This window comes from Zootoca vivipara, chromosome 14, assembly GCF_963506605.1.
Source record: "Zootoca vivipara chromosome 14, rZooViv1.1, whole genome shotgun sequence".
Lineage (NCBI taxonomy): Eukaryota > Metazoa > Chordata > Lepidosauria > Squamata > Lacertidae > Zootoca > Zootoca vivipara.
Window position 1 is genome coordinate 467,211 of NC_083289.1, and position 288,358 is coordinate 755,568.

Consider the following 288,358-nt stretch of genomic DNA (forward strand, 5'->3'; position numbering starts at 1 on the left):
GAAATTTATAGGCTAAAGGGATTAAAAAATATGAAGTTAGGTATAAGAATAAATGTAAAATAGAAAGTCAAGGAAGGAGAGATATAGTATAAATATAATAAGAAATATGTTGAAGTAAGATAATTGTGAGATTAATAGATAGGGATTTAAAAATTAAATATTGTGAAAGCTGTATAAGTTTGGTTTAAATTAGACTCGGGGGAGGGAGGGACGGGGAAGTCGAAGTTATTAATAAGTGATAATAGAAAGATATGTTTTTTCTTTTCTTTTCTTTTTTCTTTTTGCCTTGCTTACTGGGCTCTAGTAAGGTCGTGCATGGGCTCTGGAAGCCTTATTGAATTTTCACAAAGATCCTACAAGACCTCACATGACCTTCCCAGAGCCCAGAGCTTTAAGCTCTTTGCATTGTATGCATTTAATTTGGGCAATTGCAGCTGGCCAGCCACCAAAGTTGTGATCATCCAAGTTAAAAGTGCACAAGTTGCATTATGATGAAGGTGCAAGTTCAGTTGCAAACACAAATCTTCCTGGTTGGATCATGGCAAATGCTTTTCATTAAGAGATGTGCTTGTATTTGAAAACTGATCATTGAAAGCTCCAAGACTCCTTCCAGCAGCTCAAGATAGCACAGGCCCAGTTGAAATTCCACAGAAGAAGTTCCCAGGTTGCCTGCTTTCCTCATAAAAGGAAAATCAGTCAAGCATGGTAGAGAGCTCAGCTGAGAGTGACTGAGCAGTCTTAGCTGGCTGTAGCTCGCTGCTGAAGAAGCCACAAGAACAGCCACCAAGTGGAGCTTGGGGAAGGTGGGAAAGCATCTTGAACACTTGTGCATGAATTGCTGCTCATTTCCTTCCTTGGCAGCACTGTTTTAAATGAAATAATAAGCAATGCATCAAATGTTCTTCAACTATGTTGAGAGTTTAGACTGGACCTCACAGAAATTCTATTTAATGATCTTCAATGTCACTCAAAAAGGGGAGAATGAGAAACAGGAGATGGCCTTGTAACATTGTGTATATGCCACACTGTTATGGCTAGCTTTCAACCAATAAGCATGAGGCATAGGGTTGAGGAGGGGGGGGGAATTGTGTATAGACAAGGGTGTGAATGAAACAGATGTTGATGTCTGTAGGCGTAAGGGAGGAAAAACACCCATGGAATGCCAGTCTAAAGTATTTGGGAGAATGTCTGAAAGCATTTCACGGAGCAAACAAAAAAAACCTACCCCCCTGGATGACTGAATCAATGTTCAGGGGTGGCAAAACTATTTTTAAAAAATATATTTATTAAGATTTTCTGATACATATAAGGATCACAGTTAACATTCACAAGAAAATACCATACAAATGATAAAAATTGAAAAAGAAAAAGCATTAAAAAACAGAAAAAAGCAAAAAAGCAAAAACAAAACAAAAACAAAAAAACAAATCTTATGACTTATTAATAACTTCAACTTCCCCGACCCGGGGTGGCAAAACTATATCCAAGAATGTAAGACCCACCAAAACTAAGGAACCCAAGTTAATCATGCATGTTCAGTCAGTCTACTCTGAACAGGACTATGCAACTATAAGTTCTTTTCTTGAGGTGGGGGGAGGAAGATGCAGCAAACTTAGAATCATATAATCATAGAATTGTAGAGTTGGAAATGACACAAGTGTCATCTAGTCTAAACCCCTGCAATGCAGGAAGCTCAACTAAATCATACATGACAGATGGTCATCCAAGCTCTGCTTAAAAACCTCCAACCTGATCTCTTCTGGGGTGCCAGTCGCACCCTGAAAAGTACGTATCGCGCAAAGCACCAATAGAGCGCTTCCGCGCGCATGCAAGGCACGCAGGACGCTTCTGTGCATGCATGCGCGGTGGAACCCAGAAGTAAACACTTATGGGGCCGCCGCGTACTTAACCTGACCAACCCCACCTACCAACCCAGCACCCTGGCACACCGCGCCACCGGGGCTCTACCTAGAGCCGGTCCTGCTTCTCAGCACCCATAGTGATGACACATGAAAGGAGAGAGGAAGGGGGTGGAGATTCACTCGGGACAATGCCATTATTCCAAGAGGCTGCCTTTCCAAGCCTCTCTCTGTGAATATTGAATAAAAGCAGTTGGTAAGAACTGTCTTCTCCGTTCCTGCCGACCTGCTATGGGGGTTGGATCCACTGCTTCCTGACACATGATTGAACAGCTCTATTCCTGATGCTTACTTGGAATCTATTCAATTCAATTTTATTTTATTTACGGTCACAGACCAGCTCACATACAGAATCAAAAATCATAAAACTAAATGATGTAGCATTAATATTTACATGGCAGGGACAGTACACGTGTATATGTTACAGCATTTAGAATAAAACTGGGTCGCTAAAATATAGCCTAAAATTGCTGTTGGGGGCCTTACTCATTGTGGTGACACCGCTTGTTCCCTTGAGTTTTATGGCAGTCGCACAAAATTTGGCTACTTTTATCATAATCTCAGGGTCCTTATCTTCTACGAGGAATTTTAGACATTGGGATGCGGATTCATTTGAAAAAAATTGCGTAACAGGGGAAATGAAAACCCGGTGTATGTCACTGTAGAAATGGCAGCGTAATAAAACGCGGGAGGCAGTTTCTACCTCCGACATCCCGCAGGGTCACACTCGTTCCACATATGGTTTACCTGCAAATCTTCCCTGCAGTAAAGCAGATGGCAGTACATTAAATCGATCAAGGGTAAATGCCCATCTGTATTTAGGTATTTGTAATTTTGACAAATACTTTGCTAGGGAAAATCCTCTCCCATTATCTTTTATGGCTGGATGTTTATTCATCTCGCTCACATTGCGTTGCAGTTCCACATCCCAAACTCGTTGGCAGACTATTGCTCTTGCTTTCTCGTAGCCTGCAGCTATCAAGGCCTGTGGGGAGAATCCCAAGTCTCTTAGCTTTTTGTACAGTGTGGCTTTCCATTTGGATTGGTAGGGATCCAGAAGGGTTAAGGGTGCCAACCCAACAGGGGAAAAAATAAGTTTTAACCAATAATGGATCTTTAGAATCCATATCCGGGCGCTGACCGAGATTTGCCCGACCTCCAGGCGGACCGCTATGTTGGACACACAGGAGGGGATCCCCAACAGGCTACAATAGAACTTTGTACTTGGAATCTTATAACTTAAAGCCTACCTTCCAGAGCAAGAAAAAACAAGCTTGCTCCCTCTTCCATGTAACATCCCTTGAAATATTTGAAGATGGCTATCATATCTTTTCTATCTCCTTATTTTCATACTAAACATACCCAGCTCCTTCAACCATTCCTCATAAGGCTTGGTTTCCTGACCCTTGATTATCTTGCCCTCCTCTGCACATGTTCCAGCTTCCAACATCCTTCTCAAATTGCATAGCTGTCAAGTATCCCGTTTTTTCACGGGAAACCCCCCCCCCCCCGTATTTAAATCTGTTTTCCACTGTTATCCTGAATGGCAAAATATCCTGTAATTCCTCCGGATTTATAAGGAAGCAGCTCCCAGGGCGCAAAAGGGGCGCCGAACAGCTCATGAATGACTATGCAGTCACTGCTGAGGGCAGCTAGCTCCATGTGCCTGCATCATGCCGCAAGCGCCCAGCAGGGGTGCGCCGTGGAACAGCTGATTATGTCTTTGAAGAGTTGCTGGCAGCAAGAGGGAAGGCTATGAGCCAGGAGGCAGCCAGCTCCAGCACCAGCCAATCCGGCTGGTGGGAGCATGGTTTGCTGTGTTCAAACGGCAGAGGGATCCTCTTTCCTGATCATTCTCTTGTGACTGCGTGGCTGCTTCAAGTGACAGGGAGGTCTTCAGCGCTCCTTCACTGACCACCCCTCAGTGCTTATTCAAATGCACGTTCCACAGCCTGCCAGCCAGAACGTGACGACCTTCCTGAATCCTGCCCCTCAGGACGCTGCCTGGATCTCCTCACAGAAGCGGTCAGCTGGGATCCCTTCCCAAAACCTACTGTAAGGGTTTGTGTGTGTGTGTGTGCCAGGAATTGTTTACTGGATCAGGTGTTTACCCTCCCCCTCCCCCTCGCTGCATCCTGTTCTTCTTGTGGTTTAATTTTCCTGCCCCCCCTTTGTGTGGTGTGTGTGTGTGTCTGTGTGTGCGTGTCTGTGTGTTGGGGGGGGTTGTTATTCATAATTCTGCCGCTGAGATTTGTTTCCCAGCCTTTGCGCTCTGCCTGAGTGCACTTTCGGGAGTGTGTTTGGGGTGTGGGTGTGGGGGTCATTGGCTAACACTCCAGGGAGGCTTGCATCGGGTGCAGTCTGCCTTGGTTCCTTAGATCCTAGCCCCTTCCAAAGAACCACCAGCTTTAGAAAGACTTTTTTTAAAAAATAATGTATTTATTAAGGTTTTTTTTAAAAAAGAGAAATATAAAAAGAAGAAACAAAAATGACATACAGCAAAAAGAAAAAAGAATACAAAAACACACAAAAAGAAGAAAATTTTACAAAAACAAAAATTCATATTTGATATCCTTATTACTAATCTAATCTGTTGACTTCCTCTCCCTCCTCCCGCTACGCTTCTTTACATATCTAGCTTAGTAAATTCTTAATCTTACATACTTCTAAATTTGCTTAAATATGATCATAATACCATATCTAGTGATTCTAAACAATTAAACTCTTAATCTATTACTTTCGTCTTTATATTAATATCTCTATCTTCTAAGATTGGTTATTCTAAAACCCTTTTGTAATCTGCAACCTCCTTGTATCTCCCTCACTATCATTAAATCAGTCTATGATATGTTTGTTTTCCAGATATCTTTTGAATTTCTTCCAGTCTTCTTCCGCCGCTTCTTCGCTCCGATCCCGGAGTCTCCCCGTCAGCTCAGACAGTTCCATAAATTCTATCAATTTCTTCTGCCATTCATCCACCGTTGGTAGTTCTTCATTTTTCCAATTCTTTGCCAATAATATTCTTGCAGCAGTTGTGGCATACAAAAAGAAAACAATATCTTTCTTGGGAATATCATCCCCTGTGATCCCAAGTAGAAAGGCCTCTGGTTTCTTAACAAATGTGCATTTCAGCACTTTTTTCAATTCATTATAAATCTTTTCCCAGAAGTCTCTCACTTGCGGGCACGTCCACCACATGTGGAAGAAAGTACCTTCCTGCTTCTTACATTTCCAGCACTTATTATCTTTTTTGTGATAAATCTTAGCTAACTTTACCGGAGTCAGATACCATCTGTACATCATTTTCTTTAAATTTTCTTTTAGCACTGTACTCGTGGTAAATTTCATATTGTGCTTCCATAGCCTTTCCCAATCTTCCACCATGATGTCGTGCCCCACATCATTTGCCCATTTTATCATAACACTTTTTGTTTGCTCATCTTTTGTATGCCATTCCAACAATACATTATACATTTTTGACAAATTTTTACTTTTGGAATCTATCAATTCTGATTCTATTTTGGACTTTTGCATTTGAAAACCAACTTTTTTATCCATTTTAAACAGTTCATTTATCTGGTGGTATTGAAACCAATCATTTACTTTACTCTTCAACTCCTCATACGGTTTAAATTTTATCTGATCACCTTCTTGCACTAATATATCTACATATCTTAACCAATTTGTTGACATGTTCAATCTTTTTCGCGCTTTAGCTTCTGCAGGTGAAATCCATCTGGGTGTTTTGGTTTCTAACAAATTTTTGTACCTATTCCATACATTAAGAAGAGTTTTCCTGATAATGTGATTTTTAAAACCACTATGTGCTTTAACCTTGCCATACCATAAATATGCATGCCATCCAAAAATATTATCATGACCTTCCAAGTCGAGTACATTCTCATTTTCTAAAGTGAACCAATCTCTTAACCAGCAAAAGGCTGCTGCTTCGAAGTATAGCTTCAAATCTGGAAGGGCAAAACCCCCTCTTTCTTTCACGTCTGTTAAAAGTTTATATTTAATTCTAGGTTTTTTCCCTTGCCAGATGAATTTTGATAAAGCCTTTTGCCATTCTTTAAAACATACAACATTATCGACAATAGGTAATACTTGGAACAAAAATAGCATTCTTGGTAAAACATTCATCTTTATCACAGAAATACGGCCCATCATAGACAACTTTAAATTTGACCATCCTTCTAAATCATTTTTTATCTCTTTCCAAACTTTTTCATAATTATTCTTAAACAAATTAATATTCTTGGCTGTCATATTCACCCCTAGGTATTTCACCTTTTTCACAAAAGTCAGTCCCGTACTCTCTTGCAAGTTATTAATTTCGTCTATAGTTAAATTTTTAGCTAAAACCTTCGTTTTTGTTTTATTTAATTTAAATCCTGCCAGCTGGCCGAACTCCTGAATCAACTCCAGCGCTTTTATAACGCTTGTCTCAGGCTCCTGTAATGTCAATACTAAGTCATCAGCAAAGGCTTTTAGTTTGTATTATCTTGCACCTACTGTGATTCCTTTCACCTCCTCATTCTTTCTAATCATGTTCAATAAGACCTCCAGGACTGAAATGAATAAGAGAGGGGAAAGTGGGCACCCTTGCCTGGTACCCTTTTCAATCCCAATTTCCTCTGAGATTATATTGTTAATTATAATCTTTGCTTTCTGGTCAGAATAAATTGCTTTTATACCATTAATAAATCCTAGACCCATCTCCATATTTTCCAAATTCTGTATCATAAAACTCCAAGAAATGTTATCAAAGGCTTTTTCTGCATCTATAAACATTAAGACAGCTTTAGTATTGATCTTTAGTTCCAAAATATCGATAATATTTCTAATATTATCTTTCATATGTCTTGCAGGCAGAAAGCCTGCTTGATCTTGGTGAATCTGATCTTTCAATACTTTCTTCAATCTTTTAGCCATAATATTTGCAAAAAATTTGTAATCCACATTTAACAAGGAGATGGGACGGTAGTTCTTCATTTGTGTTCTGTCCATATCTGGTTTTGGTATCAGAGTTATGTAAGCGTCTTTCCAGGTATCGGGTGCTTTGTCCCCTCTCAAAATGTTGTTACACACATCTTTCAGCGGTTCTACCAACCAATCCTTTAGTACTTTATAATATTTTGCTGAAAGTCCATCAGGTCCTGGTGTTTTACCTATCTTCATTTGACCTATTGCGTATTCTATTTCCTGTGTTGTTATATTGAAATTAAGTAAATTTTTCATTTCTGGTGGAATCTTTTGCAGTCCATTCTTCTCCAAAAATTGTTTAATCTTATCCATCTTGTCTTTTTCTTTCTTATAAAGTCGTTTGTAGTAGTTCTGAAAGCAACGCCTTATTTCTACAGGATTCTGTATTATTTCCTCGTCATTCCTTAAAGTTGTAATCGTATTCATCTTCTGTCTTCTCTTCAGCTGCCAAGCGAGCAATTTCCCACATTTATTAGCTGATTCAAAAGTTTTTTGATTCATCATTTTGATCTTCCATTCTATTTCTTGGTTTAACAACTGTGAATACTGGACTTGTAATAATTTTATGCTTTTCTGACATTGTTGATTTTTTGGATCTTTTCTTAATTTCTTTTCCTTTTCTCTTAATTGTTCCAATATTTTTTCTTTTTTCTCATTTTGTTGCTTTTTCCTTATTGCGTTTTGTTGTATCAGAAATCCTCGCATGACAGCTTTACTTACGTCCCAGATCACCCTTTTATCTGTTTCAGTTCTCAAATTTATCTCAAAATAGTCTTTCAGGGTTTTTTTGGGCCGGGGGGGCACCCTTTCGGAGCAAATTGCCGCGGTATTCTCAAGTCCACTTTTTCCAAATTTTAGGGGTCTCAAGTAGACAGTCCACTCTCCCTTTCCCCTAAATTTGGGAGAGTTTCGAATTGTAGTTTAGGAGATATTAATTTTTAAAAATCAATGTCCGATTGCAGCTGCTTGTCTTTACTTTCGATTTCAACGCAGCGCTGGGGGGGGGGGAGACTTCCGAGTCCTTTTAACCCCTCTCCGCTTGTCCAATTCTTTTCAAATTTTTAAATAATCTTACTTACAGAGTCCAATTGTAATTCCACACCAATTTTGGAAGGATTTGCCGCTCATTTGGTGCCGTCTCCAGGCTGCACCTGGATGGAGTAGCGTCGTTCCGAGAGCCTGCCTACAACCCGCTCTCTCTCGCTGCCTCCAGGGGCTAGCGGGAAGCGGGGAGACTCTTCCTGGCTCTGCCGGACCCATGTCCCCAGCCAGCCCAGGCTGGGGTTTCTTCTGGGTTTTTTTTTCAGCTTCCGCCCCCCCACCCATCTCCTCCAGGCAGGGGTCTTCAAACTCGGAGACCCCTTTGGGACGACTTTGCCAATGGCGACGAAACCGGAAGTCTGTAGAAAGACTTTTTTTTAAAAGGGACTTCCGGTCTGCCGCCATTGCTGATTGGCGAGAGAATCCCGAGCTCCAGAATTCCCTAGCGTTGCGAGGGAGGGGGGAGCCGTGAGAGCGACGTGGACCCCCAAAAGAGCCCCAGATCGAATGTTCTGGGGATGTGGGGACTCAGCTGCACTGTTTTCGGTCTCCTCCGCTCCCCAGTAGCCCTAATAAGGGCGCTGAGAGCGAGTGGAGTGGACATGGGGTGCCTTGAGTTAAACTGCTACCCCCACAATGCAAAGCTCTGTGCCAGCAGCCTGGAGTGGTGGATTCTTCTAAATTAGTTGGATTTGAGAACATTGGACACCATAAGTAAAGAAAAGGACTTTGAAATAATTTTAAATTTGATATGGGAGGAGATTTAAAGAGGAAGTCGATCTCCCCCATTGAGTGAATCGAGACGCAGTTAATTTGCCTGAAGCCGGAAAGTCTACAGGAAGCATTCAATTATCAAAAATTGGAGCTAAAACCTTCCCCCTAAGGCAGGGTAAAGGGGAGAAGGATTGAACCTAGCAAAATCCCTGTAAAGATCTTTATTCTGGACTAGGGGAAAGTCCCCCTGAAAGCTGGAGTCGGGGCCCTGGAGGGATCAGCGAGCCGCCATTATGACATCATAATAGAAAGGAATTTGCTTGCCACTTCGAGGCTGGAAACTGTCAGCAATGAAGAGAGCACAAAATATAAGGCTGTGTAGATGAAATTGGACAATGCTCTTTTCATAAATGGACACAAGATTTTTAAGATATGAAGAAGAATTAAAAATGAGAGTTTGTAACCAGATCAAACATAACTTTTGTTTCTGAACTTTGAAAATAAGAACTACACCTTTTCCTGTCTAGTACTCTCTGCTTTCCCAGGAAATTTGAAATGAGCAGGATGTCAGTAGACACAACATCATCTGACTTGGACTTTCAAAAACAACTTCTGGAACTTATTGAAGACTTAAGGTGTGACAAGTATCAGAACACAATACAGATTGCAAAAATGAAAAAAATAATTCAGAACTGGGGGGGGGGGGGGGGAATGAAGAAGGATTATTCCCAACTGAGAATTTAGACAAGAAAGACCTACAACCACCAGTCCTGTAGAATTAAAAGAAGAAAAGGCAGGCAGAGGGAATATTGTTCCCCCAGTGAGGGGGGGGGCACACAAGATTCATGTTTGATTCCAAGAACTTTTAAAGAAGAACCAGAATGGAATAATGCCCTCCCAGTGAGAGAGGGAGGGCAGAATCCATACTGGGGCCAGAGTTTAAGGGAAAGAAAAATTGTGAAAGGGCTAAAAAGTGGGAAAGCAGTCGGATGGTGTTTTGCAACATTTAAAGAATTGGGGAGGCAGCAGGGGATGATCAAGGAAGAAGGGTGGATAGGAAGGGACAGGGTTGGAGTGGGGGGAGGAGCAATAAGGGATGTTAGTTTTTGATTGCTTTAGATGGTCTGAAACTGGAATGACCTATGGAACTCGCTGAAACATCTGGGAGACCCTGCAGCCAGGGGAAGGGGGGCTGATTTAGTCTTAAGCGATTAAATGTTATTATGTTAGAAAAATTAATATTTGAATTCATGGAAAGCTTTTGGTAATAAATTTTGGACTAAGGGGAGAAATAAAAGATAGAGGATGGGAAAATAATTTTTGTTTTGGATTAATTGATTAATTATTGGTGGAGGATAGTGGACGTTTTTCAGAATAGAATAGTTGAGGATAATGATAAAATGTGTTAGAATGATTTAAGATATAAAATGAAAATTGCTTAATTGAGATTTTAAAATGGACCCAGTGTGGGGGAAATTGAGGAAGTCAACAATGTTAAGAAAAAAATGTAAGAACTGTTATGTTTTTCTTTTTCATGTTATATTTTTTATTTGTTTTTGTTTTATGTCTTTTGTGATTTTATTTTTGTGAATATTGGAAAATGAATAAAAAATATTTGAAAAAAATAGAAAGATTTTTTTTAAAAAAAAAAAAAAAAACCTAGGGCTTCATTTGGAAGCAGTATCTGCCTTTGGACGAGTGCCTGGGGTTTGGGGCTTATTGTGTGTGAGCCAGGGGATTTTTTTGCCTTGGTTATGCCCCTTCCCCTTGAACTGATGCGCTTCCTCCCCTACTTCCCTTCACAAATGCAAAACGTTTTCTATGGCTCAAGATTCATTCAGGAAGGGTGCGGGGCTTATTCCTGGCTCTTTCACATGGCCAGGGAGAGGGCGGTAGTGGTTTCTTATGGGTGTTTTGGGGCTTTTGTCGAGTGGTGGGGGAAGGGTAAAATACTGTGCTGTTTCCGCTCTCTGACCCTGACATTATATTCATTTATATTACTTAAATATGTGCAACTGATGAAGCCCAGGAGTCAACTCTGTGAAACTGTAGCAGGCAGTTTCCGTCTATATCATTGCACAGGGCCGGCTCTAGGGGTAGGCTGGGTGGCGCGGGGCACCAGGGCACGGGGCCGGCAGGGGTGCACCGCGCGCTGCGCCCGCCCACCAGCCGCGGCAAGAAACGGGGCGGGGGTGCCGGAGCGATCTCTGCACCACGGCGCCCGGGCGCCCGACATGCTTAAGACAGCCCTGTCATTGCACTTCATGTGTTGTTTATGTGCAAGATAAATATTTGATATTGTGATAAGAATATATAGAAGAGTATTGTTTATGTGAATGCACAGCCAGTTATGTCTTGTGTGTTTGTGGAATTTAAAATAAGCATAAGTGACATTCCCTGCATTTTGAGAGCTGGCTTGATGTGATGGATTTGAAATTTTAAAATATGTTTAAAGTATGTTTGCACATTGTTTTAAGGTCTCCCTTATTAAAGCAAAGGATTAAGGTGTTAGGAGAACCTTAGAAGTGTGAGTTATTTTTGGGGGGGGTGTCTGGGTACCTCAACACTCTCCCTGAGAATCATAGACTGTTCCCGGGACAGGTGAGGGTGCTGATCTCTTCTTTTCAAATCCAAAACTTGACAGCTATGCTCAAATTGTGGCACATGCCCAGAATTGGACACAGCATTCCAGATGTGGTCTGACCAAGGCAGAATAGTAGTACTATTACTTCCTTTGATCTGGACACTAGGCTTCTGTTGATGCAGCCTAGAATAGCATTAGCTTTTTTTGTTGCTGTTGCATCAAACTGTTGACATGTTCAGTTTGTGGTCCACCAAGATCGCTAGATCCTTTTCGTATATATTGTTAGTAAGCCAGGTGTCCCCCATCTTTTATTTGTGCATCTGGTTCTTCCTGGCTACCGGTAAGTGCAGAACTTTACATTTGTCCCTATTGAAATTCATTTTGTTAGCTTGGACCCAGTTCTCTAATTGGTTAAGGTCATTTTGGATTCTGATTTTGTCTTCTGCAGCATTAGCTACCCTTCCCCCCATCTGCAAATTTGATGAATACCCCCTCAATTCCTTCAAGTGGTTTATAAAGACGAGTAAAAACAACAGGCCCAGGACAGAACCTTATGGCACCCCACTTGTCTTCCATGAACACGGTCTTACAGTGAGTCCATAAGTGACTGTGGAGGCCAATTCTGGAACCACATGTCCTTCCACAGTGGGGACATAGGTTTCTGGGCAGGAGTTGATCACAATGAGGGTTTGCCAAACGTGCCTTCCTCTTGGCATGTTTCTCCCTTTTGTCCTGAGTTTGAGCATCTTCGAAGTCCATGACACCTTTGGTAAAGGCTGTTATCCAATTGGAGCACTCGCAGGCCAGTATTTCCCAGTTGCTCAGGCGATGCTGGATTTCAGCATCATGTCGGCCCTTGTGGAAAGATAACTGCCCAGGTAGGAGAAGTGATTGACACATTCCAACATTAAATTTAGTTGGATTTGTGCTGCTGCAGAGGAGTTGTTTTGTGCTTGTTGGTGAAGCACTTGGGTTTTTGAATGTTAAGCGACAGGCCAAGCTTTTCGTAAGCTTCTGCGAAGATATTTAGGATAGTTTGGAGGTCATCCTCTGAGCATGCACACTACGTTGTGATCAGCATACTGGAGCTCTATGACGGAAGTTATGGTAATCTTACTCTTTGCTTTCAGCCTACACAGATTAAACAATTTTCCATCTGTTCGATATATCAGAGTTACCTCATTCAGTCCACATTTTACCAGCTTCCTTGCAAGCATACCATGGGGGACTTTGTCAAAGCTCTTACTAAAATCAAGAGACACTATGTCCACACCATTTCCCTGATCTCCCAAGCTTGTAACTCCATAAAAAGAAAAGAAAGAAAAAAGAAATGAGATTCATCTGACAATGACTTATTTTTGAGAAACCCATGCTGGGTCAAAGTAGTCACAGCATCCTTTTCTAAGTGCTCACAGACCAACTGTTGAATTATCTGTTCTAGGACTTTTCCTGGTTTCAATGTCAGGCTCATAGGTCGGTAGTTACTGGGTTTTCTCCGCCGCCCCCCTTTTGAAGATGGGGAAAACATTTGCCTGCCTCCAGTTTGCAGGGACCTCACCTGTTCTCCAAGAATTCTCAAAAATCATAGATGAAGGCTCTGAGTATGGGTGTAGTCAGAACTTTTGTTGGGGGGGGGGGCAGAACCAACATGATTGGTCAGTTAAGTATTTATATTGTTTTACTTGATTCCTGCCCCCCCTGCCCCCCGCTACACCCTTGCAGAGATTACATCCTCAAGCTCATCAGGCCCTGGAGTAGCTAGGTGTTCCCTTACTACCTCTTTTCCTATCTTAGGCTGCAGCTCCCTCCTTTTGTACCAAAGCCCCATGGCCCAGTTACTCCCTATGTTATGAAATAACCATACAAGGCAGCAGAATATAGATGTTGGGTTCAAATAGGCCACAACTTTATTGGATACAGATGTGAAAGGTTTGGCAGGGGCATTGGGTGAAGCCATTAAATTAACTCCAACCCATCTGCTGGGAATGTATCTAAGGGGAAACCACAACATGGGGGGGGGTCCTATGACCTACATAAAATAGGGGTACCCCCTGATGGGTCCCCAGTGGAGTTCTATGGCCCTAGCCCGTCTAGGCGTGGGACACAAGCAACACCTCACAGATCCCTTTAACAGAGGAGGGAGAGGCAAAGGTTACAACCTCCCCTCCAACCAATTGGAGGTTACTCAATGCCTAACCTCACAAAGTTGTGACAATTGCTATGAGGTAGGTGAAAACCAAATGGCTGGTGCCAATTTGCCAAGTGGAAAAATCCCTGCCCAGCAGCCGACAATGTCCATAGTAAGGTCTTAAAAGGTAAAGGGACCCCTGAATTCGGTCCAGTTGTGACCGACTCTGGGGTTGCGGCGCTCATCTCGCGTTATTGGCCTAGGGAGCTGGCATACAGCTTCCAGGTCATGTGGCCAGCATGACAAAGCCGCTTCTGGCGGACCAGAGCAGCACTCGGAAACGTCGTTTACCTTCCCGCTGTTGTTGTTGTTGTTTAGTCGTTTAGTCATGTCCGACTCTTCGTGACCCCATGGACCATAGCACGCCAGGCACTCCTGTCTTCCACTGCCTCCCGCAGTTTGGTCAAACTCATGTTTGTAGCTTCAAGAACACTGTCCAACATGGTACCTATTTATCTACTTGCACTTTGATGTGCTTTCAAACTGCTAGATTGGCACGAGCTGGGATTGAGCAATGGGAGCTCACCCCGTTGCGGGGTTTCGAACCACCGACCTTCTGATCAGCAAGCCTTAGGCTCTGTGGTTTAACCCACAGCGCCACCTGTGTCCCACATCCCTAAGTAAGGTCTTAGCATGAAAGAAAAACATATGAAAATGGTGAGGGTGGGAGATCTAATAGAAAAAATTGAGGAGTGCTGTGCTCATCTCAATTTATTCCCCAGGGAGTGGATCCTAGCAAGACCCATGGGCTGGTTGGGCCTGCTCCCTGGGAAATCCCCAGGCCCAAGCTTGCTTGCCAAAGGTCAGTCTGCAGGCAGGCCTGCAGTCCTCCCCAGTTGGCTGCTGGATCACTGACCAGGCCCGTGGCCACGCTGCCATGCCTCCTGACCATTTTAGGTAAGCAGACTTACCTCATGTATTCTGTTATCACCAGGTTGGGCATCACTTTCCTATTGGGTGTAGCCAGAGGCAAAATAAGTGCAGAGTAGTCCCCCAAGACCGTTTCTCCATGCAGAGGACCTACCACTTGCTTGTTCTTCCTCTTGCTTTAGACATAGACAAAGAAGCCTTAAAAAAATATTTTTAACCTCTCTTGCAAGCCTGAGCTCATTCTGAGCTTTAGCCAGTCTGACTTCCCCCTTGCAACTGTTGGCTACTTGTGTATACTCCTCCTTTGTAATTTCCTCTTTCTTCCATTTCTTATACAGCCACATCTGTTTCTTAGATGCCTTCCCCTTTTATTTCTTGTTGGAATGTTATCCATTTGGGCCTTCAATATTTCACTTTAAGAAACTTGCATCCATCTTGGACTCCCTTCTCTTTGATCTCTCCCAGTAGTTTCTTAATTTTTTTGAAATCTGCCTTCTTCCTGGTGTTTAGTTTGTTTATGACTGCAGAGCAATGCCTCTTGATTGCCTGGGTGGAGGATGGAGAACTGTATGAATGTGTGTAGAAGCTAGCCTGCTGCATAAAAGAAAAATCTGCATATATTATTCCACCCCTTTTTGCCTCTGCCCCACCCACCACTGCCTTGTTGCAGTAGGATCGCACCCACAGGTCTGTCAGAAGCGTCAGTCTCGACACGCAGGGGTGCATCCTGCACCACGTGGAACAAGTTCTGGTCGGAGGCGAACACTCTCTTGAGGCCCTCGAACGCTGCTTGCGCCTCCGGTGTCCACCTGAACTTCTGTTTGCCTCTCAGGCAGTCCGTGATGGGAGCCGTGACGCGGGAGAAGTTTTTGATGAACTTCCTGTAGAAGTTGGCAAAGCCCAGTAGGCGTTGGGCATCCTTGCGAGTCCTGGGGCTGTGCCAGTCCAGGATGGCCTGCACCTTGTCCTTCTCCATCGCTAGCCCCTTGTGGACAGCTTGTAGACCAGGAAGTCTACCTCCTTGGTGTGAAATCTGCACTTTTCCAGCTTCACATATAGGTGGTGCTCCTTCAGGCGCTGCAAGACCTCCCTGACATCCTTCACATGCTGCACGGGGTCATTGGAATAAATAAGGATGTCATCTAAAAAGACCAAGCAGTTCTTGAAGAGGAGGGACCCCAGGACGTGGTGCATGAAGGCCTGGAAGCAAGCTGAGCCTCCTTGCAATCCAAAGGGCATAACCAGATATTCAAAAGAACCGAGCGGCGTGAACATCGTGGTTTTCTACTCATTGCCTTCCCGGATCCTGATCAAGTTGTACGCCCCCCGCAGGTCGAGCTTGGTGAAGATCTTGCCCCTGCATGCCGCTGTCAGCAGATCGTCCACTCTGGGCATTGGGAAGGCCACCGGTTCTGTCATGCTGTTCAGCCTTCTGAAGTCCACCACCAGGCGGCGCTGTGACGTGCCCTTTTTGTCCACCCAGAAGACTGGGCTGCCCCCTGCTGCCTTGCTTTCTCGAATGAACCCCCACTTGAGGTTCTTGTCGATGAACGCATGCAGATCCTCCAGTTCCTGATCCGACATGGAGTACAGCTTCGCTGGGGGTAGCGTGGCCCCTGGCACCAGGTTGATCTGACAGTCAAACGACCTGTGCGGTGGCAGGTGGTCGGACTCCGCTTCACTAAAGACCTCCTGCAGGTCCCAATACGGTTTGGGGATTGCCTCCCCCCCTTGACGTGCATGGTGGCCACCGTGGCTATTGGTGGCCCCTCCCCTTGTTGGCGCTGCATGCAGTGTTCCAGACAAAAGTCCGACCCAAACGTGATGCATCTCTGGTGCCAACTGATGGACGGGTCGTGGCGTGCCAGCCAGCTCATTCCCAGCACGATGGGGGGGTCTGAGATGGTGGTGACATTGAATGCTAGCGTCTCCGAGTGCCTTCCCACCATCATTCTCATGGGGGGGGGGGTTGGTGGGTGATGGCCCCTCCCAGCAACTCCCTGCCGTCAATGGTGGAGACGTGCAGGGGAAAGTCCAGCTGCAGAAGTTGGATCTGGTGTGCTTCTGCAAATTCCCTCGAAAAAAAGTTGGCAGATGCTCCGCTGTCAATTAGACCCAAAACTGTCAGTGGGTACCCATTTGGGAGTGTAAGAGTCACTTCTAGAACCACCCCTGCTCTGGGGTGTGTGTGGGTGGGCTGGCGTTGCTCTGTTGTGCACGGGTGGGTGGGTTGGGGCTGTCGTTCGTTGCCTGCGCCTGGCTGCTGCCCCTTATCTCCTGCAGCCAGGCTGTCTCGTTTCCCTGCGTCTGCGCGGACTCAGTTGGGGAGGGAACAACCGTTCCTGCCCTCCCTTGCCATTCCCTGCGGTGGGGGCAGCGTCTGACCAGGTGGCTAGGGGAGTTGCAGAGGAAGCAGTTCCCGCCCCTTCCTTCCTTTGCGTTTTCCCGCCGCTGGGGGTTTGAAAAGCCCGTGCGCGCTCCATCAATTTGCATGGGTTCCGGATCTGGGACGGCCCTGGGCGGGGCTTGGGGTGGGGCCTGGGGTGGGGGCTGGTGATGCGGTCTCTCCTGCGAGCGTGAGAACCAAGGTCGAGCTGCGCGCGTCGCCTGTTTGTCGTTCCACCGGGATTCTTGTCTCACCCCCACCGCTAATGCTGCTTTACTCAATTCGTCCATGCTCCGTGGCTTTGCCCCCCCTTGAGAGTTCATCCTTCATGTCCGCGTGCAACCCCAGGTAGAACGCAGACTGCACTGGGTCACTCTGCAGATCCCACCCCAGTTTGTGCACCAGCATGGTAAACTTTGCCCAGTATTCTCGGACCGTCATTTCCCCCTGCGTCAAATTGTGAAGCTCCTCCTTAGTAGCCTCCATCTCACTGTCGCTAGCATACATGACTTTTAATGCTTCTAAGAATTGTTTTACCTTCTTCATGCATGGATTTTTTGACGCGATTAACGGCCTGACCCATTCTCTTGCGCCTCCTGTCAAATGTTCCACGATATAAGAGACTCTGTGCGCATCATCCAGAAACTCCGCGTCATGCAGTTCCAGTGCATAATTAATCTCAGTCTCAAATCCTAGATACTCTTTGGGGTCTCCATTAAACTTTGTCACTAGGGCTTGCCCCCTCCTAACTGGTAGCATCTGTGGCTGGGGCATCCCCCCACCTCTCGCTGCTTTCTCCGCATCCAATTTGTTTTGCAGTTCTGCCACCATGACCCTCAGCTGCCTCTCGGTTTCGTCTTTCACTCTCACCTGCTCCACTAGTTTCTGTAGCTCCTCCTGCGTTCTGCGCGATTCCTCTTTGACGGCATTCAACTGCTGCTGGGCCTGCGCTGCCAGGTTCTGCAACTCCTGCTGCGCTTTCTCAGCCTCCTGCCGCCATCGTTCCGTCTCTTGCGCGCTCATCGTGGCAACTCCAAAGTAGCCAGAGAGATTTGGAGGTTGCTGTCACAGACGCGGTAGCGGCTACTCTAGAGTAACGACTCCTCAAAGCGTTGTCTTTTCATCCTTTTATTTAGTGCTGATTATTTACAGTGCAGAACAGTACTATGTACATGTTGTCAGTTAGGGCTCAGAACCTCCAAATGGAGATTCACGCGTTTTCTTCCAGCAAAGTAGTCTAGGCATACTGAATCTCCGCCCCCGTCGTTTCCTACGCAATTCCGGGGTCGGCGGGGTCGGCCTTCTTCCCTTGCCTCCCACTTCCACACTGGGCATGGGCTCCGCTACCTTGCCAGAGCCTCGGTCACCACTTCCTGAGTCTCCGCTGGAGACCTCTCCCTCTCCACTAGCACTCGCACTGGGAGACGAGCTGCTACTTAAGATGGGAGGGACCTGCCTGTAACTTCTGTCCCTCACATCCAGTGTATTTGATACCGCCTGGATCCTTTATGTGCTATGGTCAACCAGCTAATGCAATACAATTTTGTTGTTGTTGTTCCTATTTTAGCATTGATCAACACTCTTTTATGTTCTCTGGTTACATGTGTTTCCTGCAAACACACAATATCATTCCTTTGTTTACTTAATATGTGTTCTACTTTATTCCTTTTATTTTTGTCATTTAATCCATGTCAAAAAAATTAAAATCATCTTAATTTGCTTAAATTGTTAAAACATATAAATTTGAATATATTGCCTTGCCGTGTATTTGCTTTATTTATTTTTTGTTTCCTTCTGCTTTTAGTCGCTTTCCTCACTCTCTTCCTGATTTGTTTTGGTCTTAGCAATCACAAGCTTCAGTACGGCCGTCCTGGCTCTGAATTGTACCTTGACGGAGCACATTCCCCAAATTGAAATGCGGCCTGCCGTGTATGACTGCAGCGTGACTGGAAAAGTCTCCAATAAGGGAAACTTACCTCCCGGAAAGAAGGCGCGGTCGGTTCGGTTGGAGACCATGGAAAATCCTGACCCGGAGTCCACTTCCATGTTGCAGGGATGCCCTTTAATCTGGACCTGGATGGTTGTCTTCTCCTGTGCGGGGAAGGGTTGTCTTCCCATTTATTACGGTGAGGTAGTTGCAGTCATCGACGAGGTGAGTGCTGGATGCAGATTTGCGGTGTGAAGATCTCGGGGACACTGCAGAATCAGAGGTGGCAGAACGACAGACCCTTGCAAGGTGGCCCAACCGGCCACATGCCCGGCACGTGACGTCACGAAAACGGCAATTTTTCCTGTCGTGGTTTCCCCCACAGCCAGCACAAGCGGGGCGGCGGCTTTTGGATGCCGTGGTACTCTGGCGGACCAACTCAACCCCTCGCACAGGACTCTGGTCTGGACTGGCTACAGGGTCTCCCGTGAAATGGGTGGTGTTCAACAGTGATTTTGCTGGCTTGAGTACATCGACAGACTCTTCCTTCTCCGTGGCTTCTGTGGCAATGGCTTCCTGCAGAGCGGAGGCAAGGGTGACCTCTTCTTTCTCAATGATGCGGCGGCGGGCCTTGCTGCTACTGAGGCCACAGACAAAATGGTCTCTCAGGCTTTCCTCAAGGTTGGAGAACCCACAATGCTGTGCAAGCTTCTGGAGCTCAGCTAGGAACGTCGCTGTGGGCTCCCCTGCTTGCTGCTGCCATTTGTAGAAATCAACCCACCTGGACATCTTGGTCGCGGTCAGAGCCAGATGACTAGCCATTTTGGCTATGATGTCTGTCAAAGGGGCATCCTGTAGTTTAACCGGCGACAGCAGTGCCTTTGCTAGCTCGAAGGTCTCTGGGCCACAACAACTGAGAAACATGGCCCGCTTATTGGCAGCGTCCGTAATACCCCTTGCTGTTGCATAGAACTCGAACCGCTCTGCATAATCCTCCCATTTGTGTGGAGAGCTGAGCTGGAAGGGTTCCAACACTCTGGCAGCCTCCATTCCGCGGCTGGTCAGGTTGACTGATGCTAGTCAGTGAGGGCTTGAGCGTGAACAGCAGTTTGCGTTACTCAACCCTCGAACTCGGAACCTGGGCCAAGGGAATGTCTCCTTGCAGCCTCAGAATTCCGATCCCACCTTCGTCGCCAGTTGTTATGTTGTGAGTGTGATTTCAGCTCTTCGTGAAGTCAGCTCAGAATAGTGATTCAGCATACTAGCAAGGAACTGCTAGGAGTCAATTATAACAAGAACAGTCTTCTTTATTGCAGTAGGAATCTTGACTGGCTGGAGGGAAAGGGTGAGCTCCTTTTATACTCTCAGGAGCAGGGCTTGGGGAAAGGATACATTTAGATTTTGGCGGGACCCTATCAGAGTGAGGATCCAAATTGTGCCAACAAGTTAACCAATAGCAACTGTCACCGCACCCATTTGAATCGCCCTGGAGCGGGAAAGGTAGTTACAGGACTAGCAGAGGAACTCATGTACACAAATTAAACCAATACATAACACTTCTCGTGTTATTTTGAACTCCTCATTTTCCTTTCTAACCTTTTCACTCTCTTTTTTGTGTTCTCTATAATCTTTTGTTGATTTTGTTGAGGCTTCTTCCAAATATTGCACTTTTAATTTTAAATCATTTACCTCTCTCTTTATCTCCTCATTTTCCTTTAACACTTCCTTCATTTGGGATTTCAATTCTGTAATTGATTTGGCATTATCTTCCATTTTTGTTCCCATTTTGTCCAATTTTTCCTCTAAACTCTTAACTTTATCATTCATATCATTTTTCATCTTATTTAATTCTTTTCTCATTTCTCCTATATCCCCCTTCAAACTTAGTATAAGTTCTCTCAGGTCAATCTCTTGTTCTTATCCCAAGCTTTTCCTTCCCTGGTGGTTATAAAGGCCTAGGTTGTGTGTTTTTGTTTTGCGACATGTAATTTGTCTTATAGGCTCTCCAATATCCGTATAAATGTTATGCTATATGTAGCCAACACAATTCCCCCCTTCAATATGATTCAAGATTGCTGATACCTTATTATTTGATAAATACTCTAGTACTAATATTCCCTTAAATGGCCTGCCATATATTCCCTTAAATTAATGATGTGTAGCCCAATGTCTTTCATTGTTATCCAATTTTTAGTCTTTCTTGGTAGAATATTAATCTCATTTTTTTTAAAGGCAAGTTGCAAATCTACCCAAATAACCAATTGGAGGAAATTGCTATTCCCAAGTTATTACAATTACAACTCCCAAATTTTAATCTCCCTCAGTGAAAAATTGCTCCCAATATTGAGAAAAGAAAACCACAAAAAAAATTCCAGAAAAGAAAACCCCAAACCCCCTGAGAACCAAATGGCGGAGATTGCAATTCCACTTTAATTCCTCCCCCTGTAAGTCACAACTCTCGACTCTCTATACTCCGGAGCAGTTCTTTCTACAAAGCACTGTAATGTAATATCATATACAGTGGTACCTCGGTTTATGAACACAATTGGTTCCGGAAGTCTGTTCATAAACTGAAGCGTTCATAAACTGAAGCGAACTTTCCCATTGAAAGTAATGGAAAGTGGATTAATCCGTTCCAGATGGGTCCGCGGTGTTCATAAACCGAAAATTCATAAACCGAGGTGTTCATAAACCGAGGTTCCACTGTAGATCTTTTAAATATTTTAACTAGACTACACGACCCCCTAAAGAGAGAAAAAAAGAATAAAAAGAAAACCAGAGTCACTGTCTTTCTGTATTTCTTCTTTACCACCAGGTGTCACTGTTTTCTTCTTTTGGTAGCGTCTAATTATAATCTCCCTGCTGCTATCGATCTATTTCCTCTATCTCCGCCCCTCCTTGTGTCGTTGTCTGCTCTTTCTTCTTGTCTCTTAATTGGCCCAGCCCATCTCAGGCACACGTTACTCCATTTTCCTGCTTTTATCCATTAGCCACATGAAATATCAAAGAGGTAGTTCGCGTTTTTCTTTTAATGTCTCTTTATCTCCCCCCCTTTCCCTTTTCCCGTTTCTCCTATTCCCTTCTTTTCCCTTAAGCTGGCGATCTTGACTGCTCAGTTCTTTTCCCTTTTGATTTAATGTCCATTGTATTGAAAACAAACGGCTGCAGTTCTCCTTCTATCTTTCTTCCTTCTCTCACTGATGTTTGTAAGGCAATCCCGTGGTATTATTTGTACAATCAGAAGGGCTTCCTTTGTCTATCTCATTCCGTCTCTCCCGACATTAACTCCATGCATCTCTCGCCTTTTGGGGATAATAAAGTTTTAAAACCGACCGTTGCCGCAGCTGGTTGTATCCACACTTTTTTCCACTGTTCCCCTTCTCTCTCTCTCTCTCTCTTTCTCTTGTGGACTTTCCCCTTATTTGGGGGGATTATTGCAATGGATATTCCCCCGCCTTGCTCCCTTGGATCTCAGGGCTTGCTTGCCTAGGGTTGTTCTCTGCCTAGTGCCTTGGGTCCCTCCATTGTCTCACCTCGTTGAAGATGCAGGCTCCGGTGGTTCCCTTTTTGGCGCAGCAGGCAGTTTTTTCATCCTGGTTCACCCCAGGATTTTCCCAAAGACCCCTCAGGCAGCCGCTTTTTGTGGAGCTTCTTTCGGAGCTCCAACAAGGCACGTCCGGCACGGAGTGTGAGGAAACCACAATCCAGTAATGTTGAAGTTAAACCAAAATGGGTTACAGGGCTAAGAAGATGGAAATTATTAAAAAATGAAAAATATTAGAAGGAGCAAGAAAAGAACTGGAAGGATACTTTGAGCTAAATAGGAAAGGGAATAGTAACATAAATATGATCTGGGATGCAAGTAAGGCTGTGATACGGGGGTATTTCATAAAGTGGAGAGGAAGAAAAAGGAAAAGGAAAAAGAAAGATTATTGGAGGAAATAAGGAAAAAAGAAAAAGAGGTAACAAAGTGACCAGACAGTGACAACATAAGAAAAGAAATAAAGCTCCTGCAAACTGAATATGAATGTAAAATAGGACAAGAAATAGAAAAGAACCTGATTGCTTAAACAAAATAATTTTGAATTTGCGAACAAACCTGGAAAATATCTAGCATGGCAACTAAAAAAGAGAGAAGCCGAAAAACAAATAAATAGAATTAAAGTAGGAGAGAAACTAATAGATGATCCCGACGATAACCAAGAAATTTGTAAAATATTATGAAAAATTATATTAAAAAGACATTGAAATAAAAGAACAAACGGAAAAGTACCGTATTTATAACAACAAAAAAATCCCAAAGGAAGTGGAACTACAAAAATTAAATGTCCTATTTCAGAAATAGAAATTATAAAAGCAATAAAAAAATCAAAACCAGCAAAACATCAGGTCCAGATGGCCTCCCATCAGAATACTACAAGAAATTGGCAGGAACACTGATAACATCCTTAAAAGAAATAATGAACAGTGCCCTAGAGGAAGGGGAAATACATAACTCTTATCCCCAAGCAAGGAGGCGACCCAGAGACAATGTCGAACTACAGACCAATCTTGCTTTTAAACAGTGATCATAAGATATTTGCTAACACCCTAGCGAATAGACTAAAAGAGGCCATACAGGAAATTATACATCCTAACCAAGCAGGATTCCTTCCAGGAAGACAGATATCAGATAACACGAGAAATTTTGTGGATATAATAGAATTCGTAGAAGTAAACAATGAGAGGAAGGTGGCCCTATTACTCCTAGATGCGGAAAAGGCATTCAACACTGTCTCTTGGCAATATATATAAAAAAATTAGAAATAATGAGAATGGAGGAAAGATTCAGAAAGGAAATAGGAGTTATATATTATAAACAATCAGCAAGAATATTAATAAATGGTAATGTAACAGACAAAATTGACATCTGTAAAGGAACAAGACAGGGGTGTCCTATATCCCTCCTCCTTTTCATTCTGGCGCTAGAACCCCTTTTGCACGAAATCAGGAATAAGGAAAGCATAAAAGGAATAAGAATAGGAGAGAAGGCGTATAAAATAAGAGCTTTCACCGACGACCTGATTGTAACAACCCAGGATCCTAAACAATGTATTTCAGCTGCCATAGAAACCATTAAAGAATTTGGAAAAATAATGGGAATGAAAATAAAATATCAAAAAACCAAAATGATAACTAAGAATCTGACACAAAAGGAGAAAAATGAGTTACAAGAGGAGACAGGATTGGAAATTGAGAATAAATGGAAATATTTTGGAATTTGGATTTCAAATAACAATTTAAATTTATATGAAGACAATTATAGTAGAACATGGAAAGAGATAAAAAGAAATTTGGAAGTCTGGAATAAATTACAACTTTCTCTATGGGGGAGAATTTCAGTAATAAAAATGAACATCCTGCCCAAAATGATTGTTCTCTTCCAAACAATTCCAATCCTGGGAGGGTCAAACTGTTTTAAAGAATGGAGGAGGGAGATAGCAAAGTTTTTTTTTTCCCATATATTTTTATTGAAGTTTTTTAACAGGCACAAAAATCCAAAAAGAAAAAAGAAAAGAAAAAAGACTTCCCCGTCCCTCCCTACCCGGGTCCATTTCATATCTTATCTTCACAGCTTTCTTTATATTAAACATAATAATTATAATACTCACAATGTCTTATTTTTTAACTATTTCTTTAAATTTCCCTTAGCCTTTAGTTTTCTCCTAAAAAGAAATACCCTTTCCTACTTTCAAATTCTAATAAACCCCTTCTCTTATTAATCTCACTTCCCACCCCCTCCCCTCCCCTGGTAACAGTTTCCCTAATTCCCCGACCAGCATCCTTATACTATCCAAATTCAAACCTTTTATCCATCCATTTAATCTATTTATGCACCTTTCTTACCCCACACCCTCTCTTAACCATTCCAGACCACCCCGATCTTCCTTCCTCCCATTCTGTTGTTTTAACATTTCAGCCAGTCTCTCACTCCTGTCTTCATTTTCACTGTCCCCTATAGTATCCAGTCTCTCTTCTGGCTTGCATCCCCTCTCTCTCACTGGGGGGGTACAAACCAAGATTTTCCCTCCCACGACATTTTGGCTGTCCTTTTCTGGGGTCTGGTCCCCCTCTCTCCCAAATCCCCAGGTCTCTCTTGAGCATATTCTTCTGGTGTCAGGTGGTTATTCAATGTTTCCTCTCTCACAGGTTGCGTTGATTTCTCAGTCTGTTGCTCCTTATTCTCGATCTGTTGTGTTGATTTTCTTTCTTCTTCCAATTCCAGAACTTCCGTAGGAGGTGGCTGTTGTTGGTCTTCCTTTGGAGACTGGAAAATTCTTTTGCCATAACGTATTTCTTCTGACATTTCTCGAATAAAATCCAAAATGTCCTGTAGACAAACTTCCTCTATTTGCGTCATAGTTATTTTGGCTGGCTGCCTTCTTTGTCCTCTCGTATTACCGTGGGAAATGTCTCTCAATCCACCAGAGGTGGTGTTGTGTTACATAGGCTAATTCCTTTGTTTAATCCAAAATAATTCAAAAGTCAACTTTTTTCCAAATCAATTTCGATGTGGTGTCTTAAATTCGACAATTAACAGTACTTTCTCTTTATAAGTCCTTATATTTAACGGCTGGTCGTGGTTTCAGGCTCCTGCCCCTGGGTTTCAGAGGGGGCTTATTATTTCAATTATAAATTTTGCAGATTGTCCAAAATAATACTTTTCCCTCCCCCTTGGTTCTGCCACCTGAGGGGGGGGTTGCAAGTTCAATTTTTTAGAAGGATCCACACCTCTTCGTTTTTAGCAGCTGCGGGGGTGTTTGCTGTAGCATAACCTTCCCAGTGGTGGGGGGGAACAACCTCCGTTTCTTTTAAATTCCCCTCCCAGGTCCGAATTCTTTTTCCAATCAATAAATTTCTTACTTACAGTCCAGATCTAGTTTTTGGAGGTATCTGTCGCTCCTCCGTCTCCGGCTCGGAGCTTCTCACCGCCGAGGTAGCAAAGGACCCAAGGCTTTCGGGGCTCTAAAAAAAGAGCTCTCCGGACCGTGCATCAGGCTATTTGGAGCGCCGCTGGGTTTCCCATGGCCCCAGAACGCACAATCTGGGGGTTCTCCGGGGGGGCGTGGCGCCCACGTGACCCCCCCTCCTCGGTGGCGATGGGTGCCTCGGAGCCCGAAGCAAACCTCGCTGGCGGCAAATGGCGGCAGACCGGAAGTTTGTATGGAATGGCAAGAAACTCAGGATTAAACACCAATTATTACAGATATACTGGACTTGGAGGGCCACGATAATAGATTCGGGTGGCATGTGTACTTAATGTACGAGAAAATAAAAGCACATAAGGGGTTCCTGAACCATGTAATAAGAAAATCATTGTTTAAAATTTGGATGAAATATAAGGGGATATTAGAGCCTAAAATACCACTATGGACCTCTCCAATAGAAGCGATAGCTGTGAAAAGAAAAAATATGAGAAGCAAATGGCCCACATACAGATTAGTATCTATACTAATATATATAAATGTAGGCATTGTGCACGCAGATGTAACAGCCTTTCTCCGTAACCACTGAACTGTAATTTAACAAATTTGGCCACAACGTTTCATGCCCATCAGTGAGGGATCTGGCATAATTTTTTTCCAAAAAAGCAAACCTTTCATACCTAAAATAATGATTAAACACAAAAAAGTGGAGCCCAAATTAGACGTCACCAGAAGAAGCTCTGAAGACTCCAGCAGCATCCAATAGAAAGGCAAATCGCCCACTGCTGCCTGCAGAGCCGCGCCACCAGATGCCATCACAAAATTCCACAGCAACCAACTGAAAACAGGCCTTTTGCAGCAACAAGGCCCAACATCGCCAAGTGGAGACTGCTTTGCAGACTAGGCTGAGTGGATTTAGGGGCCTGCCTGGGGATGGGGGGTGGGGGGGGGCGAATAGGCCGCAGCATAGAATCAACTGAATATGGGCCTTTTACAGGGCCATGCCTTTGGGTAGAATAAATGTTATTTCACATAACACACGTGGGTAGGGGAGTCAGGGTTGGGACAGGGCAAAATTTTACAGAACACGCGCATTGGGGGAATGATTGTGTGCAAAATGAACGGGTCACTGGGGGGGGGGTTGGACGGAGGAGAGGAGGGGAATCACAGGGATAAGCCAGGGGGGGGGAAGAAGGGGCATAATAGGTCATGGATCAGGACAGAGTTGGGGGATTCACAGGGATGAGGGGGGAATCACAGGGATATGCTGGGGGGTGAGGGGAGGAGTGGGGGAATCACAGGGATGCACCATGGATCGGCACAGGGTAGGGGAAATCACACAAATAACCCACAGCAACGTGTGGCAGGGCCAGCTGGTTAGAAATAAAAGAAGGGAAACCATTACTTTAAAAGTATTAAGAAATCAAAAAATATTTGACAGATTGGCTACAATATTTTCAATTAAATCAAAAGTTCGGTATTGATTCGAAACAGGGGCTAGCAATAGAAACATCTAGATTTGAAAGGAATTTAATTATGGTAAAAAAGAAAAACATCTCATTAATGTATGACTATCTATTGGAGTGGGAGATGAAAGAAGAACAGACAAAAGCAGTCATGATAAAGTGGGCTCAAGATTTTGGCTATAACATCCAGATGGAGCAATGGGAGAGGCTATGGGCAGAGGACATAAAATTTACAACGTGTTATAATTTACGAGAAAACAACATGAAAAGGATTTATTGTTGGCACCACACCCCCCAAAACTGGCAAAAATATATTGGGGGGGGGGTAAGCCCTAGATGCTGGAGGTGCAAAAATGAAGAGGGGACATGCAACCATATGTGATGGACCTGCCAAAAAATCAAAGAGTATTGGAATAACATCTATGAGGAGTTAAAAAAACTATTTAAAATAATGTTTAAAAAAAGGCCGGAAATGTTTCTATTAAGTATATTACCACTTGAGATAAAAAAAGAAATAAGAACTCTATTAATGGATTAATTGGTGGCCGCTAGAATTTTAGTGGCAAGATACTGGAAAAACGAAAACATACCAACAAGATCAGATTAGCAAATACTAATGCTGGAATATCTGCAACTGGCAAAACTGACTGATTCACAACACAACACAAAAGGTATCAAGAGAATGGGTTATATACAAAAGTTACTTAAAATTATACTATCCAAACAACTCTTTGCTAGCAGAAATTGAATGATGTTTGCAAAAGATAAGCTTAATAAGAACAAAAAATAGAAAGAAAGAAAAGACAATAAAAATATAAACCTGTGGAACAAAGGGAGTAAAATATTGTATAATGGGAAGGACAGGAAGTATTTAAGTAAAGTTAAAGTAATATGAGATATATGTATTCACTATGGTTTATTCACATTGCGATTGTTTATTTTTGCATTTGTTTGTTTGTGTTTGTTTAATTGTAATTTTAAATAATAAAGAATCATTTAAAAAAGAAAAGAAAAGAAAGTAGCCCCTGAATAGTCACTGGTTGGAATGTCTCATCACTTTTAAAGGAAACCAGCAGGGCTGTAGCACTGAAATCCTAGCAAGCCACTGCCAGTCAACAGACAGTACTGAGCTAGGTGGACTGTTGGTCTGACTGGGTATAAGGGAGCTTCCTGTGTTCCCATAGTTTGCAATCTGGCCACCCAAGTCTTTAAGCAAGGTCAGCTCTACTGTTAAACAAGGTGGCAGGGGCAGTAGGTCTTGGCAGTCCATCCTAAGCTATCTGGCTATTCCCATCTGTTGGAGGACAGAGCTGTCCATGCTGCATGGCCTCTCCTGGCTCCCACAATTGTTGACTCTGGTGAAGTAGAGGGTGCTCTCCCATCACCAGCGTTCATGTAAGATTCAGCTGCCAGTCCCATGGTATCACGTACAAGCAATGCAAACATCTCACCATATCCTTTGACTTCGGGAGCAAAATGTATTGGGCCAGCCCTATCTTTATGTATAGACAAACACCATCTCTCTGTAGCCTCAAATGACCTCCCCAGGTCCCTTCACACAGCCATCTCAGAAATAACCATACAGAAAAACAAAGAGCTGAAAGCCTGGCCAGTTCCCAAAAAGTTATGACAGAGAAGGAAGGAGGGGAATGAGGAGATATTCAAAGAGCTTCTAAAAGGGGAAATGGGGAGGGGAAAGAGCTAGCCCTTTAAGAAGGGGAACTGACTTGTAACATGAGAGGCATCTGTTTTAACCCAGCCCGATTTCTGACTGGTGGGGAACTTCAGAACATCCCTCCCTCAGCTGCAAGCTTCTTAAATATAGTAGTAGCTGAACCTTCAATTGAAAACAGACAGGCTGTGTCTGTAGCTTGTGCCGCCTTTGTGTGCTTGTTGCTCAGTGTCCAGGGAATGGTCTGAGTGCTGCTCTCTGGTCCATTCCAGCCAATACCATGAGGTCCAGCTTTCCTTCAGTGGTGCCTGTGCTTCTGCCCCTGTTCCAGCTTCTGCTACATACACTGCCACTCCATGCAAACCCAGAGTCTGGAGGTAAGCCCCAATCTCTTCTCCTTCCGAAGTTTCAGCCACTTTTTCTGGAGAGAATGTTTGTTTGTCAGGGGGGGGGGGGTATATGGAGCATTTGCCACTGAGACACATGGATAACAAGGATGCATGCAAAAGGGCTCTCAGTGGATTGCTGCAGTGTGTAGTTTTGTACTAAAGCCACAGGATCAGTGAAGGGATGTGTTTAGGAGTTTAGGAGTGGTGTTAGGAAAGCAGACGGAGAGGTCATTGACAGGTCTCAGTCACAACTTCCAGAGCCTCTACTATTCAAGCACTTGGATCAGGGTTTTGTTTTGGAGAAGATCTAAATAAGATATGACACATGCTTCAATGTGGGGTTTCAGAGTGAGAGAGAGTAGGCACTGTCCTTGACGGTGCAGCTTCTTTTGATGGATGAGCTGAGTTATCTGCTGGAGCCATATCCTTTGGTACACCTGTTTGTGTCTGTTGAATTGGCTATGTTTGATCCTGAAGATGCCCTAAGAAATTTTACAATAATAGCAAGTTGATTGCATGTGAAGCTGTGCAAGAGCCTCACTGGTTGAACACATTAGGTTGGGCTGTACCTGGGTGTACTGATCTGTCTGCTCATGAGATAGGAAGGAAAAGTCAACCTCAAAGGCAGGATATGCCTACCAAGAGATGGGACTAGATGGAGCAGCAACACCTTTTTGAGATCTTCCTACAGAGGGACCAATCAGAGTGCAAAACTCCCAAGCATATTTTCCTGCTGGTGGTCAGCTTGGAGCATTACCCTTTTTTTGCAGACTAAAAGCCACCAGAGCCACCCATAAATGGTTGGTGGTAGCAAATGAACAGTGCCAGCAATGTGCATTTTGAGTAGGGCTTTCACACACAGGAGCCTTGCTTATGAATGACTTGATGTTTGGAGCTGATTATGGCTTGCAGGCTTCTGTGAAAAACTCTTACACTGGTTACCCAGAAATCTGAATTGTGCTATGAGCTACAGAACCTAGTTCTCCAGTGTGGATCCAGTGCAGGACTCCTAATGGATGTTGAGACTTACTTTAAAAGGAGCATGTTTGTGCACATTGTGGGTGTGCAGAGGAAAGTTAAAGGGTGTGGCCAGTACCTAAAGGCTGTGTGGGATTTCCGATGGTTGTGGCACTATGAATTCCCTTTCTTATCTTTTATAGAAGTAGCGACTCTTTGGCAATGACCCATATGCATCTTTTGCATCTGAGGAATCAAATAAATCTATCTGCATCACTGGTCTTCAACTGGTGGGTCGGGATGGACTAGTGGGTCGTGGCCTGATCCATGCTGGGTCACAGCAGAGGCACCACTGGTAAAAGATTAAGAAATGGTTCCCCAGATGCATGTGTGGGTTAAAAGTGGGTCTTGGGTTTTTCTGTGTATAAGACGATGGTTTTTGCTAAATATTGTTAGAAAAAAATGTGGGGGGTGTCGTCTTTCTACTTACATTCCCACGGCTGCGGTGAAGAAGCTGCCTGAACCGCCAAGCCACTTCCATAAACCAGTGTGCGGACTACAGCCAACCATTACAGGGTGACTGCAGCTGATGTTCTAATATATGGTAGGGGGCTGCAGGGTAACGATCTCCCCCAAAAATTCAATGACTTTGGACAATCTCGGGGTTGCTATTTCAAAGTCATTATGTTTGGTGTTTAAAATATTGATTTCTTAATTTGAGGTTCAAGAAAAAATAGGGGTTGTCTTATACATGGGGGCATCTTATACATGGAAAAATATCATACATTCTTACCACCACATTGTACTAGTGGCAGTGAAATGTTTGATATTAATTGACTGAGTAGGGAACTAGAGATTCCAATCCAAATTATCAGCACTCACACCAAACTATGGGTCCCTTGATACTTTGATTCCCATCAAGGCATATAAACTGATGTGTGTGTATTTTTATGTACACACACACACATCAATATAAGTTTGGGGTACAGATATGCCATATCCCTACTGTTTTACTGTGATATCAGCTTTCATGGGCAATATTATTTTTATTATCATTTAAAATTTATTAGTTTTAATAGAAAAAAAAATTATTAATAAAAAATAAAAAAATTTTTAATTTACCATGGCAACTCAAAGCGACTCACAAAAAGACTTACAAAAAAACCTCCACATACGTATATTAAAATCAGGGTGTGGATACATTAAAACATCCCACCTACTCTAAAAGGCTCTAGTTAAGACCCAAAGGTCTTACTTATAGGTTAAAGTTTTTGACTGGTCTATATAATGCAGGGAGAGTATTCCACAAGTAAGGAGTCACCAATAAAAAGGCCCCACCCTCCAGACCTCCCGGGGCTAAAAAAAGAAAGGCCTCGGCTGACGATCGCAGGGTCCAGGGCACTCTCTCTCCATATGGGGAGAGGCAGTTCTTGAGGTACAGTATTGGGGTCCTGAGCTGCCATAGACGTTACTGCCTCATCTCCTATACAGCAGCCAGGGGCGTACCCAGGATCAAAACTAGGGGGGGGGGCAAGCCATGGTCGTTCAGGGGCGGGGCCAAGGCACGGGAGGGGAGGGGCCACAAAGTGGGAACGTGGGCGGGGCTACAGGGCCAACGGGCCCGAAGACTCTGCGGCGGCGGTTGCAGCCTCTAAATGAACCCCCTAAACTCTCTCACACGAAATTCCCCTGCTCTGAAGCAGGGCCATCTCTAGGCCCGGGTCCGGTGGCGCGGAGCGCCAGGGCGCCAGGCCACCAGGGGCGCCACTGCGCCCGCTGAGAGGCGTGGTGGAGGCCGCCCCAGGCGCACCTCTCAGCTGTTCAGCGGCTTCAGGCTGCTTTCCGGAGAGGCGCGGGCCTGGGGCCACCTCCGTCACGCGCAGGGGCGTCACAACAGAGGGCGGGCAGCACCCCCTGGCCCAGGGCCGGCCCTACGCCCAGGCTGGGTTGTGCAGGGCTCCGGCCCTCCAGGCAGTAGCCGCGCAGTGAGCTGCGCCCGCCGCACCGGGAAACGGGGCGGGTGGGGGCACCAGAGGGATCCGTACCACCATGGCGCCAGGTATGCTTAAGACGGCCCTGCTCTGAAAACACCGCTCCCATCCATTTATGGCTAGCCACCCCCCTGAAAAAAGCCTTTGGGCCCCGCTTTCCCTCCTCCAGGTCCCCCCGAAGCATTGCCAGTTCCCACCCTATATATCTGGGATGGGGAAGGAGCTCAGAGGTCTGCTAGTCCTGGGGGGCCAGCCCCCCGTGGCCTGGGAGGATACTGGGGACCCCCCCGCCAAGCTGAGACCCTCAAAGAAGAAGAAGCTGCCACCGCCGCCTCCCCATTACAAGGGAGCAAAAGATGGGAAAGGTGGGGTGGCACAGTGCAGGCAAGCGAGCCCCCCCCCCAGCTGAGACTCGGCGGCGGCGACAGCGGCTCCCCCGCCCTCAACGCCCCTCTCTCGCCAGGGGCAGCAAGGGAGAGCGGCTGGGGGGGGGGCGCATTGCAAAGAAGGAAACAGCAGCCAATGCCCAGAGAGGGCAATGCACGCAGGGGGAGCGGAGAGCTGTGCCGCCCCCCAAGGCAGCTCCTTTCCTATTGCCGGCGGTGGGGGGCGGCGAGGAAGGGTCACTGCCACTGGGCTACTCCTGCTGCCGGCAATCCGGTGCAAACGCCCCCACGCAGCTTCCTTGCAGCAGCCACGACCACCGCTTTCGGGTGCCGCCCCCCACTCCTCCTTTGCAGGCTTCTGCCCACCGAGGCTGAACTGGCTCCTGTCGGTGCACTTCCTCTCCCGGCCCAGGAGGAGTCTCAGTAGCAACTCCTAACTCAGGGGGGGTAAGGGGGCGATTCCCAGCCCGCGGCGCTGACGATCGCAGTGCAGCCTACTGGGAGGCAGAGCACGGCAGCAGCTGCAACCAATGCAGGAAGCCGCGTCTCCTTCGCTTGCCAGCCCAGCAGAACTCTTAGGCAGGAGAGGTTGCCGCCCGGCGGGGCTTTCCATTGGGAGGTGTGAAGGCTTTAGTGGGCGGGGATTGGTGCAAATGTAGGCAGGGCGGGCTGAGAGGAGGAGCCGCTGCCGAGGAGCCACGGCACCAGCAGCGTTTCCTCCCCCCTCCCCCCCCCCCCGTGTCAACAAGCGGGGCGCCTGCGCAGGGTATTTGCTTCCCTAGTCGGGCCTGCGGTTTGGCCTTCTAGGGGGGCAGCTGCACCCCCCCTGCCCCATGCTGGGTACACCCATGCCAGCAGCAATGCCACAAGTGCTCCTTCCACGGGTGGAGCTGCTGCTGCTGCATTTACCCACTTCCTCCTGTGTGGGGATTCTGCGGATTCTGAGAGGGGACAGAGGCAGGGAGCGGTGTCCACCCTTCACCAATTGCATTCGAGAGGGCCAAGGGTGTGACAGGTGAGAGCCACACAAGCCCAGATTCCAGCCAATAATCTCTGGGGCCAAGACTCTTTCCAGACAGTCACCTCTAGAAAACAATCAGCAGGAATAGACAGCTGTGAGCTCTGCGGAACCTGTGAAACAAATTGCAGCTTGAGGTGGGGGACCTGCTGCTACTCTTGAAACAAGCAATCCTTCAGGGTTGCTACCCACTAAAATAAAGAGCAATTCCATACTCAATAGCTTTTTAAGCATTTGGGGAGTTGACCTCTGAAACCCTCAGATAATTTGACTCACTTGGCAGTCTAAATGCTACAAAATGTTGCAGCACAGCGGGTGTCCAGTTTAGAAGATCAGCTTCTCCATCACTATCCAGTTATTTCCCTCCCACCTCTGTCCCAAGAGGTGGTCAGTGTTTCATGCCAACCAAGCATACTCAGTGTCCCTTGGGCTGTTTTCAAGGGTTTCCTTCCCCATAGCGATATTTTGTTGTTTTCAAAATAGTTTTGGGTATTTCTGGAAAGTCCAGCCTGTTCCTACCTGCCTGTTCTGTGTGGGTAGTGCCATTTTGGCTACATAAGCAACGGCACTTGGAGCCTATACCTGTACATCAGAAATAGATGTCTTCTTGCACATGCTTAAAAAAGAAGTAATTTTATGGTTTTTAAAAATGAGATCAGGTGGTAGCACCCTGCTGGGGCAGGCTGGAAACAGACTGAACAGACCCATGTTCCTTCTGTGTGGGTTATTACAAGACAGCAGGCAAACAGGGACAAATACTGTAATGCCAAGCAATTTCCAAAGTGCAGTGCCCATGTTTTCCCATATGACAGTTTGCATAACTTAGCACTGCTGGCATTTGGCTTTCCCATTGCCTCCCTTACACTGTCCTCCCTCGTTTCTATTTCATCCTCTCCTCTGACTTTGCCAGGGCAGCTACAAACCAAGAGAAGCAGCATGAGACGGCCATGTGGTTCTGGGTCCTTTAAGGCAGTCTCAGCACTGCCTTTCCTTAAATATAGCTTGGCTTTCATACTCTCCACCTGTTGCCCATAATGCAGGCTCTCTCTCACTCTCTCTCTCTCCCCACACACACCTAAACCTGTTTTACTCAGACCATCAAGCTCATTGCTGCCAACACTGGCTGGCAGTGTCTCTCCAGGCTTTCAGACAGGATATCCCCCCAGCCCTTCCAGAAGGTATCAGGGATTGAACCATCTTCCTGCATGCAAAGCAGGTGCCCTACCACTGACCTATGGCCACACCCAGTGGTGAAGTTGCATTCTCTGGCACCGGTGGGGGTGTGGCTGGCATGCATTCCTGGGGGGGGGGGCAGTGACAAAGCTGCATGCTCCAGCACCGGGAGCAGAGAGCAGGCAGGGGCGTGGCTGGCAGCACATCGCCTGCGGGGGCGTGGCGTGTGTCCCAGAGGTGGAGCGTACATCCTGGGGGTGTGGTGCTCAGCGTGGGGGGGCACGTGTCGGGGCAGCCACTATGGTACCCCCCGATGGTGCCAGGGTGATGCGCTCCCCCTCCCCGTTCCTCCACCAGTGGAGGGGGTGCGTGTCCGGGGGGCGGCCACGATGGTACACCCCTCCCTGATGGTGCTGGGGGCGGTGCACTCCCCCCACCCCCGTTCCTCCGCCAGTGGCCACACCCACTCACAGCGTGTGACTTAGCGATAGGGAGAATTTCTATGTCTGGATTTTCTGGAAAACAATCTACTTTTTCTTGCATTTTTATCCCACCTTTCCTCCAAGGAACTCAAAGTGGAATAACTGGTTCTCTCTCTCCCTGTTTTAGCCTCATAACAACCCTCTGCAGCAGATTCAGCTGAAAGATAGTGAATGGCCCAATAAGCTTCATGGCTGAGCAAGGATTTGAACCCAGCACTCTAACCACTACCACACATGCCTCAGTTGATTCTGAGCCCAGTTCAGAATCTGACATGCTCCGCTGTTGATGCACTCACAGTTACATCAGAGTGGGTTCAGCACAAGGTGTGATCAGAATTTTCCCTTTCCACTTGTTTGCCTGCCTGCCTTCCTCTCCCTCCCCCTTTCTCCCACCCATTTACCTGGCTTGTTGCTCCAGTGGTGCAGAAGGAAGGGAGACCCGGTCTTTCCATCCCCTCTCTGATCTCTAAAAAAGAGTTTGATTCTCAGTAGAGACTCTATCTCCCCCCTTTTTTTGCAACTTCTGTGATAGCACAAGTTGTTCCTGCTACTACTTTGCTTACGGTTGAAATTGTGAATGGTTCTATCCATCCGGTCTGGCTCAAGAACGAGAGCAAGGAAGCATTGGGATTTGTCTTTGCTCAGATCAGCCTTCCCCAAATTGTTTTGGAACACAATGCAGATGTTTTGCAATACAACTCTCATCAGCCCCAGTCTGGCTGTATCTGGAGGGCATGAGGTTTCCCCATCCAGTCCCCATCCTTCTGCCAAGGTGTAGTCTGCCAGTTTCCCCATGCTGTGTCCTAATTGGGGCAGAGGATTCTTCTCCCCAGCTGAACACAGACAGAGGAGGGCAAAGGCACATTGGCTTTATCTCCACTGAAAGCATATATTGGGGGCAGAGGTGTTGCACCATTTGAACTGCCATGACTTTCTCCAGGAATCATAGGACCTGTTGCTTTAGTGAGTCTTGGAGATCCTAGACCACAACCATCTTCTTGGAGTGAGGCTTCAAAAGCACTAATTTTTTCAGGTGCTATTTGGGGCTGATTATTTGAAGAATTTAACACCTTTGACCAGAGTTTGATACTCATTGCCCTTTACACTGTATGTTGAAAAATGATCTGATGAATACTAAAAAAAACCTGTGTATTATGAATTAATAACTGCACCAACTGCTGAAATATATTAAGACTTCTGGTAAATAAGCTTTGTCCCAGTTTTTTTTTGGAAACATACTGCTATCACTTTTTGTGTATCATTGATGTGTCTTTCTTGCTATTGGGAAATCTTTTCAATGATGGATATATTGGATTTGGTACATTCAGGCGTTCAAAAGAAATGAATAGAATTAACTATAAATTTGAATAAATATGTTTGCTATCAGTTTAATGAGCCTGATTACCAACCCTGTATTTTCTTGTGAAACATAATGTAGCATTAATAGATTCATTATATTTGAGAGGACAGTGAGTAAATAGCACAAATGTTATTAATGGATGAACATCAGATAGTTTATGTTAGGGATGTCTATTAAATATATCTATAATCATACAGATAATAGTAAATAACATTAATTAATGTTAATTAATTGCATTGAATTATAGCATATTTAACACTTACCTGTCATCAATGCTTTGCTATTCAAGATCTGCTCCCAATTTTGCAGGTTGCCACTTGGGCAGCTTCATCAATCCATTCCTGCACCAGATTTCATACAAAACTGTCCGTCTGTCTGTGAGGCTGAAGTTCCAGTATTGCAGATATTTATGTCATTTTATTTCACAAAACCCAGCTGCAGAGGGAAAGTGAGACATGACTAGCAGTGGCATTGTGTGTAGACAGTCTCTCTCTCTTTGCTCCTGCACCACGTCCCCAGTCCCAATCCCTCCACGCACATAAAAGGCTACTATAAGCCAGAGATGAGGAAACCTTTTCAGCCCAAAGGCCACATTCTCTTGTAGGCAACCTTCTGGGGTCCACATATCAGTGATGGACTGGACCAGAGGCAAAGGTCACATTCACCCCCTATATTTAGAGTTCCCAGAGTGGTTTAACATTCAATCATTCCCTCTTCATGATGAACTATGGAAATTGTAGCTCTGGGAGGTGAACAGCGATATCCAAACACTTCTCAGCACCCTTAACAAACTACAGCTCCCATAATTCTTTGGGGAAAGCCATGGCTGTTTAAAGTGGTATTATAGGGCCTTGTGAATGTGGCCAAAAAGTGAATGGACTCCCAGAAGTGGCTTTCCCCCTTGTACATTAGGTTAGATTCTAGTCTCACAAGAAGGGGTTTCTGCACACACACACACACACACACACACACACAAGCAAGAGGCACCATCACAATTCAATGACATGTTCCAGCCAGGGGGGGAATTACTTGATGTGGGCACAGGCTGGTGACAGTGAATAGTATGGCCTTTGGAGAGTCCTGAGGGCCACATTGAGAAGCCTGGAAGGCCACATTTGGCCCCCAGGTCTAAGATTTGCCCATCCCTGCCATGACTGATGAAGAGGGAAACTTGAGAACTGCTCAGTTTCAAAGGGCAATTTTAAGTCTGGAAATCAGCAAAGGGACACAGAAAGGAGGACTCCTCTCCCTCCCCACAACATGGTAGCTCTAAATTGATCCCAGAGCTGCTTTTTAGTTAGACAAAAGTGCACCAGCACTTTCAGTCATTGAATTACTGCGTCACATACAGTTTGGTCCTCATTCTCCATCTCAGAATTTACCACAGTCGGAAACAGAATTGAAATTCAGTGTCAAGGTCCAGCTTGTGTGCTGCTCACTTGGCAACCACCCATCTCTGTGTGTGAGGTTTTGTTCTGAGCTTGTAGAAACTCTGAGGAAAAAGGAGAGTCAAAGTTCTTTCTACTGAGCCCAGAAAATCCTGTGGCTCACACTGCCCACACCATATAGCTGCTCCTCAACCCACCCATGGCTTCTCTAAAGGCTTTCAATAAATTGCAAGAATTTGCTACTCTAGAAACAGAAGCCATAAGCTTCTGACAAATATCAAGTTTTGGGTGCTCAGTTTCTTGTGCTTTAACAGTAGATATTCTAATGAGAACAAATACTTAAGAAATTGTTTTTTGTTTTTCACAAATATTTTTTTAAAATGGCATGCAGTTTTTACATTCTTCCCCTTTCTCCATCACCTGAACTTTTAAGTTCATTTAAACCTCGGAGGAGCAATCGTCATATTAATTCATGGGTGGGTTCCTTGGTCATCATGAGATTCCTTGGAATCTTGAATGCTTTTCACCAGCTTCAATACCTCTCAAAATTCCAGTACTGTAATGGGGAACCTCTGGCCCTCCAGATGTTGTTGGACTCCAACTCCCATCAGCCCTAGCCTGCATAACCATTGTCAAAGATGATGGTAGGTGAAGTCCAGCAACATCTTGAGGGCTACAAGTCCCCTACCCCTGCAATAGATCAATCTGGTTGAGAAATATTTAATCATTTCTCTGTCTATTTCAAGCAGTGGAGACTGGTGCTCATTAGGAATGGTAGGGTAAAAGGCAGGGAGGCCAACAGTAGGTGGCGCCAGAGCCAATGGCTAGGAGAACCAGAGACAATGATGGGCAGAACCTAGTCTTGCCCTCACCCTCCTTCTCCTTCCTGCTCAGTTCTGCAAAGGTAACACAGAAACTGAGGCAGAAACTGAGAGGCAGTGCCACCCCCTAGACTGCTTGTAAGTAAGGCGCTTGTAAGCTACGCTGGCAGCTTGAGGGAAGACTGAGGTTGGTGTGCCTAAGTCCCACTTGCTCTAATGAACCAGACTCCTCTGATTCCACGTGTCCAAAGTGCTTCATATCCATTATCTAGTTGTAATTGTTATCTACAATCCTATAAAAGAGTCATTATCCCTCATAGTGCAGATAGCAAAATTAAGGCGGAGAATAAATTGTTTGCCTAAGTCCATCTGTCGAGTTCAAGGCAGAGGCAAGATCTGGACCAGAGATTTCCTGATTTGTAGTTCCCTTGGACACCAGCCGACACCATCTACCTGCCTTCTCTAACTGTGACCTTTTCTCCTTTTCTTCCTCAAAAGAGATTGAGCCAGACTGACTGTTGCCCATACTGTATACCCATTGACTTGGCTTCTGGCACCAACCGTAGATGTTCCATAGTACGGCACTCATCATTTCCAAAATATACAATGTCACCAGACCGTTGGATCCAGCCGTGCACATACCAGGGACATAGAATCAGTGTTTCTCACTTCTTTTGGAGAGCGTTGGCAGTGACTTCCAAATACTGCCCAGGCATTGCTGTATATCTTCGTAGTGAAGTGGATTGAATTCCAGGCGTGGCTTCCCTTAAACCACAGGCCAGCAAGGGATGAAATGAAATGTTACCACTGGGCCAGGAGAGGATAGTCTACTCGTTGTTTTGTCAGGGCCGTCACTCCAACCACTAGTCTGCTGTTGGTCTGATTTTGCTGTGAGCCATGATCTCAGCTGTACTTCTGGTCATTCTGAATATTTCCATGCGATCTCAGGTATGCAAGATGGTAAAGAAATTGAACTCATTACACTAGTGCTCGTTTTGTGGAGGAGAGGGCTACTGGTGGCCACTGGCCACAATGGGTATGCTCTGCTCCTAAATTCCAGTTGCTGGAAACCATAGGAGGGGACAGGGTTGTTGTGCTCAAATCCTGCTTGCGGGCTTCCCACACGTTGGCCACTGTGAGAACAGGATGTTGGGACTAGATGGGCCTGATCCAGCAGGCTTTTTAATGTTCTTATGCTCTTAATCAAACAGCTCAACCACTTGCCAAGAACAGCAAGCAGTACTTCTACAAAATACTGCATCAAAGGCAGTCCTTTGTACCATGGCATTCCTCATAAGGGGCGGGGTGGGGGAGGAATCAATCATTATTTGGTATAAGGGAACATCCATGGTAGCTTATTTATATATTAAATTTCTATACTGCACTTCATCCGAGGATCACAGGACAGTATAAAAATATAAAAATACACCATGCACTGAAAACAATTATCCCAAAGCCTCCTTTGGGAGACACTCCATATCAGGTCAGTTCACCTGGAGAGAGGCAGTCCTTGAGGTGGTGTAGCCATGAACCATTAGCAGAAGCTACAAAATTGGCTCACAAAGGCATACAGTACATTTAAACTTGATATAAAAGTGGCCTTGCTGTGTGAAAAATTGTAGTCAGTAAGATTACTGCCTAGGTAAAGGGTAAAGGACCCTTGGACAATCAGGCCCAGTCAAAGGTGACTATGGGGTGCAGCATTCATCTTGCTTCAGGCTGAGGGGGCCAGCTTTGTTCATAGGCAGCTTTTCTGGATCATGTGGCCAGCATGACTGAACTGCTATTGGTGCATGGAGGACCGTGACAAGTGCCAGAGCGCATGGAAACGCCGTTCACCTTCCCCCCAGAATGGTTGTTGTTTAGTCGTTTAGTCATGTCCGACTCTTCATGTCCGGCACTCCTGTCTTCCACTGCCTCCCGCAGTTTGGCCAGACTCATGTTGGTGGCTTCGAGAATTCACTGCCCAACCATCTCGTCCTCTGTCGTCCCCTTCTCCTTGTGCCCTCAATCTTTCCCAGCATCAGGTACCACCCACAGTGGTACCTATTTATCTACTTGCACTGGCATGCTTCCAAACTGCTGGGTTGGCAGGAGCTGGGACAGAGAAATGGTAGCTCACCCCATCGTGCGGATTTGAACCGCCGACCTTCCAATCAGCAAGCCCAAGAGGCTCAGTGGTTTCACTTCATCCTGACAGGAATGAACATTCAGGATGATCATTGCTGATACTGTTGACAAATGGGAACTGCAACAAAATATTGTGGTACATCCTTACCCCATTCCTAACAGGAAATACCTTGCTCATGTTCCAGTCAGACAGACATGCCTCCCTCTAGGATATTTTAAGCTGAAGGGCCACATGTTGCTCACTCTTGATGTTGGAGGGTTTCCCCCCCCCCCCGTGCAATATTTCAGTCCATGATCCCAAACACTTTCAGCAGCACATCGTCTGCCAAACTGTTTGGAATTGGGTGGGGTTTGTTAGCACTCTCCCTCCAGGTCCACTCATTACACATTAGGGAAGAAACAAGCAAGAAGTTTGTGCCTCTCTTGCAATAATCTTAGCTTCTTTAATAGAGACTTCTGTTATACAGAATGGGGAAATGTGACTCCTGTTTAGATTAACAGGCGGCAACAGCTCTCAGGCACCTGGATGTATTGCCTATAACAAAATGAATTAGACATACCAGGAAAACAAAACCTAAACATTTGCTCCTGTATCTGTGAAGCTTTTGCAAGCTCATGTTTATAATGAAGTAATACTTGATGTCCTTTCCAACTATGCACATACATAAAATCTCAATTCCTCCTCTTGATGACAATTTCTAGTAAAGGGAGCTATTGAATGCTATCAAAAATGGATTAAAACTCAAGAAGTTGTAGGTCACATATTTCACAAACAAGGCTGAATCCAGAGGGTAGCGATATTGGACATTTGCCAGCATCCAAAGGCTTGTTCACATGTTGTACTGAAGTGTCTATGCATGTGCTCGGCTCGTGTTTGTGTGAAAGAGTAGATACTTGCTGATTTGCTGTTTTGTACTAGGATTGTACATTCATTGGGTGCAACATGTGGACGCTCATATGGACACTATTAAATCTAGCCTTTTTGCCTTGGTACTTGAAATGGTGTACATGGAGTTCTTGGGTAGTCTTCACTAAACCCAGAACTGCTTAATTTCAGTAAGGGTGTTTACTGTCATGGGTAAAAAGGGGTTCTACACAGGAGTGCCAACTTGACCCTGTGATACCGTGGGTGCCCAGGGCTGTGGGTGCCATGCAGCATGCATGGCCCTAGCACCAAAATTTGTAGGTGCCCGGTCCCTTCATGGGGGAGTTGGCACCTGTGGTTGTAGGGCAGAGAATGGTGTGTGTGATTGGTGTGTGTGAGAGAGAAAGAGAATTGTGTCTCCATATAGGGTGCATAGGCGTTGGGGGCTTTAAACCAGCCTGACCGCTTTTCTCAAGAGGAAATTCAACCCTCAGCTGTTACTGAAGCATGAATACCTAGCAGTTCGAAAGCACGTCAAAATGCAAGTAGATGAATAGGAACCGCTACAGCGGGAAGGTAAACGGCGTTTCCGTCTGCTGCTCTGGTTTGCCAGAAGCAGCTTTGTCATGCTGGCCACATGACCTGGAAGCTGTACGCCGGCTCCCTCGGCCAATAATGCGAGATGAGCGCTGCAACCCCAGAGTTGGTCACGACTGGACCTAATGGTCAGGGGTCCCTTTACCCTTTTAAGCAAATACCTATTTGGGTATTCAGATTCCCCACCCACCTGGAATCATGCGTGGGAGAGCAGAGGTGAACATGCTAGCTCTCCATCATCCTCCACAAGTTGGAGGACTGAATGTTTGCAGTGGGTACCCCATCTCAACTCATGCAAAACCCAGGATTCTAAATTCCAGAAGGAGGTTATGTTGGCAGAGCAGGCTCCCCGCTGGAGACATTCAGCCCTCCAGCTCATGGGGGGGGGCAGCAGACCTGATGCTGACATGCCTGATCCTGCTCTCCTGCATGCAATTCTAATCATGTTGGGGATTCAAACACACAGGCAGGGTTGAAGATGCTGATGGAATATGATTGGGGGGGGGGCTCTGTGAGAATCCCTGGTCTGATGTTCACACTGCAGCTATCCTTATTGGATCCAAGTCAAGCCACAGGATCAAAGCAGCACGTCTCTCAGAGCAGGAGGGAGGCTCCTCCTCATGCAGGCTGGATGGATCATGGCCTGTCTCTTGGTGATGGGGTGCCTAAGAGACCTGGCAGGACATAATGTTAAACACACCAGCCCTCTGGGGACCCTGCTGCCGCTGCCACTGCCGTCCTTACAAGACCCTTCACAAGTTCAAATTTTCTGCCAAACCACACTGGATGTAATTTCCTCTGGGGGAAAGCCTATTCCTCCTCTTCTTCCCCAGGGTCTGCCTCATTTTGGTCTCCATCCCATTTGGTCTCCAGCATTTTATCTCTCTGCTTTGACACTGCAAATGATGAGTTTTTTTCTCTTGGGCCACATCCCAGATATATCCCAGCAGGTGGGTGGAATGAGAGGATGATGGGAAATGAAAGGGGAAGGGGGTCCCGGTGATAGGGCCATGCTAGGCACCCATGGTCATGGAGTCAAGTTGGCATTCCTGGCATCTGGGGAGCAGCAGCTTGGGAGAGATGGCATTCAAATTATTGCCCTGTTTACCCTCCACTATTTATAAAATATGCACATGCACAATTTTTATCTTATTATGTGCAACTCTTCTGTTGCTGTCAGAATTATTACCGCAGATGATTATTCCTAGGCCTTCATATTTTCCAAATGGGTGACTTTTTGTGCAAGCTGGCACGCCTCTTTTAACAGGCCTTACGGCTTTGTTAAAACTCCAGCTTATGCTCATTGCAGAATCAACGGTTAGGCAAGCTACTGACAAACAATGGGCTGTGATACTGGTTGAAATCTCTGTGCTACTTGTAACAATCAAAGTGACTTATAGTTCCTCCTCGCTCTGCCTGCCCCCTCAGTGCACCACATGTTTTTGAGGCTGGAGTTCTAAGGGAGATGAAGAGTTTCCAGCTGATGGGAAACAGTGAGGGAAAGAAATGGCGTGAGACAGAGAGCAACCAGATATCATGGGAATCTAGCTGGGGTATGTTTATCTCGCTCTTATTTTTAGCAACAGAAAGTGAATTAATTGCAAGCTAAATATTCCTAACCAGGATCTATATGGGCTTAATCTGGGAATGATCTTTACTATTATTTGTATCCGTGGGTGGCACTGTGGGTTAAACCACAGAACCTAGGGCTTGCCTATCAGAAGGTCAGCGGTTCGAATCCCCGTGACGGGGCGAGTTCCCGTTGCTCAGTCCCAGCTCCTGCCAACCTAGACCTGGGGCTTTCCCCTATTTCTGGCCCCTCCTCTATTTCCAGTGCTTTTTTCTTTAAAAAAATGTTTAGGGGTACTCTCATTTTCCTGCTCATATTGAAATACTGCCCCTCAAGGAGGCCACACTTGCATTCACAAAATGTTTAGGGGTATGCGTCCCCCTGCGTCCCCCCAAGAAAAGCTGCTGTTTACTGCTGAATCAGAGCAAACATCAATTGACTAAAGAGTGGGTTTTCTGGGAGAAAGTCACGAAATTAAAAGATGCCTGCTTCTTGGGAGAAAAGCAATGACAAACCTAGACAGCATCTTAAAAAGCAGAGACACCACCTTGCCTACAAAGGTCCGTATAGTTAAAGCTATGGTTTTCCCAGTAGTGATGTATGGAAGTGAGAGCTGGACCATAAAGAAAGCTGATCGCCAAAGAATTGATGCTGTTGAATTATGGTGCTGGAGGAGACTCTTGAGAGTCCCATGGACTGCAAGAAGATCAAACCTCTCCATTCTGAAGGAAATCAGCCCTGAGTGCTCACTGGAAGGACAGATCCTGAAGCTGAGGCTCCAATACTTTGGCCACCTCATGAGAAGAGAAGAGTCCCTGGAAAAGACCCTGATGTTGGGAAAGATTGAGGGCACAAGGAGAAGGGGACGGCAGAGGACAAGATGGTTGGACAGTGTTCTCGAAGCTACGAACATGAGTTTGACCAAACTGTGGGAGGCAGTGGAAGACAGGAGTGCCTGGTGTGCTATGGTCCATGGGGTCACAAAGAGTCGAACACGACTAAATGACTAAACAACAACAACATGCCCTTTCCCAGGATACTCCAATTCCTCTCCCCCGTCACCACAAATACTAAAGGTTTCTCCACAGTTACCTTTCCTCAGTTCATTCTAGGCAGGGTCTGCAATTTAAAGCTCTGTGTCCAAGCACCATTTTTTTCAGTCAGAGCAAATGGCAACCCACAGAAAACCCAAATGGACATTTGCTCTGATTGAGCACTAAAGAGTGGGTTTAAAAAAAAGTTAAGACACAGAACTGTGCCTGAAAAGAGCAATGCAAAAGGTAAGTGTGGATAAACTCTCAGGTCTCATCCATTCCATACATTTCATAGAACCATAACATTATGGAGTTGGAAGTTACCCCAAGGGCCATGTAGTCCAATAGGTAGATCGTAATCTACCTGTTGGACTACATGGCATGTCTGTGGTAGATCACTGGCTCCCCCAAAGAAGCTCAACGACTTTGGCTCCCCTAAAAAAAAGTTCGATTTCTACCAGAATTGGTGTTTTTTGTTTGTTTGTTTGTTTGTTTGCATGCAAATTTGCCCGGATGGCTGGACAATTGAATTGCAAAGTTCTGATAAGTGAGAATTTTGAGGAATGGCTGCATGAGAATGTTGTTTTAGAAAGTGCACATTTGATAGTTTCATCTTTAAATGTAAACTGAATTCAATTTCTCCCTCTTTTCCTGCCCCTCTGGAAGGCTGGGGATGCTCGCTTGAGATCTCTCAGGAACTTGGATTGTCCCATGAGATTTCACAGGAGCATCCCAGGGTCTTCCAGAGCCAGCATGCTGAGTGAGCCTTGCCCCCCCCCCCTTTAAAAGCTCATTTCTCACCAGGTAACCCCAGCAGACCTAGCACAAAAGGAGCCTTGAGGTTCTCCGCCTTGCTTGGGACTTGACTTGCACAACTTCAACCAGCCCACCTTCAACTGCATATGGTTGAAATCACTGAAGCCCAATGCACTTAAAATTAGGGATTTGTGTATTTGTTTTTTTTTATTGAGCATCAATCTTTATACAATTCAACATAAACAATAAATAAATAATCTGTAAACCAATAAACATAAAGAATAATCCGTAATATCCATAAATAATAATAATAACGATAAAAGCGAACAAAAAACAACAACAAAATTTCACCAAATACCAATCACCCCCCAACACCTACCCCCCTCCCCCACAAGCTTCCCTCCTTTATTTACCCGACTTCTATTTTCACTTCGGCTTCAATTTTCTAGATATAATCCATCACTTACATATATTCTCTGCATGCATTCTGTCTTTCCTGTATTCCTCTATCACTCTTATCTTATATCTCCACTCTTTATTTTTATATCCCTTCATATCTTTTTATTCTAAGCATGTGAGCATGCCCTCTTTTAAAAAGTATTTTTTTATATATTCATCATAACTTTCCCATTCGCTTCTTAATTTTTGTTTCGGTTGATTTCTCAAGGCTGCTGTCAGCTTGGCCATTAATAGATACTCACTAAGTTTGTTTATCCACTCTTCTTTTGTTGGTATTTTGGATGTCTTCCAATATGTAGCTATTAGAACCCTGGCTGCTGTGCACGCATACGAGAACACTGTCTTATTCTTTTGGGGGATCTCTTCACTTAATAAACCTAATAGGTAGATCTCTGGTTTTTTCTTTATCGATTTTTTCATCATTTTCTTTAATTCTTCATGAATCATTAACCAAAACTTTTTTATTTCTTGACACGTCCACCACATATGTATAAATGTGCCAGGTTCCCCATTGCATCTCCAGCATAAATTATTTTTTAATTTATATACTTTGGCCATCTTTACAGGTGTTAAATACCACCTAAAATACATTTTGATAAAATTTTCTTTTATATTATAAGAAGCCGTAAATCTTATATCCTGCTTCCACAATTTCTCCCATTGATCAATTTGTATTGTCTGACCGAGATCCTGGGACCATTTAATCATAGATTCTGTCGTCTCTTCTTGAAATAAGTCCCACCCCAGTAGTAGATTATATGTTCTAGATAGCAGATTGCTTTTATTTTGAATGATTTCTCTTTCAAATAGTGAATCTTCTTTTGCAAAACCTATCTTTTTATCTGCCCTAAATATATTGACCAACTGTATATATTGCCAATTACTGATACCATAACATTTTAATTCTTCATATGGCTTTAATTTATACCCCTCATGGTGCTCTTCTATTAATTGTTTATATACAGGCCATTTTGTCTCAGTAGTTAATTTTTTACGTGCATAAGCCTCTATGGGAGAGATCCACAACGGCGTTTTCAATTCAATATACCTTTTATATTTGACCCATACCTTGTATAATGCCCCTCTTAGTATATGGTTGGTGAATTCTTTATTTGTTTTAGCTTTTCCATAATTCAAGTATGCGTGCCAACCATAGCTAGAGTTAAAGCTCTCAAGATCCAAAATTTTTATATTTTCTAATTTCATCCAATCCCGCATCCATATTAAGCATTCTGCCTCATAATATCGTAAATTTGGTAGTGAGAGCCCCCCCTTTTCCTTCTTTTGTGTCAACAGTTTAAATTTAGGGATTTGTGTATTTGATTGCCTGGTTCCTGTTCCTGTTCGTGGATCAACACACAAACTGATGCAATTTCTGGTACAGTACCATTTCCCATTTTGATGCCATTTTTATGGCGTCCCTAGAACAGGTGGAGGGATGATCCTTTTATGAATACATTGTAGTGTCCCACCTGAATCTGTTTGGATGTTTACCATATGTTGTAAGGTATTTTTTTTGCTACATAATAAAACTTTATTTGGTTTATATATTGGATGGTTTCTAGACAACCTCAGAATATAATTTGCAGCCCCACACCCTCCTGACAATAATCTGAGCCTTAAGAATGGGTCATGCTCCTGTTCCCATTCATTATGGCAAGAGAAAGTCCATTGCCTTCAGCACTCTAGCAAGAGGCATATAATTTTCTCTTTTCCCTACCCTATTCTATTTTCTGCATCAGATTTGGCTCTCAAATTGCCTCCCATAAATTCAACCTAACAGAAAGTTGCCATGGGGGGTGGGGAAAGATAGCAGAAATGTTTCCATGATTTAGATTCATCTGCCATACCAAGATTGAAATAGCTCTTTTCAAACATCCCCCCTTACTCTGGCTGCAATATGTCAAGAGATCCCACAACTCTTATCAGCTTACCAACATGACATGGCACCAATTAAAGAATGTGGTTTTAAATAAGAGAGAAGGAAATGAACTTTGGGAGATATAATTTAGACCTGGGGAAAAGAAGATGTCTGGCTGCTCAACCCTGAGCAATGTGTAAATGCAAGGCTAGAGACAAAGCAATGTTGAAGGGGCTATAACTGAAGCAGGACCCAATGATGTGCAAACGCCCACGGAGAATAATGGAGATTTTTTCTCCCAGCATTATCTCTGGTCAAATAGTTGGATGGGGCTTTGAAAAGGCAAACTGTACAGTACATTATGGACACAGGTACAGGAGTCCCAGGTAGCCTCTTCATCTTTGCAAAACACCTGCAGGGGTGTTGCTTTGAAGCAGAGGTGGAGCAGAGGGCATGTGAATGCCTGACCCATAAAAATATATGAAGAATCATCCTGGATCAGACCAAGAGTCTACTTAGTTTGTTATCTAGCTTCCCTCAGTGGCTAACTGGATACTTCTTTTAAAGCTACCGTACACACCAGACATTTAAAGCAAATTTGATGAATTCCCCACCCCCACCCCACCCCCAAAGAATCACAAGAACTGCTGCTTGTTAAAGGTGCTGGGAAGTGTAGCTCCGTGCAGGCTAAACTACAGTTCCCAAGATTTTGGAGGGAGAAGCCTTGTGATTTAAACGTGTTATGTAGATGTGTAGCTACACACCTACAACCCACTTGGCTTTGTACAGAACACATTGAGTGGGCTTGCCTAGATGAAATATGCCATTGAGATCTGAAAAGGCCCATGGCCCAGTGGTTGAGCACCTGCCTTGCAAGTAGAAGGATCAGCCCCCAGCAACTCCAGGTAGGGCTGGGAGATGTTCCTGCCTGAAACCCTGGAGAACTTTGGTCAGTCAGTACAGACAATGGACCAATGGGTCTGACTCAGTAGAAGGCAGCTTCCTATAATTACACCTTCTGCTTGCCTGGATGCATGGAAGATACATTTGGATATGTGAGTGTATGTAGAAACTAGCCACACAAGGAAAGGTAAAATGTATGTTTGTTGCTCCGCTACCTTTGCTTCTGGCTCCTCCCACCAGAGGCATGTGGCCCTGGAAGGTTGCCCATGGGGGAATGTGGCCCTCAAGCTGAGAAAGGTTCCCCACCCTGGCCCACTATATGTTTTTCAAAACTCTTCTCCCACTAGAGGAAAAGGCAGATTTAAAAAAATATCTATGAATTGAACTAAATACTTACTTTCCATCCCTCCTTCTTCCAAAGACCCAGACCCTGTTGTCATTCCCTCCCTCCTCCAGCAATGCTACTGGAGATTTCCCCAGTGACACCCAGGAGCCATTGGCAGCATTGCAGAGCAGCAAACAGCATGAACGAGGGCAGAAGCTGAACCCCCTCTGAGCAGCTCTGTGCTATTAAAGCTGGAACAAGGATTTGGGTAAGGCAGGGCAGTGAGGGAAGAAAATAATGGGTACATTCAAAACACATGTTCCCTGTGAAGTTTGGAAGCCCTCATGACTCATATCATCCCCAAGGTCAGCTTTTGTGGGTCATGAGTCAGCTGTAAATTTGAGTTGAGAATATTGTGCCTTTTCTGTGCTGCTGTTCTTGTTTTTAATTTGCATTTTACTGTGCCCAAATTGTTGGTTTCCCCTTTTCTTTTGCGAAAAGGTGGGTCCATTTCAGCTCTCTCTGTTTCTCCCCCCCCCCTCTAAAATTCAGTCCTCCACATTTCTGGAGGAATTTGTTATTTCCTCAAGAAAATTCTTCAGCAGGATGCAATGACAGCCATACCTGCTGAGTGGCAGGTTAGGCCAGGTGAGCTCTAAGGTCACTTCCATCTCTGGAATCTCATGATTCTGTATTGATGATAGGTAGAAGCCAGATCAGGATTTCCTGGAAAATCTCCGGGTTGACTCCCAATAGCAACAGCAAAATTACTTTTCCCCATCTAATAATTTGTCTGCTAAAACTAAGGAGCAGGTTTTTGTGTGAAAGGACTGAGAGCGCTGGACTTAGAGGCATCCTGTGATCTTGAGGTTCTAGGAAGAGAAAAAAGAGATGCAACGAGTCTGAAACTTACCCATCCCTGTTCTGTGCCATTTTAATCCTAATTAATGAACTTTATAGAAATTGACATGGTCCCTTGCTTAAATCCCTTCAGGGTATTATGATTATGATTATGCCTTTTGCCCAGACCAGGACTTAAGGCGGCGTATGCAAATTAAAGCAAGAGAAGTAAAATACAAAAAAACAAAAACATATAGAAGATAATCATTAAATCTGTAACAGAATTAAAAGATTTTAAAAAACAAATTTATTAAATACAGATGATAAAAATAGCACAGCATTATTAAAAGTCCAACGCGGGTGGCGCTGTGGGTTAAACCACTGAGCCTAGGGCTTGCCGATCAGAAGGTCGGCGGTTCGAATCCCCGCCACGGGGTGAGCTCCCATTGCCATAGCTGCCAAGTTCTCCCTTTTTAAAAGGGAAATTCCCTTATGCTGAATAGGCTTCCTCGCGAGAAAAGGGAAAACTTGGCAGCTATGCCCATTGCTTGGTCCCAGCTCCTGCCAACCTAGCAGTTTGAAAGCACGTCAAAGTGCAAGTAGATAAATAGGAACCGCTACAGCGGGAAGGTAAACGGTGTTTCTGTGTGCTGCTCTGCTTCGCCAGAAGCGGCTTTGTCATGCTGGCCACATGACCTGGAAGCTGTACACCGGCTCCCTTGGCCAATAATGCGAGATGAGCGTGCAACCCCAGAGTCGGTCACGACTGGACCTAATGGTCAGGGGTCCCTTTACCTTTATTAAAAGTCCATTCCTTAAAAAAAAAACACCAGTCAGTGCTCTAAAGTCTTCATTTGCCAGCAGAAAGACATCAAGGAGGGAGCCAGTCTAGCCTCTCTAGGGAGAGAGTTCCAATGTCTGGGAGCAGCCACCGAAAAGGTCCTCTCCTGAATCTCCACCAAACATCCCTGTGAGGGTGATGGGACTGAGAAAAGGGCCTGCCCAGAAGATCTCCAGGTGTGTTTGTATGTGAGAATACAGTCTTCCAGATAGCCCAGACTAAGCCATGTAGTGCTTTATAGGTCATAACCAGAACTTTGAATTGTGCCCAGAAACAGCCTGGTAGCCAGCGGAGCTGTTGCAACAAGTTTTTTAAAAAGGCTCCTTTCCCCACCCCCACCCCTCAAAAAAACTCAACCTTGGTTAATGTCTTATATTTAATTACTATTATCTTGCCTGCACCAGAGGTACTGGAGCTGGTGAGGCCTAAGACAGATGGAGCGTTGAGCTGACCCTCTTGAGAACAAGGGATTCAAAGCTGCCAAGAGATGCGTATGCAGGTCTTTCCCACCAATGAACTGAATGTGAGAAATCAGGAAATAAAAATTATCCCAGCTTTGAGGGGTCAGGGGATAAATTCTTGTGTTCACCTCTTTGCCTGTCTTTCTAAAACAGACCATGCTTGCCTGGCTCCAGTTTGCCGCCAGCCTGGTTTTATACATCCTGTCCCACAGAATTTCAGGGCTCAGTGTCTTTTCCTCTGGGAACTGGGGCGGGGGTGGCTGAGGAGAGGACAGCGGAGAAATGTTGTCATATTAGGAATGTGTCTCTTTATCTCTCCCCAAGGGAACCTGGACACCCATTTTCTGCAGCCCTCTGTGTCTCTAAATATACATTCATATTATAGTTCCAGAGAGGAGGCCGCCTGGGTGTGTGTTCACTCAACACAAACTCCCATCTTGTTCTTCCACATGGAAGGAAAAGCTGGCTGGGCTGTGCATCTCGCTCCTGAGAACATGAGAGACCTCTCTGACAAAACCGCAGTTGCAAAGAAGGCCACTCTGTTTTCAGGGAAAGAGAAGCTATCCCAGGACCTTTCCAGAAGAGATGTGTGCATGCTCTTTCCAAAGCAGGCCTGCAGTGCTGATCTCAGCCTTCACCAATTTAACCCCTCCAGATGTTCTTTCTGGAATACTTTAATTTTTGCTAATTTAGTTATGTTTTCTAGTTTAACCTTTAAGGGTGCTCTGGTCCATGGGGTCATGAAGAGTCGGACACGACTAAACTACTAAACAGCAACTATGATCTGAGGAAGCAGACCTGCACAGACATTCTCACCTTTGTCAGACCCAGAGTGCCTGTCAGGCTTCAGGGGCTCTGCTTCTTCCCCCTCGGCCACTGAGTACATAGAGAAAGCAGTCTCTTGCCAGTAACAGAACTAGTTACAGGTAGGTAGCCGTGTTGGTCTGCTGTAGTCAAAACAAAATATATAAAAAAATCCTTCCAGTAGCACCTTAGATGTCAGGGTTGAGCTGGACGAGGAGGAGTGGTGGCAAGCCCCCCCTGGGGAGGATACCCCCCCCCCCCGGGAGAATCTGGGGAAATGGAGGACTTCATACCTGGAGAAGACTGGTGGTGGCTCTCCTCAGAAGAGGAAGAATCAGATAGGGAAGAGGGAAGACCAGAGCAGGAGGAGGAAAGAGTTGAGGCAGAATCAGGCCCTTGTGAGGAGAGGAGCCGGTGGCCCCCCTCCCTTCTCAGCTGTAGAGCGTACAGCTGAGAAATGGAGGGAAGAATTGGAGGCAGCTGCAGCTCGTAAGAGGCATGTTGAGGAGCCGGCTACTTAAGGAAGGCTGGCTGCTTCTTTCGCCAGCACTTGCAACTGCTGTGCTGAAGTGGGTGGTTGTCCTTGCTCGTCCTGTTCCTGATTCCAGTGTTCCTGACTTTGGTTCCTGACTTTGGCTTCTCCTGATCCCCCCCGGTACTGATATCTGACTTCAGCTTGTTCTCGACTTGGACTGCTCCTGACTTTGGCTTCTCCTGTGGACCTAGGCTCTCTCTGCATCCGACTGCTGCCTTCAGTGTGCCAACCTGTTGGCGCTCTAACATTAGAGACCAGCTAAGTTTGTTATTGGTATGAGATTTCGTGTGCATGCTTCTGAAGTGTGCATGAACATGAAAGCTCATACCAATAACAAACTTAGTTGGTCTCTAAGGTGCTACTGGAAGGAATTTTTTTATTTTGTTTCAGTAACAGAACTGTTTAATGAATGTAGCAAAAGAATAAGGGACCAATCTTGGAGTGCAGGTGCTCCCAATTAAGGTTACTCCCACTTCCCTCCAGTCACTTCCGCCCTCTTGTCTCCTAGCTACCTGATCTGTCAACCACTGAGCCTTTTGCAAAGTTACCTTATCTAATCTCCTAGCCTTGGGACTGAGTGGCTGCACATCTTCCAGTGAAAGATGGTCTGCTAGCTCACTCTCTTCCCGTTCTCCTTGCTGTTCACCTCCCAGTTCTGCCCAACTATTGTCTTTTGAACTATGACCCTCAGCAAACCAGTGTTTCAAATCAACAATACTCCACTGGTCCTGTGGAGTTTCAGGATCCTGGCCATGAGCACCATTCCTCATCAGAGTTGTACTCCTCAGCCTGGTCTCTGACTGTGCCTCACCCACTTGGCCCCTCCTCATGAGAGACAGGGAGCAAAGAGAAGGCAGCCAAAGCAGGAGCAGCACAGCCAGCAGCCCAGGGTGGGCAACCAATTTCCTCCTCCCCAACACCTGCCACTTGAGGCAGTTGCCTCAGTTTGCCTAATGGATAGGCCAACCTTGTTCCTATGTACCTAAAGTTTTCATCATCCACCATAGTAATGCAAGCCATTGGTCCAGCTACGCAGTGATGGCCAAACTCGGCCCTCCAGCTGTTTTCGGACTACAATTTCCATTATCCCTGACCAGTTAGCTAGGGATGATGGGAGTTGTAGTTTGGGGAACTGTTTCAAGGTGGAATACCTTCCCAGGTATTTCATACATCTCTGCTGAGCTCTAACAATGATCATTCTATACACCCCACCCATTTTTCTATTTTTCCTCCACCACCATTACTGGATCTGGGGTGTGTGTATGCCCCCCCATCTGATAATGTATATTTACATATATAGAACTTTTTCTCAATTTCTGTCTTCTGAAATGGCACATGTCTTCCCATTCCAGAGTTTCTTAGAAAGATATCCCCCCCCACACCCAAGTATGTTATTCTTTTCATCTTTAATTTTACACAGCATTTGAAAATGCGTAAGTACATTGCATTTGGTCAAGTGCTAGGTTGGTACTTTTTTAAAAAAGAAAAACATCCCCCCCCCCCAAATGGACTGACAACATTTCAACAAGAGGTGAATTGCCTCTTTTGTGCCATTTCTGTATAAACTGCACTTTGGAAATGAGCATCTGAAATCATCACAAACACCAAGAAGAAAAGTGTAATGCAAATAGGGATGATGGTGAATTCAGGCATTACATTTTGTATTGCTATAATTTGCAGTGAATTGGGGGGGGGGTTAAAGGGGAAGAGCGAAACCACATTTTTTTCTTTTTTGACATTTCCAGCAGTGGGGAAGCAAATTTTAGACGTGGGGCAAAAGTCACAGGTCTTCAGCTCCTCAACTGATGTCTGCCTTTTTATTTTCCCAGAATGCCCCTCAGAACAATGATTTTCAGCATCATTCTACAGAAAGCAAAATGGCAGTCAAAAGCCAAGGAGTGGGAGGAACACATGTGAATTTCACCTCCAAGACCACTAAAATGCCCACACAATACTTCTGTGGCCTGCACATATTTCTAATTTGGGGAGGGGGTGGAGCTGTCCCTGCAGTACATAGGAACAGAGAAAGCTGAGTCAGAGGGCTACATTTCCATGGTAGAGCATCTGCTTTGCATGCAGAAGGTCCTGTGTTCACTCCCCAGCATCTGCTGGTATGGCTGGGAGAGACCCTCTGGAGAGCTGCTGCCAGTCAGTGTAGACAATATTGTGCTAGATCAACCAATAGTCTGACTCGGTATAAGGCAGATTCCTATAGAAAGGAAGCTGAACAGTTTCACTTGGGTCCTAGATACATCCCTCTCATGTTGTTGCTCACAGTCCCTTCCCAGCAGCAGGTCCTTATAGGGATTGAACCTGGAACTTTCTACATGCACAGCAGAGGCTCTACCACTGATCCATAACCCTTCACCCACTGAAATGAGAGCAGATTCAAGCATCAGGTGCAAATATGCCCTTCTGGATAGTGAGTTAGGAGGAACTTTGCGGGAAATAAGAATGAGCGACGCTAGAGGTCATAATGAGATGTGCTGAATCCAGACATGCAAACACTTTGCAAAGGAGAAGCCAACTAGACTCTGGATTTCATTGTGGATTTCACTGTTGGAAATGCTATATTGATTTAGAGCAGGGCTAGGGTAGCAATTGCCCTTCTGGTCTTGTTGGTTAATATCTATGGGCAGAGGTACGCAGCATGGTGGTTTCCGCATGTTGTTGGACTACAGCTCTCATGCACTCTAGAGATTGGGAATGTTGGGAGTTGTAGTCCAATGACACCTGGAGGACCAGAGGTTTCCCAGCCCTTGTCTAGTGGGACCTTTGATTTTGACCCAGCAATGCTTCAGTGAGTCAAACCTTTGGTCCTTCTGGTTCAGCATCTACATGGATTGGGAGCAGCATCCCCAAGTTTTTTTCTCACTCTGCTTCTGACTCAAATACTTGGAACCTTTTGCATGCAAAACATGTGTGGAATCACAGAGCTACAGCTTATTTCAAAGTCATCTATCCCAGCCCCCATCTGCATGACATGTTTGAAGCCGTGGCATGCCTCCAACTTGGATGGCTTTGCAAGAGGATTTGACTCCTGGCCCTTCTGGCTCTGTTCTACCTCCAATGCTTCTGAAACTGCCAGAGGGGAGAGGCCTCTTGTGCTTGGGTCCTGCTTTGGGGTTTCCTATAAGCACCTGTGGCCACTGTGAGAACAGGATGCTGGACTCAATGGGCCACTGGCCGGATCCAGCAGGGCTCTCCTTATGTTCTCGCTGCTAATGGCTCCCTCTTTCCCACACCTGTCCAAATGCTGATTGTATTCCTGCCTTTCTCTTTGGGAAAGAGTGGTCTTCTGGGTCAGCCAAAGGGAAACTTCAAAGCTTTTGCCTCCTGGACTGTTCTGAACTCTTTTTATTAGTTAAGAACAGGAAACTTCTCTTCCCAGAGAATGACATTTTTTTCCTCCCTCTCTCATCCAATGACTTTAAAAGCTACAAACCCACACATCTCAAATGAGCAGCTTAAGCCATCACCTCTCACATGGTGTGGGGGCGAGGCAGGATCAAGCCATGACTCATTTATGTATGTTAATTCATAGGCAAATTAAAAATCGCCTCTTCATTTGCATGCAGGATAAGTTGGACAAAGCAGCAGCAACATCATAGAATCATAGAGCTGTAGACTTGGGAAGGACCATGAGAGTCATCTAGTCCAACCCTCTGCAGTGCAGGATTTTGTGTGTGTTTGGGTGGGGTGGGGAGAAGCAGGCGTGGCTGCTACAGCAATGCTCACATGAGCACAGAAGCCCCCAGATTGAGTTCTTTATTCTCTCCCTGGGTGTATTCATAAAATAGGCTGGGAACCTTCCCTGCCTAGCTACCAACATAATATGTCAGAAAAGAACAAGCATCGCTTGGTGAGAGAGCACCTTCTCTGCATGATAGCTCTGCTGTACCCCCACAGTCAGGGGCAGCAATGGTTGCTGGAAACCACAGGAGGGAGAGTGTTAGTTTTATGGGGGGGGTTGTGGTGATTTTTTTGGAAGTCCCTAGTTTTCACCAGGTATCCTATAATGGAAACCCAGTTTTCTGAGTGCATGTTCTGGAAGTTGGGCAATAGGCACAGTACAGGATTCCTTTTGGTGTACCGACCTCCCCGCTGCACCAAGGATTCCCTGCCTGAACGGCTTCAGATTGTGCTCTCCTGGAAACACCTAGTCTGGTGGTCTTAGGGGATTTCAGCATCCATGCCGGAAGAACTTTACAAGGGGCCACTCAGGACTTTGTGAAAAGCATGGCCTCCATGGGGCGGGGCTGTCCCTGAACAAATCTGGTCCTACTCCTAGTCATGGACATGCCTTAGCTTTGGTGTTTGTGCATGTGGAAGATCTGACATTAACCTCCAGTTGAATAAAAGAAGTGTCATTCTTGGTGCGACTGGACTTCACTGGAACCCTTCCCCTCTGCAGGGAGTTGGGACCAATTTGAATGGTCCATCCCCCCACTTAATGGATCCAAATGGCTTCCAGAGAGTGGTGGGGGATGTTATGCCATGTTGATGGCCTCTCAGCTGATGCCCTGATGGCCTGCTAGAATGTGGAGTTAACCAGGGGTATCAATTGTCCTGCTCCAAAATGCCCTGATTACATGGAACTTGGATGGCCCCATGGTTCTCCCTGGAGCCGAGGGCAATGAAACAATCATTGAGACAGCTAGAGCACCAGTGGCAAAAAACCCACATTCTGAATCAGACCGAACATGAGTAAGAGCTCAGTGTTGAGCCTACCAAGTGGTGGCCAAGAGGACTGCCTCTATTGCAAGTGTGGAAAACAGTTTGGGGAGACTTTTTTCCGGTGGTTCATAGCTGAACCATTTTCACCATTGGGGTCTGATAAGGATTCCAAGATCTCCTGTAACAATTTTGCATAGGTTTTTCCTTTTTTGGCAGATTTTAACACTCAGATTCGGAAGGAGGTACCTGGTAGATTCCACTGTAGTAGCAGTGCCGAGGGGGGGAGTGCCAGAGCTCTGGTTGTATAGGATCTATTTCTCCCCCTCAGGTTGTATAGGATCAATTTCAACCTGTTACCTCCAAGGATGTGGACAGGCTGCTGGGATGAGTGAAACCAACCACCTGTCTCATTTATCCTTGCCCATCCCGGATCAAAAAAGCGAGCAATGGGCCCCTTAGGACAGCAAATGCTTCCCTCTGTGAGGCAAATGCTGAAAGAGGCAGTTACTAAGTTGCTTCTTAAAAAGAATCTTTGGACCTGGCCATTATGGCTAATTATCACCTAGTCTCAAACCTTCCATTCCTGGGCAAGGTGATTGAGTGGGTGGTTGCTGAACAGCTCCAGGCATGTCTGGAGGATGTGGATCATTTGGATCCCTTCCAATCTGGATTCAGTCCCCATCATGGGACTGGTTGCCCTGGTTGATGATCTCTGGCAGGCTAAGGACAGAGGTGAAAGCTGTTTCCTGGCATTGATTGTGGAATCCTTCTGGGCCGTTTAGGGGGTTTGGGAGCTGGGGGCACTGTTATGCAGTGGTCCCAATCCTTCCTCCTGGGCCATGTCCAGAAAATGATGTTGGGAGATGAGTGTTCAGACCCCTGGACTCTCACTTTTGTGGTGCCTTGGGGTTCTGTCCTCACCCCCATGTTTCCAACAGCTATAGGAAGCTGCTGGAAGAGATCATCAGGGAGTTTGGGCTGGGTGTTCACCAGTATGTGGATGATACCCAACTCTACCTCTCCTTTAAATCAGAACCAATGAAAGTGGTGAATGTCCTGTGTGAGTGTCTGGAGACGGTTAGAAGATGGATGGAGGTTAATGGATTGAGTTTGAATCCTGACAAGACAGAAGTACTGTTTTGGGGAGATAGGGGGCGGGCAGGTGTGGCGGACTCCCTGGTCCTGAATGGGGTAACTGTGCCCCTAAAGGACCAGGTGCACAGGCTGGGAGGCATTCTGGACTCACTGCTATCCATGGAGGCACAGGTTAATTCTGAGTCCAAGGCGGGTGTCTACCAGCTCCATCTGTATGCAGGCTGAGACCCTACCTGCCCGCGGACTGTCTCACCAGAGTGGTGCATGCTCTGGTTATCTCCCACTTGGACTACTGCAATGTGCTCTACGTGGGGCTACCTTTGAAGGTGACCCAGAAACTACAACTAATCCAGAATGTGGCAGCTAGACTGGTGACTGGGAGTAGCTGCCAAGACCATATAACACCAATCCTGAAAGACCTACATTGGCTCCCACTACGTTTCCGAGTACAGTTCAAAGTGTTGGTGTTGCCCTTTAAAGCCCTAAACAGCATCAGACCTGTATACCTGAAGGAGCGTCTCCACCCCCATCGCTCAGCCTGGACACTGAGGTCCAGCTTTGAGGGCCTTCTGGTGGTTCTCTCACTGCGACAAGTGAGGTTAGAGGGAACTAGGCAGAGGGTCTTCTTGGCAGTGGCACCCACCCTGTGGAACATCCTTCCATCAAATGACAAGGAGATAATAATCTTTAACTAGGCTTTTGGTTGATCTTTTTGACATCCAACATTCTTTTAGAATATGACTGGGGGGGGGGATTTTGCTTTTGGTTTGATTTTATATGTTGTGGTCTGGTTGTGAACTGCCCTGAGACCTCCGGGTATAGGGTGGTGTATGAGTTGAAACAACAACAACAACAACTTTTAGAAGACATCTGAAGGCAGCCCTTTATAAGGAAGTTTTTAATGTTTGATGTTTTATTGTGTTTTACATATTCTGTTGGGAGCCACCCAGAGTAGCTGGGGCAACCCAGTCAGATGGCGGCTGATGATGATGTTGCTGCTTGCATTCTGCTTGCTGGTTTCCAACAGGCATCTGAGGGGCTGCTCTGAAGACAGGATGTCCTGGATGGGCCCTTGGCCTGATCCAGCAGGATGTTCTTATGTTTTTGTGCATGGAAAGGGTTCTGCATTCAATCCCCAGGTTCTCCAGACAGGGCTAGGAATGATTCCCAACAGCAAAGCCTATGGCCAGGGGTGATAGGAGTTGTAGTCCAGCATCAGGAAAACCACAAGTTTCCCATCCCTGGTGTAGATATTATTGAACCGAATGGAACAATGGTTTGACTCCATATAAGGCAGCTTTCCTAAGAAAGCCAGTGCTTCTTTTTATTGATCAAGTGCTCCCTGGAGACACCAGCAGAAATGTTTCATATCAGAGGCTCTTTTACTTATGCCTGTGCATCTACACTGAATGGTTGTTGCTTTTGTAATGCATTTCCCCCTTTTATATCTTTTTTGACACAAGAAGAGTAATACATTAGAGGAAAGGCAACATGTAAATTCATGAAATAATATAGAATGTCAATTTTTTAATAAAATGCACTGCACCCTGCATATCCCATTTGTGGAAGGGGACACTTGGTGCAGGGGGGATTCATTCCAGACCCTCCAAGTGTCCCTATTTTCCAGGGATGTCTGTGATTTGGAGAAGCCGTCCTGGTTTCTGATTTGATCCTGAAATGTCCTGCTTTTCCTTAACGGTAAAGGTAAAGGGACCCCTGACCATTAGGTCCAGTTGTGACTGACTCTGGGGCTGCAGCGCTCATCTCGCGTTATTGGCCGAGGGAGCCGGCATACAGCTTCCTATTTTCATTGGAGAAATGTTGGAGGGTATGGAGTTATCTGACCCCCCCCCAGGCCGTCTGAAGGCAATCCTGTATAGGAAAGGCTTTTTAATGTTTATTGTTTTATCATGTTTTTATATTTGTTGGAATCTGCCCAGAGTGGCTGCGGCAACCCAGTAAGATGTGTAGTGTATAAACAGTAAAATTATCATTATGGAATGGGATGTCCCTATTTTCATCAGAGAAATGTTGGAGGGTATGTCATCCCCCACCCCACTATCTGGCTGGACCCAGATGGTGACCCAGAGAAATAGAGGAAGACGCTGGAGAGAGAAATCTGTGGGTGTGAGGAATAGCAAGCATAGGGTGGAGTCCGGAAATCCTTGCGGTGAAATAGAAAGGAGGGAAAGTGGTGGGTGAATTTGGAAACCGCATCTTGTGGGGCTGATACAATCTTTCCAGGCCAAGCTCTCCTTGGCAGGCCTCGGCCGATGAGCGAGTCTGAGTCACCCTGCAGCAGACGTCACAAAGACCCCTTTCAGAGCCAGCCTCTTCCCCTCCATCTCCCTGCCGTCGGTCCTTCCTCTCTTCCCTAACCAGCAGCTCTAGCAATTCTTTCCAACTTGGGTTGGTTCCCTCAAGCCAGAGGCTTTTTGCTGAAATGTAATTAAAATTCTTTCATCTCGTCCTGGTGAACCACAACTGTTTTTGGGGGGATACAGGCTTCCAAGGCAGACCTTGGTGGGATCCTGAATGGTACACACAATACATTTGTTCCACTGTAGAGAGTCATAAAATCTCATTCCTGCTTCAGCGGAGGCCCTCTTTTCCTCTTTCTCGACATGCATAACATGCTATGTGCCAGGGTCGGCAAAGCATCCAGCAAAGCATTCTCATCAGGCACACTGTCCCAAACCGAGAAAAACATTCAACACATCTGGGCTCTTCTGCACCTCATCCTTGAGGGTTTGAACAGCCAAGTCATTTCTCATGCACATTAAACAAGTATGTTCAACCCTGTGGAGAAGGCAGCTCCATCGGGGCAAATGGGCAAAATACATCTATAGGAGAAAAGAACATGCAGAAATGCTTTGCCAATATTGTATATATTGGTCAAAATTGCATGCAAAGATGTGTATATTTGGAGAAATTTACATCCAAATGCTGATGAATTTTCATGAGGACTTGTTTTAAAATGCAAATTGGGAGTGGAAAGGTGGAGAACCTGACTTAAGATTGGAAAGAATGTGAAACAGAGAGAAAAAGAAATTGGCAGATTCTCCCATCCTTAGGTGCAAAGCAGGTGTGATGTGGCTCAGGGTGTGTGGTCCCAAGGGCCAGACGGAGAGAACTGAGGGCTGCATGAGACATCTTATTGCTGCAGGAATCATAGAATCATAGAGTTGGAAGAGACCACGAGGGCCATCCAGTCCAACCCCCTGCCAAGCAGGAAACACCATCAAAGCATTCCTGACATATGGCTGTCAAGCCTCTGCTTAAAGACCTCCAAAGAAGGAGACTCCACCACACTCCTTGGTAGCAAATTCCACTGCCGAACAGCTCTTACTCTCAGGAAGAGCTCTTACTGTCAGGAAGTATTACAAAACGAATAAATTATGTTCTGATTGTAAAAGTGGAAGAATAAAAGTGCTTTCAGAGTAAAAGTAAATGAAATGCAAAGGAAAGCATTCAGCAATGTGCTATACCAAGTTTGGGGGGTGTTCCGGGGGGGGGTATCAAAAGCAGTGGGATTTTGGTGTTGCAAGGGAGTCCCAATTTTCATCTGAGTTGTGCTTGGGGGTATGATGTTGCCAGAAAAACAATGTCATCTTCAGAACTCTGGTTCTGTGCATCAAAAAATGGCCAGTCCTCAGAATGTGCCAACAGGAACGTGGAGCTATGCCTCAGGAATCAATACTTCATAACCTAATCATTCCCTGGCATAAACATTGAGCTAGGACAGCTGTTGCCCACCTCAGCGTTCCTGCCACCCCCCAGAGCAGGGACTTGAGACCTTTTGCATGCAACACAGGTCCTCTCTCATTCAGTTATAGCCCTCCCCTAATGTACAAAGCCTTTCTGAACTGCTATAAGGTAGCTTCCTAAATAGTGTATTATATTACCAATAATTTACCTTGCCTAATAAATTTATAGGTCTATTTTTGAAATTAATGCAGGGTGGGGGAGAGAGAAAATAAATTAAAGACAGTGGGAGAAATAAAGGAGGCTCAGTGTTAGTGGAACAACACTGCTGCTTCAGAGATTGCAAGAGGTCATGAAGGTGCCTGTCTCTTATGAACATTTGCCAAGAAGTCACTTGCCCTGTGTAGAATGGGACTTACTCCCAGGAAAGCGCACGTTGGGCCTGAAGGTCTCAGCTCTTCATAAAAGAGCCAGGCCACACAAGGGTTGCTCTGCATGCAAAAAAGCCCCTGTTCTGTCCCTAGCACCTTCAGGTAGACTTCTGTCTGGAACTCTGGAAAATCACCACCCATCATTGTAGACAAAACTGAACAAGATGGATGGATGGATGTTCTAACCCTGCATAAAGCAACCTGCTGTGCATTTTTAAACCCCTGAGTCATTTAGGGCATTGCACCATGTGATCCAATACATGTAAACTCAGAAGCACGAGGGGCTTGTTCCTAAGTTGGAGTGCACTAGATTGCAGCCACAGATCAATACCTACAGCTGCATGGAGAGGATCACTCTGGCCTGTCTGCTTGTTTGATCACATTGCTATAGCACAGATGTCCACAAATGTTACCCTTTTCAATCCAGCTATATGAAAGCAGCTTTTTCTTGTAAGGGAACAGAGCTCTGGAAAGAGAAGTTGGCACCAGAAACTTCTTTCTTTGCCACACAGATCTGACCATAGAATTATAGAATTGTAGAGTTGGAAGGGATTCCTAAGGGTCATCTATGCAATGCAGGAATCTCAGCTAAAGATGGCCATCTGATGTTTAGCCAGAATCTCCTTTCTTGTAGCTTGAAGCCATTGGTTCAAGTCCTGCCCTCCAGAGCAGGAGCATGCAACTATCGGGGCAGGGGGATTCACTAAAATACTGATGAATTTTCATGAGATTTTTTTTTTACAAAACAAAATACCACAAACTGATGCAGAGATGTGGAGAAGAAAAGATACCAGGGGGAGGATAAGAAAGTGAGGAAAAAACAAAGTGGATCAATGGAATATTATGTGCCATCGCCATTAAGTATTTTGATAAGACAAAAAACATTTTTTGTATATTATTAATCCTAACCGCTTGATAGGACATAATGTGAATTTATCTATCTGTTCATGTCAGGGATGGGTCATGAGTTTTCTTCTCAGTGTTACTGGACTCTAATTCCCATCACCCCCAAGGAACATTTGGCCCTGCTGGTTGGAACTGATGGAAGCCAGAAACATCTGGAAGATAACAGGTTCCCCATCCCTAGATCACCCATTATTAATTTGTAATAAGTTGCAGTAATTTAAGGAGACCAAGATACCGTACATGTGGCCACCCCTGCTGTGTCATGACTATTCCCATGCCCTTCCCTCTTGCCAAGCCAAGCGCTGGAGGAAATACCTTCAGCATTAGACTCTCTGCTGCCCTCATAAAGACGTCTTGGTTTGTGAAGTTTTTATTCGTAGTAAGAAATGCAGCTGCAAAATGAGATGGGCCCCCATTTAGAGGCAAGAAACAGGAAAACATAAACGAAGAACCCCGAGAATGGGTTTTATGGGCATCCTCTGGTGGAAGCCCCAACCCTGACAGAATACTGTACTGCTTGGGATCATGACCAAGGGGCTGAACTGTAAGCCAAGGTGTCCCTAGTCCAAACTGGACTCAGTAGGCAAACCATCCATTGTTCTCTTACCCACCCTGAAAGATGGCATTAATAACCGTAGTCTACCTGGCAGGGTTGCTGGACAACAGAGTGAGTGCATTGCAGGCGCTTCGGCTAGATGACCCTTTGGGTTCCTTCCAACTCTACTGCTCTATGATTCTGTTTAATGACAGTGACCAGATGCTGAGTAGTTCGCATTATATTATTATCCTCAATAATCCTCAATAATCAGTGGCCATTTGATGCAAAGGAAGTAGGCATATAATTTCCCCATTATAGAAAGCAAACTCATTGGCCTGTCATTACCAGGATTGGTGGGTTGTCCCTTCTTATAGATTGGGACCACAATTGCATGCTTCCAGCTGGTTGGCATTTTACCTGAGTTATTTAGCTCTGTGAAGAGAGTGGCTACTGCTTTTTTCCAGGGGGTACTCAAGGGCACCTCTTTTTGTTGTTAAAAAGTGTGACACTTATGTAACAACTTCATGATGAGTTCCGGCACCTATTTCTCTAGAAAAAAAAGGACTGAGAGAGACTAAAAGGGGAGCCAGTGCTAATTCAAATTATTATTATTATTATTATTATTATTATTATTATTATTATTATTTTATTATTATTATTATTATTATTTTGTACCTGGCCCATCTGACTGGCTTGCCCCAGCCACTCTGGGCGGCTTCCAGCATATATAAAAACATAGTAAAACATTAAAGCTTAAAAAGCTTCCCTATAGACATCTTCAGACATCTCCTAAAAATATATATCTCCTGGACATCTGATAGGTGAGCATTCCACTGGGTGGGAGCTGGGCAATATAGTCACCCCCTGGGGCCTTACCACTCTTTAAGTTTCCAATGAATACATATTCTAGCATGACCTTTTCCCATAATGGGAACTTTAATAAATCAATGGCAGTGTAAGTTGCAATTTCAGCTGAATTTGGGGGAACGAATAGAAGCATCCATTGTGTTGAGCTATTTCAATTGCATTTGTTTGGCTTGCTCATTGCAAACAGCTGAAAGTCTGTAAATTTTGATAATAAACCTGATTTGCAATGGGGGTTGAATAAATTCGGGGACAATAAACATAAGGCTTTGTTTTGTTTTGTTTTCCTTTTATTTTTGTACATATAAGAATGCAGTGGGGCAGGGATGTGGGAGAAAATCAGTTCAGTTCAAATTTGCAAGTCAATCTACCCAGTGTGCCGCGTGGCTGCCCAGGGTGGCAAACACGGAGGCGGCCCCTGGGGGCGGGGCATCACTCCACAGCACGCATGCGTTGTGACACATGCATAATGACATCATGATGCATGGCGCATGTGCAGTCCGTCCAGGCTGGCTTACGATCCGCCAAGCAAGTGGCAATTTGTAAGGCGCGTAAGGCTGCCCTGTCCAGGCTGCTTTTCTCACACGGCAGCCTTACAAGTTGCCGCTTGTAAGGTTGCTGTGGGAGCAGCAGCACCAGCCTGGCTGTTGCTCACACACAGCGGCCCGTAACGGGCTGCCACTCGCGGGACAGCCGGCACGGACCGTGTATGTCCGTATGGTGTGTGCGGGCAGAGGCGAGGGGCAGGGAGGGGCGCCCTGAGTGGAGCCCGGGGTGGGCCCCCCCGCCCCCTTGCTACGCTACTGGGGCAGGGGCAGAGGCAAAGTGACCAGGACAACACATAATCACCACCTTTATTTATTTTATTTATTTACTGCAATTATACCTCACCTTTTTCTCCAAGGAGCTCAAGGCGGCACATGTGGTTCTTCACCTGATTTAATTCCCGCGACAACCCTGTGAGGTAGGCTAGGCTGAGAAAGGAAGTGACAGGCTTCTAAGGTCACCCAATGAGCTTCAAGGCTGAGTGGGAATTTGAACCTTGGTCTCTCCCAGGTACGAGTCCAACACACTAACTGCTACACCACTGGCAACTTCCTATGCACATCCGCACACCTCTTTGTTATCCTCAGTCCAGGCATTATCAAAGACACATTCCAACCAACCAGGCAGAAATCTCTCAAGGAGGTTGTGGATCAGCTGGGCAGGGGCAATGGGGCTTGCAAAGGCTCTTAAGGGTGAGGATGAGACAGGGTGGGGAGGCATATTCAGACCCTGAGCCTGAAAGTCCCAACCCCTGAGTTCTCTGGGCTCACCAACTGCTGCTCACTGGATTTACAAATGGCCATTTCAGTGTGGCGAAGTGGTCAGAGTGCATAACAGTGACGTCCATGAACTTGAATGGCTTTAAAAGATGGTCAGAGGCTACGACCCGAACCAAACGATTCACTTCCAATTCTACAATTCTATGATTCTATGGAGGAGAAGGTTTTTAATAGCTACTAGTCATGGTGGCTTTCCTCTGCAGAAATGCGTCTGAATACTGTACTAGTTGCTGGCAGGGAGGAGAGTGCTCTTGGGATCGGCGCCTGTTTGTGGGCTTCCCACCGGCATCTGGCTGGCTACTGTGAGAGCAGGATGCTGGACTGGATGGGTCTGATTCAGCAGCCTGTTCTTATGTTCCTGTGTAGTCATTTTAATCTCATGTAAGGGTATGGACAGTCTGCATTGAGTCGCCTTTCCCAGCTCCATCACAGATGATTTGCCATGCATAAGACAAACTCCTACTCAACCATCTTAGAACGTCACCATCAAAATGACTGAGGGAGTCCTTTTATGCTAAGTCTGTGCATTGTGGAGATGTGGGGGGATGGTGGCCACCTCCTTCCTTCCCATTGGGTTCATTTGGTTCAAATGGGGGGGCATTATAAGACACACACTGGCCTCTTAATTTTATGCAGCCATTTTATTTCTGGGCAGGGAGAAGAAGGACATTAGAATCTCACAAAGCTAACTAAGATAAACATATGTTTGTGGTTTGGGTGGGGTCTTTCCTGTCACTCCTTTTTCTCCCTCCCTCCATCTCTCATCCTGCAGGAAAACAAATGGGAGGGGCAGAAGGGGCACCACCAGCTGTGAGGGGAGCTGCCCACCCTGACTTCAGTGGGCTCTTTTGAGAAGGGAGCTGACACCACCAACAGCATTCGGAACATGTCAGCTCTGTGTTGATTTGCTTGGGGGAAGGACACATGCACAGCCCCTTTTGCTACCCACCTCCTGAATGCAAGCTTTGTACCCCACCAACAGGATAACTAGAGAGGTGTGAAGGAGTAGCGTCCAACTCAGTACATTGCTGCCATTCAGTCAAACCCCAGGCAGGCCGGGGAGTACTTTGGCCACCTGTGGGGAGGATAGGGAAGAAATAAGGCTGAGCTGCAAGCTCTGCAAAGGCTTGAATGGAACAGCACCCATCTCCAAAATGATCATAGGGATGGAGTGACTCCCCTATGAAGAACGGTTGCAATGTTTGGGCCTTTTTAGTCTAGAGCAAAGGGGAATAAGAGGTGACATGGGGAAAGTGGGCAGAGAAATGTGTTTCTCCCTCTCCTGTAACACTAGAATTTGTGGATATCCACTGAAGTTGAATACTGGAAGATTTTGGACAGATAAAATAAAGTTCTTAACTCTGCATCACATAGCCCATGGAACTCCCTCCCACAGGAGGCAGCAATGGCCACCAACTTGGATGACTAATCCTGGACGGTGCTCCATTTCTTAAAACTAATTTCTAAAGATCTGAAGAATCTGTCTGGAACCCCTAACCTCTAGAACCCCTAACCTCTAGAAACAGAAAGCTGTGCTCAAATGTGTAGATGCGTTGAGTGGAGCAAGCTGTTGTGACTCTGGGTACTCTTGACGTGCTCAAAGGCAAGGTGATGTTTGGTTAAAATGGAACCTTTCAGGAGCTGTAGCATCAGAAATCCCAGCTCATTAGCTCAGTTCCTGAAGAGTTTCTTGCACATGAATGGAGTTGCTTTTAAACGAATAGAAAACGCTGAGATTTATTGGTTCATTCTTTTTTCCTACTTGAGTTCTCCCCTTTGCAGGTAAAGTGTTTGTGGCAGCTGAGCCAGCTGGGATCACTTTATTCCAGTGTGACATGAACACTGCCCTCCCTTGCCTTCACATGTGGCGGGCGCCTCCAGAGAGGCCTTGGGATCAAATCCTTCTGCAGCATGCCTTGTCTGGGCTGTGCTAATGAACTCTCTACAATTTGCAAAATTCTGTGCTGCTCTTCTCCTCAGTTGGCCAGGTCTAAACCAAAACATTTTTTGGTGCTGAGGCTGCAAAAACCCTATGAGGCACAACTGGGTGGGCAGACAAAGCTCAGCAGTACAGCCTCTGCTTTGCATGCAGAAAGTACAAAGTCCAGTCCCCACCTCAAGGTACCGTGTTTCTCACATTATAAAACATCCCTACAAAATAAGGCATGGCAGGATTTTTCTGAGGTGGCAAAATATAAGGCATACCTCGAAAATAAGCCATACCGCAGGTCTGTGGCAAAGAAGAGGAAAAGGAAGGGGGCTGCTCGGAACCAGATGCTGCTGCTGCGTTAACCCCCGGGACCCGGCTGCAGCCTTTGCACGCAGCGCGCGAAGCCCCGGGACCCGGCTGCAGCCTTTGCGCGCGCCGCGCGAAGCCCCGGGACCCGGCTGCAGCCTTTGCGCGCGGCGCACGGCGCCCCGGGACCCGGCTGCAGCCTTTGCGCGCGCCGCGCGGAGCCCCGGGACCCGGCTGCAGCCTTTGCGCGCGCCGCGCGGAGCCCCGGGACCCGGCTGCAGCCTTTGCGCGCGGCGCCCCGGGATCCGGCTGCAGCCGCGGCGCGCGCCGCGCGAAGCCCCGGGACCCGGCTGCAGCCTTTGCGCGCGGCGCGCGAAGCCCCGGGACCCGGCTGCAGCCTTTGCGCGCGCCGCACGAAGCCCCGGGACCCGGCTGCAGCCTTTGCGCGCGCCGCACGAAGCCCCGGGACCCGGCTGTAGCCTTTGCGCGCGCCGCGCGAAGCCCCGGGACCCGGCTGTAGCCTTTGCGCGCGCCGCGCGAAGCCCCGGGACCCGGCTACAGCCTTTGCACGGGCCGCGCGAAGCCCCGGGACCCGGCTACAGCCTTTGCATGCGGCGCGCGAAGCCCCGCTCGCAGACAGGCAGGCGCACGAACGAATGAACGAGGGAGGTGAGGAAATGGCCAGGAGAGGTTTCCCTCTCACCCCTGTCGTGAGAGGGCGGCAAGTGGCTACCGTATCGAATTTAATTTTATGTATGGCTTTTTCGTTCCTAGAAGGAGGCTCTGGTGGGGTTTTTATGCATCAGCAGGTGCCAAAATAGCTTGGGGTCAGACTACGCACAAATTCAGACTTGCCCATAGGAAAGATCAACAAATGGGGTTTTAAAAGAATTCCCAGCTGCATTAAGGTAGGTTTAATGATGATGATGATGATGATGATGATGTGTAGGAACTGTAGGAGTACATTGGCAATGGGTACTAAGAGATAGCTTGCTAATTCCTAAATCTCCAATAGGTTGCATTGGTTTCCCATTGGGCACCCAGATCTATTCCACTAATTACTCATACTGCACTACCCATGTACTGTAATAAAAATAAGACATCCCTTGAAAATAAGCCATGGTGTGTTTTTTTGAGGAAAAAATAAATATAAGACATGTCTTATAATATGAGAAACACGGTAGGTGAGGGAATGACCCCGCCTGTACAGTGTTGAGCTGAGGTGGGGACCATATTACAGGCTGAGGGCCACTTTGCCCCACTGAGCAGGGGCCAGATACCAATGCTATGCTGTGGGGAATATGGGCGTGCAAGCAAGATCACTACCACTCTTTGAGGACAAGACCCAGCATGGGGCAAGCAGCATTTAAATTATAGTAATTCTTTCTAAATTACCAGTATGGACAGATTGCCTGGGACTGATGAGAGCTGTAGTCCAAAAGGTTTGGAGGGCACCAGCGTCGCAGAGGCAGAATTAGCATGTGCAAATGTGGCACAAATATGTATTGCCTGGTGATAGCTGGCCCTATAACAGGTATTTCCAACCTTTTCAGACCCAGTACCCACTTTTAACCCAAACATAGAATCATAGAATCATAGAATAATACAGTTGGAAGAGACCACAAGGGTCATCCAGTCCAACCCCCTGCCAAGCAGGAAACACCATCAAAGCATTCTTGACATATGCCTGTCAAGCCTCTGCTTAAAGACCTCCAAAGAAGGAGACTCCACCACACTCCTTGGTAGCAACTTCCACTGCCGAACAGCTCTTACTGTCAGGAAGTTCTTCCTAATGTTTAGGTGGAATCTTCTTTCTTGAAGTTTGAATCCATTGCTCCGTGTCCGCGTTTCTGGAGCAGCAGAAAACAATCTTTCTCCCTCCTCTATATGACATCCTTTCATATATTTGAACATGGCTATCATATCACCCCTTAACCTTCTCTTCTCCAGGCTAAACATACCCAGCTCCCTAAGCCGTTCCTCATAAGGCATCGTTTCCAGGCCTTTGACCATTTTGGTTGCCCTCTTCTGGACACGTTCCAGCTTGTCAGTATCCTTCTTGAACTGTGGTGCCCAAAACTGGACACAGTACTCCAGGTGAGGTCTGACCAGAGCAGAATACAGTGGTACTATTACTTCCCTAGATCTAGATGCTATACTCCTATTGATGCAGCTCACAATTGCATTGGCTTTTTTAGCTGCTGCATCACACTCTTGACTCATTTCAAGTTTGTGGTCTACCAAGACTCCTATATCCTTTTCACATGTACTGCTCTCAAGCCAGGTGTCACCCATCCTGTATTTGCGCCTTTCATTTTTTTTGCCCAAGTGTAGTACCTTACATTTCTCCTTGTTAAAATTCATCTTGTTTGCTTTGGCCCAGTTGTCTAATCTGTTAAGGTCATTTTGAAGTGTGATCCTGTCCTCTGGGGTATTAGCCACCCCTCCCAATTTGGTGTCGTCTGCAAACTTGCTCAGGGTGCCCTCAAGCCCATCATCCAAGTCATTGATAAAGATGGTGAATAAGACTGGGCCCAAGACAGAACCCTGTGGCACCCCACTAGTCACTACTCTCCAGGATGAAGAGGAGCCATTGATTAGCACCCTTTGGGTTCTGTCAGTAAGCCAGTTACAAATCCACTGAATGGTAGCATTGTCTAGCCCGCATTTTACCAGCTTCTTTACAAGAATATCATGGGGCACCTTGTCAAAGGCCTTGCTGAAATCAAGATAGGCTACATCCACAGCGTTCCCTTCATCTACCAGGCTTGTAATTCTGTCAAAAAATGAGATCAGATTAGTCTGACATGACTTATTTTTCAGAAACCCATGCTGACTTTTAGTGATCACAGAGTTCCTTTCTAGGTGCTCACAGACCGTTTGCTTAATGATCTGCTCTAGAATCTTTTCTGGTATTGATGTCAGGCTGACTGGGCAGTAATTGTTTGGGTCCTCTCTTTTCCCCTTTTTGAAAATAGGGACAACATTTGCCCTCCTCCAGTCTGCTGGAACTTCGCCTGAACTTCGCTGGAACATGCATTTGGGGACCCATTTCTGAATCATTTGCCACATATTTGCATGGTGGTAGTGCCCCAGTTGCACTAGGAGGTCCCAACCCACTACAGTAGCTGGAGATCAGTGCTCTTGAAGATATGCATTACTTAATAGAAGGGTGGGTGTGGCTTTTTGTAAAGGCATCATGTATGCCCAGAGGCTAAGGGGCAGAGAAACTGGAACAAGGTGTTGGCTAAGTTAGGCGTGGAGTGTCCTGTCAGCTTCAGTTCTCTCAGTTCCTCATTCTTCCAGTCCTAAATTCTGTTCCCTGCATTTCTTCCCCAATCTGCTGTTTCTTTAAAAAAATCCTCATGAAAAATCATCAACATTTTAGTGCAACTTTCTCCTAATAAATATTGTGCATGCAATTTCCCCTAATATACACATTTTTGCAAAGCAATCCCCCATATTTTTGCATGCTACTTTCACCAATATATGAATTTTGAGGCAAACTTTACCCCAATATATGCATTTTTGTACACATTGCAAAATTGAGAGCAGTCTGAATTCTGATGGATGGATGGATGGGTTCCAATTTGCATATTGTTTCAGAAAGTGTGAATTTTGAAAGCTCGCCTTCAAAAGTGAATGCAATTAAATTTCTCCCTAATCTAAGACAGCTGGGTTCTCCGTGAAATAGTCCATCTCTCCAGCTCCTTGATCCTCTCACTTATCCAGTCCTAATCTTCTCATCTCTTCTCAGATCTTTAGCAGCTTCGTTCCTTGAGAGTCAGGGAAGGATCCGGACCCCTTCCCATCCAGATGCACTCACACGGCTTGCAGAGGAATCGCAAACAGCAGGACTTGGCCCCAAGCTTGGTTGGCTCAGAGCCCAAGGAGCTTTCTTCTACCTTATAAAGTCATTTCATCATGGCCCGCTGCTCCCAGTCCCCTTGTGAGGAATGCATTGCTGTGTCCCCACTGAAAGGGCCAGCAGGAAGTCAGTAGGACAGCCAAAAGGGAGGACTGGCTGGGAGGCAGACCCCATGGTTACAATCTCACATGGCCTGAGGAGGGTCTGTCTGTGCTCCACAGCTGCTTGCTGTGCTTCTCCTAACATAAATATTTCTCTTGCCACCAGAACCTGCTCCTACCGCCCCTCTCTTTCTCTCTTGCAAAAAAGAGAGAGAAAATTAAGGAGTTTCTCAGCCCAGGTGGGGTTACTAATGCAATCATTTCCTCCCATCTCCCTGCATCCTGGTTCTCTGAAAGAACCCCAGCCTGTTGTCTCTGCCACAAAAGCTCCTTTGCTCAGGAGCCTCTGACCTTTAAAGTATAATGGAAACATTATTGCTTCCATGCATGAAGTTATAGATTCTTCCATTTCATCGCCTGCTCCAAATCCTGCCTCTACCAGAGTAGCTGCTCTACCTCTTTTCTTATTCGGGAGGTTGACCAAAGTCCATGCTTGAGAATTTTCTCTGCCTGTTGATATTAGAGTAGGGTTAGCAGACATCCCTGTTTCCCGGGGACAGTCCCTGGATTTGCAAATAAGTCCCCGGACAAATTCCATCCCCGGAATGTCCCCGGATTTCATCTAATGTCCCTGGGGAAAGCAGCAGTGGCAGTCTCAGCAGCTGCTCGGAAGTCCCCATCGGATGGTGGTGCAGGGGCTTCCAGGCTGCCTCCACCTTCCCTGACCCAGCAACTCAGCTGTAAAGGGAGGCTTCATGCTGCCTATCATGGAAGCAGGAGCGGGGCGGGGATCTCTCAGTTAGGCAGTGTGAAGCCTCTCTTCCCAGCTGAAGGATCCCCACCCTCTCCTGCTTGCTAGCTTGCAGGCAGGAATGGGATTGGGGCTGCTCCGATGGGAAGGGAAGCATTGCGCTGCCCCAGTCTCGCTGCCGCCACCACTCTCAGCCCTTCTTCTCCGCCTTCCATGCCTGACCCACCGCACACCGCTTCACCAACAACTCAGGGGCTGCCCCAGCTCAAGGAGAAAGGAGATAGAAGCCTCAGAGGAAGGGGAAACGTGGCGGTTGAGGGCAAGGTGGCGGTGGCCCCTCTGCCACCCTCATTGCTGCAGCATCAACACCCCAAAAATGTAGCAGTAATCAATCAATTAATTAATTAATTAATTAAAGTGTCACCAGATTTATTGAAATAATAATAATGATGATAATAATGATGATGATGATAATGATAATAATAATAAATAATTTATTACTGTATTTATACCAGAAAAAAATCTGGTAACCTTATATTAGAGTGCCCATGTGTCCTGCATTACAAAGGACAGCCCTCTAGTTGAAGCACTGTCCAGTTAAGTCGAGTTTGAAGATGATAAAGATAAAGCACGGAGAACAGAGGGGGCCTTGAAGTTGCCCATGAAACCATTAGCAGGATCTGGGCAGCAAACTGAGCAGGGATACCAGAGGTCACCAATAGTGACTTCCCTGCTATGGTCAATTTCTATTTGAATTGCTGTCATTTTTCTGGGGGGAAATGCATCATTGCATATAAATTCCTGTATGCACATGTTATGCAAATTGGTATCCAATTTTATCCTCTTTTTGGGAGATGCATATATTATATTATTATATTATATTATATTATTATATTATATTATATATTATTTATTCCTTCCGCTGGAATGAGTTGTATGAGAACTTTTCCAGGCTTCTTGGCTTCCATTCCCCGCGCTGCAGTGTGTAGTGCAGGAGGGGGCAGTGGTTCTTTTTACAGGGCATAAGAGAGGGCTGGGGAACTTCAGGCCCAGGGGGAACCCACCAATCCTCTCTAGGGGGCCCATGACCCTTTCCCAAGGCCACACCTCCTCTCCCAAGGCCACACCCCTCACCAGCTCTCCTCTGCACTCTTGCTCCAGGTGTGTATGCTGATTTGACTAATAGACACCTTTGGTGGTAGTTTTCCATAATTTAACACATGTTTGGGTGTTGTCTTAAGAAGCGTATGTGTTTTGGTGCACCCTGTCCCCTAATGTACACATCTGATTAGAGAACTGCATCACAACATTAGGAGATGTGCAAATTTCCAATGACACCTGTGTTTTGGTTTGCATACTGGTTCATATGGCACGAATTAGGTAGTTATTGAAATGCAAACAAAATTCCCCCCCTTCCGTAAGGTAACCCCACTGAGACGCAGACACCCACCTGGGGTTCCTTTTAAAAACAGAAACCAATGGGGAAGATACAAATGGACTTTTCTGAAACCACCCTATAAAAAAGGCCTGAGCATTATGGGGAAAGGTCATCCTTGAGTTTTGTGGTTTAAGGAAATGCCTTTCTCTTCTCCAGAGAGGAATTCACAGCAAAAAAAAAACCTATTGAGAGATGAGTCATCAAAAGGAAGAGGTGATGAGGAGAGGACAACTGGAGGAGATTACTAGAAAAACTAACAGAAAAACCTAAGGTCTCTATGTTTGCCAGCAATAATGAAACTCAGGCTGGGCATGGTCAGGCAAATGGCAGGGACTCCAGAGAAGGCTGAGGCCAGAAATACTTTATCCATATCTGATGCTCCAAAGTCTTTCTCTTTGGGGAAGGGCCATAGCTCAGTGATAGAACGCCTGCTTTGCATGCAGAAGGTCACAGCTTCAATCCCTGGCATTTCCAAGCAGGGCTGGGAGACTTCCCTGCCTGAAACCATTAAGCCCCATTGCTGCCGATCCATGATGGATCAATGGTCTGATTCAGTAGAAGGCAGCTTGCTATGTTCTTAATGACTGCTGAACATTGGTTGCTGGGGACAGTTGTCCCTGTTGCCCAGCAGCTGGGCCAGTTCTGCCAATGGTTTCAGTGAGCCTCTGCTCGTACAGACGTGGGAAGCCTAGACAGTTCCTATAGGAAATAGGCTACCAGTTGCTGGAAACCATGGAAGGGGAGAGAGGGCTCTTGGGTCAGATCCTGCCTGTGGGATTCCCATGGGGGCATCTGGTTGGCCACTGTGAGAACAGGAGGCTGGATCAGATGGGCCGCCTTTGGCCTGATCCAGCAGGTTCTTCTTAGGCTCTTATGACAGTCCTGATTGTCCCACCCTTTCCCCCAACCCACACAAAGCCCAGTTGTGCTGTTGGAGGGGAGGGTCTCGTGGTGGCTGGATTGGAGGATTAATTGGCCACTCAGGTTCAACAAGGGCAGAGTGTCCAGGAATGGCTGATTGGGGGGGGGGGTGAAACAAGGCTCCCTTGTCCGCAGGCCTTCGCCACCACCTTCTCTCCTTTAAAAGGAACCTCCAGCCTTTCCTTTGGCCTCAGGAAAGGAGGAGGCCCCTTCAGTCCCCAGCCTGCTCTGCAAACACTGCCACAGACAAGGCCAGAGTTGTTCAGAGCATCACGGAGGCCCAGCTCCCAGCGTGTTTTTCCACCTTAAGAAAATTGTGTGGCTCCAGCAGGAAATGGAGGGGAACATACAGACTCTTTCAGGGCAGGGAGGGTGTTGTTTTCCTGGAATAAGCTCTGCCATGCTCTCCAGTGGTGCTTAAAAGAGCTCTTTGATGAATTATGTTTACTCTTAGACTTGTATCACTTTCTCTGGCACGCCTACCAGCTCCTCCCTCCATTAACACACAAGCACACACATTAAATATAACACACCCATAATTTCCAAATTAATGCTTTGTTCTGCTTCTGGTCCATGTCAGTTTGTTAAGAACATGGAGAGAAGTCCTTTCCAAACTTTTCATGTTGGGGACACACTTTTTAGATGTGCCTCATTTCACGGCACAGTAATTCAGTTTTACTAGCAAACCAAAAGTTAAACTAACCCCTTTCCAGCATTTGTACAACACACCTGCACACTGTCGTGACACACAGTTTGTAAAGCTCTGCCCTGCTGCATCAGGCCAAAGGCCCCTTGAGTCCAACCTCCTGACCTCACAGAGGCTGACCAGAAGCCCACAAACCATTCCCAGGACCTGGCATTCAGAGCCCCTTGAAAGCACATCATAGTGCAAGTAGATAAATAGGGACTGCTCCAGCAGGAAGGTGAACGGCATTTCCGTGCACTGCTCTGGTTCGCCAGAAGTGGCTTTGTCATGCTGGCCACATGACCCAGAAGCTGTCTGTGGACAAACGCCGGCTCTCTCGGCCTATAGAGCGAGATGAGCGCCGCAACCCCAGAGTCGGACACGACTGGACCTGGTGGTCAGGGGCCCCTTTACCTATGCATCATTCTGCTTTCTTGAATTGTCCTAGGCATAGCAGCCAACTCCTAGAGACCTAGGTGTCTCCCCCCCCCCCCCCCCCCGTTACTGGTAAATACTGTATTTGAAAGAGTCATCCCCCCTCCATGTGGAAGGAAGAAAGAAATAGAGAGAGGGATAACTCACATTTGTGGGTGCCTCTGGGTGACGCTGTGATGCTGGAACTCTGCAGCAAGAGGAGTCTTGTAAGCAGCTTTCTCTCTGCTTGATTTACAGCAGGCACGTCCAACAAGTAGATTGTGATCTACCAGTAGATCACTGGATGTCTGTGGTAGATCACTGGTAGGTCACTGGCACCCCTAAAAAAAGCTCACCCAAAATTTTCCTCCTCCCTAAAAAAAGTTGAACTATGACCTGAAGTCCTAAACAAAAATGGGCCTCCCTCCCTCCTAAAAGAAGCTCAACAAGTTTGACCTAAACCCCAAAAAACAGGGCTTCCCTTCCTTAAAAAAAACTCAACAGCTTTGACCTGAACCCCCCAAAAGGGGGTAGATCACTCCCAGTTTTTAACTCTGTGAGTATATCAGAGTCTCTTGAGAGGTGGCCACCCCTGATTTACAGTATACAGATGCAGGAGGAGGGGCAGACTGGAACACCACTGCTTTTTATAAACATCACTGTGTCTATCAAAGCTACAGCCCCCCCTTTCTTATTCACTTCCTTTTAGCCTTGCAGAGCCACCTTAGTCAAATTGAATCCTCTGCACCCTCATTAAATTGCCAATAGAACTCTTAATGCGATCCCTGAATGCTCATTAACAACTCCCATTGAAGAACAATAGGGTGAAGTGGCCAGCTATCGAATCTTGCCTGGGGATATCTGCTCCATTGTCTTAACTGCTTAACTACTGGTAGCCACTTTGCTTTTATTTATTTGATGTGTTTTTGTTACAGCTGTGTGTCCCGTTCCCCCCCCCCCAGCAAGCGGAGATCAAGCTGCTCTCGCTAAAGCAAAGCCCTTTCCACTTCAGTTTTTGGAGGGGGAAAGTGCTGGTTATGGTCTGTAAAATACATTAATTTCTTGCTTCTAGGGGGGGGCAGCTGCCCCCCTGCCTACGCCCATGACATCCATTCTATCCTGTGTTTGCATCAATCTAGGATTCCTTAAGATAAAATAAAACTGCACACACACAAAATCACATTTACATGCATATTTTACCACCAAATATGGATTTGCATATGTATTTTCCCTCAGTGTTTGCATATTTATTGTAGCATATTTATTGTAAATCTACTTTGGTGTGTTTCTTAAGCTAAGAACTAAATTTGGAGAAACAAAATCTAAAGCATAATTATGTTCCAATCTACACATTAGTCTGGGAACTGGAGTTCATTTCAAGGCTCATCCAGACTTCCTTTTGTGCCGTCTTTCTAGGCACAGGTCCAAGATTTAAAGCTCTGTGTCTGAATTTGTGTGGGTTCTTTTGGCCCGGCTCTTTCCCCAGTAAAACATTTGTTTTACTGCTGAATCAGAGCAAATGGCAATTGGGTTTTTCGTGTGTTATGTATTCTCATCTTGGCCACCAGGGGTATTGTGTATATAGTTTTCACTCAGGTCCACATCAGTTAATTTAGGCGGGAAACCCTGGGCTGTTGTTGTTACAATGTTGACAGCCGGCTGCCTATATAAAGCAGGCCAGCTGAGCTGTTCAGTTCCAGCTTACTTATAAAGACCTACTTGGAGAAATCTCTGTGTCGTCTGATATGTCCACCCACTACATAATACTGGCGACGAAGGTGGGATAGATGGAGAACAGAGCACAGCCCGATTCGGACACTCAATGAGTGGAATCACTGAGCTGAAACACTGGGTGAAATCACTGAACAGAGCCCAATTAGAGCTGACCGTTCTGGCTAGAGCACTGGGTTCCATCCATCGCCCACCACGTCGGCATCGGAACCATGGTTTCACTTGTGCCTCTACTGCCATTTGCTCCAGCCTCTGAATTTTGGGACTCCTACCTCGCTCGGTTTGCCTGCTACCTCCAAGCAGGGCCTGTTCCTCAGCCTCTGCAGGTCCAAGGTGTTCAAGATGACCTGAGTTTTGGTTGCTCCACTAGCAGTCCAGGCAGCACTGTGGGAAGTGCTACAAGAGAAGCTAAAAAACCACTACGCTCCAAAACCGTCCAAAATTGCTGTACAACCAGCCAGAGGGGGAGTCGATCAACAGCTACATCGCCGCCCTCTGAAAGGCCACACTGCACTGTGAGTTCCAAGTCTTAGACGATGCTTTCATGGATCGACTAGTCTGCGGGATTCGGGACAACCGTCTACAACCGTCCTCACCAAGCCAGACCTCACACTGCATAAGACCATCGAGGAGGCTGCTGAACTCTCCGCTCAAGAGATTTGCAAGGACAGCAGCCCACATCCTGCTAATAAACCAGTCTCAGTGCACCACGGGGAGGCCAGCAGCAACAAGACGATGATGTGCACCAGACGAAGCGGGAGCACGAAAGGTTCAAACAGAGGTCCAAGGACAAAACAGAATGTGTTGGGTGTGGAGGCAATCATTCCCATATTAAGTGTCAATTCAGAGACGCCATCTGTCGGCGATACTCCAGGAGGGGCCACATTGCTAAGATCTGCCGATCTGCTCCATCGGACACGCCCCCTTCACTGCCTCGCAAGTCCAAGACTTCACCCCGGTCTGCCAATGGAAGCTGTTTCGCCCTCACCAACTGCCGCTGCTTGTCCAGATTCACGATTGGCCAAACCGACTCACCTATGCATCGCAAGCTACACGTCACCGTGCTCATCGAAGGAGCTCCGAGTGACATGGAGATCGACACTGGGTCTGCCATGTCCATCGTATCCTGAAGCACTATCAAAAGACTTGTGCCCAAGCTGTCCAAAAGGCAACTCGACCCACACTGCATACATTTGAGAGATTAACAGGGAAACGACATCCCTGTGATAGGCGTCGGCCAGTTCCGGGTCACTTTCAAGAATTTTTCAGGCTTGCTCCGACTGGTGGTGGTCGAAGGCCTGCAGCCTAGCCTCCTAGGGCTATACTGGTTTGATGGCCTCGGCCTGGAAGTCACCGGCATCAACTGCATCTCTGACGCGGAGGTTTCGATGGCACTTTGGGCCAATATACAGGCACGCCCATCTCCTTTAGCCTTGATCCGCAAGTCACCCCCATCAAGCTAAAGCCACGCTGGGTTCGGTTCGCTCTCAAGGCTAAGGTGGATGAACAACTTGACAAGCTGATTACGCAAGGCGTTTTGGAGCCGAATGACCACGCCAAGTGGGAAACTCCCATCGTCACGCCTGTTAAGCTGGACGGGTTAGTGAGAATATGTGCAGACTAGAAGTGCACAATCAGCAAGGCATTTCAGCAGCACACTTATCCGGTTCCCGTCGTCCACCACCTGCTGCATTCCCTGGGTAATGGCAAGGTCTTCACTAAACTGGACCTTGCCCAGGCCTATCAACAACTGCCCGTCAACGCCGCCACCACTGAAGCTCAGACGATCATCACCCACCGAGGGGCATTCCGGTGCCGTTGGCTGCAGTTCAGGGTGAGCATGGCTCCTGGCATTTTTCAAAGACTCATGGAGCGTCTCCTGCAGGGGCTTCCGGGCATGGTGCCATATTTCATAGACTCATAGAATCATAGAGTTGGAAGAGACCACAAGGGCCATCCAGTCCAATCCCCTGCCAAGCAGGAAACACCATCAAAACCATAAAACCATCAAAGCATTCTTGACATATGGCTGTCAAGCCTCTGCTTAAAGACCTCCAAAGAAGGAGACTCCACCACACTTCTTGGCAGCAAATTGCACTGTCGAACAGCTCTTACTGTCAGGAAGTTCTTCCTAATGTTGAGGTGGAATCTTCTTTCTTGTAGTTTGAATCCATTGCTCCGTGTCCGCTTCTCTGGAGCAGCAGAAAACAATCTTTCTCCCTCCTCCATATGACATCCTTTTATATATTTGAACATGGCTCCCTAAGCCATTCCTCATAAGGCATCGTTTCCAGGCCTTTGACCATTTTGGTTGCCCTCTTCTGGACACGTTCCAGCTTGTCAGTATCCTTCTTGAACTGTGGTGCCCAGAACTGGACACAATACTCCAGGTGAGGTCTGACCAGAGCAGAATACAGTGGGACTATTACTTCCCTTGATCTCAACCAAAGCATTCGTGCCAGATGGCAATCCAACCTCTGCTTAAAGACCATCAAGAAAGGAGAGTCCACAATTAACATACCCATAATCATAATCCAATTAAAAACAATAAACTAAAATAAAAACCAAATTACAGTCCAAATTATTAATTATTAATTTTTCCGGGCTCCCCATAGGCTGGACCTCTTGAAGTATGTCTCCAATATCTTCGTTCCTGCCTTCTTTTTGTTGTTCTCATATTTTCCACTTTCCAATCTTAATGCTTTAAAGTTCTCCGTCCCTGGCTATGTGATTCTCAATCATGTCAGAAAACATATATCCTTTCATCCATTGAATACAGCTTTATTTGTAAATATGTATTTTTCCAACTGTCTGGGTTGTTGTCCAAGTCTATCGTTTATAGTTTAATGACGTAGCAACTCCCATGTTGTTAGGTTCTTCCAATGCAGGCTGTTGTCCAAGCCTGTCGTTTGAAGTTAAGCATACTGTCCACAATACTGCAATGTAAATGAACTGTATTCCACAGATATAAGTCATTTGGCTATCACCAGCTTTCGGATACCACACAATCCCCCCTTCTGGGCCCTAGAAGGGGGGCTGCTAGACATCCATTTAGTCTTCTCTCTCGCTCATAATGAAGAAATTCTGCAAACAGATGTGTTGTATGTTTTCCCAAATTATTGTCTCAAGTCACTACAAAGTCAGCCAGCAAGCATCTCCCACTTCCCTCGAAAAAGGGAGGAACTTTCATTTTTCTGTGCTGCGTCATACTAACAAGTGCCATCTTGTTTCTTCTTTTATGTTTATCAAGTCTTTCAAGTCTAAGTAAAGCTGTGCAATTGAATACTTAATTATAAATAGAAGTCCATCTGTACTTAAAAAAATAATTAGGTTTTTTAATGAGGCTTGGCATAGAAAAACAATTGTAGAAGGAAAAAAAGAACGTACCGATCACCTCCGTAATCCAAACACCATGATGAGAATCTCTTTGAAGTCCAAGCTTAAACAGCAGGGGCTGTGTAATTCTGCAGGTTTTTTCTCAGTCTTCTTTGGTCCAGACTATGTCTGTTTATTGTCCAAATCTAATTATTTTATCAAACAGATATTTCCGGCTATGAGAGTGGCTTCGGAGAGTGCCAGCTGTGTCATGTTCTGGGACCCTGCCGCTTGCACCTTGATTCAAGCTGACAATCTCGAACAATCTGCAGGTCTACGAGACAGTTCTCCCCCACCCTGGGGAGTCTGCCAGGGCTAATTACCCCCATAAAAGTAAAGGGACCTCTGACCATCAGGTCCAGTCGTGTCCGACTCAGGGGTTGCGGCGCTCATCTCGCTCTATAGGCCGAGGGAGCCGGTTTACAGCTTCCAGGTCATGACAAAGCCGCTTCTGGCGAACCAGAGCAGCACATGGAAACGCCGTTTACCTTCCCACCAGAGTGGTCCCTATTTATCTACTTGCACTTTGACGTGCTTTCGCACTGCTAGGTTGGCAGGAGCAGAGACCGAGCAACAGGAGTTCATCCCATTGCGGGGATTCGAACCGCCAACACGGCTGAGGTCCGATAATAATAATAATAATAATAATAATAATAATAATAATAATAATAATAATAATAATTTATTTGTACCCTGCCCATCTGGCTGAGTCTCCCCAGCCACTCTGGGCAGCTCCCAATCGAATATCAAAACAATACAGCAATAGCACAATTACAAAAGTCACAAACAATACATAAACCACATCAAAAAATACACAACCGAATGTAAAACAATTTCCAGATAAATCAAAATCTAAAACTAAGAATACAGCCTTAATAAAATGACATAGGTAACAAATAACAGGATTATTTTAAAAAAGCAAAACAAAACGGAGCCCTCTCTACCCAGCAGCAGCAGCAGTTCTTATAGGCCTTGGCCAGGTGGTGAGTGGCAGGACTGGGGCCTTCAGCCGCTGAGCAGGGGAGTCAGCCATTTCTCACTGCCAGAAACAGGAAACCCCCCAAATAAACATTTTTTTTTTACGATTTCTCTAAATGAATTTGAACTGTAAGTGGTGAAATTAAAACACAATTTGCAATGTTTCACTCGGGGTCAGTGGTACCTTTGACACGATTGATCTCCTGCCGCCTGCTTGCCACTGGCAGGCAGGCGGCGTGAGATCAGTTGTGTCAAAGGTGCCGCTGACCCCACTGCCACATAGCAGCTCAATACAATACATAACATAATATTTTGTAAGAGTTAATTTCGTGTGAGAATGACAAGTGCCGTCATTGACTCGTCTGACAAGCGCTGCCATCGCCGTTGTGAATGACAAGCGCTGCTGCTTTCACGGCACGTCTTTGGTAAATGAGCGCACAAAGTCGAAAGTCCTTTAGTGAAACAGTAGGTATACATTTCGGTAAAACCCAGGTATATATGTATTTTGTTTTTCTAGCTTGATCAAAATTATTTATTATTTCATAACAAGAAATCGTTAAGAGCTTAGGCGCCTGGCACCCCACCCCCACCCCCACCCCCAGAATTTGGTGCCTGGGTGCCCCGCACCCCTTGCGCCCCTGGGGAAAGACGGCCCTGAATATTTTACAAATACAACTTATTACTCCTGCCATTTTATGTGTGCAAAAGTCTGACTGGTGATGGTAAACAAGAAGTCCTCTTCAGCCACAGAAGTCCATTCCTGCTGCTCACACATAAACAATCCACAGGATCTCCAGATCCTCAGTGTTATTCAGCAAAGCAATCCTTGGAGGTGTCAAGTTCCCAGGCTTTGGCATCTGGTTTCTGCTTTGGCCATGTTAACTATATCCTTGCCAAATACCAGATTGGGGGAGTGAATGTTATTCCTGTGAAAATATGTGAAAAATTGTCCCTAATATGTTCCTCTCCCCCATACACAGCCAGGTTCATACAAGTCCTCTTCCACCCTTCACAGTTCCAGATTCATTCTTCACCAGATACTAGTACCTCGGGTTAAGAACTAATTCATTCTGGAGGTCCGTTCTTAACCTGAAACTGTTCTTAACCTAAAGTACCACTTTAGCTAATGGGGCCTCCTGCTGCTGCTGCGCCGTGGCTGCACAATTTCTGTTCTCATCTTGAAGCAAAGTTCTTAACCCAAGGTACTATTTCTGGGTTAGCGGAGTCTGTAACCTGAAGCGTCTGTAACCTAAAGCGTCTGTAACCTGAGGTACCCCTGTATAGCCAATTTTATAAAGTTACAACAGCTTAGGATACAAACGCTGCTACACCTTCTCTTTCTGAATGCTTTGGTCTGACATCTCTAAATCCAGCTTTAACTCAGTCTCTATAACAACTTTTGTTCCGTGAATCGGGAGGATAATAGATAATCCCTCCAAAACATTTGTAATTAAAACAAAATAAAAAAATATTCCTTCCAGTAGCACCTTAGAGACCAAGTAAGTTTGTCATTGGTATGAGCTTTCATGTGCATGCACACTTCTTCAGATACACTGAAACAGAAGCCACCAGATCCCCACATATAGTGAGAGGGTGGGAGATCTGGTGACTTCTGTTTCAGTGTATCTGAAGAAGTGTGCATGCACATGAAAGCTCATACCAATGACAAACTTACTTGGTCTCTAAGGTGCTACTGGAAAGAATATTTTTTTATTTTGTTTCGACTACGTCAGACCAACACGGCTACCTACTTGTAACTATTTGTATTTAAATGAGCCTTTCCCCCTCCCTTAGCCAGGTACATTTGCACACACTGCACCCAACAATTCATTTGCCTACAGGGTCCATAAATTTTCAGCTGGCAAAGTTAATTAATATTTAAGGTCTACTCTTCTTGAATTCCTACAATTCTATTACTTGGGGAAGGGTGGTTGCAAACTCCCCAAAAAACCTTTGAGAATAAAATAATATGTAGAAATGATCTACCTTCTACCTCTTTCCCAGTCTGGTCACAGCAGAAATTACCGTAGCATTTTTCCAAACCTTGAGTCCAATTGACTCCAGCAGCTATTGTCAACATCTTGTCGGCTGGGGTGCCCTTTCACTTTAATCTAATTGTTCAAAATCAAAGGAGACACTGCAAACATGGTTGTTGACCAAGGCTTTCTCAAGATTGGAGACTCAGTAAAACTCAGCACCCTGTCTCTCCTTTTTTGTTCAAAGTCTTCCAACTCTGTCTAAGACCGAAGCAGGCATTAAAAGTTGTCTGCAGGTTCACCTCAACTTCATTGGAGGGATTAAGCAGGGTGCTAGCCCTTTTGTCCCCCAATAGTTCCATCCAAGCCCCCTGGGGAGGAACGACTTTCCCTGCTCACTACCGGAAATAGAAGTATCAGTCCCCTCTTTTCTAGCATAAAGATACACAACTCCCTCAATCATTTCTCATAAGGCTTCCGGACCCCTGACCATCTTGATTGCCCTCTGCACATGTTCCAGTTTGTCAACATCCTTCTTAAATTGTGGTTCTTAAAGTGGTCACAGGAGTCCAGGTGTGGTCTGACCAAGGCAGAATAGAGTGGGACTATTACATCCTTATTATATTATTTGTGTTAATATGATTACTGCTGCTATTTTGAAAATTTATTAGCCACACTTCCATAGAATATATCAAGACTGCTTACAACATAAATTACAATAAAATCAACCAATAACTATCTATAGAACATAATTTAAATCATCAACAAGACAACAACAGATATTGGTTGATTAAAATGAGAAAATCATATTGTGAAGGCCATTCTTAAAAAGTATGGTTTTCATAAGAAGTTGAAAGGAAGGGAGGAACAGTGCCTGCTAAACTTCAACAGGACAGTGTCTGCCGCACTAAGGCCAAAGCAACTTGTGCCCACTATCCTCTGGGTGACATAGCTGGGAAATTTCTCCGCTTCAACTGAATTCTTGGGTTTGTTTTTGTTTTGAGTATATATGTGGTCTTGGTAAGGTTTAAATTATACTAATTGTTGTAACCTGGTAGTAAATATAATACAATGATAATTGTCCTGGAACAACAGAGAGCTCCTGCTAATTACATCAGGAGAGTCCAGCAGGGAGGGGCAGAGTCCCCTGGGCATCTGCCCAGCACTGACCTCCCCATTGCCTGGCTTCTCCCTCTCACCATGTCAAGTGCCCAGCAACTTTGTTGGAGGTTTTTAAGCAGAGCTTGGTCAGGGATTCATTAGCATCCCGTGATTCCTGCATTTAAGGGGGCTGGACTAGATGATCCACAAGTCTCTTCCAGCTCTACGGTTCTATGACATATCCTGCAATATCCTGCTGACCAAAATTAGGATGCCCCATTTTGGTCCTGACCTCGTGAGACTACAAGACCAAAAAACAAGCAGCCTTCAGTCTGGTGCACTGGCGCAAGCCAGTTGACTTGTGCCAAGGCACCAGATCAAAATCCATTCAGAAGTATTGGCTTCTGTAATTCTAGGATAGGGACCCAGGTGGCGCTGTGGGTTAAACCACAGAGTCTAGGGCTTGCTGATCAGAAGGTTGGCGGTTTGAATCCCTGCAATGGGGTGAGCTCCCGTTGCTCAGTCCCAGCTCCTGCCCACCTAGCAGTTTGAAAGCACATCAAAGTGCAAGTAGATAAATAGGGACCACTCCGGCGGGAAGGTAAACAGCGTTTCTGTGTGCTGCTCTGGTTCGCCAGAAGTGGCTTTGTCATGCTGGCCACATGACCCGGAAGCTGTCTGCGGACAAACGCCGGCTCCCTCGGCCAATAACGCGAGATGAGCGCCGCAACCCCAGAGTTGGACACGACTGGACCTAATGGTCAGGGGGCACTTTACCTTTTTAATTCTAGGATATCCTGCTTAAATCGGGACTGTTGAGTGGTATGCTATGATTCTATGATGTGATATCATTGCTGCTCTACATTGGCCTGAACTGTGATCCCTCCCTCCCTTTGCACCATTTCTAAACCTTCATAATCCTAACCAGATCCACAAACTCAGTGTGAGAACCTCACATGTGTTTTTCATAATTAAACCAAGCGAGGGAAAGACTGAATGTGTGAAAATGAAGGCCCGGCGGAGCTCTTAGGAAGTGGATGAACAGAATCTGAGAAAGAAAAAGCAGCGGTCTGGAAATCAAAGGGCAGGAAAGACAATTGAGATGAGAGGCTTGGGGTTTCCCCCTGGCCACCGGTGATGGGACCATCTGCAAGCAATCAGGCTCGCCTCAAGCTGACCTTCCCACCCCCATTTTCATTACATCCCAGGCAGCTCTGCTTTGCTTCCCTGGCTTCTTCCTTGCTACCACCCACCCCTTCCCTAGAAAACTGTGAGCCTCATGGGAGAAGTGTCCCAGTCCCAAGATGGGCTCTCAATTCTAGGCTCTCGATAGCAACAGGAAATGAGCCTCAGAGCATTGGCCTGAGACAACAGCACTACAAAACCCAACTCTGCAGGATCAGCTTGACTGGAAATAACTTCCCACTCCACCCATCCCAAAATCTGATCCTAGCGCACCCTAATGAATGAGTGGGAGGTTCATCAGTGGCAGGAAAATAACTCAAGAGCAAATGGCTTGTGAACAATGTTTTCACTCTCTGCTCCCTTGGACAAGCAGCCTTTTACAGCACTGAATTCCATTTGAAGGGACCTTCCAGAAGCCTTGTGGTATTTTTGCAATCATATTCTCCACCAAGAGCGATATCAGCTCCCCAGCCCATGGGACTTTCAGTAGCAAAAACTGCACCAAGTACATAAGAGACAGGAATCATCAGGCCTGTGAGGAGGAGCAGGGAGGGTTTTTTTAATAGAAGTACTGAAAAATCTGTAGAAAAAATAACCCAGGGAAAGGAGGGAAGGAAACAAACCAAATGAAGATTGAGCGTGGCTCTTGGTCTGGAAATTGTTCCCCACCCATGTATGAAACTGCCCTCCTTAGGTATGGAGTTACAGTAAATACTGTAATAAGAACAAAATATTACTCACACTGGTAGCTTTTAAAAGCAGCATCTGTTCCTTCCAAAAGCCAGTTGGAAGGCCTTTGGAAACACTCTCCCCCACCTCCTCTCTCGGTTCCCCCCACCATAGCTGCAAAAAAGCAGGCTTCTGTAGCCTGTCGTCCAGATGCCAAAGTATTTAATTCTGCCTCTGTCCAAGTAGATGGGGAGTGTGCAGGGAGCTGGTAGCTGCCAAAGGCCACTAAGCAATCCACTTCAGCTTGTTTGTTAACTGTGGCACAAGCCTTGAGGGAAGGCCATTTTGCACTCGAACAGGATGTGTCTATTCTTCCTGTAGTCGCACTTCTCCCAAAGCTGTGAGGAATCTAACATCCTAGAGAGGTGGGGGCAGGGCGAGAGAATCAGGCTCTGTACAGACAGATTTTCAAAGAGTTGGTGTTGTGGTGTTGTTGCTTGTCATACATGTTGTTGGAGGTGGGGTCAGTCTCAGTGATACCCAGGGACACCTTCCAAACCAGTGTTTGTCTGTAAGAAGAAGCTTGCTGAACTAGTCAAGTCAGCCCCTTTGTCAGGCCTTAGCTGCTCCACTAAGTAGTAGAAGAAGAAGAGTTTGGATTTGATATCCCGCTTTATCACTACCCGAAGGAGTCTCAAAGCGGCTAACAATCTCCTTTTCCCCTCCTCCCCCACAACAAACACTCTGTGAGGTGAGTCAGGCTGAGAGACTTCAGAGAAGTGTGACTAGCCCAAGGTCACCCAGCAGCTGCATGTGGAGGAGCGGAGACGCGAACACGGTTCCCCAGATTACGAGTCTACCATTCTTAACCACTGCACCACACTGGCTCCCTCTTAAACAGTGAGCTCTGTTGCCATAGAGACAAATGAGTGAGGCTTTCGCATTCCACATCTGGCTGGATGCCACATCATCCTAGGATGGGGAGCAACAGGCCAAGAGGCAGCTATGGTGCTGGGGGTGAGTTCCAGCTGATCCTGGAAGTTGGAGAGATAGAGAGGTGTCTTGCTGTTTGCTGCGGCTTCCCTGGAAACCTTTCATTAAGCAAGATCTGCTGAGGTGTTAATGCTGTGGGGCTTTTCATCCTGTCCTGGGTTGCATATGTTGTTGTTGTTGTTGTTTAGTCGTTTAGTTGTGTCCGACTCTTCGTGACCCCGTGGACCAGAGCATGCCAGGCACTCCTGTTTTTCACTGCCTCCTGCAGTTTGGTCAAACTCATGTTCGTAGCTTCGAGAACACTGTCCAACCATCTCATCCTCTGTTGTCCCCTTCTCCTAGTGCCCTCCATCTTTCCCAACATCAGGGTCTTTTCCAAGGATTCTTCTCATGAGGTGGCCAAAGTATTGGAGCCTCAGCTTCACGATCTGTCCTTCCAGGGAGCACTCAGGGCTGATTTCCTTCAGAATGGATAGGTTTGATCTTCTTGCAGTCCATGGGACTCTCAAGAGTCTCCTCCAGCACCATAATTCAAAAGCATCAATTCTTTGGGTTGCATATATGTGTGCATAAATAAAACCATATACTGTATCCTAAAGATACCAGTCTCCACTTACCTTCATTCCAAGGAAGCCAAACCCTGGGTAAGCACTGGAGAGAATGGGGTGCATTTAATAATGTATTCATTCTCTCCCCACTCCCTCCCTACAATGATCTCTGGTGAAACTGTTTTTGCTGGATGGGTTGTAGTGCTAGAAAACCAAAAGTAGCCTCTGGAAATAGGACCAGCATATGCTTTGATATGCACACCACAGGCATTTATTGGATAGTGCCCGTGAGGAGTGAAGTTGCTGTTTGTTTCCCCCCACCTCGCTCCTAGAGGCAAGTATGGAACTGTTTCAAAAACATACATGTAACCTGTCCATGGAAGGCTTTGAGTGGTGTAGAAATGCTGGCAATAAATAAATAAATGAAAGTATGGAAACAGCTGATGACACAACCTTGATGGCAGAAAGGGAGGAGGAAATAAAGAACCTTTTAATGAGGGTGAAAGAGGAGAGCGCAAAATATGGTCTGAAGCTCAACATCAAAAAACTAAGATCATGGCCACTGGTCCCATCACCTCCTGGCAAATAGAAGGGGAAGAAATGGAGGCAGTGAGAGATGTTACTTTCTTGGGCTCCTTGATCACTGCAGATGGTGACAGCAGTCACAAAATTAAAAGACGCCTGCTTCTTGGGAGAAAAGCAATGACAAGCCTAGACAGCATCTTAAAAAGCAGAGACATCACCTTGCCGACAAAGGTCAGTACAGTGGTACCTCGGTTTATGAACACAATTGGTTCCGGAAGTCTGTTCATAAACTGAAGCGTTCATAAACTGAAGCGAACTTTCCCATTGAAAGTAATGGAAAGTGGATTAATCTGTTGCAGATGGTCCGTGGAGTACTTAAACTGAAGCGTTCATAAACGGAAGCGAACTTTCCCATCGAAAGTAATGGAAAGTGGATTAATCCATTCCAGACAGGTCCATGGAGTACTCAACCTGAAGCGTACTTAACCTGAAGCATGGGTGTAATTGGTTCCGGAAGTCAGTTCATAAACTGAAGCGTTCATAAACTGAAGCAAACTTTCCCATTGAAAGTAATGGAAAGTGAATTAATCCGTTCCAGATGGGTCCGCGGCATTCGTAAACCGAAAATTCATAAACCGAGGTGTTCATTAACCGAGGTTCCACTGTATAGTTAAAGCTATGGTTTTCCCAGTAGTGCTGTATGAAAGTGAGAGCTGGACCATAAAGAAGGCTGATCGCCAAAGAATTGATGCTTTTGAATTATGGTGCTGGAGGAGACTCTTGAGAGTCCCATGGACTGCAAGAAGATCAAACCTCTCCATTCTGAAGGAAATCAGCCCTGAGTGCTCACTGGAAGGACAGATCGTGAAGCTGAGGCTCCAATACTTTGGCCACCTCATGAGAAGAGAAGACTCCCTGGAAAAGACCCTGATGTTGGGAAAGATGGAGGGCACTAGGAGAAGGGGACGACAGAGGACGAGATGGTTGGACAGTGTTCTCAAAGCCAATAATAATAATAATAATAATAATAATAATAATAATAATAAATACCCCGCCCATCTGGCTGGGTTTTCCCGGCCACTCTGGGCGGCTTCCAACAAAGATTAAAATACATTAAAATATCACAGATTAAAAACTTCCCTAAACAGGGCTGCCTTTAGGTGTTTTCTAAATGTCAGGTAGTTGTTTATCTCCTTGACCTCCAATGGGAGGGCGTTCCACAGGGCGGGCGCCACTACCGAAAAGGCCCTCTGCCTGGTTCCCTGTAGCTTTGCTTCTCGCAGTGAGGGAACCGCCAGAAGGCCCTCAGCGCTGGATCTCAGTGTCTGGGCTAAATGATGGGGGTGGAGATGCTCCTTCAGGTATACAGGACTGAGGCCGTTTAGGGCTTTAAAGGTCAGCGCCAACACTTTGAATTGTGCTCAGAAACGTACTGGGAGCCAATGTAGGTCTCTTAGTCTAGCTGCCGCATTCTGGATTAATTGCAGTTTCCGGGTCACCTTCAAAGGTAGCCCCACGTAGAGCGCATTGCAGTAGTCCAAGCGAGAGATAACCAGAGCATGCACCACTCCGGTGAGACAGTCTGCGGGCAGGTAGGGTCTCAGCCTGCGTACCAGATGGAGCTGATAGACAGCTGCCCTGGACACAGAATTAACCTGTGCCTCCATGGACAGCTGTGAGTCCAAAATGACTCTCAGGCTGCGCATCTGGTCCTTCAGGGGCACAGTTACCCTAGTCAGGACCAGGGAGTCCCCCACACCCGCCCGCCTCCTGTCCCCTACAAACAGTACTTCTGTCTTGTCAGGATTCAACCTCAATCTGTTAGCCGCCATCCATCCTCCAACCGCCTCCAGGCACTCACACAGGATCTTCACTGCCTTCACTGGTTCTGATTTGAAAGAGAGGTAGAGCTGGGTGTCATCCGCATACTGATGAACACCCAGACCAAACCCCCTGATGATCTCTCCCAGCGGCCGCATATAGATGTTTAAAAGCATGGGGGAGAGGACAGAGCCCTGAGGCACCCCACAAGTGAGATCCCAGGGGTCTGAACACTCATCCACCACCACTTTCTGAACATGGCCCAGGAGGAAGGAGCGGAACCACTATATGAAAGTGCCCCCAGCTCCCAACCCTTCGTAGACAGGACCAGAAGGATGTTATGGTTGATGGTGTCAAAGGCCGCTGAGAGATCCAGCAGAACTAGGAAACAGCTCTCACCTTTGTCCCTAGCCCACCGGCGATCATCAACCAGTGCGACCAAGACAGTTTCAGTCCCATGGTCCGCTTCTTCCAGGCATGCCTGCAGTTGTTCAGCAACCACTCACTCAATCACCTTGCCCAAGAATGGAAGATTTGAGACTGGGTGATAGTTGGCCATATTGGCCGCATCTATAGATGGTTTTTTAAGAAGTGGTTTAATGACCGCCTCTTTCTGGGAAGGCTCCCTCACAGAGAGAGGCATTCACCAACCCGCGAAGCCCATCGCCCAGCCCTTCCTGGCTAGCTTTTATAAGCCAGGATGGGCAAGGATCAAGGAGACAGGTGGTTGGTTTCACTCGTCCAAGTAGTCTGTCCACATCCTCGGAGGTAACAGATTGAAATTGATCCCACGCAACTTGACTAGACAGACCTCTAGCACTCCCCCGCCCTGGCCCTGCTCCCATGGTGGAGTCTACCTCTTCCCGAATTTGAGCGACTTTATCTGCAAAAAACTTTGCAAAATCATTGCAGGAGATCATGCGGCCCATACTGGGCCCCGATGGAGCAGGTGGTTCTGCGAACCACCTGAAAGAGTCTCCTGCTGCTGTTTTCTGCAGATGCAATAGAGGCAGTGAAGAAAGTCTTCTTCACCGTCGCTCCCGCCACTTAGTAGGCTCGACATTGCGCTCTAACCCGTGTCTGGTCAGCTTCAGAATGAGTTATCCGCCACTGGCGCTCTAGCCGTCTCAGCAATTGTTTCATTGCCCTCAGATCTGTGGAAAACCACGGGGCTGTCTGGGCTTCATGCAATCGGAGAGAGCGCTTCGGAGCCAACAGTCAATAACTCTGGTTAACTCCACATTCCAGCGGGCCACCAGGGAATTGGCTGAAAGGCCATCAACATGGGATAAAGCATTCCCTACCACTCTCTGGAAACCATTTGGATCCATTAAGTGGCAGGGGCGGACCATCCGAATCGGTCCCACCTCCCTGCAGAGGGGAAGGGTTGCGGAGAAGTCCAGTTGCACCAGCTAGTGATCTGATCAGGGCACTTCTTTAGTTTCACTTTTACTTAGTGTCAGATCACCAACATCCATAGAGGTAAACACCAGGTCCAAGGCATGTCCGCTGCTATGAGTTGAGCCAGATTTATTCAGGGACACTATGCTTTCCACGAAGCATGGAGCATGGAGGCCATGCTTTCCACGAAGTCCCGAGCGGCCCCTTGTAAGGTCGTGTCGGCATGGATATTAAAATTCCCTAGGACCACCAAACTAGGTGTCTCCAGGAGAACATCCGCCATGACCTGAAGCAGCTTGGGCAGGTAATCCTTGGTGCAGCGGGGAGGTTGGTACACCAAAAGGAATCCTGTACTGCCCCTATTGCCCAACTTCCAGAACATGCACTCAGAGAACTGGGTCTTCCCCATAGGACGCCTGGTGCAAACTAATGTCTTCCTTAAAATCCCTGCAACCCCCCCCTCCCCACCCACAAGGCCTGGGATGCTGTGCGTAAGAGAAACCTGGTGGACAAGCAGCAGCTAAAACAGGCCCATCTGCTTCCTCCAACCAGGTCTCTGTTACACATGCCAAGTCAAGTCCTCCATCCACGAACAAGTCATGGAGGGCAGTGGTCTTATGAATCATTGACCTGGCATTGCACAGCAGCACCTTCAGGTCGTGTGGGTCTCCCTTGCTGATTCCAGTATCCATCCGGTCAAGACCAGACCCGCAGGCAGGGATAGTCCTCAGACGACTGAGCCTGCCTCCTTGGTAATGACATGGTCTTGTCTTAGCATAACTCCTCCTCCTACCCGTGATCACTGAGATCAGTTGTCCCAGTGCCACCCCCCCCCCCTGTGGAACCTGCCCCAGCCATTTTATTGTCTGGGAGGGACCCACTCCCAGGCAGCCCTGACCCCTCCCCCTAAGAACAAATTAAAACCTATATAAAACACACAAAAACCCAATAAAACAATACAAACCCAAAAATAAAAATGACAAAAGTAACAAAATTAAACAAATCACCAAACCAAACCAAACATCCAACCCACCCCCCACACCACAACGTATTTAGAATGGTAAAAAAGAAAATTTTAAAACATTTTAAAAAGAACTCTGCACAGTTCAGAGTCCTGCTGGACAGCAACAGCGCTGGCGGCAACAGTCCCCAGGAAGCCCGCCAGGCCCCGCCCTGGGCCAGGTGGTGAGAGGCAGGGACAGGACCTGCAGGTACTCATGCAGGGGAGTCCTCCTGGGCAGGGCCGGTGCTAGGGTTTTTGGCGCCCTAGGCGAGATCACCTTCTGGCGCCCCCCCCTGGCCTAGACGGCGGTTTTGCGAGAGGTGGGCGGCGGGGGGACCAGGCAGCCGCGAGAAAGGGCTCCTTTCTCGCACTCGTCCCTCTCCCACCACCTCTGCAGCTGACAGCAAGGACAGGACCCGGGTTTGGAGAGGAGCAGCGCTGCGCTTCTCCGAACCCTGGGTGACGAGCAGCAGGCTGCAGAGCTGGAGGCACGCAGCTGAGCCTGCCGCATCCACTGCAGAGCCCCCTGTGCCACGCCTCTGCCCGGCTGCCTCTTGCGCCCTCGTGGGGCTTTCTCTGGCAAGAGGGCGAGGCTGCACTCGGAGGACCCCCGGCCCATCATCGCCACCATGGTGACTGGGGAGGGAGGGGCCACCGCTGCCCCCTCGACTTGCCTCCTCTCGGCGTAAGCTGTGGCACCCGGGGGAGGGCGAAGGCGCCTGGGCCTGGGCCTGGGCTGCGGGGTGCCCTCTTCCTGGGCACGCCTTGCGCAAAGGGAGTGTTGCACTGTGCGCGGGGTTCACCCCATCAGGGAGCGGGCTCATGGCGTTCGGCCGGCCAGGCGGCGCCATTGCTGCTGCGCTGGGCGTGCGCGCGCTCAGATTTCCCCACCCTCTGTGCCGCGCGGCCCTGCGCCCCCTGCAGGGCATTGCAGGGAAGCGCCTCTGCAGCCAGCAGCAGGAGGAGGGAAAGCGGCGAGCGGAGGGCGAGCGGAGGGCCGGGGCAGGCTGGCAGCACCCCCTCCCCATGACGGCGCTCTAGGCAGCTGCCTAGCTCACCTCTATGGACGCTCCGCCCTGCTCCTGGACTCAACAAATCCCTGTACTGTATGTACTTGAAAATCTAGTGTATTTATTCTTGAAAATCTAATACTTATTTCAAAAAAAGTAAAAATAATGAAACCAGCCTATTGTACAAAGGTAGAAATCACATTAAAGGCTGTGCCTCCTTTTGTCTCCCCCTCCACCCACCACTACCTTGTGGCCCCCAGAAGGTTATCCAAAAAGGAATGCACCCCTCAGTCTGAAAATGGTTCCCATCCCTATTCTAGACTTTCCCTGAGGTCTATGGTAGGTTTGGGGACTATTCCAGTCTTCAGTTGTTCACAGTGGAGTCTCTGTCCTGCTCACCCATCCCACATTCAAGCGGGTGCTAATGCCGTGGTTAGAAGGTCAGACCAGGACCTGGGAAACCAGAGTCAAATCCCCATTCAGCCATATGAAGCTCACTGAGTGACCTTGCAGCAGTTACTGCCTCTCTCAGGCTAAACTACCTCACAGGGTTGTTGTGAGGATAAAGTGGGGAGGAGGGGAACCATGCATGTCACCTTGAGATCTTCAGAGAAAAAAGGTGGGATATAAGCTAACTGTGATTCCTGCATTGCAGGGGATTGGACTAGATGACCCTTGGGGTCCCTCCCAACACTGCCTCTCTGTGCTCCTGTGAAATGTAATAAATAGAATAACTAACAGCAAGCAGCTTTCTCTGGAGAGGCTCCAGGGCTCAACTCACCCTCCACTTGCCTGCATGCCTTTTTTGGAGAAATGATAGCATGTGAGCTATGTTGCATCAGAGTTTTGGCTCCATCCCTGGCGCCGTTACAGCAGAAGAAAGAATAGCCTCCAGCCCCAAAGCTGGTTAAAAAAAGAAAGATACAAGTATCTAGAACAGTGCAGCTGGCTGGGAGCACGGAAAGTATGACATGGGAATTTCTTCTCTCTCTGCACTGGGGACGCCTGTTTCTTACTCTGACCAGGAGGAGGGAAGTTAATTTTCTAAGGGACTCTTGGGAGTTGGGAATGAATGGTATTTTTAGGTCAGGAACACAGCAGTGGAGACCTGGGACCACCTAGAGGAAGGCAACACACAGCAATCTAAAATGCAGAACTCTTGATTGCCCCCTTACAGCGCAAGCGACAGACAGTAAGTGTATGAAGCATTTCCAGGACGAGCATCCCTGGAGATGCCACTGGGGAGAGAACCCGAGACCTTCTGTCTGCAATGCAGATGCTCTGCCACAGAGCTACAGCCTTTCCCCTGTCCATTCCAATGCTGGATGATGGAGGAGGAAGAGGAGTCCCATATTGTGCAGGCAGAAGATCCTGTGTTCATTCCCTCCTGTTAAAAAAAGGATGAGGGAGCAACTGATAAGGAAGACACTTCTCTTCCTGGGTCCTTGGAGAGATGCTGCCTGTCAGAGCAAGCAATACCAGGCAATATGGTATTGGCTTTATTTACACATACTGTTTATTCAATCTGAGCATAAGATCTTGCTTCTCCATTAGTCACAGCTTTAGATCTGGCAAAGAGCAAGCAGGTCTCTGTGCCTACAGTTTCCAGACTGCTTTTCAGCTCACTCACATGCTCCCTCTCTGTATTGTTCTTCTACCTAACAGGTAGGAGATAGGGGTGAAGGAAAGGCCCACCTGTGATTGGTCAGGGTGCCACAGGAGGGTGACAGCCATCGCTCCTGCATATCTGCAAATCTCTCTCTCTCTCTCTGCCCCACCCTGTCGGGCCTGAGTCTTGTGCTTTTCCAGCCAGGGTGCAAAGCAGGAAGTTTGCCTTATTGACAAGGGAGGGACAGAGGCTGAAATTTCTCCAGTGAGGGAGGGCTGCTCTGGTGGCTGCCTTCCCTTTACAAGTAAAGACCAACAGAACATGCAAGCACCTGGATAGCTAAAGCCAAGCATGTGTGTGTGTTTGGTGGTGGGGAGACGAGGGAGGGCACCATTTGGAAATGGTTTTCATCCCTGCTCTGGGAAAAGGATTTTTCTCATCCCATCTATTTGTAAATAAATCTCAACAGTGTGTGTGTGTGTGTGTGTGTGTGTGTGTGTGTGTGTGTGTGTGTGTGTTCATGATATCTTGCCTGTTCTACGGGGAGTTCAAGGTGGTGTCTGTGCTCTCCACCTCCCCGTTCTAACTGCACAACAACCCTTCAAGGTAGGCCAAGCTGAGAGACAGTGACTAGCCCCCAAGGTCACACCCTGTGAGATTCATAGAGGAGATTTTGAAGCCCTGAAGTTGCCCCAGGCCTCCTGGTAGGTTTGATCATTATTCTCTTACTTCAGTTTTTCTAGCTCTTCAAAATGGGGCAACCAGATCTCTTTGCTTGATTGCAAAGTCACACATTTAGACAGATATGGAAGCATTTGTACTGTAAGACGTTTAATTTACTCCAGAGCCTATACTTGGGTAATAGTAAAGGTAAACCTTTAGGTCCAGTCGCAGATGATTCTGGGGTTGCACGCTCACCTTGCTCTATAGGCTGAGGAAGCTGGCGTTTGTCCACAGACAGCTTCCAGGTCATGTGGCCAGCATGACTAAGCCGCTTCTGGTGAACCAGAGCAGCGCACAGAAACGCTTTATTTCTAGCCCGAAATGACCCTGGAGAGAACCAAACTTTGCGGCTACAACCATGATCCTCTCCAGGGTCATCTCAGGCTAGAAATAAAGCCCCCACCCCAGCTCCAATTTATTTGCTTCCATTATTTGCATGCTGCCCAACAAAAGCTCTTACAATAAATGAAACATTGCGATTAATAATATATATATATATGAATGTAAACTGGCCATGTCCATTAGTATCAACGTTTCACCAAAACCGCTTGACTGATTGTGTTCAAATTTTGACACAATGCCACATGCGAATATGAGACCAACCCCATACCGTTTTCAAAGACAGATGTCACACCTGTGCCAGGTAAAACCCCAAAAACCCCGTGTTCCAAAACACACCACTCAGACGAAAATGCATTCTGGGAAAAGAACCAGGTTGCAAACCAACGCCATTTAGTGGTGGCTACACTGGTACTACACCTATAAAACCTTCCCTCTTAACAGCACCTAGGCTCCCGTTTACATACAGTGGAACCTCGGTTTATGAACACCTCGGTTTATGAATTTTCGGTTTACGAACGCCGCGGACCCATCTGGAATGGATTAATTCACTTTCCATTACTTTCAATGGGAAAGTTTGCTTCAGTTTATGAACACTTCAGTTTATGAACAGACTTCCGGAACCAATTACTGTACACCCATGCTTCGGGTTAAGTACGCTTCAGGTTGACTACTCTGCGGACCGTCTGGAACAGATTAATCCACTTTCCATTACTTTCAATGGGAAAGTTCACTTCAGTTTATGAACGCTTCAGTTTATAAACAGACTTCCGGAACCAATTGTGTTCATAAACCAAGGTACCACTGTACTAGGCTAAAGCTTTTACAGACTAGGCCGAATGGAGGTACTGACTTGCCTGGGTGGGGGTTGGGGATAGGGGGGACAGGATAGGTCAGGACACAGTGGGGCCAGTCACAGGGATGAACCGGGGTGGGGGGCATCATGGGTCAGGACAGGGTGGGGGGAATCACAGGGATAAGCCAGGGTGGGGGGAGGAGGGGGCGTGATACATCATGGATTGGCACAGTGTGGGGGGGGGACTCACAGGGATGTGCCTGTGTAAACAGAACAGGCGTAAAACAAGGGGACTCTGAAGATGAGGGGAGTCTGAAGGGGGGACTCTGAGTCTCCATTTAATAGACTGAGCCACAGCAACGCGTGGCAGGGCCAGCTAGTAAGATATAAAACTGTGAAATCAAAGTATATGTGCATTCTTCTATAGTAATAGTAAAGGTAAAGGACTCCTGGGTGGTTAAGTCCAGTCAAAGGTGACTATCGGGTGTGGTACTCATCTCCACTTTCAGGCTGAGGGAGCCAGTGTTTGTCCGCAGACAGCTTTTCTGGATCGTGGCCTGCATGACTAAATCGCTACTGGCACAAGGAGGGCCGTGACAAGTGCCAGAGCACACAGAAACGCCGTTTACCTTCCTGCCACAGCCGTACCTATTTATCTACTCATGCTGGTCAAACTGCTAGGTTGGCAGGAGCTGGGACAAAGCCATGGAGCTCACCCTGTCACAGATTCGAACTGCTGACCTTTTGATTGGCAAACCCCAGAGGTTGGGTGGTTTAGACCATAGCACCACCGTTGTCTCTATTCTCCTATGACTGCCAGTAATTATACCCAACTGAAGTCTGTTTTGATCTAATGTTGCCTGTTGTATTCCTTCTGCTTCTAAATTTTCTTGCACCCAGGTCCCACGCTTAAATTTGCAATGCAGCAATCTGGAAAGATTATTTAATTTGGGAAGCAACAGTAAAAAGCGAGAACAGTTCCTTAGTTGTACACAAACGGCTTGAGAAATGCAAGCATTTTTAACTTTCAGGGTCAAGTGGGGAGTGTCTGCTGTGTTTCTCTATCCTTCTACCCCCGACACCCTTTTATTTGTTGTTGTTTAGTTGTTTAGTCGTGTCTGACTCTTCGTGACCCCATGGACCATAGCACGCCACGCCTTTTATTTATTATGTATTATTTATTTCATTTCTATACCGCTTTATATTTCCAAGAAAAATCTCAAAGCAGTTTACAGCATATTAAAACATCAATAAAACAATCTGAAGAAAGTCAAATATAGAGTACGGTGATACTTCTGGTTGCGCAGGGGATCCGTTCCGGAGGCCCATTCACAACCTGAAAAGGCCGCATCCTGAAGTGCCGCATCTGCGCAGGCGTGTGACGTAATTCAGTGCACCTGCGCATGCGCAACGCACAATTTAGTGCTTCTACGCATGTGCACGCGCCAAACCCAGAAGTAACCCGTTCCGGGACTTCTGGGTTCGGAGTGTCCATATCCCAAAAGGACGCATCCTGAAGCGGATGTAACATGAGGTATGACTGTATACAGTCAAGGCAACATAACTAACAGAAAATTAAAATATTATTTTAAAGATTTCAAAATAAAACATTACAAATAAAATCGTCTACAGAATACATATTTAACACAAAGTGAATAAAAAAACTTAGTTTTTTTTTAAAAAATTGCTAAGTGAAATCTATATACTGTGTATATATAAATGTAGAATGTGTCCATTAGTTTGGCTTGAATGATCTACAAAACCACTTGACCGAATGCATTGAAATTTTGACACAACGTCACATGTGAATACGAGATTAATATAAGACATTTTGCGTGGACAGATGTAACAGTTGGGCTGCGTCAAACCCCCCAAACCCCGTGTTTCAGAACACACAACTCACCCCAAAGTGCATGCTGGGAAAAAGAAGCCAGAAGAGGTTACAAAACAGCACCCTCTAGCGGCGACAACACATACTGCACCTATAGAACCTTGCCTCTCAACAGCACCTCGGCTGCAGTTTACATACTAGGCCGAAGCCTTTACAGACTAGGCCAAATGGAGGGGGGACAGGATGAGCCCGGGGTGGGGGGGGAGGGGTGTGATACATCAGGGGTCGGCACAGGGTGGGGGCAGTCACAGGGATTACCCACAAGAACGCGTGGCAGGGCCAGCTAGTCAAATATAAAATGCACATTTAAAACAGAATAATTAACAAGAGAATAAAATATGATCATCTGCTCTGGCCTCCAGCATCCCTCTTTGAGCAGCACCATCACCGGCAGGGAATGTTTGGTGCCGTGCCTCTCATGGGAGATAACTTAGATCATTTTGTTGCTGCGGCCTGACACTTTCCTCTCAGCACAGCGGATACAGCTGTCAGGAAAGACGACGCAGTGGAGTGGGAGACATAGGAAAGCAGCCCCAAGAGCTTCCCTGCTCTGTCTCTTCAGGCCACATCAAGGAACAGAATGGAACTTTGTCAGGAATATGAGGATAATATGACAGGGAGAGTGACCCATCCTCAGGAACAAGTGTGAATGCCAGGCTGAGTGACTACAGGTGGCCCATTTCAAGGATCCTGTTTGCGCCGGTCAGTGAAGTAGTGGGGGGAGGGGGACGGGACAGACCCCAAAGCAGGAGCAATGGCATTAGTTGCATTTGCTGCTGCTCAAGGTGTGGTGAACAGGTACAGTAACTTAGGGAGGGAGGGTGGGCTTGAACAAATGCCTGCTACCCACCCACATTTCTCCCTCCTCCATCCAGACAGTCAAGAGGCATTTTCACAGTTCAAGGACACCTTCCAGGCAGATTAAGCACTTGAGGAGATTGCAGAGCAGACCTGGGCCGGCCTGGGAGGTTCTGGGGCCACATTTCACTCCTTGGCCTGAGCGTCCCCACCCCCTGCTCCAACTTAAAAGTCCTCTCGTCTAGCCTACATATGGGGAAGCTGTGCCCTTCTAGGTGTCAGACCTCAGATCCCAACAGCCCAGCAGGGCAATGATCAGGGAGGTGGCAGCTGTGGTCCTAACACCTGGAGCGCCAGGGGTCCCACCATCCCTTCCCTAAGTCATGGTGTGCCTGTGCTCTCTGGAATGCACTCCTTGGGGTCTCCTTTCTTCTTCGGTCTTGAAATTAGGCAAGGCCTGGCTTTTGTCAGCTTAGGGTTCCTCCACATTTCCTCTTGTGCTTTCCCCAGGGAAAACCGCTCTTGAGCACACAGTCAGAGCAAATGACCATTGGGGATCTCCTCAGGTTTGCCATTTGTTCCCTGTTAGGCAAGGGGAAAACCTTTTGGACCCAGGCTTTCTAGGCACAGCAGAAGCAGAACGATGGACGAGCCCTTAGTCAGTTAACAAACTCATTTCATTGCAAGCTAAACTGCTCTTTGAGATGGGACAGGTGACAGGTAAGAAGCCGGAGGGAGATGGAGAGGGATATCGAACTGTTAACATTCCCATCTAGCATTTGTAATTGGTATTGCAAGGTTTGGGATGCCTTGATATTCAAGGCCATTTAAAAAAAAAATGAAAATAATTGGGGAGCAAGGATCGCAAATATCCAGTGGCAATCTGGCGCCAGCTTCCACGGGGATCTCTGCAGCCCACACCCATGGTAAAGACGGAGGGAGACAATGGGTGACCCCAGCACAGCCTGGCCTGATGCATTGGGAGGTTTCACCCACCAAAGGCTGTGTTGGCCGGTCAGGCTCCCCCCTGAATGGACACAGCCCTGCTTGGGTCAGGGGCGCGCGCGCTCCAGTGGCATCGGTGGTTTGCCCATCCCGGGTGCACAGTAGATATCTGCACTGCAGATATCTACTTCTGGAAATCCAAACCCTGTAGAAGGAATATGGTGACACTGGTATAAGGAAACATGCACAGGATCATGCAGAGAACTTGCTAACTCTCGGTCAATCTCCTGGGCAGCCTTACACTGTTTTGAGGCTTCTTTAACTGGCTTGCCGTGGAACTGCAGTGCCTGAGTGTAGCTAGGGAGGGGGGCATTTGCCACCCCCAAAATAAAGTAAATAAATAAAAATACTTAACTAAAAGTAGTTATTGTAGAAAGATTTTGACAGGCTTTTCTGAGTACTTGGGGTCAAAAGAAAGAAATTTAAAACAACTGTTGTTGAGACATTTCATTCTGAATCTGCTAGACTGAGCCAGACAGAGGAAGTGGCAGGTGGGTGTCCTGCCCTCCCCACATAAATCTGGGCTACACCCCTCCTGCCATGTGTGGAAGTGCTGATCCTTCTCAAGATGTTTAGTTTTCCCCAGAAAGCTGCAATTCCCAAGGTTCCCTAGGCATGGGTGTTTGCAAGGAGAAGCCCCCCCCCCCCCCCGGGTGAACAATAACCCCAAGATTTTCAGTACGTTGCTAGAATTTGTAAAACCTGAGATGTGAGGCAAAATGTACAGGCACTATTATTGGGGGGGGGGGGCAACCTTTCTGAGGCCAAATGCCAGTGGCAGGCAGGTCCATGGGGAAAACTGGGTGTGGTTCTAGAGGTACATTTTAAGAACTGACTCCAGGCACAAAGAGGCCCCTGGGGAGGCCTGAGGAACATCAGCTTCAGGTGCTGGAGAACCTGCTCCCTGCTTGGAAGGCATTTTCCATCTGGCCTGGGAGGGGGACTGGAACAAATTCTTGGGTTGGGGCAGTGTCTATGGGTTCCTGTTGGGGGCTCTGTTATTGGTTTTACTGCCCTTGCTGTTTAAAATGGTTTTTGAATAACTTTTAAGCTATGGGTGTTATAATTTAGGGTTTTTTTGTTTTAAATAAAAGGGCATAGGAAATGTGTGGGTAGAGAAGAGCTGGGGAGAGGGGGGGCAATCACAGTGGTTCAGGATAGGGTGAGGCATGGTGGGGCAGGCCACGTGAGGGGCACCCAGCCCAGGCAGGCAGTGACTGAGGCCCCGTTAGTCAGCAGCTCCCAAGAGTGTATGAATGGGAGGTGGCCTGCTCTTGATGGGAGTGGGGATGTAGCTTGGGGGTACTTCTGGGTCCATTGCTGTTGCTTGAGGCTCAGCTGGCCTCAGTGGCACCAAGTGCCTTCCTTCAGCTACGCCCCTATCTGGACAGGGAGAGCCTCTGATAGCCTCAAGGTTAGATTACTGCAATGCGTTATACATAGGGCTGCCTCTGAAGATGGTTCGGAAACTTCAACTAATGCAGAATTCAACAGCCAGGTTGTTCACTGGGGCAAGACACATAACGTCCTGACCTAACTTCACTGGCCGCCTTCATTTTTCTGTTTTTCAGGCGAAAACGTTGCTCTTCAACCAGGCCTTTGGCTGATTAACTTTCTATGTCCTTTAAATGTGTTTGTGGGAGGGCGGCATTATTGTTTAGTCTTGTTCTTGTTTCTATTATGTACTTTGTGGGGTTTTTCTATTTTTTTTTTCTTTTTTGCTGTGAACTGCCCTGAGATCTTCGGATGAAGGGCAGTAGACAAATTTAATAAATAATCATGATCATAATCATAAAATTAAGAAGAGCATCTGCTGGATCAGGCCAATAGCCCATCCAGTTCAGTGTCCTTTTCTCACAGTGGCCACCCAGTTGCCTATGGGAAAATTCCAAGCAGGATCTGAGCATGAAGCACCCACCCCTCCTCCGGATTCCACCAATTGGCATTCAGAAAGGGTGTCAGAGAGAGAGAGAGAGAGAGAGAGAGAGAGAGAGAGAGAGAGAGAGAGAGAGGCTTCGTCCACTTTTGACTCTGGCCCTGCCGCCACTAGCTTTGGCCCCATGTGGGCATCCTGCCAGATTACCCCCCAGGGAATTTGACCCCCAAGAGAGAAAACAGGTTGCCCACCCCTAGTCTAGCATAGAGACTGACACTTTATGGCAAATGTTTCACATATTCTCAGTAGAACACCGATCTACATGGCTATGAAAGCCACAGGCTAGGCCTGTAGTTCTCCTACTAATCATATGAAATGACACCAGGTCCATAGTGCTGTGCAGGAAGATTGGAAGATTGCAGGCCAGGAGAGTTGACGGCAGAACATCTCTCTTTCAGTGTCCTTCTTTGGGGACGGCTATGTAGAGATGCCCTTCGCAAGCGCCTGCAGCACCATCCAGCTTCATCTGCAGTTCTACACCCGGCAGCGGAACGGACTCCTCTTCCTGGCTGCAGGGCAGAAGGACTATCTACTGTTGGAGCTCCGGGCTGGCATTCTACAGGTCAGTGCAATGTTCTCCTGCAGCTTTTACACCCAACAGTTTTTATTGAATGATTGTGCAGCTGTTGTTAGGGATGGGAGTGGATTTGGTCAGAACATGAATTTCCCCAGTTTGGGGAGCCTCACTCCCTACCCATTATGAGCAGGCACAGCTCCCTGGGGTTTTGTGTCCAGCTCCATTTCCTCCTGGTAGAAGGGTGGCATAGAAATCAAACAAATCAATCAATCCTGACACCAGGGGTACTTCCAGATGGCCCCATTTATTGAGCAATCATCCTCATTTGTTTGCATTGGCTATTTAATGAACATTCATTCTGGTTTCTTTCCAGGGAGGTTAGATGACCTTTCATCAAAGCCAAGTCTTGTCCCACACTTTCCAGAATGACTAATTTTTTTTTGAGGGAGTGGGTTTTTGTTGAGCAAGACCAATCAACTTATAATTGTGAAGCCTGGATTTGCCAGCATGTGATTGAATCCCACCTGAAACTAATGATGGTGTGGGAGTTCTCTCAGCCTTCCTGCCAATATCCTCCATTTTCAAGGCAGAAAAATAACAACCCCGTGATCTCAAAAAGGAGGAGGGGGTAGCTGTTGGCAGAGAAGGCTTGCTTCATCCATAGCTGAAAGTCATTCGCTTCAGAAGCACAATTTCCTGCAGGAGATTTATGGTTTCCTCTGCCTCCCAACTCATATCAAAAGGCAAAGGTAATATCTACAACCGAAGCCTTCCCAGAATTTCCCAGGGCTCCTGTGGCTTGGGAAGCTGTTGTTCTGCATGCCAGGAAAGGGAAGGAAGCCTCACAGAGAGGCTTCCTGCAGGGCCACCCTGCTTCACTTCTGCTAGGTAAATAAATGGGAAGGGGGCAGGTGGCAGGTGTCCAGAGGCTTGCAGGTGGGCTCTGAGGAAGGCATTTGAACTCCACCATGCTTGCAATGATGTCATTGGAAGCATAACAGGGTCTCAGTTAAAGACTGGACTGGAGAGGACTCAAACACTGGGCATTTGAAATGAACTTTTGATAGAGAGCAGGACTTTTTAAAGGTTTTAATTAACGTAACATCAAAATGACAAACAAAACAAAAAACATAATCAAGGTTACAAAACATAACACAGGAGAACAGCACAAAGCTAGAGTTCATACTTTGGTGGGAGAAGAACATTTTTATACACTGTATCTAAATTTGACACATAGGAAATTGAATCCCACCAAACAGCTTAGAAATGTTCCTGATCCTCCTGACCCTTAGAAACAAGTAATTTGTGAGTTGCTTTCAAAAGATTCCACATGGTCAGATTCCACATATTCTTTAGAGGTTTAAGTCCCGTAGTGTCTTCCATTTCTGGGCCAAAGAAGTTCTCTCTGCAGTCAGCATTCACACAAGAAGTTCCTTAGATCACAAAGTCCAATTTTAAAACAAATGAATTCATCACATGGCCTGGCATAAACTCTCACTCAATTTGCAGCATTGAGATTGTGACACTAGCCTAGCTTACAGAGTTGTCAAAAGAGTTACTGTACTGAGCTAACAAACATAAGGCACACTGAACGTTCAGAAAATTCTAATGATTCTGATTTGCCTTCTCCTTTTGTAGGCCAGAGTGGACCTGGGCTCTGAAGAACTGACTCTCAAGTCCCCAGCAGGACCACATCTCAGTAACCTCATCATCCACGATGTTGATCTGTTGATAGCCGATGGGTGGATGACCCTGATTGTGGATGGCCTTTTCAATACCTCTGTGGAAATCCCAGAGGATGAGCTGGACATCAATTATGGCCTCTATGTGGGAGGAACAGGGAGCCTGGAGCTGCCGTATCTCATCGGAATGAGTGTGCCCTTCAGGGGCTGCCTCCACATGGTGACGTTCAATGATCGCGATGTCCTATCCACATTGGCTTCTAGCAGTGGCACCAAGAGATCCCACGGCATCCGAGAGGGGTGCAATGTAGAGTTCTCTGCTGGGCCCAATGATCCCCTTGGCTTTCTGGGACCAAACTCTTATATTGCGCTCCCCGGCTGGAGTGCAAGGAATGAAGGGACCCTTGAGTTTGTAATAACCACAAGCGTCAAGCAAGCCCCTCTGATCTATCAGTCAGGTCTTGAGAATGACTTCTTCTACCTGGAGATCTTTGACGGGCGCTTGAGAGGGGTGGTGGAGAAGGGCAATGGTGTTGTGGTGCTCCACAACAACGTTTACCTCAGCAATGAGGAGGAACACTACGTCAAGGTCTTCATGGATGTCCGGAAGTTTGAGATCCTCGTTGACTACTATGCCTCACAGACCTCCAACAAGGGCATTCACAGTCCCCTCGATCTTCAAGGGCCACTCTTCCTGGGAGGTCTGAATGAGAAGGCTGCCCAGAGAATGAGAGAGCGTGGGCTGGGTTTTATGTCTGGAAACAGCTTCTCTAACACCTCCTTTGTGGGCTGCCTGGAGGACCTGAGGATAAATGAGGAGAAGAGGAGTTTACAAGATGCTCTCATCACAAGGGACATAACAGCTGGCTGCAGGAAACTGGAGCAGTACTCTGACTACGATGACGCATATGAGCAGGATGAGGCCCCCACAAGCTCTGCTCCTGACCATTGGCATGGCCCTGTTATGGAATCATGTCGCCCTGATGCCAGCCTCCCCCCAGTCTTTGCTAACTTCACCAAATTGCTACATGTCAGTCCTTTGGTTGTTGCTGAAGGAGGTATGGCTTTTCTGGAGTGGCGACACACCCAGCCAACCATTGACCTGAACAGCGCTAACATCAGGCAGTCTCAGGTGGTTTTCAGCATCAACAGGGACCCAAGGCATGGGCAACTGGAGTTAGGAATCTCCCGGGCCAGGGGCAGAAGGAAATTCACTCTGTTGGACATCATTAATCGAAAAGTCAAGTACGTTCATGACGGCTCCGAGAGACCAATGGATCAGTTGCTGCTGGAGGTAACTGTCACTGCCAGGAAAGGGATCCCAGAGTGTCTGCAGCAAGGTCAGATCTATCTGCTACCCATAAAGATAAGTCCAGCCAATGATCCCCCTGAAGTGGTCTTTCCACAGGGAGATCACATGGTCATTCTGGAGCACACGCGCAAGCATCTCAACCCAGACATTGTCCGTGCACTTGATGATGATACCCCCTGCGACAGCTTACGATTCCAACTGCTTGGTGGGAAGAGAATGGAAGAAGGCTACATAGAATATGACTTCCACCCTGGAGTCCCAATTGAGGAGTTTTCCTGCAGGGACTTGGAAGCCGGTCATGTGGTCTATGTCCACCAAAATGGGCCCACATCAACCCTCATTGTCCAAGTTAATGATGGCATGGTGATGAGCCCAGTTGCTACCTTAAGGGTGGTTGCTGTGGAGCCAGACATCCAGGTACGCAACAACACAGGCCTGTTTGTCACGCAAGGGGGTGCAGTTCCTATCACCCTGGCCAACCTTTCTGTAGAGACCAATGCAGTACAGCAAAAAGTGCCCATCTTGTATCGCCTGACTATGCCCCTTCAATACGGTGAGATCCAAAAGCAAGGGAGCCTGGGTGGAGAATGGAAGAGGGTGGAGTCTTTCTACCAGCAGGATGTTGAGCAAGGGTGCATCCAATATTTCAGCACGGACGAAGATCACCATGCAGAAGATACAATTGAGAAGCTACAGTTTGTGGTCCAAGTGGGTCAGAAGACTTTGAGAAACAACACCTTCCTCATTAGGATCAAGAGGGCCACCATCAGGATGAAGACCATGATCCCCCTCCAGATGATGAATAAGAAAGAGAGGAACATCACCTCTGCTGATTTGGGGGCAGCCTTAGAGGAGCTGAGTTCTAGCTCAGAGCCTTTCCACTATGTCATAATTCAGCCACCCAGAAAGGGGAACCTCGAGCTTCGTGGCACAAGGCTGACTGAAGGCTTCGGTTTCACACAAGATGATTTGCAAAGCCATCAGCTCAGCTACAGCGCAACCATCCGAGACTCAAAGGAGACTGAAGACACCTTCCAATTCCGTGTCATAGCTGGAGAGCAATACTCCCCCATATATACTTACAGGATACAGGTTGGGGGGGACCCGGATGCCCCTATTCTGACCAATGTCCTTCTGTCTGTTTTGGAAGGAGGGCAGGCTGTCATCTCCAGGGACCACCTGTTTGTCAAGAGTGCAAACAGCATGAACTACGTGTATGAGGTAGTAGATGGTCCAACCCATGGGAAGCTGATCTGGAGGACACTTGAGCATGTGCCAGCCAGCAAGGAGGTGATAACAAAATTCACCAATGAAGACATCCTCCAAGGCCGCCTTGTTTACCAACATGATCATTCAGAGACCCTGGAAGACGATATTCCATTTGTGGCCATCAAGCAGGAAGAGGGAAGCTCTGACTTCGAGGCTGAGGATGTGAGAGGCGTTTTCAGGGTCTCTATTCAGCCTGTGAACAACCACCCTCCATTCCAGTTGGTCAACAAGGTCTTTAATGTGGTGCGGCACGGGCAGCGCTTGATGACCACTGATGATATTGCCTTCTTTGACAAGGACTCAGGATTCTCAGATACCCAGATAGTGTTAGTAAGGAAGGACATTCTTTTTGGTAGCATCATAGCTGTCGAGAACAGAAGCCGGCAAGTCTATCGTTTCACTCAGGATGACCTAAGGAAGAAGAAAATCCTCTTTGTCCACTCTGGAGCTGACCGGGGATGGATCCAGTTCCAGGTTTCTGATGGCCTGCATCAGGTGGCGGCTCTCTTGGAAGTGCAGGCTTCAGACCCTTACCTCAAAATCAGCAGCTCCACAGGCTTAGTCATCCACCAAGGCAGCCAAGGGACCATTGACTCCTCCATCCTCAGCTTGGAGACCAACATGGATGTCAGGACTGATGAAGACATTCTCTTCCGCATCGTAACCCCACCCAGATGGGGCATGATGCTGCGAGGTGGGCAGCAAGTGTCCTCTTTCACCCAGAGGGACCTGCTGGCAGGAGAGGTTCTTTACCAGCACAATGGGAGCAGGAATTCCCAAGACAAGATCCACTTTTCTGTCGAAGCAAACCAGGCGGCTGTTGACGCAGTGCTGAAGATTGTGATAGTTCTGGACCCCCATTCTAGCCTGCTAAACCTTGTTCACCATGAGAGAATACGGATTCTCCAAGGGGAAGCCATGGAGATCAAGAATGACTATTTGCTAGTAAGTTATGCTGTCCCTAGTTCTCTGTCCTTGAGCTTGGGAGAATATGAGGGATTGTCTTGGAGTTGCAAAGCAGGGGGTGTATATTTATTCTGCAGATTAATTATGTTGTCCTTTTTAAATCATATTTAAAAAATAGGCAGTCATCCTATGTACTCTATTTATTTCTAGCCCTAACAGACCACTTTTCACCATAGGTGGTCTAAAGGCGGTTTGCAGGACAATCAATAAAACAAGGCATCTATCAAATACTGTGGTGTTTAAACAAAACCACAGGTAACAGCATAATACAACTTACTCCTTTTTATTTTACTCAGCTTTTTCTCCAAGGAGCTTGATGTGGCATACATGGTTCTCCCCCTCCTCTTTAATCTCCACAACAACCCTGTGAGGTACTGGCAGACTGGCCTTAAGTCACTCACTCAGTGACTTTCATGGCTGAGTGGAAATTTGAATCCTGGTCTCCCAGGTCTTGGTCCAACACACTAATTACTGTACCACATTGGCTCTCTACTTAAAATCATAACACAACTTCCATTAAAGAAGCTTAGGATGCTAAAAAAGAGACCCCCCCCCCGTTTACCCCCATTAAGCTTGGATAGGGGAGGTGTAAAGACTTATTTCAACCCTAATTATGTGGGAGGGGTGAGCATGGTGCCCATGATAGTCTATCCAGTTTGCAAATGGGCCCATGAGCCCCAAAAGGTTGGTGACCCCCATCCTATAGGATGCACCAGTCAACTACAGCAACTGGACCACAAGTGATGGTTTGGTATTCGCATTCCTGATTGACCACATTTTCTTTCCACCGTCATCCATCTTACAGGTTGAACATGAAGAGATCCCTCCCCAGGAGATCATCTACACTGTCACCATCTCCCCACTTTCAGGATTCTTAGTGGCCTTATCTCATGGCTCCACCTCGGACGAGCCTCCCAGCTTGGATCCCATTCAGACCTTCACCCAGGAGGACATAAATGAAGGCAAAGTCCTCTACCTCCATTCCAGCCCTGAGATACAGGGTGACCAGTTCACCGTTGACATCACAGCCAACGGGGTGGATGCCCTGGCAGGTGTTGTGGTGGACCTGGAGATCCTTCCTATTTCTGTCCCACTGGAGGTGTACAACATGACTGTGAATGAAGGGAGCTCCCAGGCGCTCTCCATGGACATCCTGAATATCCCCAGCACTTACTTCACGGCTCTTAAGGTGGAGCTTGTCATCCTTGAACCGCCAGAACATGGTGTTTTCCAGAAGGTGGAGAGACCTGAAGAGGGCAGCCTAAGTGCATTTTCTTGGTCTGAGGTAGGAAGGCAGCAACATCTGCCATTAACCTGAAGGCGGGTTGGTATTTCTGGCAATGCATGGGTGCGATGCATCAGTTTACTCAGCAGAAAGCCCCAGTGCTACATATATTCCATAGACAGGCATAGGTGTTTTTTTACAGGGCAATCATCTACATTTGCATTCTGTAGGGCTCACTGCCGGGAAGCTGGGATTATGCCTGCCGGGCTAGGATTGCAGGCATAAACACCACATTGTGCCAGCTCTAGGAACATAGGAAGCTGCTTGTGCTGCAATCCCATCCACACTAGATATTTAAAGCTGTATTTTACCACTTTAAACAGCCATGGCTTCCCCAAAGAGCCCTGAGAGCTGTGGCTTGTTAAGGGCACTGAGAGATGTTAGGAGACTCCTGTCCACCTCCCAGTGCTACAATTCCTAGAGTGGCTTAACTATCAGTCCCTCTTCCTCCCAGGGAACTCTGGGAATTGTAGCTCTGTGAGGTGAATAGTGCTCTCCCCACAACTCTCAGCACGCTTAACAAGTTACAGTTCCCAGGATTCTGTGAGGGGAGCTGTCAGACGGTCGTCGTGGCTACTCTAGAGTAATTCCGCTTGAGTCCAGTTTGTCTTCAAAGACATTTATTGGGCTAATTATTTACAGTGTAGAGACAACTTAAAACATGACCTCTCATCCCGAATCAGAATCCGGCAATGGCGTACGTCTGTTCCTACGCCAGCAAAGTAGTCAGGGCACCCTAAAATGCCGCCCCCTTGACCTGCGTTGCGGCACTCTCCTTACTTCTTGCGCCGGAAGGAGCGATGCCCTTTCAGTTTCCTCCCTGAGTGGTCGGTGACCTGGCTCTGCAGCATCCCTGAGCCCCTGTCTGCATCTCTCCGCCCCCAAGCTTTCCCATTGTTCCTCACTCTGATTTCTCTCCCCCTCCAAGTCTCCCCCTCCCCCTCTGGCTGCTTCAGAACCACTGCTGCTCTCCGTAATTGGCGAGGTGGACGTCAGGATGATGGGGGCTGGCTCCCTGTAGGGAGTCACCCTTACAGGAGCCATGGCTGTTTAAGGTGGCATTGTGGTGCTTTGAATGTACAATGGTACCTCGCAAGACGAATGCCTCGCGCAACGAAAACTCGCAAGACAAAAGCGTCTTGCGATGTTTTTGGCGCTTCGCAAGATGAAGTTTTCTATGGCCACGCTTCGCAAGATGAAGGTTTTCGGTGGGTTTTTTTTGTTTGTTTTTTGCCATGGCAAACCACGCTTCGCAAGACGAAAAATCTCGCTAGAAAAAGCGACTCGTGGAACGAATTACTTTTGTCTTGCGAGGCACCACTGTCTAGTGCAAATGGGGCCTGAGCCAAGCTATTGATTCATCTAGTGTAGTATTGTCTCCACTGACTGGCAGCTGCTCTTCAGAGTTACAGGCGGGGGGGGGGGGAGAAGGCACATTATTGACTGGTGCTCTCTTTCTCAAGTTCTAGCTCCAAAACACAATCTGGAAATTGAGGAAGGGGCTTTGTTTTGTGTGGTGTCCTCACCTTCCGCTCCATAAGTCCTTCCATCTAATCCAAGCCAGCACAACAAAAACCCTCCAGCCTTATGGGATAGACTTAATAAACCTCCTGGCTTAGCTGCCTGACTAGAACTTTGAAAGTGGGGTGGGGCCCCCATAAGCACAAGAAACCTGTGATCCACAAGCCAGAGCATGGTAGAAAATAGTGGCTCAGAAGCATGGACCTAGGCTAAGAATTGGAGAACAGGTTGTCTCTGAAAAGCTCAGGACTTTTGATCAGTACCAAAACTGAATTCACAATCCCTTCAAGCAAATAGCCACCCCTGGTTCCCCCCCCCCATAACTTTTAGTGACTTAATGTAGGGAGGAATGCTTTTTAGTTTTTGCTATTGTTAGCCAATTAGGAATAAAAAATCCCTGTCCACCTATTCCTCCTGAAGTCTAGACCTCTGGGGCTTAGGAAAACAAAAAGCTTGGACGCTGAGTTTTTAAGCATGGATGTGCTCCTAGAAAGAGAGTGGCAAAAGGGAAGTCCTGCCTGGAGATGCCAGGATCTGAACTTCAGACCTTCTGCATGCCAAGCAGGTCCTCTGCCACTGAGCTGTGGCTCTTCTGTCCTCCCCACACTAACCAGCCATGGCTCTCCAGGATTGCAGCCAAGGGTCTTTTCCAGTGCGCCCTGGAGACACCCAAACCAATGGCTTCAAGTTACAAGAAAGGAGATTCCAGCTAAACACCAGGAAGAACTTTCTGTCTGTCAGAGCTCTTTGATAGCAAAAAGGCCCATCTCAGAAAGTGGTGGGCTCTCCTTCCTTGGAGGATTTTAAAGACAGGTCAGGTGGTCATCCCTCAGGGATTCTTCAGCTGCAATTCCTGCATTGCAGGGGGTTGCACTAGATGACTAGGGGGGGGACCATCCAACTCTACAATTCTTTGATTCTATGATACTGAGAATAGAACCTGGGACCTGTTGCAGACAAATGTCTGTGTCCTCTTTGCATTCAGGTGGAGCATCAGCTTGTCCAATACATGCATGACGGCAGTGAGTCTTTGGTTGACAGATTCACAGTGGTCGCCAACATCTCCAAGCACAACCAAGAGAGCCAACCCAGGACGGTCTACATTGACATTCTCCCAAGCAATGACGAGGCTCCGGTGCTGATGGTCAACATGGGACTGCAGGTAAGGGGTGGAATGGGGTCTTTGAGGATGCTGGGATGAGGAGCTGAACAGAAATCTCAGCCAGGTTGCAGCTGATAACTGGAAATGTTGGCAGCTGGTGGAGGGGAACAGTAAAGGTAAATCCAATCAGCTGTGATAGCACACAGAGAGATATGGTTGCATCGCCCCAGTCTCTGAGCAGCAAGAGACATCAGGGGTGCCTGTGATCACTTTGGGTTTGGTTTCCTTGGAATGAAGGCCAATGGAGACTGTGGTGTCTTTAGGATATATGGAGAGGCTTACAGCATTCACACCCCAACAGATCTTGCCTCCCCATTAGGTTTCCAGCGAAGTCCCAACTCACAGAAGAGATACACTTCTCTGTGTCTCCAGCTTCCAGCATCACCCAAAACTCATCCACACACAGTGCTCCCCCTTGTTCTCCAGGGTGAGGCCCACCCATTTGTTACTATGGAAACCTCTGACATGTGAATGGAAGTAGTTAACTGGCTGGCCAAGTTGAATAAAATATGGGGGGGGTAAGCCCCGCCCCGCAAAATGATTACAAGACACAGTGCATGCACACCATTTGAATGGCAATGCCCATCAACCCCGGGGGTACCTGAGACCCCACCTTTTCTGTGACATATCTATGATGTCTTGATGATGCATCCTGAGATGTATTATGGGAAACTTTAAAATACTGATGTAACCATTGTTTGGGGCTTCTGGCTGTTTGACTTTGTGGTAGTGGGAAATCTTGTTGCAACAATAAGGATAAGGCCTACTGGCTGCTGTTTTGCTTCTATCTCCTGTGCATGCCATGTGGCATAATCTATGCCTCTCATTAGCCTGCTGCCCCCAGGGAACTGAAGGATGTTATCCAGTCACTGGGATTGCAGCGTCAGATTCTGTCTATGGCACGGGTGTCAAACACAAGGCCCGGGGGCCTAATCCGGCCCGCCAGACCTCGTCATGTGGCCCGCGTAGCCGCCGCCATTAGCCACTGGCAGTAGTTCTGGAGCCTGCGATTGGCCGAGGGTCAAAACCGGGGGCGGGGCTGCAGGCGGAGGCCGGGGCGCTAGAGCCGCGCTGACGGCCTTGGCCAGTGAATTTCAATGTCAAATGAGGCTGAGGGAGGCGGTGGCACAGCGGCCAGACGTGGAAGTGAGATGCAGGAGGAGGAGGAGGAAGCCCGCTGAGGAGGTAGGAAAGCCCTACAGGCGCCACCGGCAAAGTTGGTGCCGGGACGGAGCAGCGCTGGATTTTTTTTTTTGGCGGGCTTTGCTGTTGTCTCTGAGAGCGAGTGAGGCGGCACTGGGGAGCCGCCGCCCGCCGCTTCCCTTCCTCTCCTCGGCTGCATCCGGGAGGTGGGCAAGCGAGCGGGCGAAAGGGACGCGGAGTGAGCCTGAGGGGGAAGTAGGCTAAGCGCAACAGCCGCTCTCTTGATGGAGCCGGGTTTCTCTTCCCTCTTCCCCCGTTTTCTCCTCATAGACACTCGGGAGGGTGCCTGGCTTTTGCTCTGCCCCCCACCCCCGAGCCGCCCTTTGGCTTCTCAGTTCCGGCGGAGCTGCTCCCCGGGGGGGCGGCCGGGAGGGAGGCGGCGGCGGCACGGGTTCCTGCTCTTCCCGCTCTGCCGCCGCCTCCTCTCAGCCCCTCGTGATGTAGGGCTCCAGATGGAGTCGCCTCGCGGTTTGAGTAGGTGGGAGGGGAATTTTTTTGGGGGGGGGAGGTTTTCAAGCCTCCTCTGCCTGCAGTCCCAGTAGGGAGAGGCGGCGGCGAAGACGACAACAGTGCGGGTGGGGGGAAGAGCAGCTCTGAGGCGAAGATGCACGTCCGCTGGGGCTGCCGCCGCCTTCCTCCTCGGGAAATCCGCTGCCCTCCCTCAGCGCGAGGGGAAGGGACTCTGGCGCTGAGGAGGGAGGATGCAAAAGCAAAGCAGGGAGCTGGCGCTGCACCGCATGTTCCTGCCCCTCTCCAAAGCATGGGGTGGGTTGCAGCGTGTGGCATCCTGCGTGTGGTTTGGGTGTGCGCAGGGCGGGAGAGGGAAGCCCTCTTTCCATCTGCAGGTTTTTAATCCCAGCAGTGGCTTTCTCCTTCCTGCTGAAGGTTTAGTTGAGCCACCCCCCGAAGCTGTTGATCCCCACCTTTTGTTCAAATTTCCCTCGTTTACATCCCCTCCCACACACGCGCCACGACGCAGGAATGTGATCCGCGTGGGGGCGGGAATGAGCTTACATTATTACAAAAAACAGTAATAATTGAATGCAGTGACAATAATTTATGATAATAAAGAGTGGACGCATAGTCCTACAGACACAACCGGCCCTTTGAGGGTGACCAAACTGCTGATGCGGCCCCCGATGAATTTGAGTTTGACATCCCTGGTCTATGGGATGGCAGGGGTGGCCCCATCTTGTCCTTTACCACAGGCAGCAAAAGATATTGGATCATTCCTGATCCCACAACCCTAAGCCTTTCAAGTTAGATTTTGATCAGGCATCCCCAAACTGCGGCTCTCCAGATGTTTTGGCCCACAACTCCCATGATCCCTAGCTAACAGGACCAGTGGTCGGGGAAGATGGGAACTGTAGTCCAAAATATCTGGAGGGCCAAATTTGGGGATGCCTGCTTTGGATCACTCCCTACTGTGTATAGTGAGAGCCAGCATTGGTTAGATTGTGGGCCTGCAGCCTGGGAAGTTAATTGGGTGGCCTTGAGCCAGTCAACAATGGCCTTACCTACCTCACAGGATTGTTGTGAAATTAATATGGGGGGGGAGCTGTGGTTGCCACTTTCAGCTCATTGGAGGAAATGTGGGGTCCCAGTGCAATTATAAACATGATAGTCTCCAGATGTTGTTGTGTTCAGCTGCTTGCCCAGTGTGGCCAGTGGTGAGGGATGATGGGAGTTGTAGTTAATCAATGCCTGAAGAGCTACAGGTTCCCCACCCTCCCAGGCACCAGAATCTGACCTCCGTTATCAGCATTAGCAGAGAAATAGAGTCTGAAAGCAGGTGTCTGTATGAATCTCAGCTCTGAGATCTAGCTGCTAAAGCAAGTTAGTTGCTGGCTGTGGCAGGGAAGAGGAAAGGGTGGGACTGCAGTTTTCCCATTAGACCTTGACACCAAGCAAGGCATTGGGTGGGCACTTGGTGGTGGGGAGGTGCATCAGGGAAGGAGACAGCCCTTTAGCATTCTTTCCTTGGATGCCGCAAACACCATCTGTTTTTCCGTCTCTTGACTTGCCGTGCTTCAACGTTGCCACAGGATGGCAGCATACATCCATGCTATGGCTTCCAGCTTGCAAGGGCAGGTTGTGAAAGACGTGCACTTTTATGTAATACAGCAACCACCACAATCCAGCAAAGCGCCTGAACCAGTGGGGACTTTTCCACTGATGGTGGAAAGTTCTTGACTCTAGAGAAGTATAACTAGTCTGTAATGTAACAAAGCAGCCAGAAGCCCCGAACAATGGTTACATCCGTATTTTAAAGTTTCCCATAATACATCTCAGGATGCATCATCAAGACATCAAAGATATGTCACAGAAAAGGTGGGGTCTCAGGTAGAACCTGACACCCAGTCCTGCCCCTGTCACTCAAATATAGTCTTTCACACTTATTCCATCACAGTACAAAGGAAAGTATTGACAGTTCCCTGGCCAAGCTTCATCCCACTATGGGGCAGGTAGGCATTGTGATTGAGGTTGTTATCTGTCCGAAACTCTTGGGGCAGGATATTATGGTGAGCCCACTCACACCTCCCCTTATACCTCACTTCCCTGGGTCCTAAATGCCATTGGAACTGAGAAGATTGATACAACAAGTGATTTCTTATGCATTTCTAAAGTTTTTCCATTGAGCCAGTATATTTATCAATGAATTGCAACATTTGATATTGACATTTCCCTGTTTTCCTTTGTTGGAGACCTGGGGCTCAGTGGGGAGTTGCAGGCTCCTGAGCTGAGCTCCCCTTGCAGATTCAATGCCTTTGCAGAGATGTTGCTTTTATTTTCTCTTGACACTAAAGGATTTGGTTTGATGGGTGAAAGGCAGGGAAATACCTCTCTGTGGTCCATATGTGGGTGAATTTGTGCAGCAGACTCTTGTCTTTGCCTTATGGCAGTGGTGGAGCTTCATGCTCCGGCACGGGGGGGGGGGGCGGGCAGAGAGCAGGCAGGGGAGGATAGAGATCTACAGGGGATATGGTGCCTCTGTGGATCCTGCCACCTGAGCTGGCTGTCTCACCTTGCTTCATGGGTGGGCCAGTCCTGGCTGATGAGGACACTTTAAGTGGCCATGTAAGGTCAAAGAAACTTATCTGACTAGTTCAGCCATAGAATCCTCTATGGGATTCTAACCCTCACTGGGTACAGGATCCCAGACGGAGCCCCACAAACCCACAAAAATATGTTCTGTTTCTTGTGACCAAGAGCAGCCCTGGCTTACTGATGTTGTTGTTGTTTAGTTGTTTAGTCGTGTCCGACTCTTCGTGACCCCCTGGACCAGAGCACGCCAGGCACTCCTGTCTTCCACTGCCTCCCGCAGTTTGGCCAGACTCATATTTGTAGCTTCAAGAAAACTGTCCAACCATCTCGTCCTCTGTCGTCCCCTTCTCCTAGTGCCCTCCATCTTTCCCAACATCAGGGTCTTTTCCAGGGAGTCTGCTCTTCTCATGAGGTGGCCAAAGTATTGGAGCCTCAGCTTCAGGATCTGTCCTTCCAGTGAGCTTACTGATACCTGTTCTAAATCACTTTCTTTGTTTTGTGTCCAAGTTTTCCTTTTGGGATGCTTTGTTAAAATGTTAGCGTGAAGTACAACTGTTGTCCTCCTACACGGCTCCTAGAAGTTAAGTGCCTGGAGGCCAAATCATTCACTTGCTTTCCAGGTTTCAGGCTTGTTAATTTGGAGATGTGATCAAGGCCAGTGGACATCCTGCCAAATATGAGCAATGCACTCATTGGAGCCAAGGTTCAAGGTTCCAATATCATAGAACTGTGGAGCTGGAAGAGGCCCCCGGGGTCATCTAGTCCAACCCCCTGCAATGCATGAACCACAGCTCACAAATTCCTGGCAGGTGGTCATCCAAGCTTGGTTTAAAATCCTCCAGTGAAGGAACATTTTCTCAGCAGCAACCCAGTGGAACGGGGAGTCAAGCTTAACCAGAGACTCAGGGCTGTAACTGAAATTAATCACCCGTGTGCTGTTTTAATTGAACAGAGCTTAATGGCATGATGAGAGATTTAATAGGAAATAAAACAAGCTGCATATGATAAAATACTGGTAAATAAAGCAACCTACATATTTCAAAGCAATTTCAGGCAATCATAAGTAAGGGTGGCCATTGACAAGAACTTTATCTCTTGCCCTGTGATTCAGAAAAATGACCAAGAGGGAATGTAGAATGATGCACTGATTTATTACCCACCCTTCACCCTAAAGACCCAGGACAGGTGACAACATTCAAATAGTTTATTATTTAAAACTGTTTAAAGAAACTTCCAATCATAAAAATAAGGGGGGGGGGGTCCTAAAACAATCAACTCAAGTGTGAGAAGGCAAAGGAATGAGCTGCATATTCAGCATTTGCCAGAAGCTTTGTACCGAAGGGGCCAGGTGCACTTCTCAGGGGCCACCCCAGAGAAGGCCCTGTCCCAAGTCTCTGAGGACAGAGGAACTGCCAAAATGCCCCCCTCCCCTGATCTCTTCATCCAAAGGGTATCTAGGGAAGGAGGCAGTCTTTCCGGTATTCAGGGTCTGCTTGTTAGAAACTACAGGCTTTTTAAACTATACAGTATAAAAAAAGAATAGGCAAGATAGAGGATTTGTTGCAAAAAAATTCCATGGAATTGTTTCAAGCTAGTGGGGGGCACATTAAAATAATGCATAAGTTGGTATCAAAAGTCATCATAGCTCCAGCAAACTCCTTATTGCCTTGGCACACATTTAGATACTACCCCAAGCAGAAGGAAAAAGGCTGCACGGAATGCGAGAGAGAGAGATGTGCCGCAGCTCTGTGCATTAGCGAGCATCACAGCAGGACTGAGTGGAGTTTGTTCATACAGAAAAACTCTCTCCAGGGTGTTCAGCTCCAAGCAGATTCCAAAAATAAAAAACAGTCTCCACAATTGGATGTTTCCTGCAGGGGGCGCTGGGTGATTGGCACCCACAGGCTGAGTGTTGTGGGACAAGTCAGTTGAGGCCAGCAGAAAGATAGGGAGAATTGTGTCTCTGGGCAGGGGGGGGGGGCACAAAGGCAGAATCCCAGGTGGGCCTGTCATGTGGGGGGGGGGGGGAGGCTGTGGAAACAGAACCATGCGGGGAGGTGGAAGTAATATGAAGAAAGAACAAATCCAAAGTGACAGACCAAACTGATGTTCTCATTGCAGATGATCTCGTTGTTTAACAGATGCTAATCAGGAGCATTTTAGGGCCAGGGCTTTTTGTTTTTATCATTTAATGTGTTCAAGGTCCTGTAGGCATTCAAGATTCATTCAAGATTCATTCTTTGGCTGGGATTCTTTCTTAAGGTCAGGAAAACGAAATGTGTTTGGGGTGACACATGTGGGAATTCCCTGTGCTTTTTTTAAATCAGTGGCAACATTTTATTACATTTTTGTCCTGAGGCAGTGGATCCCAAACTGCAGCCTGTGGGCCACCAGTTGTCCAGGCCACGTCGGCATGGAACAGTCATGTGGATCTCCATTTTTATTCTTATTGCTTCTTATGTTGTATTTTATTTCATGAAAATTTGAATTGCATGGAATGCAAATTGTAATTCAATAAAATACAAGAAACAAAAGAAGCAATAAAAATATAATTAAATATGTTGTTGTTGTTGTTTAGTCGTTTAGTCGTGTCCGACTCTTCGTGACCCCATGGACCAGAGCACTCCAGGCACTCCTGTATTCCACTGCCTCCCACAGTTTGGTCAGACTCATGTTCGTAGCTTCGAGAACACTGTCCAACCATCTCGTCCTTTGTCGTCCCCTTCTCCTAGTGCCCTCAATCTTTCCCAACATTAGAGTCTTTTCCAGGGAGTCTTCTCTTCTCATGAGGTGGCCAAAGTCTTGGAGCCACAGCTTCACAATCTGTCCTTCCAGTGAGCACTCAGGGCTGATTTCCTTAAGAATGGATAGGTTTGATCTTCTTGCAGTCCATGGGACTCTCAAGAGTCTCCTCCAGCACCATAATTCAAAAGCATCAATTCTTCGGCGATCAGCCTTCTTGATGGTGCAGCTCTCACTTCCATACATCACTACTGGGAAAACCATAGCTTTAACAATAGAGACTTTTGTCGGCTAGGTGATGTCTCTGCTTTTTAAGATGCTGTCTAGGTTTGTCATTGCTTTTCTCCCAAGAAGCAGGAATCTTTTAATTTCGTGACTGCTGTCACCATCTGCAGTGATCAAGGAGCCCAAGAAAGTAAAATCTCTCTTGGTTTTTTTTATGTTGAACTTCAGACCATATTTTGCGCTCTCCTCTTTCACCCTCATTAAAAGGTTCTTTAATTCCTCCTCGCTTTCTGCCATCAAGGTTGTGTCATCTGCATATCTGAGGTTGTTGATATTTCTTCCGACAATCTTAATTCCGGCTTGGGATTCATCCAGTCCAGCCTTTCGCATGATGAATTCTGCATATAAGTTAAATAAGCAGGGAGACAATATACAACCTTGTCGTACTCCTTTCTCAATTTTGAACCAATCAGTTGTTCCATATCCAGTTCTGACTGTAGCTTCTTGTCCCACATAGAGATTTCTCAGGAGACAGATGAGGTGATCAGGAGACAGATGAGGTGATCTTTAAGAACTTGCCATACTTTGTTGTGGTCGACACAGTCAAAGGCTTTTGCATAGTCGATGAAGCAGAAGTAGATGCTTTTCTGGAACTCTCTAGCTTTCTCCATAATCCAGCGCATGTTTGCTATTTGGTCTCTGGTTCCTCTGCCCCTTCAAAATCCAGCTTGTACTTCTGGGAGTTCTTGGTCCACATACTGCTGAAGCCTGCCTTGTAGAATTTTGAGCATAACCTTGCTAGCGTGTGAAATGAGTGCAATTGTGCGGTAGTTGGAGCATTCTTTGGCGCTGCCCTTCTTTGGGATTGGGATGTAAACTGATCTTCTCCAATCCTCTGGCCATTGCTGAGTTTTCCAAACTTGCTGGCATATTGAGTGTAGCACCTTAACAGCATCATTTTTGAACTCCAAGGCCAAACTTGCCAGTTGTTCCTTTTATCTCTTGATTCCCTACTTTAGCATTCCAATCCCCTGTAATGAGAAGAACATCCTTCTTTGGTGTCATTTCTAGAAGGTGTTGTAAGTCTTCATAGAACTGGTCAATTTCAGTTTCTTCAGCACCGGTAGTTGGTGCATAAACTTGGATTACTGTGATGTTAAAAGGTCTGCCTTGGATTCGTATCGAGATCATTCTGTCATTTTTGAGATTGCATCCCAGTACAGCTTTTGCCACTCTTTTGTTGACTATGAGGGCCACTCTATTTCTTCTACGGGATTCTTGCCCACAGTAGTAGATATGATAGTCACCCGAACTGAATTCACCCATTCCCTTCCATTTTAGTTCACTGATGCCCAGGATGTCAATATTTATTCTTGTCATCTCATTTTTGACCACATCCAGCTTACCTCCACTCATGGTTCTTACATTCCAGGTTCCTATGCAATATTTTTCTTTGCAGCATTGGACTTTCCTTTCGCTTCCAGGCATATGCGCAACTGAGCGACCTTTCGGCTTTGGCCCAGCCGCTTCATCAGCTCTGAATCTACTTGTACTTGTCCTCCACTCTTCCTCAGTAGCATGTTGGACGCCTTCCAACCTGAGGGGCTCATCGTCATAACTTTTATATGCCTGTTGTCTTTGTCCATGGAGTTTTCTTGGCAGGGATACTGGAGTGGCTTGCCAGTTCCTTCTCCAGGTGGATCACGTTTAGTCAAAACTCTCCACTATGACCTGTCCATCTTGGGTGGCCCTGCATGGCATAGCTCATAGCTTCTCTGAGTTATTCAAGCCCCTTCGCCACGACAAGGCAGTGATCCATGAAGAGGATTAAAGATATAATTAAAGATATCATACAGCATCTAGCACAGCACTTTAAAATTGCCACAACAGGCACAACCCTCAGCAATGCAACCCATACAAGTGGCCTAGTACACGTGTGTTTTTCTTCAAAGGAGAGTGTGTGTGTGTGTGTGTGTGAGAGAGAGAGAGAGAGAGAGAGAGAGAGAGAGAGAGAGAGAGAGAGAGAGAGAGAGAGAGAATGACTGTGTATGTGTGACTCTGTTGTTGGCCTTCACCTCAGGTCCCACCCACCACCAACTACCGTGTTTCTCCAAAAATAAGACACCGTCTTATATTTATTTTTCCTCAAAAAAACCACTATGGCTTATTTTCAGGGGATGTCTTATCTTTTTTCCTCCTCCTCCTCCTGCCGCGGCCAGCATTGCAGCTGCGCCTATCACTATGTCTTATTTTAGGGGTATGGCTTATATTCCTTGAATGCTTTAAAATCCTGCTACGGCTTATTTTATGGTTATGTCTTAAAATATGAGAAACAGGGTACCTCCAGTGCCATGAAGCCCCCAACCACACTGCATGTGGCTCTCGGGGGGAAAGGGAAAGGACTGCCTATGCTTGCTCTAATGAGTCCAAGGCAATGCTCTTATTCCTCACTTTCCTAGCTTAACTGCAGACCAACCCTGTGAGTTAGGTTGAGCTAAGAAATGGAGAATGGCCCAGCATCACCTAGTGAGCTTTCTGGCTGAACGGGGCTGTGAACCTAGATCTCCTCAGTCCAAATCCAACACTATAGCCACTAGGCAACACTGCTTTGTTGTAGAGAGAGGCACAATGGGATCAAAGTGGCCTGTGAGCCCCACGTCCAAGTGCAGGCCTAGAAGCCTCTTCAGTGCAAGCCCAAGAGGAGAGGTGGGGAGCCTCGGGCCTGGGGTCAAATGTGGCCTTCCAGGCCTCTCAGCCTGGCCCTTGGGATTCTTCCCTTCCCTTGCTGGCTTTTCGGTGCTTCCTCCTCAAGCACTCAATGGTCCAATGGCCCATCTAGCCTGGCCTCCTGTTCTCACCAGATGCCCCCATGGGAAGCTCGCAAGCAGGCCTTGAGCACAGGAGCAGCCCTCTCCCCTCCTGACTAGAAATGTGTCCTTGAAACCTCTGGCTTTTGTGGGGCCAGAATGCACCCAAATGCACAAAGCAAGGGCTACATCTTTTGCCTGCTCACCTTTGCCTCATGCCCTGCCCACCACAGGCCCAGACATTTGGTAGGAGAAGGCCACTGCTTCAGGCAGCAGAAGTCCCCTCCAGCAGCACACCCACAGTTGCCCCCTACTGCCCCACTGCCTCCATCATTGGTGCCAATTTTGGGAAATATCGCGTCTGTTTGGGGCGAAATCTCACCTGATTTCTGCAAGCTCTCACCCCAAGTCAGCGGTAGTACATGGGGCAGAGCACAAAGCAGCACTTTCCATTTCACCTCGCCTGAGGGAGTCCCTTAGGATGACAATGCTTCCCTGGCTTCCCTGGAGGATCTGACTCATGGATACTGGATTCAGTGTTTTACCCCAGTCTTTTGGGGAAGTAATGTGTGTGTTTTCTCTTTCTTTATCTCTGGGAAGCTGGGGCAGCGGATCTTGCAGAGGGTTGAGAAAAGTGACCAGAGGGGATGGTCTCCACATCACTTGCTTGAAAATCCAAATGGGCCAATGGGCCTAAATAGGCCAGCAAATTAATGGAGGACAAGGCTATCAAGGGCTACTCTGCCTCTAAAAAGCAGGATGTGCATCTTCCTGTCCATACTCCTGTGCACAAGATCACAGAGCTCAACCGATGTACTTTTCTCAGGGCCGTACTCTCACCTTTTGCAGTGCTGCACAAGATCATGGCCTTTAACAAAAGCATTTTGGGTTGGATGAGATCTCAGCACAAAATCACATGAGATCACAGTGCCCCAAATGGGGGGGAAACAGGATGTCCCTGTTTTTCAGGACACTTGCAGGGTATCTGAATGCCAGTTGCTGGAAACCACAAGTGGGGAGAGAGCCCTTGTGCTCGGGTCCTACTTCCAGGTTTCCCACAGGCATCTGGTTGGCCACTGTAAGAACAGGATGGTGGACTAGCTGGGCTTTTGGCCTGATCCAGAAGGTTATCATGTTCTTATGACAACCCCTGTGCTACTGCACCCCTACCAACCACACCTCTAGTGGTGGTGGAATGCGGAACAGGTTCTCACAATGGGGAGCCTGGCTCTTTGGTAATCCATTCCATTGATTTATGGACCCTTCCCACCAGATGCAAGAAGGTGGCACAGCAGAGATAACTCCTGAACACCTCAGCAGTGAAGATGAAGACAGCCCTCCAGAGGAAGTCATTTATTCCATCAGGGCACCTATCAATGGAAAGGTTGTGTTGAAGCCATCGCCTACCACCTCGGTCCAACGGTTCACCCAGGCCCAGATCAACAGCCAGCTTGTTCAGTTCGTCCATGAAGGTATCCAGCAGAAGGAGGGAAAGCAAGCTGGGTGGGTGGGGAAATTGGGGCATGGGGACATTGGAAGCTCAGACCGTTGGTCCATCTTAGCTCAGGACTATCAACACTGGCTAGCACTGGCTCTCTGGGCCTACAGAGAGGAGTCTTCTCCTCCACTACCTGGCGATGCCAGGGACTAATCCTGAGACTTTCTGAAGGCAAAGTATGTGCTGCAGCTCTCCATCACCAAGTAAGTAAGCAAGTGCAGGAATGTCTTCTCCCAGACCCTGACATCCTGGGTTTTATTCTACAGGGTCCCTGGATGGAGGCTTTTCCTTTGACTTGTCTGATGGGGAGAATATGTCTCCCGGGCATTTCTTTGCTGTGAGGGCCGAAAAGAAACCGGTTGTCACTCTGGAAAGCAAGAGAGATCTGATAGTGTGTCCAGGTAAGTTATCTGCAAGGAAGATAACATGGGAGCATGGATAGAGCTAATCTGTTGATTTGGGTTTCTCTCAGTTTCTCATTTTTTCTAAACTTAAGCTCACCTCTCCACTTCCCCACCTCAGATTGCATTTTAAAAAGTCATTGTGAGAATTCACCAGCATTTTAATGCGCATACATTTTTCTGTAAAATTTCCATAATTTATACAGAATCATAGAATTGTACAGTTGGAACAGACCCCAATGATCCTCGAGTCCCACCTCCAGCAATGCTAAAGAATATCACACAACCCCTCAAAACTTTGGGGGAACAATTTCCTTGTTTCTTTAGGAGTGAAAGTGGGTGAAGCTTTTACAGCTTTTACAGCTTGTGGCCTGAAGGTGGTGGCCTTCCGATGCTCAGCTCCTCCTAACCATTTCTTTCCCAGGCTCTCTTCAGCCAATCAGGAGCCAGAACCTGAAAGCAGTGACCAATGACGAGGCAGAAGCCCAGTCGCTCTCTTACATCATAGAACAGCCTCCAGGCTTTGGCAAATTGGTGAAGAGCCAGAAGGGGGAGGACAGAGGGCAGCTGAGGAACTTCACCCAAGCTGAGGTAGAGGTCTTGGCCGCTTCTTTCTTGATGTCCCTCATACCTTGATTTTGAATAGAAATACAGAAAGCTGTGTTTACTGAGTAAACAGAGTCTGGCCATTGTCCACGTGGACAGTATTGGTTGACTGGTCCACAGCTACTGCAGAAAAAACTCAAAAATCAAGGTATACTCGAGGACAAACAACGCTTCATTTTCAATTACGTGGCAAAAAATTATTTCATATCCCAAAGGACTCCAGTAAGAGATCCTACTCTTTGAAATTCTTACTAACCTCCTACCTTTAAGGGAAGGTTAGAAAGACCTCAAGGACAATAACATGATATTTATTAATAAAACAAATATTTTTATAAAATGTTACAGTATTACCCCACAACACCAATAATAATAATAATGTTTTGCAGGGAGTGTGACTGAAACCACCCAAATACTTAATTTGTGTGTGTGCATTTTTATTTTGGTTTTGGTTCAGGTTTTCATTTTTCCCAGTGTGTTATTAAAATGTATATTCTTCTTCAAAATAAATACAAAGACATTATTGGTTTGCTTTCACACAGTGCCTAACCCACTTTCCTTCTTACACATATCCAATCAGGTGGATGCTGGGGTAATATCCTATCAGCATGAAATGCCACAGGAACCTTTCTGGATTCTTGGGGACACTTTCCACTTCCGAATTTCTTCTCCCTCCATGATCTCAAACCTGTATGTCCTTGATGTGTTGGTCTCCTTCAACATCAGCTGTCCTCACAGCTCCACTCTGTGGAGAAACAAAGGTAAAAGGAGAGTTGAGATGCCAAAACACACATAGAATCATTGAATTGTAGAGATGGCCCAGATATCACAGCAAAGAGAGCTGTTGTGATGGAAAAGTTTGCTCTGTCCTAGGAAAGGGATGTGCTGTGTTGTCCCTGAGCATAAAGATGACTAGGTTCTAGTGAAATCTCGGGAGATGAGGGAACATTTGCTAGAAATAAATCCTTTGAATTCTCAGAGAACAGAAGGGAGCCCAATAGCCCACATGGTGAGAACAGGATGCTGGACTAGATGGGCCATTGGCCTGATCCAGCAAACCACTTCAGATGTTCTTATTGCTCTCTTGATTTTTCTTTCCAGATGACCTGCAACCTTTCTGTAATCATGCATATTATTATTTTTGCCCCTCCCACTATCTCCCAGGCCTCACTGTTTCAGAAGCTCAAAGTGCAGTGGTCAACATCTCATTACTGGATGCTTCTAACCTTCTTGCTAAAGAACCTGCCTCCAGAAGAGCATCGTATGATGTGATATTTCTGGTGACGGAGCTACCTAGCCATGGGACCCTGTCCGTTGCTGATGGACCAGTTGATAAAAAGCATCCCTACTTCCTCCAGTCTGATCTTGCTGCAGGTGACTTGGAATATGCCCACCATGGACCCAGCACCCTGGGAGATCATTTCAGCTTTAAAGCCTGGCTCCGGCCCAGCACAGTAAGATCTATTCAGCCCCCACAAAATGTGGAGGAGCCTGTCATTTCTGGGATGTTCAACATCACAGTGAGTGACAGTAATGAAATGCCACCTGTGTTGCTCACCCAAGGCCAGGTTCTGCAGGTCCTCCAGGGTTCCCCCGCAATGCTTTCTCAGGAACAACTGAACACCATGGATCCTGACAGTTTCCCTGAAGAAATCAAGTACAAGATCCTTTCAGGGTTCTCTAGTGGCTTTGTAGTCAATATCCATGCTATGCAGGTGGCAATTACCCAGTTTACTCAAGCAGACATCAATGCAGGGCACTTGAGGTTCATCGCCAATGGAACAGACTCTTCTGGAGTCTTACACCTTGCTATCTCCGATGGACACAGTCCACCCATCTTAACTTCTTTGGAAATCATAGTTCTTCCAGCAACCACCTGGGCAACAAATCAGATCCCGTTGGAGATACCACAGGGTGTCAACATGGCCTTCCTGTCTCGCAAGCACCTTCTGGGGGCCTCAGGCCAAGAGCAGCAAAATGCTGTCTATAGACTCATCAGGGACCCACAGTTTGGTCAGGTGAATGTCAACCAAAAGCCCGTGAGGGACTTTTCACAGAGCCAAGTGGACAATGGAGAAGTGGCGTTTACTTTCACTGACTTCATCTCCCCCAAAGATGAATTCCAGTTCCTTGCCACAGCAGGAGATGTCAACATTTCAGGCATTGTGAATGTCATGGTCAAGGCCTTGGTCAAAACCCAGCAGGATATCCTTTGGCCAAGAGGAGCCACTGTCCAGCTCAACACTGACATCCTTGATGCAAGTGAGCTGGGCAGCAGGACCAAGAGCGTCCCAGCCTTCAAAATCCTCCGGGCACCCCAAGGGAGCCATTTTGTGAAACTCTCGAGAGACAAAAGGAACCAGCCTGTCTCCACCGATGCCTTCACCCAGCAGGATATTGAGGGAGGGCTAGTTGGGGTGGAGATCTGGGAAAGAGAAGACTCTCAGGAAAACCTCCAGCAGGACAGCTTTCTCTTTGAGTTGGTGGCTGATGGGGTGCCCCCTGCTGTGGAATCAATGACATACATCACCGAGGTCTTCAATTCCTCAACACCCTATGGAGGGAAACTGCTCAAAGTGCCTGATTTCCAAGAGGGGGGCCAAAGCTCCACAAGCCAAAGCATAACCCCTTCTCCGCAGATGTTGACAACTAGGCACCCAGAGCCAGAAAACACTGAGTATAACTCCAGTGAGACACGTGTTCATCCAACAGCATGGGCTGGGCACATAACAGTTACCAGCGCATTTCCTATGGAAAGGAGCACACTCCTTAGTTTCATTGAAGCCAATATGTTCAGCATCATTCTCCCCATCTGCCTCATCCTTCTGCTTCTGGCTTTGATCCTGCCCTTGCTGTTCTACCTCCACAAACGGAACAAGACTGGCAAGCACAATGTCCAAGGGACACCCCCCAAATACAAGAACGGTACAGTGGTAGACCAGGAGACTTTCCGGAAGACTGACCCTAACCAAGGCATCCCTTTGACAACGGTCAACACACTGGAGGCCAAAGGAACAGGACCCAACTCTAAGGGGATAGGGCCGGGAGGCCAGCAGGATCCAGAACTGCTCCAATATTGTAGGACACCCAACACAGCCTTAAAAAACAGTCAGTACTGGGTCTGAGGACTGGAGCGAGGGACAAAATAGCCTCTCTTGAGGTGGAGCGCCATGGGCTGCGTGGTTTCCTAAAGATTATCTCACCTCTTTCTCCTCCTCTGCCTGATTGCCTGATTTATATATGAGACAGTCCCTGGGATTCAAGGAAGCCCTTCCTGCACAGGTCAAATTCTTTACTGGTTCTCCAGACCTGGTTTTCCTCAAAGATGTTGGCTCAATGGCAGGGAAGTCTCCTGGAATGAAATAAGGGAGACCCTAACAAAGCTGTACGTTTTTCAAGGGAGAATAGAAAATTGCAGCTTCTCCTCTTGACAATCAAAGCTTTCCTCTGTTGTTTTTTAAAAGCAATTTTAAAGTTCTTATCAATGCAACAATGTGCTTGAAAGCATATGGAAATCTTAGAACCCAAAAGAGGAACCAACTGCGGTTTCCAAGGATTCATGGGTGGAGCTTCAGTGTCCTCACATAGCTTCTCCCCGTGACTAGCAGAAGCTCAAATAAATTATGCAGAATACTAAGCGCTGCCAGATAAATTATGCAAAACAAGAGAAAGCATACACATTTATCTAATTTATGCAGATTTCAGAATCCTGTTTTTCTCAGGGGGGTGAAGGTGTCACAGAATAACTGGGATGAGAGTGCTTTTTGAAAAAAAAATGTTATTTATTAAGAAGACTTTGTGTGCAGCTTGCAAGCTTCAACCCAGCAGAAACTGGTGGGACATTTTTGCAGACCGTCTGGGGATGTCTGCTCCCCTCTCCTCCCTCCTCGCCTCTCCCAATTAATAATAATAATATTTTTATTGTCAACGTACAACCTCCATCTCCAGGGATCAGTGGTGTGAGGGAGCACTGGGCTGCACGTGTAACACCACCAGGGCCATCCCTAGGTCTCAGGTTTAGCCTGAGATATCCTGGCTGGGCAGCCCTAGAGGTAGGGGTGGGATGATGCTGTCGCCCCAAATACATGTGATTAAAAAACAACAACAGGGAACAACCACGGGACAAGACAATGAATATCCCTAAGTGACTTTCTCTCCTACTCCACTGTAGTTTAAGAGTCAAAGCAGCAGCAACAGCACAGGGGAAAGTTTGGTGACACCTGAATGGTTGCAAAAATTTACTATGGCATCAGCTTTCATGGGACAAGAGTCCACATGGTTTTGAAAACCAGGTTGCTAGGAAAGGCAAGCAGCCACCCTTTCTTTCCTGTTTCTCCCTGCCTTGAGCTTCTGAGCTGCAGCCAGGCCTACCATAAGGCAGACTGAGTTGGTCCTGACTCAGGTGGCAGATCATAGAAGGCAGGATGTGGCGGCGAGGAGTTGGAGGACAGAGCAGTCTGTGCCATAAGGCTTGCCAGGCATGTCCCTAAACCTCAGTTATGCCAGAAGACACGGGTGTTTTCCCAAGTCATACCCACACCATACATTTAAAGCACTCCTATAGTGCTTGAGCAGTCATGGCTTCCCCCAAAGAATCCTGGAAACTGTAGTTTGTGAAGGGTGCTGACCTCACAGCCTTCCGTTTCCCAGCACCTTTAACAAACTACAGCTCCCAGGATTCTGCATGACTGCTGAAGTGCTAAACAAGCACTGTGGGTCTGCCCCCTGCTCCCAGTGTTAAGATTTAATTGCTACTCCAGTTGAACAGTGTGTAGAATGGAAGGGACACCACTTCATGCCCCAGGGATAAAATTATCTTGGGCTAGCCCTATTCTCACTGATTTAATCAGGCACAACTTGCCCCCCCCACACACACTTAGGTCCCATCCACTAAATACATTTAAAGTACTCGGAGATACCACTTCTGAAACAGCTATTGTTTGTCATTTGTTCAGGGTACTAGGAACTGTACTTCACAAGCTACACTTCCCAGGATTCTTTAGTGGGAATGGGAGGGAAGTCGCATCGCATATGAGTGCTTCAGATGTATGGGGTAGCCGTGCCTTCACTTCCTTCAACTGCCCCCTTGGGGGGTGGAGCTAAGGATTATAAACAGCTGCCCAAGCCCCATCTGCTCCTCTCTGCTCCAATCACGTGTTCTGAAACAAACATGGCAAATGGCACATGACCCCACTTTTTGTTCTAGGACTCCATTGGAAGAGAGACCTTTTCCCCTCCAGGCTAAGGTTACCAGATTTTTTTCAATGCATCCGGGGACACTTTTCAACTTCAATGGATTTTGTATGGGGACTGATTTGTAAATCCAGGGACTGTCCCCGGGAAATGGGGGCGTCTGGTAACCTTATTCCAGGCCCATCCTTGAATATTCCAGTTTCAACTTTCTAGTCCTTTCACTTTTTATGACACCATAACATTCTACCTATAGCTTAGTGCACAATTTCCTCGTGCTTTTAAGCCTATGAGTCAAATTTAATTATGTTTTATTAACCATTTAATGCAGTGGCATAACTTTGCGTCTATATTAAGCTGTAGTTATATTTTGGCTGCCCTGCAGTGGTTCCCTACCGAGTTATGGATATGGTTTATCACAAAATTTCTGGGTTTTCTTGAGTGGGTAACACAGGAACAAGCTGCCCCACAAAACTGTCGTGTGATTGAGGGTTGCATCCATACTCTCCATTTAAAGTACACGACTTCCCCCCCAATAATCATGGGAATTGTAGTTCGCCCCTCATAGAGCTATGATTCCCAGCATCCATAACAAACTGCAGCTGCCAGGATTCTTTGGGGAAGTCATATGCTTTAATTGTGCTTCAGACATGGTCTGTGGGTAAGGCCTCCTTGGGTCAAAAGGTCCTATGAAGAAGAGATGAAGGAGCCAGTCATGTTTTGGCCTGGAGAAGAGAAGCTAAAGGGAAATATGATGGCTGCCTTCTGCCAAAAGGCCACCAGAGAAGATGGAGCAGACCTGTGCTTGTTCTTCCAGAGGGCAGAACCAGAACCAAAGGGTGGGAACAATAAGAAATCATATTTTGGCTAAACATTAGGAGACTCTTCCTAACAAAGCTGTTTCCCAACAGAATGGGCCATTTTGGAAAGGCTCTCCTTTGCTGGGTGTGTTTAAACAAGGCCAGGGGCTCCCCCACACCAGACCTTTAAGGAATCCCAGACACTGTACTGTAAGCTTGCTATGGGTGCTGGGAATTGTTGCTCTGTGGTGGGGAAGCTCCAGTTCCCAGGATTCTTTAAGAAGGGGCATTACTGTTAAATGTGCTTTTAGATGTATGGTGTGGATGTGGCCTGGGATGTTACACTGAAAAGATTCCTGCATGGAGTCTTGTTGACCTTTAAGGTCCCTTCCAACTCTAAAATCTCTATGACGCTATGACGTTAAGGAAGGGCAAGGGGAAGGGGAAGGGGAAGGGAACCTCTCTAGCCCTCTGGATGTCACTGGGCTTCAACTCCCCTTATCCCTGGGCCTCAAGGGAGTAGGAATCATAGCCTCATAGAATTGTAGAGTCAGATGATACCCCAAGGGTCATCTAGTCCAACCCCCTGCAGGTGGCCATCCAACCTCTGCTTTAAAACCTCCAAGGAAGGAGAGGCCACAACTTCCCAAAGGAGACAGTTCCACTGTCCAACAGCTCTTACTGTCAAAAAGTTCTTCCTGAGGTTTAGTCGGAATCTCCTTTCTCATCACATGAAACTTCATTGGTACGAGTCCTACCCACCCTAGATCAAGTAAAACTACGGTATAGAAATACTTAACTAACTGACCAATCACATCGGTTCTGCCCCCCCCCCACAAAAATCTGGGCCACACTCATGTTCCCACCAGTGGTGTACACACAGCATTAGTCTCAATCCTTATCTATCCTGTCAGTTCTTATGAAACACTGGATTTCTCCCCAAACCTGCTTCAATCCCAATTGAGAAAAATAACAAGCTAGATGTGTTCCAGCCTCAAAGTCAATGAGGGGCAAACAGGTCCCAACTGCCCCATACATTTAAAGTGCTATGGTGACACACTCACAGCTCCACCCCCCTGCAAAGGAATCCTGGGAGCTTTAGTTTGTTAAGGGTGCTGAGAGTTGTTAGGAGAATCTCTATTCCCTTCACGGAACTGCAATTCCCAATGTTCCCTGGGGAAGAGGGACTGATTGTTAAACCACTCTGAGAATAGGAGACATAGGTCTCCTAACAATGCTCAGCACCCGTCACAAATCACAACTCCCAGGATTTTGGGGGGAAGGCATGACTAATTGAAGTGGCATGGTGCAAATAGGGCTTAAATTATGCAACTGTACTGTACACACTTTTCAGTGCTATTTTTCTCGACAAAGAGAGATGCCAGAATTCACCCTGAATGCCTCCCTTGTTCTCCTCAAAGGGGAATGGTGCCCACCTGAGAGATGCTGGAACTGAGTTCCGGTGAGTTCCAGCTGGAAAAAGCCTTCTTTTAATCCTGCTTTTAATCCAGTAACCCACCCAGTGGCGGAGCTAGCCACTCAGGCACTCAGAGCGGCGTACATGCCATGCACCTGGGGGGCTGGGCGATCGGCGCCATTGGGGGCAATCGGTGCGGTGATCAGTGCCCAGGGGGGATTTGGTCACCCCCCTCAGGGATGACACCTGGAGCAGATCGCCCACCGCCCCCCTTCCTAAGCCCCTGAACCCGCCCATTCCCCCAATCATGAGATTTTGTCATTTTGTTTTCTGAAGGCACAAGAGGTGCTGGTGATATGGAAATAGCCCCTCTTGGTACCAGCATGAAGCAAAGGGTGGACCTTTGTGGGCATGTGAAGAATACAAGAGACTGACAGAAGGAAGCCATGCCTAAAAGCTAGACCCGACTATTTTGGTGGGTTTTTTAAATAAAATAAAAATTAAAGGGGAAAATGGATGTACATTTCCAAAATATAAGATAAAAAACAAATAAAATAAAACCTACATACAGCAACCCCTGTTTTGTGTGGTGTAGGCTCTTATGATGTAAATAATGGGCCCTGCCTGCTATATATAGGGCCCCATAACCTTCTGTAGCTTAGGGCCTCATCAGACTTAAATCTGGCCCTGAAAATAAGTCTATCAGATGTTGCTTCACATGGATTGAGTACAGTGGTAAAGGTAAACCCCTGACCATTAGGTCCAGTCGTGACAGACTCTGGGGTTGCGGTGCTCATCTCGCATTATTGGCCGAGGGAGCTGGTGTACAGCTTCCAGGTCATGTGGCCAGCATGACAAAGCCGCTTCTGGCAAACCAGAGCAGCACACGGAAACGCTGTTTACCTTCCCGCTGTAGCGCTACCTATTTATCTACAGGCGCTCACCCCATTGCAGGGATTCAAACCGCCAACCTTCTTATCAGCAAGCCCTAGGCTCTGTGGTTTAACCCACAGCGCCACAGGTTAAGTACTTAATTGGTTTCAGAAGTCCGTACTTAACCTGAAGTCTACTTAACCTGAAGCGTACTTAACCTGAACCGAACTTTCCCATTGAAAGTAATGGAAAGTGGATTAATCTGTTCCAGACAATGAAAAACATCCCCTAAAACAGCAATTTAACACAAATTTTACTGTCTAACGAGACCATTGATCCATAAAATGAAGGCAATAATCAATGTACTATACTATAAAATAAATAAGACAGTACTGTAGATGAAAAAAATTAATGTTTACAGTGGTACCTCGGGTTAAGTACTTAATTGGTTCCAGGGTGCCATTCACACCCTGAAAAGTACTTAACACAAGTGGCGATAGCACACATGCGCAAAGGGCCGATAGAGCGCTTCTGCGCATGCACGCATGGCGGAACCCGGAAGTAAACACTTCCTGGTCCGTGGAGTACTTAACCTGAAAGTACTCAACCTGAAGCGTACTTAACCCGAGGAATGACTGTAATTTATAACAAGGCGACCAACTTTGTAAAAAATGCCTGGAATAAAAATGGGCTATTTTTTTAACAAAAACGCACGGTCATGTCGAAATTTATTAGAGGGGGCAGGAACTTGTCTTCAAAGGAAGAGGCAGAGCAGAGTTATTTGACCTTCACATTTTGCAAGAAGAGGAATTCCATATTACTTTGGAGATGAGGTAGGCACAGACTGGATTCCTCTCCAGCTTCTGCAATGTTTCCTTGCTAAGCACATGGGCTTGCTGTGCAGTGCCGGCTCCACCATTAGGCAAAATAAGGCCACTACCTCAGGTGGAAAATGTCAGGCTTGCAGGAGGGTGGGGGTGGGCAGGAGCAAATGCATCACAAAAAAAGCAGGTGCAGGACACCAGCTAGAGCCACAACGCTGTAAATACCTTTATAAGCTCACTGGAGCAGATCTCACGTTCCAGCCAGGCACATTTTATTTCACTTTAAACATGGGCCAGGAGCATAGCTGTGGGACCAGCATCACTCACATGGTCTATCACTACTTTCCAGCAGCTCTGAGGGCTGGGATTGTCTTCACGCTGTTGTTCGCAGACTCACCTGTCAGCAGCCACACAAACTGCAGTGTGGCAACATCCTTAAGAACCATAGCTGCCAAGTATCCCGTTTTTCACGGGAAAGCCCCTTATTTCCAAGCCATTCCCGGTGCTGCCACGGATTTGTGCACTTTTTAAAAGTTTGCTTTCGTTGTTTTACTCCCTGCTTAATTAATTTGTGTGTATCTCTCTGTGTGTGTGGGAGGGGGGTGTTTGTAGAACAATAGGATTAAGGTCTTTTTCTCAACTGTTCATGTTATAACATTTTTGCTGTGAAGAAGAGGCATGTGATCTCTGGTGAGTCAAATTCAGTTTTGAGAACTGCAAAAGTAAACCAAGCATCTGTGATAATATCTTGTAGGAGAGAAACTGCCCAATAATCTTACAAAAACCTCTGGAAGAGCATGACATTGTGAATGGATTAATCACACCTGCCAAGTCCTGGACTGCAGAATCCGGGACCGGCAGCCGCGTGACAGCGAAAGTTGCGTAGACGCAACTTCTGGTGTCGCTTTGCCCATCTATGGGCACCGAAAATGGCCGCTGCCGACACCGGAAGTTGCGTCTACGCACTTCCAGACATGCGTAGATGCGACTTCCGGTGCCGGTGCCAGCCATTTTCGGTGCCCATAGATGGGCAAAGCAGGGGAAAAATGGCCGCCGGCAGGAGCAGAATAAGGGAGAATAACGGGAGATGAACTGATACGGGGGACCGCCAGGAAACGGTACAAAAAAAGGGGGGTTCCCGGGGAAAACGGGGTACCTGGCAGCTATGGGATTAATGGAATTTTTTCCCAAAAAAGTTAAACATATACAGCCTTATTCTACATAATTAAAAAACTAATCTTTATTTCATGATGGAATAACCTTTGGATGGCAATATACTTTCCTCAAAAAGCATTTTATTTAAAAAAATCCAATTTAAATCCAAAAAATCCAATTTAAATCCAAAAAATCCAATTTAAATCCAAAAAATCCAATTAAATTTTTTAAAAATCATTGATTTTAATCCACCCTGCAATTTACAGTTCTTTCTAGTTTGGCGCTCGGTATGATTTAATCCTAATTGCTCCTGTTTTAAAGCTCACTCTGGCTGGCAGTATGCAACAGAGAAAGATGGATTGCTTTTGGCTCCTCCAAATTACAGTTAACATTTTCAGACGCAGCAGGCAAAAAGTAAGAGTACTAATTTCCAGAATGTCCCCTGGGTGTGCCAGCCTTGTCCTACCTAGAATGTGTCTGGCTGCTATGTAAAATATCAGATGATCTATTGTTTGAAAAGCACCAAGTCCTCTCTCTAAGAAATTAGAATTCTCTTAATGCGTTCTCCTGTATCCAAGTTAGGCCAGACACACACTTCATAGCTAGAGATCAGAATTTTACATTTCTTAGGAATGGTGGTTATTTGCATCCATAGTGTCTGCCTGTACTTGACACTTCTTAACAGGCAGAAATTCAACATGTAAAAATTTCCTCTTCACTACATGTTCACACTAGGGAAATGTAGTACCTGTGTTGAATGTTCGCTTGTTGCGCAGCTTTTAAAGGTACAGCACCCAAGCCAGAGTCCCACATCTTTTTGCACAAGATAGTGACCGCCGAGGACTCCTTATCCCTTTCCCTCTCCCCTTTTCATTGTATGTCTCAGAATTATATTATATATAGATGGTTTATATGATTTTATTGTTTTATATATATGTCAATAAAGGTGTTGAATTGAACTGACCAATCATGTCAATTCTGCTTCCCCCGACCCCCACAAAAATCCTGGCTACGCCCATGCTGGAAGGCCAGTAAATGCAGAGTCTAAAATTACCAAATTGTTTCTGGTACCTGAACACTTTAATAGCAACAAGTTGTTTTTTTTATGAAAAAGATATCTATCCTCCTTCTCACTCCAAAGATGCTCAAGCTGGCTAACGAACAGTAATACGCACAGAATATTACTGAGGTGTGTACAATGTCTCTCTCATATTTTTCCCTTCTAACATTTTAACAAATCAGTTTTGGTTATTGAGACATTGGGAAGAAAAGGGGGGAAGAGGAGGTTGGGATGGGGAGATGGATGGGGGTGGTGTCCATTCTGAAGGTGGGGGAAGATGATGGTGTGTAGCCTGGTGTAAATTAATTTGTAGCCTGGGGGGATCACCGCGCCCCGCGGTGTGGACTGTCCCTGAGAATCGTAGACTGTCCCCGGGACAGGTGAGGGTGCTGATCCCTTCTTTTCAAATCCGAAACTTGGCAGCTATGTTAAGAACATATGTAATAGGAGGGAGATATAGATATGGAGTCTAGCACCCGCCCTGGTAGTGTAAGTTGTGGTTTTGTGTATGTAGAAAACCGCCTTTAACTACCACCAAGTACACAGAGGGGCAGGGGAGACAGGACAAAAAGGATGAAAACACTTAGAGGAGATTCCCATGTTGAAGGTTTGGATTCAAGGTACTGTAGATCCCTGGTGAAAGAAAGGCATTCCCCTCCAACTCAATCCCCACACCTCAAAAAAGCTGTTACTGGTCCCATTAGCTCCCCGTCCACCACACACACACACACACACACATACTTGAAAAGAGACATACGATCCATTCAGGGACTTGCACAGTATCAACCCCCAGTGTTATCTTGCAAATGTGGTATTTGAGAAACTATGTAATGTAATGTAATGCCTGCTGTTCCATTTCAAAAGAGGTTCTCTTGTGCTGCACTCTGGCAAACTGTGCTTCAGATGCATCTCGGTTTCTGTTTCTCAGCTGCCAGAAAGGGAATGTAAATAAATGGTAGCGAAAGAAGAAAGACGAGCTGGACCAGATGATAAGCAATCCCACATTCTTTCTCTTTTGTCAAGAGGGAGGAGATCTGCAACTTCAGCCGACTAGGGCCATGGGCTCAGCATTACACATTATATTTCTATATCTCACATCAGCCCTCCGAGGTACAGTGGCATCGCAAGGGGGTGGGGGGTGCCATGTCTGGAGGGGTGACAAAAAGGCACCCCGCAGGGTGCTCGCCCGTGGTGGCGCGAGTAGTCATCGCGCCACCACAGTGCAGGATCCTCCGTTCACGGCTGCAGCTACGAGCAGAAGATCCTGCCACCGTCTATGTGACATTTGAGCAGCACCGGCGGTAAACTGCTACGTACAACGCATGCATGGTCTCCCACGCATGCGCTGTACGTAGTGATGCCACACATGTGCCCTACATAGCTTTTGTTTGCCCCTGCTTTCAGTGTTGTGTTTCCTCTTTTTGGGGGGTGTCTTGAAGTCTTCACCTTGCCAGGTTGTCTTTCCCTCCCCCCATCTGTCCTGCTCTTCTCATACTGGTCTCATCCACACCATGTCTCTCAAGTGCATCTGTGATGGACAGCAGAGCCAGACCTGAGGCCTGGAGCCATAGGAGCCATTTCTGAGGGAGACAGTTGGATGGGGCTGGATTTGAGAGGGGAGGCAGGGTTCAGGTTGAGGGACAGCGACAGCCAAGGCCTGGTTGAAAGTACTCAATTTATTGAGGTTCCCAGCAGATGCCCTCTATGAAAACATTACCTGTTGAGAAAAGCTTAACAACTTGGCCCGCCCCCCCCCCAAAAAATCCTGGCAACACCCATGGGGACAGGGTTCGAGATATGGATTGGATTTGACTGAAGGAGAACTGGCTCTGATCTGAGTGGAAATCTGCTCTGAGGAGAATATCTATCTATGGCCAGAGGAAGGAGCCTCTCAGCTCAGATACGAAGAGTGAGTATTCAGACAGGAGGTCCCTGGAGGGCTGAGTGAGCCAGGAGAGGAAGAAGCTGTGGGAAGGCAGACTAAAGCCGGGTCTCCTTCCATTCGGGAGGGGAGAGATAGTATAGGAAAAGAAGACCCCCAAGCCAGTCCCAAGGGCCAAGGGGAATCCCCTGGGGTGGCATTGCGAAGAGAGAGGAGAACTGACGGAATGGGCCCCTTGGTCAAGAACCAAATGAATAAAGTGTGAAGGAAGCTGTGCTGTGGCAAAGGTATTTAACTCTAACATCTGTCATAATTAAGTAAAGGAATGAGAGGGAAGGAACAGAAACCAAGTTAAACGTTTTACCACCTAGAACAACTGATTTTTAGCAAAATAAAAAATTCTTTCAGTAGCACCTTAAAGACCAACTAAGTTTTTTATTTTGGTATGAGCTTTCGTGTGCATGCACACTTCTTCAGATACACTTGAAACACAGCTACCTACCTGTAACTAGAACTGATTTTTAGTAACTGAAGTTTAAGAAAAGCTGTGCATATACTAATGTGTTTAAGCCTGTGACGTCCTTATATTTAGTTTAAGTAATAACTTCTACGTGAAAGAACGCATCTCCTGACCCAACTTTGTTTCAGCAACCTCTTTTTTTTGAAAATAAAACTTTTCTTGTTTGATCAACTCCTGCCTGAGACTCCCTGAATTTCCCTCACCCAAGTCCCCCACAAGATAGCCTGTGGTAAATGGTAGAAATTCATTTAATTGGTGTAGCAAGAGGTGGGTCCACTATATTTAATTGGCAGTGAGTGGGGTGAATCTGCTCCTTTATTAATTGGTGGTTAGGGTTGCCAGACTCAATAGAGGACAGGACTTCTGTGCCTTTAATTGCCCTGCTCTCTTTTGAGTCTGGAAACCTTAAAGAGAAACCAGCAGACCCTTTGTTTCATTTCCAAGCATTTCTCAAAAGAGAGCAGGGCAATTAAAGGCACAGAAGTCTTGTCCACTATTGAGTCTGGCAACCCTATTGGTGGTTAGCGTCCAATGCAAATTTAAAGCACATGACTTTCCCCCAAGAATCCAAGGAAACTTCCCGACACCCTTAAGAAACCACAGTTTCCTAATACATTAAAGGTCTGAATGTCATGGATGACTCTGGGGTTGCGGTGCTCTTCTCATTTTACTGACCAAGGGCACCGGTGTTTGTCCGCAGATAGTTTTCCGGGTCATGTGGCCAGCATGACTAAGCCACTTCTGATGAAACCAGAGCAGCAGATGGAAACGCCATTTACCTTCCTGCCGGAGTGGTACCTATTTATCTACTTGCACTTTGATGTGCTTTCAAACTGCTAGGTGGGCAGAAGCTGGGACCGAGCAACAGGAGCTCACCCCGTCATGGGGATTCAGACCGCCGACCTTCTGATCGGCAAGCCCTAGACTCTGTGGTTTAGACCAGTGGTTCCCAACAGGTGGTCCGCGGACCCCCAGGGGTCCGCGAGCTATGCCAGAGGGGTCTGCAAGATGCTATTAGAATAAAAAATATATTAAATATATTTCGTATGATAACAGATTTTTTTGTTTTGGCCGCTTCCTGCATTATCAGAGTCTAGCGCAAAACTAGAATTAGATAGAGGCAGTAGTTCTGCTGTATGCCATTAGGTGGCGCTTTACAAACACTACTGTTTTGCAAAGAGGCAGCGCACGCATTCTACTAACGCTCACCTCCCCAAGATGCTTTGCGCGCGTCGGCTTCATTTGTGCGCTACTGCGCAGGTACCCTGTCTTCTCCATTCCCCTCCCTCCTCCCTGGCGCGCACTGCCTCTTTGCAAAACAGTAGTGTTTGTAAACATAGCGTTGTTTTTCGCGGAAGCTACAGTTTGTGTAGTTAAAAATGGACCGTTGGTTAAAAAGTGGTTCGTTAAAACGACAAAGGCCTACAGATGAAGAGGAAGATAATGCATTTGATGTTCAAGCAAGTAAGTCAGTGACTCTCGAACCGATCTTGTCAGTGTCCATTGAACCTAAATCGTCGGCATCCCTTGAACCTAACCCTTCCAAGATCAGTGTTAAGCTTACTGGAAAAAATAGATTAGGAATTAGGAATTAGATTTAGGATTAGGAATTAATGGGGGTCCTTGTCACAATAGCGGCTCGATGAGGGGTCCTCGAGAAAATTTTGTTGGGAACCCCTGGTTTAGACAACAGTGCCACCCACGTCCCTTCCTTACATTACATTACATTAGGGCAGGCATCCCCAAACTGCGGCCCTCCAGATGTTTTGGCCTACAACTCCCATGATCCCTAGCTAACAGGACCAGCGGTTGGGGAAGATGGGAATTGTAGTCCAAAACATCTGGAGGGCCGAAGTTTGGGGATGCCTGCATTAGGGGAAATTACTTTGCAAACTGGTGTAGGACTGTGGAGAACTGAATTTAAGATTTAAAATATGGGAAATGAACAAATTCCTATGCCCCACAAATAACCCAGAGATGCATTTTAAATAAAAGCACACATTCTACTCATGTAAAAACACGCTAATTCCTGGACCGTCCGTGGGCCAAATTTAGAAGGCGGTTAGGCCAGATCCAGTCCGCGGGCCTTAGTTTGCCTACCCATGCATTAGAGTGTCAGCCTAGGATCTGGGAGAGACCAGGGTTAAAATCTCCACTTGGTGTCCCTGTGGAATGCCCTCCCTTCAGATGTCAAGGAAATAAAGAACAACATAACTTTTAGAAGACATCTGAAGGCAGCCCTGTATTAGGACATTTTTAATGTTTGATGTTTTACTATGTTTTATATATGCTGTCAGCTGCCCAGAGTGGCTGGGGAAACGCAATCAGATGGGTGGGGCATAAATAACATCATTATTATTATTATTATTATTATTATTATTAAGCAGCTCATCTTGGGTGAGGTCAGTGCCTCTCAGCCTAACCTACCTCACAGGATTGTTTTGGGATTAAATGAAGAGCGGGTGGAGAACCATAAACACCACCTTAGACTCCTTGCAGAAAAAGATAGGCTATAAATGCATTAAATTAAATTACATCAATAATGAAAAATGCTGTGGTATTCTTATGTTATGAAAAATGTACCCCAAAATGCGTTGCCTTTTAAGAAGGACAGACGCAGGTCGGAAGCTCCAAAATTTGCGCTAAGTTCAGCTCCGCCGGGAAAATGACAGAGACCACACGATGCTGTCAGGAAAACAAACTGATCCCTTTATTGCAGAATGCAAAGCTACAGCTGTAGGGTCCCTGCCTCTGGAAAGAAGGAAGGAACCCCGGGAAATGGTGAAGTCCCCCTATATACCCTCCTGTTCATGCATGGAAATCTCTGGACTAGGAGGGAGGGGGAGACAAGGGCGACGGGTGGGAGATCGGATTAGCTGGGTGCGGAGATGACTTTTCCTTTCAGATGGAGAGATGTCAATCTCTCTTCTCCTGTCGTTGATGGTGCTCCCTGTTGTTTGGCAGGAAGGGCAATCAGTCGAGATGGGTGCAGAGGTGGGGCAGTTCCTGGCAATTTCCATGGGGTGGAAGTCCGCCCGGCAGTGTTTTCCTCCAGGCCATGGAAGGGTGGGCTACGTTGAGGATGGCAATTTATTTGAATAAAGTTGTTCCAGCTAATCCCTCTATTGTCCGTGTGTCCTTGAATGGGTATAGGGTGGTAGTAGGGCAAGGTTCAGGTGGGTTGGGATCATACAGGGTTCATACAGAAAATATACCTGGAAAACATACCTAATGCAGGGATTTCTAATTAAAAGGTAGCAGTCCTGACATATACAGTTCTAAGATATAAAACAGCAATTCTAATACAGAGGCAGCGGATAGAGATTTCATGGTAAGAGAACATATAATAGGCTGTATTATTAACTTGAGTAGAAAAGTTTAACTTTGGATTTGGGCGGTTTCCCCCCCCCCCTTCTTCTGGAAACATTGTTTTGTTCTGGGCGGAGGGGAGGTGGAGAGGGGAAATGTGTGAGTTTATGCTAACTGTTGTGCATATGCAGATCCTTAAGCCTTCCTTCAGGCAGGGTCGAGTCCTAGCTGGAGGGGTGGGGAGACAGGGAAGATGGCATTGAACAGGATTCTGGGTATTGCAGCTGTCAAATTCTGTCACCCCTCTCTGTTCATTAATAATGGTGTCCTGCAAACCCCCCCCCCCAATATGATTTTATAACACTTACATGGTCTTTCCTGGTAACATGCTCAGGGTGGAGTCCCCAAAACACAAAGAAGGTTATCCCCACCCACAGGACTCAAAAGCCCCCAAAGAAGGACCTCTTTTATCTCTGGCTTCTAATCCCACCCCTGCCAGCCTCACCTGATCCCAGCACAATGATCTGCTGAGAGACAAACAGAAAGAGAGAGAATTAACCATGAGGTAGCTTTTGTTCCCTGCAACAAAGGGGTTATATACCGTAAAACTGAGTGGGAAGCAGAATCTTAAATAGCCATGCATTTATTCTCTTGCTACTTCCTTCTGAAAGGCTGAATGATCAACCACTTGCAGGTAACCCAGGAAGGGGGAGCTGCCAGGTGGCTAAGAGTTTAAAGGTATCGCCCTTCTGCCCATCCAGGATTACGGATGGCAGAAAAAGGTAATTGCCCAGGCTTACAACTCCACCCAGCCTCCAGTGACAAAGGTTGCTTGCAATTTGCTTCCTGGCAAAAATAAGTGTCTGTTTCAGTGACTCAGCGGCTGCCTCATAAGGAAGTATTGAAGCAGCCCAAGCATTGGATCTTATTCAGGGCTCAAAAGACCTCACCCTTGTCCTGAACCCTCAGCCAAATTGTGAGGCATCAGCTCTAGCACATTCTCAGTTGCCTTCCAGAACAAAAGAAGGCAGGCACAGAAATTAAGGACACCAGTGGCAGCCGGTCTATTGAGGCCAAGGGCCCTGACCCACCTCCCTCAGTCTGCCTTCAGACAGGGGGGGCAATGCCTATCAGCTTATTTCTCCTAGAATCATAGAACTGTAGGGCTGGAAGGGTCCTTGAGGGTCATTTAGCCCACCCCCTGCAAAATTCATTTGTGAGAACAAAGGGGACTGTTATGAGGGGGAAAAGTCACTCCTTTATCCTTATGGGGTACCCAAGAGCTCACATAGACTCCTTTTGTAGGTTCTCTATCAGTAGGAGAAAATAACAGAGACCAACCAGAGAATATTGAGAAGCAAAGCAGCTAGTAAGCCTGATCTTTGTTGAACTGTTGCAACAGGGTGCTCCAGATCAGCGGCACAGCCATGGGCACCCGCATGGCCCCACAGTATGCCAACATCTTCATGGCAGATTTAGAACAACGTTTCCTAGACTCCTACCCACTCAAACCTCTCTTGTACCTACGATACATTGACAATATTTTTATTATCTGTACACATGGACAACAGACCCTGGAAACCTTCCACCAGACATTCAATGACTTTCACCCCACCATCAACCTAACAATGAACCAATCTATGCAAGAAATAAATTTTTTGGACACTACTATAAAAAATACAGGATGGACGTATAGACACCACCTTATACAGAAAACCAACTGACCGACAAACATATCTACATGCTTCTAGCTACCATCCCAAACATACCAAACAATCCATCGTATACAGCCAGGCCCTACGTTACAACCGCATCTGTTCCAACTCTACAGACAGAGAATCTCACCTAAGAGATCTACAGCAAACCTTTTTAGAACTGAAATATCCACCTGATGGAGTTAAACAACAGATCAACAGAGCCAGACTGATACCTAGAGAGAACCTGCTGCAAGACAGACCCAAAAAAGAAAATAACAGAACACCACTAGTCATCACATACAGCTCCCAAGTTAAAACAGTACAACGCATCATCAGAGATCTACAGCCTCTCCTAGACAATGACAGCTCCCTTTCTCAAGCTCTGGGAGGAAGACCTTTCATTGCCTACAGACAGCCACCCAATCTTAAACAACTCCTCACCCACAATAATACAACCACCAGACTTAACATGGACACTGGTACCAGAGCCTGCAATAAACCCAGATGCCAACTTTGCTGCCACATACACCCGGACAACACCATTACTGGTGTTTAATTGCTCATCTTCTAACATTGTGTATGCCATCAAATGCCAACGGTGCCCTTCAGCTCTCTATATTGGACAAACAGGCCAAACCTTACGCCAAAGGATAAATGGACATAAATCTAACATCAGGAATCACAAAACAGAGAAACCAGTAGGAGAACACTTCAGTCTCCCAGGACATTCTATACAAGATCTCAAAGCAGCTGTTTTATTACAGAAAAAATTCAGGAACAGACTGGAAAGAGAAGTTTCTGAATTGGAACTCATTACCAAGCTTAAAACCATGGAGCCACCTGGGATGAATAAAGACATTGGATTCTTATCTCATTATGCATGATCAAGCTTTCTTTAGCGCCTCAGCCCTTGCTTTCCCCCCCACAGGACCAATTGCAGTCATCAGCAGTCGTTAACAGCCATCTACAGGTTTACCACTCTCATCATCCCATCACCCATGCCCCCCCACCCCCCCACCCTCTGTATATACATAAGGGTCTGACTTCTGTTTCAAGTGTATCTGAAGAAGTGTGCATGCACACGAAAGCTCATACCAAAATATAAACTTAGTTGGTCTTTAAGGTGCTACTGAAGGGATTTTTTTATTTTGCTTCGACTCAGACCAACACGGCTACCTACCTGCATAAAATTAGATTACACAGATGTGACACCTGTCACAGGTAAAAACATGAATTTGTGAAAATAATAATAGTGCCCTCCAGTGGATATCAAAGGAACAGACGCCATTGTGTAGTACCACCAAACCCCATCCTCCCCATCGCCCTCCTCCTCCTACCTCACCAGGCCAGCCCCACCGTTGCCGCCTCCCATGCCGCCTCGAGAACCAGGCCGGACCTCAAGAGCCAGCCCAGCCCCCGAAGCCGCCTCCGCTGCCTCCGGGCCCCTCTGGCCGCCACCACCACCGCCTCCGCCTCGGAGGGGGCGAGTGGGGGAGATACTCCGCCTACACAGGAGAACCTGAAATCCCCTCCGACCGACCGAAGGGATGAGGGCCCACCTACAGGAGGCTGGGAGCGACACAGGGGAGAGACTGGGACAGGAGGCCTTGACGACGAGGGACGAGAACCAGGAGGAGGGGGCGGGGGGCTGACGCTCCTGCTGGAGTCTCAGGGGAATATGGAGACGCTCATGTATGGAGAGAATATGGAGACGGTCGTGTTCTCTTTGCTTTCTTTTCAATTACACAGACTGAGCCACAGCAACATGTGGCGGGTACAGCTAGTTTTATATATAAGACCATAAAATTCTTATAACAACCCCCCTTTGGGGCTATAATTTTTCTAAAAAATTGTTGCCCCACAAAATAATAACCTGGTATGTTGTAAATGGATGGCTTTGTGTAAATCTAAAGAGACTTGCATGTCTCTTTACAAACAAAAACAAGCCTCTGCTTAAAGACCTCCAAAGAAGGAGATTCCACCACACTCCTTGACAGCAAATTCCACTGTCAAACAGCTCTTACTGTCAGGAAGTTCTTCCTAATGTTTAGGTGGAATCTTCTTTCTTGTAGCTTGAATCCGTTGTTCCGTGTCTGCTTCTCTGGAGCAGCAGAAAACAACCTTTCACCCTCTTCTATATGGCATCCTTTAATATATTTGATCATGGCTATCATATCTCCCCTTAACCTTCTCTTATCCAGGCTAAACATGCCCAGCTCCCTAAGCCGTTCCTCATAAGGCATCGTTTCCAGGCCTTTGACCATTTTAGTTGCCCTCCTCTGGACACATTCCAGCTTGTCAGTATCCTTCTTGAACTGTGGTGCCCAGAGCTGGACACAGTATTCCAGGTGAGGTCTGACCAGAGCAGAATACAGTGGTACTATTCCTTCCCTTGATCTAGATCAGCGTTTCTCAACTGCTGTTCCGCAGCACACTAGTGTGCCGTGAGACGCTGGCTGGTGTGCCGCGACGTGCGGCGACGAGAAGGGCGATTTGCTGCCTTGTCACGTGCCTGGCGGCTGCCATTAGAAGACACTGACCCGCCGGAAAGGAAGCCGGCTGGGTCACGACGCGGGGCGAGCGCAGCTCTCAACAGCCACCACCACGGCCTCGGACGTGAGAGGCGGCCTGCGGGTGCTGCTGCTGTTTGTCTCACTCTCGCTCTTCTTGCTGGCGGCGCCCGGGGCTTGGTCGGCGCGAGGCCGCGGGCCGACAAGCAGAACAGCCTCCGGAGGGCAGCCAGTGGCGTCTACGAGGGAGTGAGCGGCCTCTTCGGCGAGGAGCACGTGCGCGCCCTGCAGAAGGCGAGGCGCCTGGCCTGGACTGAGGAGGGGCAGGCCCGTTGCTCCCGGAGGGTCGCGCGGGTTCCAATGGATATTTTTAAAATAAACATCATATTATGTTTCACAGAGAATCACTAACATCTAACTCTCAATGGGTCTAACTTTGAGGCTCTCTAGTCCTTACAACTTAATTAAATTTTCTGTTTTAGTATCGGTATAGTAGATTTTGGGATGCTAATTATTGCCAAGCAATTCACTCTCAGCTCCAGCCGATTAGTAATATGGTGCTGTATCCTCAAGAACACACTTACTGTGTCCTGTGGGATCACAGTAATGAGGTCCCCATCCTGAAAGGCTGCCAGTGGCTGTCGCTTTACCCCTGGAGAACTTGGGATCAATTTAGGACTAACAAATTCTCCATGGTTTGATATCAAATTGGGCTTGGTCAAAGCAAGCTATATTCTAAACAAAAACATTCAGGAGCATGATGTGGTCTAGATTGCCTCCCGCCAACTCTGCAAACCACACAAGTCCTTGAACTCAGCCTCACCACCTTCCCTTCTTGTTTATCAAGTGGCAATAGAAAAGTCTCACTTAAAATTTATCTGACAGGTCACCTCCCTCTCTGGCACTTTGTACAGAGATATTACCAATATATGATGAATGCCACATTTGCAGTAGCCCTTACTTTATATATAGTCAATATAGGCACAGAGTTAAAAATTTTAACTTTTTTAATGGTGGTGTGCCTCGTGATTTTTTTCATGGAACAAGTGTGCCTTTGCCCAAAAAAGGTTGAAAAACACTGATCTAGATGCTATACTCCTATTGATGCAGCCCAGAATTGCATTGGCTTTTTTAGCTACTACATCACACTGTTGACTCATGTCAAGTGTGTGGTCTACCAAGACTCCTAGATCCTTTTCACATGTACTGCTCTCAAGCCAGATGTCACCCATCCTGTATTTGTGCCTTTCATTTTTTTGCCCAAGTGTAGTACTTTTTTGCCCAAGTGTAGTACTTGACTTACATAAGAAATCTTCCCTGTTAAATGCGGCCCAGATGTGTTTTTCTTGACTCTCCAAGTGGGAAGAGTCTCTAAGCCTGCCTTGCACCACAATACACAGCAGCCCACTGCTTCCACCAGACCGCAGCAAAACATCACAATCCAAAATAGCATTTGAAGCCACAGAATGAACCTCAGTGCATTATGTTGCTAGCAACAAGGAATGCCTCTTCACAGCAGTCTGGCGAGACAGCATGCCATTAGGAGAAAGCTGAAAAAGGAAAGGGGTTTCTGTTAAACAGTCCCTAAAGAAGCTAGAAGTATGTGGTAAAGTAGAGAATCTCAGAGGCAAGACCACGGGCAGGGACCCTTTGGCCCAGCTGTGACCTCCAGGCCCTTCAGCATGGCCCTCACCCCCCCCACCTCGCTGGCCTTCACCTGGCTGGAACATGGCCATACACAGTGGCATTGTCAGCTCAGGAGCATCTCAGACCCAGAGATTTCAGAGCCCAAACCTGAAAGCTAGCAGCAGCCCCTGGTGAGTCTATGCAATGATTGCGGGCACACACGCTAAACCTTGCCTGTAGTGCCTACCCCTTAGCCTAAAGAATGAGACCAGAGACCAGAGTGTGGGTTCAAATTGGCCACAACTTTATTGAGCCTCAGAAGTGGGAAACTTGGCTTGGCAGGTAACCCTCTCAACTCATCTGGCTGAGGATATGCAGGCTGATGAGGTGCAGTGAAAGGGGACTTACACAGCATGCCCTTCCACTAACTCGGCCCGTGAGTTTGCCACCGCTCTAGGGTCAGGGTCTCCCAGTCTTGCCCTTTAACGGGCCCTGCAAGTGCCGCCACATGGAAAGGGGGCATGAATGCATCCCCCAACTTGATGATAGACTAAAGGATACCTTGCCAAGGCCAAAAACTGCCACCCGAGGCTCCTAAGGGCCTCGCTGCCAAGAGTCCCACAACTGAGGAACAATCACCCATGCTGTGCCATCAAACCTTGCTGTTTGCCCAGTCCCTGAGGACTTGTTGCAAGTTGCGCAGCCAGAGGTCATTACCAAAATGGTGTCAGATGCCGGCCGTATACGCCCTGATGGTGGGATGTGGGATTTTGCATCCGAGCTTGTCCGTTCTTGTCATCCCCTGGTTTGAACTTCTGCCACAGCTTCGCTGAGGGAGGGAGGGGGACGGAGTCGCCTGGCAGCTGGAGTCTATTAACCTATCGAGCAGGACTCAAACAAGCCCTGCAGCTCTTGTTGATCATTTCCGGAATGAATCCTGTTCAGCAAACCAGACTGAGGTCCTGGCCACCTGCCTGGAATGCCAAGCCGGCATCTGCTTTCCTGACAGTTTCCCCCCTGCTCCAAACTTCCACCTCCAACTCTGGGAGCCAGGAGGCGGCAGCAGCAGCAGCACTCAGCCATAGCTAACAGAGAGAAGTTATTCAGATCACATTTGATGTGGAAATCTGATCTGCTGTGCCTTTGAAATCAAACCATGCATTGTTGATTTTTTGTTTTTGCCTTTGAGTGCATTGGCCTGGCTTTGATGAAGGCTCCTTCCGACTCTTCCTGTTAGTTGGCCTTTGGATAGATAGATAGATAGATAGATAGATAGATAGATAGATAGATAGATAGATCACAAGGGGCTCCTGCCCCTGCTAACTCCCCCTACCCTACCCTTCGCCAATGCCCCTTCCCCCTGTGATTTGCAGAAACTGGGGTTCAGCTGCCTCTGAAACAGGAAGTAGCCATGGCTAGCCGTGTCCTCCATTAATTTGTCTGCCCCCCTCTTTTGAGAGCCATCCAAGGCGGCAGCCATTATTACCTTTTGTGGTAACTGTTGTGTATTGAGTTAAAGGATTTTATGTCTGTATTATTATTGTCTGTATTTTCATTAGGATAAGTAACTGCCTTTTGGTTCCAGAGGGTACAGCTACTATTGGTTCATTTAAGCTGCTGTATTTGGATCCTCTGTCTTACTGGTTCCCTCCAAAAGGCAGCACTGTGATTGCTTGATATTGTTCCCTCCAAAATGTATCCCTTTCTAGCTAGTTCCCTGTCCCTATAAATGTAGCCTTCCTGCCCTCACAGTCAGTCTTGTTCACTTTAATAAAGAGCTGTTACTAGAGAACTGTCTCCAGCATATTATGTCAAGAAAGCTGAAATCACAAACCCCACGTCACAACAACTGGCGACGAAGGTGGGATCCGGAATGCTGAGGAGCGGTTAAACACAGCCCTGCCTCAGAGTCCGGATTGCAGCGTAGAACAAGACTCACTGGCCAGCTGAGAAGACGACCCTGCCCGCTAGGACAATGGAGAGTCCAAGGGTATTGGAGCCCTTCCAGCCATCAGAGCCCCACACCTGGGAAGACTACGTCGAACGCTTTGAGTTCTTTGCAGTGGCTCAAGGGATCACCGATGCCGGCAAAAGAAGGGCCACATTCCTGAGCTACTGTGGGCCCGAGACCTTCAAGCTGGCCAAGGCATTACTTGCTCCAGCGAAGCTGAGTGAGACATCTCTCCAAGATATTCTTGCCTGCCTAACAAGCCACTTGGCGCCTACTGAGACCAAGATGGCCCGGCGGATGGAGTTCCATAAGAGGCAGCAGCGTGCTGGGGAGTCTGTATCCGCATTTCTGGCTGAACTCCGGAAGCTCGCTCAGCACTGCGGCTTCCAAAATCTGGAAGAGACTCTCCTGGATCGGTTTATTGGTGGTCTGAGCAGCAAGAAAGCCAGAAGACGCATCGTGGCTAAAGAAGAGGTTAGCCTTGCTTCAGCCTTGAAGGAGGCCACCGCCACGGAGAATTATGAAAGAGAGGAGCTTGATGCCAGTCGCAAGGCCACTAAGCCACAGATAGAAGTTGCGCATGCCATGGACGAGCTAGAGGCTACTCCGAGCCAGAGCCCAGTCCGTGCGTCAGGCCTGCACAGTGCACAAAGATCACCGAGGCAGTTGCCCAGGTTGTGGCGGAAACCATGAGCGGAAGAGTTGTCGTTTCAGGGATGCTATGTGCTGGACGTGCGGAAAGACGGGTCACATCGCCAGGGTCTGTAGATCGGCGGTGTCGGGAGCGACAGGAGCACCTAGACTGGAGCATCGCAGACCGCCCACAGCACCTTGTTTTCTAAAGGACTGCCACTACGTAACGGAGATCAACGGGAGGGTTGTGCAGTTCCCAGCGCAAGGCAAGGCACACGTCAAGGTGAAGATTGAGGGTCAGCAGTGCGACATGGAGGTGGACTCCGGATCTGCATTCACCATCGTGTCGGACCAGACCGCGAAGACATTCTTCCCCAGGGGTAAGTTGCCCCCTCTGGAGCCCTTCCCGGCAACCTTGCAGTCATACTCAGCGGGCCGCATCCATGTTATGGGAATGTGTGCCGTGAGAGTACAGTTCCGGGACAAACAGGCTGTACTCAAACTGGTGATTGCGAAGGGCAGTCGCCCCAGTCTCCTGGGCACTGACTGGTTCCCTGCCCTGGGACTGAGTATCTCAGGGCTAAATTCAATCCAAACCTGCCCTGAGATTCCATGGTTAACTGCTATGTGGAAGAAATAGCTCCTCCTGTCTGCCCTGAATCTTCCAACATTCAGCTTCATTTGTTGGCCTGGGGTTCTGGTATTAGAGGGCAGTGAGAAAAAGATGCTCCCTCCCTCTTGCCCCATGAGCAACCTCAGCTGCAGTTTCCGAACTGTCTTCAGAGTCCGCCCTATGTACACTGTGTTGCAATAATCTACTACGGAGCTGTGGGGACAGCCAGGATTGGGAGCAGATTGGATTACTGGTTTGGGAGAGTCTGGAGATTAGCTTTAGTGGAAAAACTTCAATTAAATTGAAAAATAATTAGGGAACAAGCACAGAATGATTACTTTGCACAGCCACCTTTGTTAATGATAAAACTAATGATTTACATCACATTTATATGATAGTTTGGATGTGTTGAAGTAAATTACTCATTTGATAATGTAATATATTTTTGGATGTTTTATAAATTGCATGTAGGCTATTATTTCTTTGCTACTTTTATCTGCTGAGGACAAATGGGACATGCAGGTTCTGATGCCCCTTCCAGCCCCAGGGTCTGCTGGGGAGAGGGAGGGAGGGTTTAGCTTTGTTTCAATTACTTAGCTTGCTTATTTGTTAGGGTTGCCATATTTCAAAAAGTGAAAACCTGGACACAAAAATTGTTGAGCTTTTCAATGACCGAATCCTGGCTATGTCTGGGAAATTCCAGACGTATGGCAACCCTATATTTGTTACACCTTTTCTTAGTATGTTTGCTTGCTGAGTGAGGGGAGTAGAATGGTGTGACTTCATTGAACAGATAACATCACCTGCTGATGTATTTACTTATTACTGAAAACCCAATAAAGATTTTCAAGCGGGAGGAGGTGGGCTTTGCTTTCCTAGTGGCTAAAGATTCCAAACCATGTAATCCAATGTGCTTGGAGGGTAGAGTTCCTTGTATTTATTGCTACTCAGCTCAACCCAGAAAGAAACCACTGGGTCTTTCCCAAATAGGCCACATCGCTGGGTGTCTCCTCTCCTGCAGTTATTTGCTGTGATGTTTAAAAAACCCTGCCCTCTCTGTAACCGTGAACTGTTGGGGGTTTCATTCAAAAAATCAGGTCCCACGGTCCTTCAGAGCCGGAATCATTGGCTTCCACCTAATTGGACAAGGGACCTCCCTCTGGGCCAGCAGCACTAAAGGCCAGCTTCTAGTTGAGGCCTGTCTTGTGGCCACGATTCCATAACTTAGATTGCAGTCCTAGACACACTTACGAGGGAGTAAACCCCACTGAATGCAATGGGACCTGCTCCTGAGTAAAATCTCAGAAGGTAAACCGCCACTGCCTTGCAGCTATACTCAGGTTCACCAACCCTAGGGGACCAAGGTGTCTTCAGCCCCCTCACTATTGGCTGGAAAGGGGCTGGGCCCCCTCCATGTGAATGCATGCACCAACCATGTCAAGGCACATCGCAGCTTCAGCGGTTGGCTCCTCCAGTGACGCAACGACATGAGCACACAACATATGCCAGACTGGCCTCATTCTGTGGGTCAACGTGGTACCTCTGGCTACTCTCATTTGTGATAATGGCTTCAGGAGTAAATCCCAATAAGAAATCCAAAGCAGCTGGCTTGTGGGAAAAGACAAGGCGAAGGAGTAAAACCCCTGCTTTTTTTCTGGAAGTACTTAATTGGTACACAATTAAGTACTTCCAGAAAAGTGGTGCTGTGGTTAAACCACTGAGCCTAGGGCTTGCTGATCAGAAGGTCGGTGGTTTGAATTCCCGCGATGGGGTGAGCTCCCGTTGCTTGGTCTCAGCTCCTGCCAACCTAGCAGTTTGAAAGCACATCAAAATGCAAGTAGATAAATAGGAACCGCTACAGCGGGAAGGTAAACGGCGTTTCCATGTGCTGCTCTGGTTTGCCAGAAGTGGCTTTGTCATGCTGGCCACATGACCTGGAAGCTGTACGCTGGCTCCCTCGGCCAATAATGCGAGATGAGCGCGCAACCCCAGAGTCGGTCACGACTGGACCTAATGGTCAGGGGTCCCTTTACCTTTACCTTTACCGGTATCTTTTATCCTTCAAATCTTGTGACAAGGTAAATGGAAGGTGGGCACAGCAAGCAGGCACCCGTGGCTGAAAGGGGGTTGTGAAAAGCAGGAGGTGGAAGCTGCCAGGAAAAGGAGGCCCACAGGTTGCCCTGTTCCCCTTGGCTGCCCCACAATGCACACTCTCCCCCTGAACACGCTGCTATGCCACTGCCTCACTGCACTGTGAGCAGCCGGGTGAGCGCAAGCCCCATTTGCCTTTCATCTCTGCTCGATCTTTCCATGTCTGTGAGGCAGGGGGAGGGGAAGGGAGAGAGAGAGAGAGAGAGAGAGAGAGAGAGAGAGAGGGAGAGGGAGAAGGGGAAGAAGAGGCAGCAGCCTCTGCTGTTTCTGTGGCAAACCATCAAGGTGAAGACGGTTGGTGCAGCTGGTGGCTAGGAGGAGGAGGAGGAGGAGGAGGAGGCAGGGGAGGGTCAATGAGGCAAGATGTGGGGAGAGACTGAAGAAGGGGAAGGAGAGTGCAAGGTGGGATTTGATTAATTGAGGGGGGAGCAGGAGAGAGAGAGAGAAGGCAAAGAGGATTATAGTGAGTAACACAATCTTTTTTTTCTAGAAAAAAAGCACTGAGTAAACCTAAAGCCTTGGAGGCTTCTTTCCGGCAACTCCTGCTGCCAAACATCTCGCTCTGCTTTCCTTTGGGCAACATCAGTGAAGCCAAGAGGGGGGGTCTTGTCATCTGGGCAGCCCAGGATCTCTCTGCACACAGCCCAGGCTAACACAGCAAAAACAACATGGGAGGCAGCAGTTATGAGTTACTGGTCTCCACAGCCTAAGTTTGGCATACGTCCGGAATTTCCCAGACATATCTGGAATACTGGAGCAGTGTCCGGGCAGAAATCGGCCAAATGTCTCTGAAAATCTGGGTGTATGTCAGCCTGTGTGGGCAGTGCCGCTCTTGCTGATTTCCCCAAAATAGCTTAATAACTTTGGGCAAAATTAAAAAAGAACTTTGCCTTCCCCCCCAAAAAATAAAACCAAAAAAAAAATCTGTCACTGCTTGAAATATGACAGTCCTCCTGCAGCCACAATAGGCACTGTGATTCTCCAATGGTTTGGCTTCACCCCTGGAGTCACGCTCCATTGTGTCTCAGGAAGGATGGATGCCAACAAGAACAACACCAATTGGTGGTCTTCCATTTGTTGCTGGACTCCAACTCCCATCATCTGTGACAGTCAGCTATGCTGGCTGGGGATCTTCTTTCTTTGATGATCTTTCTTTGAAGAGCTGAATAAGATTGTCTTTCATGAGAACGGTCAACTCTGGATCCACACATCCTTCCACAGTGGAGACACAGTTAATCACGGTGAGGGTTTGCCAAGCGTGTTTCTCCTTTCCACCCTGGGTTTGTGCTTCTTCAAAGTCCACGACACCTTTGGTAAAGAGTAAGGTCACCAGAACTTCCATTGATTACAAAAAAGGGTACATCTGGCAAAACTGCATACAAAAAATATTAGGAGGAGTGTGCACTGAAATGCTGGTGAATTTTCATTAGGTCTTGAAGAAGAAAAATGCCAACTGATGTGAAAAGAAAGAATGAGAAAGGGAGAGAAACTGAAGCTGAAATGCCTGTCTCTTCCTGACTATGGCTCCCTCTTCTTACAAGGAAGATTTTGGAACAAGAAGGTGCAAATGTTTGGGCCCTCAGACTGTCCTTCACCCCCCTCGGCTGGCTGGCATGTGCCCAGTGCCATTGTTCGTGCACCGCCAAAGTGATCCTTTGTGGACATGCAGGTCTGCCCCTTAGTCTATGTTACAGGTAGGTAGCCGTGTTGGTCTGAGTCGAAGCAAAATAAAAAAATTCCTTCAGTAGCACCTTAAAGACCAACTAAGTTAATATTTTGGTATGAGCATTCGTGTGCATGCACACTTCTTCAGATACACTAGAAACAGAAGTGTCAGACCCTATATATATACAGAGGGTGGTGGGGGTGGGTGGGAATGGGTGGTGGGCTGATGGGAGTGGTAAACCTGTAGATGGCTGTTAATGGCTGCTGATGGCTGCAATTAGTCCTGGGGGGGAAAGCAAGGACTGAGGTGCTAAAGAAAGTCTATGTGTGCAAAGAAAGGGGCTGTTTCTTCAAGGTTTTTCTAACAAATATCCTCACCAAAGTCAGGCCCTGGCGAGGGTGTGTGTAACAGCCTGCGGCTGCATTCCAGCTGGGTCACATACCTTGCCTCTGATGTAATCCTCCTTGCCACATTCAGGCTCAGAAAGACTTGCACTCTGGATTTTCAAAACTATTATTTTCATTATTTTATTACTGCTAAACAAAAATGGGGGGGGGGAGTCCAGACTTGCTTAAAGTTCTGCATACTTGTTTTTGTTTTTTGTAATACTGTACAGTAGAACCTTGGCTTACATTACCCTCACATAATGTAACCTTTTGGTTGCAAAAGTGGCAAACCCAGAAGAATTTTTCTGGGTTTTGTTGCCCGCGCATGCGCAGAACAGGCACCCCCGGTTGTGGAAACCTCGGGATCCGGCCAGAGCTCCAGAACAGATACCATCCACAACCAGAAGTACCACTATATTTGGAAATATAGAAATTATGAATGGGCAAACAAACCGGGGAAGAGTCTGGCCTGGCAATTTAAAAAAAAGGAGAAATGAAAGATTAATAAATAGGATAAGAATGGAAGATAAAATTATAGAGAAACCTCAAGAAATAAGAAAAGTGTTTGAAATATTATATGTAAATCTTTATCAAAAGGAAGAAATTAATGAACAGGAAATTGTGGAATTTGTAAAAAAATATGTTACCAAAAATACCTGTGGAAAAAATTAAAATATTAAATGAAGTTTTTTCAGAAAATGAAATTAAGGAGGTAATCCAGAAAATGAAAATTGGGAAAGTGCCAGGCCCTGATGGTATTCCAATAGAATATTATAAAGAATTAGAAGAAATAATAATAACACCTTTAAAACTTCTAATAAATGAAATCCCGATAAAGGGCACAATGCCAGAAAGTTGGAAAGAAGCCACGATAACATTATTACCAAAACCAAATTCAGATTGAGAATTACCAAATAATTATAGACCCATATCATTATTAAATTGTGATTATAAAATTTATGCAGGGGTATTGGCAAAAAGATTAAATACAATTCTAAAAAATATAATTCATGAAAATCAGGCTGGTTTTGTTAAAGGGAGGCAAACAAAAGATAATATATGGAATATAATTAATATTTTGGAATGTTTAGAAAATAATAGAGGTAAACAAGCAGCAATTATGTCAATCGACACAGAGGAAGCTTTTGATAATATTTCATGGAGCTTCCTAGAAAAAGTTTTAAAAGAATTGGAGATAGGAGAAAAGATAGTAAAAGCAATAGGGACAATATATCAAAAGCAAAAAGCAAAAATACTAATACTGTAAATGGGTAATTATCAAATTATATAAAAATTTTCAAAGGAACGAGGCAGGGGTGTCCCCTGTCTCCCTTATTATTTATAATCATCTTGGAAATATTATTGAAAATCATCAGGGAAATTGAAGGAATCAAGGTGGGCCAGACAATGCAACCATTCAGTGGATTTGTAACTGGCTTACTGACCGAACCCAAAGGGTGCTCCTCCTCATCCTGGAGAGTAGTGACTAGTGGGGTGCCACAGGGTTCTGTCTTGGGCCCAGTCTTATTCAACATCTTTATCAATGACTTGGATGATGGGCTTGAGGGCATCCTGAGCAAGTTTGCAGACGACACCAAATTGGGAGCGGTGGCTAATACCCCAGAGGACAGGATCACACTTCAAAATGACCTTAACAGATTAGACAACTGGGCCAAAGCAAACAAGATGAATTTTAACAAGGAGAAATGTAAAGTACTACACTTAATGATCTGCTCTAGAATCTTTCCTGGTATTGATGTCAGGCTGAATGGGCAGTAATTGTTTGGGTCCTCTCTTTTCCCCTTTTTGAAAATAGGGACAACATTTGCCCTCCTCCAGTCTGCTGGGACTTCGCCTGTTTTGCAGGAGTTTTCAAAGATTACTGCCAGTGGTTCTGATTCTGAAATCACCTCTGCCAGTTCTTTTAATACTCTTGGATGTAGTTCATCTGGCCCTGGAGACTTGAATACATCTAAACTAGCCAAGTATTCTTGTACTACCTCCTTACTTATTCTGGGCTGTGTTTCCCCTGCTGAATCATCTGCTCCATATTCTTCAGGTCGGGCATTGTTTTCTTTTTTGGAGAAGACTGAGGCAAAGAAGGCATTGAGGAGTTCTGCGCTTTCTCTGTCCCCTGTTCGCATTTCTTTCCCCTGTTCTTATCTTCTCCCCACTTCTCTGACCCCACTGTTTCCTTGTTCTTCCTTTTGCTACAGACATACCCATAAAAGCCCTTTTTGTTGCTTTTAGCAAGCCTGAGTTCATTCTGTGCTTTAGCTTTTCTGACTTCGTCTCTACATGTGCTGGCTATTTGTTTGAATTCCTCTCTGGTGATTTCCCCCCTTTTCCATTTTTGTACATATCCCTTTTAAATCTTAACTCAGTTAAAAGTTCTTTAGATAGCCACCCTGGCTTCTTTAGGCACCTTCCATGTTTCCGTCTCATTGGTATTGCCTGAAGTTGTGCTTTTAATATCTTTCTTTTAACAAACTCCCAACCATCATGAACTCCCTTCCCTTTTAGTATTTTTGTCCATGGGATCTCACCCAGCGTTTCCCTAAGTTTTCTGAAGTTGGCTTTCTTAAAGTCTAGGATTTGAGTCTTAGTATGCTTGGTTGCTCCTTTCCGATGTATAATAAACTCCAGAAGAGCATGATCACTCCCACCTAATGATCCTGCCCCTTCTACCCCACTAACCAGGTCATCACTATTGGTTAGGACCAGATCTAAAATGGCTGATCCTCTGGCGATCTCCAGCATCAGCAGGTAAAGACGGTGGGAACATGTGGAAGGTCTTCCCTGCAGATGATGGAGCAGGCTTGTTCCCTGGTGCTCCAGAGGGGAAGGCAAGAGCCAATTGATGGGAATTTCAGAGGTGGAGATTTCAGCTCAGTATTCAGAGGAGCTTCCAAATGGCCCGAGCTATTCAAAAACACAGCAAATGCCTCAAGAGGTGTTGGGATTTTCATTGCTAGACCTATTTAAGCAGAGGCTGGACAGCCACCTGTCAGGGATGCTGTAGTTGCATCCTGTATTGCAGATCCTGCAGTGAGAAGAGGGTTACACTGGATGATCTCCAAGGTCCTTCCTGGCTGTATAATTCTGTGAATCCACTGGGAAACCCTGGAGAGGCCCTACCACTCATTGCAGGCAATAAGGAGTTTGATGGACCAATGGTATGTCTCGGTAAGACAGCTTTCTATGGATGCTCACTTGAATTCCCACTTACTTACAAAAGAATAATTTTAAAAGACCCAAGACTCTGAATGCTAAGGTCCCAGAGCAGGTTACAACACTGCACTGGCTACCAGTTAGGTTCTGGACCCAATTCAGAGTGCAGGTTTCGACCTATAAAATCTTATGCAGCTCAAGACCCCCATAGCTCAAGGACCGCCTCTCCCCATATGTAACAACCTGGAGCTGCCATCATTATCTGAGCACTTTGTTTGTGTGTCCCCTTCTCGGGAGGTCTGGATGGTAGCGAAACAAGAAGAGTGGGTGGCTTCCCACTTGTGGAACGCTCTCCCTGAGCAATCTCACTTGGCACCATCATTACATATCTCTAGGCACCAGGGGAAAGGATTCAGATTTAACCAGGCCTTTTGGCTTTTAAGTATTGATGGCCTTTTTGCATTGGGGGGGGGGTGTTTTAATGTAGTGGTTGTTGCTGTTGTTGGCTAGTCTTCATGTATGTGTTTGTTTTCTTTCTTAAAATATTGTAAGTCATTTTGCGATTTCTAATGGCAAAAAGTTACTAATAAATTTAATCAATCAATCACAATAACAATAGTAATCTAAAATACAAGGGATGCTCGTGTTGCGAACGTGATCCATGCGGGAGGCATGTTCGCAACCCACAGTGTTCTCAACCCGCAGCGGCACGTCTGCACACGCACAGCTCGTGATTCAGCGCTTCTGCGCATGCGCAAAGCGTGATTTAGGATTTCTGCGCAAGCACGTGTGCTGAAACCCAGAAGTAACCTGTTCTGGTATTTCCAGGTTCCACGCGGTGCGCAACCCGAAAACACGCAACCTGAAGCGTCTGTAACCCGAGGTATGACTGTACAACAATGTCTTAGCCCGTCCCTGAGGAACATGTTTTGCACTTTTGTCACAGGTAAAGGTAAATGTAAAGGACCCCTGGACGGTTAAGTCCAGTCAAAGTTGACTATGGGGTACAGAGTTCATCTCGCTTTCAGGCTGAGGGAGCTGGTGTTTGTCCACAGACAGCTTTCTGGGTCATGTGGCCAGCAGGACTAAACCGCTACTAGCACATGGAGGGTCGTGATGAGTGCCAGAGCGCACAGAAACACCGTTTACAGATCCCTCATCTAGAAGAGATAAATAGGGCTTGATAGAGTCAAGGGGTGAGACTACAGTTCTATAAACCAGCTAACTTGATATATGGACTTAAAAACCTAAAAGGAGATCTTCAGGATCCAGACAAGGGCTCATCTGGCTCATAGTGGACATCCAGATGCCGCAATAGGAAACCCACAAGCAAGGCCAGATGCAGAGCAGCACCGCATAAGATGCATTGGGAGCAACATTCCCCCACCTCCTTAAAAAGGGAAACCATCAGAATACACAAAGCTTCAAACCTTTAGGTCTGTGAAGATGGTGGCTGCATCTCAAGGGTCAGACTACAACTCCCTTGATCCGGACTTAGTAAAGGTAAAGGGACCCCTGACCAGTAGGTCCAGTCGTGACCGACTCTGGGGTTGCAGCGCTCATCTCGCGTTATTGGCCGAGGGAGCCGGCATACAGCTTCCAGGTCATGTGGCCAGCATGAGAAAGCCGCTTCTGGCGAACCAGAGCAGCACATGGAAACGCCGTTTACCTTCCTGCCACCTATTTATCTACTTGCACTTTGACGTGCTTTCAGGAGCAGGGACCAAACAACGGGATCTCACCCCATAACGGGGATTCGAACCGCCAACCTTCTGATCGACAAGCCCTAGGCTTTGTGGTTTAACCCACTGCGCCACCCGCTATCTGGACTTACAAGTCTTTAAATCATCTAAATGTGCCCTGCATTTCCCTTTAATGAAAACAGAACATTTTAGAGCCAGCTACTTGTCTCAATGGTTAAGTATAATTGTTTAATTCACACTGAAATGGAGAATGCCTGTGTGTATTTAACTAGAATCCTAGAATCCTAGAGTTGGAAGAGACCACAAGGGCCATCCAGTCCAACCCCCTGCCGAGCAGGAAACACCATCAAAGCATTCTTGACATATGCCTGTCAAGCCTCTGCTTAAAGACCTCCAAAGAAGGAGACTCCACCACACTCCTTGGGAGCAAATTCCACTGCCGAAGACTCCGTAGAAGCTAAAGAAGAGCAAAAGAGCTTGCTGAGCTGGTCTTCATTATTAACTGTTATTGTTCTCTGGTAGTTCTGATGAGGTGTTTAACTTTAGAAAACATGAGAGGTTGCTGAATCGCAAATCACCATCTTGGAAGGGTGGTAGCTGGAGTCTTTTCCCCCAGGCTCTGTGGAAGCTCTTCAGGTTCACATAGACCTTAGGCTGCAATGGAGGCTGGACTCAGATAAAGACCGAGTTTTGATCTCAGTCCTTTTAAAACAAGTTATTTCTAAGATAAGCACAAGTCTTATGGAATTATGTGGATGCATATTTGATGTTTTTGTTTTGTTTTGAGAAAGTTCTGCATGTAAAATTTTGAATAATAGCTAATGGGTTTGGACAATGTTTCCTTCCAAAAAGAGTCAGTTTTATGCATTCAGTCGTTTCAAGCTGCACAATATTAATATTTGCAATTAAAACTGTCAGTAGCAATAAGATCTGCCTTTATTGGGTTGTGATGTCAAGCAATGCCAAACAGCATGCCAAATGCAGATAGATTGTGCATATGTGCACAATTGCAGGTGGAAGATATTTTTCTTTGTTTGTTATATTGGCCCTTATATGCTGACCCAAAAACCTTTTGTTTGTTCAATGAAGCAATGATCCTCTGATAGAGCAGGTTCAGCGGTTATTGAAATACAGGTGACTCCTCACTTATGCAGGGATTGCGTTCTGGGCCCCCGCAAGCATAAGCAAAATGCACATAAGTGGGGAGCCCCCTGTGATACAACTTCCCACCGAACAGCTGTTGTTGTGGGGGGTAGTGGAGCAGCAGCAAGAACTCCCATTTTGGATCCCTTGAGATCTTTTCTTTTTTACAGCTTTAAAAAACTTTATTTCTGGGCTTTGGGCTCATTGACATCCTCTTCTTCAGGCTCTGTGGAGGGTCTCTTCACAAGCCTGTGGGATGTGGAACACATAACAGTCATGTACTGTACAACATTCCTAGAATGGACATGCTAGGAGGTGCTTTGTACCAGCCAGGAGAAAACTTATTGCTTCCTGCTGAGCTGGGACAAACTTCCTCTGCATGTGACTAGAGAGTAGGTGTAGCCTAATCTGGGCAAGAAGGGGCACACGCTCTTCTCTTGCTCTCTTCTCCTCCGTTCTGTTTCTCTCTGGGTGTGAGTAGAAGTGACTGCCCATTCACAGTCACTTAGGCATTAACTCCCTTATGGGATAGTTCCACATCTGTAGTTTTGTATCCTAAGTCTGCCTTCAGGGATCTAACTGTGAACTGAATGATTGTGAGTAAACTACTTTTATATTGACTTTAATAAGATTGTCGTGTCTATTCTTTTTAAGAGGGACAAGAAGGGATCTTACCAGGAATCTTATATAGAGAGGCTCAGATGAGCCTGCAACAAGCTAACTGCTGTGCAAATTTAAGAAGGGGGAATGTTTAAACTCTGCTAAGATATAGAATTAGGAAGGATATCATTAAACAATATATCCTCTCCTGCCTCCCTGAACATTCCCACAAAGCCATGAGGACTTTCCAGCTCTCTCCTGCTATGTCAGCTTTATTGAATTATTTGCAGGACCTAGGGCAACAACCATGACATCTGTTACTGGAAAAGGAAGGGAGGGAAGTTCCAGGGTTAAAAATTAGAGTAACCTTTAGCTTGCCTTTCAGTTTAGCTCACTTCTGGGACCTGGAGATCATGATGCAAGAAATAACTAACTCCTTCCCAAATGCAGTGTGGAATCCAAGGACTGCAAAGCTCTTGAACCCAGCTGTGTAGGCATAGCGCCTTTTCCCATAAAGCACAATTGCTGAAAAATGCCGTAAGATGCAACCACCTCTCTCTCTCTCTCTCTCTCTCTCTCTCTCTCTCTCTCTCTCTCTCTCTCTCTCTCTCTCTCTCTCTCTCTCTCTCTCTCTCCTGCATTGCTTAGTCACTGCAGCACAGAATGGACTTGCAGACACCAGGCAAGCTGTGGTGACTCCCCAGGATCCACAGGGGTAGCAGATCCTGATGCAGAGATTTACTCTCCCCTTGTTTCTGATGTAGATCTGCCCTCACTCCTTCTCCCCCACCCAATACCTACCAGGACCGGATTAACTGCCTTCTGCCCTCAGGTGGATGGAGGATCCTGTCCCACTGCCAGTGTTAAGTAAGACCCAACTGCCCAATCCACTCAGCTTTGGGAGTGAAATGGGAACATGCCCCACAGAACTTGGCTGGAGAAAATTGGGAAACTTGCTCAGGGTGGTTGTGTTTTGGTTCACGTATTGTGTTGGAAAATGCAATTTTGGCATGTTCACTTTTAAAAGTGAACTTAATATAATTTCTCCCTCCTCCCTAGTCCGGCAATGTCCAGAGGGCTCCACATTCTCCACTTGAGGACTCTTCAGCAACCCCCATGGAGCAAACAGGGGTGGGAGCCACGGAAAAGCCCAGCTCTGCTTGGGACTTGTCTTGCAGCAAAGTGACAGCCTCCAGCAGCAGAAAACCAGGATTGATGATAAGGTGGAGGGAAGCAGACCTGATAAGGAAGAGTCCAGGAGGAATACTGTCAGGTAGCAGAGCAGCTGGTGGAACCCCATTGTCCCTGGGTCTTTTATAAAAAAACATATGCCAATAGGACCTGCACGGCACTGGAAGACCATGGCAAACTGCAGGGACCCTGGTGACCCTTTCCCAGGAAGTCTTGGGGGAAGGACCCTGGCCCAGTGGCAGAGCATCTCCTTTGTACACCAAAGGCCACAAGTTCCACCCCAGACATCTCAGAGAGATGTAGGAGCAGCTGGACATGGAGGATGGAGCTATTTTTTAATGGACACGAATCACCCCAGTCTCAGATAAGCCAACAGGTGCAATGTTAACCAAGCCAGTTGCTATGGCAACGGCCCAGTGCCCTCTATAGATGATTAAGGGATATCAGAGCAGCAGTCTGGTCTCTTGAGCTCACTGGCCAGTCAGTGAGTCTCTCTGTGAGTCGGCGTCTGCGCTACATCTTGAAGCTGGAACAACAGGGTGACCACAGGAGGGGAGAAGGCTGCTCTTTGCTCAAATCCAGCTTGCAGGTTTCCTTGGGGGCATCTGGTTGGCCACTGTGAGAAGAGGAGGCTGGACCAGCTGGACCCCTTTGGCCGCATCCAGCAGATGCTCTGCTTTGGTTCTTAAGAAAAGGTTTCCAGAGCTGCATCTCTTATTGTTTCACTTTCTTTCACTAGCAGCAGCAGAAGGAAAAGAGGCTTCCTCCTGCCTGCCTCTGCTTGCAAGCAAGAGGGGAGGAAAGGGGTGTTTGATTCCCTGTGATCTGAAGGGAGGGAACTGGAGGACAGGCAGACTTGGAACTCTGGGTCCAGCATGTGGCACAAACAAGATGTTAAGCCCTCTTGCACAACAACAGCATGGGGTTCGCAAGCAAACCCAACACATTCCCACTTCCTAACCTGATGCCTCTGGGAAGCCTGTCAGGGCAACGGCCCTCTCCACCTGAGGTCCCCACAGACTCGTATCCAGAGCCATGCTCCCTGTGAACGCTGGGAGATTCAGGACAGATAAAAGGAAGTCCATCTGCACACAGTGCAGTTAAACCATGGAACTCACTCCCACAAAATGCAGTAAAGAGGATTAGACAAATTCATGGAGATTTCTGACTTTGGGTTGAACAAGATGACCCTCGGCTTTCCTCCCAATTCTATCTCGTTGGCCACTGTGGGAACAGGATGCTGGACTAGAAGGGCCCCACTGGCCTGATCCAGCAGGCTTCTCTTAGGTGCTTAAATCTAGAGGTAGCATTTAGCCACAATGACTAAATAATAAGGCCACTGATGGCCTTATTATTTACTGTACTTATTTGTACTCTGTATTAATTTTATTAACTATTAATCCCACTCTAAAGCCCAAAAATGCTCCCTCAGCAACTTACACATTGCTTTATTATTATTATTATTATTATTATTATTATTATTATTATTATTATTAATGGCCCTTACCCTCAGGCTTATTTTTTTTTAACACAACACAGAAGGAAAATGGATGAGGAGGATGGAGAACAAATCACAGACTTGCAGAGTTGGAAGGGACTTCCGAGGCTCATCTAGTCCAACCCCCTGCAGTGCAGGAATCTCAGCTAAAGAATTCCTGGCAGAAAACCATCCAACCTCTGCTTAAAAACCTCCAGTGAAGGAGAGTTCTTCCTGATGTTTAGTCAGGAAGCCATCCATCCTACTCTTTGGAGCAATAGAAAACAAGCTTGCTCCATCATCCATTTCACAGCTGTTCAGATATTTGAAGGTGCCTATAATAGCACCTTCATGAATTTTTCTTATCTTCCCTTAAATCAAGTTGCTAAGTTCCCATGATTGGGATTCTAGACGCTGCTCCCCCCCCCCAAAAAAAGCTGGCACCTCTAAGTAGCACAGCAGCACCCACTGTCCCTCACATTCTCCAGCCTCCGGCCAGCCCTATAGCTTCAATTTGAGTTGTGGATATTTTTGGATACAGTATTTTTTTATATGGATTGAAAAGTAAGGAGCAGAGGGCTTTTAAATAATGTTTAGAGAGTGCTCCCCACTTTACATGATTTCACTTTTGCACAGGGGGCCAGAAATGTAACCCCCACGTAAGTGGGGAGTTGCCTGTAGTCTATTGCCAGAGCAACACCTGCTCTTCTGCTCTTAAATGCCACCTCTGCAGGGAGCTAACCATGGTCCTGTTCTCCTGCAAACTACCCTGGACTCCATCGAAGCTTGTCCTCTGCAAACCTCCAACCTGGAGAAGGTCAACTTCTCTGGAGCGAGACTGCGTGCGTGTTGCTTGGTGAAATTGCAGCAGTGGTTGTCGTGACATCGTAGTCAGGGGTAGGTGATGCTTCAGTGCTCTGCATGTCTCTCTCTCTCTCCAGGGTTAGAAGAGCTGTAATATATGGGGCAACTTGCATGCCCCCGACCCCTAATGTTGCTGGATGTTGCTCCCATTGGCCCTGAACACTGGTCACACTTGCTGGGGCTATTAGAAGTTGTAGCTCAACAACATCAGAGGGCCACAAGTTCCACCTCTGTGAATGAAGCTTTGTGAATCCCAGCTCAGAATCCCAGCCATCGTGTCAGAAGCTGGGTCTGATGATACAGAGGACAGGGAAGGGAACATAATCAGAGATGGCTGCCTGCCTTCCAGTGTGGCAGCTGGCAGGGTTAAAATATGAGGTGGAGTTGTCAAGTTCCTCATAGCAACTTAGTTACACAGCAGCTGAAGGGGACGTTGCCAGGGTCCTGCCCTGCTGCTAGCAAAAATCCACCGAGAAATCCATCCCTCCTAGAAACGCACACTTCTGTAAGGGATGCTTATTTGGAAGACTGGTTGGATCAGGGCTGTAGAACTCTGGCCCTCCAGATGTTATCATTAACGTCACCATCATCTATATATATAAAAATGTAGGCATTGCGTGCACAGAGGTCACAGCCTTTCTCCGTAACCGCTGAACCGTAATGTAACAAATTTGGCCACAACGTACCTTGCTCATCAGGGAGGGATCTGGCATTAAAAAAATCCAAAAAAACACACCTTTCACACCTAAAATAATGATTAAACACAAAAAGTGGCGCCCAAATTAGACATCACCACCAGAAGCTCTGAAAACTCCAGCAGCATCCAATAGAAAGGCAGATCGCACCCTGCTGCCTCCAAAGCTGTGCTGCCAGATGACATCACAAAATTCCACAGCAACCAACTGAAAACAGTCCTTTTGCAGCAACAAGGCCCAACTTTTTCAATAGGCCGCAGCATTGCCAGCAGGAAAAACAAGGCCCAACATTGCCAAGTGGAGGTAGGGGCCTGCCTGGGGGTGGGGTGGGGGGGCCGAATAGGCCGCAGCATAGAATCAACTGAATATGGGCCTTTTACAGGGCCGTGCCTTTGGGTAGAATAAATGTTATTTCACACAACACACGTGGGTAGGGGAGTCAGGGTTGGGACAGGGCAAAATTTTCCAAATTCGCGCATTGTGGGAATGAATGTGTGCAAAAATGAACGGGTCACCGGGGGGGGGGTGGACGGAGGAGAGGAGGGAAATCACAGGGATAAGCCGGGGTGGGGGGAAGAGGGGGCATAATAGGTCATGGATCAGGACAGAGTTGGGGGATTCACAGGGATGAGGGGGGGATTCACAGGGATAAGCCAGGGGTGTGGAGAGGAGTGGGGGAATCACAGGGATACGTCATGGATCGGCACAGGGTAGGGGAAATCACACAAATAACCCACAGCAACGCATGGCAGGGCCAGCTAGTTATTTATTAAATTTGTATACCGCCCTTCATCTGAAGATCATAGGGTGGTTTACAACATAAAAAACGAAAACACAGAATACCCTGTATACCCATCATGTTGTTGGACCCAGTGGCGAAGAGCAGGTGGGGCAGGCAGCCGGGATGGCGCCCCTGGGAGCGCGCTGCCTGGGGTGCCGCGCCCCCGCCGCCCCTATCTTCCTACGCTGCTGGTTGGACCCCCGACTCCCATCATTCCTGACCATTGCCCATGGTGGCTCAGATTTGTGGATGCTGGAGACCAACAATATCCTATACCAGGGGTGGGGTGGGGGTTCAGCTTGAGGGTCACATTGCCTTCTGGACAACTTTCCAGGGGCCACATGCCATGCAAAGGTAGCAGAGCGACCCAGGAACATTTGTGAGGGTTGATGGGGGTTGCATTGTAGCAACATCCAAAGAGCCATGGGCAGTGGCAGACCTTGGTGCTATGTGTGTGATGCCAAAATTGGGAACCCTGGCCTCTAGTCTTCCATTCTACATCCTAGTTGTGGCCCCCATGAGCTTCTGTGCCCAGTGCAACTGAACCTAAATCTGCCTCTGCCAGAGGTTGCCCATCACTGTCTTAGAATCCAAAGTGTGCAATCTCTTTGGGAGACGATTTGAGGTTTGTTTGCTGGCTTAAGTGTCTGGCCCTCATGGTTACAGAAGTTTGAAACTCTGCTTTCGGAACGAGCTAAATGATTGGAAACAGGAGCACAAGTAGAAGGAAGCTTGTTTTTCCAGAGGCCTCGTGCATCAGAGGTCTAGGCATAAGCAGTGTTGTGTTTTGACTGGGACAGGAAATTCATGTTGCAGAACTGGTGCACATTGGGTCTGCCTCGTTTATGAAAATGGCATGGAAATCACAATGCTGACATAAGAACATTGTCAAAACAAAATAAAAAAATCCTTCCAGTAAAAAAGGATTTTTTTTATTTTGTTTTGACTGCGTCAGACCAACACGGCTACCTACCTATATTAAGTAAGCTTCTCTGCATTTTTCAGCAGCAGGAGTTGCTGACTCCAGGCTTAAACAACACTCTGGTACCACAAGAAACTCTGGAGTAAGTCCAAGCCAGGCTTGGTTTCCTTTCCATGCTGTAATTTGTTCTCAATATTTCCCTGAGAAAACAAAGCCCACGCACCAGGCCAATTTATCAGCCAGCAAGTGCTGACAGTAACTCCCCCCCCCCTTTACTTTGACATCCCCCCAATCAGCCAAGGACGGGCACCTGCCGGGAAGCAAGTTATACCTACAGACATGTACATCCATCCCTCTTCCCAGAATCCTGTCTTGTAGGCACAATTGTGAAGTAGCTTTGAATAACAAGAGGTCACACTCCACCCGTAGCTCCTTGCTCCTGTCGCTGCTCCCTTTCCTGCGTTTGCCCACTCCCACCCCACCTGCCCATGTGACTCGGACTTCCAACTTTTTGCAAATGAAAACAGGGACACTCCTTAACTTCGACATCATTCTTCCCACAGCAAGGACCTGCTTTCCAACCTCTGGTTCATCGGCTGGATGTGACTGCAGCTCATCCCTATCTGGCCGGAGGCCTCCCATCACTGCCCCCCAACCACCACCCCTTGGGCTTTACAGGGGGCATCCTTCTCTTGGGCAAAACCTCCAGGATCAGGATCCCCCTTCAGCCCCATGCAGCACAGCCAATGGTCAGGGGAGATGGGAGACCCAACAAAATCTGGGGGACATGGGTTTGGGGAATGCTGATCAAAGCAACTTCCAAATCTGAACAAGTGCAGTTAGGTTCCCTCCTGGGTTTTCCTTCCTTTTCACTTAAATAGCTGGTTTCACCAGCCAGTTTCCTCTCCCCCCTCTCTGCCCCTCCTTCTTACTGACCACACCTGCTCAGAACCCACATTTGGGGAGGATTCAGACGCTGCAACACCTTCTGCAAGGGTGAGAGAACACACACTTGAATATGCATGACTCTGCTTGGTGATGATTGCCATGCCCGCAGGAAATGCAAAATGTGCTTACAGATAAAGCACATGCTCTGCATGCAGAGCCCCAGGTTCAATCATATGCAGTTAGAACAGGGGTGGCTAAGCTGCAGCCTTCCAGTGGCTGCTGAACTACAACTCCTGTCATCCCTGGGCATGCTGGCCAAGCACATCTGGCTAGTGAACCTGTGACCCTCCAGATGTGGTTTGACTCTCAAATCCATCAGCCCCAGGGACTGTCAAGGCCACAGGCTCCCTGAGTTAGATGGCTCTCAAGTGGGACAGCTGGGAATGACCACTCTTTAATGAGAATATATGAAATGGCCTTATTGTCAACACTGATTGGCAGCAGCTCTCCAGGGCTTATGGCAGGAGGCATCCTTGGTCCTACCTGGAGATTGAACCTGGCACCTTGGGCAGGCAAAGCAGACACTCCACCATGGAACTACTACCCTTATGGAGACCCTACCAATCCAGAGTCCACAATAGTGGGCCACAGGGAAGGCATTTCAGTATGTCCAAGTGCCTCTTAGAAGCGGTAGAATGCACATTGATAACATGGGGGCAGGGAGAGGCATGCATGGTGTTTGGCTGAAGTTCGGCTGTGTGTCTCCAACTCACTTCATGCTCTCAGGAACCCTGAAAAGTTCACAGAATCATAGAATTATATAGAGTTGGAAGGGAATCGAAGGGTCATGTAATCCCTGCAATGTGCATGCTTTGGATGTGGGTGGGGAACTTATCTGACACATGGGATTCTCCCCAGCCTCCCCTTCTCCCAGCCCCCAGCCCTGCCTTCCTGCATGTATTGCATCCTGGAACTCCCATGCTCTTTTTTTTTTACCCTCTTACTTCTTTGGGTGGAGGATAAAAGTGTGTGTAGAAACCAGCCTCATGTCTCCTCTGCCCTCCTCTGAAATGTGGCCCTTGGGAGCTTGCCCAGAAGGCAATGCAGCCCTTCGGCTGAAATGGCCTCAACATCCCGAGTTCAGGAAGTGTGTGATGATCTTCAAAATGCCAAGGGCGAGTCTCGGGCGTGCAATCCTCCTCCCCAGGCTCTGGGCAAAGGTTCCTCAGCCAGGGCTTGTGCTGGTTGCATTTCCAGCCACAGATCCTGGGAGATGACACAGAGGAATCGAGGGGGAAGACCCACCCTTTCATATCACTAGCCTGAGTACAAAGAGTCAAATGGGATTTTTCCCTCTGCCAAGGCAACACAGCATGTCAACATGTCTGAGCCTTTTTCAGACCATCCTTTGCGCCAGTTCACCATAAACAAAAGTTCCTGCACTCATTTTTAAAAACTAATTAATGACCTTTGAATTTTGCCCCAAAATACGCTTTCAGTAACAAACCAAGCAGAACATAAAAATTGTGGTTCCCAAGTATTGTTTTGATTTTAGAATACAAAATAATAATAATCCTGTAGTTATCTCTGTGGACAGTTTAAAAAAAAATACAAAGGTGCTGATACCTTGTGTGTTTGTGTGATTTCCCAAAAAGATCCATTCTGTTGCACCAAAATTTACATTCCAATCCCTCTCACCACAACCTATTTAGAAAGTACTTGAGTTGTGATAAGCAACAAACAACCCTGATCTCATTCACCAATTCAGTGGGGGACAGGGCACAATTTGGATGAGAAAACTCTAGAAGATAAAGCCTGAGAAGCATTAGAAAACAAATAATAAACTCCAAAATGACAGTTCTGTTTCCAATTCTCGCTTCCTCTGTAAACAATGATGCAGATCAGGAAGTCAGCAAACCCTGAGCAGAGGAAGACAGGATGGTGTGTTCGCTGGAATGTCGTTTTGCTTCTCCGTTCAGTTCGGACGAAGAGAGAAGCTACAACATGGAGCTTTTTGATTGTGTGCATATTGAGGGGCTTTGAAGGCACCCAAGCCCACCTGGCAATGAGGCCTCCACCTCAACCCGCCGCCCCCCATTCCTAAACCCCCTTAAAAGTATAAGCCTGGTTGTATGGTAGGAAGGCACACTTCTCATGCCCAGGCACAGAGGAAAATGCAAGCCCAGCTCATCCTCCTGATGCCAGGCCAATGAGTCCGGAGGTACTAGAGGCTGTCATACATCCGCAAGGTCTTCTCCAGCTGCTGACTGACTCTCTGGTAGAAGACGATCTGTTGCTTGAGGTACGACTGCATCATCCTCTTGAAGTCCAAGACGCGCCTCTCGTGGAAGTGGTTCATCTCTGCCTGCAAGGCAAAGCCCACCACGCGGCAGCGCTTGCGGATCCCATCTGCCTCCTCTTGGTCCATCTTCCCCTCGTCACTCATCCTCTGGCTCTCCTTCACCTTGGCAAAGGCACCTGCCCAGGGGGAGCGGGGCAGAGAGAGACAGCAGACAAAGGCAACACCATTAGATGGAGGGGACCTTGCTCAGAATCCCCAGTGCCCCTGATCAAACCCTAGAAAAAGCATCATTCAGAATAGCAGGTGGCATGACCCACTAAGGAACACAATAAAATTAACACAATAAAATTCAGACCAGTAACAATTGATTGCACATTTATTTAAAATCCAATTGAAGCTATTAAGTTTAATTAATTCAACAAAACTGATGAACACCCAGGCCCAAGGGAAAACCTGAGGTTTACAGAAGCAGGAATGAGAACAGTCTGATAACAGTCCGATGAGGACTGAGTGACCATGCTCAGCGGCTGCAGAATAAACTGGCTGCTCATCCCTCTAGTCAGCGTTTCTCAAATATGGGTCCCCTGCTGTTGTTGGGCTACAACTCCCCTCATCCCTTACCACTGGTCCTGCAATTGCAATTGGATACCTGGCACATTTTTATCAGGGCCAATGAGAGCGAGGTGTGGGGACCTGGTACAGTTTTCTGGTGCCTGACTATCTGGCATGTTTTATGTAATTCTCAACAAAATATATGTCCAATGCATGCACAATCCTGAGTACGGTAATAAGCTTGCAAACGTGTGCTGTGAACGAAGCATTTTCAAGCATTTTCGACTATACGGACATTTGCTTCTGCAATTTGACAGTGTGGCAGCCCAGACACATCTTACTATGCACAGTTGCATTTGTATGTTTTTGTAAGTGAACACTGTGCAAATGCAACAAAGTTGTGTAGTGACATTGTGTTGTGTTACATGTACAAGGCCTGCAAGACAGAGCTGTTCTGCTTGGCCTTTGGACTGACGCAGTCTGACCCCGGGGTTACCCTCCCCTAAGGTTTTATCTTACTTGTAGATTTTTAATTTTAAAATTGAATTTTAACATTGTATTAATCTGCATTTTAATTGAATTGTTTCTTTTATACCCGCATCGATATTTTTGTTGTTAGCCGCCCGTCTTGACTGGGAAGGGCAGGGTATAAATAAAATAATAATAATTATAATTATAATAGTTATAATTATAATTATAATAATTATACAGGTTTGACATTTAAAGTACTATATATTCAGGTGTATAAGACGACTTTTGAACCCAGGAAAATCTTTCCAAATATATAATAATAATAATAATAATAATAATAATAATAATAATAATAATAATAATAATAATAATTTATTATTTATACCCCGCCCATCTGGCTGGGCTTCCCCTGCCACTCTGGGCGGCTTCCAACAAACATTAAAATACATCAAATATCACAGATTAAAAACTTCCCTAAACAGGGCTGCCTTTAGGTATTTTCTAAATGTCAGGTAGTTGTTTATCTCTCTGACCTCTGATGAGAGGGTGTTCCACAGGGCGGGCGCCACCACCAAGAAGGCCCTCTGCCTGGTTCCCTGTAGCTTTGCTTCTCGCAGTGAGGGAACCACCAGAAGGACCTCGGCGCTGGACTTCAGTGTCTGGGCAGGACAATGGGGGTGGAGACGCTCCTTCAGGTATACAGGACCGAGGCTGTTTAGGGCTTTCAAGGTCAGCACCAACACTTTGAACTGTGCTCGGAAACGTACTGGGAGCCAATGTAGGTCTTTCAAGACCGGTGTTATGTGGTCTCGGTGGCCGCTCCCAGTCACCAGTCTAGCTGCCGCATTCTTTTCAAAAGTTGGGGTCGTCTTATACGCTGGGTATAAGAATCTGTGGTCGCCACATACGGTGGGGGGAGCTCAAAAATGGCTACGGCCGCATCCCCACCGTATGTGGCAACCGTATGAACGCCCAGGGAATGAGGGGAGCCAGGCACGGAGCTGGGGCTGACGTGGCACATAGCAAAGTTTCCTGGCTCACCTGTGAAGACTCCCCGAAGAAGCGCGCTCGGGAGAGGGCTGCTCCCCGCCGGGGCAAACGGCTCCCTCATGGCTTCGCTGGCTCTGCCTGCCTCGATCTCTCCGCCTCTCTCTTTCTCTCTTTCTCCCCGCTCTCCTCTCTATGGTTCCTTTCCCCCTCTCGCTGGCTCTGCCTGCCTCTCTCTCTCCGCCTCTCTCTCTCTCTGCTCTCCTCTCTCTTGTTTCCTATGAATTAGGAAATTAATTTAGAGTGAATTAGGAAAAGTTTAATCCACTTGCACTGTTTTATGATTACATGTTTGATGACAAACAGCCTTAAGTTTATAAGTGACAGTTTTCCTGCTAAGTACCTGCACGTCATAAGCATTTGAATTAAAATTACCGGTACCATATTGAAATCAAATATGTTTATTTGATTTTTATTTGGTGTGCGTTGGAAGAGGGGTAGTCTTATATGGCGAATATATCCCAAACTATACTTTAACTGGAAAAGTTGGGGGTCATCTTATATGCCCAGTCGTCTTATACGCCAGAATACCGTATACAGTATATGGTTTGTTCAACTACAATCATGGGGGTGTTGATATTGTTGATATTAGTAATTAGGATCTTAATATTCTCAACAGGTACAAATATTATCATATCTACCGTATTCTTAACATAAAAATGAGATTGCACATTTATTTTAAAGCCTTGTTAAAAAATAAATAAATTAGCCATTCTGCCCTTGCTGGGGGCCCCATTTTTTCAAAAAATTTTTTACTGGTGCCTAAACCTGCTCTCAGTCGTCCTGATTATTATTTTACACTGATGCAAACTATTTCAGTTCTACCTAACAATCTCAAATAAACTGTCTCACATTCCAAGGTAGTAGTGATTGCCACAATATTCACCATGGCCTTAACAGGTCGGGGGTTCTGGTTGGCTTAGGTTCATTTTGGAACCAGAAGGTTGCAAAAAGACTGCTCTAACTGTGTTCTGATCTTGCTTTGACTTCTTGACTCCCTTATACCTTCCTTAAAATCACTGTCCCCCTTCTCCAAGCTAAGCATGATGCAATCCAGTTCTTAAGTGTGGAAATAAATGATTAAAAGTGCAGTTTGACCTCAAGCAAGACAGACTGGGAAAAACAGAGAGGGGCCACATTAGGATCATCATATCAATAACCTTTGATATAGACAAGCTTTGTGCATTTGCCCATGCAAGCAAAAAAGGTGCAGTTAACTATAGTTTCCTGTTGCAACTACACTAGAAAACTGTGGCTGATCTAAACTTTACTAACAGTGGAATCCTATACGTGGTCTGCTCAAACTTGTATCTTTCCTGTAAACTGCTGTTTTGCTTTGTTTTACGATCAAGCAGATAATTAATTAATTAATTAATTAAGTGGGGGGTGAGCATGCCAATATATTTTCTAGTGTTTCTTTAAGTACACACAGCCCAGAAATATCATCAGATATATGGAAATGGATATGGACAAATGTCCCACAAAATACCATCAGTTTCAATCTTGAAGAATGTTCTTAAAAACTGATTTTCAGGTAATGCTTAACTCCAAATGTTTTAGCCTTACATACACTACAGTGAACAGTTCGTGTTGGAGGTAAGAAGCCTAATGCATACATTTTACATATATTATGGTCCTGTCCTAAAAATAGCACACACACAAAAGGAATAATATCACTGAGGAAGCGGAAGCTCTTACAGGAAACATCTTACCAAGTGATGCTCTCTTTTGGGGTACAGTGGTCCCTCGCATTACAGATGCTTCAGGTTACAGTCTCCGCTAACTCAGAAATAGTACCTCAGGTTAAGAACTTTGCTTCAGGATGAGAACAGAAATCGCGTGGTGGCAGCAGCGGGAGGTCCCATTAGCTAAAGTGGTGCTTCAGGTTAAGAACAGTTTCAGGTTAAGAACGGACCTCCAGAACGAATTAAGTTCTTAACCCGAGGTACCACTGTATATTAAAGAAGCAGTTCCAGCACAGGATAGGGAGATGGTTCTCTATTTGCTCAGATTACCATGACTTATAACTGGGGGGGGGGGGGAGACTCAACCAACAAGCTTGGAAGGCTGGCTAATATCAACGCCACCCAAGTGAAACGGACTGGAACAAGGCTGGCCCTACCATTAGACAGAATGAGAATCTGGGGGCTGTAGCCATCTCCATTTTCCCAGGGTCTCCTCAACTAGCTTGCTCTGGGGCCCCTAAGCAAGTCTGCAACCCTCAGGTACAGTGGAAGACGTTGCCCCATAATCACAAATAAAATTTAACTGCTGGTCTGGCAAGATGATGCATGCAGAAGGGGAGAAAGGCACCATCTTGTCCTTTGCCTCAGGCAACAGAATGTCTTGGACAGCCCCAAGCAAGCAAGAGGCATCCCGTTAGCCACTACGGACTTCAGCAGGACTCTCCTCATGTTCACAAGACTCTGAATCCATAAAGAATGAAGCCATGAGTCCTCCCTAGCCAGCTGCCACCTCACGCTAATGCAAACGAGGAAATAACCCAGTTTTTGGCAATCAATAATTCAGACGGACTGCCTAATACACGAGGCAGGAACAGCAGCTGCATGGGGGCCACCCTTCGGCACAAAAAGAAGGGATAGCATTGGAAGAGTGCAGAAACCAGGCCATCTGCTGTAATTTGCAAGATACTCCCTGTTAAGATATTCCGTTCCATCTTAAGGCAGACGTGGGACTGTTGCATGTCACATGTCTGTAACACACACCAGCATTGCATGCTGGGAACTTCCATTTCTGTATACTTTCTGTCTTTCTGTTTTGCTTGAACACGAAGGTGATCAGACATGTTTCCTTCTGTTCTGAATTGCTTTTAATAAAATGCTTGTAAATACGCTTACACAGCCTCTCAGGGCCACTTCTGTTCTGCGTTCTGCTGAGATAGTGTATCCAGTCTTTTGAAGTCTGAGATCGCTGATTTATGCATGCACCAAGGATGACGTTCTCCCGGAATTCTGGCCGGTGGGGCTGGAGCCGGCCTGGGGGCCAGCCATTTGCCCCCGTTCCCTTGGTAGCACGCCAACACTCCCCATCTATAATTGATTGGGTTTTGTACTTTCTCACTGCATGCACCCGTTCACGTCTGTGTACAAAACATGTGCCACTATTGCCATGGCATCTGCATTTGCACCAGCAAATTTATTGTGTCTCAAAATTATTGGTATTAGGTAGTTAATTTTGAACATGAGTTTGACCAAACTGCGGGAGGCAGTGCAAGACAGGAGTGCCTGGCGTGCTATGGTCCATGGGGTCACGAAGAGTCGGACACGACTAAACGACTAAACAACAACAAACAACAACAACAGTTAATTTTGAAACCTGCAAATCAGGTAACTGCAGCACGATCCTCTGAGTTTGATGGGACTTACTCCCAAGGACTTAACTCACAAATAAGAAAAGGTTGCCATCTTATGATCCAGTCTTGTGGAGGCCCCACCCTGTCCAGTCTCCTGTTCTTGCAGGGGCCAGCCGGAAGCCTCCAAAGGAAACCCGCAAGCGGGATTTGAGCACCAGAGCAACTCTCCCCTCCTGTGGTTTCCAGCACCTGGGATTCAGAAGCCTGTCTGCCTTCCATTGTGGAGGCGCAGCCAATCCACCAAGCCTTCCATTAGGTTCAACTGTGAAGAGAATGGGGCTTGCAGAGTGATCCTTGGTGTGGGAACGGGAGTGCCAGGAGGACGTCCTTATTTTCTTCCATGGAGGATGTTCTGCCCAATCTTGGCTGCCCTTCAGTCTCATTTGGGGCAACTCCCTTCCTGACCTGGTTAAAAATTCCTAGGCATTAGGCTCTGCTCTCCAGCTACTTTCTCCAGCCAAATCTTCTCTGGGTTGAATCCTGCCTGTCTTTATTCCAACTCTTTTTATCTACACAGGGAGTTGGGGTTTTGTTTTCAGTGAACAGAAAGAAGATTATCAGACCAATTCCAAATTAAGACAGCCCCCAAATCCCTACGTAGACAACTTAATTTGCTTCTCAAATCCTTCCTCTGCGTCTGAAGGAGAACAAAATGAAACAATTCCAAAAATAAGCAGCTAAATGTCAAAAATAAGTGTCTAGACAAAAAGATTCAGCAAGATTCTGCATACTCTTGATGCTCCCCATGTGCCAACAGAATGTTGCCTCACTTCAGGAACCCTGACTCTTCCTGCCTCCTGGTCTTTCCCGAGTATAGGCACCTGCCCCAGGTGGCAGCAGGGGTAGAAAAGCCCCCCAAAAGCCAGCAGGGCTGGGAGCTGACATAATACAGATCACTATTGAAAAGCCACCATCTAAGTTCACTGGGCTGCATCCACGGCTAGTTGTACTTAGCGGAGGCCCATTAGCATAAATGGGTCTTTGGAGACACCCCATCAAAGCTAGAGTCTAAGCTTACCCAACTGCACCATTGTAAAAGCAATGATCCTACCCCTAACCCTACTTTCCTGGGAGTAAGACTGATCCAGCTCCTAACAGTCAGGGTTGGGGGGCCTCTCCTTGGCCTGTCTGGGATGCTGCAGTTTCAGGATTCCTGCACTGAATAAAGGGGCCAGACTGGATGGCCACTAGGATACCCTCTACCTCTATTAATTCTATTAATTCACCAGCATGTCACTGTTTACAACAGCAAGATGCCAAGAGAATATGTGGTTGGAAATATCCACGTCTTTACAATATCCCTTCTTTATAAACTGTCAACCTCAGACAGGAGTGGGGAACCGCTTCAGGTGTTGCTGGACCAGAATTCCCATCCTCCCTGACCACTAAGCATGCTGGCTTGGGCGGATGGGAGCCCAGAACCATCCGGAAGGCCAGAGGCTCCCCAGCCCTGTCCTAGGAGAAGAATGGCAGACAAGAGAATATGATATAGAAGAGGTCTAAAATGGAATCCTACAATCCCGCCCCCAAAAGACCATTGAATGCATAGGCTTGCTCTCCTAGGGCTGGTGAATTCTCCCACCCTCACTGGCTCCAGGGAGGGGGGGGCAGGCTGGGAGAGGGCCTTCTCTGTGGTGGCCCCTGAACTGTGGGACCCACAGAGGTGAGTCTGGTGCCTTCACAGCACAGCTTCTGGAGGATGCTGCAGACAGCTTCTCACCCTGGCCTTGGGCACCTGAGGATAGACCTTACTTTTATGGCTGCAAGTTGTTCTTTAAACCTGTTTTAATAATAAAAATTGTCCAGTAGCACCAGCTAAGTTTGTTCTGGGTATAAGCTTTCATGTGCATGGACACTTCTTCAGATACACTGAAACAGAAGTCACCAGACCCTTATATATAGTGGGAGGGTGGGGTGGGGTTTTTCTCAGAAGGGTAGTAGGAGATGGGTGATTGGCTCAATGGGTAGGTAAACCTGTTGACAACTGGTTACAGGTAGGTAGCCGTGTTGGTCTGGGTCGAAGTAAAATAAAAAAAATTCCTTCAGTAGCACCTTAAAGACCAACTAAGTTTTTATTTTGGTATGAGCTTTCGTGTGCATGCACACTTCTTCAGATACTGTTGACAACTGTTCATGACTGCAATTAGTCCTACAGGAAAAAGCAAGGGATTGTGTGCAGATGGCCAAAAATAGCTTTAGCATATGCAATGAGACAAAAATCTAATAACTCTATTCAGACCAGATCTCTCAATAGTTCTCAGTTTAGCAATAAGTTGTAATTCAGCAACTTCTTTTTCAAGTCTATTTCTGAAATTCTTTTGTAATAAGACAGCTGCTTTGAGATCCTGTATTGAATGTCCTGGGAGGTTGAAGTGTTCTCCTACTATGCGTGCTGGCATTTGATGGCATACACAATGTTAGAAGATGAGCAATTAAATAGTCCTGAGATGGTATGTTGGATGTTGTTGGGGCCAGTAATGATGATGTCCGGGTGTATGTGGCAGCAAAGTTGGCATCTGGGTTTATTACAGGCTCTGGTACCAGTGTCCATGTTAAGTCTTGGCTGCTGTATTATTGTGGGTGAGGAGTTGTTTAAAATTGGGTGGCTGTCTGTAGGCTCTTCCCAGAGCCTGAGAATGAGAACTGTCATTGTCTAGGAGAGGCTGTAGATCTCTGATGATGCATTGAATTATTTTTACTTGGGAGCTGTATGTGATTACTAGTGGCGTTCTGTTATTTTCTCTTTTAGGTCTGTCTTGCAGTTTTCTCTGGGTATCAGTGTGGCTTTGTTGATCTGTTGTTTAACTTCATCAGGCGGATATTTTAGTTCCAAAAAAGGTTTGCTCTTAGGTGAGAATCCCTGTCTGTAGAGTTGGAACAGATGTGGCTGTAATGTAGGGCCTGGCTATACACAATTGATTGTTTGGGATGTTTGGGATGGTAGCTGGAAGCATGTAGATATGTTTGTCGGTCAGTTGGTTTTCGGTATAAGGTGGGGTCTATACGCCCATCCTGTATTTTTTTATAGTAGTGTCCAAAAAATGTATTTCTTGTATAGATTGGTTCATTGTTAGGTTGATGGTGGGGTGAAAGTCATTGAATGTCTGGTGGAAGGTGTCCAGGGTCTGTTGAACATGTGTCCAGACAATAAAAATATTGTCAATGTATCGCAGTTCAGGAAGCATTGTTCCAAATCTGCCATGAAGATGTTGGCATACTGTGGGGCCATGTGGGGGCCCATTGCTGTGCTGCTGATCTGGAGGAACAGGTCATCTCCAAATTTGAAGTGGTTGTGGGTAAGGACAAAATGGCAGAGTTTGGTAGCAAAGTCCGCTGTGATTTTATCTGAAATGGTTTTCCTGTTTTTAATGTTGTGTTTTAATGCTGCAGCAGACCCTGGGACAGTAGGGTGAAGGGCGGGTGATATGGTCCATGGGGTCACGAAGAGTCGGACACGACTAAACAACTAAACAACATGGGATGCACTGTAATGCCCACTGTAATGCCCACCTTACTCACCATCCGCCATCCATTTCCTCCCAAGGAAGACAGCAAGAGCATTTGTCTTTTGGGAACAGAGGATGCCAGGCGGTGGGAAGGGGCCTTTCTGTCCACTCCCCCCCCCTTTTAAACCATGTGCTGAGAAGCTGCTGGGACTCCCTGCTTTCCCGCTGTCCTTTCCCTTTCCTCCTAGCACTTGCGTGCAAGGAAACAGGATCTTGCTTCCGTAGGAGTTTATGTCCTCCCTCACTGCCATTGTGGCAGCCCAAGAAGCAGATATGGAGCTGGCCTCATGATACACCCCCCACCCCCACCTGCTTATGATTCCCGCCTTTCTTCAGCAGAGAAAGAAATAACATCTTACAGAACAGAAAGCAGAGTTGGGGCCAAGCTCCAGAGAGACCTCGAGATGCTGCTGGACTACAACTCCCATCATCCCTGACAGTTGGCCATGCTGGCCTGAGTTCATGGGAGTTGTAGCACACCGGGACCTGGAGGGAGGGGCCCTCTGCTCCCTCTCCCTGCGCTCACACAGCCACAAAGGTTTCACTGATGGCCATGGGGGGGTTGGTCTGGATGACCCCTTGGCTACCTTTCACCTCAACAATTCTATAGGTTTTATTAAAGCCCTTTCTGTCTATACCACCCTTTCTCCAATAATCTTGGGGTGGTATAGATGGTTCCCCACGTATCATTTTACTCTCCCAATCTTCTTCTTCTTCTTTGGTGATCCCTCATAGCTGAGTCAGATTGTCTTCCATGAGCACAGTCTTAACAGTGAGTCCGCAAGTGACTGTGGAGGCCAATTCTGGATCCACAGTGGGGACACAGGTTTCCGGGTGGGAGTTGATCACGATGAGGGTTTGCCTTCCTCTTAGCACGTTTCTCCCTTTCGTCCCGAGTTTGCATGTCTTCAAAGGCAGTTCCTCAACTGGAGTGACAGCTGTATATAATACAGCTCGGCAGCTGTATCCATGACTGAGTAGCCCTATTTGGGATCCACTCTGCTCACCCTGAAAAGGAGGGGGGGAGCTAGAAAAGGTGCCCTAAACATAGTCTGCCTCCCTTTTCCCCTGACAGGATTACCGCGCCCAGTGGGGTCAGCAGTGGTTGTAAAAGACAATTGAACTTAGGAACATGAAATATACAGACTGTGTTGGATAACTCTCACATTAAAATAAAAAAATTCCTTCTAGCAGCAACTTAGAGACCAACTAAGTTTGTCATTGGTATGAGCTTTTGTGTGCATGCACACTTCTTCAGATAAGAAGTGCTGCTAGAAGGTATTTTTTTATTTTGTTTCAACTACGTCAGACCAACACGGCTACTTACCTGTAACTCTCACAATAAAGTAGGTTCCGTGATGTGATGTAGATTTCCCAGAACATTTTGACAACTTTCCAGAAAAGAATCCTATGCAAACTAGGGCAATTTGCATAGGGAGGCTTGCACTGGGAATTTTTCCAGTGCCCCAGAGTGATCTAAATTCAGCATGTTTATTTTGTCTCCCATAAGCAAAGCTCAGAAGTTCAAAACTGCTAAGCACGCTGTAAGGGGACACACGTACAGGGAGCCCCCACCGGTTCTCCTGACAAGCTCTTCACCGAGAGTGACAGCGAGTCAGGAGAAAGGAATGAGGAAGTAAGCAGGGAGGCGTCAGGGCTGTCGCAGATGAAAGAGCCACAACATCGCCATGAGAGAGGAGCAGGGGAGGAGGAGCTGGGAAAGACAGAGAGCGCAGAACAGCTGGAGGGAAGGCCGGTCCCTCCAACGCCAGAACTGAGGCCAGCAGCCACCCGTAGGGCTAGAGGGCGGCGCTTTGGGGTGCTGAGGCTTTTATGTTGGAAGAAAACCCGGAAGAAGCAATCGCGGGGTTCTGACACGGACTAGGCAGTCATGTTTGCTGAGTTCTTTGCACTGTAAATACTAGGCACAATAAAACCTTAAAAAGGAAGACGGAGTGGAGCGTCTTTACTCGCGAGTAGCCGCACGCCTCTGACACATGCCTTATACTGGATTTGAACTGCTGTGAGCAAAATGGATTTGTGGGAAATGCAGTGCACCAATAAATTGGCTGTGGTTGTGATCCTTTTCAAACCCGTCTGGCACAGATCACCACCTCTTGCCTCTGAGCTCAACCACGACTTCTCCTTCTCCCCTGCCTTCGATTCACGGGAGTCAGGCTACTCCAAACCACACCTTCAATCCGCAGGTGTGGTTCAGATTCCATGTGTGCGTCACCTTAGTGAGGCATACAAACAGGAGAGATACCCACATTGTCTGCAATTCTCTCCCTCTCTGCTCCCACCAGCCATAAGGAAGAGATGGAATCTGCTGCCAGAAGGTGCAGCAACAGCTGCCGGCATTTTGGCAATGCTCTCCAAAAGGAGCCTCCAATTCCTGGCTTTTTAAAGTCAGCTTTATTGAGAATTTTCCACATAGAGTACAATAAAGACAACTCTGAGCAAAGAAAATAAATAGAAGAGAATTCTCGCAAGAGAAAAGAATAAAGTAACAGAAAGAGAAGAGGAGGGGAAGAAAGAAGCTCAAGGTCCTCTGCCATAATAGTATCCTGATCCTCATTCCACACACACAAGAGGGAGCTCCCCCCCCTCCGCTAGCCTCCCCCCCCCCCCGGGAGATTCTCTGCACGCTTCCTGTTATGCAAGGCCCCTCATCTTCCATCTACCACCTTCTGGAGTGTCTTTTCATTAGTCCAAGAAAGAAAACGACAAAAAGCAACACACACACACATTTAACAAAGAGCAAAGATTAGAGACCACGAAAGGCAAGATAAGAAAAAAATCAAGAAAAAACAAAAATTTTCACGTGACACCTGGCTTGAGAGCAGTACATGTGAAAAGGATCTAGGAGTCTTGGTAGACCACAAACTTGACATGAGTCAACAGTGTGATGCAGCAGCTTAAAAAGCCAATGCAATTCTGGGCTGCATCAATAGGAGTATAGCATCTAGATCAAGGGAAGTAATAGTACCACTGTATTCTGCTCTGGTCAGACCTCACCTGGAGTACTGTGTCCAGTTCTGGGCACCACAGTTCAAGAAGGATACTGACAAGCTGGAACGTGTCCAGAGGAGGGCAACCAAAATGGTCAAAGGCCTGGAAACAATGCCTTATGAGGAACGGCTTAGGGAGCTGGGTATGTTTAGCCTGGAGAAGAGAAGGTTAAGGGGTGATATGATAGCCATGTTCAAATATATAAAAGGATGTCATATAGAAGAGGGTGAAAGGTTGTTTTCTGCTGCTCCAGAGAAGCGGACACGGAGCAATGGATTCAAGCTACAAGAAAGAAGATTCCACCTAAACATTAGGAAGAACGTCCTGACAGTAAGAGCTGTTCGACAGTGGAATTTGCTGTCAAGGAGTGTGGTGGAGTCTCCTTCTTTGGAGGTCTTTAAGCAGAGGCTTGACAGCCATATGTCAGGAATGCTTTGATGGTGTTTCCTGCTTGGCAGGGGGTTGGACTGGATGGCCCTTGTGGTCTCTTCCAACTCTATGATTCTATGAAAAATGAAAAGGGGCACACTCAGATATCTGTCTGCCAATTGTATCTATAACTATTTAAAGTATTCAAGGTATACACTCCCAGATAATCCTGTTTAAGAAAGGGGGAAGGGGTGTGTGTCTTCCATTTCTTCCCATCTTTTCCCATACCAACCACCGCAACTTTCAAGGCTTTTCGTCCTGTGCTCACTTCTACTTGTGCCCTGGAACCTTTCTTCAAGTCCATCTCTGCTTGTCTCTTGGTGTTTCTGGTCATCAATCCATTTCTCTCTCTTCAGGCATCCCAACAGCTTCCTTTGTCTTTCCAGTCCTCCAGGCCGTCCGCACCATCACCTGCTCCTGACTCACGTGCAGGCAGAAATTGATCCAAATCTCCTCACGCAGATCCTGTGCTTTCTGCCATCTGAAGTATCTCTAGTTTGATCTCTCAACTCTTAATTCTGACAGCTGTGCATCTAGTAGCCATTGTAAAAAAAATCCACGCAACATTAATTTTACCAAATTCTGTTTAGTCACACACCCTCTGGGAGTCTCTGCTTCCAAGAACTTGTGTCTGCTTACACATTCCTTTCCCACAGGAATCAAACACACTTTTGCTTTTCATAGCAAACAAAGACTCTCGCGATGGAGAGTTATAGACAATATAAGTTGAAGATTTAAAGCAGGTTCAGACCTTAAGCGTTTGGGTTCATTCTCAAGCCTGTTAATAAGTGCTTTATCATCTCCCAGCAGCCCACTTCTTTTTTGGGTACCAATTAACTGGCAGATAGAAGATCCCATTCTTATTTGCTTCCAGTCTTAAAAATTGTTAAAAGAAGGTTTGCTGACCTGGTACCCTGAAAGGGTAATTCTGCAGTATGTGGGCCCCATGGAAAGTTCCTCACTCAAGACGTTCACCCACCCCCTGAAAACTTCCTTGTTTCAGGGAGGCAAATCCAACAGAACACCAGAAATATTATCGATATTTTAGAATATCTGGAATTTAGAAATGATAAACAAGTGACCTTAATGCTAATAGACGCTGAAAAGGCCTTTGATAACATTTCTTGGTGTTTTATGAAAAAACAAATAAAACTAATGGGTCTGGGAGAGAGATTTGAGAGAGGAATTGAGGCCATCTATACAAATCAAAAAGCAAGATTCATTATTAATGGCATTACCACAGAAAATATAGATATTAGAAAAGGCACAAGGCAAGGCTGCCCCTTGCCACCCCTGTGGTTCATTACGGTGCTAGAAATTTTAATGGAAAAATTAAGAGAAGAAGAAAAAACAAAAGGAATTAAAAGAAAAACATATAAGGTAAGAGCATATGCGGATGATCTGATAACAACTGAACACCCCAAAGAGAATATCCTGACAGCAATAAAATTAATAAATGAATTTGGCAGGATTTAGATTAAACTATAAAAAACTAATTCGTTGGTTAAGAACATGAGCTTAGAGGAGAAGAAAGATTTACAAGAAAGCACGGGTCTAGAGATTAAGAACAAAGTAAAATACCTAGGAGTTTGGTTATCTGCTAAATACATAGACTTGTATCAAGAAAACTATACAAAATCATGGAATGAAATTAAGAAAAATTTGGAAATCTGGCGCAAACTTCACCTAGCCCTTTGGGGTAGGACATTGGCAGTCAAGATGAATGTTTTACCAAAAATGATTTTTTTTATTTCAAACCATTCCCATTTTAGGAGGTATTAATTCATTTCAAAACTGGAGAAGGGACATCGCAAGGTTTACATGGAATGGTAAAATGCCAAGAATAAAACATCTCATTCTTATTGACCTGATCTTGAATGATACCATGCCACTGCTAGGCTGTCATGGATTAGACACAGATTGATGAGATTGAGAGGGCTTCAACAACCGGTTTGGTTGGCACGCATATATGGTTTATGAGAAAGTGAAGGTACATAAGGGGTTTCTAAACCATATAATTAGAAAATCATTCTATAAAATCTGGGACAAGTATAAGAGAATATTGGAACCTAAAATCCCCTTGTGGACCTCCCTGATAGAGGCCACGGCAGTAAAAAGGAAAAATGCAAAAGGTGATTGGGGAACATACAGAATGCTATTAGAGGAAAATAACAATAAATTTAACCTGAAAAAAATTGATGAAATTAGAAGGTATGTGACGGATTGGCTACAATACTTTCAAATAAACGAGAGGTGGATCATTGATAGACAGGATTTGAAAAAGAAACATCAAGACTAGAAAAAAAATTAGCACAAGCCAAAAGTAAGCATATCTCCAAAATGTAGAATCTTCTACTCAAGTGGGAGACTAAAGAAGAATAAATGAAAAGTGCAATAAACCCAGATGCCAACTTTGCTGCCACATACACCCAGACAATACCATTACTGGCCCCAACAACATCCAACATACCATCTCAGGACTATTTAATTGCTCATCCTCTAACATTGTGTATGCCATCAAATGCCAACAGTGCCCTTCAGCTCTCTATATTGGACAAACAGGCCAAACCCTACGCCAAAGGATAAATGGACATAAATCTGACATCAGGAACCAGAAGACAGAAAAACCAGTAGGAGAACACTTCAATCTCCCAGGACATTCTATACAAGATCTCAAAGTAGCTGTCTTACTACAAAAGAATTTCAGAAATAGACTGGAAAGAGAAGTTGCTGAATTGCAACTTATCACCAAGCTCAAAACCATGGAGGGACCTGGTTTGAACAGAGATATCGGGTTCTTATCTCATTATACATGATAAGCGATCTTCAGCCATCTCCACCCTTGCTTTTTCATGCAAAACCATTTGCAGTCGTTTCCGGTCATCAACAGCTATCAGTCAGTCAATCACCCATTTCCACCACCCTTCTGAGTGATCCCCCCTCCCCATCCCCACCCCTCCCCACCCCTTCTCTACATAAGTGCCTGGAAACTTCCATTTCACTGTATCTGAAGAAGTGTGCATGCACACGAAAGCTCATACCAAAATAAAAACTTAGTTGGTCTTTAAGGCGCTACTGAAGGAATTTTTTTATTTTATTGAAAAGTGCAATGGTATGCTGGGCCCAAGACCTTGGCCATAATATCTGTATGAACCAATGGGAGTGTGCTATAATTTAAGAGAAAATATTATGAAAAATGTTATATCGGTGGCACCTCACCCTGGCCAGACTGGCGAAAATATATAAGAGTAGATCGGAAAAATTGTTGGAGATGTAAAGAGGGGAGAGGGTCATTAATGCATATGTGGTGGGAATGTGGAAAAATTAGGAAGTTTTGGGGCGTTATATATAATGAACTAAAAAAGATGTTTAAAATCCCATTCACAAAACGACCAGAAGCCTTCTCATTAGGGATACAGTGGTGCCTCGCTTTACGAATGCCTCGCACAACAAAAAAACTCGCTATACGAAAGAGTTTTGTGTTGCACGAGGCATTCGTAAGACGACAAAATTTTCTATGACCGCCGCTTCGTCTTACAAAGCGCGGCAATAGAAAGCGGCAAAGGAAGATCAGCTGTCAGCGCGGGAAGCTGACAGCTAATCTTCCTTTGCCGGGGGGACGGAGCCGAAACGCAGCGGTGCGGCGGCTGCCCCTGCCTGTCTTCCCCTTGGCTTGCAACCCAATGGCGTGTAAACTCCGAAGTTGCGCTCCATGTCGGGGGAGGCAGGCGAGAGGCGGCAGCGGGAGAAGCTCTTCCCCAGCCGCCGCCTCTCGCCGCGCACAGCCGGCATGGAGCACAACTTCGGGGAGGCAGGCAAGGCGGTGGCTGGGAGAAGAGAGCTTCTCCCCCCACCGCCTCACACACAGCTGGCATCGCATGCCACCGCCAATCCCCCAGAGCCTATAGGAACGCATTGATTAAGTTTCAATGCATTCCTATGGGAAACTGGGACTCGCTAGACGAAAAATTCGTTACACGAATTGACCTGTGGAACGAATTAATTTCGTCTAGCGAGGCACCACTGTAATGTCAACTGAAATAAAAAAAGAAGACCTCTCTTTATGTATGCAACATCCACAGCCAGAATTTTAATTGCAACGTATGAGACTTTGTTCTCTGTACAGTATACTGTGGTTAGTTTCATTTTGCACCGGCAACATGGAGTGCTGTTCGCCGGGAGCTGCTGATTTATTGCCTTGTAAATACTGTAAAGACTTTAGCTTAGAAGAAGAAGTTGTCTTGTTCTGATTTATTTGCGTGATTGCTCCTTCACGTCTACACAGCTTCACGCTGCGAAGGAGAGAGACTCTGCATTACTTTGCCAACACAAACAGAGTGACACAGATAAGGAAGCGCATAAGGAAGCGCATTGGACTTTTGTAATGATTCGGCAAAGCAATTAAACCTCATTAAATCATCATACTTTGGGAGTCCTTTTTTCCAAAAAAATCTTGCACCTGCCATGTACTCATTAGAGCAGGGGTCAGCAACCTTTTTCAGCCGTGGGCCAGTCCACCATCCCTCAGACTATGTGGTGGGCTGGACTATATTTTTTTTGGGGGGGGGAGGAGAACAAATTACTATGCCCCACAAATAACTCAGAGATGCATTTTAAATAAAAGGACACACTCTACAGTACTCATGTAAAAACATGCTGATTCCCGGACCGTCCATGGGCCGGATTGAGAAGATGATTGGGCCGCATCCGGCCCACGGGCCTTAGGTTGCCTACCCCTGCACTAGAGGGCCTTACATCTCAGCTGCCCCAACCACAACAATAATACTGGTCCACCTAATGGTTGTTTTAAAGATGACAAAAAAGGAGAATGCATGATAAAGACACTGCACATTGGATATATTTCGTATCCAGCTTAGTCATACTCAGAGTAGACCCACTCAAATTAATGCCCATTCCTAGTTTAGGTCCATTAAGTTCAGTGGGTCTGCTTTGAGCATGTCTTGTTCAATACAACCCAATGGACAACTCAAGGAAATTGTACATCACAATCACATGCAGATTTGCTTAAGTCACACTGATTTCAGTGAGATTTACTTCTATGTAAGCATGCAGCCTTTATCAATTAAACACACATAAATTGGCATTCTTACTCCCAAGTAAACATGCAAATGTCGAACTGATTTGTGGATTAAACATTGCCACCTTGACACTATGGATAGAAAAATCATTGCTGGAGTTCTGCAAGCACAACACAAATGATCAAGGGAATGGAGCAACTATGAAGAAAAGCTGCAGTGTTTGGGGGTTTTTTGTTACAAAAAAGGGGACATGTGAGAAGTTTGCCTGGAGTGGAGAAAGTGGAGAGAGAGAAGTGTTTCTCCCTCAACACCAGAATGAAGCTGAATGTTGGGAGATTTGGGACAGATGGTAGAAAGTCCTTCTTTCCACAGCACACAGTTGATCTATGGAGGGCCGGCTCTAGGTGGAGTCCCGGTGGTGCGGGGCGCCAGGGCGTTGGGCGGCGCGGAAGCCATGCTGCGCACTGCGAGGGCGGGGGCGCCGGAGCGATCTCCGCCCCTCAGCGGCAGGGTGCCCGACCTGCCCTGGATCTATGGGACTCCATCCCACAGAGGCAGGAAGGGCCACCAATTGGGGTGGCTTTCAAAGAGGGTTCAACTAATTCTTGGCATCTTCCCATAAAAGGATCCCTCTTCCTGTGAGTAAGCCCTTTGACTTTCTTCTGAGCAGACATGCCTAGGACTATACTGTCCATCTCCTACGTGGAGGAGAGGCCTATTGATGGCTCAGCTCTGCCTCCAGAGAGAGAGGAAGGGATGCTTTGGAAAACCAGTTGCTGGAAGGGAGGGAAGAGGGCTCTTGGCCACGGTGAGAACAGGATGCTGGCCAAGATGGGGCAGGGGCTGGATCCAGCAAGCTCTTTTTGTGCTTTTACTACAGAGTCTGCCTGGGACAAGAGCCCCCACCCCACCCCCCAAATCTGAGGGAAGCAGAGCTGAACTGGAACAGACCACAAAAGCAGGGCCAACCCAAAGGCCCCTGGCAGGGACCTCCTTCTGCCCCCCCCCCTGCAGAGCGTGGCAGCCCCCGCCAGGTCTTGGCACCAAGAGCCACCACGATGCTGCCTGTGTGGCGCCAAGCTCTCTGTGTAGCCATGCCCATTCTCCGTGTAACTTTCTTCCTTTTTTCTCAATGCCTGGGAGATAAGTCTCAGCCAGCCTCCGTCTCTGTTTCTCTCTCACACAGACACAAACACACACAGAGAGAGACAGTGGCTCTTTGTAATGAAACCAAAGGGCAAGGCAGTGGGTGTCATGGAATCCTTTCAGATCCCTTGTTTCAATTCTACTTTCATGCCTCTTACATTTATTTATTTTACCTATATAACAAAATTTATATGCTGCTTGATTGCAGTAAACCTCTAAGCTGTTTACAAATTATTAAAAAAGTAAAATTCTCAGTAAAAGGCTGTTAAATTTAAAAGCCTTCCAAAGAAATTAAAAACAGCAATAGACTATAAAGGCGTATGTATTGAACTCGACTTCTACATATGTAGATAGTTTTGCCTGAACAAACATATTTTAAGCTGGTGCTGAAAGGTTGCAGTGAGGATGCCATCCTGATGTCCACAGGCAGGGAGTTCCAAATTGTGGGTGCTATTCCACAAGACTGACTTCTCACGAATGCGGAGCAAGCAGGATGTGGACCTGTCACCCATGTTTGGGGTGAGGCGATCCTGCAAGTAAACTGAGATTGTACTTCTCTATTGTACTATATTTTGAATTCTAATCTTCCATTAGCTTAGTTTGTGAGCTATTCTGCATCTACATGCATTAACAGCTGGAAGGGAGGAGGAACCCAGGATATGAATAAAATTAATTATGTTACAAATAAATAAAATTCCCACAGGGAAAGCTGAGTGAAATGCATGCAACATGGGGTTGCGATCAGAGAATTCAGCTTCTAGAGAGACTGGCTTGGTTCAACAAGCTAGCAAGCAGCGGCAGCTCCAGAACTTCTGTGCTGAGGCCTCAGACCTGCTGCCTTTCCTCCCTTTTTAAAACTTTGTTTAGTTTTGCTTTACTTATTTTACAGCTGGGCAAAGTACTGTACAGTCCCTGCTCCCCTTTACTTTAATCTGCCAGAGGCATCTCTACAGATATGCAATTTTCTATGCTGGGGAGAGCAGGGCCTCAGGTCCTTTAATTCCCCAGCAATGTTCCTGTGAAACAGCCAGTTTCTTGCCCTCACAACTTGGCCATCCTTGTTCCATCCTCCTTGGGGATTGCAAGGACACGGCAGGTTAAGCCACACTGCTTTGAGACATGGACATAGGATTCCCACTGTGGATCGCATCGGAGTGCGAGTCTAGTTCTCTGGGACAGACTCGATCGCCATGAGGGATTTAGGGGAAACACAAAGTACCCTTGGAAGAAGCCCAAAAGGCTGTTTCGGGTGCTGGGGATCCGGCTGCACACTTAGTGAGCTCTCTTGCCCCCGAACCGCCCTGCAAAGAGCGGGGAAGAATGGTGAGATTGAGCCGCGAGTGCTAGAATCCATTCACTACTCCGTGGTGAGAAGCCTCAGGCTCCAAGCAAAAAAGCTGCAAGCTCTCTGATAAATTAAAGCTAAAAGCAAAAAAGATTAATTAATTGGCAAAAAGATCTGAATTATAATTGGCAAAAAAGATGGGATGAAAAAAGGAGGTCTTTCTTGGCTGTGGTGAGCTCTAATCTGCATGGGGGCTGCACGGAAACACCATTTACTTTGTGCTTTTGAACTGCTAGGTTGGCCAGAGCAGGGACCGAGCAACGGGAGCTCACCCCATCGCAGGGATTTGAACCGCCGACCTTCTGATCGGCAAGCCCTAGGCTCTGTGGTTTAACCCACAGCCACCCGCATCCCATATATAATAATAATAATAATATTCTGTATTTTAGAATTTCTGTTTTGTTGGAAGCCGCCCAGAGTGGCTGGGGGAACCCGGCCAGATGGGCGGGGTATAAATAATAAATTATTATTATTATTATTATTATGTGTGTGTGGCAAACCCAGATTTAACCCACTTTGGTACTTCTGGGTTTGCTGCGAATGGACGACCGACAGGGTGGACTTAAAACAAGGTACCACTGTACTGTAATAGAATATCTGGAGGCCTGGAATGATAAGCAAGTAGCTTTGATGTTTATTGATGCGGAGAAGACCTTTGACAATATTTCATGGACTATGGAAAGGATGGAATTTGGAGAATCATTTCTTAAAGGAATTGGCGCTATATACTCTGAGCAGAAAGCCATGCTGATTGTTAATGTACTGACTGGAAAATGGGACATTATTAAAATAACCAGACAGTGTTGTCCCCTGTTGTTATTGTTTAGTTTAGTGCTAGAAGTCCTGGCGAGAACTATAAGAGCAGGAGTGAAAGGAATTTCGGTGGGGAACAAAGAATATAGATTGAAAGCCTTTGCAAACGCTCTTGAAATAACAGTTGAAGAACCTTTGACTAGTGCAACAAAGGCACTAGAAAAGATTCAGGAATTTGGACACGTTGCTGGTATTAAACTTAATGAGACAAAAACCAAAATGTTGGTCAAAAATATGACAGTACAATCTGAAGAATTGATCATAGAAATAACTATGGGGGGAAAGGTCAAATATTTAGGGGTAGGGTTAACTACAAAAATAGTAATATATTTAATGATACAGTAATTACATACCGATGTGGAAAGAAGGGAAGAGAAACTTGGAGGTGTGGGGAGGGATGAATTTGTCATTTTGGGGAAGAATATCAACTATAAAAATAAATGTGCTACCGAGAATACTTTTTCTGTTTCAATCAATACCCATGATCAGTGGGGTAGGGCATTCTAAAGAATGGCAAAAAACAGTATCTAAATTTATCTGGCAGGGGAAGAAACCAAGAATAAAATATAAGTTATTGACAGACTCTAAAGAAAGAGGCAGCTTCTCCTTGCCAGATTTAATAGGTATAAAAGGTGAAGAGATACCAAAAGAAGACAAAAGGCTTTTCATGTACGCAACGATGGCAGTGAGAATGCTTCTAGCCCAGAGAAGTGCCGACCAGAGAAGAATAGCAGACTAAATTGATGGAGTATGCAGAGATGGGAAGACCTTTTATTTTAATGTTTTGAAATGGTTAAAGTTAAAATGTATAAAATTATGTAAAACCAATAAAAATTTTATATATATAAAAAGAATTCCCACTGTGGAAAATAAGTCATCTGCTGCAAGGCAGAGGAAATACTAACTCCATATGCTCCAACAGCTCCGGTTTATCCAGAACGTCCTGTTTGCTGATCCCTCCACCTGCAAAGTGCCTGTCTCCATCTTATTCCTCATTTGAAGATGCCTAGGCTTGCTGTTCTTCCCATTTCACAGCCCTGTCCCAGACTTGCCAGAAATTTAGGTCACAATCCTGCATGTTGCAAACCACCCTGAGATCTGTGGATGGAGGGCAGTATACAAATTTAATACTGTAAACAAGAATACAGTCAAACCTTGGTTTGCGACCACCTCCGTTTGCGTCCGCTTCGGTTTCTGACCATCGTGGACCCGGAAGTGTTTACATCCGGGTTCTGCAGCGCTCGGATGCGCAAAAGTGCTCTATTGTGCTTCGCGCATGCGCAGTAGCGTACATCAGGGAGCACCCGATTCAGGGAGCGAGCGGCTCCACGGAACGGATTGCGGTCGCAAACCAAGGTATGACTGTACATGCAATAGCCAGTCCCTGGGGTGCCCTGTGTTTTACTTCTGAGTAGGCATGCACTGCAAAACTCAAGTAAGATCTTGGGGGTGGATGGTCACCTTAAGTCCAGCACCTGCCACTTCCAATACTGGCCAGACTCAGCAGCCCATAGCAGAGGACAGGCCCAGAGGGGGCCAATGTGGGGCCCTCCAGAAGCTGTGAGCATGGCTGAGGGTCAGGGTTCCTGGGAGCTGCACTCTGGCCTCATCTGCAAGTGCTCCCTTAGCTCCCTTGCTCTGGCCTTTCTCCAAGACAAAGCCCCTTCCGGAGCCTTTTTAACAACCACCAACTTGACACAAACATTGGATGCATCCTGCCAGATCTTGAAAAGCCTGTCAGCTAGCAAAGGAGAGTTGCTCAAGGCAGCATCCTGTCCTTCAGCACAGCCTCCATCTGCTCGGCATCCTCCAGGCCTTGTTGGACCACAATTCCCATCAACCTTGACCACTGGGCTTCTGGGAGTCCAACAACATCTGGAGGGCACCAGGTTGGGGAAGGCTGCTCAGAGTTACCCGAACCTTGTTCTGTGCACTGCTATTGCTGCTGCCACAGAGGCAACTAATGCTGGCTGACAGCCTGTAGGTTTTGTCATCAGCCATTTCATGCACTGTTTATTTTGATTTATTTTTTGCATTTCTTTTATGGCCTGCAGGGAACAGGGAAATAAAGCAGGGCTGACTTTTAAAACCATGCCGGGCAGGCACAGCAAATGTACACAACAGGCACAGCTGAGCCTCCGGGAGAGCATGATGGGGGCAGGGAGCAGGGAGGCTCCCTATCTATCAGATACACATGTCCCAGTTTTCATCCAAGTGATCTTCTTTTAATGCACTTCAGCCCATGCCATGCTTTTTTTTTTTTTGAATGAGAGGGCAATTAGGGCATGTGACTAGAGAAAGAGCCTGCACAGGAGTCCTCTGAGCGCAAAATCACAGGGTGGCAGTTGTCTAACATGGAAACAGCATCACTGCCTTCTATTCCCAAAGCTCAGGGTGTGGCTGACATTCCTTGTGTAGCCCAAAGGGCCCAGGACACACCAGAGTGGCACTGGCAGGCTTGCAGGACCCACTTGTTTCAGATTATTCACCCCCAAATACACATACAAGATGACTCTGGAGCAGGGCGGGGGTAATTGCTGCCCTCCAGGAGTTGCTGGACTACAACTCCCACCCATCACCTCTGACCATTGGGCATGCTAGCTGGGGCTGAGGGGAGCTGGGAGTCTCAGAACAGGTGGGCCCCCCTCCCTCTGGAGCAAGGCCTGCAGAGAGGATGCCTAGGAGTCCAGATCAAGATGAAGGCTGGGCTGCATCTCTCCTCCCTGACAGATTCTTTTTCTGTATGGAAGGGATTTGGGGCAGGGAAAGGGCCCAAGAGAAGCACTCCACCCTGTGCCAGTCCTGACATGGTACATTCCGGCTAGAGATTGAGAGATCTCGGTCACAATCTGCATGGCATAGGAAAAGTATACCAGGATACCTGAAGGAGCGTCTCCACCTCCATTGCTCTGCCCAGACACTGAGGTCCAGTGCTGAGAAGCCGAGTTACAGGGAACCAGGCAGAGGGCCTTCTCAGAAGTGGCCCCCGCCCTATGGAACGCCCTCCCACCAGATGTCAAAAAAAAACAACTACCAGACTTTTCAAGGACTTCTGAAGGCAGTCCTGTTTAGGGAAGCTTTTAATCTTTAAGAAATTGTGTATTCTAATATTTCTGTTGGAAGCCGCCCAGAGTGGCTGGGGAAACCCAGCCAGATGGGCAGGGTATAAATAATAAATTATTGTTAGAATCATAGAATCATAGAGTTGGAAGAGACCACAAGGGCCGTCCAGTCCAACCCCCTGCCAAGCAGGAAACACCATCAAAGCATTCCTGACAGATGGCTGTCAAGCGTCTGCTTAAAGACCTCCAAAGAAGGAGACTCCACCACACTCCTTGGCAGCAAATTCCACTGTTGAACAGCTCTTACTGTCAGGAAGTTCTTCCTAATGTTTAGGTGGAATCTTCTTTCTTGTAGTTTGAATCCATTGCTCCGTGTCCGCTTCTCTGGAGCAGCAGAAAACAACCTTTCACCCTCCTCTATATGACATCATTTTATATACATGGCTATCATATCACCCCTTAACCTTCTCTTCTCCAGGCTAAACATACCCAGCTCCCTAAGCCGTTCCTCACAAGGCATCGTTTCCAGGCCTTTGACCATTTTGGTTGCCCTCCTCTAGACACGTCTCAGCTTGTCAGTATCCTTCTTCTTCTTCTTCTTCTTGTTATTATTATTATTATTATTAAGAAACTCCAGGTGTAAAAATTCTCCCTGCATCACACAACCACCATCTCAATACAGCCACCCCACAGCCCTGATCCTGCAGCCTTTACCTGGGTGGAAACACAGCTACGGTATGTCTAATATTCCCATCCTTCCCAACTTCTGCCTCAAAAAGGGAGACACGGCAGGGCTGGTGTGCTACTTGCCATCACCACCTCGTGAGCCCTCCAAGAAAAGTGTGCAGCAGTCAGATGGCCAGGCCCTTTCCCCAGAGAAGCTCTCCCCCAGCAACACACTCAGTTCCTGACCTTGTTATGCAGTGTTCTCCCAGGGAATTTCCTGGCCCCAAGTGAAGCTCTGCTCTCAGCCGACCCTCAGCTGTCTGCCTTCTGACTTGCATCTGGGCTGAGGGACGGCCCTGCCTGCCACCTTCCTCCTCCTTGGTCTCAGGGCCAACTTTGTGGAAACGCAACAGACAGTGGAGACAAAATTAGGATGGGGAGGCTCCACCTGCCATTGGCTCTGGTGCCACCTGCTGCTGGGCTCCCTGCCTTCCCCAACGGGCCCCAGCACCACCGCTCAGACCAGGCCAGGTACTTGTCAGTATTGTCTACTCTGACTGGCAACAGCCGGGCAGCACAAGCCATTTTGCCCTTGAGGCTCCTGCGACCACTGGTGAAGAAGCAACATCGCCACCTCTGCCCATTTTGGGCAAGATTGCTCCAATTTGGGGTGAGATCTTGCCCAACATGGCTGTGACCTTGTCAAAAATCGGTTCTGATGGCGGAGGAGGCAGGGCAGGCGGGGCACCCACAAGGGGAACCCACAGGAATGTCACCTAGAGGTCTGCTAAAGCCTCGTCGGCCTCATGCCTGGGCCAACTCTGGCAGCCACTCTTCAGGGACTCCAAGAGCAGCCCTTCCTCCCACCTGCAAGTCAAATCTTTAAACTGGACATTCCAGGGACAGAACCCGAAACCTTCTGCATGCCAAGCAGGTGTCCTAGCTTCTAGTGCTGGGCTAGGCTCCCTTCCCAATTCTCTAGCAAGCATGCAAATGTGTTTTTTGACTCCTTTGCTGGACTCACTGCATGCAGTGCAAAAAAATCCAGCATTCAGGAATTGGGTGGAGAACAAACAGTTAGACCCTCCGGATGCTCAGCTGCTGACAGGAAGGTCAATGAAAGACCTTCCAAGGACTAGTCCCAGCAGGAAATTGCCAGTTGGTTTCTATTTGCTTAGGCCTCAGTTCGAGTTAAGCTGGTCTCTCCCACTCACAGGTGTGAAATGGCCAAAATGCCAAAGCAAGGAAGACGGCTGCAGTGAAGGTCGGGGTGCTTCTCTTGCAGCTGAATCTTGTACTGAAACACCACAGACATCCCCTTTCAGTGCTGCTTCAGGGACTGGAAATCTGTGACCCTGCAGGTGCTGCTCGGTGTCAACCCCCAAAAGCCCCAGAGGCCAGATGGCAAGTGGTCACGCAAGCTGGGAGTTGTAGTCCAGCAATACCTGGAGGACCACAGATTCCCCCTCCCTGACTTAAACCATTTACTCTTATTTCCCCTCTTCCTGTGTGTATTGGAGATACTGTAATGATTCCTGTGTCCAATGGAGGGGGCTCTAATCCCTGAAAGCCTTTGCCTCCTTCAGCAACTCCTGCAGCAAAGAGGGTGAGACTGAGAGGGGGGTCTAGTTGTTTGGGCAGCCCAGGACCTCCAGGCACGCTGAACAGACTTGTGCCTGGGGAGGTCACTTTGACGCTGCTAACAGAGCGATTTAACTTCACCCCAAGAGGTACACTCCATTGTCAATGTAGTCAACTACACTGAGTCAGCTTTACTCAGAGCAGACCCACTGAAGCAGGGAGCCAATGGTGGTGGAGGGGTCAGAGTCAGCGACGAATGGCATCACCCTTCCTTCCACTTCCTTGTCACAGGGTTCCTTCCCACTTAGCCTCCCAGTCCTGCTTTGGAGACTGCATGAGGGTGTTAACCCCCGCCAAGCTAGCCATGTCCCTTTCCTTCACAGAAACCAGACTACAGCATAAGCAGCTGCAAGGCTTGCAACCAGGGCGGGCTGTCAAACCAACTGCAGAGGCTCCACCACAACAGAGCAGGTGGTGCAAAAAAACTGACTTAAGGCTACCTACACACAAGAAAGAGGTGGTGAGAAAAAACCACTGGATTCATTGGGACCTGCTTCCAAGCAGACACACCTAGTGTAAGTGTGATAAAAGAAAGTGTTCCTTGTGAAAATTGTCCTCCCGGTCTCTGCTCTGCCATCCCTATGGATTGGCACACCTGCTTGCTCACCATGGAGATTGGATCGTATGGTTGTGTTTTGCTTTACTGAGAGTTTTTTTCATTGTTTCTATCATCTATTGGATGTTTTTATCTGTTGCACACAATTTTCAAGGAATCAGCAATAGGCATTTTAAAATAAAATAACAATAATAAGTGAAAGAATTACATGTTCCTTCCTCATTGGGTTCCGATTCTTTCCTAAGAACAGCCTTCTCCAACCTGGTGCCCTCAAATGTTTACGCTTATAGTTCCCATCAGCCCCACTGAGAGGAATTGTAGTCCCAAGCGTCTGGAGAGGGGGCCAGGTTGTGCTAGATCATGAGCCCCTCAGGACCTGACTTCCTCCACTCCATGCGAGCCAATGGTCCTGTAGCAGCAACACACAGTAACGTTCACATGCTCCAAGATGCTACAGTACAAGGAGGCACCACTACGGACAGCCTCTACACAACACCCGAGCCACACCGGTTGCCTCCTCCTCCCCAGCAGCATCCGCCTGGACAGCTGCGCACTCTGCACTTACCTTTCTGAAGATGGATGATGTCTGGGAAGTTGGAGAGGAGCCCCTGGTACAAGGAAAGCGTGTCCAGCATGAGGAACAGGTCGTTCTTGGGCTGCTCGGCAAACATCTCCCCCACAGCCTCATAGGTCTTGCCCGTGTGTGAGAGGGCACCGTTGAGCGCACTGAAGCTGTAGGGAGGGTCCATCTGGAAAGACTGGCTCACGGCCTGAAAGGCATTGCCCAGCTTCTGGAACTCTTTGCGGAAGCCGCCCAGGTGCTTGCGCACCAGCTCGGAAGCCACATTGGTCAGCTGTAACACGCTGTCATCCATCTTCTTGCTGAAGGCCTTGAACATGTCCACTCGGTCCTCCACGTCCTGCAAATCCTGGTGCTCCGTCGGGATCTGGAGGGTCAGCAGGAAGCTGGCGCCCACCATCTCGTCCTTCTCCGCCCGGCGCTTCCCCAGCTTCCACTGCTTGTCATCCCCACAGGTGAGGAAGTGCTGGAAGCCCTCGTACTGCGAGAGTGTTGGGTGGCTGGTCATGTGGTCCATCCACAAGATCAGCCGCCGCTTGCGCTTCTCAATGAAGTCCTCCTCAAAGCGCCCCGTGGCCTGCTTCTCAGGCAGGTGGGGCACAGAGACAACAGTGAACTTGTGCAGCAGCCGGTTGTACAGCCAGTCAAAGTGTTTGTACCGCCGGTAGACTGGCGAGTTGGTGCTGCTGGGCGTCAGCCGGTAGGAGATGTAGCTCTTGATGCCTTTGAACTTGGTCTGTTTGGTGGGATCCTCCACAGAGCAGACCAGAGGGTGCGGACTGGGCCTCCACTGGGGCCCACTGGGGCCCATGTCGATGTAGTAAGCCTCTGAGATCTTAGACATCATGGGGACATCACCCAAGATGAAGGCCTCCACCCCAGACCGGACAAAGCAAGAGAAGCGGTTGAGGTTCTTCCCCACCACGCTGCCCCTCTTGGAAGACCCCATGCTGTCCTGCCTCTCCAAGGAAGGCTTGGGCCGGTAGCCCATATTGTACGGCCCAGGGTAAGACGGGTGCGGGGACGGGTGCCCGTTGGTGCCAGCCCTGCTCCTGGGCTCCTCCACCACCGTGCTGCTGTCATCCCACTCATCCCAGTCATCGTCATCATCATCTTCAAAGCTGCCCTGGTGGGAGACACTGGTGTTAGGTGGGGTCCCATAGCAGGAGGAGCCATTCCCAGGGGACCTGGCTGGGCTGCTGGAGTAGTCTGAGTAAGTTGAGGCTGTCCTGGAGCGAAGGATTTCCACGTAGGACGCAGGAAAAAGGCCGGTCTCACCGCGGCTATTGGTCCCCTGCAGCCACCCGTCCAATGAGTTCTCGCTGAAGATGACCAGCTCTTCGTTCTCCTCGATGCTGATCTCCTCCTTGTTTTCGCTGCAGAAGCTGTAGAGAGCCCTGGCCTTCATTGCCATGGCTGCTCACTGTGGTACAGCCTGCTGCTGACACAAAAAGGTCTCCCCACCACAAGCACTGCCGTGGTTTCTTGAATACTTAAGTCCCTACTTAAACACAGCACTTGCCGTGTGCCTTGAAATCTGAAACACTTTTGCGAAATCAAAAGAGTTTCATAGACTTTCCCGGAAAAGACCAAAACAATTTGTCTCTTTCTTCAGAATCAGTCCTGAGGTTTATCAGGGCCAACCAATTTCCCAGTGGGCAGGCCCTGGTCAAGGGTGACCAGCTCAGGGCAAAGGAAACAGCATTGTCAACCCCTGCCCCCCTTTCAGGTTCTACAGGACTCGGTCAGATCCATGGATAACTTACAAAACTGTCAGTCCTGTGTTGATTTTATCTTGCAAACAAGTTATTCCTGAACCAACCCTGAAGTACACATAAAATTTAGCAGTCTCCCATCAGGTGAGTGATATCCAAGATAGGGCTTTTGTAAGGAAAGTTTATCTTTCAAAATGTATGTATATTTTAAAAATTAAATAATTTTGCTCGATTTTATCTGAAAGTGAATCCAGCATAATGCACGATCATGGTGCTGGAAAAAAACGCCTTTCAAGAAAAAGAAGAATAAAAAATAACTGAAAAAACCCTACTGTTGTTATTACAGATCGAAAATGTTTTGCAAGCCTTTGCAAGCCTTTTGGGTCTGATTTGAAATCTACAACCCTCCAGAGGTTGGGGGGGGACGGGACAGAAAAGCAGCAAGTCAATCCAAAACTGAATGGTCACGCCTTTAGTCCTCAGAATAACACAAACATGCACAGCCCCTCCTATTTCAACAGGGCAAGCACAGAGTTCAAGAGAACTTGTTGATGTCTTTTGCCAGGAGGGAAGAAAATGAAATAGAAACCAGAAGTAGTTTGCTACTTTGCAGGCCCTGCTGGGAGGGCGAAAAGGCAGAAGGATTCCACGCAGCAACGGGACTTTCTTGCCCCCCCCCCCCCCCGGCAGCTCTCCAAATAGATCTCCTCGCTTCCAGGGATTCCGCTCCACCAGCTAAGCGTTAAATCCCTTCAAGGCCGCAGGTGCCTTTTGCTATGGACTCCTTCCTCGGATCCCACCCGCCTCCTCCGAGAGGCAGGAAAGTCCTTTGCGCGAGGCGGTCGCCGCTTCCCGGCGCCTCGGGGATCTTGCGCCTGCGGAGTCGAAACGGAAAGGGCAGCGAGCGCGGGTTCCGTCCCGCCGGGCAAGGGGAGGCGAGCGCCGAAAGTTTCCGCGGAGTTGCCGTGACGGAGCCCGGCGGGTTGCGCGGAGATCAGGATCCGGGCCAACGGGAGCCACTTCCGCCGGGAACGAGGCCGGGACGCCGACGCCGACGCCGCCGCTTCGGCTCTGGCCGGGCTGCGAGGAGGTGGGGCGGGGCGGCCGGAGGAGCAGGCGGAGCAGCCCTGCCTCCCTCCCTCCCTCCCTCGCCCGGGCGGCCACCCGGCGGCCCTCCTCTCTCCGACCCTCCGCCGCCTCTTCGTGGGCGCAGCGGTGCTCTCGCTCTCGGCGCCCTTCTCCGCCACGGCTCTTCCCGGCGGCCCAGGTCGCGCTCTGGGACGCGCGCGAGGGGCCCGGCAGCCTCGGAAGTTTGGGGCGCCGGCTGGCCGCGCGCGAACACGCGCACACGCTCCCGCCCAGCCGCCGACCCAGAGTCACCCCGGGCAGGCAGCGAGGACCGCGGCTGCCCTCTGCAGACCGCTGCCGGAGCCGCGCCGGCTCTCCCGGGGGAAGCACCAAGAAGAGCTGTTCTGCTCCGGGGCGGGGGGGGGGACTCTTCTTTTTATTCTGATACTACAACTCCCATCATCCGCAACCAGCGGAGAGCTGGGAGTTGTATTTCGCAAACTTTGGTCCCCTCCCCCCCCCGCTGTCAGCTTTGTTCAGGTGACCCACGGCTATCTTTAAGAATACCTGTGCTGTACAATTAAAAACTTCCTTGTAGAGTGCATTACAATCAGGATAGCCGGCAGAAAAAGTGGTCCTCCACCACACTCACTGACTTAGGTGGCACTGTATAGAGACTCCAGTTTTAAATAAACACCTTTTCTGCTTTGTTTTTAAGTTATTCCAGCCAATTAACACAGACTTTGCTTAGGAATTACATGGGATAGGAACATTTAATTGAAAACAGTCATTTAAATTGGGCTCCCTGTTGTTTTCTATGCATAGGGAATGGGTGAAATATGGAGAGGCAAACATGTCTTTCATTTGCTTGCGCACCTGCATTCCAAACACTGAATGATTGCATCACAGAAAGGCAGACCCCTGGAGTGAACTTTGCACCCCAGTTCTCAATGCATACCAGAAAATCCTGCACTTATTTTGAAGTTCCACTTGATACTGTGATAAGATTGTGGCTGTACAGCCTGATCCTGTTTGTTAGTGGTACTCACTACCCTGTTGTGCTTACATCTAGGTAACCATGTACAGTACTGTACTGTATAGGATTTCAGGCTCGCTAATCATATATGCTAATCATATACGGTACGCATAGAAAAAACTGGTGTGCCAAGGGTGGGTCCTTGTGTAGACAAAATGGCACCCCTCCCACATAAGGAGGAGGCATCAGCAAGCTGGGGGGGGGGCAGACTCCAAGGCATGAGGGAATTAAAAACAACAACCCATGAGGATTGAGCATGTTCAGTGGGCATGGACTGCTGACTGAATGATGGGAGAGCCCCAAAGAAGACTGGTGGGGTGGAATGGAGTACCCTGGAAAGGGGCATAGCTGGCACCCTGAACATGTGCTGCAACATTATGTTGCAGGTTTTATCCCCCCCCTTCCTGTAATGCTGATGAAGGTGGTTCTCTTCCTGCTGCCCTTTTCCCCTTAGGGCAATTGTGGGTCTCATGCACACCAAAGCTCATACCAATAACAAACTTAGTTGGTGCTACTGGAAGGAATTTGTTTATTTTTTATTTGACTACGGCAGACCAACACGGCTACCTACCTGTAACTAGGCAATTGTGGGAGGTAGTCTAGGCCATGAGAGAGAGAATGACTGGCCCAGGCAAGCTCTCTGACAGAATGGGGATTTAAACCCAAACTTCCCAGGTGATATGTTGAGTCCAAAGAGAGTCCTACTCAGAGTAGACCCAATGAAATTAATGGGTGTGCACTCACCTCCATCCATTGCAATCTGTTGCAGTAATTACGATTATCGGAACTGATTTGCTGCTGGTTGTTCCAACTCTCATATATATCCACACATAGCTATTTTAGATTGCAATCCCATCAGGATAGGCTCCTGCCCCCAGGGACTTTATCAAGGGCCATGTGCATGGATAAAGGTAAAGGTAAATTAAAGGTACCCCTGACCGTTAGGTCCAGTTGTGAATGACTCTCGGGTTGTGGTGCTCATCTCGCTCTATAGGCTGAGGGGGCTGGCGTTTGTCTAGACAGCTTCCGGGTCATGTGGCCAGCATGACAAAGCCACTTCTGGCAAACCAGAGCAGTGCACGGAAATGCCGTTTACCTTCCCCCTATTTATCTACTTGCACTTTGACATGCTTTCGAACTGCTAGGTGGGCAGGAGCTGGACCAAACGAAAGGAGCTCACCCTGTCACAGGGATTCGAACCACCAACCTTCTGATCATCAAGCCCTAGGCTCCGTGGTTTAGACCACAGCGCCACCCGCGGCCCATACGTGCATGGATAGTGCAGTATAAATCTATATATATACTAGCTGGCCTTTCCACACGTTGCTGTGGGTTATTTGTGTTATTTCCTTGACCCTGTGCCAATCCATAACGTATCCTTGTTATTCCCCCACTCCTCCCCTCACCCCCGGCTTATCCCTGTGATTTCCCTCCTCTCCTCTGTCCAACACCCCCCCCCCCCGGTGACCCGTTCATTTTGCACACAATAATTCCCCCAATGCACGAGTTCTGTGAAATTTTGCCCTGTCCCAACCCTGACTCCCCTACCCACGTGTGTTATGTGAAATAACATTTATTCTACCCAAAGGCACGGCCCTGTAAAAGGCCCATATTCAGTTGATTCTGTGCTGCGGCCTATTCGACCCCCCTCATCCCCCAACCCAGGCAGGCCCCTAAATCCATTCAGCCACTATGGAGAGGGCAGGTTTCATCCCTGTGTCTCCCCCCACCCTGGTCTGACCCATTACCTATCCCTGCCCCCTATTCAGCCCCCCATTCCCCCCCCAGGCAGGCCCCTACCTCCACTCCATGTTGGGCCTTGTTGCTGCACAAGGCCTGTTTTCAGTTGGTTGACTGTGGAATTTTGTGATGTCATCTGGTGGTGCGGCTTTGGAGGCAGCAGTGGTTGATCAGCCTTTCTATTGGATGCTGCTGGAGTCTTCAGAGCTTCTGGTGGTGATGTCTAATTTGGGCGCCACTTTTTGTGTTTAATAATTATTTTAGGTGTGAAAGGTATGGAGTTTTTTTGAGGGGAGAATTATGCCAGATCCCTCCCTGATGGGCATGGAACGTTGTGGCCAAATTTATTACATGATGGTTCAGCGGTTACGGAGAAAGGCGGTGGCCTCCGCGTGCGCAATGCCTACATTTTTATATACAGTATATAGATAAATAAATGTAAAAGGTGCATGTAGGTGGCACAGCACCTTTCTCAGAAACCGCTTGACCGATTCCGTTCAAATTTGGACACAACGTTCCATTTCACTGTGCGGAGGTTCCTATACAGGTTGCGTAGACAGATGTCACACCTGGGCCATGTAAAACTCCCAAAACCCATGTTTCAGAACTCACAAATCATATGAAAGTGCATGCTGGGAGTACAGGAGAGATTGCAACACAGCACCCTCTAGCGAGGGCTACTCTGGTACTGCACCTAGGAAAGCTTTCCTCTCCACAGTATCTCGGCTTGGCTTTGCAGACTAGGCCGCTTTCCAGACTAGGCTGAGTGGAGGTAGGGGCTTGCCTGGGTAGGGGATGGGGGGTGGCCCAAATAGGTCATGAGTCAGGACAGGGTGGGCCCAATCACAGGGATGAGGGGAGTTTGAAGGGGGACTGAGGCTCCATTTAACAGACTGAGCCACAGCAATGCGTGGTATGGCCAGCTTTGTTGTTGTTGTTTAGTCGTTCAGTCGTGTCTGACTCTTTGTGACCCCATGGACCAGAGCACGCCAGGCACTCCTGTCTTCCACTGCCTCCCGCAGTTTGGTCAGACTCATTTTGGTGGCTTCGAGAATACTGTCCAACCATCTCGTCTTCTGTCGTCCCCCTCTCCTTGTGCCCTCAATCTTTCCCAATATCAGGGTCTTTTCCAGGGAGTCTTCTCTTCTCATGAGGTGGCCAAAGTATTGGAGCCTCAGCTTCACAATCTGTCCTTCCAGTGAGCACTCAGGGCTGATTTCCTTCAGAATGGAGAGGTTTGATCTTCTTGCAGTCCATGGGACTCTCAAGTGTCTCCTCCAGCACCATAATTCAAAAGCATCCATTCAAAAGCATCACGGCCAGCTAGTGATGCAATAAAAATAATAAGGTCCACAATGCCAGTCAGGAAGGTCACATGTAGATGCCCGCAAAAGCACATTTCATGTTAGCTCTGCTTCTGCCAGGCAGGGCCATCCTATGAATGTTCAACCAGAAGTCTGTCTGTGCCCCATGGGGTTTATTCCCAAATGAATGGTGCATGGCCTTGCAGTCAGGCTACCATTGTGCTCTAACCATTATGCCACACATCTAGTAGCTGCTGATAGCCTTATGCTCCATGATTAGTCTAATCCTCTATGAAAGTCATCCAAGTTGGTGGCCCCTGCTGCCTCTTGTGGAAGGGAGTTCCACAGTTTAACTATGTGCTTTGTGAAGGACTTCCATTTATCCGTTAGCCTCAATGGATGTCAACAGGTTCTAGAGAGGGGGGAATCTTTTCTTTATACACTTTCTCTACACAATTTAAAAGGTCGATGTCTCCTTGGGGCAGGCGGTCTCTTCCTTTCCCCCTTTACCAAAGCGCTTTTGGGAATAAGCAAGCGGCCGAGGGGCGGGGCGAAGAATGCGCATGCGTCCCCACGAGGTGCGCCCGGCTGGGTGCGTGCAAGGGAAGCGGTGAGAGGTGGGACGGGGGGAGGAGGGAGGGGCTTTTCCTGGCCCCGCCCTTCCGCCTCGCCAAGCCGTGAACTCCGGGGAAGAAGCCGGTTGGCCGAGGCAAGACAGAGGCCGCGCCCGCGTGACGGTTGGCTGCTTGCTCCGCTCCCTGAAATCTGCCGGTTCGAGTCCCGTCGGGAGGCAGCGGGGCGCGTCTGGTAAGGGGGGCCTGGGAGACCCTTCCTCCAGCCTTGGGTGGTCGCCATCGGGGCGAGCGAACGGCTGTTAATGTTCTCGCGTGGAAGATGAGCTCCGGCGGGCGGAGGAGAGGCGGAGGCGCGCGCAGCCTGGCTTTTCCCGGGGGCGGGGCGGATCTCAGAGAAGCATCAGCGCCGCCCCCGGCACATCCTCCGAGCCCCGGCTGGGAGACGGAGCAGGGCTCCTCTGAGGGGGTGCGATGCTGCCTGCGCCACTGGGAAGCCCCGCCGGGCGGAAGCTTCTCTCTCTGGGTCTGCGCGTGTCGTCACAGTCGGAAGGGGTTAACTTCGGATCTGGGGGCTTATTTCATACATATATGGGGGGCGGGGCAGGATAAAGATGGTGATGCAGCGCCGGGCGCTCCCTACCGTAGCTGTCAAGTTCTCCCCTTTTTAAAGGGAAATTCCCTTTTGCTGAATAGGCTTCCTCGCGAGAAAAGGGAAAACTTGACAGCTATGCTCCCCATGTAGGTCTACCCACACAGCTGTGCACACCGCTGCCCAGGAAACTCCAGGAGCCCCAAAAGAGTCCAGTGTTTTAGTGGGTAGCGTAATTCCTGAGTTTGTCATCACACCCAACATCATGTGAAGCCAAAGTCACGCTTTGGTCCCCTGCCTTTATTTAGCTTGGGGGCCAAATGTGGACAGGCCCCGGTTCCTGTCTTAGGAGCCCTCACCAAATGGTACCTTGAGAAGTGGGCAAGCCTATGCCAAAAAACCAGGCAAAGTTTCAGCCGCTTTCTGGATTCCATATGGCGCCTCACGACAAATGTCAATCGAGACCACCGAGTCTAATGCAAGTTTGGCAGCAGTATCTTGAGAGGCGGATGAACCTATGCCAGAAAACGGACGAAGTCACGCCAAGGCCACGTTTTGGTCTCCCATCTTGATTCAAAATGGTTGGTGAAGAGGCTGCCCCACCTTGGGAATCCTCATGCTGAGTTTGGTGATGATGATTTGTCCAGATGCAGCGACAAGCTAGATAACCATAGCTGCCAAGTCTCCCGTATTCCCCGGGATACCCCCGTTTTTCCAGCTGGAAAAACAGATTTTTTTGTTTCCCCCCGGTTTAGTTACCAGCCAGGGGAGGCTCCTTCTTCCCATGTCTGGAGTCTCTGGACATGTGCAGAAATGATTTCTGGCACGGCAGTCATTTTGGAACTGGGTGGAGTATGCTCAGAAGCGACTTCCGATGCTGCTCTGCCCTGTTCCAAAATGGTCGCAGCGCTACTTCCAGTCTGCCAATCCCTTATTTTTCCGGCAGGAACTTGGCAGGTATGTAGATAACAGATTTCAGTCAGTTAAAGACAAGACTTTCTGCACTTGATGAAGCGGACAGATTCTTCGTCGTATAAATGTTTATGGACTAAAAGGCCGTTGGAGCAATGAGAGTGAATCTAATTTTGGTCCAATAGGCCAGTGTTTCTCAACCTTTTTTGGGCCACGGCACACTTGTTCCATGAAAAAAAATCACGAGGCACACCACCATTAAAAAAGTTAAAAAAATTAACTCTGTGGCGCCCTATATTGACTATAGGAAGGAGGAAATTAATCTCCCTCCTGCCGCCCCATGGGAGGGGAGAAGCCTTCAGACCCTCACTTCTCCTCTCCCGCGGCCCGAAGTGGTACAGTCCAGGCAAGGCTCTGCCTGCCCCCGGATTACAAGGGCGCGCACACTTCCAGGGGAGCTGCGGGGCGGCTCAAAGGCGAAAGGTTACCTTGGCTGCTGCTTGCGAGTAATTCCGGACCGCGAAGCCCAGCGTCCGCCGCGCAGCCATGGCGAAGGAGGCAGGGGAGGCGGAGCAACCTCAATGCGGCTTAAGGGGGGCCGACGGCGGATCTGGAGCGCGCCTCCCTAGGGGGCCTCCCTAGACTCTAAAACCACCCTCCAGTCGTTTGCACTGAGCTTTGGGAAAGAGGAGGAGAAATATTGCTTTCCGGTGGGTCAGGCCGCCAGGCACGTGACAATGTAAATCGCCCTTCTCGTCGCCGCACGTCGCCACACACCAGCCAGCGTCTCGCGGCACACTAGTGTGCCGCGGAACAGCGGTTGAGAAACGCTGCAATATGCTGCTTTCTTCACACACACCTTTGACCTCCATCCAGAGAAACAAGTGGCATCATCAGAGTTCAAGGACATGTTTCAGCCGGGGAAAACTCTGGGGCCAGTGAGGGGCATGGCCTGGAAAGAGTGACAAGGGCCAGACAGAGTTCTGAAGGGCCACATTGGCCCCTAGGTATGAGACTTTCCTGGCTCAGCAGTCTTCCTCTCAATTTAAGAGGTGCGAGCTTCATCTTTGGCCTTTGGGCTTCCTGGCGGGATCCTGGGTAGCCACTGTAGGGATCATAGAGTCGTTTACAGTGGTACCTCGGGTTACAAGCACTTTGGGTTACAGACTCCGCTAACCCGGAAGTAGTACCTCGGGTTAAGAACTTTACCTCAGGATGAGAACAGAAAGCGCGTGTGGCGGGAGGCCCCATTAGCTAAAGTGGTACCTCAGGTTAAGAATGGTTTCAGGTTAAGAACGGACCTCCAGAACGAATTAAGTTCTTAACCAGAGCTACCACTGTAGTTGCAAGGTACCCCAAGGATCATCTAGTCCACTCCCACAGGATGCAGGACTAGATGGGCCTTTGGTTGTGTTTGCATTGGCCTGACCTACTCTGAGCTGAACCAAATGAATTCTGCTGTACCTAAATGTCTTGGTCTGGTTTTTCTTTCCCCTCTCTCGCCTACAGAAACAATGGAGGAGCTGAGCCAAGCTCTCGCTTCCAGCTTTGCTGTCTCCCAGGACCTCAACAGCACAGCAGCACCACACCCCCGGCTGGCACAGTACAAATCCAAGTACAGCTCCTTGGAGCAGGCAGAGAGGCGGCGGAAGCTCCTTGCATTTCAGAAAACGTAAGGGGCGCCTCTAAATGGCTGCCTGTATTTCCATCTTGTTGTTGGTGTTATTTATTTATTTATTTATTTAATTTAATTTAATTTCTATCCCGCCTTCCCTCCAAGGAGCCCACTGTGGCACACATGATGATTCTTATCCCCACTTTATTCTCACAACAACCCTGGCAGGTAGGCGAGGCTGAGAGACAGAGACTGGTGAGCTTCATGAATGAGTGGGGCTGGAATCCTGGGCTCTCAGGTCCAACACTAACCAAGCAATGTAAACCAAACCATCAATATAACAAGGCAATGCAAATTCCATGTTCAAAACGAAAGAATGCCTAATCATAGTCATTCCACATAATTAAGCAACTACAGTATAAATCTCCCAAAGTGGCATAAAAAGGAGCCATGGAAGCAAATTATATATGAAACATCCAACTATGTCCTCCTTGGAGTAGACCCATTGAAATTAATGGACCTAAATGAATAATGTTCATTCGTTTCAATGGATCGGCTCAGAGCTAACACTGACTACAGCTCATTGTCTTATTGGTAGCCCGTACAACAACCTTTAAAAGCAGGCAAATACTGCCAGACGAGGAGTGGGGAACTTAAGAGGCAGACACATTTGCCACTCAGTTACCTGCCACACTCACCTGTCTCTCAGGAAATATAATATTTAATATATTTTATAAATATATATAATTGTCTGCAGGCAACATGCCAACTGCTCTCTCTTAAATTCTTAAATGCTTATCATTTCTGGCCTTTAGCTGTTGTATCTGAAATGGACTCTACCTGTAAGATGATGTAGTTCTATTCTATCCTCTTCTCTCATATTTTTTTACTAACTTTTTAGTTTTTTCTTTCTTAAGTTTAAAGCCTGTGACTAGCCCAAATTCCGTAATCTTCTCTATCACTATTGGCACACTTTCTTTTGGGTTCTCTGTGGTTATAGTCAGGTCATCAGTGAAGGCTTTTACTTTGAAGGTCTTGTTTCCAACGACTATACCGCTTATATTCTTTTCTTTTCTAATGTTCGTATTCAGAACTAGCTGTACCCAGCCACGTGTTGCTGTGGCTCCATTAGGGCCCCCGTTTAGGTGGACAGACGGAGGGTGTAATGACACCCCCTTTCTGTTCCCCTGGTGGGTGACGTCATATTCCCCCCACGTGACGTCACCCTCCACCCTGAGCCCCCTTCTCTCCCCGTCGCATGCCGTCTGGCCATGTTGGGGAGGTTCTGGCCAGTTTTCCCGGCGGATTCTGGTGGACAAGAGGGTGGTTCTCGAGGCCCGGTCTGTCTCTCAAGTCGGCGTGGAAGGTGGAGGCGGCAGGGTCCGGCTTGGTGAAGTTGCAGTGGGGCCCTGACTGGTGAGGTGGGTGGTGGCGAGGTAGGAGGAGGAGGAATGGGGCAGGTGGGGTGGGGCTGTACTACAGAAATGGTGTCTGTTCCTTTGATGTCCACTGGAAGGCGCTATTATTTTTTCCACAAAATCATATTTTTACCTGTGACAGGTGTCACATCTGTGTAATCGAAGTTTATGCAAACACTCGCATATTGGACTGGAATGTTGTGTCCAAATTTCAACAGAATCGGTCAAGCGGTTTCGGAGAAAAGTGAAGACCCACAAACATGCACATTTTACATTTTATATCCTATATAATATAGACCAAGTGTCTCTGCGTCCAGTCCCTGTGTCCCTGGGATTGCGCTACTGCGCATGTGCCCCACGGACAGCCGTTGGGACTTGGAACGCAGAGACAGAGCGCGTTAACCGGCGTGTAAGGGAGCTCAGCCTCTCGGGGTTCGGAGCAGCTCTCACTCTGTCCGCGCCACCACTACCCCGGGCTGCCCACTCAGGAACTTGCCTCAGTCCGGACCCTGCCGACCGACCGCTCGCCTCTCCTGCCCCTGCAGGACTACGTGTCCCAGCATGCACCGCAAGCTCTCCCTCCCTCCCCCACGAGCCCCTCGAGAGGCGGGCGGAGCAGCGTGCGGGAGGAGGGCGGCCACCAGCACTTCTTGGCAAGACTTCAGCGGAATGGGCAGTGCCGCGCCTCCGCCGCCGGGTGGGCACAAACTGAGCGGGGAAAGCCAGGTATGTCCGGAGAGGGGAATGAAGGGGAATCAGCTGCCGGGGCCACCCGAGTCCACCTCCTGACGACCCTTAGAAACGCGTCCACCTGGAGTTTGCACGCAGACCCCGGGAGGAAAAAGCAGGGAAAGGTTTCCGTGGTGCCAGCCTGGGCTGTGACACGGCTTTTGGGGGGCATCCCTCAACCCAGTCTGTTGGCACGGGCGCCCAGAAGGCAGCAGCTCTCCAGGGATGAGAGAGACATGTCCCTGAGGTTGCTAGAGCAACAGGTCTGCTCTAGCACCCGTTATTTTAACAGACTTCATGATACTAGTATATATATAGATTTGTAACACCAATATAAATAACAATGTGAATAAATGACACCCCTATCTTGTACCTCTTTTTATATTACAATTTTCTGTTAGATTGTTATTTATGACTAGTTTAGCTCTTCATTGCAAGCATATTGCGTTTATATCTTTATAAAAAATTTCTCCCACTCCTATCATTTCTTTTAAAAAATTCATAAACCTCCAGGAGACGTTGTCAAACGCCTTCTCCGCATCAATAAATAACAGTGCGGCCTGTTTTTTGATTTTGACTTCCAGATACTCTAGAGCGGGGGGGGGGGGAAACCTGGCAGTGATTTACCCATTTGGGGGGGGGGGAGTTCAGACAACAGACGAACACAGCACTACAGCAGACAACAAAGGAACACACACTAAACATGACGCAGGGGAAGGGGAGCGGGGACATAATTCTAAACAACGCGATAAGGATCCCGCAGTCGACCACGATCATCCTGTGGTCGACCGGTTGGATACCCCAGCTCTAGAGTATCTATTACATATCTTATATTATTTTTCATATGGCTTCCTGGGAGAAATCCTGCTTGGTCCTTATGAATATAGTCTTTCAGTATACGTTTCAATCTACTTGCTAGTATATCTGAATATTTTATAGTTATTTTAAAGGAGAGATATAGGTCAGTAATTCTTAACTGATGTTGGGTCAAGGTTATATGGATCTCCTCCCATGATTCTGGTAGCTTCCCTGTATTTAAGATATTGTTCACTACCTCTTTATATGGTAGTGACAATAGATTTTCTAATTTTTTGTAATATTTAGCTGGTAATCCGTCTGGACCTAGGGCCTTCCCTACTTTCACCCTTTCCATTGCTTGTTGGATTTCCATCATACTGATTGGGGCATTCAATTGGGCTGATGCATCTTTTGTGATCTTCCATAATATATTCTGGTTCGAAAACTCGATCTATACTTTCTTGATTTTCTTGGCCTTCTTTATATAATTCCTTATAGTTTACCTTTATCTTCCAGCCGGAGCGGTACCTATTTATCTACTTGCACTTCGTGCTTTTGAACTGCTAGGTTGGCAGGAGCAGTGACTGAGCAATGGGAGCTCACCCCTTCGCAGGGATTTGAACCACCGACCACTGTGGTTTAACCCACAGTGCCACCCGCGTCCAGTGCTGTCAACTTTTCCTTTTTTGCGGCAAATTCCCTTATTCAGCGACCTTACTTTCATATCTGGGAGTTGACAGCCCCATAGGATTCCTTATCTTCAAATCTGGGGGTTGGCAGCTATGCCCGCGTCCCAACTTATTAGACTTAGAGGGCTTTAACAACCATTTTGGCTGCCATAGTTACTTATGGTAGGATAAGGCGAGAGTTCACAGAGATTTTACGAATCATGTAATAAAAGGATCTCTATATGCAGTCTGGACAAAAAATAAGGGTATCCTGGAACAAAAGAATCCCTGGTGGTTGTTGCTGATGGAAGCCATGACAGTAAAACAGGTTAATGAAGGGGTTACATATGAAGAAATTCTCTGTGAAGAAGGCAACCTACTAAGACTCAAAAGTTTTGAAGAAATAAGTAAAGTGAACAATTGGTTACACCAAATACATAACTTATTTAAACAAGATAAAAAGATAAAAAGGGGCTTTAGTAAAGAACCTTCAAGATTCAAAAGTGACTTGATGATGAGACTTGTGAAGCGATAAGAGAAAATGTAATAAAGATGTTTTACAAATGGTATTTAACACCAACCAAAATATGTAAAATATATAAAACAAAATCAGATCTGTGTTGGAGGTGTAACAAAACAGAGAGGACACTCATACATATGTGGTGGACGTGATAAAATAAAAGGCTTCTGGGATATAGTGTATGAAGAGTTAAAGAAAATGTTCAAACAACTTTCTTAAGAAAACAGAAGCTTTTTTATTGGGGATACTAGACATAGATATTGCCAGAGAAAATAAGAAAATATTCCTTTACGCCATGGGAGCGGCGAGAACACTAATTGCCAAAAATTGGAAAAAAAGAAATAATCATGTGTGTGTGTGTACACTAGCTGGCCCTCGGAGACCTCCTGCACACTCCCCTGTAGGCCCCACTGTGGCTTAGTCTGTTAAATGGGCCCTCAGAGTCCCCCTTCAGACTCCTCCCCCACCCCGGCTCATCCCTGTGATTGGCCCCACCCTGTCCCGCCCCATGACCTTTCCTGCCCCTCCTCCCCCATCCCCCACCCAGGGGAGCCCGCAGCTCTATTTGGCCTAGTCTGCAAAGGCGAGCTGAGCTGTTGTTGAAAGGAAAACTTTCCTACCTGCAGTACCAGTGTAGCCGTCACTCGAGGCCGCTGTTGTGCAAGGTCTCTTGATTCTGGCTTCTATTTCCCAGCATCCACTTTAGGGTGAGTTGTGAGTTCTTGAACACGGGGTTTTTGGGGGTCTTACCTGGCTCAGGTGTGACATTTGACTTAGCAAACTTTATAAGATTTTTCGGACATTTGCATGGGACGTTGTGTCTGAATTGGAACACAATTGGTCAAGAGGTTTTGGAGAAAAGTGGAGACCCACCCACATGCCCTTTTTACATACAATTGACTACAGTACCCTGTTTCTCATATTTTAAGATATACCCATAAAATAAGCCATAGCAGAATTTTTAAGAATTCAAGGAATATAAGCCATACCCCGAAAATAAGACATAGTGATAGGCGCAGCAGCAATGCCGGCCGCGGCAGGAGGAGGAGGAAAAAAATAAGACATCCCTTGAAAATAAGCCATAGTGTGTGTTTTTTGAGGAAAAAATAAATATAAGACGTGTCTTATAATATGAGAAACACGGTATTTGTTTTGTATAAGTTTTCGTATGTTATGTTTTATTTGTACTTTTTTGTTTAGTTTTACGTCTTCTTTGTTTCTCTTTTGTTTCTGTATTATTATTTTTATGTTCAGCTTGACAAGTGTGTGTATATGTGTTGTAAATAAACTGAATAAAATTTAAAAGATTAGGTAGGTAGGTAGGTAGGTAGAGATGATACTTAATGACAAAACAGTGTCCAAAATGTATAAAATTTTATTAGAATGGTCAGTGAAGAATGAGGAGGTAAAATCAGCCATGGTAAAGCAAACTTTTCCAGGAGGGGGCTGGTCTACTGTCCCTCAGACCTTGAGGGGGGCCGGACTGTATGTTGTCATGATTATGACCCGCATTTTTGGCAAACCCCCTTATTTGGACCAGCCCCACCGTTGCCCAAATGTCCCACATGCCCCCACGCTGCTTCCTTTGCGTTGGTCTTCTTTGTCTCGTAAGGGGGGCTGAGGGAAGTGCCCCATTCCTGTCAGCGCTGCAGAGCATGTGCACATGCAGGGTGAAGGGAAAAGCCGTTGGCCACGCAAAGTCAGGCAAAAACGTGAGGGAAGGAGAGGCGGTGGCGGCGCTTTTGGAGTGCAGCCGCTGCCACAGACACCAGCGGACGTCGCTCCCCAACTGCCCTTCCATGGTGGAAATCCGAACTGTGGCTCCTTTTCCCTCTTCCTCACCCTGCAAGAAGGGGCTTGTCTCAAGCACTTTTGACCCCCAAGTCACAAAAAACAGGGTGCCTGCGCGCTATGCCAGCTGCCTGGATTCCCGCACCATCCGTAGGCCGGATATAGAAGGCATTTTGGCCTGATCCGGCCCACGGACCTTAGTTTGCCAACCCATGGTTTTGATTGCTCAGAACTGGAAAAGTGAGACAATACCATCAAAAAAAGATTGGCTGATTAAACTGATGGAATATGCTGAGATGGATAAACTGACAAGGGATATAAGGGATCAAGTGAAACAAAAATTTAGTAAAGATTGGAATATATTCAAACAATACCTGAAAGACCACTGCAGAGAATTAAAATTTTTGACTGGTTTAGATTAATTCTTGTAACAAGAAATATCAAATGGTAGCAAAAAAGTTGGTAACCAACCATTTAGATTTATTATGATACGCATTCAACCAAGAACTCCAAAATACCCAAATAAGGGGAGGGAAGTCTGAGGTAATTAGAACATCAAGGACTCAAATGATTAAGAATATATCTTTGTTTTATTTTTATTATGATTTAGAAACATATGTACATCAACAAGAAACTGAAACTTTACATTGTGATTTCATATTAAAAAGGCATTTTTGTTGTAAAAAACCAATAAAGATGAAGAAAAAAAGAAATGGACTCTACTTACAGCTTGGAAGATAGTGTAGAATCTATCTATATATATAAAAATGTAAAAATCATGAAATTCCGTTTGACACTTTTCTCCATAACCGCTTGACACAACGATCCAGGCCACTCCTAGAGCGTTGTTGGGGCCAAAAATCCCTCAAATCACACACCTGCCCAGGTACAGACCTGCTTTTCCACCAAGTCAAACAGCGCCCTCAAGTGGCGTAGTACCCTCCTCCAACCCCTCCCTTCCTGTGAAATCTAAGCCACACCCACAAACCAAATGACATTATCATCAACCAAGCAACTTAAAATCCCCAAAGGCCTTTGTTTAATGTAGGCCCCTGACAGGCCCGGGGGGGGGGAACCCACAACAACACACTTGGGGGCATGGCAAGGGGTTTTTACTTTACCATTTAGCACCACTAACCCCCCCCCAAAAAAACCCCACCAAAAAACCAACATTGCCAAGTGGAGGTCAGGGCCTGCCTGGGGGGGGTGGCACAGGCCGCAACACGGCCTTTGATTTATGTAGGCCCCTGCATGAAAAGGGGTTTTTACTTTACCATTTAGCAACACTACCACACCGGTCATGGGGGGGGGACAAACTGAATAGATCATGGATCGGGACACATGGGGCCATTCACAGGGATAAGCCACAACAACACAACACACCCACAAACCCCGCCTCTGCCACGAGATCCTGTAAAACAGGAGGCCTTGGCTCCATTTTACATACTAGGCCTCAGGTTTACAGCCCATTAAATACTATCCCAAATGGAGCCCTGGGTGGGAGGTGGGGGGAGGAGGAGCCCAAATAGGTCATGGGCTGACGTAGGGTGGGGGGGTAGATAACCCACAGCAACACACTTGGGGGCGCGGCAAGGGGTTTTTACTTTACAATTTAGCACCACTACCCCCCAAAAAAAATCCACAAGACAAAAATAAATACCATTCTATTTCTCCTAGCACACACTTGGGGGCACAGCGAGGGGTTTTCGCTTTATAATTTAGTGGGCGTTGTGTCACATGCGAGGCTTTGGCGGCCATTTTAAGTAAGGGCAGTCGTGCCCCTTTTAACCTAGGCTTTACCATGTTTCTCCGAAAATAAAACACTGTCTTATATTTATTTTCCCTTAAAAAAACCCACATTGGCTTATTTTCAGGGCATGTCTTATTTATTACGCGTCCAGCCTTGCCTCTTCCTTGGGGCCCTCCAGAACTGCGCCTATCACTATGTCTTATTTTCGGGGTATGGCTTATATTGCACAAATGCTTAGAAATCCTGTTATGGCTTATTTTATGGGTATGTCTTATTTTAGGAGAAACAACTGATTGTAAGCCTCTGTGTCTTTTTTTTTTTAAAAAAAAACCACAACCATGCACTTTCTCTCCCCAGTTTAAGTCCTCAGATATTTGCAGTGGCCACCCCCCAACCCATTTACAATCCCCTACCTTCCCCTTGCCACTTCCTGGGTTTTTTTTATGGAACTGAACAACTCAGGTGCTTCAGAACGCGCCTTCTGTTGTCAGGCCCTTGCAGGGCCAGACAGAGGCCTGGGCCAGGTAGATAAGATAATGTGGCCCTGTTTTTAACCCTTTTGTTACTTTTTTCATTTTAATGATTGTGAATATGCAGACCGAGGCCCCCTCTAGATTGGGAGGCCCGCCCCAAGTGGTCCATATGACCCCCCTCCTTCTGTCTGGGCCTGTCTGTTGCTACGGGGCTATGGGGCTTCGCTATTTGACACACACCCCTCGGGATTTTTTAAGTAGTTCTCTGTGTCCCAGGGCACATCATCACCCCCCCATCCTTAATCTAAATATATAGAAATGTTCAGGATACGTGCGCAGGGGCCAATGTATGGAGATACAGAGGGGGAGGGGACAACAGAGGGCTCAGACAAAAGTAAATACAGTGGTATCTCGGTTTATGAACACAATTGGTTCTGGAAGTCTGTTCATAAACTGAAGCGGACTTTCCCATCTAAAGTAATGGAAAGTGGATTAATCCGTTCCAGACGGGTCCGCGGAGTACTCAACCTGAAGCGTACTTAACCCGAAGCATGGGTGTAATTGGTTCTGGAAGTCTGTTCATAAACTGAAGCGAACTTTCCCATTGAAAGTAATGGAAAGTAAATTAATCCATTCCAGATGGGTCCGCGGCGTTCGTAAACCGAAAATTCGTAAACCGAAGTGTTAATAAACCGAGGTTCCACTGTACTGGGAAATTGAACCCAGAAACTAACATTTCCTTCTCCAAGGGTGGGGGCCAATGTAGGAAGATACCTGGGGTAGGGGCCAACACTCCCCAGGGACAACAGAGGGCTCAGACAGAAGTGCATGCTGGGAAATAAAACCCAGAACCTAACAGTTCCTTCTCCAAGGGTATGGAGATACAGGGGGGAGTGGCCAACACTCCCCAGGGACAACAGAGGGAACGGTATCCTACCGAAACACAGGGATGAGCCGGGGTGGAGCGAGGAGGGGCAGGATACGTCATGGATTGGAGGGGCAGGATACGTCATGGATCGGGACGGGGTGGGGGATCACAGGAAAGAACCACAGCAACGCGTGGCCGGGTCAGCTAGTTTAATATATAGAGCGTGACTATCCATTCATTTGGGGTTTGGGATATTATGGTTCAGGGTCCCTGTGGGCCCAAGTTATTGTTTTCTTTAGCAAGGATGGTTACAGGTAGGTAGCCGTGTTGGTCTGATGTAGTCGAAACAAAATTTAAAAATTCCTTCCAGTAGCACCTTAGAGACCAACTAAGTTTGCCATTGGTATGAGCTTTCATGTGTATGCCACACTTCTACAAGGATGTTTATTTATCTTATCAAACCTTTATTAGGCATTTTACAAGTAAAACCATAAAAGAGAAAATCACATATAAGAGCCTTGAAATATATATATATAAAAGGCAGCAGTTGGCTACATAGACTGAATGTGTGTATGTATGTATGTATGTATATGTATATGTGTGTGTGTGTGTATGTATGTGTGTGTATATATATATATATATATATATATATATATATATATATATATATATATACACATATACATATACATATACATATATATGTAGATAGATAGATAGATAGATAGGATCTGGGGTTTTCCCTGTTAACCTGCTCCTTGGAGGACTGCTACCAAAAACTCGGCTACCCCCGCCATTACCCTTTGGTCAACGTCAGATAGGCAGAATCCCACATTTTCATCTTGCTGGGGTTCCAGACCACCCAAAAGGGGGGACAGCACACGTTGATGGAGTGTACTGTACAATGAACAATGAAAGAGAATATGCTCTACAGTGTCCGGGACATTCATAGAACATCTGCAGAATCTCTTGTTTCGAGGAATGTTTTGATATCTTCCCCTGACAAATGCCGAGGGAAAAACATTCAGACGGGCCAACATAAAAGCCCTACGTTGGGCTGGGATTATTAATTTAGTGACGTAATTGGCTCTGCTATCTAGGATATTTAAATCATAGAATATAGGGGAGCAAATTTTGTTTGCAGCTGCCACAATAGTTTGTCTCTCGACATCCTTTAGTCTAGTTAGGATATTATGGGAAATGTATTGCTTGCTAGAATTGTACAAGGGCTCCAACTCGATGCTGAAATAAAGGCACTTTTCACTTTTTGAAATATGGCAACCCTATGTTAATGAAAAGTTCAGATGAGACAGAAAGTGTCAGCCTGGCAGGCAAACTTATGAAGGCAGGATGCCACCATACAAAAGCTGCACTGTGGATTTCGTATAATGGTTTTAACTATGGAATTGATCCCTTTTTATTCCTTAATTTATTGTTCTATGACATTTTCCTTACTATCTCTGCTTTGGAATGGTGGTTTGTTCTAATAGTTGCATTGTTTACTGACTTTGTTTTGTCTTTTACCCTTGTTTTACTGGATTTTTTATTTTTTATATATATTTTAAATAAAATATTACTGTTTTGCTTGTATGTCACCCTGGCAGCTATTGTTACTGGGCAGCAGGAAAAGGATATAAAGAATATTCTTTCCTATCTATGTTGGTGGGAAATTGCAAATCTTTTCTTCTTTTTCTTTCTCCTGACAAGTAAGCGATTGGATTATGTAAACCATGCTAGGAGGCTGGCAGAGGATGATTGGACAGGCACTGAGGAGGAGGAGGAAGATAAGGAGACGGAGGGGGCCGGGGCCGGGGCTGGCACTGCAGACATGGAGATGGAAGTCGGGATGAAGCTACCCAAACGCTACGCCAACCAGGTGAGTGTGACTTAGGAAAGCTGGTCTCCAAAAAGAAGCCAGCCCTTAATGGTTGATCTACCTTAAGAAGAGGGTCAGAATTAAAAAGATGAGGCACAAATACTTCCCCCAATCTAATCTGACAAGCTGGGAACTTAAAATTATCTCTGTTCAATCAATTATAAATTAATTCCCCCCCCCCAAGACTGAGTTATCATATATATTGGGAGAGGAGCTAAGCCAAAAGTGTTTCTGAAAAGCGCTTTTCTTATCCCTAATTTCCTTCCTGTTTTCTTTTTTATAAATTCATTGATAATCTTTGGAGAGTGATTTGTCTTGACTTTTCTGGCGTATTTGCAACTGAAGGATACTTTTTACAATCCTGATCAAACCAATTAGTTTGGTGTATATATTGCTCCTTGTATAACTACCGTAAGGTTTTAAATGGGATTTTGGGGATACTTTTCTTTTTGAATTGCTGGAAAGAAATTTGCCAAGTATTGATTGTTAGTGATAAATTGTGCTCTGTTTGCTATAGGTGCCCAGAAAACCAGGCAAAAAATTCTAGTACAGTATATTGGGGGTCACCTGTGCTAGACTATAACTTTCTCAACCTGGTATTTTGTGGTGATCAAGGTTTTTTTTTTAGCAAATAAGTTTGTCTGACTGATTATAAATCTAAGAAATAATAACTACCATTAAGAGAGTGGGCTGGGGTTTTTTTGTATAGTACAATGTTAATAGATTTGGGGTTATATCTAATCCTAAAAATACTTGGAGGAAATCCATTGAAATTAAAGGACACGAGTAACTTGAGTACATTCACATCTCCTCTGAGTAGAACTTAGTTGGCTACAACCTTACAGTATTTGATTTTTCTCCTTTGTGGCTTTGAGTACTTATAGAAAGAGAAAGTGAAACTACAGAGGGCCACAGATTCAGGCTATGTGCACACCATACGTTTAAAACCCTGGGACTTATAGTTTGCCTTTCACAGAACTCCCAGGACCTTTAGCAAACTACATTTCCCATTGTTGTTTTTGGAGTTAAGGGGGATGTTCGTTAAATGTATGGTGTTTATACAGCTCAAAAGTTGTAACTGAAACTGAGATCTAGTTGAGATTTCTGCATTGCAAGGGGTTGGACTAGATGACCCTGAGGACCCTTTCAACTCTACAAGTCTATGATTAATTAAAGAGTTTACTCATGTACAATGGTCAACATAGGAAAAATGGAAAAATAAACATGAAAAATTACTTGAGGGATGACCCTTATGTAATATTTTTGTAATATTTTTATTTCATTTATGAGTCTCCTAATAAAAAATTGTCTCTGGGTGACTTACAAAAACACAGGGTTGCTTGCTTTTATTAAACTAAGGTGAAAATCAAACCCTGCATTTTAAATTATCCTAATCATTACTGTGAGTCCTGAAGTAATTTAGCAAGAAAGAACCACAAAAAAGGGAATGATATACAGGTGAAATTGGAAAATTACAATATCGTTGACTGATTATGTTAGCAGAACTGGAATGATATGTGCCAAAAGATAAAAAATAATCATGTAGATGGAGAAAATAAAGAGAAGGGATAACAATAGCAACCTGTGAATAAAATAAGGCTAAAGGAAAAAATATAATGAGAAGGATTGGAAGTATGATGTGAGATAACCTATAATTCTGAAATGCTTTTATTTGGATTTTTTTCTTTTTTTGTAATTTTCCTTACATTTTTCCTTTTTTCTTTTTGTTCAATGTAAAGTTTAACAAAATGTTAATGTGAAGGATGTATACGAGCCTTTTTACATATTTGCGTGATTTTTAAATAATATTTAATAAAGAATATATAAAAAAGAATATCGTCGAAAAGTGCATTTATTTCAGCAATGCAACTTATTATTACACTGGTACCTCGACTTACGAAGGCGATCCATTCTGCGGCGCTCTTCGTAAGTTGAAACCTTTGGATATCGAAGCATCCATTTTGCACATGCGCGAAGCGTATTTTTGCGCTTTGCGCATGCGCAGACCGCACATGCTGCTTCTGTGCAGGCACAGACCGCGCACGCGGTGAAAATACTCCTGGGTTAGCAGACTTCATAAGTCGAAACCATTCGGAAGTCGAGGCATTCGTAAGTCGAGGTACCACTGTATTTATTTTTCTTTTAATTTTTACAAATGCTTTTTTTCAAATTCCGCAGTAATAAAACAAATAGTTACAATAATCCAAAAATAAACATCACTATTACATTTCATTAATTTATAATTGACCCGCCTAATGACAAATAATTACAATTACAACAAATAAAGGCTTGACATATCTTGCTTTGCATGTCATGCATCTCATATATTGGTTTCACCTTTTAAGTTGCATTACTGAAATAAATGCACTTTTCGATGATATTCTAATTTTCCGAGTTTCACCAATACTCAGTGTAATAAATAGGAAGGTAAAGGGACCCCTGACCATTAGGTCCAGTCGTGACCAACTCTGGGGTTGCAGCGCTCATCTCGCATTATTGGCCGAGGGAGCCGGCGTACAGCTTCCAGGTCATGTGTCAGCATGACTAAGCCACTTCTGGCGAACCAGAGCAGCACATGGAAATGCCGTTTACCTTCCCGCCGGAGTGGTCCCTATTTATCTACTTGCACTTTGATGTGCTTTTGAACTGCTAGGTGGGCAGGAGCTGGGACCGAGCAACGGAAGCTCACCCCGTCGCAGAGAAAGGAATTTTTAAAAAGGCATATTAAAATGATAGCATAAGCCCACAAACCACGAGGACAAAGCTAGTCTCCCCCTACGGATGGTTCCATCCTCAAATCCCTCTAGCCCTGCGACAGAAGAGTTCCCGGGATGCTGAAGTTTCATGGCAACTTTGAAGCTACAAAGCATTTAAAATTGGAAGAGTCATTCATAGTTGCCAGAGTGCAGTGGTTACTCAGTGAGCCCTTGGGGAAAAGGAGAAAGGGAAGCGTTGGTTGGCTTCACTATGAGGGCTCTTGATGGGGATCAGAGGTGGGATCTTGATCTCTCACACACAGACAGCTTTCAACTTACTTTGTTTATTTAGTTTTCTAGGGACAAATGCAGTTTTCTACTCTAATTCCACTGGTTGGGAAGCACGTTCTGTTTCAAGGTTGTCCATAAGCAGGTGGCAGCTTGTTATGGCTTTCTCTGCAAAAGGAGGCCTTTCTTATCAGCCTTCACTGAGTGATAAGCGTTCGCTTTCTCCCTCTTTGGCAGCCAGCCAGCCAAGGAAGTGGCTTAGAGCAGGCTTCCTCAGACTTGGCCCTCCAGATGTTTTTGGCCTGCAACTCCCATGATCCCTAGCTAGCAGAACCAGTGGTCAGGGATGATGGGAATTGTAGTCTCTGGGGGGCTGAGTTTGAGGAAGCCGGGCTTAGAGCTACAGCAGTAGGCAGGAATTGTCATTTTAGGGGGAGAAACCTAATTTTTGCACATTTCTTCAGTGAGGGATCTTAAAAATATGTTCCTGGGTGTGAGTTCACACCTGCAATTACCGGTATTTTTGTGATTGGAAAACATTTAGCTTAGTAAGTCTACCTTTGATTAAGAAGCATATAAACAGCTTTCAGAAAATGAAAGAATTTTACTTTTATCTTCTGAAAATTGCTTAACAACAACAACAACAATAACAATAATAAAAATAATAAATAATAAAACTGCAAGCACTTGGCAATCATTTTTTGTTTTCTATGCAATTTTACACATATTTTACTTATCAAGCAAAACTAAATTATATCAATTTTACCAAAGTAGCTTTAGAATTCCTGAGCCACATTGCAACTTTTTAGCACCCCTCATTCTTGGAATTTGAAACTTCAACGCTCCCAACCACAGCACCTTCCTCCATCTCGAACCCAAAGAGGTGCCTAGAGCTCTGTGGTTTGCTTCATTGTGGCAGCTCTGGGGTTTGCTGCATCTAGTGGCTCTTTGGGCCAGGATTAATAAAAATAAAGGGGAACAGAGAAGGTATCCTCAGACCATCAATCCAGTGCTGGCTCAATACTGACTGGGTTCCCAGGCTCTTGGGCAGAAGTCCTTTCCAGTGGAGATTGAACCTGGGCTCTTTTGCCTGCTAATCCAGTGCTCTGCCACTGGGCTATGGCCTTCTCATCCCTTGACAGCTGGTCAGGTCTGGCTTTCACCAGTAAGGTTTCTGGTTGCATTTCTCCTTCTGCGCCATGCTTTCTCAGCCTGGTGCCTCCCCTTGTTTCCAGCTGCATCTCCCATCATCCCTGACCATTGGCCATGCTGCTTGGGGCTGATGGGAGAGGTAGTCCTACAGTGTCTGGCAGGCACCAGGCCATGGAAGGCTGTGGCATTTGCCGTTTCCCCCAGTGCTACAAGTGAACAATTTTCTTTCCTGCCTTTGTAGCTGATGCTGTCTGAATGGATGATTGACGTGCCCCCGGATTTGGTGCAGGAGTGGCTGCTGGTGGTGTGCCCTGTGGGGAAGAGGGCTCTTATTGTGGCATCTCAGGTAAGAGACTGTGGCTTCTACCACCAGCCAAACCAAGGAAGAGTTTCTATCTTGCTGCTTTGTAAATTGTCTTCCTGCCGCATTCTAATAGCTTGGCAAGCTGGGGTTGAGGAACCTTTGAAATCCGGCAACTCTTGCGTCCGTGTCCAAAGGCTTATTGCATGTGAAACTCCTCCAAGACTACGAAATGGATCTGTTCCATCTTGCCCCATCTGAACAAACTGCATTTTAACAGGGGTTAACAGAGCATTTTTTAAATTATAAAAACCACTACATTTAAAAAAAAGTTTTTTGATGATTTCTAAGAAATTGTTTTCCCTGCTGCTTCTAAATTACTGTTTTGTTGATAGGTTTGTTTAATTGTGCATTGTGCTTGAGGCCTTTAACATTTTTGTGATCCCAGCCTTGTTTTTAACAACTTGCATGATCACTGTAGGTGACAAAGAATTCCACATAGGTGAGTCTGCAAGCTGGTGAAGGGAGGAGCCAATCTCTCCATCCTTCCTCCAGCATCCACTTGGCATCTGTTGGCATGGCTTGCCAGGAATAGCCCTGTGGTCCCTTCCTTCTGATGTCAAGGAGATAAACAACTATCTGGCTTTTAAAAGTCATCTGAAGGCAGCCCTGTATAGGGAAGCCTTTTAATGTGTAATGTTTTGTTATGTTTTTATATATGTTAGAAGCAACCCAGAGTGCATGCAGCAACCCAGTCAGATGGGTGGGGTACAATTGTTATTTATTATTATTATTATTATTATTATTATTATTATTATTATTACTACTACTACCACCACATGGAATACTGCCTTGAGCTCCACAATGGAAGAAAAGGAAGGATATAAACATAATAAAATATATGTGGGGTTTGGGGGCCTTCTCTCCCCCACCATTCTTGGAGTATACTGTTACATACTGTTATGTCGTGAGTGCGATTTCAGCTCTTCGTGAAGTCATGCGGGGAACTACTGCCACTTCCAACCACTTTGAGTAGGCATCCACTATTACCAGGAATACTTTCCCTTGGTGGGGTCCCGCAAAGTCAATGTGCAGGGAGTCTGCGCCTGCTCCCATCAGTGAACTGGTGCCCTTGGTACATCAGGCCTCACCTCCTGACACGAGGTGCATGTTTGTACCCATTCCTCAATGTCCTGGTCCATTCCAGACCACCACACATAGCACCTAGCCAAGGATTTCATTCGGACCATACCTGGGTGCCCCATGTGGAGCGTGCCCAGCACCCTGTTCCTAAGGGGTTCCGGAATAATCACTCTGTCCCCCCACAGCAGACACCCCTGGTGCAGGGAGAGCTCATGCTGCCTGGTTTTGAACACCCTGAAACACTGTGGCTGGGGATCCTCTGGCCATCCCCTCCCCACCCAAGCAAGGACACGGACAAGGACGGGGTCTCTCATTGTTCGGGTGGCAATTTCGGGGGCCTTGACCGGAGGGCCCGACAGCACCTCTCACATCATGACACACTCAGCAGGCGCAGGGTCCCTGTCGGAAATATGGGGCAAGGGCAGACGGCTTAGGGCATCCGCATGGCATAGATGTGTACCCTTTACATGACACAACTCATACTGATACCCATTTAAAAATATGGACCAACGTAGCATGCAAGGAGAGAGCATCTGCGGGGTCTGTTTGTGAGGCCGACCGTAGACATAATCATGGAACTTTTAAACACCCGTCACAATGGCCAGAGCCTCCTTGTCTATCTGAGCGTAGCTGCGCTCTGTAGCGGAAAGAGTCCGTGAGTAAAACGAAATTGGCCTCTCACTCCCGTTAGGGTCCCTGTGACTAAGGACGGCCCCCAGACCGTACTGTGATGCGTCACATGCCAACACCAGCAGCTTGGACTCGTCAAAATGGGTAAGAACACTCCGGTTCGAAAGCATACCCCTAAGCACATCAAAAGCCTTCTGGTGGACCTGGGTCCAACACCAACTACTTTTTTTTCTAACAATCTGTGGAGGGGCTCCGCAGTGGTCGCCTTATGAGGGAGAAAGGCGTGGTAAAAGTTGAGAAGGCCTAAGAAGGCCTGAAATTCAGTTTTGTTCCCCGGCCCAGGGGTCTCCATGATGGCCCTTCTTTTGGCCGCTGTCGGGTGGATGCCAGCTGCATCAATCTCGTACCCCCCAAAAAATCGACTTTGGGCACCCCGAAAACGCACTTCTCCTTTTTAAGCTTAAGCCCCGCATCCTGCAATCTGATTAAAACAGCACGGACACGCTCAAGCAGGTCCTGAGCATTTTTCCCAGCTATAAGAACATCATCAAAATAGGCCAAGACCCCCGGAAGCCCTCGTAAGAGGCGCTCCATAAGCCCCTGAAAGATTCCCAGCGCCACACTGACCCCAAACTGGAGCCTTTTTACGCTAAATGTGCCCTTGTGGATGACGATGGTCTGAGCCTCAGCAGAGTGCTCTGACACTGGCAGTTGTTGGTATGCCTGAGCCAAGTCAAGCTTTGCAAATACCGTGCCCCCAGATAACATGGCTAACAACTGAGAAACTACCGGAATGGGGTATGAGTTGCCCCGTAATGCTTTGTTAATTGTACACCTGTAATCTGTGCATATGCGCATGTGAGGGGCAAGGGAGATCGCGAAGCCCCTCCCCTCCTGAGTTCCAGCCCAGCCCCGAGCGAGGCTGAAAAGAGGGAAAGCTCCAGCTCAAGTGGGGAAACAGGAAGTGGTGTCCAAGGCTCTGGCAGGGTAGAAGAGCCATCGTCCCAGGTGGGACAGGAAGGGGGAAGGAAGGGGGGCAGACCAGTCCCCCCAACTCCGGAACTGCGCAGAAAGCGTCGGGGGAAGAGGATGGGTCTCCCCAAGTTGTTATGCTGGCGCAAGACGCGCCAAAAGCCACTTGGAGGTTCTGATTCAAGCTGAACAGATGTGTCTTTGTAAATAGCACTGCCATCAGCACTGTAAATACTCAGCACCAATAAAAGATAAAATGCAGAGCTGTGTAGAGTCGTTACTCTGAAGTAGCCTACTCCGGCCACCGTGACAGCGCACTTCCCCGTTTGCCTTCAAGGGCGTGACAATCGGGGTCTCCCATTTGGCGGATTCAACAGGTTGTAATACCCCTTGGGCTACAAGTTTGTCTAATTCAGCATCAATTTTTGGCTTAAGGGTGAAAGGAACTCGCCTGGGCTTAAGCCGAATGGGAGCAATACTTGGATCAAGGGCAAAATCAATAGGGTCCCCCTTGTAACACCCCAGGGATCCATCAAAAAGCATTGCAAACTCCTGGTACAATACATCAAATTTTTCATTAGTAACTGTAACAGAATTAAGCCCCAAAATCCCCAGTCCCACAGTGCTGGAAACCAGTCCGTGCCCAACAGACTGGGGCGGTTACCCTTAGCAATCACAAGCTTCAGTACGGCCGTCCTGGCTCTGAATTGTACCTTGACGGAGCACATTCCCAAAATTGAGATACGGCCTGCCGTGTATGAATGCAGCGTGACTGGAAAAGTCTCCAATGAGGGAAACGTACCCCCTGGAAAGAAGGCGCGGGCTGTTTGGTCGGAGACTGTCAGAGGGCCATCGTGGCTACTCTAGAGTAACTCCGCTTGAGTCCAGTTTGTCTTTAAAGACGTTTATTGTGCAAGATATTTACAGTGCAGAGACAGCTTAAAACATGACCTCTCATTCCGAATCAGAATCCGGCAATGGCGTACGTCTGTTCCTACGCCAGCAAAGTACAGTAGTTGGGGCACCCCAAAACGCCTCCCCCTTGAACTGCATCGCGGTGCTCTCCTTAACTCTTGCACCAGAAGGAACAATGCCCTCTCAGTCTCCTCCCTGTCATGGCAATGGAAGGGCTCTCCAGCATCCTTGAGCCCTTGCCCGCATCTCTCCTCCCCTGAGCCTTCCCATCATTCTGCACGCTGGTTTCTCTCTCCCTCCGAGTCTTTCCCCTCCCCCCTGGCTGCTTCAGACCCACTGCTGCTCCCTGTGCTTGGCGAGGTGCACGTTAGGATGATGGGGGCTGGCTCCCTGTAGGGAGTCACCCTTACAGAGACCATGGAAAATCCTGACCCAGAGTCCACTGCCATGTCACAGGGATGCCCTTCAATCTGGACCCGGATGGTTGTCTTCTCCTGTGCAGGAAAGGGTATGGTCTTCCCATTTATTACAGTGAGGTAGTTGCAGTCGTCGACGAGGTGAGTGCTGGACGCAGATTTGCGGCGTGAAGATCTCTGGGACACTGCAGAATCAGTGGTGGCAGAACAACAGCCCCTTGCAAGGTGGCCCAACCAGCCATATGCCCGGCATGTGACGTCATGGAAATGGCAGTTTTTCCTGTCGTGGTTTCCCCCGCAGCTGGCACAAGCATTGGTGGATCCTTCCTTCTCCGTGGCTTCCGTGGCAATGGCTTCCTGCAGAGCGGAGACAAGGGTGACCTCTTCTTTCACGATGAGGTGGCGGCGGGCCTTGCTGCTACTCAGGCCACAGACAAAACGGTCTCTCAGGCTTTCCTCAAGGTTGGAGAACCCACAATGCTGTGCGAGCTTCCGGAGCTCGGCTAGGAACATCACCGTGGGCTCCCCTGCTTGCTGCTGCCGTTTGTAGAAATCGGCCCACCTGGACATCTTGGTCGCGGTCGGAGCCAAATGACTAGCCATTTTGGCTATGATGTCTGTCAAAGGGGCACCGGCGCCAGCAGTGCCTTTGCTAGCTCGAAGGTCTCTGGGCCACAACAACAGAGAAACATGGCCCGCTTATTGGCAGCGTCCGTAATACCCTTTGCTGTTGCATAGAACTCGAACCGCTCTACATAATCCTCCCATTTGTGTGGAGAGCTGAGCTGGAAGGGTTCCAACACTCTGACAACCTCCATTCCGCGGCTGGTCAGGTTGACTGATGCTAGTCAGTGAGGGCTTGAGCGTGAACAGCAGATCTCGTTACTCAACCCTCGAACTCAGAACCTGGGCCAAGGGAATGTCTGCTTGCAGCCTCAGAATTCCGATCCCACCTTCGTCACCAGTTGTTGTGTTGTGAGTGCGATTTCAGCTCTTCATGAAGTCAGCTCAGAATAGTGATTCAGCATACTAGCAAGGAACTGCTAGGAGTCAATTATAACAAGAACAGTCTTCTTTATTGCAGTAGGAATCTTGACTAACTGGAGAGAAAGGGTGAGCTCCTTTTATACTCTCAGGAGCAGGGCTTGGGGAAAGGATACATTTAGATTTTGGCGGGACCCTATCAAAGTGAGGATCCAAATTGTGCTAACAAGTTAACCAATAGCAACTGTCACCGCACCCATTTGAATCGCCCTGGAGCGGGAAAGGTAGTTACAGGACTAGCAGAGAAACTCATGTACACAAATTAAACCAATATTCAGGAAGTCCTTTTACAGTGGGGGGAAAGTCACTCTTGTTTGTTCTTGATCCCCTCCTCCTCCCTTTCTTCTCTCCTTCCAGGGATCCACTGCAGCTTACACCAAAAGCGGTTTCTGTGTCAACCGATTCCCTTCTTTTTTGCCAGGTGGGAATCGCCGTACTTCAGCAACAGGGAAAGGTAACTTCTTGATTCCCCTCCCTTTTTGCAATCTCCCATGGGCAAAGATCGGCTTGAAAGAGACATTCCAGATCCCTACTCAAAACCAACTTTCGTGTGCCATTCATTACCCACCTTCCATAGGTTTTTTATTTCCTTTTTGCCATTGCTCGAACGATAAGTCATTAGCTATAACAGGTATTGTTTGGAACAAGAACATCATTCTGGGCAATATATTAATCTTTATCGCAGAAATTCTACCCAGCAAGGACAGTTTTATTTTTTCCATCTTAACATATCTCTTTAAATTTCCATCCATTTCTTAACAATTATTTTGAAACAACATACAATTCAAATTTCTCATGTGTAATACCTAAGTATGTTACTTTTTTGTCAATTTGAAATTCAGTTTTCTCTGTCAAAGTCTTGTTCTTCTGTAGTCATATTCTTTGTTAAAATTTTCATTTTCTAATGGTTAACCTTAAAACTTGCTAGTATGCCAAATTCATTTAATTTATTCGTAAGAGTCTCCACTCCTTGTAATGGGTTTTCCAGAACTATCATCAGATCATCAGCAAAACTAACGTAGTTTCCCTTTTTAATCTTTATCCCCTTAATTCTCTTCTCTTGTCTAATATCTCTAAGCAAGACTTCCAGAACCAAAATGAAAAGCAATGGGGACAGTTGGCACCCTTGCCTTGTTCCCTTTTGCATCGCACAAGGTTTTGTTAATTCTCCTTGAACAATTTCACCTATTTAATTATATCTCCAAAGTTCATTTATTGCAAAGCTCTAAACAGAAATTCCCAGTTCATGTTGTCAAAAGCTTTTTCTGTATCCAAAAAAATCAGTACAGCTTGCTTCTTGTTCTGACAGTTCAAATACTCCAAAATATCTAACACATTTCTGACATTGTCTCTTAACTGTCTTTTAGGTAAAAATCTACTTCTTATACATCGTGACTTGTCTAGTAAACAATAAAAAAATATTGCTGCCAAAATCACTCCAAATAATTTATAGTCATTGTTCAGTAATGAGATTGGCGGATAATTTTTTTATTGAGGTCAAATCTTGTCCCTCTTTAGGTATAAGTGGGATGTTGGCCTCTTTCTAGCTATCTGGTATCTTAGAATGTTATTCATTGTCCTTGTTGTAAGGGTTGTAGTAGAAGTTCTTCAAAAAAATGATTGTTAGCAGCTGACCCCTGTACCTTTTCTTTCTTGGATTTTTTAATAGCATCACATAACACCTGAATAGTTAAAGGGCCATTGATTTTTATTTTTATTTTGAGAGTCTGAGATTTTTGCTGGATGCTGTTTTTGCAAGTAATCATCTATCCCGCCCTGCCCCCCAAGATTGTTTGACCTTTAACAGCTTAGAGTAAATTTGATGAAATTGTTTCTTCATATTTGTATTGTTCATTGTTATAACATTCTTTTCTTGCAACTTTCCTTAGTTTGGCTGAATTAATTAAAGCAAATAGTTTTAACTGGATTTTGAATGTGCAATTTTTCGTTCCTATTTTGAATTTTATTTTGTTGTTCTCTTGGTGGGTTGTGCAAACCACTATTCTGAATAATGCCTTTTATCGGGTAGGGGGCACTGGGGATAAGTGAATGGAACCAAGGGACAGTGGCCCAAAGATGTTTGGGAACCACTGGCCTAGATTAATCTCTTCCCTCTTGTTGTGTGCAGAATATACAATCCTGGACTGCATCTACAGCGAGGCCCAGCAGATGTACTACATCCTCGATGTGATGTGTTGGCGGGGACACCCTGTGTACGACTGCCAGGTACCTCTTTTTGCCTTTGGCCCTGCCACTGGCTTGCAACCCTGGCAGTTTTTCCTCCTCTGTGTTCCCTTTCTGAGACGCTTCCTGGATTCTGCTAAAACTTACCTGTAATGGTGTTTTTGGAGATGTTGCCCCATAGTTAATTTTTTTTTATTTAATGGGGGGCACGTAGGAAGTAAAACAATTCTAGGAGCAAAGTGGTCCAAAGCCATTAAGGGACTTAAATACTAATAGACACCTTGAACATGGCCCAGTAACAAATTGGCAGCCAGTGCAGATCTCTGAGCAGAGGTGTTAATACACGGGCAGGGCCTTGCTCCTGTCCTGTCAGCAACCATGCTGCGCCATTCTGCGCTAGCTGCAGCTTCCGATGTTCAGCTGACTGCGGTTTTGGCATGGTGACCAAGACTAGCCCAAAATGCAGTGGTACCTCGACTAACGAATAACCCTACTTACGAAAAATTCTACTTATGAACGATACAAATTGGGGCCCGCTTATGAATTTTTTCGACATCCGAAGGCCGGATCGGGCCCCCGCTGCCGCCGCTAGTGGCCTCCCGCAACCTCGGACGCTCCGCCCGCGGCTGGATCGGGCCCCTCCGCTAGCGGCCTCCCGCCGCCTTGTGCGCTCGGCCCAAGGCCGGATCGGGCTCCGCTGCTAGCGGCCTCCCGCCGCCTCGTGCGCTTGGCCCAAGGCCGGATTGGGCCCCGCCGCCTCTGCTAGCGGCCTCCTGGCACTCGGCCTACAGCCGGATCGGGCCCCTCCGCCACCACTAGCCAGCCTCCCACCAGATCGCTGCCTCCCCCACTCGGCCTACAGCCGGATCAGGCCCCTGCCGCCACCACTAACCTGCCGCCTCGCCGCCACCCGCCCGCGCTCCCTCCACTGAAAGGTAATGTTGCTGTGCATGCCTTTAAAGTCTCTTTTAAAGGGTTTTTTTCCTAGGCTTCGGAACGAATTAATCCATTCCCAACGCATTCCTATGGGAAACATCGTTTCGACTTACGAATGTTTCTACTTACGAATGTTCATTTGGAACAGATTAAATTCGTAAGTAGAGGTTCCACTGTAGTGGATCCCTGATTGTCTTGGCCACCTCTCCATATACTTTCTTTTAATCTAAAACCAACAAAAGAGCTTAGCAAGATAAGGGGTTCTCTTGAAGTCATGATAGTTGGCTCCACAATCCGGAGCAGAAGCAGTTGCTTCCTTTTGGGGTTGTTCCATGTGGAGCACAAAGAAATCCAGATGGATTTCCCATATTCAGGGCAGAGCTCTTGAGGCTGCTGCTTATCAGCTTGTCCCCTAACATGACCCTCATGGCCAGCATTGGACTCGTAATCTGGTGAACCGGGTTTGCTTCCCCGCTCCTCCACATGCAGCTGCTGGGTGACCTTGGGCTAGTCACACTTCTCTGAAGTCTCTCAGCATCACTCGCCTCAGAGTGTTTGTTGTGGGGGAGGAAGGGAAAGGAGATTGTGAGCCACTTTGAGACTCCTTAAGGGGAGTGAGAGTATCAAGTCCAAACTCTTCTTCTTCTTCTTCTTCTCCTCACTTTTTTCCTCCAGACAGACTTCAGGTTCTATTGGCTGCATTCAAAAATGCAGGAAGAGGATGGCCTGGGAAAGAAAAGCCATCTTAATCCAGTAAGTCCCTTTTGCCCAGAAGTGTGGATGTTTTAGACAAGTAAGACCTGCCAGGAAATAATCTGCTGTGAAGTCTTCCTGTTCAGAGCCCTCTTACAGGAGACTCCATTCCATTTCCCCTCCCCATCCCTGGTGTTCTGTCCTGTTCCCCCTTCCCTGCCACCAGCCAGCATCCTCAGCCTTCAATCTGCTTTTCTCTGTGGTGCGGGGTGTCCTTCCCTAAATATTTTTTCCTTATTTTTGTGTGTGGGTGCTTCTGCATACCTTTGGGTTCACCTGCAAACTCGCTGATGCCTTCTCCTTGTGCTTGGATGCTTCTTGTTTTGGATGTGCAAAGGCTGGCTGGCACACGGAGAATAGAGTTTGCTGTGGCTATATATTGGGGGGGAACTTTCTCAGCTCAAGGGCCACATTTCCTTCTGGTGAGATTTCTAAGGGCCACATACTGCTGGTGGGCAGGACCAGAAGCCACAGTGTGCAGAACAAAGCTATAGACTTCACTTTTACACAGGCTCATCCACCCTTCTTTGTCATCCATCCAGACAAGCAAGAGGCGGGATCAGAGTTCAAGGGCACATTGCAGCCAGGAAAAAACATTATGGGTACAAAGCAGAAACAGTGAGGGGAATGGGCTGGGGAGACTTCCAGGGGCCAGGCAGAGAGGCCTGGAGGTCTAAATGTTTATTAGTACTAGTAGTATTATTTCCAGTTGCTAAGCAGCTGCCAACCAGCAGTATGTGGCCCTTAGAAATCTCCAGTGGGAGAGCTGGGTCCCTCCTGCATGCTCCCTGGTTCTTCAACACAGGCTTCTCCTCTAAGGTGTTTTGCTCTGGGAGATCCACCAGGGAGGGGAGCACCACCAGGGAGGGGTCACCACCAGGGAGGGGAGCACAGCCCTTTCCTTGTGGGCACCCACCTGCAGAGCACGAAGGCAGCAGCCTTCTCAGCAACTGGTATTCAGAGATACACCGCCTCTGAATCTGGAGGTTCCATTCAGCCATTGAGAGATGAATGGGAGAGTCTCAGATGTGAGCACTTGTGGTTCTGAACTTTCTTTTTCTTTCTTCTTCCTTTTCAGTTTAAATTTGTGGGACTGCAGAGTTATTCCTGCACGCCAGAAAGCCTGTGCAAGGTTCTGTCCACAGATTTCCCCTTTGAGGTAAGGAGTCATCTGTTGGCACCAGAGCTCTGTCTCTTTCAACCCCAATACTTGCATTCCTGGTGGAGAAGACCCCCCCCCCAAAGAACCTGGGGAGTAGGAGCCCCAGGGGCAACAGGTTCCAGCTAAGCAATACTGCTTACTGCCCCCCCCCCCAATCATAAAGTTTTCAGGACAAATGAAAGTATTTCTTCATGCAGCACATAGTTAAGCTATGGAACTTGCTCCCACAGAAAGCAGTGATGGCCACCAATTTGGATGGCTTTAAGGAGGATAAAGCTCTCAACAGAAACCACAGGAGGGAAGAACGTGGGCCCGATCCAACTGGCCTCTTCTTACGTTCTTAAGTGGGCACAAGCTGTTTTGCTTGTTTATAATTAATAGAAGCCTCGGGCTTTTGTGCAGCTAGAATGCAGCATAAAGGTAAGAGTCCCATCTGTTCCTCCACCCACTTTTGCAGCAGCAGCCCCCCACCCCCCAAGGTGCTGCCCACAAAAGGTTACCCAGTAGTCCTTGGACTGAAAAAGCCCTTAACGCCTTGCTTGCTGCAGACAACCCAGAGCTGTGATTGGGCATCCCCAAACATGGCTGCCAGCAAGGGAGAGCCAGCCTGCCGGCAAGGGGAATCAGCTTTGATGTCCTGCTACTGTTACTGTTTCAGAGTTTTGTTCTGTTGGGGATTACTTAGCTGCTGTCAGGAGAGCTTTTAGGGGATTAAGAGTGGGTAAAACAGTTCTCTAGGCAAATGAGTAAATAAGGTCATCAGTTGCTGCTGTCATGATGGCTCCATGCCATGTCCACTAAGAGGAGCCTGCTGGATCCGGCCCATGGGGGGCCCCTCTAGTCCAGCATCCTGTTCCCACAGTGGCCAGCCAGATGTCCGTGGGGAACCTGCAAGTGGGATTCAAGCACTTGAGCCCCCCCCCCATATGATCTCTACCAAATGGCATTCACCACCCTGAGATCTCTGGGTATAGGGCAGTATATAAATAAATAAAATTAAATTAAAAGCATTACTGCCTCCGACCGTGGAGGCAGAACTTGGCCATGGTGGCTAGGAGCTATCGCCAGCTCTCTCCATGAATTTATTTTAACAAGGAGAAATGTAAGGTACTACACTTGGGCAAAAAAAAAAAAATGAAAGGCACAAATACAGGATCGGAGACACCTGGCTTGAAAGCAGTACATGTGAAAAGGATCTAGGAGTCTTGGTAGACCACAAACTTAACATGAGTCAACAGTGTGATGCAGCAGCTAAAAAAGCCAATGCAATTCTGGGCTGCATCAAGAGGAGTATAGCATCTATATCAAGGGAAGTAATAGTACCACTGTATTCTGCTCTGGTCAGACCTCACCTGGAATACTGTGTCCAGTTCTGGGCACCACAGTTCAAGAAGGATACTGACGAACTGGAACGTGTCCAGAAGAGGGCAACCAAAATGGTCAAAGGCTTGGAAACAATGCCTTATGAGGAACGGCTTAGGGAGCTGGGTATGTTTAGCCTGGAGAAGAGAAGGTTAAGGGGTGATGTGATAGCCATGTTCAAATATATAAAAGGATGTCATATAGAGGAGGGTGAAAGGTTGTTTTCTGCTTCCACAAGAAAGAAGCTTCCACCTAAACATTAGGAAGAACTTCCTGACAGTAAGAGCTGTTCGGCAGTGGAATTTGCTGCCAAGGAGTGTGGTGGAGTCTCCTTCTTTGGAGGTCTTTAAGCGGAGGCTTGACAGCCATCTGTCAGGAATGCTTTGATGGTGTTTCCTGTTTGGCAGGGGGTTGGACTGGATGGCCCTTGTGGTCTCTTCCAACTCTATGATTCTATGATTCTAGTCCTCTTTTAACCAGGCAAGTTGGTGGTCATCACTACATTTTGTGGGAGTCCATGGTTTAACTGCACTGTGTGCAGATGGACTTCCTTTTATCTGTCCTGAATCTCCCAGCGTTCACAGGGAGCATGGCTCTGGATACGACTCTGTGGGGACCTCAGGTGGAGAGGGCTGTTGCCCTGACAGGCTTCCCAGAGGCATCAGGTTAGGAAGTGGGAATGTGTTGGATTTGCTTGCGAACCCCATGCTGTTGTTGTGCAAGAGGGCTTAACATCTTGTTTGTGCCACATGTTGGACCCAGAGTTCCAAGTCTGCCTGTCCTCCAGTTCCCTCCCTTCAGATCACATTCTTCCTTTCTGACCGAGTCTCAGGGAATCAAACACCCCTTTCCTCCCCTCTTGCTTGCAAGCAGAGGCAGGCAGGAGGAAGCCTCTTTTCCTTCTGCTGCTGCTAGTGAAAGAAAGTGAAACAATAAGAGATGCAGCTCTGGAAACCTTTTCTTAAGAACCAAAGCAGAGCATCTGCTGGATGCGGCCAAAGGGGTCCAGCTGGTCCAGCCTCCTCTTCTCACAGTGGCCAACCAGATGCCCCCAAGGAAACCTGCAAGCTGGATTTGAGCAAAGAGCAGCCTTCTCCCCTCCTGTGGTCACCCTGTTGTTCCAGCTTCAAGATGTAGCGCAGACGCCGACTCACAGAGAGACTCACTGACTGGCCAGTGAGCTCAAGAACCTGCACCATCAATCGTCCCCTACTTGCCTCATTCTTTTTTAAAACCATCACCACTCCTGTGGGAGTTCCATAGTTTAACTGTGTGCTGCTTCCATGTACTTCCATGTAGAATGGAGCCGTCAATGGCTCCAGCAACTGGCAGAGCTCAGATCAGAATGATCCTCCAAATCCAAATTCTGAGCAGCCCCCAGCTGATTCTGACCAGGCTGGTGTAGCAGTAACTGGAGTTGAGCAGTATTTGGTAGGTCCCTGCTTTCCAAGCCGTCCTGGGACCAAGGGAGGCGCCGGAGTTGCTGGCCAGGATCCAAGGAAACTGCTGGGGAGTCCCTTGCATGTTCTAACTGGAATGCAGCTGTGTCAGCAGAACCTGGCCAATGGAAGCCCATTTTGACCACACACACAAACGGAGGCTCCGTACCTCCTCATTTAAGTTTAGTGCAGCTAAGCGTAGCTTGGGAGCAAAGGCTCCTTTTTTCTTAATGACTTGGTTCAGTAATATGATGCTACACTTGGCTGTGTGGGTGACTTATAGATGTTGGACATCACAGCACTGCCCAACCTGCAAAGCATGATTTGGTGACCTGGGGTGTCCTGCAAGCTCAAGTAGGCTCTGCCCCTTCCTTTCCCCTGGGGCCTGTGCACTTCTTGGCTCAGTGGAACATAGAAAGAAGCTGCTTTATCCTGAGGAGATGAATAGACCATTTGTCCATTTAATATCAGGATAAAGTATTGTCTTCATGCAGACTAGCAACGGCTATCCAGGATTTCAGACTAGCGTCCTAAGCTCTAGCTGGAGATTCAGACGGTTCAAGACATAAAGACAGTTCTGGCCAGATAAAAGAAAGGACTTCTTCACGCAGAACATGGTTAAGCTATGGCACTCACTCCCACAGGAAGCAAGTTGGGTGGCTTTCAGAGAAGAGAAAACTCTCCATGCCTCCTGGCCATAATGCCTCTGCTCTGCCTCCCCTGCCAGGCAGGAACGCTTCTGAATGCCAGTTGCTGGAAACCGGGGGGGGGGGGCTCTTACACTCAGCTTCTGCTTGCAGGTTTTCCACAGGCATCTGGTTAGCCACTGGAGACAGGATGCTGGAATCAGGTGAGCCATTGGCCTGATCCAGCAGGTGCTTCATATGTTGTGTGAATGCTGGTAATCTCTAGCTCCACTTAGTGTAGGAATGATTGTGTTCCACTAGAGCAGGCATCCCCAAACTAACATGATCCCTAGCTAACAGGACCAGTGGTCAGGGATGATGGGAATTGTCGTCCAAAACATCTGGAGGGCCGAAGTTTGGGGGTGCCTGCACTAGAGGGAGCCCGTTCCGTCGCAGCCAAAGCATACCTCCCTCCTGTGATAGAAACTGCCTGGTGTCTTCTGCATCTGAACAAACTCAGCACCATTTGCATGAGAACAAATTAGATCCCTGACTTCTTTGTTAATGAGAAATCAGCTTGGTACGTCTCTTTTGGGACTGTGTAATTAGTAAGAAATGGTGTGGGGTCATAGCTGGGAAATTCCAGGCTATAACATGTCATTTGGCCTGCTGCTTGTATTGTTTGGCAGTGTAAGAAAGAAAGTACTCATGGATGATGGACAGGTGATGATTTGTTACTAATGGCAGACAGGCAGGTGATTGGCCATAAGTGGAAACAGAGGGACCCGCCGTCACTGAGAAATTGGGTGAGTGGGTCTGGGATGTGCAGTAATCTTGAAGCTTGCAGATATTGTAAAACACAGACAGTAAAACAAGCATTGTAGACTACAAGCCCCATCATCCCCTGAGCATTGGCCATGCTGGTCAGAGCTGCTAGGAGTTATAATCTCACAGCAATCTGTAGGTTGGGGGAAAGCTGTGACTTTTCCAGAGTATTGCAGGTAACAAGTCAGTGCATCAGTTTTGTGGGGAAATGCTCCATGTTCATGATGCACAAAAAAATAGGTACAGGATAATACAGATAATTGGGATATTTATCCTACTTCCCCCCCTTCTCTATCATTTTGGAAACTTATAATTTCCAAGGATGATTATTGTTCAGTGTATTCTTGTGGAACTATGGGTTTGGTTTTTCTCTCTGCAAAAAGGAAGAACAATGTTAGCATAAACCCGAGAAACAGACTAAAGTAAACACAGAGAAACGGCTGTTTCTAGAGTAAATTGGGTCTCTGTGCAGGGAGGCAAAATGGAGCCTCCCTATCCAGAGGCATTGTACCACTGAAATACCTGTGGCTGAGTGAGCAACAGCAGGAAGGGACTTTCCCCCTCATGTCCAGTTTGGAGGCTTCCTGAACGTGGACAAGGTGGGGCTCGCATCTCATATCTGCCAGAACTCTTCTCGTCTCCTCTTGCAGCGTTCACTGCCTTGTGTCGGTTGCCCTGAGCCGTCCAAAATCCTGTTGTTCTTTCTAACCCTTTATACCGGGAACCTTTCCCCAGAACAGCTCAGCGGTAATAGATGCCCACCCTCTTTTGCTCCCATTAATACATTTTGCATAGGGAGGGGCTGAGGCACAGAGTGTGGCCCAAGGTCCAAAGGGAGCTGTTGCTCAGCCAGGCAGGGGCTGGGGCTTTATAATGCTTGGCGGAACCTGATTGGCCCTTGGGAATCAGCTGAGAGTGTCAGCTGACTGAGCCCCATATTGTACTGCAACCTAGGTGGTGCTGTTGAGCAACACTGCTCTGTCTGTAAGGCAGGCATAGGGGACCCTCCAAATTGTGTTGGACTCTAACTTCCATGAGCCTCAACCAGCATGGCCAACCGTCAGGGAAGATGGGAGCTACAATCCAACAACAATTGAAGGGGCCATGGACACGCCCACTCCCACGTCCCAGCTGCATGGTTTTGGCTCTGGGGAGCCCCTTTTTAAAACAAAAACACCCCCACCCAAAGTTTCTTGGTTTGAGACCAGCATCATGTCTGGCTCTAAGCATGCCTCATGCATGACCATTTTGCTGCCACAGTTCTCGGCACAGCTGCTTCTGTCTCATCTAGAGAGTCTGGAACCTCTGGCTGTCCAGAGAGCAAAGTGCTGATCAGACCCCAGGCTTTTATGCAAACAGTAACTTCATCCATCCTTCCTGATTCAGCTGGCGTCAGTGCCGTGAGTCAGTGGGAAGGAGGCAGACGGTGCATTAAATAAACACGAGCAGCTTCACAGGATGGAATAATCTGGGCTACTGAAAAGTGGAGAGGCTATTAACAAAGGCAGTGCCTTTGAGCCTCCGGATTCTGCTGCTCTCCAGGGACTTTCCCTAAGTGCCGTGATCTTTTGGGGGGAGGGCACTGAGTCGTGGTTTGAGCCTCTTCCTTTTGGAGTGACCAAGTGGGATATACTTCAGTCTTCTTTTTTAAAAAAAGCTAGGCGAGAGCAGACATCCCCCACTTTGGGGAGATTTTTCATTCTCATCAAACCAGTCCTGGTGTTTCTTGGTTTGCAAAGGGACAATGGAACCCAGCAATCCCGTGGGAACTGAGTGCCAGGGAAACAGAGGGAGTCAGGTGCTGAACCCTGGTTGATGGGTGTTGTGGTGAATGTGTGGGTGTGACACATATGTTCCATGCACATAGAATGTTAGAATTGGAAGTGACCCCGAGGGTCATCTAGTTCAACCTCCTGCAATGCAGGAATCACAACTCAAGAATCCCTGACAGATGGCCATCCAACCTCTGCTTAAAAACCTCCAAGGAAGAAGAGCCCTTCGGATAGTATCTCCTCTCAGCCTCCTCTTTTCCAGGCTAAACATGCCCAGCTCCTCCAACCGTTTCTCATCAGGCTTGGTTTCCAGGCCCCCGACCATCTTGATCACCCTCTGCACATATTCCAGCTTGTCAACATCCTTCCAGAATTGGGCACAGTATTCCAGGTGTGGTTTGATAAGGCAGAATAGAGTGGTACTTTTACCTCCCTTGATCTGGACACTAGATTTCTGTTGATGAAGCCTAGAATAGCAGTAGCTTTTTTTTTGCTGCTGCATCATTGTGTGGACTCATGTTTAGCTTGTGGTCTAGTAAGAGTCTTAGATCTTTGTTCTGATACACATGCTTTAAAGCATGCACACCAAACCTTTGTAATGATGCTACAAGCTTTGCATTCATCCAATGAAGCTGAATGTTGAAAGAGTCAGGACAGACAAAGGGATGTATTCCTCCACACAGCTCATAGTTAAACTGTGGAATGTGCTCCCACAGGAGGTATTGAGTGAATGAATGAATGAATGAATGAATGAATGTGGTGGCCACTGACTTGGATGCTGCTGGCCCTGATGAGTATCCTCTCCCTCCATTGGCAAAGGCAACAAGCTTCTGAGTGCCACTTGCTGAAAGTTGCGAGCGGGGAGCATGTTGTTGTGCTCAGATTCTGCCTGTTTGCTTCCCAGAGGCATCTGGTTGGACCACTTCGGGAAACAGGATACCTGGTAAACAAGCTTCTGAGCTGATCTAACAGGGCATTTTCTTTTTACAAAATCCAAGATATTACCCATGACGTCTCTCTCAGAAGGGTCTTGGCTTGGCACCCTGGGAAGCTGTGGTTTGCCAAGGGCCCCCCATACGATGCAGCGGGTCAGTGGGTCTGGCTGTTAATCAGAAGTTTGGTGGCTCAAGCCCATCCAGAGACAGTGTGGGCAGGATTCCTGCATTGCAAGGGCTGGGATTAGATAACCCTTGGGGTCCCTTCCAACTCTATGATTCTGTGATTCTAAGGTTAATGCTGCTGGCTTTGGAGGTATTGATCAAAGCTGCCTCTTTTGAGCTTTCTCACTATCTATGCGGAGCTCTTAAGGAAAGACAATGCTGGAGCAGGAATGAGAAGTCCTCCTCACCGACCAGAAATGCTTGCAGAGAGTTCATGTCTTTTGTCATCACACCCCACCCCCCCACCCCGCCAAATCCTCCTAACTTCTTCTCAGCTTCCGCTGCTCCTTTTTCCAGAGGCATCACTTCCCTGCACACAAATTGCCTTTTAAAAACACAGGCCAATTTAGCTGAAAGCAGCAAAAGCTCTAATCTTAGGAAATTCCACAGCGGGATATCTGTAAAATTCTGTTCCCCTTGGGGAGCTGAACATGAGGGGTAATAGAAAAATCTTTTCTTTTCTTTTTTTACTGCCAAAGGGGGAATGTATGTACATGGGACTAGCAGGAGGGGTGGAAAGAATTAAGGCTTGTTAAAGCACAATATGCTGTTAATTCACATTGATTGTCAGAGGAGAGGAGGGTCCTAGGAATATTAAGGATTTCTTCAGCCTGAGCAAGCAGGAAGATACAAAACACAGCCACTCTTCCCTCCCTCCCCACCCTTATGAAGCTGGAGGTACCAGGAACTATTTTTCACATACTAAATTCATTGGGATGCAAATGTCCATTCCCACCCCCACCCTCCTGGAACCTCAATGGAATGGAAGTATTTGCATCCAAGGAAGCACACTTTAAATCAGGGGTCGGCAAGGTTCACTCCAGCGGAGATCGCTCAGTGCACAGCCGCGATTTCCGGTGTCTGTGTCTGCACAGATGCGATTTCCAGCACTGCGGAAGCAAGTTCCCACACCATGCTGTGCCGGTTTAGTGCAGCACATGGGGACTCGCCGAGCGGGCGGCTCAGTTTGGGAGCAGCTCATGGGCCGGTTAAATGGCGCCTGTGGGCCACTTGTGGCCCATGGGCCTTAGGTTGCCTACCCCTGCTTTAAAATGTTCGTCAGGCAAGAGCCTGCAGTCCACTGCGGAATAAAGGAAGGAGTCCAGCCACCAACCGGAGCAAAATAGCAAGGTTTATTGAGCAACAGGTTCAAGCCAAGACTGAACACTGAGAACAGGGCTACAAGAACTTTTAAAACTTCCCACCTCAATCCCATAATACATTTCAAAAGCGTCGTTCCTACATCATACTGTAGTTACATAGCTAAACGTCAGAAAAGGGGAGGTACATACATCTGTTGCCAACCCTCAAGTCTGCTCTCTGACTTAAGGACTTTTATAAATCCAAATGGTTCCAACTCGTACATAACAAAATCAGATCTATTGGCATTGACTTGGAACTCATGTATAATTCAAGTGAGCAATATATTTATCACAATAGTCAATCCAGATTAAGGGACATTGAAAAATGAAACATCAAATCAGCTGTAAATAAAATTTGCTCCCCCAAGTTCTATGGTTTAAATACAACAGATAACAGGGTCACTTATATTTCACAATTAATAATTCCAGTCCAACACAGGGCCCAACTGAACGTTTTCCCCTCAGCTTTTGTCAAGGGCAGATATTTAAACATCCCCAGAAATGAGAGACATTGTAGGTGTTCTTTGAATGTGCTGGACACTGTAGAACATATTCTTTTCTTCTGTCCATTGCACAATCAGCAACGCAAACGCATGCTATCCCCCTTTTTGAGTAGTCTAACATCATGGCATGGTGAAAATATTAGATTCTATCTGTCTGACATTAACACTGGAAGTAACTGCAAAGGTGGCTGAGTTTTTTGTTAATAGTATCTCAGAGTGGTGAATAGCACTATTTAGTGGGAAGAAACTCCAATGAAAACCCTCATTATTACAATTTTACATGGCTGTTTATTTGTATATATTTTAAATATGGATGTTTGATGATGGCTTATATTTGTAATGCCTAATAAAGGTTTGGTGAAGGAAGGAAGTAAGGAGGAAAATGTCTTTTGTTTTCTCATTACATCCCAACCAATGGGGACCTTGCCAGATGGTCATGCTAGCAGGATTATACAGGCAGCTTTAATTACTACAGTATCGTTTCCCATCCAAGGAGCTCAAGGGATCAAGGTCTGCAAGGTGCCTAGCATCACACCTTGTCCTTCCAATGGTGCCGCAAAGTGAGCTGGCCTCTGTAGAGTTGGAGCTGCAGTTAGTAAATAATATATTGCCAGGGGCTTGGAGGACCCTGAAAAATTATGTGCCGTTTGGTGGGATTTTATCTTATATACCGGAAAGACAGACTCACAGAACTCCCTCTCCATAGTACACTGTGAAATTTGGCTTTTCCTGAGAGTCTTAAGTTCTTTACTAACCTAATAGGAAGTCTCTCCTAGCTATACTGCGCTGTTTTTATGTACTTCCAGGGCCGGCTCTAGGTAGACCCCCGGTGGCGCAGGGCACCATGGCGCCGGTCCGCCGGTTCGACAACCGCGCTGTGCCTGCCCGCGCCGCAGCGCCTGTGGCAGCCGTGCTGTGCACGGTGCCTGCCCGCCCACCCACCGTGCTGGGAAATGGGGCGGGGGGGGCGCCGGAGGGATCCGTCACTCCATGGCACCAGGGGCGTTTAAGACGGCCCTGTGTACTTCTGTCATTTTTATTCTGGTGGTTGGTGTGATTTACTTCCATAAAATAAGGGTAGAAATTTTAAAAAGGAGTAGGCTTTTTTAAAAGAAGAAAATTGCCATTATTTTAAAAGAGGCTATAACTGATTCCCACAGCAAAAGGGGTGTGCTTTGAATCCACAGAATATCCCAATTGTCACCAAAGACCCCATAGGGTCCCCTCTTCCGTTGAATTTAAGCTTGAAAGAAGCCTTTCCTTGTAACCAATAGAACAGGAGGAGAGGTGGGATGCCCACAGCACTTTCTCCCATTTTCCTCCAGGTTACCCCTGGAGCATCCTGTAAGGCCATGGACTACTATATAGACTCTAGGCTGCTGCCTACCTGGTTTCTCTCTGTTCTCTTTCCTAGGTGGACGGGCTCCTCTTCTATCACAGGGAAAGTCATTACAACCCCGGTAGCACTCCATTAGTGGGCTGGCTCCGTCCATACATGGTGCCAGACATCCTGGGCATACCTGTCCCCCTCGGCCCACTGACGGCCAAGCCAGACTACGCGGGACTCCAGCTGCAGCAGATTGTGGAGCGCAAGAGGAGCCTACAGCAGGCCGCCAAGGAGGATTCCTCCAGTGTCAGCACGGCCCCCCAGGATGGCCGCTATGAACTGGAACATTTGTCCACACCAAAAGCAGAAGGCTTTCCCTCGGCTCTGAGGGACTCTGCAAGCAAGATGGAGAATTGATAGGTAGCCCCAAGTGGCTGCTTTTCTATGTTGTTCAGGAGGAGAGCAAAAGAAACTAACATGGGAGCAGCTCTGTTTCGACAGCACTTTGGGTAGAAGGGTCTCCACTTCCATAATAATTCTAATTGCTAGCAGCAGGGTTTGTTTCAAAGAATAAAAGCTGTGGAGCAAAATGTGGAGCCACCCTGTTCCGAGGCTTCTCTTGGTGAACTCATTCCGCTCTCTGATCAGTAGCTGCTTAAAAAATTAAGTGAAATCACACTTTGCTGTCTGTCACTTGGGTAGCCATGTTGTGCCAAGGCAGCCACCCTCCTTCACCCCCATCAGCCTCACTGGCTTTTTTCTCTAGCCCTGCAGCTGACTCCAGCAGAACTAGGAAACAGCTCTCACCTTTGTCTCTAGCCTGCCGGAGATCATCAACCAGTGCAACCAAGGCAGTTTCAGTCCCATGATGAGGCCTGAATCCCGAATGGAAGGGATCCAAATGGTCCGGTTTTTCCAGGCGTGCTTGGAGTTGTTCAGCAACCACTCGCTCAATCACCTTGCCCAAGAATGGAAGATTTGAGACTGGGCGATAGTTGGCCATGTTGGCCGCATCCAAAGATGGTTTTTTAAGAAGCGGTTTAATAACCTCCTCTTTCAGTGGGTGTGGGAAGGCTCCCTCACAGAGAGAAGCATTCACCAATCCGCAAAGCCCATCGCCCAGCCCTTCCCGGCTAGCTTTTATAAGCCAGGATGGGCAAGGATCAAGGAGACAGGTGGTTGGTTTCACTCGTCCAAGCAGCCTGTCCACATCCTCGGAGGTAACAGATTGAAATTGATCCCACGCAATTTGACTAGACAGGACTCTAGCACTCCCTTGCCCCAGCCCTGCTCCCACGGTAGAGTCTACCTCTTCCCAAATCTGAGTGACTTTATCTGCAAAAAAAACTTTGCAAAATCATTGCAGGAGATCATGTGGCCCGTGCTGGGCCGAGATGGAGCAGGTGGTTCCACTAAATTGGGAGTACGAGATTCCTGACGGTTCACTCACAAGGGTCATAGGAACATGCAAGCCCACTCACCATGACAAGGGGATGAAAAGAATTATTAGATATATGAGAGATTAATGAGAAGCGGCAAAGTACTCAAAGTACTCATGGGATACAATGAAACTGGTGATGAGGAGAATTGGTATTATGGAATCCAGTAAACTGAAACAACAACAACAAGGAGAGATGGAAAAGAGGAAGAAATTAGGACATTGGAAAATCAATAATGATAAGAATAAATGAAGTTATGCACAATTACAGACAAAAAGGAAGGAATTAGAAAAGAAAGATATGGGGAAAGTGCAGAGAGATTTGAAATTCTTGAAAAGAGAATTTTTTGAACATAGTAATAAAAATTCTAAATTGCTGGCTAGAGTTGTACAGTCAAAAAACTAAAGAATTCAGTTAGCTTAATAAAGATAAAATGGGTAATGTAATGGTGTTGTTGCGGCTACTCTCGAGTAAGGACCCCCAAGTCCGTACTTGTCTTTAAAGGTTTTATTGTGCATAGTATTAACAGTGCAGAGATAGCAGAAAACATGACCTCCTAGTCACTTGCAGAATCCGGGAGTGGACATTTCCTGTTGCGTGACCAGCATAAGAGTTTGGGCACCCCAAAATGCCTCCTTCCAACCTTACTAGTGGTGCGCCTTATTTTGGGTGCCGGAAGGGGCTGCCTGCTCCCCTCCACCTCTTGGTCAAGGCGATGCAAAGGCACTCTCCAACATCAGCCTTACCACCTCCATACCGCTAACTTCTGCATTCCCCCCACCTGACCCACTGCTGCTGCTCTCACTGGGTGAAGAGCAGGTCAACAGGATGGGGGGAGGTTCCCTGTAGGAAGGTCCCCTGACATCCACCCCCCCTCATGACCCCTCCCCTCCTGAGATGGGTTGCTCAAGTGGTGAAGGTGGAAACCCCTCAAACAATGTGTCTTCAGGATCCATGGAGGCGAACACTTTCTGCCAGTCTGTTTCTTCCTGCGGGCTGCTGTGGAAACCTCTGAAAGAGTCTTCCTCTTCCTCCGTGTCCGCGAACACCGCTTCCCATCCCCACATTGTGGTGTCCCCTAGACGTCCCAGTCCTCCTCGCTACCCTCTTCCCATATGAACTCCTCTTCATCTTCCATGGGTGCAAATATCTCCCCCACCCACATTCTAGGTGGTTTGGGTCTGTTGGGGAACAGGGCGTGAAATTCCTCAACTAGATATTCCTCCACGCTTTCAGCCGGCATCCAGGCATTGTCCGACGCTGGAGCCCCCTCCCATGCTACCAGGTATTCCAACCCCTCGGTACCCCACCTGGAGTTCAGAATCTCTGTCACTTCATTGCCTAGCTCCTCCTCCACTATTGATGGTGGGGGATGCGCTCCTATTCCCCCCCCTCCCGGAATATGTCCCTCTCTGTAAGGGGACAATAACGACCTGTGAAACCTCGGGTGTATTCTCACGGGAGTCAGGCAGCTCCAATCTAAACGCTACTGGGTTGATCTGCTGGAAAACGGGTCAGGGTAAAACGCGGATCCAGATGATTTTAAACGGATCCTCATGAATTCATATGATTTTTTCATTCAAATAAAAAAACAACACCATGATATTGTAGAGTATGTCTTAGTCTGTAGGCAGCACCAAAAAAATCACGCATCCACTGTTTCGTGCGGCCACAATGACACAAAAACGTGGTTAAAAACCACGGATCCTCATGGATCCTCATGATTTCTGCATTGGGCCACCGCGAACTCACTGTCAAATCACATATCATGCCCAGGGGCACAGCCTGCACCACAAAAATCAAGGATCCACAGATTCCTGGCGACACCGTGGCCCAAAAACGTGGTTTTGAAGCACGGATCCTCACGAATCTTCACCCTTTTGCATGGCACCCCACCAAATTCACCCTCAAATCACATATCATGGCCAGGGGTACAGCCTGCACCACAAAAATCAAGGATCCACAGCTTCCTGGAAACACCGTGGCCCAAAAACGTGGTTTTGATGCATGGATCCTCACGAATCTTCACCTATTTGCATGGGCCCCCTCCAAATTCACCCTCAAGTCACATATCATGCCCAGGGGTACAGCCTGCACCACAAAAGTCAAGGATCCACAGCTTCCTGGCGACACCGTGGCCCAAAAACGTGGTTTTGAAGCACGGATCCTCACGGATCCTCACCTATTTGCATGGAGCCCCCCCAAATTCACCCTCAAATCACATATCATGCCCAGGGGTACAGCCTGCACCACAAAAAACAAGGATCCACAGCTTCCTGGCGACACCGTGGCCCAAAAACATAGTTTTGAAGCACGGATCCTCACGGATCCTCACCTATTTGCATGGAGCCCCCCCAAATTCACCTTCAAATCACATATCATGCCCAGGGGTACAGCCTGCAGCACAAAAATCAAGGATCCACAGTGTCCTGGCGACACCGTGGCCCAAAAACATAGTTTTGAAGCACGGATCCTCACGAATCTTCACCTTTTTGCATGGGCCCCCTCCAAATTCACCCTCAAATCACATATCATGCCCAGGGGTACAGCCTGCACCACAAAAATCAAGGATCCACAGATTCCTGGCGACACCGTGGCCCAAAAACGTAGTTTTGAAGTACGGATCCTCACGGATCCTCGCGAATCTTCACCTATTTGCATGGAGCCCCCCCAAATTCACCCTCAAATCACATATTATGCCCAGGGGTACAGCCTGCACCACAGAAATCAAGGATCCACAGCTTCCTGGCGACACCGTGGCCCGAAAACGTGGTTTTGAAGCACGGATCCTCACGAATCTTCACCTTTTTGCATGGCACCCCCCCAAATTCACCCTCAAATCACATATCATGCCCAGGGGTACAGCCTGCACCACAAAAATCAAGGATCCACAGATTCCTGGCGACACCGTGGTCCAAAAACATAGTTTTGAAGCACGGATCCTCACGGATCCTCGCAAATCTTCACCTATTTGCATGGAGCCCCCCCCCCAAATTCACCCTCAAATCACATATCATGCCCAGGGGTACAGCCTGCACCACAAAAATCAAGGATCCACAGCGTCCTGGCAACACCGTGGCCCAAAAACGTGGTTTTGAAGCACGGATCCTCACGGATCCTCGCGAATCTTCACCTATTTGCATGGGACCCCCCATATTCACCCTCAAATCACATATCATGCCCAGGGGTACAGCCTGCACCACAAAAATCAAGGATCCACAGCTTCCTGGCGACACCGTGGCCCAAAAACGTGGTTTTGAAGCACGGATCCTCACGAATCTTCACCTTTTTGCATGCCCCCCCCCAAATTGACCCTCAAATCACATATCATGGCCAGGGGTACAGCCTGCACCACAAAAATCAAGGTTCCACAGTGTCCTGGCGACACCGTGGTCCAAAAAAATAGTTTTGATGCATGGATCCTCACGAATCTTCACCTATTTGCATGGGCCCCCTCCAAATTCACCCTCAAATCACATATCATGACCAGGGGTACAGCCTGCACCACATAAATCAAGGATCCACAGTGTCCTGGCGACACCGTGGTCCAAAAACATAGTTTTGAAGCACGGATCCTCACGGATCCTCACGAATCTTCACCTTTTTGCATGGGCCCCCTCCAAATTCACCCTCAAATCACATATCATGCCATGGGGTACAGCCTGCACCACAAAAATCAAGGTTCCACAGCTTCCTGGAGACACCGTGGCCCAAAAACATAGTTTTGAAGTACGGATCCTCACGGATCCTCGCGAATCTTCACCTATTTGCATGGCCCCCCCCCAAATTCACCCTCAAATCACATATCATGCCCAGGGGTACAGCCTGCACCACAAAAATCAAGGATCCACAGTGTCCTGGCGACACCGTGGCCCAAAAACGTGGTTTTGAAGCACGGATCCTTGCGAATCTTCACCTATTTGCATGGGATCCCCCCAAATTCACCCTCAAATCACATATCATGCCCAGGGGTACAGCCTGCACCACAAAAATCAAGGTTCCACAGCTTCCTGGCGACACCGTGGCCCAAAAACGTGGTTTTGAAGCACGGATCCTCACGGATCCTCGCGAATCTTCACCTATTTGCATGGAGCCCCCCCAAATTCACCCTCAAATCACATATCATGCCCAGGGGTACAGCCTGCACCACAAAAATCAAGGATCCACAGCGTCCTGGGAACACCGTGGCCCAAAAACCTGGTTTTGAAGCACGGATCCTCACGGATCCTCACCTTTTTGCATGGAGCCGCCACTAACTTACACATCATGCCCAGGGCACAGCCTGCAACACAAAAATCAAGGATCCACAGCTTCCTGGTGATACCAGGGCGCAAAAGCATGAACGGCAGAATATGAAAATATTGACAGATCAAGTATGGATGTTGGTGATCTGACACTAAGTAAAAGCGAACCGAAAGAAGTGCCATGGTCAGATCACTACCTGGTGCAACTGGACTTCTCCACGACTCTTCCCCTCTCCAGGCAGGTGGGACCAATTCGGACTTGGGGGTTATGTTTCTGCGGTTTTTAGAAACAGAGGCTGGGCATTTGTGACGGAGCGTACTGGGCGAGTATTTTTGGTACGTCTGCAACGCAGCTAATAATTTGTTCATAGGCAGATAGATTTCTCTGCTATCTTTCTTTCTCACATAGCTGTGTTATCGATAATTAGCCAATTACGGGCTATTAATCTCAACAGCCGATTCCCTGGTGGCCCGCTGGAATGTTGAGTTGACCAGGGCTGTTGACTGTTTGGCTCCGAAGCGCCCTCTACAATTGCATGGAGCCCGGACAGCCCTGTGGTTCTCCATGGATCTGAGGGCAATGAAACAATCGTTGAGACGGCTAGAGCGCCGGTGGCAGATAACTCATTCTGAAGCTGGCCAGACACGGGTTAGAGCTCAATGTCAAGCTTACCAAGTGGCGGTAGCAACGGCGAAGAAGACTTTCTTCACCGCCTCTATTGCATCTGCAGAAAACAGCAGCAGGAGACTTTTTCAGGTGGTTCGCAGTTTAGTGGAGCCACCTGCTCCATCGGGGCCCAGTACGGGCCGCATGATCTCCTGCAACGATTTTGCAAAGTTTTTTTGCAGATAAAGTCGCTCAGATTCGGGAAGAGGTAAAATCCACCGTGGGAGCAGGGCCGGGGCGGGGGAGCGCTGGAGGTCTGTCTGGTCCAGTTGTGTGGGATCAATTCCAATCTGTTACCTCCGAGGATGTGGACAGGCTACTTGGACGAGTGAAACCAGCCACCTGTCTCCTTGATCCTTGCCCATCCTGGCTTATAAAAGCTAGCCGGGAAGGGCTGGGCGATGGGCTACACGGGTTGGTGAATGCTTCTCTCTGTGAGGGAGCATTCCCAGACCCGCTGAAAGAGGCGGTTATTAAACCGCTTCTTAAAAAACCATCTTTAGATGCGGCCAATATGGCCAACTATCGCCCAGTCTCGAATCGTCCATTCTTGGGCAAGGTGATTGAGCGAGTGGTTGCTGAACAATTCCAGGCACACCTGGAAAAAGCGGACCATTTGGATCCCTTCCAGTCGGGATTCAGGCCTCATCATGGGACTGAAACTGCCTTGGTCGCACTGGTTGATGATCTCCGGCGGCCTAAGGACAAAGGTGAGAGCTGTTTCCTAGTTCTGCTGGATCTCTCAGTGGCTTTTGACACCATCGACCATAACATCCTTCTGGACCGTCTAGAGGGGTTGGGAGCTGGGGGCGTTGTCATACAGTGGTTTCGCTCCTTCCTCCTGGGCCGTGTTCAGAGAGTGGTGGTGGGGGATGAGTGTTCGGACCCCTGGGCTCTCACTTGTGGGGTGCCTCAGGGCTCTGTCCTCTCCCCCATGCTTTTTAATATCTATATGAAGCTGCTGGGATAGATCATCAGGGGGTTTGGGCTGGGTGTTCATCAGTATGCGGATGGTACCCAGCTCTACATCTCTTTCCAATCAGAACCAGTGAAGGCGGTGAAGGTCCTGTGTGAGTGCCTAGAGGCGGTTGGAGGATGGATGGCGGCTAACAGATTGAGGTTGAATCCTGACAAGACAGAAGTACTGTTTGTGGGGGACAGGAGGCGGGCAGGTGTGGAGGACTCCCTTGTCCTGAATGGGGTAACTGTGCCCCTGAAAGACCAGGGGCGCAGCCTGGGAGTCATTTTGGACTCACAGCTGTCCATGGAGGCACAGGTCAATTCTGTGTCCAGGGCAGCTGTCTATCAGCATCATCTGGTACGCAGGCTGAAACCCTACCTGCCTGCAGACTGTCTCGCCAGAGTGGTACATGCTCTAGTTATCTCCTGCTTGGACTACTGCAATGCACTCTACGTGGGGCTACCTTTGAAGGTGACCCGGAAACTACAACTAATCCAGAATGCGGCAGCTAGACTGGTGAGTGGAAGCGGCGGCTGAGACCACGTAACACCGGTCTTGAAAGATCTACATTGGCTCCCTGTACATTTCCGAGCACAATTCAAAGTGTTGATGCTGACCTTTAAAGGCCTAAATGGCCTCGGTTCAGTATACCTGAAGGAGTGTCTCCACCCCCATCGTTCTGCCCGGACACTGAGGTCCAGTACCAAGGGCCTTCTGGCATTTCCCTCGTTGCGAGAAACCAAGTTGCAGGGAACCAGGCAGAGGGCCTTCTCGGGGGTGGCGCCCACCCTGTGGAACGCCCTCCCATCAGATGTCAAAGAGAAAAACAGCTACCAGAAGACATCTGAAGGCAGCCCTGTTTAGCGAGGCTTTTAATGTTTAATTGATTGTTTTATTTAATTTTTCTGTTGGAAGCCGCCCAGAGTGGATGGGGAAACCCAGCCAGATGGGCGGGGTATAAATAATAAATTATTATTATTAATTATTATTATTATTATTATTATTATTACTATGTACAGTGGTACCTCACAAGATGAATGCCTCGCGCAACAAAAAACCCGCAAGACGAAAGCGTTTTGCTTTGCACGAGGGACTCACAAGACAACAAGGTTTTCTATGAACGCCGCTTCATCTTGCGAAGCGCAGCCATAGAAAGACGAAGCGGCGGCAAGCAGCAACAACAGGGGAACCAGCTGTAGCGTGGGAAGAAGGCAAAGGAAGATCAGCTGTCAGCATGGGAAGCTGATCTTCCTTTGCCTTTTTTGCCTCGCTACAGCTGTTAAATCACTTATAATGCCCAGGGGCACAGCCAATGTAGGTCTTTCAAGACCGGTGGTACGTGGTCTCAGTGGCCACTCCCAGTCACCAGTTTAGCCAGGGCCGTCTTAAGCATATCCAGCACCGTAGTGCAAAGATCCCTCCAGCCCCCACCCCCTCTGTTTCCCAGAGTTGTCGACCCAGCAAGGTCAGGTGGTACCCGGTGTGGATTTTTTTTGTCACACCCCCCATTGAAATTATTAAAATAAGGAAAAATAAGATACTTACAGTTGCAAGTGTTATTTTCTTTTTCTTTTTTTTTACATTGTGAGCATGAGCACTTAAAACCCCCTTTTCCTAAAATCAAGATGCATATATTTTTAAGTTCTACTTATTATGAACATGTAAGAAATGGTGCTGAATTTCTAAAGCGACCTCTTTCGGTTTAAGCGCACCTATACATGCCTCTCCCAAAAGCCGTTCCCTTTCAGCTCAGATGTGCAGAGGCTGGTTGTAGCCGTTCAGCACTCTGCCCATGCACAAAGAAACTCTCATTCCTCATTCCTTCGCATGACCCAGGGTCAAACCCTGACACTGTAAAAAATGGTTCTGGCTGAGTCCTGAAGTCACATTAAATCCCAGTTCAAAGTATTGCCATTTGTCCATAAGAGGTTTTCCTGTACTGGTCCAGTAAAACGCTTCTGCTGCGCTGCACAGACCAGAATCAGTTCTCTTTGCAGAGCATTAAGCACAGCGGCTGGATTCTTGTTGTGGTAAAATGCTTGCAGCTTTGCAGCAGAAACGACCCACAGAAGCCCAACTTTCGAAGACAGTTTTATTGCAAACAGATAACAGAAACATCTCCAGAGCTTTCAGACATGACTGCTCCACACCCCACAAGCAAACAAAACAAACGCTCTATATATACTGAGCATCTTAACAACTTAACAACTTAAATCACATGACCTTGCTAATTTGCCAGCGTCTTAGGTTTAAAGCCCTAACAGTCCAGAGGCGAGCAAGTCCGTTTTGCCTTCCTCTTGATTATCAGCCAATATTTAGTGTATGAATAACTAGTGTATGAATGCCCATTTGGTGATATCCATGTGTAGAGTCGTCTCTTGTGTTGTTGGAAAAGAGTGTTTGTGATGACCAGCCTGTTCTATTGACAGAACTCTATTAGCCTTTGCCCTGCTTCATTTTGAACTCCAAGGCCAAACTTGCCAGTTGTTCCTTTTATCTCTTGATTCCCTACTTTAGCATTCCAATCCCCTGTAATGAGAAGAACATCCTTCTTTGGTGTCATTTCTAGAAGGTGTTGTAAGTCTTCATAGAATTGGTCGATTTCACTTTCTTCAGCACTGGTAGTTGGTGCATAAACTTGGATTACTGTGATATTAAAAGGTCTGCCTTGGATTCGTATCGAGATCATTCTGTCATTTTTGAGATTGCATCCCATTACAGCTTTTGCCACTCTTTTGTTGACTATGAGGGCCACTCCATTTCTTCTACGGGATTCTTGCCCACAGTAGTAGATATGATAGTCATCCGAACTGAATTCGCCCATTCCCTTCCATTTTAGTTCACTGATGCCCAGGATGTCAATATTTATTCTTGCCATCTCATTTTTGACCACATCCAGCTTACCATTATCCATGGTTCTTACATTCCAGGTTCCTATGCAATATTTTTCTTTACAGCATCGGACTTTCCTTTCGCTTCCAGGCATATACGCAACTGAGCGACCTTTCGGCTTTGGCCCAGCCGCTTCATCAGCTCTGAATCTACTTGTACTTGTCCTCCGCTCTTCCTCAGTAGCATGTTGGACGCCTTCCGACCTGAGGGGCTCCTCTTCCAGCGTCATAACTTTTATATGCCTGTTGTCTTTGTCCATGGAATTTTCTTGGCAGGGATACTGGAGTGGCTTGCTAGTTCCTTCTCCAGTTGGATCACGTTTAGTCAAAACTCTCCACTATGACCTGTCCATCTTGGGTGGCCCTGCATGGCATAGCTCATAGCTTCTCTGAGTTATTCAAGCCCCTTCGCCACGACAAGGCATTGATCCATGAAGGGACGACTCTACACATGGATATCACCAAATGGGCAGCATCGAAATCAGATTGATTATATTCACTGCAGCCAAAGATGGAGAAGCTCTATACAGTCAGCGAAAACAAGACCTGGAGCTGACTGTAACTCAGATCATCAGCTTCTTATAGCAAAATTCCAGCTTAAACTGAAGAAAGTAGGAAAAACCACTGGGCCAGTAAGATACAATCTGAATCAAATCCCTTATGAATACACAGTGGAAGCATAGCTGCCAAGTTTTCCCTTTTCTCGCGAGGAAGCCTATTCAGCACAAGGGAAAATCCCTTTAAAAAAGGGATAACTTGGCAGCTATGAGTGGAAGTGAGGAACAGGTTTAAGGATTTAGATATGGTGGACAGAGTGCCTGAAGAACTATGGATGGAGGCTCGTAACATTATACAGGAGGCATAGGAAATGCAAGGAAAAGGAAATGCAAGAAAGCAAAATGGCTGTCCAACGAGGCCTTACAAATAGTGGAGGAGAGGAGGCAAGCAAAATGCAAGGGAGATAGGGAAAGATACAGGAAACTGAATGCAGATTTCCAAAAAATAGCAAGGAGAGACAAGAGGGTCTTCTTAAATGAGCAATGCAAAGAAATAGAGGAAAACAATAGAATGGGGAAAACCAGAGATCTGTTCAAGAAAATTAGAGATATGAAAGGAACATTTCGTACAAAGATTACCATAATAAAGGACAAAAGTGGTAAGGACCTAACAGAAGCAGAAGACATCAAGAAGAGGTGGCAAGAATACACAGAGGAATTATACCAGAAAGATATGGAGGTCTCGTATACCCCAGGTAGTGTGGTTGCTGATCTTGAGCCAGACATCTTCAGGGCCGGTGCTAGGGTTTTTTGCGCCCTAGGCAAGATCACCTTCTGGCGCCCCCCCATTATTAATAAAATAAAAATAAATAAAAATGGGCTGGGGTTTTTTTCCTTATCTATAATTTGAACTTTGTTTGGCTTTCTGCTTTATTTGGTAACTGGTTTTTAACACGCCCAGAAGCAGTGCACACTCTGCCCATGCCCCGGGGCATCCTGCCCTGGGCATTGTAGCGCCTAAGTGGCGCCCGGGGAGGGCAAAGGTGCCTGGGCCCCGTGGGGTGCGCCTCTTCCTGGGCGCGCTTTGCGGAAAGGGAGCGTTGCGCCGCGTGCGGGGTTCTGACATCAGGAATCACAAGCAGAGAAACCAGTAGGAGAACACTTCAATCTCCCAGGACATTGTATACAAGATGTCAAAGTAGCAGTCTTATTACAAAAGTTCCTCTGAGTGTACCTTACCTTTTCCCCTTCCTTCATGACTCTTGATCCGACGGGAGCAACTCCTCTGGGTGCTCCAAATTTCAGGCAGGCCGGCCAGGCCCAGGCAGGCAGGCAGGCAGCAGGCAGGCCGGGCCCAAGCAGGCAGCAGGCAGGCAGGCACACCCTTTTTTATTTTTTCTCCTCCCGACGTTGCCGGGCGAGGGGCAGGCCAGCGAGGAGGGGTGTCACGCCAGTCAGTCGCTAGCGCGGCGTCTCGCTATCCCGCCCCTCGCCCGGCAACGTCGGGAGGAGAAAAAATAAAAGAGGAAGCTGCAGCCTTGCTCGGCAGGCAGCTTCCTTTTTTATTTTTTCTCCTCCCTACATTGCCGGGCGAGGGGTGGGCTAGCGAAGAGGGCCGCTATCCCGCCCCTCGCCCGGCAATGTCGGGAGGAGAAAAAATAAAAAAGGAAGCTGCAGCCTCGCTCGGCAGCGAGGGGGGCAGGCTGGCAGCGCCCCCTCCATTTTGGCGCCCTAGGCAATGGCCTAGTTCTCCTAAATGGATGCTCCGGCCCTGGACATCTTGGAGAGTGAAGTCAAATGGGCCTTAGAAAGCACTGCTAATAACAAGGCCAGTGGAAGTGATGATATTCCAGCTGAACTATTTAAAATTTTAAAAGCTGATGCTGTTAAGGTGCTACACCCAATATGCCAGCAAGTTTGGAAAACTCAGCAATGGCCAGAGGATTGGAGAAGATCAGTCTACATCCCAATTCCAAAGAAGGGCAGTGCCAAAGAATGCTCCAACTACCGCACAATTGCGCTCATTACACACGCTAGCAAGGTTATGCTTAAAATTCTACAAGGCAGGCTTAGCCAGTATGTGGACCGAGAACTCCCGGAAGTGCAAGCTGGATTTCGAAGGGGCAGAAGAACCAGAGACCAAATAGCAAATATGCGCTGGATTATGGAGAAAGCTAGAGAGTTCCAGAAAAAGGTCTACTTCTGCTTCATTGACTATGCAAAAGCCTTTGACTGTGTCGACCACAGCAAACTATGGCAAGTTCTTAAAGAAATGGGAGTGCCTGATCACCTCATCTGTCTCCTGAGAAATCTCTATGTGGGACAAGAAGCTACAGTTAGAACTGGATATGGAACAACAAAATTGGGAAAGGAGTACGACAAGGTTGTATATTGTCTCCCTGCTTATTTAACTTATATGCAGAATTCATCATGCGAAAGGCTGGACTAGATGAATCCCAAGCCAGAATTAAGATTGCCGGAAGAAATATCAACAACCTCAGATATGCAGATGACACAACCTTGATGGCAGAAAGCGAGGAGGAATTAAAGAACCTTTTAATGAGGGTGAAAGAGGAGAGCGCAAAATATGGTCTGAAGCTCAACATCAAAAAAAACCAAGATCATGGCCACTGGTCCCATCACCTCCTGGCAAATAGAAGGGGAAGAAATGGAGGCAGTGAGAGTTTTTACTTTCTTGGGCTCCTTGATCACTGCAGATGGTGACAGCACTCACGATATTAAAAGACGCCTGCTTCTTGGGAGAAAAGCAATGACAAACCTAGACAGCATATTAAAAAGCAGAGACATCACCTTGCCTACAAAGGTCCGTATAGTTAAAGCTATGGTTTTCCCAGTAGTGATGTATGGAAGTGAGAGCTGGACCATAAAGAAGGCTGATCGCCGAAGAATTGATGCTTTTGAATTATGGTGCTGGAGGAGACTCTTGAGAGTCCCATGGACTGCAAGAAGATAAAACAGATCCATTCTTAAGGAAATCAGCCCTGAGCGCTCACTGGAAGGACAGATCCTGAAGCTGAGGCTCCAATACTTTGGCCACCTCATGAGAAGAGAAGAATCCTTGTAAAATACCTTGATGTTGGGAAAGATTGAGGGCACTAGGAGAAGGGGACGACAGAGGACGAGATGGTTGGACAGTGTTCTTGAAGCTACGAACATGAGTTTGACCAAACTGCGGGAGGCAGTGCAAGACAGGAGTGCCTGGCGTGCTATGGTCCATGGGGTCACGAAGAGTCGGACACGACTAAACGACTAAACAATAACAAAGGTACCCCTGACAGTTAGGTCCAGTCGTGGACAACTCTGGGGTTGCACTCTCATCTCACTCTATAGGCTGAGAGAGCCTGCGTTTGTCTGGACAGCTTCCTGGTCATGTGGCCAGCATGACTAAGCCGCTTCTGGCAAACCAGAGCAGCACACGGAAACACCGTTTACCTTCCCTGTCTCATAGTCAGTCGGTGATCTGTTTTTTAGGAGTCCAACTTCTCAGCAGCCTGCACTGAATCAGATGCTGGAGCTACTGTTATATTTTCCTTCAGTCTGAGGAACTTTCTTCCCGATCTACTCTTTTGCCTTTTATTTCGCTTCAACTGTGTGAGCTGCAACCGGTGAGGCTTCCCTGGTTCTGGTGGCATGCCAATAGATTTTTTTTGGCAGCTATAATATGGTAGCAAGTCCTGGATGATGGGCAAGAGCAGTTCTCTTTGGGGAAAAGGCAGACAACATAATGCTTTTCTTTACTAACCCTTACCACAAATACACCAAGCTGTGGACAAACATCTATTAAATTGTTCATTACCATGAAGGATCATGGTACCATTTGACAAACTGATGGTGCCTTCTCATAGCTTTCATCTTTCTTAGGCCACAGAAGTTATCCATGATTTGTGATGGATCACAAGCTATATGAGGAAAGACTGTATCTTCTGGTTATCTCAGGGCCGGCTCTAGGTAGACTCCCGGTGGCGCGGTGTGCCAGGGCGCGGGGCTGGTAGGTGGGGCGCTGTGCGGCGAAGCTGCGCGGAAAACATGCTGCGCCCAGTGAGGGCGGGAGCGCCGGAGCGATCTCCGCTCCTCAGTGCCAGGGCGCCCGACCTGCTCGAGACTACTCCCTGGGTGATCTTGAGTGTCTGACAAACTGAGGCCGCAAATGAAAGTTTCCAGTGTTACACAGTCCACGCAAAGTTTCTCTCCAGTAAATTTTTTGCATTGCATGTAAGGATAACACCATTGCTTCCACCGTCAATTCTTTCCATTGTCAAAGTCTTTTTAGAGCTGCATGAAAACTCCCAGAGACATTTGTGGTGATTCCACTTTTTTCATTATATATGTCCAGTCTCTTTAGAATCCAGGCCCCAGCATGCTTTATTATTGTTGGTGCAGGTCTGCCTTAAAGTAGTCTAAGAACGCTTTGCTCCAATTTGTACTGAGTTTATCAAATTTGAATCTGTAGTCTTGCTCGGAATTTGACCCGAGAAGATCAAAAAAGTCAGCAAGGTATAGCTTGGTATCTTCTGAACTGGCCCCATGTTTTTTCAACCAAAACATGAAGTCTCTGCAGACAAAAGATGCTCCAAAGCATTTTAAATTCCTTTTTCTCTGTCAGACACTATGACAACTTTATCTGAATTGAGCAATGGACACTGTTTTGAAAGGTTTCAAAAAATCTCCTGTGATTGTCCTCTCGCCTGCTGTCATGTATCATGAACATTACAGGAATCAGTGGTGATTCAGCGAAAAGCCTCTCCCCCATGCTTTTCAACATCTACATGAAGCTGCTGGGAGAGATCATCAGGAGGTTTGGGCTGGGTGTTCATCATAGAATCATAGAGTTGGAAGAGACCACAAGGGCCATCCAGGCCAACCTCCTACCAAGCAGGAAACACTATCAAAGCATTCTTGACATATGCCTGTCAAGCCTCCGCTTAAAGACCTCCAAAGAAGGAGACTGCACCACACTCCTTGGCAGCAAATTCCACTGCCGAACAGCTCTTACTGTCAGGAAGTTCTTCCTAATGTTTAGGTGGAATCTTCTTTCTTGTAGTTTGAATCCATTGCTCCGTGTCCGCTTCTCTGGAGCAGCAGAAAACAACCTTTCTCCCTCCTCTATATGACATCCGTTTATATATTTGGACATGGCTATCAAATCACCCCTTAACCTTCTCTTCTCCAGGCTAAACATACCCAGCTCCCTAAGCCGTTCCTCATAAGGCATCGTTTCCAGGCCTTTGACCATTTTGGTTGCCCTCCTCTGGACACGTTCCAGCTTGTCAGTATCCTTCTTGAACTATGGTGCCCAGAACTGGACACAGTACCCCAGGTGAGGTCTGACCAGAGCATGAGTATGCGGATGATACCCAGCCAAGGGCGTACCCACCACGGGGCAAGTTAGGGCAGCTGCCCTACTCTAGAAGCAGGGCTGGTGGGCAGAGGCGGAGCACAGCCCGGCGGAGCACGAGTTCGCCATTCCCGCCGTGCCACGCCGCGCCGCACCCTCCCTCCAGCTCCCCGTCGCGCCCTCTGGCAAGGCCAAGCGCGGCGGGGAACCAGGGAGCGCGGCGCGGCGCGGTGGGCGGGAACGGCGAACTCGCGCTCCGCTGGGCTGGGCTCCGCCTCCGCCTCCACCCACCAGCCCTGCTTCTAGGGAGGGGCACAGCCCGGCGGAGCGCGAGTTCGCCGTTCCCGCCCACTTTGTGGCCCCTCCCCTTCCGTGCCTTGGCCCCTCCCCTTGCCCCCCCCTAGTTTTGATCCTGGGTACGCCCATGTACCCAGCTCTACCTCTCTTTCAAATCAGAACCAGTGATGGCAGTGAAGGTCCTGTGTGAGTGCTTGGAGGGGGTTGGAGGATGGATGGTGGCTAACAGATTGAGGTTGAATCCTGACAAGACAGAAGTACTGTGCTGGGGGGACAGGAGGCGGGAAGGTGTGGAGGACTCCCTGGTCCTGAATGGGGCAACTGTGCCCCTGAAGGGCCAGGGGCGCAGCCTGGGAATCATTTTGGACCAACAGCTGTCTATGGAGGCTCAGGTTAATTCTGTGTCCAGGGCAGCTGTCTACCAGCTCCATCTGGTACGCAGGCTGAGACCCTACCTGCCTGCAGACTGCCTCACCAGAGTGGTGCATGCTCTAGTTATCTCTCGCTTGGAATACTGCAATGCGCTCTATGTGGGGCTACCTTTGAAGGTGACCCGGAAACTACAACTAATCCAGAATGTGGCAGCTAGACTCAGGGGCGTCTTTCCCCTTGGGCTGAGTGGCACCCTGGGCCATGTTGCCTGCCCAGCAGGGGCGCATTGAGGAGGCACATGGAACCACCCGCATGACCGCTTCCTCCGCTTCGCTCCTTTCCCGGTGGCGGTGGTGGTGGCGGAGCTGCCTCCGTCAAGGGGCTGTGCCCCCACCTGCTCAGCCCAGCCCAGCTGCCCAACGCTGCACGCTCCTTGGGGTGCAGATTGCCGTGCCTCCAACAAAGCCACCTCGAAGGCGGGGAGGGGTACCTGGAACCATAGTTTTTGGTCTGTTTTTTTAAAATCCTGGTACATCGCTCATGCAAATAAAAGATCCTGCACTGCGTGTCTCAGGCCTGATCGATCAACTTTGGCAGACGCAGTAAGGCTGTTGTTTATAGAGAAAGTACCATAAACAGAGAAGCAACTCCACACGAGGCAGGCTTTGGAAGGTGAAATAGCAAAAGGTTTATTTGGTAACGCTTTGTCGGAATGCCACTTGATTCGCAAGGACACGTCAATTGCAGCATTTTCATTTTAAACCGTTCTCTCAAAGTGAGGCTCCACTTTTCCAAATGCCCCTGCGAGGCAGGGACAACCACCCACCCACCCACCAGCCTGGGAAAACCAAGACTATGGACCACAGCATGTTCTGGTCAGGGCCCGCCTGTCAGAGCCAGTGTCATGTGCCATTGGTTTGCCTGGGTGTCGAGGACATACCCATCCATCCGCAGCCCTTGTATGCAAGAAAATGAATCATGTGATATATAAAAATATGGGGGAGAAATATCCACTGTGCAAAGCACAACCTGCCCGCATCCTTCACTTCCCTAACTTTGCCTATGGGGGCCGCTATTTTCAAGGGTTGCCCAACTGGGCCGTTGAGCAGAGATGAGTCGGAAGGCACGTTGGTCTCTGTTTTGAAACATAGAATTGTAGAATTGGAGGGGACCATTAGAGTCATCTAATCCAACCCCCTGAAATTCAGGAATCTTGCCCAACATGAGGCTCGAACCCATGACCCTGAGATTAAGGGTCTCATGCTCTACCAACTGAGCTATCCAGCAACAGAGGCTGTAATTTTGGAGCTGGCAGTCCTTCAGTCTTGATTACCTATGCCAGTTTCCCCCAACTTGGTGCCCTCCAGACTCCAGCTCCCATCTTCTTCCCAAAGTTCAGGGATGGTGGGAGTTGCAATCCCAAACATCTGGAAGGCAACAAGGTTGAGGAAAGCTGTACTTGAAGGGAGGCCAGTACTGTTTGTGTGAATCTGGTCATTATAATGAAGTCAGGCACCCACCGAACCAAAATAACAACATTTATTTATTGTGACATTGGCACTTGGCTGTCAAGGAACCATTTTGTTAGCACCAATGTGGTGAACCTTTAGCCCGCCAGACATTGATGAACCAACCACAACTACCATCAACCCCAGCAAGCAGAGCCAGTGACCAGGGATGATGGGATGATGGGAGTTGTAGTGCAGTAACATGAGGAGGTTCCCCATACCTGAGTTCAGGGATGTTCTTGATGGATTTCATCATTTTATTAAGGGGTGTCCTTGTGGGGATTTCTCTTGCTTGCTGTTCTTTGCTCCCTTGACTACCTTGTCAGTCCTTGAGAGTGTTCTTGCCCTTTTAAGAGTTCTATGGAAGGAAGTTTTCTTTTTCTGGGATACGTGAGACTTTTCCCAGAAGAGTGCTATACTCATGGAAGAAGTTACAGTGGTACCTCGGTTTATGAACACAATTGGTTCCGGAAGTCTGTTCATAAACTGAAGCGTTCATAAACTGAAGCGAACTTTCCCATCGAAAGTAATGGAAAGTGGATTAATCTGTTCCAGATGGGTCTGCGGCATTCGTAAACTGAAAATTCGTAAACCGAGGTTCCACTGTACACCTAATGGCCTGGCTTCTTCCATGTCCATCGTCAAGGGACAGCAGCTCTCTCAAGTTCTGGCCCTATGGATGGGATTTATACCTACCCCTCCATCTCTGTTCAGCTTTCCTTCAACTGACACCAACTCCTGACAAATCATTGAAAATCCACATGCAGGTTAGACCTTTGGTAACTCGATTCATACACTATATATTGGCTGATAATCAAGAGGAAGGCAAAACGGACTTGCTCGCCTATGGACAAATGGCATGGCTTTGAACTGGGATTTAATGTGACTTCAGGACTCAGCCAGAACCATTTTTTTTCAGTGTCAGGGTTTGACCCTGGGACATGTGAAGGAATGAGGAATGAGAGTTTCTTTGTGCATGGGCAGGGTGCTGAACGGCTACAACCAGCCTCTGCACATCTGAGCTTAAAGGGAACGGCTTTTGGGAGAGGCATGTATAGGTGCGCTTAAACCGAAAGAGGTCGCTTTAGAAATTCAGCAACATTTCTTACATGTTCATAATAAGTAGAACTTTAAAATATATGCACCTTGATTTTAGGAAAAGGGGGTTTTAAGTGCTCATGCTCACAATGTAAAAAAAAGAAAAAGAAAATAACACTTGCAACTGTAAGTATCTTATTTTTCCTTGTTTTAATAATTTCAATGGGGGGTGTGACATAAAAATTCCGCACCGGGTACCACCTGACCTTGCTATGCCATTGGGTCGACAACTCTGGGAAACGGAGGGGGGTGGGGCGCTGGAGGGATCTTTGCACTACGGCGCTGGATATGCTTAAGACGGCCCTGGCTAGACCACTGAGACCACGTACCACCAGTCTTGAAAGACCTACATTGGCTGTGCCCCTGGGCATTATAAGTGATTTGACAGCTGTAGCGCGGCAAAAAGGCAAAGAAGATCAGCTGTCAGCCTTCTTGCCGAGCTACAGCTGGTTCCCCTTTGCGTTACGCTGGTCTCCGCAACTGGCAGAGACCAGCGGAACACAAAGGAGAACCAGCTGTAGCGCGGGATGAAGGCAAAGGAAGATCAGCTTCCCACGCTGACAGCTGTTCTCCCTTTGCTTTTTTCCACGCTACAGCTGGTTCCCCTTTTTTTGCCACTCGCCGCCGCTTCGTCTTTCTATGGCTGCGCTTCGCAAGATGAAGCGGCGTTCATAGAAAACCTCGTCATCTTGCGAGTCCCTCATGCAAAGCAAAAAGCTTTCGTCTTGCGAGTTTTGTCTTGCACGAGGCATTCGTCTTGCGAGGTACCACTGTACTTAAAATATTATTATTAATATTATTATTATTTTATTTATACCCCGCCTATCAGGCTGGGTTTCCCCAGCCATTCTAGGCGGCATCCAACAGAAAAATGAAATAAAAAAATCAATTAAACATTAAAAGCCTCCCTAAACAGGGCTGCCTTCAGATGTCTTCTGGTAGCTGTTTTTCTCTTTGACATCTGATGGGAGGGCGTTCCACAGGGTGGGTGCCACCACCAAGAAGGCCCTCTGCCTGGTTCCCTGCAGAAGGCCCTTGGTACTGGACCTCAGTGTCCGGGCAGAACGATGGGGGTGGAGACACTCCTTCAGGTATACTGGACCGAGGCCATTTAGGGCTTTAAAGGTCAGCACCAACACTTTGAACTGTGCTCGGAAACGTACTGGGAGCCAATGTAGATCTTTCAAGACTGGTGTTATTGTGGTCTCGGCGGCCGTTCCCAGCCACCAGTCTAGCTGCCGCATTCTGGATTAGTTGTAGTTTCCGGGTCACCTTCAAAGGTAGCCCCACGTAGAGCGCATTGCAGTAGTCCAAGTGGGTGTGATGTTTCGTGCCCGTCAGTACCCTCAACCTCTTCCCCTATAGCACCGCCAGCTCTCCCTCCGGAGGCTGCTGGGGCTGCTTGCGTTACCCGGGGAAGGGTCTGGCTATACCTCTATGGCCCGAACAGGGGTTTTAAAACACTTCTTTAACCGGTATCGCTGCCACCACCCGGGGGGGGGGTCCACTTACAGACCTCCGGGACAAAGAATACACGTTCTGCCTGGTAGGGGCAAAGCAGCCTAGGACTGGGTTTAGCAGTGCGACCAGGAAGGACCAAAATCCACAAGAAATCTCTTTTAACTATTTATTATAAAATAGCATAACAACGTAACATGCAACAGTTCTCAAAATAAAGGGAATACAAAGATAAAACAAGAAAGCTTAGCTAACTTACAAGTACAAACTTAGAATAAGGTTGATCCAAGACTGCATCTCTCCTTCCGGCAAATTGCAGTCAAGAGCCACGCAGACCTCAGTCTTTCTCAGGCTCTTTGAAGTTGAGCAGGACAGCAGTACCTTGCTGGGTCATTTTGCAAGACAACAGCCAAAGACAAAAGACAAAAGAGACTCATCTCTAACAGACTTAAATCCCCAAAACCCTTGAGGTGTTCCACGTGGGCTTATGGCTCATTATCCAATCTACGTTAGAGTTGAGGTTTGAATAATCCAATCAAAGAACCTACAACCGTTAGTCTTGTCAATCAAATAGAGGCTACACAGATGTCTTGTGTTTACCCATTAATCAACCTACAGGGCAATTAACGCCTTCAGTTCTCAGAACACACCGGACAGAGTTTCCTCCCTAATTTCTTATCGCACAGGAATGGGAGATTTCACAGCTGCAGGGTTACACGGGATCAAAAGAGCCAGAAATCTCTCTCGTAGAGTTCAGAAGTTTACTTTCCCAGGCCGTTCTCCCTCTCAAGGGCCAAAGTCCCATGAATCTTCGCAGTTCCCATAATGCTCTGCACCTAAATCCATGACAGTGGGAGATAACCGGAGCATGCACCACTCCGGCGAGACAGTCTGCAGGCAGGTAGGGTCTCAGCCTGCGTACCAGATGGAGCTGATAGACAGCTGCCCTGGACACAGAATTGACCTGTGCCTCCATGGACAGCTGTGAGTCCAAAATGACTCCCAGGCTGCCCCCCTGGTCCTTCAGGGGCACAGTTACCCCATTCAGGACCAGGGAGTCCTCCACACCTGCCCACCTCCTGTCCCCCACAAACAGTACTTCTGTCTTGTCAGGATTCAACCTCAATCTGTTAGCCGCCATCCATCCTCCAACTGCCTCTAGGCACTCACACAGGACCTTCACCGCCTTCACTGGTTCTGATTGGAAAGAGAGGTAGAGCAGGGTATCATCCACATACTGATGAACACCCAGCCCAAACCCCCTGATGATCTCTCCCAGCGGCTGCATGTAGATGTTAAAAAGCTTGGGGGAGAGGACAGAGCCCTTAGGCACCCCACAAGTGAGAGCCCAGGGGTCCGAACACTCATCCCCCACCACCACTCTCTGAACACGGCCCAGGAGGAAGGAGCAGAACCACTGTATGACAGTGCCCCCAGCTCCCAACCCCTCTAGACAGTCCAGAAGGATGTTATGGTCGATGGTGTCAAAAGCCGCTGAGAGATCCAGCAGAACTAGAAAACAGCTCTCACCTTTGTCCCTAGCCCTCCGGAGATCATCAACCAGTGCGACCAAGGCAGTTTCAGTCCCATGATGAGGCCTGAATCTCGACTGGAAGGGATCCAAATGGTCCGCTTCTTCCAGGCGTGCCTGGAGTTGTTCAGCAACCACTCGCTCAATCACCTTGCCCAAGAATAGAAGATTTGAGACTGGGCGATAGTTGGCCATATTGGCCGCATCTAAAGATGGTTTTTAAAGAAGCGGTTTAATAACCGCCTCTTTCAGCGGGTCTGGGAAGGCTCCCTCACAGAGAGAAGCATTCACCAACCCGTGAAGCCCATCGCCCAGCCCTTCCCGGCTAGCTTTTATAAGCCAGGATGGGCAAGGATCAAGGAAACAGGTGGTTGGTTTCACTCGTCCAAGTAGCCTGTCCACATCCTCGGAGGTAACAGAATGGAATTGATCCCACACAACTGGACTAGACAGGACTCTAGCACTCTCCCGCCCCGGCCCTGCTCCCACGGTGGAGTTTACCTCTTCCTGAATCTGAGCGACTTTATCTGCAAAATTGTTTTGCAAAATCGTTGCAGGAGATCATGCGGCCCGTACTGGGCCCCGATGGAGCAGGTGGTTCCACTAAACTGCGAACCACCTGAAAAAGTCTCCTGCTGCTGTTTTCTGCAGATGCAATAGAGGCGGTGAAGAAAGTCTTATTCGCCGTCGCTACCGCCACTTGGTAGGCTCGACATTGAGCTCTAACCTGTGTCCGGTCAGCTTCAGAATGAGTTATCCGCCACCAGCGCTCTAACCGTCTCAACGATTGTTTCATTGCCCTCAGATCCATGGAGAACCACAGGGCTGTCCGGGCTCCATGCAATTGGAGAGGGCGCTTCGGAGCCAAACAGTCAATAGCCCTGGTTAACTCTACATTCCATCAGGCCACCAGGGAATGTAGGCCATCAACATGGGATAAAACATCCCCTACCACTCTCTGGAAACCATTTTGATCCATTAAGTAGCGGGGGCGGACCAACCAAATTGGTCCACCTCCATAGAGAGGGGAAGAGTCGCGGGGAAGTCAAGTTGCACCAGGTAGTGATCTGACCATGGCACTTCTTTAGTTTCGCTTTTACTTAGTGTCAGATCACCAACATCCATACCGTGTTTCTCACATTTTAAGACGTGCCTATAAAATAAGCCATGGCACGATTTTCTCAAGGCAATAAAATATAAGGCATCCCCCCAAAATAAGACATGCTGGGGTACCGGTACTATATCGTGCTGGGAGCAGGTTTAGATGGCGCTTCCGTAAGGAACAGGAAAAGGAAGATGCCAGCCCTTGCCGGAAGCGGATGTGAAACGTGCGCCGCGTGGAGCTCAGATGCAGCGGGAGCCGGCAGAAGCTGCAGCACGCCCCGCACCGAGCCCCAACCCAGCAGGACCCTGCACGATCCGCAGCGCGTGCCGCGCCAAATCCCAACCCAGCGGGACCCGGCAAGAACAGCAGCACGCTCCTGCCAGGTCCCGCCCCCGGGTTGGGGCGCAGCGCGTGATGCAGCTCTTGCCGCGTCCCGCCGCCGGGTTCCCAGCAGCGTGCCCTACTGAAACGCCAACAAAGCGCCCAGCAGCGCAGGAGCAGGAGCAGCCAGTTCCGGGCACCAAGCCGCAGCAGGAAGAGGTGGTAATTTTTTAAAAATAAGACACCCCCGAAAATAAGCCATAGGCTTATTTTCTTAAGTAAAATAAATTTAAGACGGTGTCTTAAAATGTGAGAAACACGGTACTTGATCTGTCAATATTTTCATCTTCTGCCGTTCGCGTTTTTTTAACCCTGGTGTCGCCAGAAAGCTGTGGATCCTTGATTTTTGTAGTGAAGGCTATGCTGTGTGATTTGAGGGTGAGTTCGGGGAGGCCCCATGCAAAAAGGTGAAGATCCATGAGGATCCGTGAGGATCCGTGCTTCAAAACCACGATTTTGGGCCATGGTGTTGCCAGGAAGCTGTGGATCCTTGATTGTGGTAGTGCAGGCTATACCCCTGGGCATGTTATGTGATTTGAGGGTGAATTCGGGGGGGCTCCATGCAAAAAGGTGAGGATCCATGAGGATCCGTGCTTCACAACCACGTTTTTTGGGCCTCGGTGTCACCAGGAAGCTGTGGGTCCTTGATTTTTGTGGTGCAGGCTGTATCCCTGGGCATGATATGTGATTTGAGGGTGAATTTGGAGGGGGCCCATGCAAAAAGGTGAAGATTCGTGAGGATCCGTGAGGATCCGTGCTTCAAAACTATGTTTTTGGACCACGGTGTCGCCAGGACACTGTGGATCCTTGATTTATGTGGTGCAGGCTGTACCCCTGGTCATGATATGTGATTTGAGGGTGAATTTTGGGGGGTGCCATGCAAAAAGGTGAAGATTCGTGAGGATCCGTGCTTCAAAACCACGTTTTCGGGCCACGGTGTCGCCAGGAAGCTGTGGATCCTTGATTTCTGTGGTGCAGGCTGTACCCCTGGGCATGATATGTGATTTGAGGGTGAATTTGGGGGGGCTCCATGCAAATAGGTGAAGATTCGCGAGGATCCGTGAGGATCCGTACTTCAAAACTACGTTTTTGGGCCACGGTGTCGCCAGGAATCTGTGGAACCTTGATTTTTGTGGTGCAGGCTGTACCCCTTGGCATGATATGTGATTTGAGGGTGAATTTGGGGGGATCCCATGCAAATAGGTGAAGATTCGCAAGGATCCGTGCTTCAAAACCACATTTTTGGGCCACGGTGTCGCCAGGACACTGTGGATCCTTGATTTTTGTGGTGCAGGCTGTACCCCTGGGCATGATATGTGATTTGAGGGTGAATTTGGGGGGGCTCCATGCAAATAGGTGAAGATTCGCGAGGATCCGTGAGGATCCGTACTTCAAAACTATGTTTTTGGGCCACGGTGTCTCCAGGAAGCTGTGGAACCTTGATTTTTGTGGTGCAGGCTGTACCCCATGGCATGATATGTGATTAGAGGGTGAATTTGGGGGGGGCCCATGCAAAAAGGTGAAGATTCGTGAGGATCCGTGCTTCAAAACTATGTTTTTGGCCACGATGTCGCCAGGAAGCTGTGGATCCTTGATTTTTGTGGTGCAGGCTGTACCCCTGGGCATGATATGTGATTTGAGGGTGAATTTGGGGGGGCCCCATGCAGAAAGGTGAAGATTCGTGAGGATCCGTGCTTCAAAACTATGTTTTTGGGCACGGTGTCGCCAGGAAGATGTGGATCCTTGATTTTTGTGGTGCAGGCTGTACCCCATGGCATGATATGTGATTTGAGGGTGAATTTGGAGGGGGCCCATGCAAAAAGGTGAAGATTCGTGAGGATCCGTGCTTCAAAACTATGTTTTTGGGCCACGGTGTCGCCAGGACACTGTGGATCCTTGATTTTTGTGGTGCAGGCTGTACCCCTGGCCATGATATGTGATTTGAGGGTGAATTTGGAGGGGGCCCATGCAAAAAGGTGAAGATTCGTGAGGATCCGTGCTTCAAAACTATGTTTTTGGGCCACGGTGTCGCCAGGACACTGTGGATCCTTGATTTTTGTGGTGCAGGCTGTACCCCTGGCCATGATATGTGATTTGAGGGTGAATTTGGAGGGGGCCCATGCAAAAAGGTGAAGATTCGTGAGGATCCATGCTTCAAAACTATGTTTTTGGGCCACGGTGTCGCCAGGAAGCTGTGGATCCTTGATTTTTGTGGTGCAGGCTGTACCCCTGGGCATGATATGTGATTTGAGGGTGAATTTGGGGGGGCTCCATGCAAATAGGTGAAGATTCGCGAGGATCCGTGAGGATCCGTGCTTCAAAACTATGTTTTTGGGCCACGGTGTCGCCAGGAAGCTGTGGATCCTTGATTTTTGTGCTGCAGGCTGTACCCCTGGGCATGATATGTGATTTGAAGGTGAATTTGGGGGGGCTCCATGCAAATAGGTGAGGATCCGTGAGGATCCGTGCTTCAAAACTATGTTTTTGGGCCACGGTGTCGCCAGGAAGCTGTGGATCCTTGATTTTTGTGGTGCAGGCTGTACCCCTGGGCATGATATGTGATTTAAGGGTGAATTTGGAGGGGGAACATGCAAAAAGGTGAAGATTCGTGAGGATCCGTGCTTCAAAACCACGTTTTTGGGCCACGGTGTCGCCAGGAAGCTGTGGATCCTTGATTTTTGTGGTGCAGGCTGTACCCCTGGGCATGATATGTGATTTGAGGGTGAATTTGGGGGGGGGGGCTCCATGCAAATAGGTGAAGATTCGTGAGGATCCGTGAGGATCCGTGCTTCAAAACCACGTTTATGGGCCACAGTGTCGCCAGGAAGCTGTGGATCCTTGATTTTTGTGCTGCAGGCTGTACCCCTGGGCATGATATGTGATTTGAAGGTGAATTTGGGGGGGCTCCATGCAAATAGGTGAAGATTCGTGAGGATCCGTGCTTCAAAACCACGTTTTTGGGCCACGGTGTCGCCAGGGAGCTGTGGAACCTTGATTTTTGTGGTGCAGGCTGTACCCCTGGGCATGATATGTGATTTGAGGGTGAATTTGGGGGGGGCTCCATGCAAATAGGTGAAGATTCGCGAGGATCCGTGAGGATCCGTGCTTCAAAACTATGTTTTTGGGCCACGGTGTCGCCAGGAAGCTGTGGATCCTTGATTTTTGTGCTGCAGGCTGTACCCCTGGGCATGATATGTGATTTGAAGGTGAATTTGGGGGGGCTCCATGCAAATAGGTGAGGATCCGTGAGGATCCGTGCTTCAAAACTATGTTTTTGGGCCACGGTGTCGCCAGGACGCTGTGGATCCTTGATTTTTGTGGTGCAGGCTGTACCCCTGGGCATGATATGTGATTTAAGGGTGAATTTGGAGGGGGACCATGCAAAAAGGTGAAGATTCGTGAGGATCCGTGCTTCAAAACCACGTTTTTGGACTACGGTGTCGCCAGGACACTGTGGATCCTTGATTTTTGTGGTGCAGGCTGTACCCCTGGGCATGATATGTGATTTGAGGGTGAATTTGGAGGGGGCCCATGCAAAAAGGTGAAGATCCGTGAGGATCCGTGCTTCAAAACCACGTTTGTGGCCCACGGTGTCGCCAGGACACTGTGGATCCTTGATTTTTGTGGTGCAGGCTGTACCCCTGGGCATGATATGTGATTTGAGGGTGAATTTGGGGGGGGCTCCATGCAAATAGGTGAAGATTCGTGAGGATCCGTGCTTCAAAACCACGTTCTTGGGCCACGGTGTCGCCAGGAAGCTGTGGAACCTTGATTTTTGTGGTGCAGGCTGTACCCCTGGCCATGATATGTGATTTGAGGGTGAATTTTGGGGGGTGTCATGCAAAAAGGTGAAGATTCGTGAGGATCCGTGCTTCAAAACCACGTTTTTGGGCCACGGTGTCGCCAGGAAGCTGTGGATCCTTGATTTTTGTGGTGCAGGCTGTACCCCAGGGCATGATATGTGATTTTAGGGTGAATTTGGGGGGGCCATGCAAAAAGGTGAAGATTCGTGAGGATCTGTGAGGATCCGTGCTTCAAAACCACGTTTTTGGGCCACGGTGTCGCCAGGAAGCTGTGGATCCTTGATTTATGTGGTGCAGGCTGTACCCCTGGCCATGATATGTGATTTGAGGGTGAATTTGGGGGGCCCCATGCAAAAAGGTGAAGATCCGTGAGGATCCGTGCTTCAAAACCACGTTTGTGGGCCACGGTGTCGCCAGGAAGCTGTGGATCCTTGATTTTTGTGGTGCAGGCTGTACCCCTGGGCATGATATGTGATTTGAGGGTGAATTTGGGGGGGGCTCCATGCAAATAGGTGAAGATTCGTGAGGATCCGTGAGGATCCGTGCTTCAAAACCACGTTTATGGGCCATGGTGTCGCCAGGAAGCTGTGGATCCTTGATTTTTGTGGTGCAGGCTGTTCCCCTGGGCATGATATGTGATTTCAGGGTGAATTTGGGGGGGCCCCATGCAGAAAGGTGAAGATTCGTGAGGATCCGTGAGGATCCGTACTTCAAAACTATGTTTTTGGCCACGGTGTCTCCAGGACACTGTGGATCCTTGATTTTTGTGGTGCAGGCTGTGCCCCTGGGCATGATATGTGATTTGAGGGTGAGTTATGGGTGGCCCAATGCAAAAAGCGTGAGGTTCCACGAGGATCCGTGCTTCGAAATCACGTTTTTGCGCCATTGCGACCCCACGAAACAGTGGGTGCATGATTTTTTTGGTGCTGCCTACAGAGTAAGACATAGTTTACAGTATCATGGTGTTTTTTTTTAATTTGAATGAAAAAATCATATGAATTCATGAGGATCCGTGAGGATCCGTGCCTCAAAACCATGTTTTTGGGCCACGGTGTCGCCGGGAAGTTGTGGATCCTTGATTTTTGTGGTGCAGGCTGTACCCCTGTGCATGATATGTGATTTGAGGGTGAATTTTGGGGGGGGGCCATGCAAATAGGTGAAGATTCGTGAGGATCCGTGCTTCAAAACCACGTTTTTGGGCCACGGTGTCGCCAGGAAGCTGTGGATCCTTGATTTTTGTGGTGCAGGCTGTACCCCTGGGCATGATATGTGATTTGAGGGTGAATTAGGGGGGTCCCATGCAAAAAGCGTGGGGTTCCATGAGGATCCGTGCTTCAAAACCACGTTTTTGTGCCATTGCGACCACACGAAACAGTGGGTGCGTGATTTTTTTGGTGGTGCCTATAGACTAAGATGTGGTCTAGAGTATTATGGTGGTTTTATTATGTTTCTATATAAAAATCATATGAATTCATGAGGATCCGTGCCTCGGAACCACGTTTTTGTGTTGCTGCAGGGCAGCAAAGTTTTGGATCCACGTTTTTTATAGTCCAGTCTGTAGTCGTGGCTTCCAGATGTGATATGACACTGGATTTGTTGGAGTTGTTTTTAAAAAAGTGGAGGATCCATGAGGATCCGTGTAGATCCGCGTTTTACCTTCTTCCCTGGAAAACATGAGTTGCTGGTGTGCCGCCTCCATTTCCTCCGCCTACTCCTCTGCCACGGGCACCTCCCCCTTGTCCCCCCTCCCCCCTGTAAAGGCTCGTGGGGCTCGCCCGTAATTGGCCTTAAAGGGTGTGATCCCCATTGAGACGCGCACCGCATTGTTGTAAGCGAACTGAGCTAACGGTAATCAATCTACCCAGTCATTTTGTCTCTGATTAACCTAACACATCAAGTATTGTTGCAATATGGCGTTGCCCCTCTCCAATTGCCCGTTGGTTTGAGGATGCCTAGCAGTGGAAAGGCTGACGTCCACGTGTAACAGGCTCATGAGCTTGTGCCAAAAACGGGAAGTAAATTGTCTTCTGTGGTCTGAAATTACCCATGCAGCCTAAAAATGTGTTCAACAAACAATTTGGCTGTTTCCTCCGCCGACACTGCACGTACACATGCTATAAAGTGGCACATTTTGGTCAAAAGGTCCACTATCACCAGAACTGCTGTTTTACCTCTCGATGGTGGCAGGTCTGTGAAGAAATCTATGGACACGACCTCCCAAGGTCTGCTGGGCGTAGGCAAGGGTTCCAATAGCCCTGCAGGTGCCACCCTCTCCCTCTTAGCGCACTGACATGTGTCACACCCTCTCACATATTCCTTATGTCTTCCCGTACCCTAGGCCACCAGAATTTTCTTGTGACCAGCTGTGTGGTTTTTTCCCTCTCGAAATAACCCACTGTGCGGTTAAATCACAGAATCATAGACTTGGAAGAGACCACAAGGGCCATCCAGTCCAACCCCCTGCCAAGCAGGAAACACCATCAAAGCATTCCTGACACATGGCCGTCAAGCCTCCGCTTAAAAACCTCCAAAGAAGGAGACTCCACCACACTCCTTGGTAGCAAATTCCACTGCCGAACAGCTCTTATTGTCAGGAAGTTCTTCCTAATGTTTAGGTGGAATCTTCTTTCTTGTAGTTTGAATCCATTGCTCCATGTCTGCTTCTCTGGAGCAGCAGAAAACAACCTTTCACCCCCTTCTATATGACATCCTTTTATATATTTGAACATGGCTATATATTATATATTTGAACATGGCATCCTTTTATTTGAACATGACAGGTAATATTCACTATCTGATGAAAGATAAGTTGAGAGTATTTCAGGAGTTTTACCAAGAGTTATATTCAGCAGGTAACAATTCTATGCAGAAGATGAAAGAATATATCGAGAGACACTGGAAGATAAAGCTACAAAGTAGAGATAGAGAAGTAATGGAACAACCAATTTCAGAACAATAAATAGAGGAAGCTACGTATAGGGAAACTGAAAGTGGGGAAAGCCCCAGGAGCAGATAGATTGGAAAAGGAATGTGATAAGGTATTTAAAAATATATTGGTTCCTAAATTTAAAATATTATAAAATTCAGTAATGGGGGTAAGAGGATCCATCCATCATGGGAACAATCAATAATTATCTTAACTCCAAAACCAGGAAAAGAGTTCAAGGACTCAGGATTGTAGAGGCTGATTTCCCTAATAAATCAATATGCTAAAATACTGACCGCAATAATGGCAAAAGGATGAATAATTTCATGTATAAATATATAAATAAAAACCAATGAGGCTTTGTAGCAGGAAAGCAGATGTCTAGATTAATAGGAAGTGTGTTGAATAAAATACATATAATAAGAAGAAACAAATTGAAAGCTGGTATAGTAGCACTGGATATCTTTAAGGCTTTTGACTGAGTAGATTGGCTGGTGTTAAAAATGAATATAGAAAGTTTAGGATTTGGATAACTATTTAATGCATTAATAAATAAATTATACTTGAGGAACAAGGCATATATCTTAGTGAACGATGCTATAACATAACAAATAACACTAGCCCAAGGTACAAGACAAGGATGCCCCCTTCCTCCAATTTTATTTGTATTGGTCATTGAAACTCTGGCCAATGGAAGATGGAAATATAAAAGGAATAAGCAATAAAGAAAAAGAGAAAAGAAGCTTATTTGCAGATGGCACCTTGCTAACAATTGAAAATCCATTGGAAAATATGCAGGTAATTGAAGCACATTTGAATTTTTTTGTGAACTAACAGGATTGTTAATTAATTGGTCCAAATCAGTCAACATATGTGGAGAGAAGACAGAGCTGTCCATGCAGCAAAAAGGAAACTACTGGATGTGAAGCGTACATGTAAGAGTCAATGTGTCTGTGATAAGCAAGCACTAAATGCATGCTTTTGTATGTAGACTAAAGTGCATAGCTGCCAAGTTATCCCTTTTTTTCAGGGATTTTCCATTATGCTGAATAGGCTTCCTCGCGAGAAAAGGGAAAACTTGGCAGCTATGCTAAAGTGGGTGGGATCAGAATCATTGCAGAATCTGCCATGCAGGATCCAGCTTCCTCAGGACCTCAACATCCAGTGTCCTTAAAAAATAAAAAAATTATAACCTTTGAACGCAAAGATATATTAGCAAATGTATGGTCAGTTGGTCTGTTAATACTCCAGGTGGGGTCTGTGAGGCAGAATATAGTGGGACTATGACTTCCCTTGATCTGGACACTACACCTCTGTTGATTCAGCCTAGAATTGCATTAGCTTTTTTTGCTGCTGCATCACACTGTTAGTTTACGTTAAGCTGGTGACCTACTAAGACCCCCCAGATCCTTTTCTTCAGCCAGACACTCCTCCTGCGCTGCTGGGATGGGTGACTTCAGCACATTATCGGGTTAGTGGCTGTGGTCGGACCCCATAATTCTATGTGATGCTGCAAGGGATGCATGTTGCACATTTGGTGAATTGTTCAAGCTCTGCATTTGCAACCCTGGTAGTTGAAGCCAGGCAGCATCACATCGTAGCAAGGCTTCCTTCTAGGCAACAGGCTGCAGGCCGAATGGGAAATGGTGTGCCAGGTTCTGTGTTTGCTGCCTTCAGCTTAGAGGTTTCATAAGAACAGAAGAGCCTTCTAGATCAACACAGCAGTCCATCTAGCACAGCATCCTGTTCTCACAGTGACTAAGCAGATGCCTGTGGGAAACCAGCCAGCAGGATTCCAGCACAAGAGCTTCTCGCCTCCCCCATGATTTCCAGCAACTGGCATTGCTGCCCCAACGGTAGAAGCAGAACATAGTCATTGTGGCTACGAGCCATCGATAGCCCTCTCCTCCTCCATAAATTTGTCTAATCCTATTAGTAGATCTACCAGATCGCCTTAGCCAATAGACGCCCTCTGGACCACTTCAATCTGTGGAACTGACCCACAGATTGAAGTGGTCCAGAGGGCGTCTATTGGCTAAGGCGATCTGGTTGTTGTTTAGTCGTGTCCGACTCTTCGTGACCCCATGGACCATAGCACGCCAGGCACTCCTGTCTTCGACCCACATTACAGGTACCACATAATACCCCTTCCACATTTGTAAGCAATTCATCTTTCAGTGTGGCAGCACCCACACTTGGGAACTCCCTGCCTATTGACATCAGGTGAGCATCTTCACTGCATTTTTTCCAGCACCTGCTAAAAACATATTTGTTTAGGTAGCCCTACCTAGACATGTAGAATGTCAATGTTTTTGGCTTTCCCTTTGTTTTACAGTCAAAAATCACTTGAAATAAATAATGTGAGCATCACATGAATAGCATATGCGGGACCAGATCCTGAGCTCCCACTGCACCACGGGCCATTTTAACACATGGGTGGGAGCACCAAATAGCCATGTGACATCAGATGCCCAAAGGGGACAGTTTTCATACAGGGCTTAAGCTGTGTCTGCAGAGAAAGACCATTTGCATTCAAGCAGGTGCTTGAAATCATTCTAACTATGCCTTGAAGGCTCCCTGTATCTGGCATCAAACATGGCAAAAGAGGGTGGCATTTGTCCAAAACAGCCTGGCGAGCAAGCTGGGGGGGGGCAGTGTTGTATAGTGGTTTGAGTATTGGACTAGGACCTGGGAGAGACCAGGATTCAATTCCTCACTCCGCCATGAACCTCACTGGGTGATCTTTGGCCAGTCACTGCCTCTGAGCCTAAACTATCTCACATGGTTGCTAAGGGGGTTAAATGAGGAAGGAGAGAACCATATACTCCTTGGAGGAAAAGCTGGTATGTGTTATAAAATGAATTAAAAGAACACCTCTCAGGCCTGGCACACCTAATTAGCCATGAGGGCTGAAGGTTCCCCACCTCTGTAGTACAGGAGACAGAAGCTGCCATAGACCATAGATGTATGGAGGAACGTGACTCATGGAAGTAGAAGGCCCAGGGATCGCTCTGAGTGTTTAGAACTACACAATCGATTTGAAGTGCTCTCCCTTAACATGGAAGACAAAGAACAGACTCCATTTGAATATCTCTCCCTCATCACAGTTGATCAGAAATATGAAGACGAGCAGCAAAGTCAGTCCTCCGGGAATATGCAGGTGACCTTGGAAGGGACAGCACATGGAAGAATCCTGACCAAGCCTATGAGGAGGTGTGTAGTGGTGATAGGGGATTCCCTACTGAGGGGTACAGAAGCAGTGATCTGTGGGCCTGACAAGATGTCTTGAGAGGTGTGCTGTCTCCCTGGGGCCAAGATCCAAGATGTAACAGAACGGCTGCAAGGAATCAAAAACCCACTGACAAATACCCCTTCCTTTTGGTCCATGTGGGAACCAATGACACTGCAAGCCATAGCCTTCAGAAGATCAAAAGTGATTATGAGGCTCTCAGCAGGAAGTTGAAGCAATTAAATGCACAAATTGTCATCTCATCTGTCCTCCCAGTTGAACGTGGCCCAGGGAGAGAGGGAAAATAGGGGAAGTGAGCAACTGGCTTCGCAAATGATTTTTAGATCACGGTCTGCAGATTCTTGAAGATGGACTTCTGGCAAGTGATGGGCTGCACCTCACAAGGGTTGGGAGTAATGTTTTTGCCATGAAACTCAAAAACCTCACCAGGAGGGCTTAAAACTGACTTATGTGGAGGAGGGAAAATAAAAAAATTCCTTCAGTAGCACCTTAAGGACCAACCAAGTTTTTATTTTGGTATGAGCTTTCGTGTGCATGCACACTTCTTCAGATACAGTGAAATAGAAGGAGGAGGAGGGAGACAGTGGTCCTGAAGGTAGGAGTCTACCAAGTGCTGAAGATGATCATCCAAATGTCAAGGACCAAATGGAGCAAAAAGCATGCAGACTCAGTGGTGGGAGGAAAAACTCCTTAAATATGAGACATTGGGGAATGGTCTTCAATGTCTGTATACTAATGCACAGAGCATGGGAAATAAACAAGATGAGCTCTTGGTACAGCAAACTAAATACGACATAATGGGCATCACTGAAACCTGGTGGGATGAGTCTCATGATTGGAATGTAGTAATAGAGGGATACAATCTATTTCAGAGAAATAGACCAAACAGGAAAGGAGGAGGAGTAGTGTTATAGTCAGGGATGTGTATACCCCTTCATGGATCAATGCCTTGTCGTGGCGAAGGGGCTTGAATAACTCAGAGAAGCTATGAGCTATGCCATGCAGGGCCACCCAAGATGGACAGGTCATAGTGGAGAGTTTTGACTAAACATGATCCACCTGGAGAAGGAACTGGCAAGCCAACTGTCTTGGATTTGTAGCTGGGTCTAGTTACAAAGGGGCCACCCAGAGATACCTTCCCAATGCCAGAGCATTATCATGGGCGCTGGGAAGTTTAGATCAGGACCTCACAGGAAAGCTTATCTAAAGAGGCAAGGCCAGTGTAGCCTCCACACCGTGAAGGTGTCTCTTGCAGCACATTGACTCAAAAGCAAGTTTCCATTGGTTTTGGGATTTTCTCCTTTGTGCATGGAGTTGCCACCTTAGTTTTCAGAAGTTGACAGGGTAGGTTCCTGCCTGGGTATTCGTTTATTGATGCGCAATAAGATGCATAAATAATATTTCTTGTCTGTCTGTCTGCTGCGGATACCTTTTAGGGCTCTCTCCGTCCTCCACGCTCCCTTGGGAACCCTCCGTCCCGCCTTGCTGTTGCCGCTGCTGCTGTTTGTGAATGAGATTCATTTTCTGAATGGAGCAAGCAGGGAGGGGGAGGGAGGCTTGGCAGCGAAATGAAGCAGCAAAGGAAGCAGTATTGGTCTGTGACGGGAGGGGCGGGTTAGCTGAGCTTACTTCCTCCCTCCCTCCCTCCCTCTCTCTGCTGCTTTTGAGGAACAAGACTGCAGAAAGGAGGGAGGGGGGCGCCCACCTCCCCACGACCCCCCCCCCCAGGCCACAGGACGGGTGCGGGGTGTGAAAGCTTCCTCCTCTGTTTTTATTTTTATTACATATATATATATATAAAGGAAACTGCTTGCTACTGATTCTCTCTTCCTTTTCCTCTTCCCTCCCTCCTTTTTCTCCCAGAAAGCAGCGGAAGGAGGGATCTTTGCAGGGTGAAGATCTCGGCACAATCTGGAGAGGATTTCAAGCTTTGGGGGCTGGGAAGTTTTGCCATTTCGAGAGATCTTCTTTCTGCCCCTTCTTCCCTTCTCGTTAAACCTCTTTGGCTTCCGATCCATATGTAGGCGTGTTTAAGGCCAGAAGACATTTACGGCGGCTGAATCAGAATTAGCATTTTTATTTTATCAAGGGAGAGGTTTTTTTTGTTTTCCAGGACCTTTCTTTTTAATGGAACTTTTTTTGTCGAAGTTGTCGTTGTCGCCGACCCTGTTACAGTGAAAAGGAGAGAGGGAGCGCAAAAACCAAACCAAACCCCGAATACTAATAATCGGGCGCTCCCCTCCGCGCTTCCACCCCCATTTTCAAAAAATACTTACATATATCTATATAGCTACAAAAGCACATCATAAAAGGGAGGAAAGACAACGACGGCGAAGAATGCGATCCTCCAACTTTGGGAGCGACCCGAGCTGAGGGACCCCCCGAAAAAAGTGGGCGGAGGAGGAAAAAGGAGACGAGCTGCTTTTGGAAATGTTTGTGGGGTGGTAGCTGTGGGAAACTTGCAGGATCTCCTGCTCTCTTGCCGGCGTCGAGTCCTGGGAGCGCCCCGAGGGCAGGATGGCGGCGGAGCTGAGCCCCGAGGAGGAGCAGGTAGGAGCTCGCGCTCTCTCTGGGCGCCTCCCTCGGTTTGGGGGGCATGGCGGGGAGGGAGGAGGGCCAAGCGGCCGGGGTGGCGGATTTGGCGGGGGCGCCGGAGTGGCTTCTCTCGGCTCCTTCCCAGCTTCGCCTTCTCCCCTCGCCCCGTTGTGGGGATGAGATGGGAGCCTCTCGGGCCTCTTTGCTGCGCTCTTTTCAGCAGCTTCGCAACAACGCGGATTGCAAGGGGAAAGCGTCATAAGATGCATAGAGTAACGCTTCGTACCCATCTTTTTTTGGGGGGGGGGCTGTTTTTCGCTCGTCTCATACCTGGAAACGAATCAGCGCCCCCCCCAGCATCGTCTCCGCCTTCGACCCCCCCCCGCCTCCCGCCTGAGGGGGCACAGGCCTAGTTTTTTTGAGTGGTAGGGTCTGTTCTCCGTTTTGCCCCTACTTTCCCCTCCCCTCTTCTTCCAGGGGGTGAAATCTGTTCTTGGTGGGGAGGGGGAGCTGCGTCCCTCAAAGTGTAGCGCCCCCCCACTCCCCACCTAAAGGGGAGGGGCAGAAGTGGTGCCCCCTGGTGAGGTTTCCATGGAGATCAGAACCGCTGCTGGGGGGGGGGACTCCGATGCGGCCTAGTCGGAGACGGAGCCTTGCTGGGCCATGGGGGCGCCCCCTCCCCTCCCGCTATGGAGTTGGAAATTCGCTTATTTGGGGTGGGGGCTGCAAGAACACACTCGCTCTTGGTATTGGGGTGCCTTTTTTGGAGGGTGAAGGATAATTACCCCCCCCCCCCGCTCGCGTTATCCCCGCAGTTGTCTCTTGGGGGTGTGGATCCAGCAGCCTCCGGGGCTTCTCCCCCGTTAATTGACTCATTCATTGTTTTTCTCTTCTAATCCTCTCCCCCCCCCCGCTCCGTGTTTGTGTGTGGTGTTTTTTTTCGGGGGGGGACTAGATCCCCACCCCTTTTATAAAAGCTGTGAGGCGAGAGAGAGAAGCGCAGCATGGAGCGGAATTGCCGCGGAGGGAAAAGGCCGGCAAGCGCGCAGAATCCGCGGCCGCTTTCTGCTCCGGCGGCTGACCGGGGCTCCCTCCCCCTCCCCTCCCCTTTCCTGCCGCGGGCGGGCGGGGGGGGCAGACGGGGCGATCGGCTTCTGCCTTGGAGTCTGGCTGGGCTTGACGAGAAAGCGCCTGCGCATTTGCCCAGGACTCCTGAGTTCCTGGAGAGGCCTCCGTGCGGGGGGGGGTCCCTCGGGGGGCTTCTCTCCCCCCCCGCCCCGCCCCTCCCCTCCCCTCCCGGCGCTCGCTTGCAGAGCTGCTTGCTTGCAGGGACATCTGGCTTCCGCCTCGCCCTTTGCCCTTTCGCCGTTTTCTGCTTCTAGCCCTTCTTCGCTTTCTCCCCCGGGAAGGATCCGGCCCTCCTTTTTCGCGCACGCACATCCCGCCGGATGCGGCTGCGCTTGAGTCATGCGAGGTGGATGTTGCTCATCCTTCGGGAGGAGAAGGGGGAGGGGGACACACACACCCCCGGAAGGCTCCCCAGAAAGGGGTCAGCGACCCCGCCAAGGCCGGGAGACCCAAACCCACCTCGGGAGCGTCTCTTCTCCGTTAAAGTTTTCACACCCCTAGCTTGTAGCAGAAAAAGTGAACGTTGTCCGTCCTGGCAGTGAAAAAGATACTACTGTATACTAATAAATGTAACCCTTTTATTCAAATAAAATGGTATGTGGTGGGTTTTTTTTTTTTAAAAAAATTATACAGTGCAGTACAGTACTGTATAGCCTGTCTCGCATAGAACTGAAGGCGGCATACATTGTTGCTATTACTTCATCCAATTGCAGGTGGCTTTGTTTAGCTTTCTTAAAGAACATCTTCCATGCTTTTCAAGCGAATTTCCCAAAGCATCTTAAAAACCAGCAATGTACAACAGCAGTGTAAAAAATGTACCATAATATTTTTTAAAAAGCATAGAGCAGTATTAACACCCCACAAAAAATAAAATAAAAGCAGCAGTCAGAAAATGCTTTCACTTGCATTGTATGGTTATATTATTGCTCTATCCTGGAAAAGTGAACATGCCCTAGATTTAAGCTGCCAAGATCAAATATATTTCTTAGCTTCTAAAAGTTGTTATTACATATGTCAATTTCAGTATATTCCCCATAGCCCAAACACTAACTAGTCAAATACAGAAATGCAGTAATATGTTTCCTGGATTTTCTTTTTAGCATCTTGGCTGCTGCTTGCAAATTAAATCATGTGTTGCTTTTTTGCTTTGTAAACTAATTCCATCTTGCTCCAGAGCAGGGATTCAAGGCAAGTGACTAGCAGAGGGTGGTTGGGCCTCACGAGGCCTGGGCTTTGTCGGATGCAGTGGCTCCCATTGGTTCCGAGGCTCAGCTTCAAGTGCTGCTTTTAACCTTTAAATGGCTTGGCATCAGCCTACCTGAACACTGAATTCCCCAAAGCTTGAGATCCTCTTTGGAGGGTCAGCTACAGATGCCCCAACTGGCCAACATGAGGCAGGGAACCACCTGCGAAAGAGCCTTTTCAGTACTGTAGTGGCACTCTATTTATGGAATAGCCATCCTGGGAAGGCTAATGGTGTCTTTTTGGTGCTAGGAAAATATTTTTTGGTTTGCCCATACCTTTGAAACAACTCAGGTGATCTGATCCTCTTTTCTCTTCTTTTACTAATTGCCTTTAATTTAAAATAAAAAAATTCCTTCAGTAGCACCTTAAAGACCAACTAAGTTTTTATTTTGGTATGAGCTTTCGTGTGCATGCACACTTCTTCAGATGCCTTTAATTTGGGACTGCAGTGAGTTTTGCTTTTGTTTGTTCTGTTTCACTATGTATTTCAATTGTATTGACTAATTTATTTTATAGCTTCCCTCAGGAGTGTTGTGTTATGTTGTTAATAGTGTTTGGGTTTTTTTTAAAAAAAATGCACTGGAATGTTCCCAGACTTTCCCCCCAAAAAACTTTTCTATGCAAATTCAGATAAGTTCCAGTGCAATTACACTATGCAAATTAGGGTGGTTTGCATTGGAGTGGGGGTTTTTTTGCATCAGGAAATTTTTCTGACACCCTAGAGTAATCTAATTTAGTGTGCATATTTTTACGTGTATTATTGCAAATGAAGCTAATTTTTTTGAAGCCAAGCAATGTGTATTTGTAATTGACACCCATTCATAAGTTACTAAAGAACTTATGAAACTGGAAAAAAAATTCTAATGGAAAATGAATCGCTAGGGAAAAATTCCACTACCTGTATCACAATAAACAAATAAATAACTTCAGAGTCCCTTGTTAAAAATTCTCCTGGCAATTTATCTTTCTCTAAATTCTTCAGACCTTTTGAGATCCAAGCTTTGCTTCCTGGACTCTGCCCCTTTCCCATGCCCTGCTCTCTTCTGTCTGTTGTCCTCTTCTACTCCTGAAAACTCTGTTGCTCCATCTCTGCCTCCCCCCTCCCTGTGACCAAGGGACTGGCAGTTGGCTTTGGGTGCCACAAGTTGCCATTCTTGAGAGGGTATGAAAGGAAAGTGGAGTGGGAGAAAGATATCAGCTTGTCCCCATTACCCCCCCCCCCAAATGCATTCCATTTCTAGGAAAGCATTCCATCGGGATGTGGTTTTTATATTTTTAATTATTTTTTCCCAGCATTTATTTACATCCTGCTGCTTCATCTTAGTTTTCAAGGTAGCTTGCAACAAAGTTTAAGGTGCATGCCTCCTAAACCGCCCCCTCCTCCCCAAAACACAGATCAATGGTAAGAACAGAACAGCAAAGGCGCAAGCAAAATGTATACTACAGAAAGTGTTGAAATGCATCCGAACTCAGTAAGATGAGTGCTGAAACAATACTCAACTCCATTAAAAACTTGCGTGAATGCAACATTTTGAACTGGTACCTAAAAGTCATTTAGAAGGATATGGAGTGGAGATTTGGGAGTGGGGGGAGAACTGCACAACTGAGGAGCCACGACTGGAAAAGAGATGCCTTTTGTTTCTATCCACTTCTCCTCAAGTTGGGGGGATCTTTTTGTGGAGGAAAGTGGTCTAGGACTGCACATGCAAAGTGAGTTGACCCAACACACACATTCTCTCCCCCCCCCTCTCTCTCTCACACACACACTTCTTTGGCGATCACTCGTAGCCGAGTAAGATTGCCTTCCATAAACACGGTTTTAACAATGGGTCCGTAAGTGACTGTGGAGGCCAATTCTGGATCCACACGTCCTTTCACAGTGGGGACAGAGGTTTCTGGGTGGAGGTTGATCATGGTGAGGGTTTGCCAAGCGTTCCTTCCTCTCAGCACGTTTCTCCCTTGCGTCCTGAGTTCAAGTGTCTTCAAAACCCATGACACCTTTGGGAAAGGCTGTTCTCCAATTGGAGCGCTCGCAGGCTAGTGTTTCTCAGTTGTCAGTGTTTATACTACATTTTTTTAGATTTGCCCTGAGACAGTCTTTAAACCTCTTTTGTTGACCACCAGCATTACGCTTTCCATTTTTAAGTTCGGAATAGAGTAGTTGCTTTGGAAGACGATCAACAGGCATCCGCACAACATGACCAGTCCAACGAAGTTGATGTTGAAGAATTATTGCTTCAACACTGGTGATCTTTGCTTCTTCCAGTACGCTGATATTAGTTGGCCTGTCTTCCCAAGTGATGTGTAAAAATTTTCGGAGACACCGTTGATGGAATCTTTCGAGGAGTTAGAGATGGCGTTTATAAGTGGTCCATGTTTCACAAGCATATAGTAAGGGTTGTTTTGTACTTGTTTTCCCCCCACACACACACTTTGGTTTTTTTGGATGTTGAGTGATAGGCCAAGCTTTTTGTAATCTTCTGCAAAGATATTTAGGATGGTTTGGAGGTCAGCCTCTGAGCGTGCGCACACTCCATTGTCATCAGCATACTGAAGCTCTACAGCTCTACACACACCACACTCCTTGGTATCAAATTCCACTGCTGAACAGCTCTTACTGTCGGGAAGTTCTTCCTAATGTTTAGGTGGAATCTTCTTTCTTGTAGCTTGAATCCATTGCTCCGTGTCCGCTTCTCTGGAGCAGCAGGAAACAACCTTTCTCCCTCCTCCATATGACATCCTTTTATATATTTGAACATGGCTATCATATCACCCTTTAACCAGGCTAAACATACCCAGCTCTGCACACTTTCACACATGCGCAGATTCCCACATGTTCTCTCTCTCTCTCTCTCTCTCTCTCCTTTCCCTCCTTTCTCAAATTGGTTTCCGTGTGGAGATGTCTCCTTTCCCCATTGATGGAAAAGAAACCCAGTGATCTGGCCATGCAGGGCAAGACTTCTTCTGCTGACAGTTCCCTTCATTCTCCTGCTGAAAAACCAGGAGATTTGTTGCCCCTGTGGATCCTGCTGCCTGAGGTGGTCACCTCACCTTGCCTTATGAGTGGGCCAGCTCACCTCAAAGGTAAACTGCTGTAGGCAAAACACTGCTCTGTCTCTGGTTTAACAGAATTGCAAAGGCTTATTTATGAATGAAAGGACTCCCACTGAGGCCTGTACGCTCAGAAAGTGCCCCCCTCCCATTGAAGCACTGGGGCTCACTTCCACAGGTCTTAGCTGTGATGCCTTTTTTTCCAATCAAGTTTTATGATGTGCAATTGTGTCAAAGCAGCCCCCCCACTTTTCCTCCCTTCTCTTTGCAACACAGCCGGGGTCCTGGACTCCCCGGACCACATACCAACTGCAAGGAACTGGATATGCTTGCATTGTTAGAGCATTTGACTGTGACACTTGGCACCTGTTTTGGAGGTGCTCCCCCCCCCGCAGTTTAATCAAAGAGATCAGATGAGATAATTGGGGGAGAGGGGAGGGGTTTAGAAGACACAATGGAAGACACAAGCCTTTTCCTCCTAGAAAAAGCAGGAGGAAAGTGACCCTAGGCAGGCCTGGTAGTTGAGATGAGAGTCCTAGCGTTTGGCTCTGAGGAAATAACGTCTTCAGTGGAGTGATTTCATATTTATATTATGTGATACATATTGAATGATCAAAGTGCTATAATGTTACATGTATCATTAATATTAATTGTTATTAATCATAATTATTATTATTACTAATACTAATGAGGCACCCAGTAAAGATGGAAGGAGCATGGCTTGTTCGGTTCCAGGGACGTCCAACTCGCAAGAGACTGCGATCTACTCCAAGGAAAAAAAGGCAGTGATCTACCCATTGGGGGGGGGGCAGGTCAAAGTTGTTGAGTTTTTTGGGGGGGGGGCTTTTTCCTGTTATCTGTAATGGATCAGTGACACCAGTCCCTTCTTCCTTTCACTGATTTCCACTTTT

At 47.2% G+C, this 288,358-nt stretch overlaps 4 protein-coding genes across 5 annotated transcripts in view; 3 read left to right on the plus strand and 1 right to left on the minus strand.

Moving 5' to 3' along the window:
* The first annotated feature begins 28,819 nt into the window (after positions 1-28,819).
* Positions 28,820-140,176, plus strand: CSPG4 (chondroitin sulfate proteoglycan 4). Its single transcript, XM_035138148.2, has 10 exons — positions 28,820-29,098; positions 104,434-104,597; positions 106,191-109,760; positions 110,587-111,066; positions 113,573-113,749; positions 125,045-125,243; positions 125,536-125,670; positions 126,095-126,261; positions 126,854-127,034; positions 127,438-140,176. Exons 1-10 carry the CDS (start codon positions 29,002-29,004, stop codon positions 129,396-129,398), a joined length of 7,131 nt encoding a protein of 2,376 aa, XP_034994039.2. The 5' UTR covers positions 28,820-29,001; the 3' UTR covers positions 129,399-140,176.
* Positions 126,904-202,547, minus strand: SNX33 (sorting nexin 33). 2 transcript variants are annotated; one of them, XM_035138152.2, is made up of 2 exons: positions 199,497-202,547; positions 126,904-127,018 (listed from the first exon to the last, which is right to left on the minus strand). In XM_035138152.2, exons 1-2 carry the CDS (start codon positions 200,923-200,925, stop codon positions 126,996-126,998), a joined length of 1,452 nt encoding a protein of 483 aa, XP_034994043.1. In that variant the 5' UTR covers positions 200,926-202,547; the 3' UTR covers positions 126,904-126,995. The 2 variants fall into 2 exon arrangements, with proteins under 2 accessions (XP_034994043.1, XP_034994042.1); XM_035138151.2 differs by lacking the exon at positions 126,904-127,018 and adding an exon at positions 168,134-172,449.
* A 4,493-nt stretch (positions 202,548-207,040) lies between these two features.
* Positions 207,041-248,347, plus strand: SNUPN (snurportin 1). Its single transcript, XM_035138167.2, has 9 exons — positions 207,041-207,181; positions 209,960-210,122; positions 220,788-220,956; positions 225,334-225,438; positions 230,871-230,967; positions 232,642-232,739; positions 234,309-234,386; positions 235,465-235,545; positions 245,792-248,347. Exons 2-9 carry the CDS (start codon positions 209,965-209,967, stop codon positions 246,119-246,121), a joined length of 1,116 nt encoding a protein of 371 aa, XP_034994058.2. The 5' UTR covers positions 207,041-207,181; positions 209,960-209,964; the 3' UTR covers positions 246,122-248,347.
* Positions 248,348-281,142: 32,795 nt separating this feature from the next.
* The window catches only part of PTPN9 (protein tyrosine phosphatase non-receptor type 9), a 56,311-nt gene continuing 49,095 nt past the window's right edge, over positions 281,143-288,358 (plus strand). Inside the window, exon 1 of the mRNA XM_035137806.2 lies at positions 281,143-282,038. Coding sequence (XP_034993697.1) covers positions 282,006-282,038 — 33 coding nt within the window. The 5' untranslated portion in view covers positions 281,143-282,005. The remainder of the gene's footprint in view (positions 282,039-288,358) is intronic.

Bases quoted from the DNA above. Each gene is read 5' to 3' on its own strand.
- CSPG4 (XM_035138148.2), top strand. From the start codon at position 29,002: ATGAGGTCCAGCTTTCCTTCAGTGGTGCCTGTGCTTCTGCCCCTGTTC. The intron at 29,099-104,433 runs GTAAGCCCCAAT...TCTCTCTTTCAG, and splicing joins TGCAAACCCAGAGTCTGGAG to TGTCCTTCTTTGGGGACGGC. The intron at 125,671-126,094 runs GTAAGTTATCTG...TTTCTTTCCCAG, and splicing joins AGATCTGATAGTGTGTCCAG to GCTCTCTTCAGCCAATCAGG.
- SNX33 (XM_035138151.2), bottom strand. From the start codon at position 200,925: ATGGCAATGAAGGCCAGGGCTCTCTACAGCTTCTGCAGCGAAAACAAG. The intron at 172,450-199,496 runs GTAAGTGCAGAG...CCCCCTGGGCAG, and splicing joins CATCATCCATCTTCAGAAAG to GTGCCTTTGCCAAGGTGAAG.
- SNUPN (XM_035138167.2), top strand. From the start codon at position 209,965: ATGGAGGAGCTGAGCCAAGCTCTCGCTTCCAGCTTTGCTGTCTCCCAG. The intron at 220,957-225,333 runs GTGAGTGTGACT...CTGCCTTTGTAG, and splicing joins CCAAACGCTACGCCAACCAG to CTGATGCTGTCTGAATGGAT. The intron at 230,968-232,641 runs GTAACTTCTTGA...TGTTGTGTGCAG, and splicing joins TACTTCAGCAACAGGGAAAG to AATATACAATCCTGGACTGC.